Genomic DNA, 267,164 nt, shown 5'->3' on the forward strand with positions numbered 1-267,164 from the left:
CTCTGTCAGCTCTCCGCAGAACCGCCACCGTCGATGCACAGGACCGCTGAAATCAGCGGGGCATGCCTTCCTGCTGCTGCGGCGGTGGGGCTCCCCGGTAGGTGACTGGATCCCAGATGAGCCCCCAAATTGTGAGAAACACTCCGTAGCCAATAACTTAGGCTCAGGCGAGGATCTCAGTGAAGTAGTAATTTATTCGCGATTGCAATGGCGGGCGTCCCACAAGCAGGAGCGCACCTACTGGTTCCAAAACACAGTTTATATACTTTTTGATGTCAGGACCCTTTTTTTTATTCCCACACTATTATAGTTGACACAAGGTAACAGTCAGTTGCAAAGGGCAGTCCTAACTTTAATTCCTTCAATCTGGCTAGGTCTAGAATTTGTTTAACCTCACACTATGAGCCATTTTAGGGAGCTAAACTTGCAGGGAAAAAGAAAAACAGTGGTTTTCCATAAGACCTTGTGCAGGGAGTTAAAATGGCAGAATCACACCAGCACTCGTGCAAGTGCAAAGAAAGATTAGGTGAGGAATTTTGCCCAGGGAAGTTTTGGATGCCCCATCCCTGGAGGTGTAAAAGACCAGGTTGGATGAGGCCCTGGGCACCCTGATCTAGTGGGTGGCATCCCTGCCTATGGCAGGGGGGTTGGAGTTAGATGATCTTTAAGGTCCCTTCCAACCCAAGACATTCTATGATTCTATGACTCCATTAAAGCAGAGAGAACACGCAGAAAGGTGCCATTACTTTCAGCCCCAACTAAGAATTGGCCCCTTTGTTACCTTAGGTTAATAATTAGCTAGCTTATTTTTAAGAAAATACAGACTTGTATCTCAAAGCGAGGATAAGATGTTTGGGGGTGGAGCGGGGAGGGGACATTAGGTGAGGAACTCATGGTATGCATGTCTTTCGATGTGTAAACGACTAAGCTTAGTATGCATGCCTAAACTGAAATAATAAGAGAAGAAAGAATGAGATGGTCTGAGCATGTGGAAGAACTGGGTTCAAACAGCAAGCACAGTGAGGAAGACTATCTACAACCACCAGAAGACCCGGAAAGACCACCAGTAGAAACAAATGCGCAGGGACATTTGCATATTTAATGTCAGGGACATTTACATATTTAATGAGCTCCGGGAAATAGTATGAATATGTTAATTATTTCTTGAAAATCTGATTCATATGTATATTTTGATTGCATATAACCCTTGTAGCTTGACCAATTCGGCATACACACTAGGTGGAGTGATCCCCTGTGTGCCTGGTGCCGCAATAAAGACTGCCTGCTTTATGAAACTCCAAATTGAGTCTTGGAGAGTTTCTTCGACCGGCTTTTACGGTAACACTTGACCCATGTTTAAAATAGTAGCTTGCAACTGTATCCACAAAAGTAAAAATGTTTAGCATGTTAACGCTGTCACACACGCTGTCACTCATCTCTATGTAATCATTTTGAGGGAATACACACAAGTTCATGCATGCACACATTACAGATAAGATAGGGGGAGGGGAAAAAAAACTGTTCCCAATTCTGTAAGACAGCCAAACTTTTTCACCCCTCCCCTCTCACTGGAGTTATGCAACTACTTCAAGTGAAAGATTGAAATCTTGGAAAATTTCCGTTAAACAACTGGAAGTAAAGTGACTGTGGAAACTTCAAATGCAGAAACTACTTCCACTATTGCCCCAAAACATGTGCTAGTACATACTCTGATTTATCTTTATTATGAAATTATGATTGTTCTTGAACATCCACCATAAAAGCAAGAGCTGAGCAAGGGTGTTTTTTCATCAAATAAAAGGTGTACAAGTAAGCATTTTCCAGTGTTTTCACTTGTACTCTTTTCAAAATGAATGTCATACTCATAGTCTTAAAGTAAGTGTCTGATACAAACAGAACTTAGACACAAGAAACATGGAGACAACAAGCTTCAGTTTGTTTTTATATAGTACAACATAGCAAATCATTGTGCTGCAATTAGAGATGCCACAATGAAAGTAAAAAATAAGTCGTCTGTGAATTAGCATTGTGAATTACCCAAATGGAATTAATTTGTAATTGATTTATGCAGTTAAGTACCTCAAATGGTTATATGTGCAATGTAACCTCTAAAATGTATATTTAACTCTTGCAGTGTAAAATTGCATTCAACTCAGTATAAACTACATTTTGATAGCATTTCTCAAAACTGCAAATGAAAAGTTATGCTTACATCAAACAATAAGACAATTGAGAAAGTGATGTTGCAACTCCATACTAATTGATGTCAAACGAATTGAATTATTTTAGACATAGTAGATAAAATCTACCAGATATTTTTGTTAAATCTTGCAGGTCTCTAATGTTTTATTTTTAAAAAAAGATTTGCTCAAAATAATGACTTGTATTTATTGTAATTAAGACCACATCTGCAAAATTTTCCCTTCTGGTAAAAAAATACAAAACAAAACAAAACAAAAACGGGTGCTTGTAAAACCAACAGCAGGATGAAAATCTAGGTCTAGAACCCATTAATATCCCATTTATCATAATGTAATTATTTGGCTTCCAAATGAAGCTTTTCAGAACAGAATACTAAAAGGCCAATTTCAAATGGCAGTCTTAACTGCCCTTTAAATTTAAATTATTAAATAACTTCAAATTATTCAATATGACAAGGCAAAATACAAATTCTGAACAGCTCTCATTCTGAAATATATTATAAATACATGGACAATTTAAGCTGCTCTTCAATCCCTTCTCCTTTGCTCTCCATTAAATTCACAATAAAACAAAGTCAGTGTGCTCCACAAATCAGCAAATACAGGTATCTCACTGTACTGGATCTGGCTAGGATAGAGTTAACTTTCCCCACAGCAGCCCATATAGTGCTGTGCTTTGCACTTGTAGCTAGTTGATATGGCACTGATGTTTTGGGTATTGCAGAGCAGTGCTGGCACAGCATCAAGGCTGTCTCTCCAACTCCCCTGCCCATCCCACAAAGGCCAGTAGTTTGGGGGTGGGCAAGAGGTGGGGAGGGGACAAATCTATAACAGCTGACATAAACTGACCAAAGGGATATTCCATACCATATGACGTCATGCTCAACAATAGAAGAATGGGGAGGGACTCTCGTTATGAAAGTGTTTGTCTTCCCAAGCAACAGCTACGCATATTGAGGTCCTGTTTCGCAAGAAGTGGACGAACACCACTTGCTAATAGGAAATAGAGAATAATTTTCCTCCTTTTGCTTCTACGTGGCCTTTGCGTTTTTTGTTTGTTTGTTTTCATTAAAGTGCTCCTTATTTCAACCCACAAGCTTTTCCTTCTTTTAATCATATTTTCTCCCCCTGTCCTTCTGAGGAGGAGGAGTGAGAGAGTGGCATGGTGGTGCTTAGCTGCCCATCAGTTGTTAAACCACCACACTCACAGAACAAAAAAACACCACCACCAAAACCCAGAAAAACTGAGTCAGAGAATGTCCACATCCCTACAGTGATTTCATTAACATTTTATTTTAGGTATTTAAATGCTACTGTTGAAATATATTGAGCAAGAAATTCAGAAAAATACCATGAAACATAGAAGCTGAAGAAGAAATCTATTACTTATTCAACACTACACTTATGACAGTACATTTTTCATCAGTTTGCTAAGGTTTCAAGCAACTACTTCTGTTTCTTCCTTCTATACATATTCCCATTTGGCCAGGAAAAAAATACAAGCCAAACCAACCACAAACACTCATCCCCAAAAGAAAAACAGAGGAAAGAAAACTTTTAAAAAACAGACAAACATAGTTTTAGAGAAAAACAATACTAAAGCTTTTTCAGAATTCCATCTTTTTTCTTTATCCTTCCCAGCTACTAAGTGATCCAAAGATTTTTAAGACTTACATTAATGATTAAAATATATAAATATTCAAGGATCAAGTAAAATTCATACTTACTTCAGGTCAATATCTTTAACTTTCACTTCTAACATAAGCAGAAAGCAAAGATTTTTCTTTAACAACACATCAAAGTATTTATATTTTGTCCATTACTCTTGCCTAACATTTGTCTTCGAAGGTTTTTTTCTTTTTTCTTTTTTTTTGAATAGAAATTTATTTCAAGAGACACTCATGCTTAGTACCAAAGAGAGTGACCGAGAAGGAGTGGCGGAGATGAAGTGCTGTCTCCACTCGCCATTAGACTTCCGTACTGGCCACATAGGACTATTAAAGGGTGAGCGAGTCTTGCTGATCACTCCTTGACTCTCCAGCCAATGAACCAACTCCTGGATGGGAATCAGGGAGTCTCGGTTGGTGCGATATTGCCTTCGGTGCACCCTTGTGGTAGCGATTGTTACCTGCTGTTCTTCAACCTTCAGCAATCCTACAACGGAAGGGTCTTCTGAAAGGCCCGGCAGGGTAGACAGCTGCCTAATCTTCTCTGTGCTCAAAGCAGCTATGCCAAAAGCCCACCGGAACCCTTTCGGATCCTTGAAGTACCCTCTCTTGAGGTAGTCTATGCCAAGGATGCATGGAGCCTCGGGGCCAGTCACAATGGGATGCTTTTGCCACTCATTCCCAGTTAGACTCACTTCAGCCTCCAATACAGTTAATTGTTGGGATCCCCCTGTCACTCCAGAGATACAGATGAGTTCTGTCCCTTGGTAGCCTGATGGCATTAAGGTACATTGTGCGCCAGTGTCCACTAAAGCTTTGTATTCTTGTGGTTCCAATTTGCCAGGCCATCGGATCCACACAGTCCAATAAATCCGGTTATCCCTCTCCTCTACCTGGCCAGAGGCAGGGCCCCTCTAGTCCTGATTGGAGTGTCTGCCACTTAATTCTTGCAAATGAGAAGCAGAGGTCCCTTCATCAGAGTCAAGAATAACATCAGCCCTTCTACTGCCTCTGGGGAACTGCCCAACAGAAACTGGAGCAGCATTTTTCTTAGGAGCCCCTCTTCTTGCTGCTGCATTTCCTTGCAGTTCACGTACCCGAGCAGCTAGGGTTGGAGTAGGTACACCATCCCATTTCCTCATATCTTCCCCGTAGTCACGCAGATAAAACCACAAGGTGCCACGTGGTGTGAGTCTTGGGTACTCTCTCTCGAGCAGGAAAATACTGATTCTTAGTGGCTGAAATATCACTCCGACTGGATGAGGAGGGATATGCTCGTTCTACGAGGTAGTCAAGTCTTTTGGACAGTTTCTCCACAGCTGAGACACAGGCCCGTAGCGGAGCAGAGAGATTGTCTTCATATTTCTGAAGCTGGCAGGACAGATTATACACTGTTGGTCCCATCCCCTCATCCCAATGAATTCCTGCCAGTGTACTGGCATGTGATGATGGTGCACTCCGCACAAATTTATGCCACACGGATGTTGTGCACTGGACTTCATCGGGATCTTTAGGTGTCTGGGCATTGTCCAAATCACTATAAATCATCTCCAGCACAGCTAATTCCCGCAAATGCTGGAGACCTTTATCCGTAGTGGCCCACTTGCCTACTTGCCTACTTGATATACAATATCTTCCTTATGGGGATACCTTTCTTTCACAGCTGCCAGGAGTCGCCTCCAGAGGCTGAGAACCTGTGTCCCTCTCCCAATTCCTTTGTCAATGACCCTTTCTCTAGAGAGGGATCCCAGCTGCTTGGCTTCATTGCCTTCTCATTGCTGGCTATTGGCCCCAGTGTCCCAGCATCGAAGCAGCCAGGTGAGGATGTGTTCGCCTGGGCGTCGACCATAATCCTTTCGTATTTCTCGCAACTCACTCAGGGATAAGGATCGAGTGGTTTCTGATTCCTTTATGGTTTCCATCTCTTCTTCCTGCTGTTTTTGTGATGGCTCTGCTTTAGAGGTGCCTGCCTTCTCCCCTTCTCCCTCCTTCTTAGGAGAGGCTTCTTCCCTTACTAAACGAGCTGACTTCCGTTTCCATTGTTTTGACTTGACTATGGGGGCGACTGATACCATAGCTGGTTGGTCTTCTGGGTCAGTCACAGCATGTGTTATCTGGTCATCAGATTCAGAGACTTCCTCCCTCTCTTCAAGGTGCTGGATGATGTTAAACAGTGTTTGACAGGAGTAAGCCAGGACCCAGCACAATGCTGCAAGCTGTCGTTCTCCGGCATTGTCAGGGTCAGGGCATACGACTCTCAAACATTCTATCAGGTTTTTAGGATTTTGCACTTGTTCAGGGGTGAAGTTCAAAACTATTGGAGGAGACACCCGTGACAGGTACCTGCCTATATCCTCCCACACACCTTGCCACCCGCCACAAGACTGTTTCGGGACAGATTCCCAGGTAAGCTTTCTAAACAATCGACTAATCTTAGAAGAGGAAACCCATTATTCAGAATTAGAAATAGCAATATATGGGTTACACATGGATATTCAAAATACTCAAAAACTGTTGCAATTAGCCCACTGTGAAAGAAGGAGGAGGTACCATTCCTGATATTATTCATAAACTGACTTCCAAATGAGGAAGTTTCCATGAGACCCAAATAATAACAGTGCAGAGCCTGAATGCCAGATTAAACTCAAGGCCAGTGCTTGGCAGCACAGCGAATTTAAAAAAATTGAACACAGATTGTAGCACATTCTCGGATCGGATATAGAGGAGAAAGGAGAACATGACACGGATTACATGACACATAATCAAACAAGCCACTATTAACAGGACACTGAACATGGTGACTAGCAAGTAAGTGTGTTAGTTGTAAGAGTTTTAATCAATTCTACTCTTATCTCAACCCTTCGAGCCCCATGTTGGGCGCCAAAAAGGACTGTGGTTTTACCGTGTTAGGCAGCTGAACACCACAACCGCTCTCTCACTCCCCCTCCTTAGATGAGGAGGGGAAGAAGTAAAGGAAAGAACAACTCACGGGTTGAGATAAGGATAATTTAATTAAAGGAAAAAAAATAATTATTAAGGAAAGATTATTATTAATTAAACAATTTAACTAAAGGGAAAAAAGGGAAAGGGGAAAGGGAGGGGGAAAGGAAAAACTAAACAAAACAAAACAAGTAAAGGCTATGTGGAAGTGCAGAGGAAAGAAATTACTCTCTACTTCCCACAAATGAGCGATGCTTGACCACATCCTTGAAGCAGGGCCTCAACACACGTAGCCGTTGTTTGGGAGGACAGACGTTTTCACAAGAGCCCACCCCTCTCCCCTTCTTCCTTTTTCCACCTTTTATTGCTGAGTGTGACATCATATGGTATGGAATATCCCTTTGGTTGGTTTGGGTCAGCTGCCCTGGTGATGTTTCTTTTCTCACATCTTTGCCCACCCCTAGGGGAGTTAGAGAGAGTCCTGATGCTGTGCCAGCACTGCTCAGCAGCAGACACAACACTGGTGTGATACCATTGCTGTTTTAGCTACGAGTGCAGAGCACAGCACTGTATGGGCTGCTGTAGGGAAAGTTAACATCCCAGCCCGACCCAGTACAGCTTTCTTGTTCCCTATTATTATGTCATGATCACCCTTTTGGTGGGCCTTGCAGTGCATTACTGCTACAGCTTTGGGCTTTTGCACTGCCTCCAACAACTTTAAAATTTCTGGACCATGCTTGATTGGTCCTCCAGATGTTGTCAGTAGTCCTCGCTCTTTCCAGATGGCTCCGTGGGTGTGCAAAACTCCAAAGGCATATTTAGAATCTGTATAGATGTTGAGGGTCTTCCCCTCTGCTAATTCCAAGGCCCTAGTCAAGACAATTAATTCATTTTTTTGTGCTGAGGTATTGTGGGGTAGTGGTTTTGCTTCTACAGTGTCCCAGAGGGTCACGACCGCATATCCCACTTTACGCTGTCCCTTTTCCATGAAGCTGCTGCCATCTGTAAAATACTCAAGATCTACATTAGTGATTGGTTCATCTTTAAGGTCAGCTCGACTGGCATATGTGTACTCACACAGTCACAATGGATTTCTCCTGCCTCCTTGGTTGGAAGGAGCGTAGTAGGGTTCAAGGTGCTGACCACGGACAGCTTTATGTCTCCTTGGTGTACTAATACAGCTTGATATTTAGCCATTCGACTTGGGGATAGCCAGCAGTTTCCTTTGGCTTCCATTACAGCTAGAACTGCATGTGGCACAAATGCCATCAAAGGTTGTCCCAAAGTCAGTGTTCTTGCTTCCTGAATTAGGAGTGCAGTTGCTGCTACTGCCCTTAAGCAAGACGGCCATCCTTTACTTCTTTCATCTAGCTGTTTGGAAAAGTAGGCCACAGGTCTTCTCCAGCTCCCTAACATCTGGGTCATTACACCAGCTGCCACCCCCCCTTCATTCATAACCAAACAATTGGAAAGGTTTTTCCATGTTTGGCAGCCCCAGGGCTGGTGCTGACATTAGGGCCCTTTTTATATCATCAAATCCCTTTCGGCACTCAGCAGTCCACTCCAACACATTTTCTGGCCCCTTTGTTGCTTCATACAAAGGCTTTGCTATTAGTCCAAAACTGGGGATGCAGATTCGACAAAAGCCTGCCATCCCTAGGAATCCTCGCAATTGCTTTTTCGTTCTGGGAACAGCAATTCGGCATATAGCTTCTTTTCTCTCTGGACCTAATGCTCGCTGTCCCTGAGAAACATTGAATCTCAGGTACCGTACTTTCTGCTGGGCTATCTGTGCCTTTTTCTGGGATACTTGGTATCCGGCCGTTCCCAGGTGATTTAACAAGCTAATAGTCAACTGTAAACATTTTTCTTTGGTTGGGGCTCCTAGCAGCAAGTAATCAACGTACTGTAATAAGGTCCCTTTATTCTTGCTTTGCCAATTGTTTAAATCTGCCCCTAAGGCGGTCCTGAATAATGTGGGGCTATTCCTTAATCCCTGTGGCAGTACTGTCCATCACATTTGGGTCTTTTTCCCTGTCGTGGGATTTTCCCATTCAAAAGCAAATATAGTCTGGCTATCAGGCTCTAGAGGTATACAAAAGAAGGTGTCTTTAAGATCCAATACCGTGAAATAAGTATCTCTTTTGGATAGTGTTGTTAGAAGGGTATATGGGTTTGTCACTACAGGGTAGATGTCCTCAGTTATTTTGTTTATGTCTCACAAATCCTGCACAAATCTATATTCACTGCTATTCTTTTTTTTTTTTTTTTTTCCGGCAGTATTGGGATGTTGAAGCTAGATTGGCAATCATGGATTAGTCCATAAGATAGGAAACTCTTTATCAGAGGCTCCAGCCCCTTCCTTGCTGTAAGGCTAATTGGATATTGTGGTACCCGTACAGGTACAGCTCCTGGTTTTAGCTCAGTCTGAACTGGAAGTGCATTTTTTGCTCTCCCAGGCTGTTTTCCTGCCCATACAAAAGGAGTCATTACATTCAACACCTCTTCAGGGGTCTGTAGCCTTTCCTCTGCCTTTGGTTCTGTCAATAAACAAATTTGTGCCTTCCATGCCTTCTCAGAATTTCAACTGTTATCCCATTTGTGGAGAAGGTTACCTGTGCATGTAGTTTGCACAGCAGATCTCTTCCCAACAAAGGGAGAGGACATTCAGGCGTATATAAGAACTGGTGTGTCAAAACCTTCCCTCCGATCTCACAATCCATAGGCTGTAAAATGGGTCTTAAAGTCCATTTCCCAGTCGCTCCTATAATTGGAACTTTTGTTTTACTTAAGGGTCCTTTGCAATCTGTTACTACTGAATGAGATGCTCTGCTATCTAAATGAAAATCAATTATTTTTCCCCCCAGCTTCACTGGAACCAGGGGATCAGGGGATCTGCTGGGGAAATCGGAAATTCATCCCCCAGTCTCCTTCAGTCTGAGTCCTCTAGCATAATCAAAGCCTGCTCTTGTTTTTCACTGCCTGCTGTTCTCTTTCTCTTCCTCAGCGGACAGTTTTTTTTCCAGTGCCCCTCCTTTTTGCAGATAGCACACTGGTTGGGGCCCAAGTGAGTTTTTTGCTGTGCCTCCCTTGCCTTTTCTCGCCCTTGCCTCCCTGAAAATTCTTCTCGTTCACCCCTACTCCTACCTCTGTCTCTCATAGCCACTGCTATCAGTGACGCCTGTACTTTCATTCTCTCCCTGTCTTTCTTTGCTTCCCGGTTGTTATAAACCTTATAAGCTTTGTCGATCAGCTGTGATATCGACATTCTTCCATCCGTCTCCTCTATCTTTTGCAGCTTTTTCCTAATGTCTGGGGTTGATTGCCCTATGAACAGCATGGCAAACAGTCGATCATTCACCTGCTCATCTGGGTTTAAATCTGTCCACTTTCTGGCTATTTGACAGAGGCGTTCAGAAAAAGCAGATGGATTCTCATCCAGGCCCTGGCAAACCTCCTATAATTTAGAGAGGTCTTTTGGTTTTGGTACTCCGTGCTGAATCCCATATAGGATTAATTACCGATATTGTTCTATTAATCGCTGACCCCTGCTAGCATTTGGGTCCCACTTAGGATCTTTCTTAACGGGTAACAATTCTTCTACACCCTCTCTCACATACAAGTTCTTCGTTTCTGCCTGAGTTTTCTCTACAACCATTCTCCTTTCTTCTGCAGTGAACAATGTATTTAACAGGGCTTGCATATCTGCCCAGTTAGGGTTATGAGAAATCGTAATAGTTTCTAGCAACTGATGCATTTCTGCTGGGTTCTCCCTATAAGGTCCGACAGAGCGTTTCCAGTTTAACAAATTCAGTGTTGTAAACGGAATATGAACAAAAATAGGTTCTCCTCCTGATCCCACTGCCTGTCTTAATGGAGCCTGGATAACTGGCCCTGGCCCTACAGTCTGTCAGGTTTGAAGTGCTATTGGGCTATAATTAGAATCACCCTGGGCCTCAGGAGGGGCCTTTGATGTCCCTGCAGAAACATCTGCAGGTCGGGCCTCAGGGGAGGACTCTAATGTTTCCATGGGAACCTCTGCAGTCCGAGTCCCAGGAGTGATCTCTGTCCCCGTGGGGACCTCTACAGTCTGAACCCCAGGAATGATTCTTGGTGTCCCTGCTGAAACGTTTGCCAAAATACCCGCTGCAGAAACACCCACAGACATGCCTGCAGAGATGCTCACAGCCCGAGCTTCAGGAGAAACCTCTGTCCCTGCAGAAACCTCTGCAGAACCACCTGCAGTCTGAGCTTTGGGGAAGATTTCTGATGTCCTGGTAGAGACCTCAGAAATCCAACTCCCAGGGGAAGTCTCTGGCATCCCCACAAAAGTCCCAGAGGTAAGGGAAGCCTCTAGCCCATACTGCGGTGGTGGTGCTGAGGGTACCAAAACCTGAACTTCTTCTTGTTCTAGACTCGGATAACTTTTATGGGGTTTATCATTCTTTTTTTTCCCTTTCTTTTCGGCGCATAACATAACACAATCTTCCCACAATCCGCACTCCGTCTGACTTTGCAAGTCCCAATACAGCGACATGAAAGCACTAACATATATCACTTCATCCCATTTTCCTTCCCGCTGGCAAAATAACAGCAATTGCCATATGGTATCATACTTAAAGGATCCGTTTTCTGGCCATCATTCTCCACCATCTAATTTATGCTGAGTCCACTCCTGATTACAGTAGTGCCTCATTTTATCCTTTATCAAATAATCACCACTAAATTTAGACCAATTTCTGAGGATGCATCCTAGGGGGGAAGAAGGGGGGGTTCTTCCCCCCTAGAACCCCAGACATTCGGTAGATTCCTCAGAGCATTGCGCCGTTGTACCACTCGCCGGCCCCGGACTCTTGGAGGGTCAAGGCCGGACCCTGATAAAATCAACGGTGCGCACTTGGTCTCTGGAGTGCTCCCCTCCGAAGCCGATGCTGTTGAGATGGACTGGGCAAGGCTAATTTAGGGGTCCCATCTGGGTCTCCAAAACTGTTGTCTGTAGGTTTGTGCCCGGTACGCCGCGCCAATAAGCACAGAGAGCTGGAATCCACATGAAGGTCTTTTAATTAAATAATTAATTATATAACTCTGCAGAGTCAGGTGCTTGGCGATCTTTTGCAAAGCAAACACACCTCTGACTTGAATCACCATAATTTATACACAGCAAACTTGTGAAAACTCTCTCTTTTGCTACTTTTGATTGTCTATTACAGCTCACCTAACTTATCTCTACCGAGTTTGCGCATTACAGAGGAACAGTGCGTGTGCGGGGGGGACGGATGACACATGACCAAATCCCACATTAGCATACATTAGCATTTTGAGAGGTGTGATTTTTAATATGTTAATGACCATTAATGAGCAAAAGGTTACTACAGGTCAGCCTGGAGCTGTTTTTCTCCTTCTTGTTTTTTACCTTTTATCCCTTATCTTCCTTGCTTCTGCTAGCTCAAGGCTACCTGTCTCTTTCTTCCCTTATTTTCTCAGCTAAAAGGCTACACGAGCTATAGAAAGACTACACAAGCTACAGGCCTCCCTATTTTCTTCAAGGTTTTCTTGTTTTTTCCCAGCTTTGGGACTACAAGAAAATCGTGCCAAGAAACACAGTTAATATGGACCAAGGTATTGCCGATAGCATTGCTAAGAATTTGGATAACTCCAAGACCTTGGGAAAAAGTAAGCCCGTTTGAAATACTATATGGAAAATCATATGCAGTAAATTTAACTGGAAAATCCAGTCAGACGAATGTAACTGGGAATCAAGCCCTTACATATTATTTTTTGTCTTTAGCAAAAACTTTGAGTCTTATCCACAGATATGTACTATTAAGGGTGCTTCCTCCTGGAGATCAAGTTTACCGGCAAACCTGGAGGGAAGACCCCTAGCTGAAAAGTGGAAAAGACCATACCTGGTGCTGTTAACAAAACACAGAGGAATTGATTCGTGGATATACACCAGAGGGCTGTGCTGCCATTCAGAGACACCTGGATGTGCTGGAGCACTGGGTGGTGAGGAACCTCTTGAAGTTCAACGAAGGCAAGTGCAGGGTCCTGCACCTGGGGAGGAATAACCCCATGTACCAGTACAAGCTGGGGGCTCATCTGCTGGAAAGCAGCTCTGCGGAGAAGGACCTGGGAGTCCTGGTGGACAGCAGGTTAACCATGAGCCAACAATGTGCCCTTGTGTCCAAGAATGCCAATGGCATCCTGGGTGCATTCGGAAGAGTGTTGCCAGCAGGTTGAGGGAGGTGATCCTTCCCCTCTACTCAGCCCTGGTGAGGCCTCACCTGGAGTACTATGTCCAGTTCTGGGTTCCCCAGTACAAGAGGGGCATGGAGCTCTTGGAGTGAGTGCAGCGGAGGGCTACGAAAATGATAAGGGGACTGGAGCATCTCTCATAGAAGAAGAGGCTGAGAGAGCTGGGCCTGTTTAGCTTGGAGAAGAGAAGACTGAGAGGGGATCTTATCAACATATACAGATATGTGAAGGGAGGGTGTGTCAAGAGGATGGGGCCAGACTCTTTTGGCAACAGGACAAGAGGCAACAGGCACAAACTGAAGCACAGCGAGTTCTGGCAGAATATGAGAGGGCACTTTACTGTGCGAGTAACAGAGCACTGGAACAGGTTGCCCAGAGAGGTTGTGGAATCTCCTTCTCTGGAGATATTCAAAACCCGCCTGGATGCCATCCTGCACAACGTGCTCCAGGTGATCCTGCTCGGCAAGGGGGTTGGACTAGATGATCTTCAGAGGTCCCTTCCTGAAGGGATGCAAGACACGGACTCCTGATGGCTCTTGAACAGGAGACCTTTATTGACATTTTTCACTGTTACATATACTTTCCCGGTAGCCCCACGCGATGTCCACACGCCCAAATCTGTCATACAACTGGTTAGAGACCCTCAGACACACGCCTCGAGCCAGCCAGCAATTGGCCACTGCGCAAAGCTCATCTTTAACAATGTAGCCAATTTACTTTATCTCGACCTTGCTCAAGTTTTTGTTTCTACCGGTTGTTTCCTCATTATCTCTAATTCAGGGATGTGTGAAACAGCGCGAAGCCACCTGCAAATTCCTTTCCCAGAATTCCCCATTTTTTATTTTCAAACAACCAAATGCTTTCTATAGATTTTTCTATCAATCACCGCAGACATTGCAATAAGCAGGGTACAATAAGCAACAGGGTAAGAATCACATGCAGAATTACGATTGTAAAGTAGAGTGCCTACTAGAATCTGCATCAGTCAACAAGCCACTAAGCGCTAGGGATGTTGCTTCGCAGCGATGCTGCATCTCACTCGCACAGCACAATCACGCAAAGAGGCCTCTTGCACTTCTCATTCATACCACAAGAAAATATCACTTAAAATAATTTGTCTGTGGCTTCAGGAGGTCCTTGTCTACTCCCGTGGTGAGTGGCTGAGAGTGGAGACCCCTCCAAGGAAAATGCTCGGGGTGCACCTAGGGGCGTCCGTTCCACAGTCGATCCCACAGCCGAGCAGAGCAGCTCCTGGCACAAGGAATTATGCTATTATAGTTTTGTATAATTACACCAAAGAGATGCATTGCAATAAGGAGCAAGTGTGGCGTTGAGGATTTGTTTCATGGTTTGGTTTTTTGCCCGAGCAATCGAACCTTACACATGCTGTTACAATCTAATTCCTGTGGCTCTAGGGGCGCTTGCGGCAAGTAGACAGTCCAATCTTTGTTATCTGCCGGGTTCCCCGCCAGACATGTCATAAATGGGTCGTTAGCACTAGCCAGGGACAGGCACATCGCTTCTTGTCCTGTCATGTTGGCGAGGGTGACCCAGATGTTGCGGCGTGGTTGGATGGAGACCCAGGGCTGACAATAACCGATGACAGCGGCGATTGTGAGGAGGAGGCCAACCATGGCCTTACCCCCCTTGCTGGTACCCATCTTGGTCCGTGACCTGTAGAGACACAAGCATACCCTCGACCCCAAGTTATTAGAGGCTGGGGTCCCTCCCAAAGACCTGTATTTAATTTTTTTTTTGCCATTACTAAGGCCTGCTCTGATTGTGGCACCCGTGACAGCATGTAATTCATACTTTTGTAATGTTTTATTATGGGCGGTACCTCTTTGTGAGGAAAGGGTAACGATAGGTGATTCATTACGTGAAGTGCCTTTCCCAACCTGTTCTGTGGTGTTTCCTGGGTGTCTCCCCTTTTTGTTTATTTAGCAGTGCTTTCAAGGTGCGATGTGTGCGCTCTACAATGGCTTGGCCCGTGGGGGAATGAGGAATGCCTGTGATGTGTCGGATACCCCAAGTTTGAAAAAAGGTTTGAAGGGAGTGACTAGTATAGGCGGGGCCACTGTTGATTTTTATTTCCTTTGGGATGCCTAGCGCTGCGAAAGCGACACGGAAGTGAGCCTGGACGTGGCGACTAGTTTCACCCACCGCAACTGTCGCCCAAATAGCATGAGAGAAAGCATCTACCGATACGTGAACATATTTCAAGCGACCAAGTTCTGGAATATGCGTTACGTCGGTCTGCCATAACTGTAGGGACCGTAGACCTCTATGGTTTACCATTAAAGACGGGGTTGAAACATGTTGTTGACAGTCAGGACACGTTTGTGCAATCAATTTGGCATCAGTGATCGATATAGTGAATTGTTTCGCCGAGACTTTGGTGGATTGATGGAAAAAGGCATGGGATAACCGTGCTTGCTCCAGCACCTTAGGCACCAGGGCAGTCAGGGTCATATTAGTTAGCTGGTCAGCGCGTGCGTTACCCTCTGCAAAAATACCAGGTAACATGGTGTGGCTCTGCATATGAATAACACAATATGGGTGCACTTGCTGCTCTACCAAAAATAACAGCTCCTTAAATTTTAGAAACAAGTTTCCCTTTGGGATATGTCTCAAATGTGCCCTCTCAATGCGCTGAGCGACACTTACAGCATATTGCGAGTCCGATACAATATTCAAAGGTACTAGGTTTTTCTTTTTTTTTCCTTTTTTCTTTTTTTCCTTCTCTTTTTTCTTTTTTTCTTTTTTTCTTTCTTTTTTTTTCCCTTTTTTTTATTTAACACATTTTTGTTGAGAGTGCAGCACAGATACTTTCCCTGAAACAATTACTTCAAAACATTTATGAAAATAAATTGTCAAAAATATGCTAACAAATGTACTTAAATACATACATTTAAAAAAAAAATCTGAACAACAAATATTTAACAGCCTAAGACACATTCACAATGTAATTTCTCCATTATTTATGGTTTTTATCTCTAACACAAGAGGACACAAGTCTGAAAATCTGCATATATTAAGGTATCACAGAGCATAGAAAATATATGAAAATATCTACTAGCATTTGGCACAACGCAAATATTCTACCCCAAGAGAGAGAAACAGTGTAATCTTTTGAGCTACACAGATTGTTATTCACGCAAATTGTGATGTTACAACAGCAACTCTTGTTTTAGTTGGAAAAACCCAAAGGTGGTGAGCAGGGGACGGTGTTTTGTGAGAAAGCATGTTTAGGTACTTAGCCATCTAATTTAGCTGGATAAGGAACAATGTAATGTTTTCCTGTTGTTAAACATTGCCATCTGTATCGCTGGCACACAAATTATTTGTACTGGAGCAAACAATTTGTGAATAGCATATGCCAACACAAATGTGTTTGTACCAGCAGCCCTTTTAGATTCCAGCGATGATTCACTGAAACCAAGTTTGAAGAGATCTGCAGTCATATCCACATCACTTGACACAGCCAGGCAGAAGATTCCTAGAGATACTAATGAAACACCAACGTGGAATGAAACCCCTACAGCACCACATTCTTTGAAAACTTTTTTCAGCTGTTGGGATTTATTGAGTTTCTTGTGTTCACTGCTGAGATCTGTGGCTGCCTGTTCAGGGGATCCACCCACATCCTTGGCCGAGCTGACGGCGGCGTCCCGCAGCGCCAGCAGAGGGGCCGGCGGGCTGAGGGGAGGCCGGCCTGGGGGTAGGGGTGGGGGGGATGGCGGGGGGGCAGCAGCGGCGGCGGCGGCAGGGCGGGCGGCGAGCGAGGGCCCGCGGGGCGGCGGGCCCGGGTGCAGCAGCAGGCGGAACATGGCAGCGCCCAGTGCATGCGGGCAGCCGCTCAAACCTGAGAAACGCAGCAGCCGGCGGCAGGGCGGGTGCTCGGAGGTGACAGCGGGGGTGCAGGTGGCGCTGGACCCTGCATTAGCATAATCACAGTCTTTCTTAATTCTTTAATTAAGTCCCATTGGAAGGCATTATATTCATTTCGAGAGCATTATATTCATCATATATTCATCATATATTCATCATATATTCATGCCTTCATGGAAGGCATTATATTCATCGAGAGCTGTCTTGGGCAGAGTGACCACGAAATGGTTCAGTTCTCTATTCTTGGCGAAGTCAGGAAGGGGACCAGTAAAACCGCTGTCTTGGACTTCCGGAGGGCTGACTTCGAGCTGTTCAGGACACTGGTTGGCAGAGTCCCTTGGGAGGAGGTTCTGAAGGGCAAAGGAGTCCAGGAAGGCTGGGCACTCTTCAAGGAGGAAATCTTAATGGCTCAGGAGCGGTCTGTCCCCACGTGCCCAAAGACGAGCCGGCGCGGAACTAGACCGGCCTGGCTGAACAGAGAGTTGTGGCTCGAGCTTAGGAGAAAAAGGAGGGTTTATAATCTTTGGAAAAGAGGGCGGGCCACTCAAGAGGACAAGAAGGATGTTGTAAGGCTTTGCAGGGACAAAATTAGAAAGGCCAAAGCTCATCTGGAGCTCAATCTGGCTACTGCCGTTAAAGATAACAAAAAATGTTTTTACAAGTACATCAAAAAGGAGGACTAAGGAGAATCTCCATCCTTTGTTGGATGCGAGGGGAAACTTAGTGACAAGAAATGAGGAAAAGGCTGAGGTACTCAATGCCTTCTTTGCCTCAGTCTTTAGCGGCAAGACCAGTTGTTCTCTGGATACCCGGTACCCTGAGCTGGTGGAAGGGGATGGGGAGCAGGATGTGGCCCTCACTATCCACGAGGAAATGGTTGGCGACCTGCTACAGCACTTGGATGTACGCAAGTCGATGGGGCCGGATGGGATCCACCCGAGGGTACTGAGAGAACTGGCGGAGGAGCTGGCCAAGCCGCTTTCCATCATTTATTGGCAGTCCTGGCTATCAGGAAAGGTCCCAGTCGACTGGCGGCTAGCAAACGTGACGCCCATCTACAAGAAGAGCCGGAGGGTAGACCCGGGAAACTATAGGCCTGTTAGTTTGACCTCAGTGCCAGGGAAGCTCATGGAGCAGATTATCTTGAATGTCATCACGCGGCACTTGCAGAGCAACCAGGCAATCAGGCCCAGTCAGCATGGGTTAATGAAAGGCAGGTCCTGCTTGACTCACCTGATCTCCTTCTATGACCAAGTGACGCGCTTGGTGGATGAGGGGAAGGCTGTGGATGTGATCTACCTTGACTTCAGTAAGGCTTTTGACACCGTTTCCTACAACATTCTCCTCAAGAAACTGGCTGCTCATGGCTTGGACTGGCATACACTTCGTTGGGTTAAAAACTGGCTGGATGGCCGGGCCCAAAGAGTTGTGGTGAATGGAGTCAAATCCAGTTGGAGGCCGGTTACTAGTGGAGTCCCCCAGGGCTCAGTGCTGGGGCCGGTCCTCTTTAATATCTTTATCGATGACCTGGATGAGGGGATCGAGTGCACCCTCAGTAAGTTTGCAGACGACACCAAGTTAGGTGCGTGTGTCGATCTGCTCGAGGGTAGGAAGGCTCTGCAGGAGGATCTGGATAGGCTGGACCGATGGGCTGAGGTCAACTGTATGAAGTTCAACAAGGCCAAGTGCCGGGTCCTGCACCTGGGGCACAACAACCCCAAGCAGAGCTACAGGCTGGGAGATGAGTGGCTGGAATGCTGCATGGCCGAGGAGGACCTGGGAGTACTGGTTGATAGTCAGCTGAATATGAGCCAGCAGTGTGCCCAGGTGGCCAAGAAGGCCAACAGCATCCTGGCTTGTATAAGAAACAGTGTGGCCAGCAGGTCTAGGGAAGTGATTGTCCCCCTGTACTCGGCTCTGGTGAGGCCGCACCTCGAGTACTGTGTTCACTTTTGGGCCCCTCGCTACAAGAAGGACATGGAGGTGCTCAAGAGAGTCCAGAGAAGGGCAACGAAGCTGGTGTGGGGTCTGGAGAACAAGTCTTACGAGGAGCGGCTGAGAGAGCTGGGGTTGTTTAGCCTGGAGAAGAGGAGGCTCAGGGGAGACCTCATCACTCTCTATAGGTACCTTAAAGGAGGCTGTAGCGAGGTGGGGGTTGGTCTATTCTCCCACGTGCCTGGTGACAGGACGAGGGGGAATGGGCTAAAGTTGCGCCAGGGGAGGTTTAGGTTGAGTATTAGGAAGAACTTTACTGAAAGGGTTGTTAGGCATTGGAATGGACTGCCCAGGGAAGTGGTTGAGTCGCCATCCCTGGAGGTCTTTAAAAGACGTTTAGATGTAGCCCTTAGTGATATGGTTTAGTGGAGGACTTGTTAGTGTTAGGTCAGAGGTTGGACTAGATGATCTTGGAGGTCTCTTCCAACCTAGACGATTCTGTGATTCTGTGATTCTGTGATTTGGACCGTTGGGTCGCACCTGCACTGGGAAAGCCATTCCTACCGGGTCCCCGTCCTTTAGCGCTTCCCGGCGCACCAGCTCCCATCGTTCCTGCGGGTCGAAAGCTCGGGCCCCCACGGAGGCATTATCGGGGGTAGGCAAGGCGGGAGCCGAGGGGGTCAGCAGGGAGGGGTTCTGCGGCGGCAGCGGGGAGGGGCTCTGAGGCGGCGGTCCGCGGCCCTTTCCTTGTCATCCCCCAGGTCTATCAAATTGCACCGCTCTGGTGACCTTGCAGGCTCTGACCTCGGTTCGGCTGCTGTTATTGCCTGGGCAGCGGCATTCTGTACTTCCTTTTCTGCCTGCCACGATCTTAAAGTCTCAGTCACCAGCCGCCACGTAGTCATCACCTCAGCAGCATTAGTATCCCCACTGGACGCTGCTTCCCATATTTTTTCCCCCGCTTGGTCCCAAGTTTTTACATCAAATACTGTGGAAGCCATTGAAGGGAACCCTTGTTTTCACAAAAATTTCAATAATAGCTTTATCTTAAACGGATCAGATTTTACTCCCCTGTCTATTAGGAGTTGCGTTAGTAGTGTCACTATAGCCTCTTCCTCTGCCGAAAGGCTAGCTCCCATGATTAATGCCCAGCCGTTCACCTGTCCTCCAGGTGATGTCCCAGGGTTGAAGCTGCAGTCCAGCTGCGAGCTTGACTCATTCAGCTGGGTTCCCTTCGGACACTCGTGCAGCGCTGCTCCTCCCACGTCGGGGTCACCATTTGAAGGGATGCAAGACACGGACTCCTGATGGCTTTTGAACAGGAGACCTTTATTGACATTTTTCACCACTACATATACTTTCCCCGTAGCCCCACGCGCTGTCCATGCGCCCGAATCTGTCATACAATTGGTTAGAGACCCTCAGACGCGCCTCGAGCCAGCCAGCAACTGGCCACTGCCCAAAGCTCATCTTTAACACTGTAGCCAATTTACTTTATCTCGACCTTGCTCAAGTTTTTGTTTCTACCGGTTGTTTCCTCATTATCTCTAATTCAGGGACATGTGAAACAGCGCAAAGCCACCTGCAAATTCCTTTCCCACACCTTCCAACCTTGTCCATTCTGTGATTCTGTGATTCTGTGACTGATAATATCCAGAAACCAGGGCAGGTTCGAGTCCCACCTCATACCAGGGCAGATTCAAGTCTCCCCTCATGTCAAGGCAGTTTTGAGTCCCTCCCTTGCTGCAGCGGCAAGAAATGTAGAGTGAAAGGAACTGTGTCTGTGTGCATGTGTGCATATTGGAGTCTAAACGGGGCACCTGTCGGCTTACTGGAATCGCCCTCCACAAAGGGGCTGCAAAGTCCTAGTAGATAAAGTCTCGGGTAGTGTGAGTGAGACTCCGTGACTGGTGAGGCAAATGCACTTCCTTTAGGAAAGGGGTTAGAGAAAAGAAAGAGAGAAAGCAAGATCTGCAGGGAGACTTGCACAACCTGATCAGGGTACGATGCAAACAGAGCTTCAGGTACTCAGAAAATATGGGGAATGTCCCAGGATTAGAGAAAGGGACCCCTTTAGCAAAAGTGTTAGAAAATTGGGGAAAAAGATAAATAGATGGGACCTTGGGACTATCAAAGAAGCAGGCTATGACCCTATGTAAAGAAGAGTGGCCTTTCTACACTTGGGATGGTGACTCACAACTGCAGTGGCCACCGAATGGGACCTTCAATCATCAGAAATTAACCTTCCTTTGGTATCACCTGGAAGATCAACATCCTTATTGAATGGACTACTGGTATGTATGAGAGGAGTTGGATGAGAAAACACCCTACCCAGAGGGAGGTTGGAGACACAGTGATAAGGTAAAAGAGGAAAGGACAGTAGGATTGGGATCTGCTTTAACCAATTCAATGTCTTCACCCTACTGGCTCTCTCCCCAGAGCCAGTAGGAATGTGTCCTATGGTACCCCATGCTATCCCAAACCCTGCAGCAATGGGAGGTGGACAAGGGAGAAGGGCAACAGATTCCTCCTGGGTTACAGGTATGGGCTAGTAGACCATGGAATCCTGGGGACTGAGCACTCTGGGGAAGTAAGATACCTAGATTACGAGAGGATGCTGAAAGACGTGCCCAGCTATTCTCTAATATTTGCACTGGTTATAATCCAAATTGGCAGGACACAAATTCTCTTGAGAGTGCTGTTTAGGTCTGATGAGAAAGATAAAATTTTGGCTAAAGATGTGGAACTAGAGCAACAAGTAGGAGGAAAATAGGAATCCTTGGCCCCTGAATGACCACAATTAGGACTATAATCATCTGGGGGATGGGGCAGCATGTCAAACAACTCTGAAAAATGTGGTTGAGGCCATTCAAGAGCATGGAGAAATAAGGGTGAATTGGGCCAAGGTACAAAAGCGCAGATAAAGAATAAATGAACATCCAAGTGATTTCCGGAGGTGATTACAACAAGCATTGCTCAAACATGGGGGGATGACTCCCCAGAATTTTAATGATGCCCTAGCCATAACTGCTTTTGTAGATCAGGCTGCCCCAGACATTTGTAAATATTTTAAGAAACATGTGCCGGGCTGGCAAGGGGAAATGTTGACGAAGAATTTGAGCATAGTGATATTTAGTTATAACAGGCGAGAGGAAAAACAAAACATGGAAATGATGAAAGAACAAAAGAGAACCAAGGAACAGGAGAGTGATTTATTGGCAGCAGTGCTCGCGAGGAATTTGCAGTCTGAGGAAGGGGAAAGTTAGGCCCTGGACTGGGTCAAGGAAGGGAGACTGGATATAGGGAGAGTAATAATAGGGGATGTTGTGGTTTAACCCAGCCTGCAGCTAAGCACTACACAGCCATTTGCTCACCCTCCCCTCTCCCTCGCTGGGATGGGGGAGAGAATCAGGAAAATGAAGCCTGTGGGTTGAGATAGAGGCAGTTTATTAGGACAGAAAAGAAAGGAAAACAATAATAATGATAATAGTACTACTAATAATAATGTGTACAAAACAAGTGATGCACAATGCAATTGCTCACCACCAGATGACCGATGCACAGCCTGTCCCTGAGCAGCTGGTCCCCCGATCCCAGCCAGCCCCCTCATATTAACTGTTCAGCATGACGTCAGATGGTATGGAATACCCCTTTGGCCAGTTTGGGTCAGCTGTCCTGGGTCTGTCCCCTCCCAGCTCCTGCTGCATCCCTAGCCTGCCCGCTGGCAGGACAGAGCGAGAAGCTGAAAAGTCCTTGGCTTGGTGTAAGCACTGCTCTACAACAATTAAAACATCAGCATGTTATCAGCATTATCCTCATCCTAAATCCAAAACACAGCACCATACCAGCTACTAGGAGAAAAATTAACTCTGTCCTAGCTGAAACCAGGACAGGGGAGAAAGTAGAAAATGCTACGACTACGGGAATATGGGACATTTGCAGCAGGAGTACCCAAGCCCCCACCCACCCAGCAGTTGAACAGACCACCAGGAAAGCAACTGAGTGGAGAAAATCTACCAGGTTTTGAGCAGGGTTCTTCCTTAGAGTCGACTGAGTGAATTCTGGATGCCTGGGGAGACCCATTCTGCTAGGGGAAACAACAGGATCCCCTAATACTGGAACTCCAGAGTGAACTCAAGTCAGAGGGACTGTGACTTGTGGATGATTCCATGTGGAATACATACAACCCAAAGCGTCTGTAGCCATGGAGAAGTCCGTGCCATAGCAGGTACACACTGCAGTGGCCATGGATAAGGCCATGCCAGAATACCTAGAAGCATCTGTGGCCGTGGATGAGACCAAGACACAGCAGGTGTCTGAAGAGACCTATGAATAGACTGCGGCCAATAGATAAGGCCACGCCAGAACAGGTACACCTTGAAGTGACTGTGGCTGTAGATAAGTCCATGCCACAACATGTACACCTCTGAAGAGACTGCAGTCCATTAAAAATGCCACACCACATAAAGTACACCTCAAAGCATCTGTGGCTGTGGATAAGTCCACAACACAGTAGGTAGACAGGGACTGTGGCCAAAGGACAAGCCCAGGCCGGAGCAGGAGTGAGGGGAGGAGTTCACTGCAATGTTAAACGCTGTGGCCTGGCCCAAAAGAACAAGGGGCGGAAATTGTAATTGATATGCCCTTGAACTGTTGCAACCCATGATCTGAGTAACATGTTATAGGAAGTCCTCTAGCAGGAACCACTCAAAGTGACAGAGGATGAGCCTCACAAGAAGCAGTGCAAGTGCAGCAGTGACCCAAACATAAGCTGACTTTGGAGTCCAATAACTCCACACAACACATCACCTCTCCTGTCCTTAGCAACCACCATAACAAATGGAACCTAACTCATGGACTAAAAGAGTTCAGTGGACATTTCACAAGCATGGCCCATAGACTACGGGAATGCTATCCGTGTATGAAATGACAGGTGGTAGTTCATGGGGTATTGGTAAATTAAAGGAGGCTATAGCGAGTCGGGGAATCAGTCTTTTCTCCCAAACACCAAGTGATAAGACAAGAGGAAATGGCCTTAAGTTGCGCCAGAGGAGGTTTAGGTTGGATGCATATGGTATGGAAAAGGGGATGGAGATTGTCCTGGTTTTGGCTGAGATAGAGTTAATTTTCTTCCTAGTAGCTGGTATGGTGTTGTTTTGGATTTAGGATGAGAATAATGTTGATAACACACCGATGCTTTAGTTGTTGCTGAGCAGTCACAAGCCACTCTCGATAATATTTGCTCGATCATGGTGACTGAGAAGTGCCCAAAGATTGTAGGAAAGCAAATGTCACTACTATCTTCAAGAAGGGCAAGGAGGACCCAGGGAGCTACAGGCTGGTCAGCCTCAGCTGGATCCCTGGGAAGGTGATAGAACAGTGAATCCTGGAAACCATTTCCAGGCACATGAAGGAGAAGAAAATCATCAGGCATAGTCAGCATGGATTCACCAAAGGGAAGTCATACCTGGCCAACCTGATAAGCTTCTATGATGAAACAGTCAGCCTGATAGATGAAGGGGGAGCAGTGGATATTGTCTTCCTGGACTTCAGGAAGGCTTTTGACACTGTCCCTGATAAGATCCTCATAGAGAAGCTGTTCAAGTATGAGCTGGACAAGCAGACAGTGAGGTAGATGGAAAACTGGCTGAATTGCTGGACCCAGAAGGTAGCAGTCAGTGGTGCAAAATCTAGTTGGAGGCCAGTAACTAGCAGAATACTCTAGGGGTCAATACTGGGACCAGTCTTGTTCAATATCTTCATTAAGGATCTGGACAATGGGGTAGAGTGCACCCTCAGTAAATTCGCAGATAACATGAAACCAGGGGGAGTGGCTGACTCACCAGAGGGCTGTGCAGACATCCAGAGGGACCTTGACAAGCTGGAGAAATGGGCTTGCAGGAACCTCATGAAATTCAACATGAAGTGCAAAATCCTGCACCTAGGGAAGGACGACCCCATATTCACAAGCTAGGGGCTATCCAGCTGGAAAGCAACTCTGCAGAAAAGGACCTGGCGGTCATGGAGGACACCAAGTTGAACACAAGCCAGCAACGTGCCCTTGCCACTAAGAAGGTTAACAGTATTCTTGGCTGCTTTAGGCAAAGTATCACCAGCAGGTTGAGGCAGGTGATCCTTCCCCTCTACTCAGAGCTGGTGAGGCTGCACCTGGAGTCCTAATGTCCAGTTCTACACTCCCCCCCCCCCCACCCCCCCAGTACAAGAGAGACATGGAAATACCAGAAAGAGTCCAATGGAGGGCCACCAGGATGGTTAAGGGACTGAAGCATCTCTCCTATGAGGAAAGGCTGAGAGAGTTGGGAATCTTCAGCCTGGAGAAGGCTCAGGGGGGATCTTACCAATGTCTATAAATACCTGAAGGGAAGGTGCAGTGAAGATGGAGACAGATTCTTTTCATTGGTGCCCAGTACCAGGACAAGAGGCAATGGGCACAAACTGGAACACAAGAGGTTCCATCTGAACATCAGAAAGCCCTTCTCTACTGTGCAGGTGACTGAGCACTAGCATAGGTTGCCCAGAGAGGTTGTGCAATGTCCCTCCTTGGAGGTCTCCAAAAGCCACCTGGATGTGGTCCTGGGCAACCTGCTCCAGGTGTCCCTGCTTGAGCAGGAGAGTTGGACCAGATGACCTCCAGAGGTTGCTTCCAACCTTAATCAGTCTCTGATTCTGTGAAGGACTTTTTGGCTTCTCATGCTGCCCTGCTAATGAGGAGGCTAAGGGGGTGCACAAGGACTTGGGAGTGGACACGCCCAGGACAGCTGACCCAAACTGACCAAAGAGATATTCCATACCATATGACATCATGCTCAGCAATAAAAGCTGGGGGGAAAGGAGGAAGAGGGGCATATGTTCAGAGTGATGGCATTTGTCTTCCCAAAAAAACATTATGCATGATGAGCTCTGCTTTACTGAAGTGGACGAACATTCACTACTTCCCATCAGCAGGCAGATGAAATACTTGTTTTGCACGCAGCTTTTGCTTTACCTAGTAAACTTGTCTTTATCTTAAACCCATGAGTTCTTGCACTTTTACCTCTCCGATTCTCTCCCCCCTCCCACTGATGGGGAGTGAGCAAGCAGCTGTGTGGTGCTTGGCTGTCTACTGAGTTAAACAATGATATGCTTAAAACAATCATGCTAAAAAGGAAAACTTTAATTGGCTTCCACAGAGTATCACGTTTGCAGTCCAGCCTGCCAAATAATGTTAAATTCCCAGTTGTTTGGCATATTCAGTGCAATGCTACCAGTCTTCCACACGCATTAAGAGACTTTTGGAACAAAACCCATACAGTTATAATTCTCCAGACCATTAAAAATAAAGACACCTTTTATTCTCTTTCAACTAAAACAAGATTGCAACTTAGATATATGTAATTATTAAAAATCTTTTCTGGCAAACAAGGCTTCCTAAAGTCCACATCAGCTTTGGCAGGTTTGTTTTCTATGAATGGACCCAATATTTGCAGGCAAAATCAAATAGAGAGCTAGGTCAGGAACTAAGGTACATTTGTACAGCTCTTGAGCTTGCACATCCTCTCTGAAAACAGAGCTCTACAACACAGGACCCTTAAATACTGAAATAAATAAATGTCTGCTTCAAGTCACAGAATCATAGAATCATAGAATGGCCTGGGTTGAAAGGGACCTTAAAGATCATCTAGTTTCAAACCCCCTGCTCTGGGCAGGGTTGCCAACCACTAGAGCAGCCTGCCCAGAGCCACATCCAGCCTGGCCTTGAATGCCTCCAGGGATGGGGCATCCACAACCTCCCTGGGCAATCTGTTCCAGTGCCTCACCACCCTCTGAGTGAAAAACTTTCTCCTAATCTCTAACCTAAATCTCCCCTGTCTTAGTTTAAAACCATTCCCCCTTGTCCTATCAGTATCAACACATGTAAACAGGCATTCCCCCTCCTGTTTATACGCTCCTTTCAAGTACTGGATGGCCGCAAAGAGGTCTCCCCGGAGCCTTCTCTTCTCCAAGCTAAACAAGCCCAGTTCCCTCAACCTTTCTGCATAGGAGAGGTGCTCCAGCCCTCTGATCATCTTAGTGGCCCTCCTCTGGACCCGTTCCAAGAGCTCCACATCCTTCTTGTGCTGGGGGCCCCAGGCCTGCACGCAGTATTCCAGGTGGGGTCTCACAAGAGCAGAGTAGAGGGGGACAATCACCTCCCTCTCCCTGCTGGCCACTCCTCTTTTAATGCAGCCCAGGACATAGTTGGCCTTCCGGGCTGCAAGCACTGCCGGCTCATGTCCAGCTTCTCATCCAGCAGGACCCCCAAGTCCTTCCCGGCTGCTCTCAAGTTCTTCTTCTCCCAGTCTATATAAATACCTGGGATTGCCCCAGCCCAAGTGCAATGCCTTTCACTTGGCCTTGTTGAACCTCATTAGGTTCTCATGGGCCCAACTAAAACATCAGTGTGTTAGCAACATTCTTCTCATCCTAAATCCAAAACATAGCACCCTACCTGCTACTAGGAGGAAAATTAACTCTGTCCTAGCTGAAACCAGGACACCTGTCTATCCCTTCTGAAGAGATTGTAGCCCTCTATTCCAATATTCCAGTTATGTGATCCATCCCACCATGTTTCCGTGATAGCAATCAGGTCATATTTGTCTAATGGCACCGTGGTTTCCAATTCCTCTTGCTTGTTTCCCATGCTGCATGCGTGGGTATAGAGGCATTTCAGCTGGGCTATCAGTTGTATTGCGTTTCTAGAGCCCTTCCTGATTGCATTGGGACAGTTCACAAGTATTTCCCTGCCGTTACTTAGAGTGATAGTGTTCTCAGGTATACTTACTTCACTCAGAGGTGCATCCCCTTTTCCCACCACACCTACTTTAAAGCTCTCCTCATAAGCCCAGCCAGCTTACTGCCCAGAACACTCTTGCCCCACCTGGACAGCTGCGCCCCATCCGGCGTCAGCATGCCCGGTCCCTCAAAAGCACATCCAGGGTCATAGAACCCAAAACCTGGGGCACGGCACCAACCTCTCAGCCAATCATTCACTTGGCTCGTTTGTCTCCTTCTTCCTGGGTCCCAGCCACCAACTGGGAGGACAGAGGAGAACACTACTTGCGCTCCCAATCCCTTCAACATCTGTCCAAGGGACATAAAATCCTTTTTGATATTTCAGAGTTTTCTTGTTACAGCTTCATTTGATCCTACTTGAAAAAGTAGGAAGGGGTGGTAGTCTTTGGAACCCACCAGACTCGGTAGCCTCTTCATGATATCACGAATACGGGCCCCAGGCAGGCAGCAAACCTCTCTGGAGAGGTTGTCCGGACAGCTAATGGGAGCCTCGGTGCCTCTCAGAGAGGAATCTCCAATGACTAACACCCTTCGTGCCTTCTTTGTGGCACTGGTTTTGATGCAGTTGGGAGACTGAGCCAACTTTGTGTGGTTGGCCTTTCTGAGTTCCCTGTGGTTGGTCTTTCTGAGGTCTTTACCAGTTCTCCTGGAGTCTCCTCTCTCCTGCCTTAGAACCTCGTATCTATTGTGCAGGGGCACTTCGGGGGCAGGGGAGAGACTCCTCCTCCTCCTCTGTCTCCGATCAGAGACAAGGGTCCACTCTCCCTCGTCCTGTGAGTCTTTCAAATGTGCTTGTTTTGGGCTGCACGCTTGTTTCCTTACCCCTTTCCTGGACATAAGGCAGGGCTGCTGCTCGGCCCATGTCAGCATATAATACCATTTGTCAATCTCCTGCTCAGATTCCTGAATGCTATGCTGCCTGGTGAGCTCCTCTCACAACTGAGCCACCTGTTTGAAGAGCTCATCCAGCTGGGCACATTTGCACCCATGACACTGCCTTCAGACCCTAGGGCGACCTCCAGAGACTGGAGCTCCCCAGAACTGAGGGTCTGGGCCTCTCTTTTGATCCCCGGGAGGTCTGTTTGAGTGGAGGCATCTGCCCAGGGAGGCTGCGTCCCCCCCGTCTGGGTTTCAGCCGCAGACTGGCAGGCTCAGTGAGTGGACACCATTTCTTCAGTAGAAGGTCCTTCCCAGAACACAGATATGACTGACCCTGCTCACCCTCCTTGCTCGAACTGCCATGTAAACTGCCATACTGCGCCTGACTGATGCATCTTGCCCTGTTTGCCCAACCTGTTCTCTGCGCTCCTGGTCACTTGAGCTCAGTAAGGGCTGCCTTTGTATGGCAGGGAGGGGGGGCGCTTCTGGCTCCACCCATGCCTCATCAGCCACTCTCATGAGGGCTGCTGGGTCCTGGAGGGCTTCCTTTGCTGCCTCGAGTGGCCTTGACGCAGTAAACCCTCTGACTGCTTCAATCCCCAGCTCCGCTGCAGAACGCATCTGCCACTGCCGATCGCTTCGGGGAGTCGAGAACTGACCCAGTAACTCTGTGCATGGGCCAAGGTAAGAAATATTAAGTATTGCCTTGGGGGTCGCGCAAGTCTTGTGTGAAGTGTAATTGAGACATACTTTTGTACGAAGCGAGTGTGGAGTCCTGATCTGCGGTTCCGTAGCTCTGTGAGGGGCGCGACCAGAAACGGACAAAGTGAAAGTAGAAGGGAGAAAGGAAGAGTCCTGGGGAAATCTGGTGTACGGTACTCCCTTGCATGGTACAGTGCATGGCAGTACGCCAGGGAATCTGTTTAACCCATAGGTGTACCCCTGGGGGTGTAACCCCCATGCACAGTGAAGTGCTCGGCAATACACCCCCATTTACTAGAACTGTAACGTTAGTGTGTGGTACCCTGCAGGAGGAAAAATTTCTGTAGCAGTACACTGACAAGGGCTAGGAAAAATGGGAAATAAAGGTTCCAGGGGACAGGGAGATATCCCTGGGGCAGTGCCTACCGATAGTCCTTAAGGAAGAATGATAAGAAATTGGAAAAATAATCCCCAAATTAGAGGAAATGATAAAAAGAAAATGATTAAATACTGCGTATTAATCTGGACAAAGGAACCAATTGCGGGAACAGCAGTATTTTGGCCAAAATACGTGTCTGATGAAAATTCAGACTTTAAATTTATATGCAAACAATATGCATATAGTTTGCGTAATATGCATATAATATGCATATATACTCCTCCGCCTCCTTTTTCAGAGGAGGAGTCAAGTTATGCTGCTTGCTGGGTGCAGGGGTAAGTCATTTTTTTTCTGAAAAAGGGTCAGGACCAGGAGAAAGAGGAGTCGGAGAGAAGGACAGGCCGATGGGAACCCTTGGATAATTTACCCCCTCCCTATAATCCTAATATTGCACTGGTGGCAGCAGCAGCCGCTCCAGGAAGACAGCCAGGGACTGCAATTGATGCTGTACCAAGAGGAGTGCACTCTAGGCTCTGGCAAGAATTAGAACAATGTAGAAGAGATACTGAGAATTTCCCCTTCCCTGATACTAGCAGTACTAACACTCCTATGTATCCTCTTAGGGATGCCCCAGTGAGGCAAGGACAAATAGGTTATGTGAACTCCCTCCCCTTACCAGAAGGGAGGTTAGGAGTTCTGAGAAGGAAATGAAGTCTTTAATTGAGGAACCTATAGAACTAGTGGAACAGTTAGATCAGTTTCTAAGTTAGATCAGTTTCTAGGTCCTAATTTGCATTCCGGGGGGGGGGGGGGGGATGATGTCAATCTTGAGTATGTTATTCACTGGAGAAGAATGTTCATGAGGGGAATGATTAAGTGGCAGCTATGCAAGAATGGGAAAGAACCAACCCCCCTGGACCGGGAGTAATTCTGATAGAGCAGAAATATCCACTTATCCAACAGGGATAATAACAACCCACAACACAGAAATCATATGAGAGACTTAGGGTTAGAATGAGAAAGTATGAATCCTGAGGACTCGGTAGCCCAAAGGCTCTTGAAAGTTCATTTTGTGATTAAAGCCTGGCCAGATATACAGAAAAAGCTCCAGAAGGTGGGAGGATGGAGTGAACGGTCACTGGAGACTCTCCTGTGGGAGGCCCAGAAGGTGTATGTCAGGAGGGGCGATGAGAAGGAAAAGCAGAGAGCGAAACTAGTGGTCTCCACAGTGGACCAGGTAGTGAGGCAGAGGGTTGGAGAGAGAGGAAGAAAACTTTCAGAGGGAGTCGGGCCCAGGATGGAAGGGAGAGGAAGAGAAATGAAGGAATGGCAGGCAAGGAAAGCTACCTGTGTTGCAACCTAAAGCCTAGCAGGGACAGGCTTTGAGAAGATGTTTAAGTGTGGCCGGGTTGGCCACTTCAAATAGGAGTATACAGAGTGGAAGAAGGAGGAGAGATTGTTTGCTGTTATAAATTCAGAATAGGGGAGTCAGGGCTTCTCAGAAAGCTAGTCCCACTGAGAGCCCCTGATAAATGAAAAGGGCTCAAGGGTTGAGATAAGGACAGGGAGATAACTCTAAAATTATCGTCGCGGGCAAAACAGATGTAGCATAGGAAGATTAATAAAATTTATTACCTATCGCTGATGGGCTGGAGCAGTGAGAAACAAAGAAACAAGCTGGGGGCACCTTCCCCCATCCATTCTCTTCCACCTCTTCCCTGCCCTGAGTGGCGCAGGGAGGCCGGGAGTGGGGGCTGCAGTCGGTCTGTGGTTCTTCGTTTCCACCACTCCTTCACAGTCACTCTCCTCTTCTCTGGCATGAGGTCCCTCCCGCGGGGTGCCATCCTTCCTGGGCTGGTCCTGTGTGGGTTTCTGTGTGGGCAGAGGCTCTTTGGGAGCTGCTCCAGGTGTGGGTCTGTGACACGGAGTCCATCCGTTGGGAGCGGGCTGCTCCGGCTTGGGACCCCCAGGGGCGGCAGCTTCCCCCAGATCACCTGCTCCACCGTGGGCTCCTCTCCATGGACTGCAGCGTGGAGATCTGCTCCGCCATGGAACACCATAGGCTGCGGGGGGGGGATAGTGTGCTCCACCATGGGCCTCTTTCCACAGGCTGCAGGGGAACTGCAGCTCCAGTGCCTGGAGCACCTCCTCCCCCTCCTTCTGCACTGACCTTGGTGTCTGCAGGGCTGTTTCTCACTCCTCACTCTCCCAGATGCTGTTGTGCAGCAGTTTTTTTTCTTTTTAATTATTATTATTATTCTCCCTTTTCTTGGGTGTGCTCTCACAGAGGCACAAACAACATTTATTGGCTCGGCTCTGGGCAGTGGCGGGTCCCTTTGGAGGCGGCTGAAACTGGCCCTTATCTAACGCGGGGCAGCTTCTGGATTCTTCTCAGAATCCTGGCTGCAAGGCCAACCTTGCAGCCCCCCCGTTACCAGAACCTTACCACGTAAACCCAATACACTGGGTAAGCTAGGTCATTGCTGGCCTGTGAAGTATCAGGGCTTAAATTAACTAATGAAACACTAAAGGTGACGGGGGTAGAAGGGACTGGGATAACGGTGCTACTTTTTGGGAACACCAAGCTGAGACTAGGGGATAAAATGATCACTGGGCAATTACTGTATGTACTCGAGGCAGGGACTAACTTGTTGGGAAGGGATTTGATGATGAAATTGATCATTCAAATAGTAAGTTGTTAGACTGGAATAGCGGCGTTATTAATGGGGTGCTCTCAGACCCTGGGGGCAATAATTCCAAATGTAACTATTATTGAAGACCCACAAAGCCAAAGCCCCCTTGAGACCACATGCACAATTAAGTGGACTCCAGATAATCCTCTAGTAAAAAGAAACAGGGCATTTCACAGTTTGGCAAGGTGGTTTTTACCTTGGTTAGGGGTGAGTGAATTAGAAAAAGCTATTGTAAATATCTCAGCTATAACTGAAGAACTAGAAAATAACACTCTGGATGCAAGAAAAAGGAGATACATTTGCAAAAATAGTACTCCGGAATCGAATGGTATTAGATTTATTACTGAGCTCACAAGGAGGAGCGTGCACAGTAATTAATGCTAGTTGCTGTATATATGTAGATCAAATCGGACAAATTTGGCTGATCTCAAAAATATTCGGGAAAAACAAAAACAAAAAACAAAAACAAAACAAAACAAAACAAAACAAAAACAAGATCCTACATAGAGTGGCTCAAGATGACACTTCCTGGGGATTTAGAAACATTTGGGAGAAACTAACTTCGTGGTTACCTGAATGGAATTGGATCAAACAACTGTTTGTTGGTATTATAATAATAATGGCATTTTATATCTGTCATCCCCCGTGACATCCGAAGAAGAATATTGCGCCTTAAAAGCTCAAGGGTGGGGTATGTGAAGAGGTGCAAAAACAACAGTAGGAGTAAGAAAAGAAGAGGGGGGAATTGCGAGAAAATGGTGTTTTTGCAATAGAAGGTGTTTTTGCAGTGGAAAATTCCACTAACCTTGCATATTCAAAAGTGATTGCGCAGCATAGCAGTGGGGAGTATGTTAAGCAGATAAGGAGAAGGTCCCACTGTCCCAAAATAAGGAGGATAGCTAAGAAAAACAGGATGAGCAGTGCGAAATCAGTAAAAACAAAAATCATGGGCCCTCTAGTCACGAGAGAAGAAGGAAAAAAAAAGGAAAAGGAGAAATTAATGGTTGGTCAAATTAAATTGTACATATATGGTATAGAAGTGCGTTGAGTAGGTTATGAACCTGTAGTACTCAGCCAATGAGGAAACAGGGGAGAAATCATGTGTCGGGTAATAGGGAATATAAGGTTATGATAAACTTTTACTGTATTCTTCTGCTTGCAGGACACCCGCCAGTGCAATCGCGAATAAAATAGCTTCACAGAAGGTCCTGTCTGAAGAAAATTATTGAGATTTTTCTCACAAAAGGTAATTCTAGAACAGACAATTCCCAGGTATGGAATTGTTGAAAATATTGACTCTGATCAAGGAAGGCACTTTACGTCACAAATATTGCAAGGGCTAATGTGAATGAAGTGCTTACCTTTGGCACTTCTCCAAATTTAAACGACACTAAGAAAAGTTGTGGGAGTTTCACCATATGAAATATTATTTGGATTGCTGTACCTGGGCAAAGGGAATGAATTACATCAATTCGAGACAAAAGATGCTTTTCTTAAAAGCTGTATAGTCGGGCTGTTGTCCTCTTTGTCATCTCTCAGGACCCGTGGATTGTTAGCTCAGACCCCACCCTTGGAAGCCCCAATCCATCCATTCCGAGCAGGAGATTGGGTTCTGATATGAACGTGGAGGGAATCAAAGCTGCAACCTGAGCGGGATGGGCCGTTCCAAGTACTCTTGACTACTGAGACAGCAGTAAGAACGGCTGAGAAAGGGTGGACTCACTACACCCAGGTGAAGGCATCAGTTGACCCTGAGACCTGGGAGACTGTTCCTATAGGAGAATCTTTAAAATTAAAAATTAGGAGGAGGTGTGAATCGTAGTTGTAAACTAACCTTTAATGTCTCCTCAGGAAAAAATAATGAATACCACGTGTAACTGGGGAAAAAGAATTGGATTATGGGAGTGCTAATATATATAATGCACACCAAACATGGCGCAAGAATCGTTCGGTAACCGGATGGCCCGTCCCGAATGGCAAAGGGTGATATTGGCTATGTGCTAATAGGGCCAGGAAAGTGTTGCCCCTAAGATGGAAGGGAGCTTGCACCCTGCGGGCAATAATTCTGAACATAACCGTTACTGAGGATATGCAAAACCAAAGCATAGGCCTCCTTGGTACCCACCTACTCAGAATTAAGAGGACTTCAATTAATCATCTAGTGGAGAGAGGAACGGCATTTCACAGTTTCGCAAGGTGGTTTATCCCTTGGTTAGGGGTGAGTGAATTAGAAAAAGCTATTGTGAATATCTCAGCCATGGCTGAAGAATTAGAAAATAACACTCTAAATGTGATCCGGGCACTGCAAGAGGAGGTAACAAGTCTGTCAAAGATAGTATTCCAGAATCTAATGGTACTGGATTTATTACTGGCCTTGCAAGGAGGGTTTCACACTATAATTAATGCCAGTTGCTGTATGTATGTAGACCAAACGGGGCGAATTGAGACTGATCTCAAAAGTATTTGGGAGAAAACCAAGATCTTACATGAGGTGGCCCAAGACGACACTTCCTGGGGATTTAGAGACATTTGGGAAAAATTGACCTTGTGGTTGCCTGGATGGGACTGGCTCAAGCAACTATTTGTTAGTATTCTAGTAATAATGGCATTCGTATCTGTCATCCCCCGTGACATCCGAAGAAAAATATTGCACCCTAATGTTGGAAAAACTCAAGAGCGGGGGATGTGAAGAGGTGCAAAAACAATAGGACTGAGAAAAGAAGAGGGGGGAATTGTGAGAATTAAAGTTGTGTTTTTGCAGTGGAAAATTCCACTAACCTTGCATATTCAAAAGTGGTTGTGAAGGCATAACAGTGGCATAACATTGGGGAATGTGTTAAGCAGATAAGGGGAAGGTCCCACTGTCCCAAAATAAGGAGGATAGCTAAGAAAAACAGGATGAGCACTACGAAATCAGTAAAAACAAAAAAAAATCACGGGCCCTCTAGTCACGAGAGAAGGAAAAAAAAGGAAAAGGAGAAATTAAAGGTTGGTCAAATTAAATTGTACATATATGGTATCGTAATAAGTGTCAAGTAGGTTGTGAACCTGTAGTACTCAGCCAATGAGGAAACGGGAGGAATCAAGCGTCGGGTAATAGGGAATATAAGGTTATGATATACTTTTGCTGTGTGCTGCTGCTTGCTGGACACCCACCATTGCAATCGTGAATAAAAATGCTACTTCACCGAGATCCTCGCCTTAGCTTGTGTTATTGGCTACAGATTGTTTCTCACATTTTCTGCCATGCCATAAATGAATTTTCCAAGGAACATGGAGCAGCAGCCTATCACAAACAGAAAACTGATTCATCTGAAGTGCCCAACAACATTTTTCATCAACACTGCAGGATCATAAGGTAACAGAGGCATCTTCCAACTGATGGTATTAAACCTGCTGTTAGACCTAAGAGCAGGAACATATAAACTTGAGAAAACTATTCAGATAACATATTAAAATTTGACCTGAAACTTGACTGGTTATTGCAGGTCCTGCCACCTCTGTTTTTCAATGCTTTAACATTTAAGTGAATTTTTTCAGTTAAAATTAAAAGATTTGCAACTGGATGTATGTGGCCTTTTTTAATGCTGAATGGAAGTAAGAAAACAAATAACGAATACAACTTCTTCAAATACTGTATACTAAATACTAAAATTTAAAAACTATCTAAAAACATTTAAAGCTAATTCAGTAAGAATTAGGTGATAAAGATGACTAGATAAGTTATTTAGATAGCAGTTAAAAAAGAGCCCTTGTAAGGAAGTCCATAAATGAAGTTAAAGAACTCACAAAGCATTACTGCTTGAAAGAAATCTTATTTGTACTAGAAAAACTGTGTTAAACTCTAAAAGCCCCTGTATATTAAGACTTCAGGTGACAGAAATTAGCCACTAGAGGGAGACCATATGATCTGGTGTATGGGACATCATTGTACAAAGAAATTAGATATGCAGATGAGAGATTAATGAAATAGTTGCCTATATCGAGAAACCTTTATTGTAAATTGTTTATATTCTACACAATAAAACATCCCTCCTATAGTACTTTCTTTTAGATTCCTAATTTTATTCTATTCCTATTTTTATTACTGTAAAAATGGGAATGTGAACTGCACTGTAAAGTACTATAGCTAAAATATACTGAAATAAATTAAAATACTTTGTTATGCATTACCCTTTTAGTTCATTTTGTTCTCAAAATTCAGTATGCAGTAATTCAGAATGCAACCCACCAACCGATTCAGTATATTTGCCCACAAATAATATGGGAGGGAAAAGGCTTACACAGTCCAAAGGATTTTTAAAGAATTACTTTCAAATAGATTCAAGACTAGATTCTTAAGTAACAGTGACAGCCATAAAACATATTTTCTACTTTTTTAATATTGCAAGTCGGTATAATTTTTATACATTGAATACTTAGATTTATCGCAGAAGTCATCTCCTTATCCAGCGTAATTACTAAGTTCACTTCACAGAAAGACTTCTAGCTTTTGCTCCATGAGTTTAAATATTTTTCTATTAAGAACAGTTCTGAATTTTGGAAAAGTTGTGGGTTTGTTTGTTTGTTTGTTTGTTTGTTTTTGAATCAAGAAAAAGCAGTCCCTCCCAGACTGGATGTTTCCATTTCATTCTTAGAGGATTGATACCTCAATTTGCCTTCCAAATCTTTGTAATTGTCAAAGCTATATGATTTTATATAATAGAAGCAGAAAGTATAATTAACATCACAAGTGGTCTGTTTCCAGTCTCCTATATTTGACATTTCATAATTTCTTGCAAAATTGTATTCTTTTGCTGCTGAATTTGCCTATGCTTTCCCTCTGCACCATGACCACTTTACAAAGTTGATATAAATACAATAATTTCACTCTGTATAGAAATTCAAGGTGAATGCATTTCCACACTAAAAACATAATCTTTCCTTAAAATATTTTGCTGTTAAAATAGTTGTAGGATTGAAGAAATGAAATTTGCCATGGCAAAAGCTTTTATTTGGCCTCAAAGAAATACAAATGGGATTTGATAAACTCTATAAAGCAGCAAATAAGTATATGGTGTGTGCAACTTCTTCCACTAAATTCAAAAGTGAAGTGTTACTTTTCTTATCGTTACTATGTAGCAAAAAAAACACACTAATACAGTAGATGACCTGAAGTGCATAGTGCTCTAGGATACATTAGCAATGGTCTTTGTATTCCAGGGAGTCAGCATCCGATGCAAGACAGAGATCCCTAACCATGATACCTCAGCAATAGCTAGCCAAAGAGGTCTGAATACTGAATTTTCACCTGTAAAGACAGGTAAAAATTTTCACCCGTAAAGACAGTCCTGACTTCACTCCAACTGAACATAAATCTACTGAATTTCATACTTTTTCTTTCTTACTCTTTATTGAAAAAATTGCAAAATATACAGGAAACATTCAACAGTTCTTCCATATACAGTCTTACCTCAGCCCAATCAGGTGTCAGCATTAGCAGATCACAGAGTGAATATGAAACAATGTTATATTAAAAACACCTCACAGAGGCATCGTAAGATATTTAGTAAACAGATTTAACAATTCAATATAAATGCTCAAATCTACTCTGTTATGTACATCCTTGCTCTGAAACAAAACTTTGTGCTTTTGTACTAGAAGGCAGAGATGCTAGCCAGGACTCCCAACACTCAAAGAAAAATGGTACTACCAAATACCTGTACTCACACAACTAGCAACCACGTACTCATGCCCAAATATTGAAGCAAACTCTATATTTTTCCCATAACATTAGATACACAGTACTGTGAGATTGTCTTTTTATGCCTGTCCAGGAAAGTCTTATACACTGCACCCAAAAAGCAGTACTTTCAGGAAGTACTGTTCAATTTGCTACTTAGTAAAGAAACAATCTACATATGATCTATTAAAATGCATAATTTTGTAAGATAACCAAATAAATCAATGGAACTGTTTCAACAGCTCTATAAGCAGCTTTACAGACATCTGTTCTGAATATATCCATCAATTTATATTAATTAAAGTATGGAAATATTTATGCAGAAGCATATAGCACAGGTAAGTTTGTGCAAGGAATTTAGGTTTCTTGACAAATTTCACTGACGTACCAAGGAACAGTATAGTTTAAGAGCTTCCTTAAAGGTCTACACAGAGGGACTCAGAGTTATAAATTGCTATGCTTTATGAACACAAGTCCTACACATATATAATACATTGTGTTGTTGAATTTCTATGAATAATTTAATATCAAAGCTAATGAATTCCAAAAATTTTGAAATTGTAAGTACATTACAACTATAGCACATTAACAAATAGGGCTTGACCTTTTATAGGAGTGGAAATCTACAGTTTTTAAAATTAACATTTCCTACTCTGTTATTCTTAATCTCTTACCAGGTCTTTCCTTGACAGTTCCTTTTGACTCGGCAAATTTCTGTATTAAACTTTCAACTGTAGTATTTGTCATGTTATTAATAAACTCTTCGTGCACCTTCAAAAAATTACCACACACAAAGGGAATTTAAAAACCAGTAATTAACAGAATATAATTGACTTTAAGAAGTGTTTACTTTTAACTCTAGAGCTACTGTTCAAAAATACTTCCTTCAAAAATATATTTAAAGGGCTTCCAGAAATCAATAGACATTTTATCAAGGAAATCCCTTCATTGCTTTAGTATTAGCCAGTGTGTGTATAATACAGATACAAATGAGTGATGAAAGAATACAGCTTGATAAGTGGTCTGGGATTTACTTCAATTTCTTCCATCTAAACCACTTTTGTACACATCATTTTCTGAAATTGTCAACATGTCCCACTACAGTGTCAAGAAGACACTCTGCCTCTTAAGCCAACACCAGTTAAGGGTGTGAATAGTTCCCACTGTATTATCACAGTTCCCATCTGTTTGAATAAAAGCACTACTGTTGTAATGTTTTTGGTCTCACAAAGGAACAACCACATGTTTTTCCAACAAGGAAGTATGTATATGCTTTAGAAATAAATAGCACGACCCTTGTGACCATTATTCATTAGCAGAAAACCTCAAAACTAAGGAAAAGTGACTCAAATTAAGCGCACACAAATAAAACTACATTTCAACACATCAAAAATTAAGGAATACTTATAAGAGTTGCATCTAAAAAACAACTTGCATCTAAATAAAAGATACTATAAAAGCTTCTTTTAACACTGTTACTAAAGGCCTTTTGCTCATAAAAACTGAAGTGTATCAAAAATTAGGAAGCTTTTCAGACTGATAATTTCAAGTTTTAGTTAAAATTACAAGTATCCCATTATGTGTAAAATTAGTGCTAATTTAATATCTAAAGAACAGAACTTTGAAATACACTAATAATTCTTCAAATTGTCAAAATATTTTCTAACACAAAATGTAATCATTATTCAGCCTTATTCTGTAAAATTTGTGATATTGAATGTATAAATGCACCAAGAAGCAGTAAAATTTCTGGTTTATATTGAATTTAGATATTAAAAAGATTTCTAATACAATGAACAAAATTAGAGGATGATCCACTCAATAAAAATTTTTAGAGAGGCTTGAATAAGGGAACATATATATACAAACATCACAAAAGGTCAAAATGACAATTTAATAAGCATTCGAATCTCCTTCAAACATCTGATAAAAAAGTTCAGTACCTGTATAATGTTTGATATCTGTGGTAAAAAGAACCAAATCTGCTTGAAAATCTTTTGAATCTTATGGATCATTTCTATTTATCTCCTCTTTCTCATTCCAGTTTTAAAAGTTACTGTCATTTGAAAGATGTGATCTTGTAATTACCACAAACACAGTAAGAAATGCTTTATTTAGTATGGACCATAATCCAAATTAAAAAAAAAAAAAAAGAGATGATAATATAAAAATTATTTCTCCTATTTGTGAATGAATTTCTTTTATGATGTTTGAGAATGATTCTATAATCTCTTTCATATGAAGATGCGTTTCTTCAATATCTTGAAATTTCTGTAAACCAATATAAGCAATTATTCATAATGAAAATAATTCTTAAACTACTAAATCTTAATTTTTAATACTTAAATATGCTAAACAGAAGAAAAAAATATTTTTCAGATATTTATCAGCGATTACACTGTTTAAGAAAGGAAGTTGCATAATTCACAGTTACAAAATAATGTACTTTAAAATGACATCCTGATCTCCAAATTGGAGAGAGATGGATTTGAAGGATGGACCATTCAGTGGATAAAGAATTGGCTTGAAGGCCTCACCCAGAAAGTGATGGTCAATGGCTTTATGTCCAGGTGGAGGCCGGTGACGGGTGGTGTCCCTCGGGGGTCTGTCCTGGGTCTGGTACTGTTTAATATCTTTATCACCAACATAGACAATGGGATCGAGTGCACCCTCAGCAAATTTGCAGATGACACCAAGCTGAGAGGTGCAGTTCATACAACAGAAGGATGGGATGCCATCCAAAGGGACCTGGACAAGCTTGCAGTTCAAGTGTGCCCATGTGAACCTAATGAGGTTCAACAAGTCTAAGTGCAAGGTGCTGCACCTGGGTCAGGGCAATCCCGGACGTGAGTATAGGCATGGAGAAGAACTCATTGAGACCAGCCCTGCAGAGAAGGACTTGGGGGTTCTGGTGGACGAAAAGCTTGACATGAGCCAGCAGTGCACGCTTGCAGCCCAGAAGGCCAACTGCATCCTGTGACCAGCAGGTCGAGGGAGGTGATTGTCCCCCCTGTACTCTGCCCTCGTGAGGCCCCACTTGGGAGTACTGCATCCAGGTCTGGGGCCCCCAGTACAAGAAGGATGTGGAGCTGTTAGAGCGGGTCCAGAGGAGGGCCACAAAGTTGATCAGAGGGCTGGAGCACCTCTCCAATGAAGAGAGGCTGAGAGAGCTGGGGATGTTCAGCCTACAGAAGGGTAGGCTCTAGGGTGACCTCATTGCGGCTTTTCAATACTTAAAGGGGGCTTATAAGAAAGATGGAGAGCAATTTTTTGCTCGGGCAGATAATTACAGGACAAGAAGGAATGGTTTAAAAGAGGGGAGATTTAGACTAGAGGTTAGGAGGAAATTCTTCAGAGGGTGGTGAAGCACTGGAACAGGTTGCCCGGAGAGGTTGTGGATGCCCCTTCCCTGGAGGTGTTCAAGACCAGATTGGACGAGGCCCTGGGCACCCTGTTCTAGTGGGTGGCATCCCTGCCCATGGCAGGGGGATTGGAACTAGATGATCTTTAAGGTCCCTCCCAACCCAAGTTGTTCTGTGATTCTATGAAAATTTAATAGATCCTTCTAGAACCATTATTCAACTTCTGAGTTTTTTAAACTTTCACCTATAATTGTTTTTCAAAACATTTGACCTATTTCTACCAAGTGAAAATAAGGTTAGAGAGTATTTAAAAAGTCTCCTTTCTGCATTAGTGAATAGTCTCATCTCCTTTTTCATCTAATCCCAGAAACCCTATTTCTGGATCTGTTTTGCATTGGCACCCTCTCTTCCCACTTACAATATCCACATGCTTTCTCTTTCTCAAGTTAAATCTATTTCCTTTGCTTCTGTACTCTACATATCACATGTCCCGGTACTCTGATTCACAAACACAAGTACAACTCCATACAGACAAATCAAATCTCTCTGTCTTCTAAACTCTCAGTCTTTACTTTGCCATACTTATATGCCTCTCTAGCCACGAATCAAGCAGATTAAAATAGGATTTTTCCTCCAGCAGCCTTCCTTCTTGATTAAAGAGGATACAGTCATCCTCTGCAGCTTATTTATAATATTACTACTTCTAGTGATTGCTTGATTTTATATATACAGTTTATACACTGTATTATTTTGCTTTGAAAGCTATCTATGGTCCACGTCTATAATATCTGCTCTTAATCACTATCGGGGTGTAAACACCTGTATGCTATATGACTTTCCAGCCTGCTACCACTACCTAATCTTTACCTAAACTCAAAGTGAACTTTTGAGATTATGCAAATGCTGCTTCCTCCACGTTTGGTTTGAGCTCCCCATAAAACTCTGCAAAACTGACATATCATTCTCCTTTAAACTCTTCTCTATAATGCGTATCAAAACAGATGGCCAAATATTTTTATTATATCAGTGGATAGTGCACCCACCCCCACCCATTCCACTTCAATATTTCTTGCTTATTGTTTTATACTTAGTATTTAAAATGTTTGAAGTAGTAATTTTTTATAGTACATAAAACAAAGGTTCTGATCAAAGACTAAAGCAATCTAGGCAATATAATACACAGCACAGATATAATCATTAACCAAATAGTTTATTTGCACTTTTAAAAGATCAGTCTATTTTGAAAAGATGTACTGAAACAATTCTGTAATGTTAATGACCCAAGTACAAGCCTTTTTTTTTTTATTCTTATTGTAGCATAAAACACAAAGATCTTTGTCAGTATCTTTAGCTGTTCAGTTCATACACAGCATACACCGTTTAAGCATCATTCCTTTTTATAAACGTTTTCCTTTCAATTTAAAAATGTAAAGAATTATTCCTCATTCTTGAACTTTATATGCAGATTGCTCAACACCAAAGTCATCCAAACAGTCAACTGTACTCAATTCTAGTTAAGACAGGTTTTCCAAGAACTGACTGGGAGTGTCACAAGCAGTGTTTGCAAGCAGGGACAGAGAGGGCGTGACAGTTTGTGCAGAAGGGCATGCAAGAAGGGCAGCACATTCTGACAGTAGAAGGGCTGCTGCCTGCTCTGCTCACCAGCAGGCTTGGGCTGCAGCCCTGATGGCCTCCTCAACCAACAGAAACGTATTAAACAACATTCTGTCAGGTGTGTGGCAGCAAGGAGGCACAGACATGGTGACCACTTGACAGAAAGCCACACCCTCTGCTTCCATTCCTCTGCCACCTGGTAGAACTAACGCAACCACCCTGACAGAGCTCCAGGCAGTTCATGCAACCACCCACCTCTCAGGCTGTAGGGTGTGCCTGAAGCTACTCCCTGAGGTGGAGGACAACAGTAAGCACACCTATGGGAGTTGTAAGTCATAAGAGGATCCCCTGTCCATCCACTCAGCTTCCATTACTGAATAGATATGAGGCTCTGGAATGGTAGATGAGGGATGTGAGAAGACGGAAGAAGAGGCATCAAAACCAGTGCCGTGAAGAAACGGCGGCAAGTTGTAGTCATAGGTGACTCCCCTTCTGAAGGGAACAGAGGCTCCCATCTGCAGACCAAACCCTCTTCCCAGAGAAGTTTGCTGCATCCCCAGGGCTCAGATCAGGGATGTTACCAGGAAGCTTTCAAGCATAATACAGCCTCCAGACTATCACCCACTTGTACTGGGTCTGGCTTTCCCTGCAGCAGCCCATACAGTGCTGTGCTCTGCACTCGTAGCTAAAACAGCAATGGTATCACACCAGTGTTGTGTCTGCTGCTGAGCAGTGCTGGCACAGCATCAGGACTCCCTCTAACCCCCCAAGAGCCAGCAGGCTGGGGGTGGGCAAGAGGTGGGGAGGGAACATCACCAGGGCAGCTGACCTAAACCAACCAAAGGGATATTCCATACCATATGACGTCACACTCAGCAACAAAAGGTGGAAAAAGGAAGGAGAGGGGAGGGGTGGGCTCTCATTGTGAAAACGTCTGTCTTCCCAAACAACATCTACGCACGCTGAGGAGGCCCTGCTTCAAGGACGTGGTCAAGCATCGCTCGTTGGTGGGAAGTAGAGAGTAATATCTTTCCTCTGCACTTCCACATGGCCTTTGCTTGTGGTTTTTTTTTTTTTTTTCCCTTTCCCCCTTTTCCTTTTAGCTACATTTTTTCATTAATAATAATTTTCCCTTAATAATTATTTTTCCTTTAATTAAATTATCCTTAGTTCAACCCTTGAGTTGTTTCTTTCGTTTTCTTCTTCCCCTCCTCTTCTGAGGAGGGGAGTGAGAGAGCGGCTGTGGTGGAGTTCAGCTGCCTAGCAAGGTAAAACCACCATACCACTCCTCCTCTATCAAGTGGGTACCAATGATGTAGCTACAGGAAGCCCAAAGTCAATCAAAAGACATTTCAGGGCCCTGGGAAGATGGTTGAAGACTCAGGAGCACGTTTTCCTTCACCTACTCTTATTTGTGGAACATTTCCAGGAGTAATGTTACACTTCAATGGCAAAGATTCTTTTATTACTATTATACTTGTTTCCAAGAACTGATTTTAAAATACAAGTTTAAAGAAGTTGTCCAGTCCCGAAATTCACAAGTGATTGTAATCACGCATGCAAATGTCAATCCCAATCAAACCGCCTAGGGATGAACCACAAATATTCTAGTTACAGAGAGACACAATCCTAAAGCAACAGATGCAAATCTATAAGGTGGGCACACATTCAGTTAAATCCAGATCAGCATCTCACACACTTTAAGCTGGCTTAAAGACCCAAGTCTCTACCCTTGGTACCACATTGCCTCTTCCTTTGTGCCAGCACAAATGCTCACGTGATCTCATAACAAAGATGACCCCAGATCTCTTCTGGGTTAAAGCCAACCTTCATCAGTACATTAGTTTTTGTCTGGATTAGTTCCACAAAAAAGGTCCTCACACAAACGCACAACAAAGAAAGAAGCATGGAAAGAGGACAACTGCTGCTTTTGACAGCAATGCTAACTTAAAATATATATTGAAAACGGCTTCACACATCAGAGATGAGAGAGAAGGACAACAGGCCTTATAACCTAGACCATGAATTTTCTTGGTGAATTTTTTATTTTTTAACGCAAGTGGTTTTTATACCACTGAATAACTGCAGTCATCACCCAGTCTTACACTACAAAACAACAACAAAAAAATGCGCTTAAGAGTCACATTTTTAAAGAGAGAAAAATAACATACTTGAGCAAATTTAACTCCAACTGGTAAGACAAGCATAGGGGGTTATAGTTCCTCCAACCAGAACCTAGTCAAGATACTGGGGAAAAAAAAAAAAAGACAACACCACACTACAACACTATGATAGATCCCAGTATTATAACTCCTATGAATGAATTCTGGCTCACCAACAATTCACAGGATTTTCCGCACAATCACAAGGCATCTATAATACTTCCAGAAGTTCATTTTTTGTTTTCTTCCTAAAAATTTCTTCAGAAAGTCTTTCTAGAGTGCTAGTATTCCAACGTGTCATTCAAGAACACTTTCATCACAATATATATACATGGTTGAGAGCCTGCCTTTCAAACCTATTATTTTTGACAGTATATTTTTATATAAATTCGAAAGGAGATCATTCTATCTCGAAGCAATTTTTCAAAAGCTTCAGATATCTTCAGAAAGATAAAATAGAACATATTAACCTATACTAAATGAGTTACCTTTTAAAATAACACTCACCTGTGCAGTTTCTGTCATTTTCTGTTCAAAATCAGATTTAACCACAGCATATTTCTCCACATATAGTTTATAGGTATTTGTAGCTTTTTTCAATTTAACTGCTGCCTACAGATCAGTACAAAAAAAGCGTCAAATGGTCAAGCATCCAATCTGATCCAAGGATTTTAAAGTCACTATTAAGAGAAAGCCTAGGATGACCTATAAAAATATTCAGAGGCATATCAAAACAGTAAAGTGTCATAACAAAATTTTACCACCAAATGACTTTAACAAGCCAACAGAGATTTCTGTTTAAAGCTAAACATAAACCACATAAAAAGGTAACAAAGTAATTACGTCATTTAAATCCCTTCCCCTTATCAAGGATGACTAACTTGTAATATATGTTTTGAAATCAATATTTGAAAGTATGCATTGCTGAAGTTAACTAATTAGCTGATATGTAAAATATTCAGATCAGCAACAGAAAAGCATGAAGACAGCAGGGTTGGAATTCAGAACAAACAGCTATTAGTGCAATTCTAAAAGAGTCAAGGGTGAAAAAAAAAAAAAAACAAGAAGGCACAGCTCTATTTGAAGTGAAATAAGAAAAATAAGGAAAAACATTCAAAAGTACCGGTGCTACATCAACAGAAATGTTAAGATTAAGAGAAGATATTTGAAAGTGAAGTTAATACAGAACATACTGAGGGCCAGATCCATGCAGATTAGACTTGTTTATAATAGTCCTTTTTGGCTTTATAACAAAAAAAAATTATTTGTTGTTAATAAACCAAAATTTTCTTTTTGTGGGCTTGATATTCCTGGAAGACAAAGAAATGCAGGAGAATCCCAATACTGACTGAACTTTCTTTTTGTTTCCAACTGGACAAGAGATTGCAATGTTACATCTTAAAAGCAAGCCTTGCATCAAGTCTTCTCCTACTGAAAAGTTTAAATCTATTTACAAGAGATCACAAAAAATATTTTGAACGGGCTGACATCTGCCATCCCACACATTTCTGATTCATGTCTAGAAACCAGTAGTGATTGTCATTTGAGACAGAAACCAGGAAAAAAAAAGGATTTGTATTAAAGATAAAACAATCAGAACATGGTCAATAGGATCACTTTTGTCATCAGTGACAAGACAATAACCAACTATCTGCTCCACTAAGACAGAATGGTCTTATTGCTTTTCTTCTAACAAGAACAGTCCTACACAGATCAGATAAATGAAATGGAAATATGCAGAGGTGTCAACATTTAAAAAAGATAATACAGGGAAACATAACCACTTTCCTCTACTATTACTTTGTTTCCTGAAAACCAGAAAAAGTTTCAGTGTTGCTAGCAGGTTGACAGGTGATCCTTCCCCTCTACTCAGCACTGGTGAAGCCACATCTGGAACAGTGTCCAGTTCTGGGCCCCCCAGTACGAGACACATATGGAATTCCTGGAAAGAGTCCAACAAAGGGCCACAAAGATGATTAAGGGACTGAAGCATATCTCCTGTGAGGAAAGACTGAGAGAGCTGGGACTCTTCAGCCTAGAGAAGAAAAGACTCGGGGGGAATCTCATCAATATATATATATAAATACCTGAAAGGAGGGCATGAAGGGGACAAAACCAGAGCCAGGCTCTTTTCAGTGGTGCCCAGCAAAAGGACAAGAGACAATGTGCACAAATGGAAACATAGGAGGTTCTGTCTGAACCCTTAAAAAAAAAAGTCCTATTAAAGCCCTACAAGAATTAAATTTGGCCAAGGACGTCAAGGGCAACAAGAAAGGCTTGTATAGGCACGCCAGTAAAAAAAAAAAAAAAAAAAAAAAAAAAAAAAAAAAAAGGAAGACTAGGGAAACTGTGAGCCCTCTCCAGAAGGAAACAGGAGACCTGGTTACCCAGGATACAGAAGAGAAGGCTGAGGTAGTTAACGACTTCTTTGCCTCACTCTCCACCATCAAGAGCTCTAGCCACATAGCCCAAGTCCCAGAAGGCAAAGGCAGGGATGAGGGGCCCCTCCCCTGGAAGAGGAGAAACATAACCCCCATTTTTAAAAAGGGAGAAAAGGATGACCCGAGGAACTACAGGCCAGTCAGTCTCACCTCTGTGCCCAGCAAAATCGTGGAGCAGATCCTCCTGGAAACTATGCTAAGGCACATGGAAAATTAGGAGGTAATTGTTAACAGTCAGGATGGCTTCACTAAGGGCAGATGGTTCCCGACAAATGTGTTGGCCTTCTATGATGGGGTTACAGCATTGGTGGATAGGGAAAGAGCAAGTGACATCGTCTACCTGGACTTGTGCAAAGCATTTGACACTGTCCCCCATGATAATCCTTGTCTCAAAGTTGGAGAGACATGGATTTGATGGGTGGACCACGCGGTGGATAAGGAATTGGCTGGATGGTCGCATTCAACCAGTTGCAATCAACAGCTCAAGGTCATGCATCTGGGCTGGGGCAATCCCAAGCACAAATACAGATTGGGTGGAGAATGGATTGAGAGCAGCTCTGAGGAGAAGGACCTGGGGGTGTTGGTTGACGAGAAGCTCGACATGAGCCAGCAATGTGTGCTTGCAGCCCAGAAAGCAAACTGTATCCTGGGCTGCATCAAAAGAAGCATGTCCAGCAGGTCGAGGGAGGTGATTCTCCTCTCGTGAGACCCCACTTGGAGTACTGCATCCAGCTCTGGGGCCCCCAGCACAAGAAGGATGTGGATCTGTTAGAACGTGTCCAGAAGAGGGCCAGGTTGGATGGGGCTTTGAGCCCTGATCTAGTGTAAGGTGTCTCTGCCCATGGCAGGGGGGCTGGAATTAGATGATCTTTAAGGTCCCTTCCAGTCCAAACCATTCTATGATTCTATGAACATCAGGAAACTTAAAACAAAAAACAACAGGTTGCCCAGAGAGGTTGTGGAGTCTCCCTCCAGGTTCTGGGCAGCCCTGCTTGAGCAGGGGGTTGGACAAGATGACCTCCAGAGGTCCCTTCCAACCTCAGCCATTCTGTAAATGAATCAAACTCTCCCATGACCCAAGGATAGTACTAAATACATCATCAATACTCATCCCTTGAGTTTTTGGTCCAAGTAATTGTGATGTCTTAAATTAGTATCGAAAGTAGCATTAACTTGTTTTTCTTCTCAATGGAACAGATTTCTAATAGTCCTATAATTAGCTATTTTGTCTCAGTTGAAGTGACAACACAAGACTTCCTACTCCTTAATTTAAAAAAACAAGGGCAATGAGTGTTTATTTACCTAAGAAAATTTATCCAAAATCATAATAGATGCTGAATCAATTATACATAATTTCTGTAAAAGCCACTAAACAAAATTATCATATGATGTAGGTAATTACAAAATAAATAATTAGAACTGCAGTGCAGTTAGAGAGAACAAATGAAGCGTAAGCAAAATATAACTAGGCATTCAAAGTACGTACGTTATAGAATAACCACTATTTACCTACTTTTAGTCCTTTTAGAGCATTTCAATTACTAATACAAGGTAAACGCATTACAGATTGACAACACAATGAATTTAACATGTCACAGAACTACCTTATTGACTTCCCTCTGTGTTGCTCCTTCCTTTTTCAAACGTACTTGTTCAATACACTTTGCATTGTAGTTTTACTTTGACTTCTGTAAGGCCTGAGTGATACTTTGAATGTTTTGCACTGCTTCTAATGTTCCTGAAACAACTTCTTTAGTCTGCCAAATATAACATCGTTGTCAAAACCAAACCATTTTAATTTTCATGTTAAGAAGTCATTGGACACGCACACAGTAAAAAATAACCTTTTTATAAGCTTTCATTTGTTCATCTCCATACTTGTGAACTTCTTTTATTAGTTCTTGTAATCTCCGCACAAGATCCAAGTGGCAGCTTGCTAGTTTTTCTGTTGAGGTTTTGAAAACATCCCACACTGGTGCAAATGTCCTGGATTGAGAGGAAAAAAAATATTTAATGCTCATCTGGATTTTTTCCTTTCAGTCAGCTATGTTTTGTTTTGTTTTTTTTACATAGTGCTAAAAATATTGGCAAAGATGGTCTGCCACTAGAAGAGATTTACTGATTAACAGAGATTAACCATATGGTAAAGGAAAGCAGGTGATAGGTCATTCCTCAAACTTAGATTTCTATACTGAATGGATTTATTCAGCTATTCTAAAGGTACACTCTTACCTCAGTTTCCTAGTCAATGGTGCTGAAAAAAATTAATACCATGTCTAAGCTTTAAAGCACTGATGTTCGTACTAACATGCAGATACAGAACCTTTCAAGAGCAGCAACAACTGGTTATCAAAATATCCACTTATGAAAGGTCTCCACATTTATAGCTGCAATTACTATAAATAAACCTTTAGCCTCATCTAGCAAGTCTGAGCTGCTGACATAATCTTTCTAAGGTGATTAAGGTGTTCCTCTAAGTGAGGAACAGCCATGCAGGCGCCAAGGTCAGTGAAGAAGGAGGGGGAGAGGTGCTCCAGGCGCCAGAGCAGAAGTCCCCTACGGCCTGTGGTGAGGACCATGGTGAAGCAGGCTGTCCCCCTGCAGCCCATGGAGTACCACGGTGGAGCAGGGTTCCACGCTGCAGCCCGTGGAGGAGACCATGGTGGAACAGGTGGACCTGCACTGATGGAGACTGCAGCCTGTGGAGGACCCCTGCCGGAGCAGATTCCGGGCTGGACCTGTAGCCCGTGGAGAGGAGACCACACAGGAGCAGGTGACCTGGCAGGAGCTGCTGCCCGTGGGGGATCCAGGATGGAGCAGTGTGCTCCTGAGGGATGGACCCCGTGGTATGGACCCATATCTGGAGCAGTTCTTGAAGAGCTGCTGCCTGTTGGAAGCCCACGCTGGATCAGTTCACCAAGGACTGCATCCCGTAGGAGGACACAGCACAGGGGACGAGAGTGACCGAGAAGGAGAGGCGGAGAAGAAGCACTATAGACTGACCATAACCCCCATTCCCCTGTTCCCCTGTGCCGCTCAGGGGGAGGAGGTGGAAGAGGGTGGATGGGGGGGAAAGGTGCTTTTGGTTTCTTTCCTTTGTTTCTCACTTCTCTAGCTTGTTAGTAATAGGCAATAAATCTTACTATCTCCCTATGCTGAGTCTGTTTTGCCCGTCACGATAATTGTTAAGTGATCTCCCCGTCCTTATCTCAACCCTTGAGCCCTTTTCATCGTATTTTCTCCCCCTTCCTCTTTGAGGAGGGGGAGTGAGAGAGCAGCTGTGGTGTAAATCGGCTGCCCACCCGAGTAAAACCACCACTCTCCTCAAAGGGAAAAGGGAAGAAAATACAAGGAAAAGGGCTCAAGGGTTGAGATCAGGACAGGGAGATCACTCAACAGTTATCATCACGGGAAAAACGGACTCGGCATAGGGAGATTAATAAAATTTATTACATTTTACTAACAAGCTAGAGCAGTGAGAAACAAACAAACAAACAAACTAAAAACACCTTTCCCCCCCATCCATCCTCTTCCAACTCCTCTCCCCGAGCAGTGCAGGGGAATGGGGGAATGGGGGCTGTGGTCAGTCCGTAACACTTGGTCTTCGCTGCTCCTTCACGGTCATTCTCTTCCCCTGCTCCAACGTGGGGGTCCCTCCCGTGGGATACAGTCCTTCCAGAACTGATCCTGCGTCAAACTGGCCAAAGGGGTATTCCATACCATCTGACGTCATGCTAAACAATTATATGGCGGGGCTGGCTGTGGTGGGGGTACCGGCTGCTCGGGAATAGGCTGGGCATCGGTCAGCGGGTGGTGAGCAATTGCATTGTGCATCACTTGTTTCGTACACATTATTATTAGTAGCACTATTATTTTTTTTCTTTTCTGTCCTAATAAACTGTCTTTATCTCAACCCACAGGCTTCATTTTCCTGATTCTCTCCCCCATCCCAGAGAGGGAGGGCGTGGGTGAGCGAACGGTGTGTGCAGCTTAGCTGCCAGCTGGGTTAAACCACAACAGTCCTTTTTTGCGCCCAACGTGGGGCATGAAGTGTTGAGATAATGACAGATCTGCCTAGAGTGTGTTAAAACAAAATCCTTATAAGCATTATATCAGTTTAATAGTTTCTAATCACAATGCCGATTTTTGTGATCTCAAGTCTGCTGTGCCTGCTTTCTGAGCTGAGTTATATAGCACATTACTATATTTGTACTCAGCATTGCCATCAACTCCATACTTTGGAAATCTTACCTCAGAAACTATTAATAATTACACATTTCATGCTTTTTCTTCAGGGAGCCAGTCTGTGGAGGTGTCAGAGGAAGTTGTTTTTTCCCAGTTATTCACTTTCCCTTTCTTCTCCTCCAGGCAATTATGGTACCTTGCCAAAACTTTGAATATCCTAGGGGTGTTCAGACCAGCATGTTCTTATTGTTATGTCTCCTGAATGCGCTTCAGGTTTTGTCTAAGGTTAAACAAATACTTAAGAATGTCATCCAGAGATCTGTTCTGAGGCAGGATAGTTATGAGTGGCAGGGAGAGTGGGAGGATATGGGCAGGCTTCTAGAGCAGTGGGCACCTCCACTGTTTTGGAAATTCACCCCTGAACAACTGCAAAATCCTAAAAAACTGGTAGAGTGCTTGAAAAAGGTGTGTCATCGCCCTGGTGATTCCAAAGAGACACAAATCACTGCAACGTCCTGGGGCTTGGCCTATCCTTACCGAGCTGCATTCAATGCCAATATAACCCCAGTGACAGACCCTGCGGCCACTTCAACCCCTGAGACAGGCCCAGTGGCCACTCCAAGCCCTACAACGGGCCCCAAGGCTGAGCCAGGGAAACAAACTGTACCAGTGTCAGTTGCACCCGTAACCAAGATGAAAAAATGGTTTAGAGAGTCAGATCGTTTAGAATGCAGAGAAACTCCTGCTAAGACTAGGTATGGAAAAGACGAGGCCGGGCCATCAGAGGGACAGGATGATGAAGATGAAGAAGTTGCAAAAACAACAATAACTATCCGGAACCTATACCAGCGTGAGCTACGAGATGTGCGAAAAGATTTCAGTCGTTATCTAGGTGAGCACCTTGTCACCTGGCAGCTCCAGTGCTGGGACACTGGAGCCAATTGTGTGGAATTAGAGGGCAGGGAAGCCAGGCGGCTGGGATCCCTTGCTAGAGATGCAGGCATTGAGAGCAATTGGAGATGGAGCACGACCTTACAGCCTCTGGAGGCATCTCTTGTCAGCTGTGAAGGAAAGGTATCCCTTCAAGGAAGAACTTGTATGTCTACCAGACAAGTGGACCACTATGGAGAAGGGAATTCAGTACCTGAGGGAATTAGCCGTACGGGAGGTGATTTATGATGACCGAGACAACGAACAAATATCCACAGATCCAGATGAAGTCAAGTGTACAAGACCCATGTGGCGGAAGTTTGTATGGAGTGCACCATCATTATATGCCAGCTCATTGGCAGGAATGACCTGGAAAAAGTGAGAGGAACCCACAGTGGATGAATTGGCTAAACAACTCCGGCAGTACGAAGAAAGTCTCTCCTCTTCCCTAATGGCCTGCGTCTCGGCTGTGGAGAAACTCTCTGAAGAGTTCCACCAACTTAAAGAGAATTTATCTTCCTCCCCACCTATAAAAAACAGTGTCTCAGCTATCAGGGGCAAGCGTCCTTCTGTTCAAGGAAGAAGATATAGGGGGTACACACCCCACGCCACCCTGTGGTTTTACCTACGTGACCATGGCGAGGACATGAGAAAATGGGATGGAAAATCTACCTTGACCCTGGAGGCACGGGTACGTGAGTTGCAAGGAAAAACAATCGGAAAAAAAAAGGGTTCTCTGAGAAACTTGCTGCTCCAGCTTCCAGCGAGCAGTCCTCTAGACACAGAAATGAAGATTCTGACCAGGACTAGAGGGGCCCTGCCTCCAGCCAGGGGGAGGAAAGGGACAATCGAGTTTATTGGACTGTGTGGATTCGATGGCCTGGCATGTCAGATGCACAGAAGTATAAGGCTTTAGTACACTGGTGCACAGTGTACTGTAATGCCATCAAGCTATAAAGGGCCAGAACCTGTCTGTATTTCTGGAATGACAGGGGGATCCCAGCAGTTAACTGTATTGGAGGCTGAAGTGAGTCTAACCGGGAATGAGTGGCAAAATCACCGTATTGTGACTGGCCCAGAAGCTCCATGCATCCTTGGCATAGACTCATTCTCTCAGGAGAGAATATTTCAAGGACCCAAAAGGGTTCCGCTGGGCTTTTGGCATAGCTGCCTTAGAGACAGAGGACATTAAACAGTTGTCTACCTTGCCCGGTCTCTCGGAGGACCCTTCTGTTGTGGGATTCCTGAGGGTTGAAGAACAGCAGGTACCGATCGCTACCACAACTGTGTACCAGTAGCAATATTGCACCAACCGAGACTCCCTGATTCCCATCCATAAGCTAATTCGTCAACTGGAGAACCAAGGAGTGATCAGCAAGACTCACTCACCCTTTAATAGTCCCATATGGCCAGTGCGAAAATCTAATTGTGAGTGGAGACTAACAGTGGACTATCGTGGCCTGAACGAAGTCACGCCACTGCTGAGTGCTGCAGTGCCGGACATGCTAGAACTCCAATATGAACTGGAATCAAAGGGAGCCAAGTAGTACACCACAACTGACATCGCTATTGCATTTTTCTCCATCCGTTTAAAAGCAGAGTGTAGGCCACAGTTTGCTTTTACTTGGAGGGGTATCCAGTACACCTGGAATTGACTTCCCCAGGGGTGGAAACACAGCCTTACCATTTGCCATGGACTGATCCAGTCTGCGCTGGAGCAGAGGGAATCTCCTGAACACCTGCAGTACATCAATGACATCATTGTGTGGGGTGACACAGCAGATTTTTATAAGAAAGGGAAGATGTGGGGAAGGAATTTGCAGGTGGCTTTGCGCTGTTTCACACGTCCCTGAACTAGAGATAATGAGGAAATAAGCGGTAGAAACAAAAACTTGAGCAAGGTAGAGATAAATAACTTGGCTGCAGTGATAAAGATGGGCTTTGGGCAGTGGCCAATTGCTGGTTGGCTGGAGGCGCGTTCTGAGGGTCTCTAACCAATTGTATGACCGATTCGGGTGCGTGGACGGGGTTACGGGGAAAGTATATGTAGTGGAGTATATGTAGTGGAGAAAAATGGCAATAAAGGTCTCCTGTTCAAGAGCCATCAGGAGTCCATGTCTTTCATCCCTTCAAATGGTGACCCCGATGTGATCGGGAAGAGAGCAACGCTGAGAGAAGCATCTGAAGGGACCCCAGCCAAACGACTCAAGCTGGCGGCGGGACCGCGGCTTTAATCCTGGGACATCACCTCAAGAAGCAGGTGAGCGGCTGGGGCATTAACTATGGGAGCTAATTTATCCGCCGAGGAGGAGGTGATAGCTAAGCTACTGAATCAACTCCTGGTAAAAAGAGGAGTGAAATATGACCCGCATAAAGTGAAACGATTGCTAAAGTTCTTACGAAAGAACGGGGCCCCGATAACAGCTTCGGCAGCGTTTGATGTAAAAACTTGGGAGAACGCGGGGACAACTATATGGGATGCTGTCTCGCGGGGAGATACAACAGCTGCTGAGGTGATAACGACCTGGCACTTAGTAACTGAGACATTGAGATCATGGCAAGCGGAAAAAAGGGAACCGACAGCGGCCGCTCAGGCTACGCAGGTGGGTGAAAAAAAAAAAAAGCGGTGACTGCGTACCGCCAGAGGAAGTAAACCTGACAGACTTGGGAACAGAGGCGGAGACAATGTCTCAGCGGCCGTCAGCACCGCCGCTGCCGCTGCCGCCGCCCACAAGGCCAGCGGCGCCGCCCGTGGGGGATCCTTTTGACCCCCGAGATCGTTGGAAACAACTTCAGAGAGAAGCAATGGGGGGGGGGGGGGGGGGGGGGGGCGTAGGGCTCGTTTTTCCAGTCCAAGTTCGGGATCGTGGGCAAAATGACTGGAACCCCTTCCAGTGGGACCTTATTAAAGAACTGCGTAAGACGGTGACCACTTATGGGTTATCGGCCCCGTTTACGCAGTTCCTGCTGGAAAATGTCATGACGGGTCAGCTTTTAACCCCCTTCGACATACGACAAATGGCAGCGATGATATTAACTCCGACACAAAAATTATTATGGGAACAGAAATGGAAAGAGTTGTGCGAACATGCAGCACTCCAAAATTTAGAAAGGCAGCCGGGGGATCCGCTTTTCGGAGCCGGTATACCTCAACTGATGGATACGGACCCGATAGCGGATCCGCGCCTTCAGGCGCGTCTAGATCCAGGCATCCTCCGGCTGACTGCGACCCTAGCCCTCCAGGCAATGTTAAGAATTCCAGAGACCGGAAAGCCCGCGCAACCCTTTACAAAGGTCCAGCAAGGGGTGTCTGAACCATACATGCAGTTTATTGATCGGCTTCGCGATGCATTAGATAAGCAGATTGACAATCAGGAAGCAAAAGACGCCTTGCTACAAAGGCTAGCGGTAAAAAACGCAAATACCGACTGTAAAAAGGTGCTACAGGCTCTGCCCGTGAATGCAACAATAGTTCAGATGATAGAGGCGTGTAACCGAGGGGTTCTATCGAACATCATACCGAATCGCTGGCGTCCGCTTTTGCAACAGTACTAACCATCAGCCAGGACCCCAAGGGTCAGAAAAAATGCTATCGGTGGGGAGACCCGAGCCACCTAGTATTCGCATGCCCCCGGCGTAGGCGGGGGGACGGCCCGCCGGCAGTTCCGCCCACTTTGTGTCCCAGATGTGGGAGGGGACGCCACTGGGCGAGCCAATGCCCCTCTAAATACAACGCGGAAGGGCAGCCTTTGCCGCCGCGGCAGGGAAACGGGAGGAGGAGCGCGGGGCGGGGCCGCGCGACGACACAGGCACCCCCGCCTCCCGGTCAAAGGAGGAACCTCCCACAAGGGAGGGCTCCAAATGTAAGGCTAACGCAGAGTCCAGCGCCACCTGCAGCCCCGCTGTCACCTCCGGGCATCCGCCCGCCCCCCGGCCCGCCGCCGGCTGCTGCGTTTCTCAGGTTTAAGCGCACGCACGCACGCACCGGGCGCTGCCATGTTCCGCCTACTGCTGCGCCCGGGCCCGCCGCCCCGCGGGCCCCCGCTCGCCGCCGCTCGCCGCCGCTCGCCGCCGCCCGCCGCCGCCAGCCGCCGCCGCCGCCGCCGCTGCTGCCCCCCGCCACCCCCGCACCCCCGGGCCGGCCTCCCCTCAGCCCGCCGGCCCCTCTGCTGGCGCTGCGGGACGCCGCCGTCAGCTCGGCCAAGGATGTGGGTGGATCCCCTGAACAGGCAGCCACAGATCTCAGCAGTGAACACAAGAAACTCAATAAATCCCAGCAGCTGAAAAAAGTTTTCAAAGAATGTGGTGCTGTAGGGGTTTCATTCCACGTTGGTGTTTCATTAGTATCTCTAGGAATCTTCTGCCTGGCTGTGTCAAGTGGTGTGGATATGACTGCAGATCTCTTCAAACTTGGTTTCAGTAAATCATCGCTGGAATCTAAAAGGGCTGCTGGTACAAGCACATTTGTGTTGGCATATGCTATTCACAAATTGTTTGCTCCAGTACAAATCAGCATTACTATAGTTTCTGTGCCATTTATTGTCCAATACTGCCGGAAGATTGGTTTCTTTAAACCTCCTACCCCAAATCCGTGATAACTTCTTATTGTTTTTTACTCGCCCAACGTGGGGCTCAAGGAATTTGAGATAAGGATGATAGTTGAGAGAAGTAATGGGCAAAATATGGACTGGATGTTTTTTTATGAATGTAATAGTTGTGAAGAATTTAAGAAAGCAGCAATTGTTGACTTGCGGAAAACGGACTCCACAATCAGTAAGATTGTAAAGTAGGTATGTTTGTTCAGCTCTGGGCAGCACAGGGGGTAGTCCCGCCAAAGTCGTGCGCGCCTGACACGGCAGCTTGCCTTGGTTATATGCAGTAAAGAGTTACACATGCATGAAGTTTCACAATACGCCTGTAAGGAATGGTCCAGCAATTCGTGCCACTAAGGGATTTGAAGGGTTAACATTGAGGCCTGGGTTTAGGTGATAAGAGAACAAAGGGATTTCTTTAGAGAAAAACTGCTGACTCTGCACGGACGTGCAGTAACTTCTGACACCCGGCCAAGAGACCACCAGATAAGGAGGAAGAATATGAGCCTCCCTGTCCGAGCAGCCCCCGAGAGACTAACAGAGACTGATAAGCAGGCGCACCTGGGAGGACTTCGGATTCGGGAAACCAACTATAATAACCTTGCCTCTTCTAAAAGTAGTAATAAATATGTATTAGCCTAGGAGTATAAAAAAATTAGCCGTCTTACATAACGGGTGTGCGTCTTGGTGGAGCAGAGACTCCCGGCGCACCCAGCGCTGTTTGCTTGCCTCTATTCGTTTAATAAATTGTAAACTTTGATTGCAGTCCTATTTGGGACTCAGTCATTTATAACAATTGGGGGCTCGTCCGGGATGGTCTTGGTTCCTGAATTCTGACTTGATCTAGGAGGGGCGCCCCCACCATTTGGTGGCTCCTGTTCGAGTCGGGTCGGGACTAATGCCATCTTGAACCTGAATAGGGGCAAGCAAAGATTTAGATTTTTTATGAGCTCCCTTTGCCGGCTGCAACACTATATTTTGCCCGTAATTCTGCGCGCGAAGATCCAAACGAAGACGACGGAGTCGTAAGTATTTAAGGCGTATACCGTTCGGTTGGGTGGGATTCGGTTGCCTATGTGTGTGTGAGAGTGTGACTGAGACGGAACTTAGTTCCGAAGCGATTGTGGAGGTCTTCTAACAGCGGTTCCAATCTCCCGCGAGGGACTTGGCCGGTGAAGGACCGAAGCGATTCCTATAGGATTCGTGGGTGGGTGATAGGTCCTAAACCCCCTGCAAGACACTCTCACTAAGGCAACCAAGGGCTGTAGGAATTGCCACAGTAAAATTCCTAGATGGGTCAGACAAAATCGAAGACCCGGGACCAGAGAAAAGGGAGCAAATTACCAGACATACCACCAGAAAGTCCATTAGGGATAATGATCAGAAATTGGAACGATAGGGGCCCCAGAAAAGGAAAAACGTAAATTAAAAATGATTCAATATTGTATGATAGAATGGCCGAAGGAGCCTTTAAGACCACATGTCTTTTGGCCCGTTTTCGGATCCTTTGAAGACTGGGTTTGCCAGGCTTTAAATCTACATGTTAATTCAAAGGAACCTTTTTAGCCAGGAGGAAAGTGATTATGCAGGATTATGGATCAGGACTTCACGTCCTTTTCCAGCCTCAATATTACACTAAAAGCAGACGAGAAGTTTGAAGAAGAAGAAAAAAGAAAAAAAAAGGAAAAAGAAAAAGATGATGAATGGGAGTCATTGGATAACCTACCACCTCTATATCCTAACAATCCACCCCCGGTGGTGCATCTTGTAATCCTATTTTGTTCTTAAATATTTTGAGTATGTCAAGGAGGAAGGTGGGAGCATTATCTAAGTAACAGTTTAGAAGTTTTGGTATATTTGCGGTGGTGTTTGGTCAGTTTCCCAAGTATCGGGGGAGGGGGGCTGACTGATTATCAAAGCGGTAGAACACAGAGAGTCACTTCTTCAGTGGTTCGGGCCTGAGCCCTGGGAATTTGGTAAGAAGGGGGAGAACGAATTTATTTAGGCCTCAATACCTTTTTAAACCCCCATCTTGACGGATACGCAGGAGTGATTCCTTGTGTGGGCTTACTAACAAAGTGCATGAGAAAAATTAGCATTCGGCTTGAAATTCGGTCTTGTTGAAATGTAAATTTTGTGGAAAAGGTGTTATTGTTTGTCTAGAAGACGGAAGACTGAGTGCTTCAGGTGTTTTTCCGAAGCCCTGTGGATTTATGATTGGAACGGGGCTCATTAATAATCTGAAATAGTGAAGTTTGTATGTGGAAAGAAGAGTTTAATCCCAGAGAATTGGGACATTTGGTGTTATAAATTAGTTTTGGTAGAAATCATTCCCAACACATCGTGGGTAGGGTAGATCGAATTTCAATTTATTTGAGCAATTCAGCAAGCAGCGATAAATAAAACAGCGCTGGGCGGCCAGGGAGTCTCCTGCTCCGCCAACGGCGCACACCTAAGCCCGCCAGAGTCTCGATTTATAGCCTAGTAGTTCCGGGTTTAGTAGCACATCCTGGTGTCTTCTACGACTGCACGGCCTGTTGCTAGAGGGTCTTCATCAGTCCTCTGGTGGTCATGGGGATGAAGATCGTCGTCTTCCTCTGTGTTGGGGTCATGTCTTTGCTGCGGTATGTGTGTTCCCATGCAAGGAGGAATGCCATTTTGCCCTTATTTGGAGCTGGTTTCTATTGCAATTGTTAACTTAACAGGAAGTTCCCATACTTGTTTTTTTCCTTCAACAGGATATTGGGGATATAAGCAGTCAACCGTTGAAACCCCCCTATCAGCAACATTTAATGAACAAACAAGGCTTTACCCATTACAATCCCCCCTTTTTCTCTGTATCATTTTGTTCATTAAATCTATTTAGTTCTAATTGACTCAGGATTAATGTTTCCTCTAGTATGGGTCTATCATTTATCGATTCGTACTTTGTCCTCATAAGCATCAGATGAGCAGCCTCCAATCTACCTTTAACAATAGTTATGACTTTGTTAAGGATACAAGGACCAAACGTCAGTCCTAGGGTTAATAAAATCAGCGGGCCAACTATTGTTGACAACAGAGTGGTGAGCCACGGCGAGTGATTATACCAGGACTCGTACCAGCTTTGCTGGGCCTCCCGCTCTCTTTTTCTCTTTTCCAATCCTTCTCTAAGTTTGGTCATGGTATCCCTCACAATCCCAGTATGATCAGCATATACACAACATTCCTCCCTGAGTGCGGCGCACAATCCTCCTTGTTGTAAATACAATAAATCTAGTCCTCTGCGATTCTGTAATACCACTTCGGATAACGATCTCATAGATTTTTCTAAAGCACTGATAGATTTTTCAATTCTGGCTAAATCTTCATCCACAGCTGCTCTCAGGGAGGTGATCTCTCTTCCTTGTTTGATTAACGAGGCAACCCCTGTGCCTACCCCTACACCCCCCCAAATCATTAGGGTAGCCACTGTCAGTGTGGAAATTGGTTCCCGTTTTGTCAAATGGTGTTCTTGATTGATCTGATTGTCATACATGAAACTCTCTGGGTGGTAGATTATCTTTGGGAGGATTATTACTTGAACACAGAATTCTACAGACTCATCGAACAAGTCCAGGGATAGACAAGGGGTAACTCCCATCTTTGAGCATACCCACCTAGCATTCTCTGCTGGTAATAACCATTTCGCTGTTTTTTTTATACTTCCGACATTAGTTTGATTTGCACACAAGTGCATTTTATCGGGTTGGACGTGTCCCACGCATCTCCCCTTCCCAGTCACTTGGGTCAGCGTTATGCCCTGACTCTCTTTCCCCCACATACATTGCAAGGGATTGGATCCATTCACCCGCCGAGCCTTCTCATTGACCCCTACAGCTTCATAAAAGGGCGGCCTTACCCCATAACAGAGCCAGCACCGCTCAGTTAGGTTAGGGCTGGTAGCGTTTAACAGCTGGTAGCTTACCTGCATCAATTTCCACAGGGAATTTTTCCCATTGTCACTTCCGGGATTCCGGATGATGGTATCATTACTAACAGTAAAATTTCCAATATTTTTCTTGATACCCTCTTCATCCAAGCTTGGGTTCAATACCGGGTTGGGTCCCACCGATTCAGGGGGATCTGGTGGAGCGACCTCCTTTTTTATAAATATGAAGCCTCCTCTATCGGCTCCAGGTTCCCAGAACCTTACACCCCAGGTTTTCCCTATCTCCCATCCTCGATCGTTAGGTTGTAATACTGTAACCCTCAGAGATTTACAAGTTCCGGCGTTGTTTACGCTACCGTCATAACTGTAAGTAGGCTCACGGCAACCTTCCGGTATCCAAGCAACATTGAGATACTTATTGGGAGGGTGACTCCACCACCTTGGAGTAGCTATGGTTTCACAACCCCAGCTTGCGCAAAAATAGTGCCCTGGATAGTTACAGTAACTTTTTCCCGGGTTTGAGCTAGGACACCAATAGGTAGCCTTTGCATTGGAAGCCCCCCAGGAGTATTGTCTCGGGGGACTACACAGGTGGTGTTCTGTATTTCCTCCCTATCCTAGTACCGTCCCGAGTAATTCGCAATTGGTTATGTTGAAAGAAGGTGCACCTGCCGTAATATTAGTTTTGAGGATCTTCGAGTCATCCCAGCTACCCAGGGTCCACTTAAAGGGCTGGTGCGAATATCCCTCGTCGGCCCCAGCCGGACAGGGGATATTCAGTAGGAGAGGTAGCGCCAACATACACCAGAAGGGCAACGTCCTTCTATAATTCTGGAGAGGCGGCTTCGAGCTATGGTGGGTACTAGGGCAGTTTATTCGGCTGGACTCCATTATCTCAAATAGGGGTGGGTACCACATAATCCGCCCCACCGTTGTACCCCTCTGCCTTGCCCGCCTACTTGGTTGCCTCAAGCAGCGGGGTTTACTTTTCTTCACGGCAGCAAGGGTAATCTTCAGGGGCCTAGGTACCGATTTTCTTGTTCCAGCCACTCCCAGTCCCAGTTGCTCACTCCTCCTTAGACGCGTTACCCTTCTGATGTATGGGGTTTGGCACATTAAGGAATTTCCCCTCCCCCACTTCCCAGTTCCCGTTTACAATGAACCTGTTTATTTCTTAGAGAGGGTTATAAGCCATACGATCGCGAATTCACTCATCAGTCCCTTTTCGCAGGGTCAGTTTCAAATCTCCAGGTCGGCTGGCCACTCTCCACCGTTCCTCTGGTATTGGTCCTTTAACTCGGCTGGCGTGAGTCCATCCTTTCTCAGCTGTCCGGACAGCTGTGTCTGTAGTAAGTAAAACAAGGTAGGGTCCTTCCCAACGAGGAGTTAAAGAGGTCTCTTTCCAGGATTTTATCAGAACCTGGTCTCCTGGTTTGATCCTGTGTATGGCCACCTCTAGAGGGGGGCGTTGTACCACTAATCCCTTTTCGCACAGCTGCCTCCTCCTAATCATAAGTGATACTATATATGATTGTATTTGCGACTCTTCCAACTGGGGATGATCAGTTGGGAGCTCTAAATCATACGGCATCCCATATAACATCTCAAAAGGGGAGATTCCTACATCTGTTCGGGGCTGGGTTCTTATGTTTAGTAAAGCCAATGGGAGGCATTTTACCCATGAAGTTTTTGTTTCTATCATTAACTTGGTTAACTGTTTTTTTATTTCCCCATTCATCCTTTCTACCTTTCCCGAGCTTTGTGGATGCCACGGGGTGTGATATTCCCATTTGGTCCCCAGGGAGGAGAGAGTGTCTCTGGCTAACTTTGAGACAAAATGCGGCCCTCTGTCAGAGTCTATTGCCTCGATCGATCCGTATCTGGGGATTATGTTTTCCAACAGTATCTTTACCACCGTCTGGGCCGTAGCTCGGACTACTGGAAAGGCTTCCACAAAATGTGTTAGGTGGTCAACCATTACCAGTAAGTATTTATATCGTCCCACCTTTGGTAGCTCTGTGAAATCTATTTGAATTCTAGCAAATGGTCTATGGGCTAATTCTCTTCCCCCTAAAGGCCTCTCTCTTAGTTGTTGCTTATTTATTCTTTGGCAGATCATACATTCATTAACTATTCTCTTAGCGATATTGTATACACCAATACACATATACTTCGTAGCAAATTGGTCCACCAGCGCTTGAGTTCCCCAGTGAGTTTTTTCGTGGAATTTCTGCATGACCCTCAGGGCCAAAGATTTCGGGAGAACCTCTCGACCATCAGGGAGTTCCCATTTACCTTCAGTTATTTCTTTCACACCCATTTGAGTTAATTTGTCTTTCTCTTGCACAGTGAAGCTGAGGATGAAATGTTGCTCCCCATGGAGATGGCAGTAGCTATATCGGGGGTTGTTACATCTACAGTGCACTGCCTCTGTTCCATAATCCTTCCAACAATCATAACCGGGGAACTCGGTTAAATCCTTCCCACAGGATGGGCAATCTTTCCGATTCTCCTTGGTATATATCATCATCAGCGCTGCCCTTTTGGCTTCCTGATCATCTAGGTTATTTCCCCTAACTAATGGGTTCAGTCCCTTTTGGTGTCCTCTCAAATGTACTACTGCTATTCCTATTGGCCCTCTCAAAGCCTGCAAAATTTGAGTGATCAATTCCTGATGAATCAATCCCTTACCTTGAGAGTTTCTTAGGCCCCTCTCTTCCCAAATTTTTCCAAAAGTATGCACTACCCCAAAAGCATACTTGGAATCAGTGTATATGGTTCTAATTTTACCTTTTAACATTTGTAAGGCCCTTAATACTGCATATAGTTCGCATGCTTGGGCCGACCAACTGGGACTCAGAGGTCCTGACTCTATAACAAAGAAGTTTTCTCCATTGATAATGGCATATCCTGACCTCCTTTTTCCCTCGACCACCCTCGACGAACCATCCACAAACAGCTTCTCCCCTTCGGCTAGTTCCTCCTCCTCTAGGTCTGGCCTAATTTTTGTCTGTTCTTCTATATTACGCAAGCAGTCGTGGGATATGTCTCCTTTTGGTTCCCCATATAAGAATTGCGCTGGGTTTTGTAGAGCTGTCGTTTCAAGCTCCAATTTAGGTGAGGAGATTAAGATGCCTTCATATTTCAGGAGCCGCGCATCAGTTATCCATTTGTCAGCCTTTTGCTGCAGGATCCCCCTTATATTGTGAGGTGACAATACCCTTAATTCGTCCCCAAAGGTGATTTTATGCGCTTCTTCCACCAAGAGCGCAGCAGCGACCACTGCCTGGAGACAGGTGGGCCATCCCCTACTCACGGGGTCCAAAAGTTTAGAAAGATATCCCACGGGTTTCTTTTTTCCTGCCCAATCTTGAGTTAAGACCCCGAACGCTGTCCCCTCCTCTGTGTTAATAAATAGATAAAAGGGTCTCTTCACATCGGGTAAATTTAACACGGGAGCGTTCACTAAATCCATTTTTAAGTCTATCAGGCTTTGCTCATCGCTTTGGCTCCATTTCATTAATCCTTCCCCAACCAGTTTCTGATACAAAAACTTCACCTTACTACTATAATTTTCAATCCATTGCCGACAATATCCTAACAATCCCAGAAGCTGCCTAACTTGTCTTTTGCTTTTTGGCGCTTGTAGTGACAAAATCCCATTTACCCGTTCGGGGTCTAGTTTCTTAGTGCCTTTACTTAGCCAATGTCCTAAATATTTCACCTCTTCCTCCGTGAACTGTAATTTTGACTTTGATACTTTTAGTCCCTTTAAGCTCAAGAAGTTTAGTAGCTTGATACTTTCTGTCCTGACTGCCTCCTGACTCTCTCCTGCTAACAGCAAATCATCCACATATTGAACTAAGGTTACTTCAGGATTCGGTTCATAGTTCTCTAATACTTGTTCTAATGCCTGACCAAATAGGTTCGGTGATTCTGTGAATCCTTGGGGAAGCACGGTCCATCTTAATTGTTGTTTCCGATGGGTTGCAGGGTCTTCCCACTCGAAGGCGAAATAATCCCTGCATTCCTTTTTTAAAGGACATGCCCAAAACGCATCTTTTAGGTCTATGACACTATACCATTTCTGCGCTGGGGACAGCTGACTTAGCAAGGTATGTGGGTTAGCTACTACAGGAAATCTGGTTATTGTTCTTTTGTTGACCTCCCTCAAGTCTTGGACTAGCCGATAAAGCCATCAGATTTCTTGATAGGTAATATAGGAGTGTTATGAGGTGACATGCAAGGCTCCAGTAATCCCTGTTGTAGTAGCCTCTCGATTACTGGGTGCAGCCCCTCCCTGCCTTCTTGAGACATTGGGTATTGTTTTACCCTGATGGGAATCTCAGGATTCCTGATAGTGACTTCAAAGGGACTAATATTTAAGCGGCCTACTGATTCGGGAGAATACCACACCTCGGGATTTATTTTTGCCTCATCCTCTACCGTGAGGGTGTATAATTTAACTTCGATCCCTTTATTTTTCACCTCCAAATTAATTTTTAGCTTAATCATTAGGTCTCTTCCCAACAGGTTATATTCAGCTTCTGGTACTAATAAAAAGGATCCTGTGCAACTTTGGGCTGGGGTCTCTATTTTCACCCCCTTTATTACTGAGACCCTAAAGGGCTCTCCTTTGGCTCCTATCACCTGTAATTTCTCCGAGGAAGGTTGACATCCCCGGGGTACCATTTGGACAGTCGATCTTTCTGCCCCAGAGTCCACAAGGAACTCCACTTCTTGATGCTGGGGACCTAACTTCAATTTTATCAAGGGCTCCGTTATACCAGAAGTCCCCAGCAGATGGAGCCCCTGACTCCCCTAATCTTTAAACATTCGCTCATCTTGTAAGCGTTTTCTGCAGTCCTTTTTCATGTGTCCCTTCTTTTGGCAATAAAAACGTTCTATCTGTCTTAGATCCCTCTGATCACTCTGGCTCCTCAGAGGTCTTTTTCGTGGTAGCGGAACACCCTTCGGGCGAGGGGGGGGCCCTTTTTGTCCTTCCTGGACCGCTGCCACTAGAATCCTGGCCTGCCTTTTCTGAGTCTCTTCTTCTCTTCGCACATATACCTTCTGAGCTTCTCTCAGCAGTTCATCCATCCCTCTATCCTGCCAATCCTCTAACTTTTCTAATTTCCGCCTGATATCCCCCCATGATTTTGCCACAAATTGCGTTTTTAACAAGGCCTGTCCCACCGGTGTACCGGGGTCCAGTCCCGAATAAAGCTGGAGGTTCTTCCTTAATCTCTCCAGCCATTCTGTGGGAGTTTCATCCTTCTGATGTTCACTAAAGGCCTCATTTATATTTTGTCCTCTAGGGACTGACTCCCTTATACCTTGTACAATAACAGTCCTTAAATCCTGCATATGACCCCTATCTTGTTCATTTTGGTTATTCCAGTTAGGCCTCTGTAGGGGCCATTTAAGATCTCCCGCAGGACCCTGCTGGTGTTGCTGGTCCCAAATTCGCATTCCAGCCCTCCGAATCATGTTCCTCCCTTCTGCAGTGAATAATATACCTAAAATGGCCTGGAGTTCTTCCCCGGTGTAAACATTAGGCCCCAAGAACTGGTCTACTCGCTCAGAGACTCCAAGAGGATCTTCTAAGAGATTTCCCATTTCCTTCTTGAATTCTCTGACGTCTCCCGTATTTAGGGGGATGGAGACGTATCCCATACCGGGTTGGGGCCCTCCCATTGCAACCTCTCTTAGGGGATATAGTCTACCCCCATCTTCTCGATTTCTAGTTTGGCTCCGAGTTACCCGTCTAGTCCTCTGAGGGGTGTCCGTGGTCAAATCGGGATCAGTGTGGTAATTTGGAGCCGTGGGGGGGGTTGGAGGTGGAGAAGGGGATAGATAAGGGGGGGGGTGAAAGTGGGACTTCTTCCTCATTTCGTTCATTCCTTTTCCTCCCCTCTTTTTCTCTTAATGGGTATAAGTTGGCTCGGGTCTCAGATCCTATCCATAGGTGTGCATACTCATTCTCCTCTAGGCTGAAAGGCTCCTTCGAATTCACATAAATGTTTAGAGCCTGACAGATCCAATCCTCAAGGGATCCAAATACTGGCCAATATAAGGGGTCTCTCCTAATTTGCTTCCCACCCCAGACTTCCATACAATAATGTATCATCTTAACTTTATCCTTACCCCGCCTAGAGGGGTAATCGTTTCAATGTTTAATCATTAACCCTAACGGGCTTTCCGGTGGTATCGGGGGCAACCTAGCCTTGGGTTCCGACCCACCCATGGGACCAGAAGACTTGCTCTTCTTCTGTCCCATCTTCCAGAGTGCCTTCACACACACACACGGTCTTCACCTCCCGTTCGTGGCCCAGTCCCTCGCGGGAGGTGGGAACCGCACTACCAGGGAGTCCGCACTCGCTTCGTCCTCGATTGGATGTCTCACACAGGCACACTCTGGGCTTCCCAACCCCAACCGAACGGATAACCGGCCTATACTTACTCACTCCTGAGTCTTCGTTCGGAGCTTCGTGCACAAAGATTAAGGGGTTACCGATTGTTTATTTACTTATCGCTGGAACTTTAGGTTCGTCGGTAGGGGTGCGTTGGCTTGGGGACCTCCAGACAGGGACTGCAGAATCAGCGGGGTGCGCCTCCCCTGGGAGGGATCCAGCCAAGCTACCACTATCCGAGTCACGGCACCAATTTGTTATAAATTAGTTTTAGTAGAAATCATTCCCAACACATCGTGGGTAGGGTAGATCGAATTTCAATTTATTTGAGCAATTCAGCAAGCAGCGATAAATAAAACAGCGCTGGGCGGCCAGGGAGTCTCCTGCTCCGCCAACGGCGCACACCTAAGCCCGCCAGAGTCTCGATTTATAGCCTAGTAGTTCCGGGTTTAGTAGCACATCCTGGTGTCTTCTACGACTGCACGGCCTGTTGCTAGGGGGTCTTCGTCAGTCCTCTGGTGGTCGTGGGGATGAAGATCGTTGTCTTCCTCTGCGTTGGGGTCATGTCTTTGCTGCGGTATGTGTGTTCCCATGCAAGGAGGAATGCCATTTTGCCCTTATTTGGAGCTGGTTTCTATTGCAATTGTTAACTTAACAGGAAGTTCCCATACTTGGTTTTTTTCCTTCAACAGGATATTGGGGATATAAGCAGTCAACCGTTGAAACCCCCCTATCAGCAACATTTAATGAACAAACAAGGCTTTACCCATTACATTTGGGAAGAAGATTAGGGAAAGATTGTTAGAAATAGGGGGCACAGAAAGCAAGAGGACTTCCACTAAGTATTGCAATCAATGGTGGCCACTATATAAACTAAATGGCCACTTTATGGATCAATCGACTATAACAGTGTCTTGCAATTAATGTTGTTTTTGAGGAGAGAAGGAAAATAGGATGAAATGTTGTATACTGATATGTTGTTTCAGCATCGTGGAGGGAAAAGGTATGGAATTAAGTTGGCCCCTGAGTGAGCCTTTGGTGTTGGCATTAGAAAAGTACAGGCTGGAGAAAGATAAAGGAAGTGTTAAAAGGGTTGTTGAAGGTGTTAAAGGTTGTGTGGCATGTAGTATTTGACAGAGCTGTTTGAAGTTGAATGAGCAGGGAAAGAGGATGTAGGAATGCTAATAGTTCCGCCTCAACCCGAGGCTGAGATCTCTAAATCGCGGGTGTGAGCCCTCTGGGGCAGAGGGACCGTGATGGGTCCGAGAGAGTTGTCGTGGAAACAGAAAAGCAGCTAACTCTTAAAACAACCTGAGTTCATGTGTGAGCTCAGATTGCCAATGATTGCATTCCCCTGACCGACGCCCCTACTGAGACTCTAATCACCCCGGAAATTATGTAAATACCAAAATCTGGTTAAATTGGGAATTGAGAATCTGTTCCAACAAGGTCCAGAAGAAACCCCTATGGAATTTTTGAATTTTTGGACCAACTTTGAAATGCAATGAGAAAAAAAAAATGGACCTGGCTTAAAAAAAAAAAAAAAAAAAAAAAACAGAGGCAATTGGCTAGCCTCTTTCCAGGGCAATCGGCCCCTGATATCAGAAAGAAATTGTCTTAGGCTGCAGGACAAACTTACAACAGTCAGGAATGACGGGGACCTGGGGCATCTAGCCTAGCAGGTCCACTAGTTGAAATAAAGCTAGGAAACGAAGACAGAGGCTTGAATTTTTTGTTGCTTACGGGAGCTTCTTTCTCTGTGTTAATTAGTCTGTAAATGTAATAGGAGCAACATATTCAGTGTTAAATAGTTTAAAAGGACGATTAGGAATTAAGACAACTACAATAATTGGAGCCACAGGGAAGGAGGAGGAACGGCCATTCTTACAACCCCTTGACTTGCGTTTTGGGGGTAAGGAACTAACCCATGAATTTTTGTATGTACCAGAATGCCCGATTCCACTCTTGGGACGGGATCTATTAGCCAAATTAGATGCAACAATAACCTTTGAGGATGGAGAATTAATAATGAAGGTACCTGAGTCCAAAGTAGGACAAATCCTAATGATCAAAGATAAACCCTTTGTTAATATTCCAAGAGAAGTAGAAAATGCAGTTATACCAGCAGTATGGGAAACAGATGTACCAGGGAAGTCGAAACTGGCACAACCGGTAAAGGTGGAATTAAAGGAAGGAGCCAAACCTGTTCGAATCAAACAATATCCACTCAAGATAGAAGCTAGGCAGGGGATAGTGAAAATTATTGACAAATTTCTCAAATATCAGATTCTGGAAGAATGTAAATCGGAATACAATACTCCAGTTTTTCCAGTAAAGAAGCCGAATGGCGAGTATAGATTGGTACAAGATCTTAGAGCAATAAATGAAATAACAAAGGACATTCACCCGGTAGTAGCTAATCCTTACACATTGTTAACATCTGTGAGAGAGAAATATAAATGGTTTACCGTAACAGATTTAAAGGATGCCTTCTTTTGCATACCTCTTGATAAAGATAGTAGAAAATTATTTGCCTTCGAATGGGAAAACATATTGAAGTTTTTGTACCACATATGGTAAAAACTGTTTTAGAACAAAAGGAGGGGCCACTGGTTATCACCCAGCCGGATGATGAAATATCAGGCAATACTAACTGGACAAGATGATGTAACCTTGAAAACGACTAACCTGTTAAATCCAGCAGTATGTCTAGGAACTGTTCCAGAAGAAGGACCGTTGGAACACAATTGTGTGGAAATAATCGAACATATGCCAGCTGCGAAGGTTTGAAGGATGTACCCCTTGAAAGGTATTCAGTGGGAATACCACACTCCCTGGCACCCACAGAGCTCAGGGAAAGTAGAAAGGATGAATCAAACAATAAAACAACAATTGGCTAAGTTAATGATCGAGACACAGCTGCCCTGGACGAAATGCTTACCATTGGCACTTTTAAACATAAGAACTAAACCACACAGTGAGACTGGATTATCATCATATGAAATGTTATATGGTATGCCTTATTCTCAAGGGATGCCCCTAGGGAACAATGTAGTTGAGGATCGTAGTATCCAGAAATATATAATTACCATTGGAAGGAGATTACAGGAGCTAAGAGAAATTGGGATGATGACTCAAACACCACCTTTAGGATTTGCTATTCATAAAATACAACCAGGAGACAAGGTCTTAATAAAAACCTGGAGAGAAGAATCATTGAACCCCCGATGGGAGGGACCGTACCTTGTTTTACTTACTACTGAAACAGCTGTGAGAACAGCAGAAAGGGGTTGGACCCACGCATCCAGAATAAAAGGACCAATAACTACCGAAGCCTGGAGGGTTGAGTCCACTCCTGGGGAACTGAAACTGAGACTAAAGAGGAACTAATATCCCAGCAATGAGGTTCTGCATGAATTAAGGGCACTGGATAAAGGGGACAAGGCTGAAGGGAGGAAAGGGAGAAGGCAAGACCAGGGTAGGACCCTCCACTGCGGTGTGTATGGTCTACCGAGGGAGGCAACCCCTATGGGTATTGACTGCCGAGTGAGAGGGCCTCGACCGCACTTCTCCCGCGCTAAGATCAGGTTGTCCTGAGAAAAATAACATGAGAACCTTTTAAACCCATAATAAAATTGTGATTAGTTTTTCCAGGAGCTGTATCACCCCGAAGGGCTGAATGGTAACACAAGCTCTGAAAGCGGGCCCAACCTCATGACTGAAGGCGTTTCCCACACTCTCAAGATTGGACGGCGAAAAAGGATAAGAAATGCTATACTTCCTGGTATTGTTTTTACAGGGGCAATTGGGCCATGGGCAAGAATGGAGGAATAACTTTTCACTTTGGGGGAGGAAGTGGCCAAGGCCTTTAACCTTAGTAACTGCTGGATTTGTGGAGGACCGGGGGGAACTGAAAGTTGGCCCTGGGTAGCAGGCCCGGTCGAACCCAAGTGGTGGGTCAGTAACTTGAGCGAAGTTCATAATGGGACGCAATTTTGGAAAGAGGAAGGAGGCCCATGGCAGTTGCACTCGTCAGCTCCGGGTGTATACTGCTTGAACAGAACAGGAACAGTGGCGGTGGGAAAAAGCATTTGCAATTGGACTCTGTCCCCCGGATATGATTGTACCGATCCTGGATGTAGTCCTATAAACTGTACAGCATGTAGTGGGAAATGGAACGCCACACATGTTCAGCTGAGAAACGGGACTTGGCTGAAATGCTCATATAGAGAATTTTTTGGTTCTGGATGTAAAACTGTGGCAAGAGCACAAGCGGGGTGACAATTCGATGGTCAAATCTTGAGCTGTCAGCGTGACAACACCACTAAGGAACAGCATGTGGTGCGGGTCTATCGCTGGAGATGGCAGAATGAGAATGGGAGGCGAGTGTTCTTTAAACATTTCTGGTCAGCTTATAATATAACAGGCCACCAAGGAGAACTGAATTGTGACTGTAAGTGGAAACCCAATGTGGGAGCTTGGAAGTGCGCATATACGAGTACAAATGGGGCAGACATTGTAACAGGACCACTCGGTAACAAGGACACTCTGTATTATCATGCCCCAAGGGCTGAAAAGGGATGGGATGTTCCTTTTCCAAAAGGGACGTGGGCCCTAAAGGGACATTATTGGGTGTGTGGCAAACATGCTTACAAGAGGCTACCCGGAAACTGGTCGGGAATATGCTATGTGGAGTACATAAGACCCTTGTTCTTTTTATTGTCACAAACACAAGGAAATCATTTAGGAATAAGATTGTATGATGACCTGAACAGAGTGAAACGATCTATTGATACTTCCTTAGCCGGGGGTAGTGCCCAAAAGAGGGGAAAGGATGAATGGCCTCCTGAAAGAATCATACAGCATTATGGGCCAGCTACCTGGAACCCGAATGAGTTGGTATCAGGAGCCCGAGAACCTATTTATAATTTGAACTGAATAATTAGGTTGCAAGCTATCCTCGAAGTTGTAACCAATCAAACAGCGACGACCTTGGATCTTCTGGCTGATCAATCCACTCAAATGAGAAATGCTATCTTTCAGCATAGAATGGTCTTAGACTATTTACTAGCAGAAGAAGGGGGGTGTGTGGAAAACTGTCTTTGCACAGACTCAGTTGCTCCTTGGCTCTTGTCCATCTGCAGGACCAGTTTCTACCACTTTCTTAAGATAGGCTCACTCTCTTATTAGGAGACTGACCTTGGTAAGGGGCCCAAGGCTTCTTGCTTCAGTTAATTTGCACAATGCACCATAGTTAGCAAAGACACTAAGTAGCATCCTAGTTTAATGCCGTCAGCGCTCTATCTCTACTTGATAAGATTCTCCTAACTCCCTCTCTCATTGTGAGGATGTTGTGGTTTAACCCGGCCGGCAGCTAAACACCACACAGCCGTTCGCTCACCCTCCCCCCTCCCTCTCTGGGATGGGGGAGAGAAACGGGAAAGTGAAGCCTGTGAGTTGAGATAAAGACAGTTTATTAAGACAGGAAAATAATAATAATAATAATAATAGTACTACTACTAATAATGTGTACGGAACAAGTGATGCACAATGCAATTGCTCACCACCCGTTGACCAATGCCCAGCCTATCCCCAACTGTTTCCTTTTGCAACTCACGTACCCGTGCTTCTAGGGTCGCGGCAGATTTTCCATCCCATTTTCTCATGTCTTCTCCATGGTCACGTAGGTAAAACCACAGGGTGGCACGGGGTGTGTACCCACCATATTGTCTTTCTTGCACGGATGAACGCTTACCCCTAATAGCTGAGACGCTGGTTTGTACAGATGGGGAGGAAAATAAATTCTCTTTAAGTTGGTGGACCTCTTTAGAAAGTTTCTCCAAAGTATTCTCTTTTAGTTGGTGGCCACTGGTTCGTACAGGTGGGGGGAAGTTAAATTCTCTTTAAGTTGGTGGAACTCTTCAGAGAGTTTCTCCACAGCCGAGACGCAGGCCTGTAGGGAAGAGGAGAGACTTTCTTCGTACTCCCGGAGTTGTTTAGCCAATTCATCCACTGTGGGTTCCTCATCTTCTTTCCAGGTTATTATTGCCAATGTGCTGGCATATGATGATGGTGCACTCCGTACAAACTTCCGCCACATGGGTCGAGTACACTGGACTTCATCTGGATCTGTGGATGTTTGTGCGTCGTCTAAGTCCTTATAAATTACTTCCCGTATGGCTAATTCCCTCAGGTACTGAATTCCCTTCTCCATGGTGGTCCACTTGACTGGTAGACATACAAGTTCTTCCTTGAAGGGATACCTTTCCTTCACAGCTGACAGGAGACGCCTCCAGAGGCTGTGAGATCGTGCTCCATCTCCAATTGCTTTGTCAATGCTTGCATCTCTAGCAAGGGATCCCAGCCGCCTGGCTTCCCTGCCCTCTAATTCCACACCATTGGCTCCAGTGTCCCAGCACCGGAGCAGCCAGGTGACAAGCTGTTCACCTATACAGCGACCAAAATCTTTTCGCACATCTCGTAGCTCACGCTGGTATAGGGTTCGGGTAGTTACCATTGATTTTTCGACATCCTCATCCTCATCTTCATCCTCCTGCACATTTGATGGCCCAGCCCCGTCTTCTCCATACCTAGACCTAGCAGAAGACTGTCTGCGTTCTAAACGACCTGAGTCTCTATACCATTTTTTCACCTTGTCTACAGGGGCAACTTGCACTGCTACAGCTCGTTTCTCTGACCCAGCCACAGGGTCTGCCACAGGGGTTGGAATACCCTCTGCAGGGGCAACTTGCACTGCTACAGCTCGTTTCTCTGACCCAGCCACAGGAGTGGGAGCGGCTGTAGGAGCTGGAGCAGCTGCAGGGGCTGGAGTGGCTGCGGGAGCTGGAACTGGAATGGCTGCAGGAGCTGGAACTGGAACGGCTGCGGGAGCTGGAACGGCTGCAGGAGCTGGAGCTGGAACAGCTGCAGGAGCTGGAGCGGCTGCAGGAGCTGGAGCGGCTGCAGGGTCTGTCACTAGGTTGATAGTAGCATCAATTGCAGGTCGATAGGCACAAGCCAGACCCCAGCACGCCACAGTGATTTGTGTCACTTTGGAACTGCCAGAGTCATGACACCTTTTTTTCAAGCATTCTACCAATTTTTTAGGATTTTGCAGTTGTTCAGGGGTGAATGTCCAAAACACTGGAGGTGCCCACTGCCCTAGAAGCCTGCCCATATCCTCCCACACTCCCTGCCACTCGCAAATATCCCGCCTCAAGACAGATCTCTGGATGAGATTCCTAAGTAGTTGTTTAACCTTAAACAAAACCTGAAGCGCATTCAGGAGACATAACAACAAGAACATGCTGGTCTGAGTATCCCAAGGATATTCAACATCTTGGAGAGCTACCGTAACTAGCTCGGGGGATAAGAGGGTGGTGAAGGAGAAAGGGAGAGTGAACAGGTAGGAAAAAATATCTTCCCCTGTCCCCTCCACAGATTGACTCCCTGATGAAAAAAGGCAATAGGTGTAATTGCTAATAGTTTCTGAGATATGGTTTCCGAAGTATAGAGTCGACGACAGTGCTGAGTACAAATACCAGGTTAGAGTCATGACCAGAAATCTCATCATTTCATAAGCCATCGTTACACCACACAGTACCATAACAATCTTAAACCAGGGCCCGGAAAGGATAAACAGCACGACAGGGAGCACATACAGAAAGTAACTTGCTATAAAACTCAATTTGGGAAACAGGCACAGCAGACTTGAGATTAAGGCAATCAACATTGTGACTAGCAACTATTAAGCAGGTCGAATACTTATACCAATTTTAGTTTAACACACTCTGGTCAAATCTGTCATTATCTCAACCCTTCATGCCCCAGGTTGGGCGCCAAAACGACTGTTGTGGTTTAACCTGGCCGGCAGCTAAACACCACACAGCCGTTCGCTCACCCTCCCCCCTCCCTCTCTGGGATGGGGTAGAGAAATCGGAAAGTGAAGCCTGTGAGTTGAGATAAAGACAGTTTATTAAGACAGGAAAATAATAATAACAACAACAACAACAACAACAACAACAATAATAATAATAATAATAATAATGATAATAGTATTACTAATAATAATGTGTACGGAACAAGTGATGCACAATGCAATTGCTCACCACCCGTTGACTGATGCCCAGCTTATCCCCGAGCAGCCGGCCCCCCCACCCCGGCTAGCCACCCCTATATGTTGTTCAGCATGACGTCAGATGGTATGGAATACCCCTTTGGCCACTTTGGGTCAGCTGTCCTGGGTCTGTCCCCTCCCAGCTCCTGCTGCATCCCTAGCCTGCTCGCTGGCAGGACAGAGCGAGAAGCTGAAAAGTCCTTGGCTTGGTGTAAGCACTGCTCTGCAACAATTAAAACATCAGCATGTTATCAGCGCTCTTCTCATCCTAATCCAAAACATAGCACCCTACCAGCTACTAGGAGGAAAATTAACTCTGTCCTAAGTGGAACCAGGACAGAGGACTATGTTTCATATTAGTGTGGTGAAGGGACGAGGGGTGGTGTGTGTGTAAATTGTCCATCTCGTCGGTGTTGTGATGATGTTATGTTTATTTTGGTGCGGGGAATTCTTTTTCTTTTTGATGTAAGTGAAGTTTGTGAAGCTTGTGATGACTGTAAAGTAAGAGTATATTGTGATTATTCTTAAATATCCTTTTCACAGAGGCGAGGGGTGGAATGTAGTGGGTTTACGTGGCAAGGTTTTGGTAGCAGGGGGCCATAGGGGTGGCTTCTGTGAGAAGGATCTAGAAGCTGCCCCATGTTAGGTAAGGGCCCCACTGCTGACCAGAGCCGAGACAATAAGCGATGTTGTTTTGTGCCTCCATGAGAGCATATTTAAGACGGGGGGGAGAAAAACAAACAAACAAACAAACCCACGCTGCGCTTCACAGCAGCTGGGAGAGTGAGAGGAGTGAGGAACAGCCTTGCAGGTGCCAAGGTCAGTGAAGAAGGAGGGGGAAAGTGCTCCAGGCGCCGGAGCAGAAGTCCCCTGCAGCCTGTGGTGAGGACCATGGTGAAGTAGGCTGTCCCCCTGCAGCCCATGGAGTACCACGGTGGAGCAGGTTTCCGCGCTACAGCCCAGCTGCCATGGTTACCACCGTGGACACCTTCTCAGGAAGAACCGGAGGGAGTGCCGGAGTGGCTGTCTCCACAGTAACATACCCCACCTTGTGGGGTATTCACGTGCATAAAATTCCATTGAACGTCAAAGGACCAATTGGGAATGACTGTAGTGTATTGCTGCTAGGATGATCAAGTACAACTTCGACTGGATTGTTTGTTTTGCTGGGAATAATTGATGCCAACTATAACGGACAAATCCAAGCTATGGCTTGGACACTGTCTCCACCACTGTCAATACCAAAGGGAATGAGAATTGCTCAATTGATTCTTTTCCGAGCAGTAGTCTGCAGGAGTTGGTTCAAGAACAACTCCAACAAGGACATATTGTTCCGATAAACAGCCCATGGAATTCACCAGTGTTTGTCATCAAGAAGAAGTGTGGGAAATGGAGATTATTGCATGATTTGCGACAAATCAATGCAGTGATCAAGGACATGGGCTCCTTGCAGACAGAAAACAAAACGAAACAAAATAAAAAGAGAAAAAAAGGAAAAAAAAAAAACAGTACTTTTGAATATTGTATTGGACTTGCAGTATGCTGTAGGCATTGCTCAGCGCACTGAGAGGGCACTTTTGAGACATATCCCAAAGGGAAACTTGTTTCTAAAATTTAAGGAGCTGTTATTTTTGGTAGAGCAGCAAGTGCACCCGTATTGTATTATTCACATGCGGAGCCACACCATGTTACCTGGTATTTTTGCAGAGGGTAACGCACGCGCTGACCAGCTAACTAATATGACCCTGACTGCCCTGGTGCCTAAGGTGCTGGAGCAAGCACGGTTATCCCATGCCTTTTTCCATCAATCCACCAAAGTCTCGGCGAAACAATTCACTATATCGATCACTGATGCCAAATTGATTGCACAAACGTGTCCTGACTGTCAACAACATGTTTCAACCCCGTCTTTAATGGTAAACCATAGAGGTCTACGGTCCCTACAGTTATGGCAGACCGACGTAACGCATATTCCAGAACTTGGTCGCTTGAAATATGTTCACGTATCGGTAGATGCTTTCTCTCATGCTATTTGGGCGACAGTTGCGGTGGGTGAAACTAGTCGCCACGTCCAGGCTCACTTCCGTGTCGCTTTCGCAGCGCTAGGCATCCCAAAGGAAATAAAAATCAGCAGTGGCCCCGCCTATACTAGTCACTCCCTTCAAACCTTTTTTCAAACTTGGGGTATCCGACACATCACAGGCATTCCTCATTCCCCCACGGGCCAAGCCATTGTAGAGCGCACACATCGCACCTTGAAAGCACTGCTAAATAAACAAAAAGGGGAGACACCCAGGAAACACCACAGAACAGGTTGGGAAAGGCACTTCACGTAATGAATCACCTATCGTTACCCTTTCCTCACAAAGAGGTACCGCCCATAATAAAACATTACAAAAGTATGAATTACATGCTGTCACGGGTGCCACAATCAGAGCAGGCCTTAGTAATGGCAAAAAAAAAATTAAATACAGGTCTTTGGGAGGGACCCCAGCCTCTAATAACTTGGGGTCGAGGGTATGCTTGTGTCTCTACAGGTCACGGACCAAGATGGGTACCAGCAAGGGGGGTAAGGCCATGGTTGGCCTCCTCCTCACAATCGCCGCTGTCATCGGTTATTGTCAGCCCTGGGTCTCCATCCAACCACGCCGCAACATCTGGGTCACCCTCGCCAACATGACAGGACAAGAAGCGATGTGCCTGTCCCTGGCTAGTGCTAACGACCCATTTATGACATGTCTGGCGGGGAACCCGGCAGATAACAAAGATTGGACTGTCTACTTGCCGCAAGCGCCCCTAGAGCCACAGGAATTAGATTGTAACAGCATGTGTAAGGTTCGATTGCTCGGGCAAAAAACCAAACCATGAAACAAATCCTCAACGCCACACTTGCTCCTTATTGCAATGCATCTCTTTGGTGTAATTATACAAAACTATAATAGCATAATTCCTTGTGCCAGGAGCTGCTCTGCTCGGCTGTGGGATCGACTGTGGAACGGACGCCCCTAGGTGCACCCCGAGCATTTTCCTTGGAGGGGTCTCCACTCTCAGCCACTCACCACGGGAGTAGACAAGGACCTCCTGAAGCCACAGACAAATTATTTTAAGTGATATTTTCTTGTGGTATGAATGAGAAGTGCAAGAGGCCTCTTTGCGTGATTGTGCTGTGCGAGTGAGATGCAGCATCGCTGCGAAGCAACATCCCTAGCGCTTAGTGGCTTGTTGACTGATGCAGATTCTAGTAGGCACTCTACTTTACAATCGTAATTCTGCATGTGATTCTTACCCTGTTGCTTATTGTACCCTGCTTATTGCAATGTCTGCGGTGATTGATAGAAAAATCTATAGAAAGCGTTTGGTTGGTTGAAAATAAAAAAAGGGGGAATTCTGGGAAAGGAATTTGCAGGTGGCTTTGCGCTGTTTCACACATCCCTGAATTAGAGATAATGAGGAAACAAGTGGTAGAAACAAAAACTTGAGTAAGGTCGAGATGAATTAACTTAGCTACAGTGTTAAAGATGAGCTTTGCGCAGTGGCCAATTGCTGGCTGGCTTGAGGTGCATGTCTGAGGGTCTCTAACCAATTGTATGACAGATTCGGGCACGTGGACAGCATATGGTATAGTATAAGTAGTGGAGAAAAAAGGGCAATAAAGGCCTTTTGTTGAAGAGCCATCAGGAGTCCATGTTTTTCATCCCTTCAGGGATCTTATCAATGTATACAAATATCTTAAGTGTGGGAGACAGTGGGATTTGGCCAACCTCTTTTCAGTGGTTTATGGGGATAGGACAAGGGGCAATGGCCAAAAAATGGAGCACAGGAAGTTCTGCACCAACATGCGAAAGAACTTCTTCATGGTGAGGGTGACAGAGCACTGGAACAGGCTGCCCAGGGAGGTTGTGGAGTCTCCTTCTCTGGAGATATTCAAGGCCCGTCTGGACGCCTACCTGGGCAACCTGCTTTAGGGAACCTGCTTTGGCAGGGGGGTTGGACCCGATGATCTCTTGAGGTCCCTTCCAACCCCTACAATTCTGATATTCTGTGATCATTTTTTAAAAGAAATGATTCTTAATTAGACAAACAAAGTTCTGAGTTGTTCCTATGGGCAATTAGTTGCTTCTATCTTCTTCATATATCCACAACCCCCTTTTAAACGCTGACATTTTATGGACTGATAAAGCAGTCATTCAGCTGAGTGAATGCTTGCAACAAATGAGAGGTAGCTTCCATCTATTTTTGGCCCAAGTAAGACAATTTTTGGTGTAAAGCCTTCAGAATTAAGAAAGATGGGGATAAAGAAAACTGAAGTTAGCTACATCTTGCTATGGAAGAGTACTGGAGAAAGTGATGCAACTATCTTACTCTCCTATGCTAAAGTATGTAAATAAGAAAACGGCCACTTGAATTCTTATTTTGTCATGCCATTCATCTGTTCTTTCTAGTATTTCCAACACTAGAAGGAAAAGATTCATATAGTTACAGGCCTGGGATTGTTTTGGACATGGCTCCAAAATGTTTATTTGAGCAACCACATTTCAGATTGAAAAAACTATATATGCAAACCAATGACTAAACATATGTAAAATGACTGAAATTTCTTTTCAAATATTATAAAGTTAAAGAAAGGCAATGAAACAGGCCCTGTGTCAAGATGCAGTTCTGGGAATAAAAGCACCTCCTTTTTATTTGTTTAAATGAGTCTTTTTTTTTTTCTTTTTTTTTCTTTTTATGGTCTCATTCATTATGTTTGAGTTTTCAGACTATGGAACCTTTTCAAGTCACACACCTCTATGTGTGTGACATTCCTTGACAATCATTTCAAAGTAAAAGGACCGACAAATTACATTGCTTCTCATTCTGTACAATACTTTATAAGAGAAATGTAAATGCCACATATAATTTTGTTAAGCACTGGGGGAGCAAAGAAAAATAATGAACAAATTAAAATATTGATATTAGTGATAGTAACTTTGCAAAAAGTTATGCATCCAAATTAAACCGTATGCTGTAAACACAGGGGAAGACTAAGTATGCTTAACAGAGAAAATTCATGACTATCCATTTTGCCAAGGGGTAAAAGGAAAAATGGGTAAGAAAATTACCAGTGTAACATCTTGACATGTTTTATTTCCATATTTTAAATACAAATTTAGATTTCACAAAAATTTGGACAGGTATACTCTTTGCTGGATTAAAAACTGGCTGGATGTCTGGGCCCAGAGAGTGGTGTTGAACAGAGTGAAATCCAGCTGGTGACCAGTCATGAGTGGTGTTCCCCAGGGGTCGGTGTTGGGGCCCATCCTCTTTAATATCTTTATTGATGATTTGGACTAGGGAATTGAGTGCACCCTCAGGAAGTTTGCAGATGACACCATGCTGGGGAGAGGAGGAAGTGTCAGTCTGCTGGAGGGTAGGAAGGCCCTGCAGAGGGACGTGGGCAAGTTGGATCAAAGGGCAGAGGCCAGTGGGATGAGGTTCAACATGGCTAAGTACTGGGTCCTGCACTTTGGCCACCTCAACCCCATGCAATGCTACAGGCTTGGGGCAGAGTGGCTCGAAAGCTGTGCAGAGGAAAAGAATCTGGGGATGTTGGTCAATGCTTGCCTGAACATGAGCCAGCAGTGTGCCCAGGTGGCCAAGAAGGCCAATGACATCCTAGCTTGTATCAGGAATAGTGTAGCCAGCAGGACCATGGAGGTGATCGTCCCCCTGTACTCTGCTCTGGTGAGGCCGTACCTCAAGTACTGTGTTCACTTTTGGGCCCCTCACTACAAGAAAGACATCGAGGCCCTGGACCATGTCCAGAGAAGGGCTATGAAGGTGGTGAAGGGCCTGGAACACAAGTCTTATGAGGAGTGACTCAGGGAACTGGGGTTATTTAGTCTGGAGAAGAGGAGGCTCAGGGAAGACCTTATTTGCTCTCTACAGCTACCTGAAAGGAAGGGAGCTGGGGGTCAGCCTCTTCTCACAGATAAACAGCGACAGGACTAGAGGGAATGGCCTCAGGTTGCACCAGGGGAGGTTTAGGTTGGAAATTAGGAGACATTTCTTCTCAGAAAGAGTAGTCAGGCATTGGAAGGGGTTGCTCAGGGAGGTGGTGGAGTCACCATCCCTGGGGGTGTTTAAGGAAAGGGTGGACGTGGTACTTAGGGACATAGTTTAGTGGGTGACAGTAGTGGTAGGGGGACGATTGAACCAGATGATCTTGGAGGTCTTTTCAAACCTTAATGATTCTATGAAAGAACTTCATATCTGAAGCTGGAAAATAGAATACCTTAACTTTCACTTTTATAATTCAAATTGGCAAAACAAACAAACAAACAAAACCAACTGAGGTTAAAAAAAAAATGAAAACCTGAATGATTCAAAAGTAATTCCTTGTTAAAGCATGTGTGTGTAAGTGATGGCATAAAGATGTGCATCATAATTCCACCTCTTTTCCTTAAAGTAGACAGATCATTGGAGAAAAAAATATTTCAAGTCTGCCATTATTCAGATTAGTACTTGGGTGTCTTTTTAGAGGTTTCAATGGTATATATTGTTCATTTTATGCAAAACAATAGTAAACACCTCTGAAAGAAATGCACTTTCCCTTAATACTTTTGTTGTGTTTTAAGCCGGTAGGCAGCTAAGCACCAAACAGCCATTTGCTCACCACTACCACCCTCCTACAGTGGGACATAGTAAAAGCTTGGGGGCTGAGATAGAGTTTAATGGGACAGAAAGAATATGATAAAATAATAACAACAGAACGTACACAAAGCAAGCGATACAGAATGCAATTGCTCACCACCCCACCACCCACTTGACCCCCCCCGCCCACATCAGCCCACCACTCCATATTAGCTGTTCAGCATGACATCACATGGTATGGAATATCCCTTTGCCTAGTTCAAGTCAGCTGTCCTGGCTCTGTCCCCTCCCAGCTCCTGCTGCACCCTCAGCCTCCTCGCTGGCAGGGTGGTATGAGAAGCTGAAAAATCCTTGATTTAGTGTAAGCACTGCTCTGCAACAACTAAAACATCAGCATGTTATCAGCATTAATCTCATCCTAAATCCAAAACACAGCACCATACCAGCTACTAAGAGGAAAATTAACTCTATCCTAGCCAAACCCAGGACAACTTTATATAAGCAGTATGTTTCATTGAGTCATTCTGAGATAACAAAAGCTACTAACATCTATTTTTTTGAACATTTAACATGTAAGAAATTATTTTATGTACAAAATATTCCTATTGAAATGCTTTATTTTTATTCAAGTCCATGTTTATATTAAAAGTAAAAGTAATACATATATATTTTAAAAGGAATAGCATGACATATGTTGTAAAGACAATCCTTTGCCCCATTGCAATCTGACTACGAACTTATTTATAACACTCATTTCACTTATTCAAGATGTTAATACTTACTCTACTCATCTCGTTTGTGTAAACAAATAGTAATTAACCTCAGACTCAAAATTAGATGCCATAGCTAAAGAGCAAAGCACTTACCAGTCATTACCTAACAGACATTAATTTCAGTTCAGGTAAACCTCCCATGTCTGCACTGATCTGCCCCCAAGCAGCATGAAGCATCTAAACTGAACTGACCGTAACATATCCAAAGATCATTTTCTTTCAGATAAAATGAAATTCTTCCTTATTCAAGAATGGACTCCAGAACTTCCGTGTGTGAAACAGAAGAGTGCGCTACTGAGTCAGACAAAACAAACTGAACATGAAATTTTCATGTTTCATTAAAAACTGGAATGCAACATCTATATTTAAACAACTTTATTAACATATTCAAGCAGTGATTAACATTCATATTGTGTCACATCATACAAATGTAAACACAAAATTACTACAGTACAATATATATATATAGTCTGCATGATCCAAAATTTGGTGGCCCCAAAAACTTTAAAATTCAGCAGCTTATCAAAAATTAAAACCATATTCTATTTAAAATGAAGTTCTGTTAGCACATAGGCACTCTTCAAGACATATCACTCAATTTAGTGGTTTGAGATGTTGCAGGAGGATATGTTTGAAGTAAATATTCCAACAGTGTGGCAGATACAGAAACACCAGATTTAAAGCTTTCAAGCAAAACTTATATAACCTAAGTTGCCAGCAGAAAGATCCAGTCATTTTTCATTTAAAACTATTTTATATACTGCATCTGATTTAAAATTTTAGAAGTGTTTAGTATGTCAGACAATGTACAATATATCTACCTCTCTCTTCCCATTTAAAAAACAAACAAAAAAATACAAACCTTACTATTATACTGGAGATTTCAACAGCCAAATAAATCTGCTTATACCAATCTATTTTTTCTAATCACCGTCCCCACAAAAGTCACCCAGACCTTCTCAATTTTGTTGCTTATCCGAAGTAAATAGATACCTATGGCTGGAGTAGCACAATAGAACCAGCTTATAAAAAGTGACACTATACTGTAACACCACACAGGGATACATTTTTATAGAGCCATTTTAACTTCCCTTACAAATATATTCAAGTGAATAAATATCCTTATTATTTTAGCAGAATATACTCTATAAGGCAAGCAACGAGAGTACTCACCTCAGATTTTCCCATTTAAATTAATCTAAAACTGGCTTAGTCCAACCATTAAGTTAAAAGAGCATCAGTGGCAGACAAAAAGCATCAGTGGCAGACAAAAAAAAAGTTTCTATTGGAGAAGAATACTTCTGATAGACTGATGGATGCAAGTAATTCTGGAGAATGCATAGGTGAGTGAAATACACAGCTACTGATTGAGCTTTATTTACTCAAGATGAAGTTACTCGATATACTTATGTAATATATAACATACATATACAAACATCAATGTTTGAGATAACTGCAGGATGTTTTATAATGTACAGCAGTCACTTCATTGTAGAGCTTAACCTTTAAGATAAAAGGTTATTCTTTAGACCCTATATAGAAGCTTTATGCATCTATCATCCACATAAAAGAGCATTGAGGCAATTAGCATTGTTGCAACTTCTTTCCTTGACAAAATCTGAAATAAAAGATTTCCAATACAGTGTTGCATTTAAAGCATTTTTTCCAGAAATATTTCAGTTGTTTGAATACGGATGCATTCTCTTCAAGGGACGAATGTTTTTGCACCTTTATCTGTTAATACATTCAATATGAATAAAATGGGTGAAGCACAGGTCATTATTGTCCCACAGTAGAAGGTTAATTTAGAGTAAGATTATGTATTTCATATTAGGCACTGTCTTAAACTGATAATAATTAAGACATTTTAATAAGCATTTATTCTGAACAAAAAAGGTACAAGAGTATTCACCTGAGATAAAGTTAGTATTTGAATATTTCTAAGTAGCAATGAGTTTCACTGGAGGAAATCCACTTCAAGTTTTAGAATATACATTTTACTATTATACAATATATGCAGTTTAAGTAATAATGATTGATGCTAACATAAAAACCCTAATAAAAATAAAAGTGTATCAATATTGTTAGTTACAAAATTAATGCTACTTCATAACATTTAAAAATTAAAATGATTAAATTTTAAAGCCATCCTTCTAAAGTGATATTTTAAGTACAAGCTTTAAGGAGCAATAAACTAAAGCATAAGAATTACCTTATATTTTAAAAATATACATATTCATTGATTCAGAAAATAAGCTTTGGAAAAAAAATACAAAACTGATTTTTTTGCTTGCAGTGGTTAAAACAGAGAACTATTCTAATTTTGTTTTCCTAAATGAAAAGAGCTGTTTCCTGAACGTGTAACGAAAACAAAGAAATAGGATTGTACTTCACCTAACACTAATTGAACAGCAATTTAAAACTGCCAAAGAGATACATTTATACTGATTTTAAATACATTTTCTGTTACCAACTTAGGTTCAGCAGCTGATCAGCAGCTTTTGTGTGCTCTCAGAATCCTTCAGAAAGGGAAACTCAAAACGGGAAAAAGGCATATATAAAAAAACTGTAACACTAGTAAACACTGACCTCCTGAGGTTCCTACAACAAAAATATTTAAGTAGCAAATCTACATCATTTACTTAGCAGCAGCTATTTCTGTAGTTTAGCACACTAACAGAACTTTATTCAGTGCCTAAGTAGCAAATGAAGTAAGCGGTGCTTTTAGCATGCTAAGAGGCAGAAACACTAGAATGTAACAAAACCTCACAGTTCTACCAATATAAATATTCAATCAACATTCAAGAATTGTCAAGACTATACCACAAGAATTAAAATGCTCTTTAATATATCCCATGAGGCAATACTTTAATTATAATTGTTAATGCTGATTCAGAACTTCTCTTACCTCACATTATACCCTAAATGGCTTCTGCGAATTTCTGCACTATATTATGCACTAGGAATATGGTTTATTTGCTTTAAGATATACCATGAGAGGACTTACTGATACAAAAGACTACTTTTTGTCAGTACTGTTTATTTTTGCCTTATTTTAATTACTTTCCTTGTTGTTATACCAAATCAGTTCACATCTCTACAAATACCAATTAAAATATATATGTACAAAAGTTACATCCTAAACTAATTTGAGATGAGGTGGAGTGGTCTTATTTGATTAACAGGGCTTTCTGAAATTTAAAAAAAGTTTAGTTAAACTCAGATTCTAGCTGTAATGCTAGTGTTAATTAGGCAGGTTTTCTAATCTACAATTATTGCATTTTAAATGTCATTTCTCTGAAACTCTTTTCTAATACTTAAACATACTCAAAATTAAAGCAAGTTGGGGGCTAAAATAATATCATACTTTGCTAAATCTTAAAGCTTTTTTTCCTTCTTTCAGAATTTGATTTAGAGGTGACTAAAACCATTACCAATTTACTTCAGTTATTAGTAAATACAAAATTCCTTCTGAACTAGCAATGTAATTTGAAAGCAAGTTATCACATGCCATTGCTATTGTCAATGTTATGCACATTGACCAAATTGAGTAAAAACTATGTACAAGTATTAGGGAATATACTTCATACAGTACATCTGAACTACTCTATTCAATCTTGCAAAGTCAACAAAAAGGGGGGGGGGGCAGCATGTAAAACACATGCTATCGTGCATTTAAAAAATTAAAAAAAAACAACTCTTTAAACAGCATATGTTCACACTCGCAACTCAAACTTCAGTGCAATGACTAAGTCATTTAACACTCAAAGAACAGAACCATGCAAAGAAGAGCAAGTTCTTAAAAACAAACAAACAAAAAGTCACACACAAAAAAACTTATCCAGTATCCATTCTGCAATGTAAAGGTAAGAAACTAAATCTATAAAAAGGCTGTTATGGATTAATTTTGTTTTGCAGATTAATTATGCAGCACTTGAAAAATGGAAAGGTGCGGCTTCACCTCTGACCAGCAGAGGTCAGAGAGTTAAAAATCTCTCCATTTTCCTTTATCATCATGGGATATTCTTTATGCTCTAAGTTAATAAAGACTTGAGATGGACACAAGATCAAGTGTACCAGTTAGGATTTCACATTCACAGTACATAAGAAAATACACATTGAAGGAAAAGTAAAGGGTTAACTTAACAAGGATTTATTTACAGGAATACATATAAGTAGAAAAAAAAAAAAACAACAAAAAGAAAAACCTACAAAAAAAGCTAAACAAATGAAATGAAGAGGATCCAAACCAATTTCACTCTGTAGTTTTAAACTTGCACACTTGTGCATTTAACTATATCACAAAGGGCCACCAACATGCATCAATCAATACAGTGTAGATACCCTGCATTACATACATAAACTTAAACATCTCTTTAAGATCATGCTTTGAACAAAAGGAAAGCATAGAAGGTAATATGTTAAGAGGAAATAAACACAAATAGAGCAGTCGTCATCAACTTCACAATTTTCTTCATGTGCCAACCAACATTTATGCAGCCTTTAACGGGTCTTACCATGTAACTTATTTTTAGAGATTCTGATAAAAATCACTATATAACCATGAAGAAAGCACATCACATTGACAGCAGAGGCAAGTATTTTGCACAGCTATTTCAGCTTTCCATATTGTGCAGGTTACACACAATACAATCTTATTGTTAACAGCTCCTAAAGATATTTCAAGGCCTAATTGTTAGCTGCAGTACTTTATATCTATGTTCTCAATAAAAATAAAATCCACAGAATTTTAGAAAAGGAATTTTAAATGCAGGGCTATATTGAATTGGTAAACCACAACACAGAACTAGTGCAAAAATAGGTAAATGTATAACAATTTTACTCCATGCAATGCAAAAGCATGCTACTTCCCCCACTAATTTAAATTACTTCTGATCACTATGAGCCAGAATGCATGCCTGAACCTTAAATTGCATGCTAAGAATAATGCCTTACTCTAGAAATTAAACCTAATGAAGTACAATAATCAAATATCATATCTACTACTTTAAATTAAAAAAAAAATGTAGAAACGAAAGGAGTGACTCATTTGGCAGCTTGCAGGTTGCTTCATTTTGTCCAAATTAACCTTTATTAGTTTACAATGGGGTTTATATATTGTACACTGCAAGTGCCTGTTCCTAATACAGACACAAGCTGCATTTTAACTGTACTAGGTTCATTTGCGTAGTTCTTCATTAACATGCAGATACTAGGAATCCCATCAAGCAGGATGAAATAATGTAGAAAAACCTTACTTAAAAAAAAATAAAAGAAAAAAAGAAAGCCTTTTACTGTTTGTGATCCCCCATTCTTAGGTTTCCTTTATTGTGTGCAAAATAGTTTTCTTCTTCTTCACATATCCCTATAGTTCAATTATGTGTTTCTTGTTTTGGTACAATTCCCCACAACATTCCAGGAAGTGCTGTTGTGTGAATATTTTTTTCCTTCTTCTTCACGTCCATTGCAGAGTTGTAATAGGAGATAGATTTCAACTTACAAAGGCTCCAGATGTTTAAACATTTCCCAACATTGACTTAATACAGTGACAGCAACTTCCCTCCCACCCCTCCCAGTACGGTTGGGATTGTACTGTATTCCCTACTGGTTTACCCTTCCCCCCGGTAAAGGGTAATGTTTCCCTGGGTGCAGAGACTCCATCATAGACTCCCAGACTGAAGGACCTGTAAAAAGAAGAGAGAGAGGTATAGTTAAATCTTACTTTGCATCTTAACTGACAGACCTGTGCATAAACAAAGAGCTTTTTTGCCTTTTTTTAAAGCAGTAGGTACCAACCTTCAAAGGGAAAATCTAGGCAAAAATTTGTTTTTAAGTTTGTATTTATACCAGGTAAGATTATTATCCATGAAATAACAATGCATGCTTTAAAGCTATACCTTCAGTCCCACTGTTGTGGCTAAGCTTAAGATTTAAGCAGTCCTATATATTTTAACAAGCTTTTGTCCATTTAGTACAAAATTATGTGGTAGTTATGACATTGAAAAAGAATATTAAACATACCTTCTATTAACCTAATGATTTGATCTTTAGGTGGATTAAAAACAAACAAAAAAAAACAACACCACAAGGCATCTCCCTCAATACAAACTGAGAATTTTATCATTTTGCATTCTTCCTCATTAGGAGGAAAAACAAACAAACAAACCTTATGTCAAAACTAAAATGCCCTCATAGATAAACACATAAATGTTTGAAGTTGTTTTATTTTTAATCCGTTGTTCAGATCAAAGATGTAATTAAAACAGTATTTCTTATATTGCTAACTCCGAAAAATTTTAGGCTGACTTTAAAACAGTTGTCCATTCAATAATAAAACAGAATTGCATGATTCACTCCAATAATTTCAGTACAAAAATTCTACATCAAATATTAAAATTATATAACAGTTAAATGAATAAACTTAATTTTCCCTCTTTTTTGGGTAGTATAATAACCTCCTCACAGTATCAGACTACTTTCAACATGAGAACTTTGCTTTATACAGTGTGCACAGAGAACATACAAAGCACGGTGGCATAATAATATAACTATTCTAGAATGGACAATCACTGTTCTTTGTTGAAGTATTCCCTGTGACAGAACCGTATGCACCAATTCAGAATTGCTGAAGTGGAACACTGCAATAACGAACACATCAACCTAACCAAAACATAAAGCTCTACAGTCAGAAGAGTTACAGATTAGCATAACATCCTTTATTCAGTGCAAAGATCATCTAATGTGTGATAAGGAATGTATTGGACTTCTCATGGCTAACATGTCTTAACGAAGTTGCTTTCCTATCCTAGAAAAAATATTCCTGCTTAGACCACATCTGCCATCTACTTATTCATAACACACACAGGGAGTCTGTGTCTTTAGTATGATGACTTGAGGATCATATTAATTACTTTGCTTACTAAACCTGATCAAGCACTTTTTTACAGAAGGAAAGATGGAAAGAGTGAGTGTATAATATGCATGGTAGCGTAGCAAGATAAGATTGGTAATGTAGATGTAACAGAGTCAGACAACTGCTTTTGCTACAGCTATGCTACCAACATTTAGGCACACTATCTTCCCCCTGCCCCTTCTTATAGGAAGGGAAGATATTTGCCCCAGTGCATCTGAAAAATTGTAATCTAGCCAATTATGTTTCATATAATGCAAATAGGGAGGAAGTCTGTTATACAGCTCTGTTTAGCAAGGAAGATTTGTGTGCCTACCTTTAATTATGGGACTGCAGCTACAGTGCACGGAGGTTAAACTCCATAGTAAGCTGCAAGGCGCTCTTTTAAGGGAAGAGGAAATTGGTCAGAGAAATGCCTCCAATTCTCATCCCCAACTTGATTTTTAAACCCATGAAGAATCTACAAATGGGGGGAAGGTAAAGAATTACTAAACAGTAGATACATGATCATTATTTTCTAGCAATGTATGCAGTAGGCCACAGATCCTGGATTGTGCATCTGTCAAATATTTAATTGGAGAATTCAAATGAAGTGTTAAACAAAAGAAATTTAGTAATGTCTTTCTTAAAAGAAAAAAAATATTTCAGTTAAGCATGGCATGTAGAATAATATAGCTATCCACACAGATTAATAGTAATATATATATATATTGCATGGAGAAAAGCACAAGATTATACACTGTAAAAAGCAAGTATGTCCTTATGCCAAGTGACCATAAAACATTGCGTCTAGCTTGAATGCATTAGCTCCCATATGAATATGTTGGAAAGAATATGAAAAAAGCTGAATTATTGAAGCAAGTATTCAGTGCTGAAGAACTAGTACAGAAACATGCACTGAAACTGCTTTGGATAATCATCACAGAGAGCATCATGGACTTTCTTTTAATCTTGTAAGTATTTGTTGTTTCCTTCTGCCGACGCTAGAATACTCAACTGTGCATTTCCTGAACCTAATGTTCTTTTCAAAGCCTCTTAGCCTGTCTCCTAACTAGTACAGTGAGATTTCTTTCCTCCTCAAGATGGGATTCAAAAATTCTAGCTTCTATCCTGATGTTCACACTTGGCATTACTTAAAGTGCCAATGCTGACCCATAATCCATGTAAGAAATATACCCTATTTTAGCTTTAAAAGAAGTATCATTAACTTTTCACATACATCCTTCCTAAAAAGAGATATCTCACTTTACAACATATGAAGAAAGCCATACTACTGAACAGTAACAGCATTTGTTCATGAAACTAAAATAAGGACGTTTTAGGTTAAAAAGACACTAATGCCAAGACATAGTCTATCACTTCCTAGTTTTTTGTTTTTTCCTGCTTATTTTACACAAGGTAAATAGCTCTTTGGCTTAAACTTGATTGACACTTTGTCTAGGGATGTATTCTTGGGTATCAATGTACATTAGTTTCTTGAAGATTTGTTCATCTAAGGCGGCTTCAGCAAAAGCAAGATTAACAGATCATGATAACATTGAAATATTTTTATTTGCAATTTTCTAGATATTTCTCAAAAATAACAGACATCTTCGTGGCTAAAAAAAAAAAGCCTTGAACCATATAGATCTTGTTTTCTAAAAAAAACCCAAAGTCTTTATGTGGTATGAAAAAAAAAAAAAAAAATCTTCCAAATACAGTCAAAACATAGCAGGCTGGCATTGTGAAAAGCTCTTTGAAGATGATTATACTTTCAAATAAAATCCCAAATGAACTTTTCAACACTATTAAAAAGAAGAAAATAAGTTTGGAATAATCTGAATGCACATAAGAAAACAAAGTTTAAGAAAATCTTCAGATTTTTTTATAATGTTTTGTCTGAAATTTTATGATTTTGCAAAGAAGCCTCTGTGACCACAAACATGGGAAGTCCTAATATTGGAAATAAAAAGCAAGAAACAGAGGATCCAAAACAACCATAGTTAGGGCATACTGTCATATTAGAAACATTACCTTACAGAACATGTCTCGGAGATCATCTTTTGGGTTAATCCATGATGCAACAGCATCACAAAAAAAAATAAAGTCCTATAAGATTAAACAATCACATAGGTTAGAAACCTCAATTAATAGGTCTAAAAGCAATGGTTTGACATTTGTTCTATGAACTATGCAGCATCTTTGATCCTAATTCACAACTCTTTTTAAAAATGCATTTATTTTCCAGTTAATATAAGAAATAATGGTAAGGTATTGTATGCCTTAGTGTACAGAAATAGAACTAGCTGAGTGCAGGAAAAGCTTTGTTTCATAAGCTTATTGAAATACACTTCTCCCTTCCCACACCACATTTCCATAACTCTGAATTCTTTCAGTATGTGTACCAAGAAACAATCATCTTAACAAGCAACAAACTCAAGAACACATTTGCAACTTTCTCTTGCAAATTTGGAAAAAAAGCTGCTGTATTTCTTCAAGTAGAGCCAGAAGTTGTTTCTGGGACACACAGAATGTTTATCATACATGTTCAAAAACAAAGCCACGCCATAATCCCTGCACTTAGGTCATCTGCCTGGTGACAGGACAAGGGGGAATGGGCTAAAGTTGTGCCAGGGGAGGTTTAGGTTGGATATTAGGAAGAACTTCTTTACTGAAAGGGTTGTTAGGCATTGGAATAGGCTGCCCAGGGAAGTGGTTGAGTGACCATCCCTGGAGGTCTTTAAGAGACGTTTAGATGTAGAGCTTAGTGATATGGTTTAGTGAAGGACTTGTTAGTGTTAGGTCATAGGTTGGACTGGGTGATCTTGGAGGTCTCTTCCAACCTAGATGATTCTGTGATTCTGTGATCTGCTGTCATGCATTACACCTCTTACGACACCATTAAAACACTAGTCTTTAATCACTAAGTTGATAAATGCACTTTATTTCCCCCTCCCCTTAACTTGTATGAAAGAACAAATAGACAGCAGAAGAAGGCTATGCTAAAGATCTTAACGTCTTTGTCAGCAACATGGACAGTAGGACTGAGTGCATCCTCACCAAGTTTGCTGATGACACCAAGCTGCGTGCTGTGGTTGACACACTGGAGGGAAGGGATGCCATCCAGAGGGACCCCGACAAGCTTGAGAAATGGGCCTGTACAAACCTCATGATGTTCAACAAGGCCAAGTGAAAGGTGCTGCACCTGGGTTGGGGCAATCCCAAGCTCAAATACAGGCTGGGCGGAGAATGGATTGAGAGTAGCCCTGATGAGAAGGACCTAGTAGGTGTTGGTTGAAGAGAAGATCAATGTGAGCTGGCAATGTGCGCTTGCAGCCCAGAAAGCCAACTGTATCCTGGGCTCCATCAAAAGAAGCATGGCCAGTAGGTTGAGGGAGGTGATTCTCCCCCTCTACTCTGCTCTCCTAAGACCCCACCTGGATTGCTGCGTTCAGCTCTGGGGCCCCCAATATGAAAGTATTAGAACAAGTCCAGACGAGGGCCATGAAGATGATCGAGGGGCTGGAAGCACCTCTCCTATGAAGACTGGCTGAGGGAGTTGAGGTTGTTCGGCCTGGAGAAGAGAAGGCTCTGGGGGGAGACCTTATTGTACCCTTCCAGTACCTAAAGGGGGCCTACAAGAAAGCTGAAGAACTCTTTGTCAGGGAGTGTAGTGATAAGACAAGAAGTAATGGCTTTAGACTAAAAGAAGGTAGATTTAAATTACATATAAGGAAGAAATTCTTTACTATGAGGGTGGTGAGGCACTGGAACAGGTTGCCCAGAGATGTTGTGGATGCCCCATCCCTGGAAGTGTTCAAGGCCAGGTGGGATGAGGCTTTGAGCAACCTGGTCTAGTGGAAGATGTCCCTGCTCATGGCAGGGAGGTTGGAACTAGATGATCCTTAAGGGTCCCTTTCAACCCAAACCATTCTATGATTCTATAAATACAGAATAATGCATAAGTGAAATGTACAGAAAAATTCAAAAAAAGATAGAGGCTCAATTCTTGTGTTTCAGGGAGAAGGATTCCAGGCAAAGGAGAGAGAAATTCACCTTAATTTTCCTCTCACGAAATATTACATTGGTGTAGCTTTATTTTAGAGTTGTGGAGACTGAAGAGCAAAGTCATATTCTATTCTAGACATTTAACATTTTAAAAATGTCTTCCTTGTCATGCTGACTATTTATGTAATGTATCCAAAGCTGAAACAGAATCTTCCCTAGCCAAGTTTTAAAAATGAAGGGGTGGTTATTATTATTATTGTTTGGTTTTTTTTTTTCTTTTTTTTTTTTTGTTTTTGAAAAGCCTGGAATGCCTCTGAAAAACAGATCCTCAACACAAAAAAACAACCCTGACAAATGCCAAAATTATTTTATTTTAAATAAAGTTATTTTAAAGAGTTATTTTAAATAAAGTTCATTATTTACATATTCATATTTTACATTATTTACATATTCACTGCAAGTGAAAGACAAAAGTTGACTGTAACACTACTACTCATCTCCTCCTTCCCATATGTGATAATTACTGAAGAAGAATTCCTGAACTATCATGATATGTATCATCGCAATATAAACATTTTGGTCTCCTTGACCTCAAAATAAAGCTACATCAGGTACTACAGGGAATCAACATTGAGCTAAAAATTTTAATATTTCATATATAGCTTTTACTACAGAAGAGAAAAAAGATCTATTCATGCATCTTACTTGGACTACTCCACTGGGGTTGACTGAGATCACTGTACATATCCCACGGAATGCTGAATCCTTTTCCTCGTTGTCCCTTATGTTTCGCAGAGATGTACACCTAATAAATTGGAAAGCAAATCTTAGCTAATTCTACTACTTTTTCATTCAGTCAGGACAGAATTAGATTACAGTATTTGATGGAGTAAGTCACACTAAGATGACATTATTTTGAACACTTAGAAAAACACTTGTTGCACAGTGTTTACTACTATATTCCCATTATGCATCACCTCTAGAATCTGGTTCTCCTGTTGCACTACATATAATTAGGAAGTGTGACCTGTATTCCATTAAATACAAAAGAAACATGCATCCAAAATATTATAGGAACTATCATCATTAGAAGTGGAACATATATTATCACAGTATGAATTATGTTAGATACGACTTACAGAACATTTGTTTAACTTTTACAGCAGCAAGCAAGCTATTTTATACATAAAAAGTCTATAACATTCCTTACAGCAATTCAAGTCTCAGACTGAATTTTAAGTAATGCACGGTTTAAATTTTACAGTATTTACATGCATTCTGGTGGATTTTAAAATGCTCTTTCATAGTCAAGCTTTAACACAACAAGCATGTGACAATCTTATCCCATGCATAAATTGGTTGTTAGCCACAACATAAAGAATACATGGTGGTGCTACTGAAAACTCACAAACCTGATAGGACAAGATTAGTCACATGGTTGGCAATGATTAAGGATCGAGATTTTGAAACCAACTGAAAATATATCTAAAAGTGAGATAGAGAGAAGAAAAGAGTGAAGAAACATGAATTTTAAGAAAAGAAGATTGAGTAATACACACCAGGGTCTTATAAACTGCTGTAGCACGAGGGCCACCTCTTGAGGACAAACGTAACCAAGACGACCAATTGTTATTGCTAAGGTAACGCAATCACGGTTATACACCACCAAACGCCAACCAAGACATGAGCAAATGAAGGGGAGGAGGAAAAAAAAATAAAGAAAAAACAACAAATAACTAAGAAACAGAAATCAACAGAACCTGTGCATGATAAACATAAGATTTCACCAGTGCATTATCACCGCCCCCTAAATAAGAGGCAGCAACATATATGGTATACTCTCCAGGGTAAAAGAAAAATTAAACTATTAAATGAGAGAACACCAAAACCACAATTTAAAATCCGAAGTTTTTCTTTCTGATTTAAGCAGTCATTTTGCCCTCTTCAGACTTCTCTACTACATAAAAGTGTATGGCAGGTAAATTTAAAAAGTTTTTATTCAGATGTACTATTACGGATACTCTTGATAAAAAGGAATTATCCATTTTAAGTTTTAGCATTAAGTACTCTAATTTTTTTCCTATATTTAGAATTCAAGATTTTAATAGGTCTACTATTTATCAGTAAAAATACATTTAGAAATAAGTTTACATTGAATATATCACAGCAACTAACTGCAGAAAATTAATTCTTTAATCCCAATTTCTCCTGTTCACAACAGGCTTCTTCATAAAAGTCGTGTAAGAATATAACTTCTGATACAAAGGCATAAGAACACATGAAAAGCAAAATCACATCTTGAGATGATTCGGCAATTTGGTTATTTGTTCTGAGGGCCCAACTGAAGAAGATATCATCATGTAAGTGTGTTTTAACGGTGTTTGCTCAACTCACAACGATTAATCTTTAGAGAAAGGTGGGGAATTAAGTATCAGGATTACTTGAAGCAAAATACATTAATACTAAAATCCAGCAGAATTATATGAAGCAGAAAAAGAAAACCTATGTTTAAGGGACATACTATGCAACAGTAATTAACAGGCATTTGTGAACAGTTTTTATGAAACATGCAATAAAGCAGATGATGCATTCTTCAATAAAAGTTTGGTGTAGGACATACTAGCAGTTTGAAACATACTCATTCAACGAAAGCTGCAGCTCAATGGTAATATACTATTTTACCTGACATTACTCAATTTCAATATGCAGCATCTAAAATTTTCAGCAGATCTAATTTATAAAATTATATAGTGCTGAAGTACTACTTTCAAATGAAAATGTACTCTTAAGTTTTATCTGCAATTTCTTACAGCTACAGTCTCTACAAGGGATAGTAATAGAAGTTTTTGACGTACTCATTTGCTATGCAACTACTTTTACTTAACATGGTCTCATATGTTTCCATAGAAGTGTTTACATAGCTCATTACATAGCAAGCTAAATCGACAACAAAATAATATTCTTGTACATACCAGTGACACACAGAACAATATCCCACAAAAAAAACCTTTATAATAAGAACATCACACAACATTTATTTGCAGTTATGCATCCACATTTAAAGTAACTATTAAGCGAATAAAGAAAATATCAGTATTTGGATGCTTCCAGAAACTCTCTAACAGTAAAGGAAGTAAAAGTTTAAGTACTGGATGCTTCAAAATTATCTTTTCAAAAAGCAGTACCTATAATATGCTAGACAACTAAGGTAATTTTTCCTTCAAGTTCACCTTCCATACTAAATTGGGGGTGGGTAAAAGAGGGTAGAGAAAGTGCAGCTTTTATTTTTAGAGAATACTGGAAGAAAAATATGCACTGAAAAAAAAATCTCTCTCCAATTTACCTCATGCTTAGCATCAACTGTAGCACTGAACTTGTATCATTTTCAATCATGTCAGGTAATAATGACTAAACTATCATTTTCTTACAGGATTAGTTTTCAAGAAAAAAAAAAAAAAAGATTCTCAATGAGTAAAACAGTAAAACAGAAACCTGACAAATTATTAATAAAGTTTTGCCAAAGTATAGAAGGTGCTCTTCATAGCAGAACATGCCTTCTATAAATGCAAAATAAACAAGCCTCAGAAATTCAGATTCAATAAGGCATTTGGGGACTGTTCCTAATTTGGAAGGCAAAGCTGTTGGCCAGAACATAAAATATGCATTGCACTGCTATGACTTTATAACAAATTTCCAAAAACAAGTCTCAGGTAACCGAAGTTATACATAGTTTTAGTTATGCTGTGGTAAAACTGCCATCACAGATCTACATTTTTGTGCATGATACCACAAATTAATATTAAAGTGTATTTTCTTTGTAAATTTAAAGAGTTATTTGTTTTATATATGCCAATTGATTTTGTTTCAAACACTATATATCCACACACACGTAAGGACATGCACATAATAAAATCAGCATAAATTAAAGCCACCAAGTGTTTAAGTGTTACTGCATATATTTATCATATTGAATACATAAATAAAATTGGAAGAATGCTTAAAAATTAAATAGATGACAAATATAATAAGCCTTATAAAGGTGAGAAAGCAACAACTTTAAGAATCTAGATATATGATAGATGGTTTGCTGCAAGACAGATTTTAGGAGCTACTGCAAAACAGAGTTGGTTTTCTTATAAAAGCCAAATACATAGCAATAAAATCAGTTCTGGTGTGGTAACCCTATGCAATAAAAAAAAATAAAAAAAATTTACATATCTATAATTCCCTTCAAATGAATGGTTCAATTTTTAGGTACCTGTGTTCTCTAACAATGTCTTTGGTGTGCTGGGTCTGTTAATTATTTCTACAAGCTGGTGCAACACCATTGGAATATAAGGCTGCATCTCTATACCTGAAACAGCCAAAAATGAAGATGCAGAAGAAAATCACAATTAATATATATAATCTAAGTAGATTTGGCACATTGAACATATCAAGGACAAGAATCTCAATTTAAATCTCAACATGAAAATATCATGCACACACACACACACACACACAAAAATACAAACCATGCTAAATGTGCAAAGATTCAAAGAAAAAAAAAATCTTACCCATCTGGATGGAGATTTCTCCAATTGCCCAGGTGGCATTGTTACACACAGAAATGAATTCAGGATTTAGGTTGGTTCCCAAAATGGGCATGAAGTCAGCTAGAAAGAACAACATTTCAAAAAAATCTCATTACACAATAAAATCACTTTGCCCGGTACTCTAACATCACATACAAATAAGTGTTTTGTTTTTTTAAGTCATGTAAACCTATTAAATGCTCAGAATGTGTTATACCTGAGTTAATAAGAGCTATATTTCTGCTATATATCAAATTAACCTGGATTTTAGAACCTAAGCAGATCAGTGCAAATATTTTCAAACTATCATTTAAAAAATGTTTCTAATAGGTTTTGTGTAACTCTAAAAACCTTTATTTCTCCCCTTCTGGGGGGCACTATGTATTCAAGAACTTATCAAAGAAAGCAATTGTTCTAATTAAAGTTTAAGTACATCTGTTTTTCTGTATTACAGCACAACAGGCAACTTGTTACATTATAAAAATCAGGCAGCAAAATGAGCTTTTGCACTGTCTACAAGAGAATGTGTCTTTTAAACACAGTTTGAAGAAGGAAAGACTACAGGCCTTTGCTGATAAAGGAAAACAAAAACTTACAACACCATGACAACGCAAGCCACAGAGAAGGGAGATTAACAATGGCTAAAACAGCCTCTTATCAGTTTGTAAAAAAAGTGAATTGCTTAACACGTGAAAGAAACATACCAATGCAAGGCTTAACATGCTGAAAACATGTCTTTGTCAGATCACCTAACAACGCAAAAGAACTCTGCCGTACCTCAGGCATTTTATCCTAAAGAAAAAGAGAAAGAAGACGACAATTCTAGAAGTGTTTTCGATTCTCTTAAGAAAGAAAATCCTTGGATCAAACAGGTTACTCATCTCACCTGCATGCATTGGTACATTAGTGTCAGGATATTGCTGCAAGACACTAACTGTTCAATGTTGCCTCTAAGTCCTTCAGCTAAACCACTGAGTAAATCAAGAGCCACAATCATGAAGTCTTTATCTGGAGCCTCATATTGGTCTGGCTGAGCATTGTGCAACTGCAACAAATAAATATGCATTTTCTGAATAAGTATTAGATACTCTCAGGGGTATGCATAAAAGTTAGAACAATTAGTTTCAGAACTGCAGCTTCATTTAGACACTTAATAGTTACAGTGCAAATCTCCCTGCAAACACATAATTTTACATAGTTAATACATTGGTTTAAGGAGATATTCTGAAAACCTTGGACTAGCAATAGAAAAATACCACAGCTTGCGCAAGGGTCTTCTGCACCAGATTTACACAACGCTGGTACACAGGTTCACAATATGGAAGAAAGCCAGATTGCAAGGCAGTAGCAACTGATGACAGGCACTGGAAAAGAGAGAGAGATGACCAACTTTCCTCACCTCCCCCAAGTGCTTTTTACTTGGGAGAGGTAAATTAAAAGATTAGCATTTTAAGTATAGCAACATGTAACTGATTAAGTAAACGTAACCTAGAAAAGCAGTACCAATTAGCTGATCCAAGGCAACTGTCAACTATCTGTTCCTCTCTCTTAAATATGCCAGTTGAGAAAATTTCTCAGAAGCAGTATCTTATTTCTTGGCCACCTCTAAGTGCATGCAAAGACAGCTACTGTAATTCAGTCAACACTTGATCATGTACAAGCCCTAACATTACCTAAAAGTTATGAAACTATTTTTCTAGAAGTGTTTTCCTGCTTCACATTCAGAAAGTATAGAGAATAGACTAAACAGTCTGGTTCATACCTTCAATTTGTCCAACAGTTCTTTTAATGGAAGGATAAGAGGAGAGCAAGAAGAGAATGGAACTTTGGGATTTTTTTTTTTTTAAATTAAAAGAAAAAAAAGACGACATTCAAGAATGGCAGAAATGTCATTAGATTTAGCAGAAATCTTTTAGGTTTTTCAGTCATAAGTTTTTCTCACTACAATCAGAACATTTTCTCCATAATAGGAAATACCTAAACACTGTCAACTTTCATAGTTACACTTCCTAGTAGGAAAGTATAATTCCTAAAATAAGTTGATAAATGATATCCAAATTTTAACATTTACCTCTAGCAAAGGGAAGAGATCTTTATCTTCATCCTTCAACATATTCCACTTCTGGATTAATGGAGGCATTAGCATCTGAATATATTCCTGTTTAGGATGAAAATGCATCAGCTGCTGAAACTTCATTGCATACTAGTTTACCTTAAAGCTACAAAATTGATTTATTAAGAACTGCTTCTATTTTTTCAGCAAAAGAAAACTGGTGCATTGTAATCCAATCATTGTTGCAATAGGCAGAAGTAGTTTAATATTAGAGTTTGTAACTTACGTTTTAAGATTTTTTGCTGAGGCACATAAGTACCAGGTTTGATTTCAGTCTAGCAACTTTTAATAGCTGCTTGAGTTGTTACAAAGTTATGGGATTGCCTCAGGGCCTATGGAAAATGTTTTTACCAGCAACACAGTCTGCCTCCTGCTTTTCTCAACCACTTCCCATTATTCTGAAGCTACAACCCCCCTATGTTCCTGAAGCTTCTTCCTCAAGCAACTAACCATGCATGAAGGAAGTAATTTTTCTATCCCTCCAGAAGGATGCACTTACTCATTCTGTATCAAGTTGTTGAATCTTACCTGCCACTGCTCTGTCATAAGGATGTTGAGCAAGGCATCCCTATAGTACTGTTGCTCTCAGAAGGTATCAAAAGAGCCAACAGACGTTGTCAGCTAATGCTATGTTCAAAGACACACTATTCTAAGTGACTGAAGAAAGTCCCACCATCACCAGGATCTTGCATTTAGCTTCCTTCCTTCAGGTGCTGTCAAATGTTAAGCTGGCCAGGGCCAGAGAGAGATTGAAAAAAAGATCCTTTGATAGTATGGGGTCTTGGACAGCAAGTAAAATACCATGGCAACAACCCAAATTGTTTTATTCTAGAGCACCTGTGCCATGTGACGCACTACATAGAAATAAAACAAATTTCAATAGCTGTCATAAGAAGATGCACACAACACATACGCATATGCTATTAATAAACAAACGTATGCTACAAAACAAAAAAAGACAAAAAACATGTTTTTTGCCCATGTTGTGTGTTATCTGTGCTTTGTCCAAAGGATTCTGTGTTTATACATAAATTTGCATGTCTATTGTACTCTCTGATAAAGCAATTTCTACCGATGATGTGCTCCACTACACTGGAAAAGGGACACACAGAACAGCTTAGCTATACTGAAAGCGGTTACCCCCCCCCAAAAAAAAAAAAAAAACAAAAAAAACACCAACCACCACTCATTAGAAATTAGCACACATTGCACCAATTTCTATGAAGTCCTATTTAACATTTATATTGATATACATATCTCCTCTGAGCTGAAAAATTCTGAGAACAGGAAAAAAAATCATGATGAAAAGCACATTTCACAAGCCACCACATACACAGACATTTATTAAAAATGGAGAGTATTTGTATAATAGTAGAATAATTCTGTATAATTTGTATAATAGTAGAATAATTGTGTAATAGGCAAGGCAGTCTATGTATTTTACATGTATATATTTAGTATTTAGAAATCTACACAGAAAGATCAGCATTTCTCTTTTGTAATGTGTAAAGCACATTGCAATAACCACTGAGCCAGTTTTTCAGTATACGACAAGTGCTTTTACAGAACATAAGGTATACTCACTGGTTTATTTAGATGATGTCCTACAGAATCTGCTAGAGTTCCTATAGCATCATAAAGAATCAGCAGATTTTTATGCTGGTATTTACTAAATGCGAAGACCAAAGTATCAAGTATATATGCAAGATAAGGAACAAGCTCTGTACAAGCCTCTTCTTCTAGAGTAGCAAAGGCACTTAGGGACCAAAACAAACAAACAAACAAAACAAACAAACAACACACACAAAAACACAAGTCAGTCAGTACCTTGAAAAACACCACCACCCCAAAACACCCCACACTACCCATTTCTGTTTAAACATAAAATTGTATTTAGTCCTCAAATTCATCCAAGGTATGTTTTTAAAATGGTATTACTGAGGTAATCTCAATCTATTTTGAACAAACACATAAGGATTCAGCTCTTAAACTGTGATCAAGAAAATTCAAAAATATTCCTGTTATGTGTACACAGGAAGCCCCCCCCCCCATGCCCCCCCCCCGCATTACTATACACAAGTTACAATGTATTAATTGAAAGAGTAGGAAACATAACAATAAATGTTTATTTCAGCTAAAAACAGCTCACTATATTTAATGTCTGCTGCTGTAGCTGCATCTAGAAGCCCCAGTGCTGTTGTGCCAGTACAGCACCAATATCAGACTGTATTATCAGTAGTTAACTACATAGAAAAACAGACACAAAGACATGGAAAACTAGAAGCAAAGACAGGTGACAAACAATTTTAGCCAGCCTTGGTTAATGCACATATCATGACATCATGGAAACTTTACAGCTCCTCTGTCAAGTGTTAAACAAGCATTAAACAAAACAAAACAAAAAACAAAGCAAACAAAAATCCCCAATACATGCCACTTCAGAGAAACAATAAAAGGAAAAAATATGAGCTGTTGAAGATATACTGGCCTAGCTTGTGTAAACAAGATTATTATTAGTGTCCCAATACAAAAAACTGCATGCATCACCATATGAGGTGAACAAAGCTCCTACTTAGCCCTCTACCAGGTACACAAATGCCTTTTTCTTAACAATGCAACTGTGAATGCTTTGAGTGACTAGCATTATTTTATTTATTCTTTTATTATATTATTTTGAAGTATTCTTTCAGAAAGGCATAGAACATGAGCAGGAAAACATGTTTCAATATCTTTTTGGGTATCCCCAACTAAAGGAGCAGTTTCTCAGTAGCACAAAAATGAAAGTTAGGCATCTGAGATGATACAGAAGATAGTGATGAAAACATATAGTATCCTACAACCAATTTTCAATATAGTAGACTAATGATCCGTGCAGCTATTCACTGTAAGGATGCAGGTTGTTTTTGCTCCTCTCCAAGAAGTATTGCTAAATTGTATTGCTATTTATAAAGCTAGTGTGTTTTGACTTGACATTTTGCAGCCACTCGCCGAGGTGATCGGCTCTGGGGCAGATGCATTCTGCAGTGGAGCGGGGGATCGAGGTGGGCAGGGCTTTTTTTTCCAGCATCAAGGCCACTCGAGGCAGCTGAGGGAGCCGCCAGGACCCTTGACTTATTACAACTCAAGAGTAATTTGTGACTACTCAAGAAACAGCTGAACCTACTCAAGTTTAAAAAAAAAACAAAACAAAAAACTAAACACTAGAAATGAAGTCATGCATTCATTGATAAAGGCATTAAAATAGCTTTCCATAAAAAAGCAGTGTCATGAACAGTACTTTTTGGTTTTGAAGCTTTGGCTTACCTGCAGGCAGCTTCTTGTACTCTCTTGTTGCTATCCAGGATACGCTTTAGCAACTCAGTCATCAATGGCTTCAAGTATGTGTCTGGGGGTTGACTAACTACCCAGTGTGCATAGCGACTAAGAGTCCAGCATGTAATGGAGCGCACAAGAGCCTTTTTGTTGGAAAGGCATTGAATAAGGTGAGGGATCAGCTCAGGAAGATATGTAATCATACCCTGCATGCAGCCTATAAGGAAAAAATATAGTTATTGCAGTACCAGAACCAACAATATTTTTTTTTTAATTTCCTAGAAGGGACATATTTTCATTCTTTATCATGTAGCAATACATTTTAACAATATACAAAGCAAGCCTAAGTCCTAAAAAGAAACCTTACCATAAACAATAAATAAAATCTACAATCAAATTTATATTAACTTCAACCATATTTCTACTTCAGTGTTTTGCCAATCTCTAGAAATTCTGTTTTATTAAATGGAGTACAACACGTACATCTAAGTAAAATGAGTTTATAAAACTTGCATGTCCTACATCAGTTAACTCAGTGACTAAAAGAAGTAGAGAAAAATTTGACCTTTATAACAAATAATCACATCATTTAAAAGGATTCATTGAGAAATCTAATTTTCTTGTCTTCTCCTAGCATCACACAAATACTGAGCAGCAATAAAAGCTACACCTTTCAAGTCAACAAGGGCAGTAATACACTTGCTAGAAGAACTTTTACCTTGCTTGTCTTGAAATCAAAATCAACAAAAGTTTTCTAGCAACAAAGAAAAAGGCACTGTGAAAAAGAAAGATAATCCAGGAATGAACCCAAATGTATTCCTTCATTTTGCAAAATGGACATAGATGCTAGAAATACAGACAAAAGGCCAAGCTTGTGAGTAAGAACAAAGAAATAGAAGTTATCATAGAATCATAGAATGGCTCAGGTTGGAAGGGCCTTCATAGATCATCTAGTTCCAACTCTCCTGCCATAGGCAGGGATGCCACCCACTAGAGCCGGGTGCCCAGGGCCTCATCCAACCTGGTCTTGAACACCTCCAGGGATGGGGCATCCACAGCCTCTCTGGGCAACCTGTTCCAGTGCCTCACCACCCTCTGAGCGAAGAATTTCCTCCTAACCTCTAATCTAAATCTCCCCTCTTTAGTTTAAAACCATTTCCTCTTGTCCTGTCATTATCTGATTGAGCAAAGGGTAGCTCTCCATCTTTTTTAAAAGTCCCCTTTAAGTACTGAAAGGTCGCAATGAGGTCTCCCCGGAGCCTTTTCTTCTTTAGGTTGAACAGCCCCAGCTCTGTCAGCTTTTCTTCATAGGAGAGGTGCTCCAGCCCCTTGATCATCTTTGTGGCCCCACTCTGTACCCGCTCTAACAGATCAACAGCCTTCTTGTGCTGGGGGCTCCAGACCTGGATGCAGTACTCCAAGTGGGGCCTCACAAGGGCAGAGTAGAGAGGGACAATCACCTCCTCTGACCTGCTGGCCACTCCTCTGTTGATGCAGCCCAGGATGCAGTTGGCCTTCTGGGCTGCAAGCGCATACTGCTGGCTCATGTCAAGCTTTTCGTCCACCAGAACCCTCAAGTCCTTCTCTGCAGGGCTGCTCTCACCACTCGTAACTGGCCTCCACTTTGACATAGAGCCCTTGACTACCACTCTCTGGGTGTGACCTTCAAGCCAAGTCCTTATCCACTGAATGGTCCACCCATCAAATCCATATCTCTCCAATTTGGAGATCAGGATGTCATGTGGAACCGTGTCAAAGGACTTGCAGAAGTCCTGGTAGATGACATTGATCGGTCTTCCTTTGTCAACTGATACAGTCACTCCATCATTGAAGGCCACCAGATTGGTCAGGCACGATTTGCCCTTGGTGAAGCCATGCTGGCTGTCTCAGATCACCTCTTTGTCTTGCATGTACCTCAACATTGCTTCCAGGAGGATCTTTTCCATGACCTTGTCAGGCACAGAGGTGAGGCTCACCTATCTGTAGTTCCCCAGGTCCTCCTTTCTACCCTTTTAAAAATGGGAGTGATGCTTCCCTTTTTCCAGTCACCAGGGACTTTGCCTGACTGCCAGGACTCTTCAAATATGATGGAGAGAGGCTTGGTAATTACATCAGCCAATTTCTGACACTTATATTATGACACTTAAATCAGAGAATTGCCCACAAGAAGCAGCTCAGGGCACTGAAGTTCAAAGACTGGTCTTTTCCATTTCTAAAAACAGTGAATGAAATGTAAACCTCAAATTTATTAAATATTCTTCTTGTATCAAATCAATGTAGTACTCCATGAGTGACCAATAAATATATACCGAAGAGTTAAGAAAGGGAGGAATAAAAGAAAATATTTAAGTTTTTTAGCCCCTCAAACATGCATAGATTTGAAAATGAAAAATTAAATAACTGCAATCACCAACTAGTAGAGATTAATCACCAAAACCAAAGCAGCTAAGGACATATACTTCTTTACACAAGTAAATGCACCTAGAATGAATCACAGAGCTACTTTAGAGCCAATTAAAAATTCAGCAATCTGATACGCACTGTTGCCTTACCTTCAGCAATTGCTCCAAGCACAAGAATACCAGATTCTTTAACTACCCATTCAGGATGGAAGAGCAGTTCCTTCAAAAGAGGCAAGATGTATGGCAGAAGTTCATCATGAAATACATTGGCCAGGACATCTAAAGCAGCAGCAGAACATTTCCCTGAGGGGAATCAACAGCGTCAATCTCTGCTTATTATACAACCAGTTGTAGTTAGTATAATTCTTATTTTAACTTTGAGCCGCCAGTGAAGTCTCAGGGCATTAGAAAGAAGGATACTTTTCCATTTCATTACAATACACAGTGATCTACTGTGTGCTGATGCAAAGCTACAGCTACCAGTTTTGCAGCATTTAGAATAACCACTAAAAAGACTGGGGGAAGTTGAAACACTCACTTACAGGAACCACACAACCATATTGCAACATTACATACACTACATAATTTCAGGATGGTGTAACACTAAGGAAGAGGTAAGGTCTGTGACATGAATGTAACATACTGGAGAAACTAAGGAGCAATGACCTAAAAAAAATTAGCCTTTGATTCAAACAAAAATGTTCAAACACGATCCATGTCTCAAAATAAATTAAAAATAAATTAATATAAATAATAATAATAAAAATCAATCTCTACAGACTGAAAAGAATCCATCAGCCTCTGTTCTGAGCTCTTATACATTATTGCTTTTTTCTGATGCACCAGTACAAAGAACACCACCTCAAAATTAATTTGAAAACTTTTAATCTTGTGTTTTTACCAAATAAAAACACATAAAAGAAAAATCAGTAACAACTTCAAAATATGATTAAGAAATCCTTACTATTTTTCTGCTGTGGTGTTGTCATGTCTAGAAAAACAATACTAAGATTGTTTTGTAAAGAAACTTTGTATTACAGAATTTATACTGCATTTTTTTGGTTATTAAAATCTCAGCTCCTTATTAATCTCTTAGAAAGAATCCAACTGGAACAAAATTACATACAAGACAGGTATCAGGCAACACATACGTAGCATATGTAACATGCAGAAATCCTAAACTGGACCTGAACTGCTAGTAGACCCAAATATGACACAGATAAGTTTCAGCCGGGAGGTAGGAACTATTAGAATAGATAATAAATATAAACCTTTCTGCTCTGCTCCTAGATGAGGTCCAACAGGTTTGCATGAAACAAAACATAAGCCCTCAACTCAGAGCACATCTCAACTACAAAATAATAAATATCACCAACTCTCAACAAAGACCAATAGGTGCTGTTATCAGCTAAGGCTGTTTCAGCTTTCTACTAGAGGCAAAAAATGGAGGGCTCCCATAATTAATTACCAGGTGTCATTAGTAAACAATGCTGTTAACTGTTAGGCTGCACTGATGTTTCCTCTCTGTTCAAATTGGAAATCAAATATACAACAGAGGATAAGAAATAGGGCACAAAATTCTGAATTTCAGATAATCCAAAATCTCTCAAGTCCAGATGACATATTTCAATACAGATTTCCCCAACTGTTCTGCTCTTTCTCTTTCAGGCTACCACTCACGGTCAGCTTTAGCTTCCTCGCCGTCTTAATCAAAACTCTGGACCACAGGGCATTCTCTGTCAATTTCAACTATGATTTTCAGGAAATATGTATTTAATTCTGCAATCTCTACACACAACAGTGACAAGAACAGTGTTATGAATCTAAAAACTAACTAATAAGAGACTTCATAAAAATAAGCATATTTATACCCATATTTTCTTCAAAAATAATAATGTATTGTTTTTACATGGCAAGGGTTTGGTAGCAGGGGGCTGTAGAGATGGCCTCTGTGAGAAACAGCCCTGCAGACACCAAGGTCAGAGAAGAAGGAGGGGGAGGAGGTGCTCCAGGTGCCAGAGCAGAAGTTCCACTGCAGCCTGTGGAGAGGACCATGGTGGAGCAGGCTGTCCTCCTGCAGCCCATGGTGTACCACGGTGGAGCAGATTTCCACACTGCAGCCCATGGAGGAGCCCATGGTGGAGCAGGTGGATCTGACCTGAAGGAGGCAGCAGCCCATGGTGAGCCCCTGATAGAGCAGACTCCGGGCCAGACCTCTAGCCCATGGAGAGGAGCCCACACATGAGCAGGTGACCTGGCAGGAGCTGCTGCCTGTGGGGGACCCAGGTTGGAGCAGCGTGCTCCTGATGGATGGGCCCCGTGGTACGGATCCATATTTGGAGCAGTTCTTGAAGAGCTGCTGCCTGTGGGAAGCCCACGCAGGATCAGTTTGGGAAGGACTGCATCCCGTGGGATTAACCCCACGTTGGAGCAAGGGAAGAGAGTGACCGTGAAGGAGTGGCAGAGACGAAGTGCTATAGACTGACCGCAACCCCCATTCCCCTGTGCTGCTCAGGGGGAGGAGGTCGAAGAGGGTGGAGGGGGGAGGGAAGGTGTTTTTAGTTTCTCACTGTTCTAGTCTGCTAGTGACAGGTAATAAATTCTATTAATCTTCCTACGCTGAGTCTGTTTTGCCTGTGACAATAACTGGTGAGTGATCTCCCTGTCCCTATCTCAACCTTTGAGCCCTTTCCATCATATTTTCTCCCGTTTTCTTTTAGGAGGGGGAGCAAGAGAGCAGTTGTGGTGGAGCTCAACTGCCCAGCAGGGTAAAACCACCACAAACAATTTAAAAATTCAGATATGTGTCAAAATTGTTTGAACCATAAACTTCAAGGTACATTCATCTGTTGTGAAAACTCAAGGCTCTGTAAGAAAAAATAAAAATTATGTGGATGAATCATCTAAATTTCAAAACTGAAAAAAGGGTTCTTCAGGGAAGAAACTTTTCTGTAATATGTATTTCATTATACAGTGAGAAGAAAAAAACAATAGTGCAAGGACAAGTTGAAGTACAAGGGTTGAGAACCTTCTGAACCAGAACTGAGGCAGCCACCAAGATCAGGCATTTCATTTCTATGGCTTCTCAGGGGCTGAATGAAGTAGTTCAAAATCACATTATTAAGTTGTCAAAAAAACCCTACAGTATGATTTCCTATTTATATAAGTAAATCTAATTATAGACTTTATAGATTCAAAAAGAATACATATTTTCTCAAGTTAATCCACATCAAACACAAATTTCTAATGGTCCCAAGCAGTCATACTTCCTCACTTTATCTAAAGGATCGTAACTGAGAAGTCAGCTCTTGGACTGGAAATAACCCTTCAGAAACAATATGAAGTTTAACAAGAGCAAGTGCCGGATTCTGCACCTGGGAAGGCACAACCCTGGTTATACATACAGACTGGGGGACGAGATGCTGGAGAGCAGCCCTGCAGAAAGGGATCTGGGGGTTTTGGTTGACAGCAAGCTGAACATGAGCCAGCAGTGTGCCTTGGCGGCCAAGAGGGCCAACCCTATCCTGGGGTGCATCAAGAACGGCATTGCTAGCCGGTCAAGGGAAGTGATTGTCCTGCTCTACTCTGCACTGGCGCAGACTCACCTTGAGGACTGTGTGCAGTTTTGGGAACCACAGTATAAGAAAGACATGAAGTTGTTAGAGAGTGTCCAAAGGAGGGCTACAAAGATGGTGAAAGGTCTAGAGGGGAAGACGTACGAGGAGCGGCTGAGGTCACTTGGTTTGTTCAGCCTGAATAAGAGAATACTGAGGGGAGACCTCATCACAGTCTACAGCTTCCTCATGAGGGGGAGCAGAGGGGCGGGTGCTGATCTCTTCTCTCTGGTGACCAGTGATAGGACCCAAGGGAATGGCTTGAAGCTGTGACAGGGGCGGTTCAGGCTGGATATCGGGAAAAAGTTCTTCATTGAGAGGGTGGTCAGGCGTTAGAACAGGCTCCCCAGGGAAGTGGTCATGGCACCAAGCATGCCGGAGTTTAAGAAGCGTTTGGACAGTGCTCTCAGACACATGGTCTGATTTTTTGGGTGGTCCTTTGGGGACCCAGGAGTTGGACTCGATGATCCTTGTGGGTCCCTTCCAACTCGGGATATTCTATGATAACCCACTTGAGAACCTGTTCTGCCTTTTCAGGTGGTCAGCACCAGAACCAACAAAAAAGTGTGACAGCTACAGATCTATCTCATGTGGAAGCAGATAGTCAGAAGACAAATCCTTGTCTGTTCCAGAATGAGGCTGCTTGCAAAGTATATTTAAATCAGATTTGCCAAAATTCTGCTTGCTGTCTTCTATCACTGAACTTAAAATAATAATAATAATAAAAAAAAATCCTGAAGATCCTATGACACATACACAGACCATCAAAACTGTGGTTTCCTCACAGCTATCTCCAACTCTTCATAACTGAGGTACTATGTTCTGGTTAGAAGCGAATTTCTCATCAGTAGCCAGTTTCAGAGTGTAGACTGAAGTAAAAGAAAGCATTATTTAAGCTTCCCCCAGCTATGAACAATGTGTAAGAACTTTTTTTTTTAAAGGTAAAGCTAAACAGGTGATCTATGATTTGTATTATCTTGTAGAATTAAAATTCTAAGTCCAAAGCATCTGTTAAATTACATCCAGTATGTTTGCAGCTCCATCTGCCATATTCACAATAAGAAATAAGCTTACAGATAGCAAGCTTTTCTCCATGCAGTTCTATAGTTCAAATATCATCTGAAAGAACACCCCCCCCCCCAAACCACCAATTATATCAGGAGATGATTCTTTTTCTGTTTTTCTGTTCAAAAGCAAAGTTTCTGTATTCCTATACGAAGTCCCATTTTTACTGTGGGATTTTTTTTAGTTCTCTTTTAAAATATTTTACACATTACTTTGACATACTTAAATTCCAGTCAGAAATAGTATCATCATCATCAAGTTCATCATCATCATTGTCATCATCTTCAATACCATCTTCTTCATGTTGCTGAGCCATTGTCCGTGAACGATGAAAACGAGGTCTTATGTCCTGTTCACTATCTGGAATAGCTTCATCTTCTTCAGTATCCCCCTGTCATCAAAATATTTCATCAGTGTAACTATATTGCTTAAGGAAGTTAAGAATGCAGTATAAATTTCAGTTCAAAATTTCATAACCACATGAAAGATTCACCTCCCACTTGTGCTGCCCAGCTAACTAAAAATGTTATTATTCCTGCATTCTGCTACAGTATTTACCAGAAAATAACAGGAAAAAAAAAAAAAAGCAAGAGAGGTAAGCTCACATAAAAGCACAAAGTATCTGTCTTGTTAAGAAATCACTCTTGATGTGAATGAATTGGAAAGAAGTGATAGAGAAATTCTGGTACAGAGGCATATCCTAAAACACTGTGATGGAAAAAGTGTAGTTCAGTCTAAAGGGCATTAGAACTAATTCTGAACATTTTTTTTAGGCTGCATTGTTACAATAGTTCTTGGGTAAAAGTATCCCAGCTCTGCCTAAGTTGGGTGAGAGAGGGTCGGGGCAAAGCAGGAAAGGCCATAGATTATTTTCCAACAAGCATGGTAGCAGTTAGCATTCAGTAGTTGGAACAGCACAACTTGCTCCAGAAAGATAATTCTCCATTGAACAGATGGAAGACCAGGTCTGGCCTACCAGCTGAATCATTCTGATTTACAGGTGTGTTCATTTGACTGGGATCAAGTTATTTTTCTTCATAGAGGCTTGTATGGTGTTAAGTTTTGGATTTGTGATGAAAATAGTGCTGATACACACCAATGTCTAAGTTGTTGCTGAGCAGTGCTTACATAGAGTCAAGGACTCTTCTGCTTATGCTACCCTGCCAGCAAGGAGGCTGGGGGTACACAAGAAGCTAGGAGGAGACACAACCAGGACAGCTGATCTAAACTGTCTAAAGGGCTATTCCTTACCATATGATATCATGCTCAACAATAAAACTGGAGGGAATTAGCCGGGGTGTTACCATTGTTTGGGGCCTGGCTGGTCATCGGTGAGCTGGTGGTGAGCAAATGCATTGTGCATTACTTGTTTTGTTTTTCCCTTTGGTTGGGGGGGTTATTGTTTTTTTGCCCTCCCCCCCCCCAACTGTCTTTATCTCAACCCCACAGGTTTTCTCACTTTTGCCTTTCTGATTCTCTTCCCCGCGTCCAGCTAGCATGAGCAAGAGGCTGTGTGGTGCTTAGCTGCCTACTGGGTTTAAACCACAACAGGTCAGAAGCTAAGCAGATATTCCCACAGAGTAAAAGAAATCAATGCTCACCTTCAGCAAAATAATATCTATCTCTGAATATCTCATACCATTTACCAGCACAGGTATCAGCCTGCAAAGAAATATTGATACATGTCAAAATAATACATAAATAAGGCAAGCTAATTTTCAGTTATCTGGGCCATAATTTTGATTGTAATCATCTCCCCCCCCCCAATTAAAAAAACCACACAAACCACAAACTAAAAAACACAACAAAAGAAAAGAAAAACCCACAACTTCACCCTGATAACAAAAGCTAGTACCTAAACTAAGTTTCACTTCATGAAGTTCATCAAGACTTTGTAATCTGCAGAAGTGTTAATTTCAAGTTACAAGCTTTCTAACTAGAGGCAGACAGGTGGCACAACTGAGTTTTACACTTTAAAAGCAGAATATTTTTCCATAAGATGAAACTTATTCTGAAACACCTTTCAGATATTGTCTAAAGCTTTTCAGTAAGAATTCAAACTTTCATAATATGCTTGATAAATAAGTTGGTTCTCTCCAATAGTACTTGTCACTTTATTTTTGGCTGAGGACCCTATCTCACTACTGAAAGATGGAAGTTTTCACCTTCTGTGATTACTTTGAAGTATCACTCCTTAAGGCAAGTCCCCAACATAGAGATCTTGACTAATCTATATGAGAACTTCACTTAGTTATTAAACTGTTAATAGCTATGAGACTCCAACTGTAAAAAACTGAAAAAGTACCAGGGGGAAAAAAGTCAAATAGTTTACATGAAAAATACATTCACCACAACAAAATCTATAAAAATAAAAATTATGTATTACAAATCAAATCAATCTAATAAAATCACCATGGACTGACCCAGCACCTGTGACAGACTCAATCCCTGTACATTCTGAAACTAAGGAGTAATCAGGCCAGCAATAACATTCACACATTTCAATGGTATGTTACTTTCTGAACTTTTAATGAAAGAATAGTAAGTATTCAGATTAATACCAATTCGCTGGCATTTCTGCAACATACTTCGTGAAGTACGCAGAAGCTATGTATTTTGTAAGAAAGCCTACAGGAGCAAAATGGAACAAGAGATTAGATACCACATAAACAGGTTTTTAGAAGATCTTGTCCCACCCTTAATTTAATATAAAATTTTTTGAGGTTGTCATCAAGTACTGACAGACTTGCAGAGCGCCCTATTCAAACTGGACTCATCAACAAACAAGTTGCTTGCAACAAACATAACATTGAAAGATCATGAGAGAAATTTAACATTACTCATCTGTTTTCCTAGAAATGTAAAAGCTTCTTTAAAAAAAAAATCAACCATAAAGCTCTTGCAATGTCAATGCTCATACAGGTCAGAAGAGGTTAAAATTTCATACTATTCACCTTCTCAGTGTAAATATGATGTGTAGTGGGAAGGGGGGTAAGTAGAATCAAGAATTATACTATCATTCTTTTGTCTTTTGAGCTACAGGAGTAGGAATTAAGTAAAATCATTTTAAAACTTTAAAATCATTTCTCATAACATTATTTTCCGTTTTCAACCCCTACTTTCAGTGCCAAAAAATGTTTTAATCTCAATTCTCTACTTTCTGATTGCTTATAAAAACTGAAATTTTGTCGATTTTTTAAATTGATTCTCATCTAAAATTCTCATTTCTGTCAAAAAGAAAGCATCTTTACTCTCAACATCTTGAGAGTAAGAACAGAATCATAGACAGAACTGCCCTAGTATTTTCAAAAAACTTCCATGCATACATAAAAAAACAGTCTCCATTTACTGGGAACATTGAAGAATCCATTAATTATTACAAAAGACTTTAGTCTGAAACAAGCTACAAACACTGCTGCAGACATGCAGATGTTTAAATCTTAAACATGGATATTCATTCCCATTCAATCTAGGATCTACATTTTGAGGCTTATAATAACTTTTTAGAACCTACAAAACACTATAGGCAATCTGGTCTGAGGAAGTATAAAGGAACACATTATACATGCTTTGTTCAAGTCTAAATTGCAGTGACAATTAATACAAAATTGATTCCTAGATCTAAGTGATCTTATGTCATTTTGTTATGTTCTTTATAAAGATGGGCATGACTATGCACCCAGAAGCATTGCACAGGGATCCCCAAAATGGCAGTCATCAAGATGACATGTTCATGCGTACTGTGTTATGCCAGATATTATAGGCAACGTCACGTGGAGTTGTTTGAGCTTAAACACACATTATATCTTTGTATCCATTTGATGCTTAACAGGCCGTTAAGCCTGAGGTAAAGCACCACAGTGACAGAGTTAGGTTGCTTCTGGAGCTAGCTGGGTAAGAAATTCTCAAAAGTCTTTTCAATGAACTGTGCTACAACCATTTTTACTATGTAGAACTAGCTACAGGAAATTTCTTCTAAACATGCTGCAAGCTAGATACAATCTTTATAAGAGTAACTAGGAACAAGTCAATTGAAGTTTAAAGATGACTATTTCAAAAAAATAACTAAGAGTTGTAATTACTAATACTTACTTAGTAAGATGCCGACATAATACATCTTTACAAATGGGCTGTTCAGCCAAAGTCAGCCAAAACTCACAAGCCTCCAAAGCAACATTTTCATCTTGGTCCTGGGTCCTTTGAAGCATGTACTACACAATATAGAAAGAAATTACTTGTATAAGATAGAAGTTTTAAGTACCCAGAAGCTACCAACATTGCAAACTGTGTTTGCAAAAACAGAGTATGCCACCATAATAATTTTGTTTCTTTGGGGAAAGGGGAAGAAAGAGACTTAAGAGACTACTTAAGGCTATGGTGAGAATAAGCTAAGAGACTTCTTTCTTAATCCTAGATGATTCAGATTCTAAATTCCTTCACTGTTTAAGTGAGAACATTATTACCAAGAAACTATGAATAGAGACCCAAGATAAACAAACAGCAGTTTCCTGTGCATAAGTTTTTGTTTTGTTTTTAAAACCACTCGCCTACCTTTTTACTTTGGAATAAAAGGTGCAACTATACAATTAAGATGGAAATACTTTATATTTCCAGTACCATAAAAAAGCTTCCAAATCAATTAAGTAGAACCTATAACGCGTGGGAGGAAGCAGTCTCACATTTTTCTAGCATGAATGGTAATTCAGAGATTCAGTATAAAATCTTTAAGCTTGCTATTAAAATTGAATCCCCCTTAAACCAAAAATAATCAAATACCTGCATAAACAGAAAGCCTAAGTATACCATTGCAACATCACTTTCTTACACACAACTACCAGAACAATTTAGGGAAGATGCGTGCAACAACCAAAATAGTAATTTCTACATTCTTCCATGCTGGCCCTTATTTCTGAAAGAGTTGGTGGTTCTACTCAGTATAGAAGCCTCATGGAAGTCCATGCAGCTACCTTTCCTCATATATGGATTTAAAACAACAAAAGAAAACCTTCTTCAGTTGCTTCAGAATACTATTTTTCTCTTAAAACTAAATAGAATGGGGTGACCTTTTTTATCCTTATGTATTTCAGGGATGCAGGATTTTCCATGAACACACCCCTTCCTACAGAATTACACTAAATTGCAAGCTTTTCCTAAAGGTTTGCTATTGTGATTAAGAACACACGGTAACAGAAATACTGTTCTGGTCTGAGTTGTTAGCAGATTACAGCTTGGAAAATTGAAAAATGCCCTAATGACCTTCCAATTGCAAACGAGACTTCATTAATGCAACTGAAATTAAGAGATTTGGCATTTTCCCTGAGAGGGCTTAAAAAATCACTATTTTCTTGTATCCAGTTATTTGTCAGGAAGACAAAAACAGAGTAACAAAAAGTAATTTCTGAAGGCACTCCTCACTGTTGTTATTTCCTCTTTAATTATGCATTATATGTATTAATAGTATATGCTCCGTGAAGTTAGATATTAATACATTAAAAAGGCTACTTAAACCCAGTGGTATAAGATAACCATATGCACAGCCTGGAAATCATAGAAAGAACAGTGTACATAGTAACAAAGCAAAATGTGGGAAGGGTATTTAAAGGTTTTTTTTTAATATTATCATGCCAAATTTTAATAAGTACTTCCAATGGTAAGCTATAAAGTTCTACTGACTTCAGGCAATGGAAATAGTTGCTCTGTAACCATAAATTACAAAATAGTATAGGAAGATTATTCAGTACAGTTTTGTATACTCTATAACAAACAGGTTAGTCTTATTAAGTCAAAAAATCAGGAAAAGAATGGCAAGATACACAAAGCATTAAGAACAAATACTTTATGGAGTAACAGACATCTTTATCTGAAGAAAGCAACAGGATGCACACAATCTTATGACTTCAGCAACAAGCTGAGTTTCTGTTATAACTTCATATCATCAATACACCATTCATTACAAGAAATCTCATTATGCACTGTATAATAAAAAGACAGGATTTCTACTGATAAAGACCTTAGGAGCCATGCATTTAGATAAATGTTGTCTGTGAACATACAAGTACAATCTAATAATTGAAATCTGTTAGATCTACTCCTGACATATCCTATTATCATGTTTTCAGACAAAAAACAAACAACAACAAAAACAACAAAACACCCATCTGCTTCTGCTCACCTGGAAGTGATGAACAAGGAGCTCTTGACCAAACTTAAACAGAAAAAGCCTACAGAGAGTGGAAGCAAGGACAGATAGCCTGGGAGGGATACAGAGACATTGTCCGAGCAGCCTGACATCGGGTTAAGAAAGCCAAAGCCGTTTCTTTTAGAATTAAATTTGGCCAGGGACATCAAGGGCAATAAGAAAGGCTTCTATAGGTACATTGGTGATAAAAGGAATACCAGGGAAATTGTGGGCCCTCTCCGGAAGGAAACAGGAGACCTGGTCATGCAGGAGAAGGCTGAGGTACTTAATGACTATTTTGCCTTGGTCTTCACTGACAAGGGCTCCAGCCACATAGCCCAGACCCCAGAACACAAAGGCAGGGACTGGGAGAACTGCCCAGTGTAGGAGAAGATCAAGTTCAAGACCATCTAAGGAACCTGAAGGTGCGCAAGGCCATGGTTCCTAAGGAAACTGGTGGATGAAGTTTCTAAGCCACTGTCCATCATATCTAAGAAGTTGTGTCTGTCTGGTGAAGTTCCCACTGACTAAAAGAGGGGAAACATAACCCCCATTTTTAAAAAGGGAAAAAAGGAAGACCCGGGGAACTACAGGCCAGTCAGTCTCACCTCCGTGCCTGGCAAGATCATGGAGCAGATCCTCCTGGAAGCTGTGTTAAGGCACATGAAAAAAAAGTGATTGGTGACAGCCAACATGGCTTCACCAAGGGCAGATTGTGTCTGACAAATCTGGTGGCCTTCTACAACAGGGTTATAGTATTGGTGGATAGGGATAGTATTGGTGGATAGGAGAAGAGCAACTGACAATCATCTACCTGGAATTATGCAAAGCATGTGACACTGTCCCCCATGATATCCTCATCTATAAATTGGAGAGACATGGATTTGATGGATGGACCACTTGGTGGGTAAGGAATTGGCTGGATGATTGCACTCAAAGAGTTGCAATCAACAGCTCAATGTTCTGGTGGAAATCAGTGACAAGTGGTGTTCTTCATGGGTTGGTATTGGGACCAGTGCTGTTTAACTTCTTTGTTGGTGACATGGACAGAGAAATTGAGTGCGCCCTCAGTAAGCTTGCTTACGACACCAAGCTGTGTGGTACAGTCGACACGCTGGAGGGAAGGCATGCCATCCAGAGGGGCCTTGACAGGCCTGAGAGGTGGGCCTGTGCGAACCTCATGAGGTTCAACAAGTCCAAGTGAAAGGTGCTGCACCTGGGTTGGGGCAATCCCAAGCTCAAATACAGGCTGGGTGGAGAATGGATTGAGAGCAGCCCTAATAAGAAGGACCTAGGGGTGTTGGCTGACAAGAAGCTCAACATGAGCTGGCGATGTGTGCTTGCAGCCCAGAAAGCCAACTGTATCCTGGGCTGCATCAAAAAAAAGCGTGGCCAGCAGGTCGAGGGAGGTGATTCTCCCCCTCTGCTCTGCACTTGTGAGACCCCACCTGGATTGCTGTGTTCAGCTCTGGGGCCCCCAGCACAAGAAGGACATGGAAGTATTAGAACAAGTCCAGATGAGGGCCATGAAGATGATCACAGGGGTTGAGCACCTCTCCTACAAAGACAGATTGAAGGAGTTGAGGTTGTTCAGCCTGGAGAAGAGAAGGCTCCAGGAAGACCTTATAGTGGCCTTCCAGTACCTAAAGGGGGCCTACAAGAAAGCTGGAGAGGGATTCTTTATCAGGGAGTATAGTGATAGGATGAGGGGTAATGGCTTTAGACTAAAAGAGAGTAGATTTAGATTATAGATTATATATAGGTCCAGGTCTGGAGCCCCCAGCACAAAAAGGATGTGGATCTGTTAGAGCGGGTCCAGAGAAGGACCACAAAGATGATCAAGGGGCTCGAGCTCCTCTCCTATGAAGAAAGACTGTGAGGGCTGGGGCTGTTCAGCCTAAAGAAGAAAAGGCTCCAGGGAGACCTCGTTGCAGCTTTTCAGTACTTAAAGGGGACTTTTAAAAAAGATGGAGAGCTACCCTTTGCTCAATCAGATAATGACAGGACAAGAGGAAATGGTTTTAAACTAAAGAGGGGAGATTTAGATTAGAGGTTTGGAGGAAATTCTTCACTTGGAGGGTGGTGAGGCACTGGAACAGGTTGCCCAGAGAGGCTGTGGATGCCCCATCCCTGGAGGTGTCCAAGACCAGGTTAGATGAGGCCCCAGGCAACCTGATCTAGCGGGTGGTGTCTCTGCCTATGGCAGGGGGGTTGGACTTAGATGATCTTTAAGGTCCCTTCCAACCCAAACCATTCTATGATTCTAAGTGCATGCTCAAAAAGCCCATTGATATCCAAACTTAGCCATTCCTGTCTGCTCCAGGAACTTGGCATGAAAGTTAATGCTAAATCTGTTTGCTTCAAAAGCATTATACTCTAAGACCTTCTGTCTTAGAATCTCTACTGGATCATTTATACTCTTAATTCCTTTTAAAAGTGATTCTCTATAAGCATAGGGAACATCATGTGAATACAAGTTTCTCTCTTTTTAAGACTTCCTTCACTTATTCAGAGCAGCCAACATCTGCAGCCATTCAAGCTTCCAAGTGGCAAAAAACTGACTCATTTAAATGCTGAACAATAGTCCCAGTTCTGAGGTATTACATTTGCACATGCAAGTGCGGCACCCAGCACTTAGCCTTGTTGAACTTCGTACAATTGGCCTTGGCCCATCAGTCCAACCTATCCAGATCCCTCTGCAGAGCCTTCCTAGCCTTGAGCAAATCAACACTTGCACCTAACTTGGTGTCATTTGCAAACTTACTGAGTGTGCACTCGATCCCCTTGTCCCGATCATTGATAAAGATACTGAAGAGAAATGTTGCCAATACTGAGCCTTGGGGGACACCACTAGTGACTGGCCTCCAACTGGATTTAACTTCATTCACCATAACTCTTTGGGCCCGGCCACCCAGCCAGTTCTTAATCCAACGAAGCGTACACCCGTCCAGGCCTTGAGCAGCCAGTTTCTTCAGGAGAATGCTGTGGGAAACAGTGTCAGAAGCCTTACTGAAGTCTAGGTAGACCACATCTACAGCCTTTCCCTCGCCAATGAGCGTGTCACCTTGTTGTGGAAGATCAGGTTCGTCAAGCAGGACCTGCCTTTCATAAACCCATGCTAACTGGTCCTGATCACCTGGTTGTCCTGTAAGTGCCACGTAACGGTGCTCAAGATAATCGGCTCCATGAATTTCCCCAGCACCGAGGTCAGACTGACAGACCTGTAGTTTCCCGGATCCTCCTTCTGGCCCTTCTTGTACATGGGCATCACATCTATTAGCCACCAGTCGACTGGGACCTCCCCTGATAGCCAGGACTGCTGATAAATGATGGAAAGCATCTTGGTGAGCACTTCTGCCAGCTTCCTCAGTACCCTCAGGTGGATCCCTTCTGGCCCCATAGACTTGTGCACATCTAAGTGGTTTAGCAGCTCGCTAACCATTTCCCCTTGGATTATAAGGGCTTTATTCAGCTCCCCATCCCTATCTACCAGCTCAACAGGCTGGCTACCCAAAGGACATCTGGTCTTGCTGCTGAAGACTGAGGCAAAGAACGCAATAAGTACCTCAGCCTTTTCCTCATCTCTTGCCACTATGTTTCCCCCCACATCCAATAAAGGATAGAGATTCTACTTAGCCACCCCTTTTCTTGTTTATGTATTTATAAAAAAAAAAAAAATTGTCTTCAACAGCAATAGCCAGATTGAACTCCAGTTGGGCTTTGGCCCTTCTAATTTTGTCCCTGCACAGCCTCACAACACAGCCTCTTTGTATAATCTTCTTGAGTGGCCCGTCCCTTCTTTCAAAGCTCATAAACCCTCTTTTTCTTCCTGAGCTCTAGCCACAGCTCTCTGTTCAGCCAGGCCATTCTTCTTCTACGCTGTCTCGTCTTTTGGCACATGGGAATGGCCTGCTCCTGCACCTTTAGGATTTCCTTCTTGAAGAGTGTCCAGCCTTCTTGGACTCCTCTGCCCTTCAGGACTGCCTTCTAAGGGACTCTGCCAACCAGTCTCTTTAACAGGCCAAAGTTTGCCCTCTGGAAGCCCAGGGTGGCAGTTCTGCTAACCCCCCTCCTTACTTTTCCAAGAATCAAAAACTCTATTAATTCATGATTGTTATTCCCAGACAGCCTCCAACCTTCACATCACCAAGTCCTTCTCTAAGCTTTTGCTTCTCCGAGGAAAAGGTCCAGAAGGGCACCGTCCCTAGTTGGCTCACTCACCACCTGTGTCAGGAAGTTATTTTGCACACACTCTAGAAACCTCCTAGACTGTTTCCTCTCTGCTGTGTTGCATCTCCAGTAGACATCTAGTAATTTGAAGTCCCCCACAAGAACAAAGGCTAGTGATTCCAAGACTTGTCCCAGTTGCTTGTAGAATATTTTGTCTGTCTCTTCAGCCTGGTTAGGTGGTCTGTAACAGATGTCCACCATGACATCTGCCTCACTGGCCTTCCCCCTGATTCTTACCCATAAACATTCTACCCTGTCATTGCCATTATTAATCTAAAGACAATCCAAACACTCCCTAACATACAGGGCTACCCTACGGCCCGTCCTTCCTAGCCTATCCCTTATGAAGAGTTTGTAGCCATCCACTGCAGCACTCCAAACATGCAAGCTGTCTCACCATGTTTCAGTGGGAGCAACTGTCATAGTTTTCCTGCTGCACAATGGCTTCCAGCTCCTCCTGTTTATTGCCCATACTGCGTGCATTGGTGTAGATGCATTTAGGTTGAGCTAGTGATCCTGTCACCTTTTTGGGGGGAGAAGCCTTAAAACCTGCATGACCATTTCTGGGCACTTTTGTGATTTCTAACCCATCAATGTCCCATGTTCCCATGTGCCTTTGCTACCACATGACTCTCCATCCCCTACCTCAACAGGGGCACCAGACCAATGGACCTTGCTAGCACACTGTCCCTTAACCATTGCTATATCACCCCAAGGCTTGTCTCTGTCAAGCCTGGTTTTATCCCTTTCCCCCTTCAAATCTAGTTTAAAGCCCTTTTAATGAGCCCTGCTAAGTCCTGAGCAAAGATCCCTTTCCCCCTTAGACACAGGTGAACCCCATCCATTGTCAGCAGGCCTGGTGTCTTGTAAAATGACCCATGATCAAAAAACCCAAAGTTCTGCCAGTGACACCAGGCTCGGAGCCAGATATTGATTTGCTGCCTCTTCCTGTTCTTTGCCTCATCATTCCCTGCAACTGGAAGGATAGAGGAAAACACCACCTGTGCTCCTGATCCCTTAACTAGTTGTCCCAAGGCCATGAAGTCTCTCTTAATTGTCAACTTGCAAAGCTTCATACCTATTGTGCACAAGCACCTGGGAAGGTGGGGAACTCCCTTAGGGGATGCAACTGCCACACTGGGCAAGGACTTGTTGCCATTGCCCCTTATCCCCTCGGTCAGTGCTTTCAGCTGGGTGGAGAAAAGATAGGGAAACCCCTCTATCAAGCATCCCTTCTGCCTGCTGGGCTTGTCTCAGGAAAGGTAGGGAGCAACTCCGGTAGTCTACCTCCCTCTCAGACACCCTGATACTCCTCAGCCTATTCACCTCTTCCTGGAGTTCTGTCACTAGGTGGAGAATTACCTCAACCTGGGCATACTTCCTACAGATGTGCTCACTCCTGCCATCTTGAACAGGCATAAGAGTAGGGCACATTCTGCAGCCTGACACCTGAGTAGCAGCATGTTCCCCCTGGAGCTCTGTCTGTGAGGCTGCATCACTTGTGGGGGGTGCCAAGCTCCTAGAGGCCTTGTGCCAGGTGGATCCTATTTGCTCCCTGATAAAGCTGGCCAAGCTTCTAGGTTCTCCCACACAAACTGCCGTACCATCCCCTGACTGCCTGTCCTGGTCATTGTGCTTCCTAGGGGCTGCCTTTGTACGGGGCAGGTGTGTGTGTGTGTGGGGGGGGGGAGGGGTGTGCTCCTGGCTCCGCCCAAGCCTCATCAGCTGCTCTCTAGAGGGTTGGCAGCTCCCTCAAAATGCCTCGATGCAGGAAACCCCTTGCACTTCATGATCCCCGACTCAGCTGCAGAATGTGTCTGCCCTGGAAAGTGACTGTTAAAGATGGTTACGAGGGGTTTAAATGTCCTGCCGTTGTTCCTGGCTCTGCCCAAGCCTCATCAGCTGCTCTCGTGAGGACTGACAGTCCTGGCGGCTCCCTCTGCTGCCTCGATGCAGGAAACCCCTTGCATGCTGCGATCCCCCCCTCCGCTGCAGAACACATCTGCCCCGGAGCCCATCACCTCAAGAATGTGATCTTCTCATTTGTAGTCAGGCAATACCTGTCTGCTCCATGGTATAGCTGATCGTGGCCATTTCAAGATCAATTAAATTAATTAAGAATAAACAACTGTCATATGTGTTGGTCTGTCAAACACAATGTCAAGTTGACAATTAGCTATAAAGTTTCACAATCTCAATCTTGAAAGAAAATGAAGAGTAGGCAAATGCAAGAGTAAACATACTTGTTCTGATGAATGCTTTTTATGTTATTATTTCTGCAACCACAAACAGGTTTCAATAATGGGAAAGGAGACTCACCTCAACTATACTAATCATATGAGGAAGAAGGCGATCCATTCGAACTTCCAGCAACATTACCAGAGCATGGCAAACATTTTTGCGTACTTCAGGCTCCTCATCACCAGCCAGTGCAAAAAGATTCTGTTGGAAAGTAATACCAGTTAAAAAGCCCCAATTCATCTAGTTCAATTTGTATTTAAATTGACATTACTGGCAAACTACAGTATGCAAAAATGTACTTCTGTTACCTTCCAACCCCCATACCTCAGAATACCATATTATTTCTTACAAGCATCTGGTTTAGCAAATAACACTTTCAGATTCTCAATTTGTATGGCACGTGACCAAAAAATACTGGTTGACATTAGACACTGGCACAAGAACATTATTTCCTGGACTTCTTTTTTTCCCTAAACATAAAGGAAGTTCTGAAGCCAGAAAACTGCTTCAATACATAACAGCAACAAATCAAATACTCTAGATAATTCCAAATAACAATTTTCTAATCCACGTTCAGTGGTAATATTCAAGACACCCATCATCCAGACAGGCTCAATAATGTAATGATCTCCATACAGAATTCTCCATCACAAAGATAGGATAGACTGCTATCATTACTTTTACACCTTTATGCAACACAAGTTTCCTCTACTTATGAAAAGGAAACATCTTTTAAGATGCTATTTATTTATGCTGGGAGAGTGCATAGACTAATCAACTTGGAGTACAAGCATACACAGTGAACTTCAATCCATAGGGTAGATATAAACCTAAGAACGGGAAGACAGAAATAGGGAGTCTGGGGGCAGTGGTGATTGTAAAACATTATTCAGAGCTCTTGATAAATCAAATATGCAATTTGACTTAACCCACCCCCCAACCAAGAATGCACACCCACCTCAATAAAAGAATCTATGTGCAACATAAGAGCTTGAGTTCTGCTGATGATAAATTGATTGATGCATGCAACAGCATGAGACCTAGAAATGGAAGAGTTAAAATATGCATTTTTCATGACTTAAAAATCTTTTCTGAACTATATATGGACATCAAAAAATTAGGAAGCAAATCACATTGACAAAAAAATCACCAAGAGCCAGGAGGGAACAAATCTACCCATCTAGAGTATTAACAAGGAAAACATTTTAAAGTACAGACTTATACTTTCATACATCATAATACATACATAATTATTATTATGTAAAAATAAAGTAATAGGTAAATCAAAAACAGAGCAGGATGTCAATACCTGGCACATTTGTTCTAAATAATATGTAGATATGTTCTTTCTAAGTACATTATGATTATTGATCTTCTTCAATATTAAAAATTCCATAAAAGTCAACATGGTGAAATGTCAGTATGTCCTTCACCAGGAGCATGGTGAACAGGGTGGGCAAACAGGGCTTGGTGTGTCAGTCACCCAGGTGTGGTGTGGCAGTTTGCGCAGCAGTTCACAGAGGCAGGGCGAGCAGGGAGGTCGAGCAGGGTCAGTCATATCTGTGTTCTGGGAAGGGCCAGAAGAACTGGTGTCCACCCGCCAAATCTGCTGGTCTGCGGCTGAAACCCAGATAGGGGGGCCGCAACCTCCCTGGGCAGATGCCACCACCCAAACAGACCTCCCGGGGATCAAAAGAGAGGCCCAGACCCTCAGTTCTGGGGAGCTCCAGTCTCTGGAGGTCGCCCTAGGGTCTGAAGGCAGTGTCATGGGTGCAAATGTGCCCAGCTGGATGAGCTCTTCAAACAGGTGGCTCAGTTGTGAGAGGAGCTCACCAGGCAGCATAGCATTCAGGAATCTGAGCAGGAGATTGACAAATGGTATTATATGCTGACATGGGCCGAGCAGCAGCCCTGCCTTATGTCCAGGCAAGGGGTAAGGAAACAAGCGTGCAGCCCAAAACAAGCACATTTGAAAGACTCACAGGACGAGGGAGAGTGGACCCTTGTCTCTGATCGGAGACAGAGGAGGAGGAGGAGTCTCTCCCCTGCCCCCGAAGTGCCCCTGCACAATAGATACGAGGTTCTAAGGCAGGAGAGAGGAGACTCCAGGAGAACTGGTAAAGACCTCAGAAAGACCAACCACAGGGAACTCAGAAAGGCCAACCACACAAAGTTGGCTCAGTCTCCCAACTGCATCAAAACCAGTGCCACAAAGAAGGCACGAAGGGTGTTAGTCATTGGAGATTCCTCTCTGAGAGGCACCGAGGCTCCCATTAGCTGTCCGGACAACCTCTCCAGAGAGGTTTGCTGCCTGCCTGGGGCCCGTATTCGTGATATCATGAAGAGGCTACCGAGTCTGGTGGGTTCCAAAGACTACCACCCCTTCCTACTTTTTCAAGTAGGATCAAATGAAGCTGTAACAAGAAAACTCTGAAATATCAAAAAGGATTTTATGTCCCTTGGACAGATGTTGAAGGGATTGGGAGCGCAAGTAGTGTTCTCCTCTGTCCTCCCAGTTGGTGGCTGGGACCCAGGAAGAAGGAGACATGAGCCAAGTGAATGATTGGCTGAGAGGTTGGTGCCGTGCCCCAGGTTTTGGGTTCTATGACCCTGGATGTGCTTTTGAGGGACCGGGCATGCTGACGCCGGATGGGGCGCAGCTGTCCAGGTGGGACAAGAGTGTTCTGGGCAGTAAGCTGGGTGGGCTTATGAGGAGAGCTTTAAAGTAGGTGTGGTGGGAAAAGGGGATGCACCTCTGAGTGAAGTAAGTATACCTGAGAACACTATCACTCTAAGTAACGGCAGGGAAATACTTGTGAACTGTCCCAATGCAATCAGGAAGGGTTCTGGAAACGTGATACGACCGATAGCCCAGCTGAAATGCCTCTATACCCACGCATGCACCATGGGAAACAAGCAAGAGGAACTGGAAACCATGGTGCCATTAGACAAATATGACCTGATTGCTATCACAGAAACGTGATGGGATGGATCACATAACTGGAACATTGGAATAGAGGGCTACAAACTCTTCAGAAGAGAGAGACAGGAAAGGAAGGGAGGGGGTGTTGCCCTCTACATTAGTGAAGGGACTGATTGCGAAGAGTTGCCTCTGAGAAACAGCCACGGACAGGTGGCTTGTGGGTGAGAGTTAAAGACCACACCAATAAAGGACAGCTTGTGGTTGGGGTCTACTACAGGACGCCTGATCAAGGGGAGCCTGTGGATGAGGCATTCCTGCTTCAACTACAAGAAGCATCGCGCTTGCATGCTCTCAACCTGATGGGGGACTTCAACCACCCGAATGTCTGCTGGGAAAACTACACAGCAGGCTGTAAGCAATCCAGAAGATTCCTAGAGTGCGTTGAGGATAACTTCCCGGTCCAGGTATCAGACAAACCAACCAGAGGAGAAGCGTTACTTGACCTGATGCTCACCAATGCGGAAGAGCTCATTAAAGAGGTCAAGACTGGAAGCAGTCTGGGCTACAGTGACTACACCCCGTTTGAGTTTGTGATCTTGAGGAATACGGGCCTGGCAAAGAGGACCCTTTTGCCAGGCCCCTGGCCCCCTGACCCCAAAGTCAGGACCCTGAAATTCTGAAAAGCAAACTTCAAGCTATTTAAAGACGTAGTAGCTGAGATCCCCTGGAACACAGTCCTTAGGGACAAAGGAGCTAAGCAGACCTGGCAACTCTTTAAGGATGATTTCCTTAGAGCTCAAGAACTTTCCATCCCCCTGTGTAAAAAAGCGGGCAGGGAGGGCAGACAACTGGGATGGCTGAGCAAGAACCTGCTGGTCAAACTGAGGCACAAGAAGGAAATAGGCAGTGGAAGCGGGGACACGTGGCCTGGGAAGAGTACAGGGGATGCAGACCGGACTTGTAGGGATGGGATCAGGAAAGCCAAGGCATGGATGGAACTGAGCTTGGCAAGGGATGAAAAGAATAACAGGAAGGGATTCTAGAGGTACATTGCTCAGAAAAGAAAGGCCAAGGAGAGTGTACTTGCTCTGATGAATGAGAAGGCTGAACTGGTAACGACAGACATGGAGAAGGCTGAGGTACTCAACAACTTCTTTGCCTCAGTCTTCACTGATAGCCAGGCTTCCCAAGTCTTTCATTTCCCTCAACCCGTAGATGGAGGCTGAGGGAGCAAAGTCCCACCCATCGTAAGCAAAGAGCAGGTTTGATACCACCTGATGAAACTAAACAAGTACAAATCTATGGGCCCTGCTGACATGCATCCCAGGGTCCTGATGGAATTGGCTGATATAGTCGCCCAGCCACTCTCCATCATATTTGAAGAGTCCTGGCAGTCAGGCGAAGTCCCTGGTGACTGGAAAAAGGGAAACACCACTCTCAGTTTTAAAAAGGGCAGAAAGGAGGACCCGGGGAACTACAGATAGGTGAGCCTCACCTCTGTGCCTGGCAAGATCATGGAACAAATCCTCCTGGAAGCAATGTTGAGGCATACGCAAGACAAAGAGGTGATCTGAGACAGCCAGCATGGCTTCACCAAGGGCAAATCGTGCCTGACCAATCTGGTGGCCTTCAATGATGGAGTGATTTCATCAGTTGACAAAGGAAGACCGAACGATGTCATCTACCAGGACTTCTGCAAGTCCTTTGACACGGTTCCACATGACATCCTGATCTCCAAATTGGAGAGACATGGATTTGACGGGTGGACCATTCAGTGGATAAGGACTTGGCTTGAAGGTCACACCCAGAGAGTGGTGGTCAAGGGCTCTATCTATGTCAAAGTGGAGGCCGGTGACAAGTGGTGTATCTCAGGGGTCTGTCTTTGGAGTAGTACTGTTTAATATCTTCACCAGCGACACAGACAGTGGGATCGAGTGTACCCTCAGCAAATTTGCAGATGACACCAAGCTGAGTGGTACGGTTGATACAATAGAAGGAAGAGATCTCATCCAAAGGGACCTGGACAAGCTGGAGAAGTGGGCCCACATGAACCTAATGAGGTTCAACAAGTCCAAGTGCAAGGTGCTGCACCTGGGCCAGGGCAATCCTGGACATGAGTACAGACGTGGAGAAGAACTCATTGAGACCAGCCCTGTGCAGAGAAGGACTTGGGGGTTCTGGTGGATGAAAAGCTTGACATGAGCCAGCAGTGATCTTGGAGGTCTCTTCCAACCTAGACGATTCTGTGATTCTGTGATTGTGTTCTGATTTAACTCCGCAGACAGCCAAGCACCACACAGACGTTCGCTCACCACGTACACAAGTGGGATAAGGGAGAGAATCGTAAGTGGAAACAAAAAGTAAAAGCTTGTGGGTTGAGTAACAGTTTTGACTGGGTAGCTCTGGCTAGGTTGGCAGATCCCCTAGTGCTTACAAACCAGGTGGCCTTTGCCAAATGTGTATCCCAATTTTTGAATGTCCCAGCACCCATTGCTTTCAGTTTAGCATTTAACAATCCGTTGTATTGCTCAACTTTCCCGAAGGCTGGTGCATGATAGGGGATATGATCTACCCACTCAATACCATGCTCTTTGGCCCAAGTGTCTATAAGGTTGTTTCGGAAATGAGTCCCATTGTCTGACTCAATTCTTTCTGGGGTGCCATGTCGCCATAGGACTTGCTTTTCAAGGCCCAGGATAGTGTTCCGGGCGGTGGCATAGGGCACAGGATATGTTTCCAGCCATCCGGTGGTTGTTTCCACCGTTGTAAGTACTTGGCAAATGCCACCGGGGGTTTGAGGGAGTGTGATGTAATCAATCTGCCAGTCCTCCCATAATTATATTTCAAACACCGTCCTCCGTACCAGAGAGGCTTTCACTGCTTGGCTTGCTTAAGTGCAGCACATGTTTCACAATCATGAATAACCTGTGATATAGTGTCCATGGTCAGGTCCACCCCTTGATCCTGATTCCATCTGTATGTTGCATCTCTTCCTTGATGGCCTGAGGTGTCAGGGGCCATTCAAGTCATAAATAATTCACCTTTATGTTGCTAATCCAGATCCACCTGAGCTACTTCAATTGTAGCAGCCTGATCCACCTGCTGGTTGTTTTGATGTTCTTCAGTGTCTCGACTCTTGGGTATGAGAGCATTTACATGGCGTACATTTAATACCAGGTTCTCTACCTGGGCAGCAATAGAATATCATACAATCATGGAATGGCTTGGGTTGGAAGGGACCTTAAAGACCATCTAACTCCAACCCCCCTGCCATAGACAGAGATGCCACCCGCTAGATCAGGTTGGCCCATCCAGGCCCCATCCAGGCCCCATCCAGCCTGGCCTTGAACACCTCCAGGGATGGGGCATCCACAACTTCTCTAGGCAACCTGTTCCAATGCCTCACTACCCTTACAGTGAAGAATTTCCTCCTAATATCTAGTCTAGCTGAAAGGTCCTTGGCTTGGTGTAAGCACTGCTCTGCAACAAATAAAACATCAGCATGTTATCAGTGCTCTTCTCATCCTAATCCAAAACATAGCACCCTACCAGCTACTAGGAGGAAAATTAACTCTGTCCTAAATGAAACCAGGACACTCTCTGCAGGGCTGCTCTCAGTGAGTTCTTCTCCATGTCTGTACTCATGTCTGGGACTGCCCCAAACCAGGTGCAGCACCTTGCACTTGGACTTGTTGAACCTTATTAGGTTCATGTGGGCCCACTTCCCCAGCCTGTCAAGCTCCCTTTGAATGGCATCTCTTCCTTCTTTGGTATCAACTATACCACTCAGCTTGGTGTTGTCTGCAAACTTGCTGAGGGTATACTCAATTCCATTGTCTATGTCATTGATTAAGATATTGAAAAGCAGCAGTACCAAGACTGACCCCTGAGGTACACCACTTGTCACTGGCCTCCACCTTGACATAGAACCACTCACTACTACTCTCTGGGTGTGACCTTCAAGCCAAGTCCTTATCCACTGAATGGTCCACCCATCAAATCCATATCTCTCCAATTTGGAGATCAGGATGTCATGTGGAACCGTGTCAAAGGACTTGCAGAAGTCCTGGTAGATGACATCGTTCGGTCTTCCTTTGTCAACTGATGAAATCACTCCATCATTGAAGGCCACCAGATTGGTCAGGCACGATTTGCCCTTGGTGAAGCCATGCTGGCTGTCTCAGATCACCTCTTTGTCTTGCATGTACCTCAACATTGCTTCCAGGAGGATTTGTTCCATGATCTTGCCAGGCACAGAGGTGAGGCTCACCTATCTGTAGTTCCCCAGGTCCTCCTTTCTACCCTTTTTAAAACTGGGAGTGATGTTTCCCTTTTTCCAGTCACCAGGGACTTCGCCTGACTGCCAGGACTCTTCAAATATGATGGAGAGTGGCTGGGCGACTATATCAGCCAATTCCATCAGGACCCTGGGATGCATGTCATCCATCCCCATAGAGTTGTAGTTGTTAAGCTGTGTCAGGAGATCCCGAACTTGCTCTTCACTTACAGTGGGAGGGACTCTGCTTCCCCAGCCGCTGCCTAGAGGTTCGGAGACTCGAGAGATGTGCGACGCCTGACCACTAGTGAAGACCGAGGCAAAGAAGTTAAGCACCTCAGCCTTCTCCACATCTGTTGTTACCAGTTCTCCGTCTTCATTTGTTAGAGGCGATACGCTCTCCTTAGTCTTTCTTTTGCAGCCAGTGTACCTGTGGAACTCTTCTTGTTATTCTTTGCATCCCTTGCCAAGTTTAGTTCTGTCAGTGCCTTGGCTTTCCTGATCCCATCCCTGCAAAGAAAGCAAACTTGCCACAATGCATGTACTTGTTTCGGCTAGGATTGAGTTAATTTTCCTCCTAGTAGCTGGTAGGGTGCTGTGTTTGGGATTTAGGATGAGAATAATGTTGATATCACACTGATGTTTTAGTTGTTGCAGAGCAGTGCTTACACTAAGCCAAGGACTTTTTCAGCTTCTCACACTGCCCTCCCAGTGGGCAGGCTAGGGGTGCAGCAGGAGCTGGGAGGGGAAAGAACCAGGACATTTGACCCAAACTGGCCAAAGGAGTATGCCATACGATATGACGTCGTGCTGAACAATTAATATAAGGTGGCTGGCCGGGGGGAGGGGTGGTACTAGCTGCTCGCGGAGAGGCTGGGCATTAGTCAGTGGGTGGTGAAAAATTGCATTGTGCATCACTTGTTTTGTACACGCTATTAGTAGTAGTACTATTATCATTCGGGCTGCTGTTGAAACACACTGAAACTTACCAACCATTTCCCATGCAGCTCGAACCCTTCATAGGCTGCCAATATCTCTTTTTCAGTTGGATTATAATGGGCTTCAGATCCTCTGTATTCCTGACTCAAAAAACTAGGGGTTGATGCTTAGTATAGTTTATGTTTCCTTTTTGGTAGCTGGTGGAGACATAGCTGTTATTTTGTTGATCACATCCATTGGAATCTGATGAAATCCATCTTGCCATTTTATTCCTAAAAACTGGGTCTCTCGTGGAGGTCCTTTGATCTTGTTTTGGTTTATGGCAAAACCGGCCTTCAGGATTCGGACTACTTTCTTCCCTTTCTCAAAAAATTCTTCAGCTGTGTCACCCCACACAATGATGTCATCAATGTACTGTAGGTGTTCAGGAGCTTCCCCCTGTTCCACTGCAGTCTCAGTCAGTCCATGGCAAATGGTAGGGCTGTGTTTCCACCCCTGGGGCAGTTGATTCCAGGTGTATTGGACACCCACCCAAGTGAAAGCAAACTGTGGCCTGCACGCCGCTGCTAGAGGGATGGAGAAAAATGCATTAGTGATATCAATTGTGGCATACCACTTGGCTGCCTTTGATTCCAGTTCGTACTGGCATGTCTGGCACTGCAGCACTCAGTGGTGGCGTGACTTCGTTCAGGCCACGATAGTCCACTGTTAGTCTCCACTCACCATTAGACTTTCGCACTGGCCATATGGGACTACTAAAGGGTGAATGAGTCTTGCTGATCACTCCTTGGCTCTCAAGGAGACCAATGAGCTTATGGATGGGAATCAGGCAGTCTCGGTTGGTGCGATATTGCGGTGCAGTGTTGTGGTAGTGATCGGTACCTGCTGTTCTTCGACCCTCAGCAACCCCACAACAGAAGGGTCCTCTGAGAGACTGGGTAAGGTAGACAACTGTTTAATGTCTTCCGTCTACAAGGCAGCTCTGCCAAAAGCCCACCGGTACCCTTTTGTGTTCATGAAATATCCTCTCCTGAGGTAGTCTATACCAAGGATGCACGGAGCCTCTGGGCCAGTCACAAACAATGGGGTGCTTTTGCCACTCATTCCCAGTTAGACTCACTTCAGCCTCCAATACAGTTAACTGCTGGGATCCCCCTGTCACTCCAGAAATACAGATGGGTTCTGGCCCTTTATAGCTTGATGGCATTAGGGTACACTGTGTGCCAGTGTCCACTGGAGCCTTATATTTCTGTGCTTCTGACGTGCCAGGCCATCGAATCCACACAGTCCAATAAACCTGATTGTCCCTTTCCTCCCCCTGGCTGGAGGCAGGGCTCCTCTAGTCCTGGTCATAGTATTCATTACTCTATCTGGGGGACTGCCCACTGGAAACGGGAGCAGCAACTTTCTCAAAAATACCCCACTTTTGCAGTTGTTTTTCCTTGTAACTCACGCACCCGTGCCTTTAGGGTTGAGGTAGTTTTTCAGTCCCATTTTCTCATGTCCTATCCACGGTCAAGCAAAGTAAAACCACAGGGTGGCACGTGGTGTGTACCCACTATATCCCCTTTCTTGAGAAGAGGGACGCTTACTCCTGATAGTTAAGATACTGGCTCATATATGTGGGGAGAAAGATAAATTCTCTTTAAGTTGGTGGACCTCTTCAGAAAGTTTCTCCAAAGCATTCTGTTTGAGTTGGTGGAGTTGGAGGACGTCTTGAGAAAGTTTCTCCATAGCCAAGACCCAGGCCTGTAGGGAAGAAGAGAGACTTTCTTCGTACTACCGGAGTTGTTTAGTCAATTCATCCACTGGGGGTTCCTCATGGTCTTTCCAGGTCATTACTGCCAATGAGCTGGCATATGATGATGGTGCGCTCCATACAAACTTCTGCATCATGCATCGTGTACACTTGACTTCATCTGGATCTTTGGATAGCTGTTCGTTGTCTAGGCCCCTATAAATGACCTCCAGCATGACTAATTCCCTCAGGTACTGGATTCCCCTCTCCATGGTGGTCCACTTGCCTAGTTGATATACAGTATCTTCCTTGAAGGGATACCTTTCCTTCACAGCTGACAGGAGACGCCTCCAGAGGGTGAAGATTTGTGTTCCTTTTCCAATTGCTTTGTCAACGACCGCTTCCCTAGCGAGGAATCCCAGCTGTCTGGCTTCCCTGCCCTCTAATTCCAGGCTATCGGACCCATTATCCCAGCACCAGATCAGGCAGGTGACAAGGTGCTCCCCTGGCCGATGACTGAAATCTTTTCGCATATCTCATAGCTCACCCTGGGATAGGTATTGGGTAGTTATAGATGATATCTTCCTGATCGTCCTCCTGTTCCCATGATGGCCCATCCACTTCAGAGTAGCCTGCCTCATTGTCTTCTTACTCCTTTCCTGTCTGAGTAGGAGTTCCTTTCCTTTCTATATGACCTGACTTTCGCATCCATTTTTGACTTGCATATAGGGGCAACTGATACTGGCATAGGTTGGTTCTCTGGCTCAGCCACGGGGCCCTTCACAGGGGGTGAAGCGACTGCAGGGACTGTCACAGGGTTTCAAGCAGCTGCTGGGCCTGTCACAGGAGATGGAGTGGCTGCTGGGCTTGACACAGGAGTTGGAGTGGCTGCACGGCCTGTTACAGGGGTTGTATTGCTCGGTAAGCATAAGCCAAGACCCAGCACGTTGCAGTGATTTATATCTCTTCGGAATTGCCAGGGTGGTGACACCTTTTTCAAGCATTCTGACAGTTTTTTAGGATTCTCCACTTGTTCAGGGGTGAATTTCCAAAGCACCGGAGGTGCCCACTGCTATAGCCCTTATCCTCCCACACTCCCTGCCACTCATAACTATCCTGCCTCGGGACAGATCTCTGGATGGCATTCTGAAGTAATTGTTTAACCTAAAATAAAGATCTGAAGTGCATTAAGGAGACGGGACAATAACAACATGCTGGTTTGAACATCCCAAGGATATTCAGAGTTTTCAAGAGCTATCGTAACTAGCCTGGAGGAGAAGGGGGAGGTGAAGGAGAAAGGGAGAGCGAAGAAGTGGGGAAAAGTATTCCCCCTTGTTCTGCCCCCAAGATTGGCTCCTGAAGACAAAGGCATAGAGTGTAATTATGAATAGTTTCTGAGAGATGGATACCGAAGTACAGAGTTGACAGCAGTGCTGAGTACAAATACCAAATTAGTCTCATGACTAGTAATTTTATCATAAGCCAGCGTTACACAGTACAGCAAAATAATAACCTTAAACCAGCCCCCGGAAAGGATGAACAGCATGACAGGGAACACATACAGTAAGTAATGTGCTATTCAACACAATTCTGAAAACAAGCACAACAGACCCGAGATCAAAAAAAAAAAAATCAGCATTGTGATTAGCAACTATTAAACTGATCTAATGCTTATGACAATTTTGTTTTAACATGCTCTGGTCAGATCTGTCATTATCTCAACCCTTCGTGCCCCACATTGGGCTCCAAAATGACTGTTGTGGTTTAACCCAGCGGGCAGCTAAGCACCACACAGCTGTTCGCTCACACACATACATACTGGGATGGGGGAGAGAATTGGGAGGGAAAAAAATTAAAAGCTCTTGGGTTGAGATGAAGACAGTTTAATGGGACAGAAAAGGAAGAGAAATAATAATAATAATAATAGTAATAATAATAGAATGTACAAAGGAAGTGATGCACAATGCAATTGCTCAACACCTGCTGACTGATGCCCAGCCTATCCCCGAGCAGCCGGTCCCTCCCCATCCCAGCCAGCCACCCCATATTAATTGTTCAGCATGACGTCAGATGGTATGGAATACCCCTTTGGCCAGTTTGGGTCAGCTGTCCTGGGTCTGTCCCCTCCCAGCTCCTGCTGCACCCCCAGCCCGCCCACTGGCAGGGCAGTATGAGAAGCTGAAAAAGTCCTTGGCTTAGTGTAAGCACTGCTCTGCAACAATTAAAACATCAGTGTGTTATCAACATTATTCTCATCCTAAATCCCAAACACAGCACCCTACCAGCTACTAGGAGGAAAAATAACTCTATCCTAGCCAAAACCAGGAGAAACAAACCCTCGTAGTAGGATACCTACTAAAACACTTGCGATAGAAACATACTAAAACTGAAACATCTGGTCTTCTGTTCGACTTCATGCAAAGCCATTACTCACAAGTCTTTTTCATTCTCAGAGATATGCAATGTGTCTTTTGCAAGTGAAGGAACAAGGCAAAACTACCTTTAAAAGCCTTCGAAAATCCATTGAAGTATTTTTAATAATGTAACTCCAAACTGTTCTGTTCAGACCTTTTTTGGAAGACAGTCTCATAAAACATCGTTCAGAAGTTGTCTCTTGACAGGTTTAAATATAATGCATCTTACTGACACTACTAATATCCTTCATACTTCAGCACTATGCACTGAAACCAGGCTGTCGGTGAGCAAGTGTCCTCCTTTAATTCAATTTTTTTTAACAAAGTCTCAAAACCACAAAAATCGCAGCTGACAAAAATAGTGGTAGGAAAAAAGCAGTTTTTTCTCCATCTCTCCCAGCTCCAATGCAAGATTAAGCATATCTTTTACATAAGTGCAAGTTCACACCTTGTTGTATATTTTTTGTAGTGTGCATCTCTTTTAGGTCAGTGAGTTTCTAAATCTTATTTTAATCCTGTCACAATATACTCCCAGTTATGCTCTTCCTTTCTTCCTTCTAGTCTTCAGCATCTACTACTGTTGGCAATAAAGAATTGCAGCATCCAAGTTATAGAATCTTTCAACAGAACTTTCAAAGAGGAGTCAGAAAAACAAGAACAACTACTACTAAACAACCCCCCCCCCAAAAAAAAAAAAAAATTTCACGGAATCACACAGAATCACAGACTCGTTGAGGTTGGAAGGGACCTCCAGAGATCATCTGGTCCAACCCCCATGTTCAAGCAGGGACACCTAAAGAAAGTTGCCCAGGTCCATGTCCAGGCAGGTTTTGAAGATTTCCAAGGAGGGAGACTCTACAGCCTCTCTGGTCTACCTGTGCCAATGAACCTATGTCCTGGTTTCAGTTAGGACAGAGTTAATTTTCCTCCTAGTAGCTGGCAGAGTGCTATGTTTTGGATTAGGATGAGAACAGCGCTGATAACATGCTGATGTTTTAATTGTCGTAGAGCAGTGCTTACACCAAGCCAAGGACTTTTCAGCCTCTCTCTGTCCTGCTAGCGAGCAGGCTAGGGATGCAGCAGAAGCTGGGAGGGGACAGACCCAGGACAGCTGACCCAAACTGGCCAAAGGGGTATTCCATACCATCTGACGTCATGCTGAACAATATATAGGGGTGGCTAGCCGGGGTGGAGGTGTGGCCGGCTGCTCGGGGATAGGCTGGGCATCGGTCAACGGGTGGTGAGCAATTGCATTGTGCATCACTTATTTCGTACACATTATTACTATTAATACTATTATTATTATTATTATTGTTGTTATTCTTTTCCCTGTCTTAATAAACTGTCTTTATCTCAACTCACAGGCTTCACTTTCCCGTTTCTCTCCCCCATCCCGGAGAGGGAGGGGGGAGGGTGAGCGAACGGCTGTGTGGTGTTTGACTGCCAGCCGGGCTAAACCACAACAGCCCATTTGGCGCCCAACGTGGGGCTCGAAGGGTTGAGATATCGACAGATTTGACCAGAGTGTGTTAAACTAAAATTGGTATAAGTATTCGACCTGCTTAATAGTTGCTAGTCACAATGTTGATTGCCTTAATCTCAAGTCTGCTGTGCCTGTTTCCCAAATTGAGTTTTATAGTAAGTTACTTTCTGTATGTGCTCCCTGTCGTGCTGTTTACCCTTTCCGGGCCCTGGTTTAAGATTGTTATGGTACTGTGTGGTGTAACGATGGCTTATGAAATGATGAAGTATCTGGTCATGACTCTAACCTGGTATTTGTACTCAGCACTGTCGTCGACTCTATACTTCGGAAACCATATCTCAGAAACTATTAGCAATTACACCTATTGCCTTTTTTCATCAGGGAGTCAGTCTCTGGAGGGGACAGGGGAAGATATTTTTTCCTACCTGTTCACTCTCCCTTCCTCCTTCACCACCCTCTTATCCCCCGAGCTAGTTACGGTAGCTCTCCAAGATGTTGAATATCCTTGGGATACTCAGACCAGCATGTTCTTGTTGTTATGTCTCCTGAATGCGCTTCAGGTTTTGTTTAAGGTTAAACAACTACTTAGGAATCTCATCCGGAGATCTGTCTTGAGGCGGGATATTTGCGAGTGGCAGGGAGTGTGGGAGGATATGGGCAGGTTTCTAGGGCAGTGGGCACCTCCAGTGTTTTGGACATTCACCACTGAACAACTGCAAAATCCTAAAAAACTGGTAGAATGCTTGAAAAAAAGGTGTCATGACTCTGGCAGTTCCAAAGTGACACAAATCACTGTGGCGTGCTGGGGTCTGGCTTGTGCCTATCGAGCTGCAATTGATGCTACTATCAACCTAGTGACAGACCCTGCGGCCGTTCCAGTCCCGGCTCCTGCAGCCACTCCAGATCCAGCTCCCGCAGCCGTTCCAGCTCCAGCTCCCGCAGCTGTCCCGGCTCCAGCTCCCGCAGTCGTTCCAGCTCCCGCAGCCGTTCCAGCTCCCGCAGCCGTCCCGGCTCCAGCTCCCGCAGCCGTTCCAGCTCCAGCTCCCGCAGCTGTCCCGGCTCCAGCTCCCGCAGCCGTTCCAGCTCCCGCAGCCGTCCCGGCTCCAGCTCCCGCAGCCGTCCCGGCTCCCGCAGCCGTCCCGGCTCCAGCTCCCGCAGCCGTTCCGGCTCCAGCTCCTGCAGCTGTCCCGGCTCCAGCTCCCGCAGCCATTCCAGCTCCCGCAGCCGTTCCGGCTCCAGCTCCCGCAGCTGTCCCGGCTCCAGCTCCCGCAGCCGTTCCAGCTCCCGCAGCCGTCCCGGCTCCAGCTCCCGCAGCCATTCCGGCTCCAGCTCCCGCAGCCATTCCCACTCCTGTGGCTGGGTCAGAGAAACGAACTGTAGCAGTGCAAGTTGCCCCTGCAGAGGGTACTCCAACCCCTGTGGCAGACCCTGTGGCTGGGTCAGAGAAACGAACTGTAGCAGTGCAAGTTGCCCCTGCAGAGGGTACTCCAACCCCTGTGGCAGACCCTGTGGCTGGGTCGGAGAAACGAACTGTAGCAGTGCAAGTTGCCCCTGCAGAGGGTACTCCAACCCCTGTGGCAGACCCTGTGGCTGGGTCGGAGAGGCGAGCTGTAGCAGTGCAAGTTGCCCCTGTAGAAAAGGTGAAAAAGTGGTATAGAGACTCAGGTCGTTTAGAACGCAGAAAGTCTTCTGCTAAGTCTGGGTCTGGAGAAGACGAGGCTGGGCCATCAAGTGTGCAGGAGGATGAAGATGAGGATGAGGATGTCAGTAAGTCAACAGTAACTACCCGAACCCTATACCAGCGTGAGCTACGAGATGTGCGAAAAGATTTTGGTCGCTGTATAGGTGAACAGCTTGTCACCTGGCTGCTCCGGTGCTGGGACACTGGAGCCAATGGTGTGAAATTAGAGGGCAGGGAAGCCAAGCGGTTGGGATCCCTTGCTAGAGATGCAAGCATTGACAAAGCAATTGGAGATGGAGCACGATCTCACAGCCTCTGGAGGCGTCTCCTGTTAGCTGTGAAGGGAAGGTATCCCTACAAGGAAGAACTTGTATGTGTACCAGTCAAGTGGACCACCATGGAGAAGGGAATTCAGTACCTGAGGGAATTAGCCGTACGGGAAGTAATTTATAAGGACTTAAACGACGCACAAACATCCACAGATCCAGATGAAGTCCAGTGTACTCGACCCATATGGCGGAAGTTTGTACGGAATGCACCATCAACATGGGCCAGCTCATTGGCAATAATAACCTGGAAAAACGGTGAAGATCCCACAGTGGGTGACATGGCTAAACAACTCCGGGAGTACGAAGGAAATCTCTCCTCTTCCCTACAGGCCTGCGTCTCGGCTGTGGAGAAACTCTCTGAAGAGGTCCACCAACTTAAAGAGAATTTATCTTCCCCCCCACCTGAACAAACCAGTGGCCACCAACTAAAAGAGAATACTTTGGAGAAACTTTTTGAAGAGGTCCAGCAACTTAAAGAGAGTGTATTTTCTTCCCCACCTGTACAAACCAGCGTCTCAGCTATTAGGGGTAAACGTGCATCCATGCAAAGAAGACAATATGGTGGGTACACACCCCGCACCACCCTGTGGTTTTACCTACGTGACCATGGAGAGGACATGAGAAAATGGGATGGAAAATCTACTGAGACCCTAGAGGCACAGGTACGTGAGTTGCAAAAGAAAACAATCGGGAGAAAGGGGTTCTCTGAAAAGTTTGCTGCTCCAACTTCTAGCAGGCAGTCTTTTAAACACAGAAATGAAGATTCTGACCAGGACTAGAGGGGCCCTGCCTCCAGCCAGGGGGAGGAAAGGGACAATCGAGTTTATTGGACTGTGTGGATTCGATGGCCTGGCACGTCTGACGCACAGAAGTATAAGGCTCTAGTAGACACCGGTGCACAATGTACTCTAATGCCATCAAGCTGTAAAGGGCCAGAGCCCATCTGTATTTATGGCGTGACAGGGGGATCCCAGCAGTTAACTGTATTGGAAGCTGAAGTGAGTCTAACCGGAAATGAGTGGCAAAAGCACCGTATTGTGACTGGCCCGGATGCTCCGTGCATCCTTGGCATAGACTATCTTAGAAGAGGATATTTCAAGGACCCAAAAGGGTTCCGCTGGGCTTTTGGCATAGCTGCCTTAGAGACAGAGGACATTAAACAGTTGTCTACCTTGCCCGGTCTCTCAGAGGACCCTTCTGTTGTGGGGTTGCTGAGGGTTGAAGAACAGCAAGTGCCAATCGCTACCACAACTGTGCACCGGCGGCAATATCGCACCAACCGAGACTCCCTGATTCCCATCCACGAGCTAATTCGTCAACTGGAGAGCCAAGGAGTGATCAGCAAGACCCATTCACCTTTTAATAGTCCCATATGGCCAGTGCGAAAGTCTAATGGTGAGTGGAGACTAACAGTGGACTATCGTGGCCTGAACGAAGTCACGCCACCACTGAGTGCTGCAGTGCCGGACATGCTAGAACTCCAGTACGAACTGGAATCAAAGGCAGCCAAGTGGTATGCCACAATTGATATTGCTAATGCATTTTTCTCCATCCCTCTAGCAGCAGAGTGCAGGCCACAGTTTGCTTTCACTTGGAGGGGAGTCCAATATACTTGGAATCGGCTGCCCCAGGGGTGGAAACATAGCCCTACCATTTGCCATGGACTGATCCAGTCTGCGCTGGAGCAGGGGGAGGCTCCTGAACACCTGCAGTACATCGATGACATCATTGTGTGGGGTGACACTGCAGAGGAAGTTTTCGAGAAAGGGAAGAAAATAGTCCAAATCCTTCTGAAGGCCGGTTTTGCCATAAAACAAAATAAAGTTAAAGGACCTGCACGAGAGATCCAGTTTTTAGGAATAAAATGGCAAGATGGACGTCGTCAAATCCCAATGGATGTGATCAACAAAATAACAGCTATGTCTCCACCAACTAGCAAGAAGGAAACACAAACTTTCCTAGGTGTCGTGGGGTTTTGGAGAATGCATATTCCAAATTACAGTCTGATTGTAAACCCGCTCTACCAAGTAACTCGTAAGAAGAATGCTTTTGAATGGGGCCCTGAGCAACGACAAGCCTTTGAACAAATTAAACAAGAAATAGTTCATGCAGTAGCCCTTGGGCCAGTCCGAACAGGACCAGATGTAAAGAATGTGCTCTACACCGCAGCCGGGGAGAATGGCCCCACCTGGAGCCTCTGGCAGAAAGAACCTGGGGAAACTCGAGGTCGACCCCTGGGGTTTTGGAGTCGGGGATACTGAGGATCTGAGGCCCGCTATACTCCAACCGAAAAGGAGATATTGGCAGCATATGAGGGAGTTCGATCTGCTTCAGAAGTGGTCGGTACTGAAGCGCAGCTCCTCCTGGCACCCCGACTGCCGGTACTGGGTTGGATGTTCAAAGGAAGGGTCCCCTCTACACATCATGCAACTGATGCTACATGGAGCAAGTGGGTTGCACTGATTACTCAGCGGGCTCGAATAGGAAACCCCAGTCGCCCAGGAATCCTGGAAGTGATTATGGACTGGCCAGAAGGCAAGTACTTTGGGATATCGTCAGAGGAGGAGGTAGTCCGTGCTGAAGAAGCCCCACTGTACAACAAGCTACCAGAAAATGAGAAGAAATATGCCCTGTTCACTGATGGGTCCTGTCGTATTGTGGGAAAGCATCGGAGATGGAAAGCTGCTGTATGGAGTCCTACACGACGAGTTGCAGAAGCTGCTGAGGGAGAAGGTGAATCGAGTCAGTTTGCAGAAGTGAAAGCCGTTCAGCTGGCCTTAGATATTGCTGAACGAGAAAAGTGGCCAGTTCTCTATCTCTATACTGATTCATGGATGGTAGCAAATGCCCTGTGGGGGTGGCTACAACAATGGAAGCAGAACAACTGGGAACGCCGGGGCAAACAAATCTGGGCTGCTGCATTGTGGCAAGATATTGCTGCCCGGGTAGAGAACCTGGTTGTAAAGGTACGCCATGTAGATGCTCATGTGCCCAAGAATCGGGCTACTGAAGAACATCAAAACAACCAGCAGGTGGATCAGGCTGCTAAGATTGAAGTGGCTCAGGTGGACCTGGACTGGCAACATAAAGGTGAATTATTTATAGCCCGATGGGCCCATGACACCTCAGGCCATCAAGGTAGAGATGCAACATACAGATGGGCTCGTGACCGAGGGGTGGACCTGACCATGGACACTATAGCACAGGTTATTCATGATTGTGAAACATGTGCTGCAATTAAACAAGCCAAACGGTCAAAGCCTCTCTGGTATGGAGGACAATGGCTGAAATACAAATATGGAGAGGCCTGGCAGATTGATTACATCACACTCCCCCAAACCCGCAACGGCAAGCGCCATGTACTTACAATGGTGGAAGCAACCACCGGATGGCTGGAAACATATCCTGTGCCCCATGCCACCGCCCGGAACACTATCCTGGGCCTTGAAAAGCAAGTCCTATGGCGACATGGCACCCCAGAAAGAATTGAGTCAGACAATGGGACTCATTTCCGAAACAACCTTATAGACACTTGGGCCAAAGAACATGGTATTGAGTGGGTGTATCACATCCCTTATCATGCACCAGCCTCCGGGAAAGTTGAACGATACAATGGACTGTTAAAGACTACACTGAAAGCAATGGGTGCTGGGACATTCAAAAATTGGGAAACACATTTGGCAAAGGCCACCTGGTTAGTCAATACTAGAGGATCTGCCAACCGAGCTGGACCTGCCCAATCAAACCTGTTACGCACTGTAGAAGGGGATAAAGTTCCTGTAGTGCACGTAAGAAACATGCTGGGTAAGACAGTCTGGGCTACTCCCGCCTCAGGAAAAGGCAAGCCCATTCGTGGGATTGCTTTTGCTCGGGGACCTGGATGCACTTGGTGGGTAATGCAAGAGAATGGGGAGGTCCGGTGTGTACCTCAAGGGGACCTAATACTGGGTGAGAATAGCCCATGAGTTGAATTATAATATGTTAATCATCATATAACACTGTATGTCACCGCTACCATGGTTGCTATATATCATAGATGAAAATGGTGATTAATTAGAAAGTATTGGAAAGAGTGTAACCTGAGCATGACATAAATGGTATGGAATAAGGGGTGGATATCTGTCCTGGTTTCAGTTAGGACAGAGTTAATTTTCCTCCTAGTAGCTGGCAGGGTGCTATGTTTTGGATTAGGATGAGAACAGCGCTGATAACATGCTGATGTTTTAATTGTCGTAGAGCAGTGCTTACACCAAGCCAAGGACTTTTCAGCCTCTCTCTGTCCTGCTAGCGAGCAGGCTAGGGATGCAGCAGAAGCTGGGAGGGGACAGACCCAGGACAGCTGACCCAAACTGGCCAAAGGGGTATTCCATACCATCTGACGTCATGCTGAACAATATATAGGGGTGGCTAGCCGGGGTGGAGGTGTGGCCGGCTGCTCGGGGATAGGCTGGGCATCGGTCAACGGGTGGTGAGCAATTGCATTGTGCATCACTTATTTCGTACACATTATTACTATTAATACTATTATTATTATTATTATTGTTGTTATTCTTTTCCCTGTCTTAATAAACTGTCTTTATCTCAACTCACAGGCTTCACTTTCCCGTTTCTCTCCCCCATCCCGGAGAGGGAGGGGGGAGGGTGAGCGAACGGCTGTGTGGTGTTTGACTGCCAGCCGGGCTAAACCACAACAACCTACAACAGTCATAGAATCATAGAATATCCCTAGTTGGAAGGGACCCACAAGGATCACTGAGTCCAACTCCTGGCACCACACAGGTCTACCCAAAAATCACAATATAGACCATATGACTGAGAGCATGGTCCAAACTCCAACAGGCTTGGTGCTGTGACTACATCCCTAGGGAGCCTGTTCCAGTGTGTGACAACCCTCTCGGTAAAGAACTGTGGGAAAAGAATTTGCAGGGAGCTTTGTGCTGTTTCACACGTCCCTGAATTAGAGATAATGAGGAAAACAGCGGTAGAACCAAAAACTTGAGCAAGGTCGAGATAAAGTAAATTGGCTACAATGTTAAAGATGAGCTTTGGGCAGTGGCCAATTGCTGGCTGGCTTGAGGCGTGTGTCTGAGGGTCTCTAACCAATTGTATGACAGATTTGGGCACGTGGACAGCGCATGGGACTACGGGGAAAGTATACGTAGTGGTGAAAAATGGCAATAAAGGTCTCCTGTTCAAGAGCCATCAGGAGTCCGTGTCTTTCACCCCTTCAAAGAACCTTTTTGTGATATCCAGTCTGAACCTCCCCTGTCGCAGCTTGACTCCATTCCCTTGGGTCCTATCACTGGTCATTAAAGAGAAGAGATCAGCTTCTGCTCCTCCACTCCTGCTCGTGAGGAAGCTGTAGACCTCGATGAGGTCTCCCCTCAGCCTCCTCTTTTCCAGGCTGAACAAACCAAGTGACCTCAGCCGCTCCTCGTACGTCTTCCCCTCTAGACCTTTCACCATCTCAGTAGCCCTTCTCTGGACACTCTCCGATAGTTTCACATCCTTTTTGTACTGTGGTGCCCAGAACTGCACACAGTACTCGAGGTGAGGCTGCACCAGCGCGGAGTAGAGCGAGACAACTACTTCCCTCGACCAACTAGCAATGCCGTGCTTGATGCATCCCAGGATACGGTTGGCCCTCCTGGCTTCCAGGGCACACTGCTGGCTCATATTCAGCTTGCTATCAACCACAACCCCCAGATCCCTCTCTGTGGGGCTACTCTCCAGCGGCTCGTTCCCCCATTCTGTACGTATAGCCAGGGTTGCCCCTTCCCAGGTGCAGGACCTGGTACTTGCTCTTGTTAAACTTCATGCAGGTTGGTGATCGCCCAGCTCTCCAATCTGTCCAGATCTCTCTGCAAGGCCTTTCCACCCTCAACAGTCAACAGCTCCTCCCAGTTTAGTATCGTCAGCAAACTTACTCAAAACACCTTCTAGTCACACACACAAATCGTTTATGAAAACACTGAAAAGAGTCGGCTCTAAAACGGAGCCCTGGGGGACCCCACTGGTGACTGGCCGCCAGCCTTATGTAACCCCATTTGCCATAACGCTTTGAGCCTTACCCATCAGTCAATTTTTCACCCATGAATTTTTCACCGCACAAATTTTCTCCCTACAAAGGCGAACAGCGTCCCTGTAGTCCTTCCATGTTGTCCGACCCTTCTTCCAGCAGCCAATGACTTTCTTTTTGTGCCTAAGCTCCAGAAAAAGATCCCTGGTCAGCCAAGCCAACCTTCTGCCCCGCCTGCTTGACTTCCGATATTTTGGAATTGCCTGATCCTGTGATTTTAGGAGGCAGTGCTTAAATATTGACCAGCACTGATGGACACCGACACCTTCAAAAGCAGTTTCCCAGGGGACCTTACTAACTAGTTCCCTGAGCAGCCTGAAGTCTGCTCTCCCCATATCCAGGGTTGAAGTTTTGGTGGCAGTTTTCCTCCTGTCACCAAAAACTTTAAAATCAACCGCTTCATGGTCACTGTGACCAAGACAGCTGCCAACTGCCACATCCCCCACAAGACCTTCTCTGTTCTCCAGCAACAGGTCTAGGAGGGCACCTTTCCTAGTTGGCTCCCTTAGCACCTGCACCAAGACGTTATCATCGAGGTGCTTTAGGAACCTCCTGGACCTGCTTGTGTTGGCCATGTGATATTCCCAGTTAACGTCTGGGAAGTTGAAGTCCCCCATAAGGACAAGGGCAGTTGATCTTGAGGTATCTCTTAGTTCCTCAAAGAATAATTAATCGGTGTCGTCATCCTGGCCGGGTGGTCTGTAATAGACTCCCACGACGACATCCCCTTTATTTGTTTGTCCCTTAATCCTTACCCAGAGGCTCTCAACTTTGCCATCACCAACTGCAAGCTCCACACAGTCCAGCCCCTCCTTTACATACATTGCCACCCCACCACCTCATCTGCCCTACCTGTCCCTCCTGAGGATCCTACAACCATCTATTGCAACACACCAGCCACAGGACTCATCCCACCAGGTTTCGCTTATGCCAATGATATCATAGCTCTGGGACTGGGGCAAGACTTCTGTCTCATCCAGTTTATTCCTCATACTGCGTGTGCTTGTGTAGAAGCACTTCAAATATGCCTCATTGTACACAGCACCTCGTGGAGCAGACCAAAGGACCTCACTAGCACACAGTCCCTCTGATTCTGGCACGCCATCCCTTAGCTTATCACCGGTGGGCCTGGTTTTATCCCTTTCCTCCTTCTGACTCTAGTTTAAAGCCCTATCTATCAGCCCTGCTAACTCCTGGGCAAAAATCCTTTTCCCCCTCTGAGAGAGGTGCATCCTGTCTGGTGCCAGCAGGCCTGGTTTCGTGTAGACCTTCCCGTGATCAACAAAACCAAAGTTTTTGGTGCTTGTGGCACCAGTCTCAGAGCCACATATTGATGAGCTGAGTCTGCCTGTTGATGTTGATTCCTGCTACCGGAAGGAGGGAGGCAAACGCGACCTGTGCCCCTGATCCTTTAAATAGTCGCCCCAAAGCCCTAAAGTCCCTTTTGATTGCCCTTGGACTTCTCCTTGCTATCTCGTCATTACCATCTTGAAAAAACAGCAATTAGTAGTAGTCAGAGGGTCGTACCAGGCAAGTGACTTTTCTAGCTGTCTCTTACCCGAGCCCCAAGGAGGCAGCAGACCTCCCTGTGGGTTGGGTCCAGATGGCAAATTGTCTCTGTCCCTTTCAGAAGGGAGTCCCCTATGACAACAACCCTCCTTTCTTTCTTGATGGAAGTTGTAGTGATTCAGGGGGTAGGTTGCCTTGCCTTAGGCACCCCTTCTAACCAGGATGGGCTTTCATCTACATCATTGTTTGCTTGACTGTCAAGTTCTAGAGCCTCATACCTGTTGGGTAAGGGTAGCCGGGAAGGTGAGATAGGCAGGGAGAGGGCTCACCTACCACTCCAAGCAGAAACCTGCTTCCATTCCCCTCCATGTCCTAGGTCATAGAATCATAGAATGGCCTGGGTTGAAAAGGACCTTAAAGATCATCTAGTTTCAAATCCCCTGCTCTGGGCAGGGTTGCCAGCCACTAGAGCAGCCTGCCCAGAGCCACATCCAGCCTGGCCTTGAATGTCGCCAGGGATGGGGCATCCACAACCTCCCTGGGCAACCCGTTCCAGTGCCTCACCACCCTCTGAGTGAAAAACTTTCTCCTAATTTCTAACCTAAATCTCCCCTGTCTTAGTTTAAAACCATTCCCCCTTGTCCTATCACTATCAACACATGTAAACAGGCGTTCCCCCTCCTGTTTATATGCTCCCTTCAAGTACTGGAAGGCTGCAATGAGGTCTCCCCGGAGCCTTCTCTTCTCCAAGCTAAACAAGCCCAGTTTCCTCAACCTTTCTGCATAGGAGAGGTGCTCCAGCCCTCTGATCATTAAGGAGGTCCCCTCCTACTGCCTGGTGGGATGGGGGAACCTTTGTCTCTTGTGTAGTGGCTGCCTGATGGGATAGGGGAACCTTTGTTTCTTGTGTGGTGGCTGGCTGATGAGTCTCTCTCAGGGATGGTAGAGTATGCTTCCACCAGTCAATTTCCCTCTCTGACTCCTTGATGCTCCTCAGCTTACTTACCTCCTCGTGAAACTCTGCCACCAGGCTAAGCAGTTCTTCAACCTGGGCACACCTCCCACAGGCATACCCACTGCTGCTGTCAGACAGTGACAGAAGACTCGGGCACACCCTGCAACCCAAGACCTGGACAGCCGCGTGTTTCCCCAAGACCTCTGTCTGGGTAGCCACATTGCTAGATGTTGCTGGAGAGGCCGCAAGGGACTCAGAGGCAATGGATTTCTGCTGGGTGGATACCATGGCTATGGATACCGCTAAACAGCAGGGACAGTGCCCTCCCTGCTCGCTCTGCCTATGCAAACTGCCACGCAAACTGCCGTGCCACACCCTGGCTGACATGCCACACTCTGTTTGCCTGCCCTGTTTGCCAAGCTCCTGTTCACTCGCGCTCCCCCCAGGGGCTGCTTTTGTACAGGAGGGGGCTGATGCCGCTCCTGGCCCCCCCCAAGCCTCGCCATCCACTCTTACAAGGGCTGCCGGGTGCTGGTGGCTCCCTGGGCTGCCTTGGGCTGCCTCGAGTTGCCTCGGTGCAGAAAACCCCTTGTACACTGCGATCCTCTGCTCCGCTGAAGAACGTGTCTGCCCCGGAGCCGATCGCCTCGGTGAGTGACAGTTAATGGTGGTTACTCCACATTTAAAAAATAAATAAATAAACCAACACAGTAAATAAGTGTTTCCTGATGTTCAGATGGAACTTCCTATGTTACAGTTTGTGCCCATTGCCTCTTGTCCTGTCACTGGGCATCACTGAAAAGAGACTGGCTCTGTCTTCATTGCATCTTCCTTTCAGGTATTTATAGGCATTGATAAGATCCCCCCTGAGCCTCCTCTTCTCCAGGCTGAACAGTCACAACTCTCTCAGCCTTTCCTCATAGGAGAGATGCTCCGGTCCCTTGATCATCTTGGTGGCCCTCCACTATTACCAGCAAGAGATTTTTTTTAATTCTTTCTCATTGCTGCAGTCATTACGAAATGAATGAGGTATGCAAGATAGTTCTTTTGAATCAGAATATTTTCTCCTCACAGCATCGAACTTTTCATGATAATATGCAAGATGTTAAAAAAAACAATTTGATATACAAAATGACTGTAGATTTGGAAGGTGCATAATGAAATTACATTGAGCTATTAACAACACAGATAAGCATCAAAATCAGTGATGCATGGAATCTCCATGCCTTCTCCTCTTGCATTTGCATATGCAGGAGCATTTAATAAAACACTAAACATATTTTAAACAGATCTACAAAATATCAACCTTGCTGCTCATCTAAATAAAATTTTAATATGGAACTACTGTACAACACCTAAACCTACCTTATTTTTGGACTGCTGTGCTTGAAAAACTGCAAGAATTTAGGGATCATGATATTGAGTGGTCGGTCTAATAAATCACTATCTAAAATTTCAGCAGAATCTTCACATATCTTCTGAAGAGCGCCAAATGCACCCTGTTCAAAAACCAAACAAGCAAATTGTTCTTTCACATTCTGATGAAAAAAACATTTCAGGATATGAACAGAATAGGTAATTTCAGCACAACACAGTAAATGCAGCGAGCTAAATATAGAGTAAAATTGAAACATCCTTAAAGGCTTTCTATTTATGTATTTTTAAATATTCTATATTTATACCTTAATCCATAACCTCTCAAGCTGGGTCAATGGGTAAGTGGTAATTTCAATTTTAGCATTTAATGCTCAAATATTTAATCATATTTTAAAAAATGCTTAAAAGCTCTTATTTGAAAAATAGACGTTCAGGTGTGGAAGTATCTAATTTAATTTCATATATGATTGTATTTCTTTTAGTGCTTTGTTATAGGGCAAAACAGAGCTCCATAATGGGTAAGGAAAACAGCACTAAAACACTACATAACAGCAGAGCATCTTGGACCATCATCATTTTATACAAAATGCTTCACACACTTATGGAGACAATATACAGTAATTAAAAGTGTGTGATTACAAATTCTTATTTTTTAAATGAGATGAGACTTTTTTTTCCCGCTCATAATTTAGAGCAGTTAAATTGGTAGTTATTCATTTTCCTTCATACACACTGAACAAAAGAGTTCATTTCACACTAGCTTGATATAGCAGTGACAGATCACATTTCCAGTTAAAAATCTTAGTTGTTCATTCTTCTTGTAAGTAAAAGATAATTCAAGGTCGACTTAATGATAAATAAAAGATTAGTTACCATTCTGTGGTGCCTTTAGGACACTTTCCAGCTGAGATGCTATGATTATCCATCTGCAGCCTTATTCTGCTTTTATGCAAAGTAAACAAATTCATTTGAATGAACACTATGTGTAATGAAAACAGAATAAAAAGTATCAAATTTGAGCCACTTATCTGAGATTATATATATGTGTGTGTATACACACACACAACACTATATTCACATATATATAGTATCCATGAAGAGAGAAAAAAATAATGAATTTCAGATGATAATCTTCTGTTTCAAAATAAGTCTCCTTACCTCACAAGTATTGTAATCTTCAGAATCCAAAAGGCTGCAAAGCTTTGGTAAGAGTTCAGGCCAATTCTGTAATTCCTCTTTTGAGGCAATGGTTGTTATCAGAATGCCTAAGTGAATCAGAAGAATGAAGGAAGTGAGATCTTATACCTTCACAGGTTTCATACCAATTTTTCTTATTTTTCTCCTCTCAGATAACTAAGAAGTTAGGAAATCTGTTGTTTTGTTAAGAACTGTCAAGCACAAAAATAGGAAGTACATTTAATTACAAATAGTATTTGAAGGGCTTTGAAATGCAATGGCTTGTTTTTTCCTTCGTGCTACCATGAAGGGCTCAGATATGAGACATCAAGCACAAAGTAATTCCAATTAAGTAAATAATCCTGCCCAAACACTGTAAGACAGGTTCAGTTCTAAATTTACTAAACACTGTACAAATCTTGACCTCCAGTACATAGAGTATCCACCTCAAGTCACCTCTTCTTTAGCATGATGTAAAAGCATGAACATGGGAAGTGCTTCCTACCAGCTGTCATTCAGTAAACTTATAACCTAGTAGCAAAGTTGTGAACACACAACATAACATTTAAACAAAACATTAAGGACACATATTAAGACCAAGATAATTACTAAGAGCTTACACGCAGGTTATACAGCTTACGCAGCAGGTTATACAGTGATCAGCTGTAGGGGTTGGCTGATTCAGATCCAGCAAACAGATACAACAGCCCAATGTGACACTAATTCCATTTCAAGTATACACAGAAATCCCAGGAAAAAACAATTAGGTGATAGGAACAGGGAAGGCTGCTTATAAACTAGTACTGACTCTATATGCGTCCATTTTGCCTTAAGAAATAATGAAATACATGGAAGTAGCCTAACAATCACAGGCCCTGGTTCTCACGGGGGACTTCAACCACCCTGACATCTGCTGGGAAGACCACACAGCTAGGCACAAAAAATCCAGGAAGTTCCTGCAGAGCACTGATGACAACTTTTTGACACAGGTGGTGGATGAGCCAACGAGGAGAGCTGTGCTGCTGGACCTTGTATTTTACAAAGAAGGACAGGTTGGAGACGTAAAGGTTGGCAGCAGCCTAGGCTACAGTGACCATAAGATTTTAGAGTTCAGGATCCTGCATGGAGGAAGCAGGGCAATAAGTAGGATTGCAGCCCTGGATTTCAGGAGAGCTAACTTTGGCCTCTTCAGGGATCTACTTGGAAGAATCCCATGGGATAGGGCCCTGGAAGGAAGGGGGGTCCAAGACAGCTGGTCAGTATTCAAGTATCACTTCCTCCAGTCTCAAGATTGGTGCATCCCCTATGAGTAAGAAGGCAAGCAAAGGGAGCAGGAAATCTGCATGGATGACCAAGGAGCTCCTGGCAAAACTCAAACAGAAGAAGGAAGTATACAGAATGTGGAAAAAGGGACAGGCTACTTGGGTGGAATATAGGGACATTGTCAGAGTATGCAGAGATGCGATGAGGAAGGCTAAGGCCCATTTGGAATTAAATCTGGCAAGGGAATTAAATCAAGCAGAACAAAAAGGGCTTCTTCAAACACATCAGTAGCAAGAGGAAGACTAGGGAAAATGTGGGCCTGCTGCTGAATGGGGTGGGTGCCCTTGTGACGAAGGATACAGAGAAGGAAGAGTTACTGAACGCTTTCTTTCCTTCCATCTTTACTGCTAAGGCCAGTCCTCAGGAATCTCAGACCCTGGAGACAAGAGAGAAAGGTTGGGGAAAGGAAGACTTTCCCTTGGTTGAGGAGGATTGGGTTAGAGATCACCTAAGCAAACTTGATACCTACAAATCCATGGGCCCAGATGGGATGCACCTATGGGTGCTGAGGGAGCTGGTGGATGTTATTGCTAAGCCACTCTCCATCATCTTTGAAAGGTCATGGAGAACAAGGGAGGTGCCTGAGGACTGGAAGAGAGCCAGTGTCATGCCAGTCTTCAAAAAGGGCAAGAAGGAGGACCCAGGCAACTACAGGCCAGTCAGCCTCACATCCATCCCTGGAAAGGTGATGGAACAGCTCATCCTGGAGATCATCTCCAAGCATGTGAAGGGTAAGAAGGTGATCAGAAATAGTCAGCATGGAGTCACCAAGGGGAAATCATGCTTAACCAATCTGACAACCTTCTATGATGGAATGACTGGCTGGGTAGATGAGGGGAGGGCAGTGGATGTTGTCTACATGAACTTCAGCAAGGTTTTTGACACTGTCTCCCATAATATCCTCATAGGCAAGCTCAGGAAGTGTGGAATGGATGAGTGGACAGTGAGGTGGATTGAGAACTGGCTGGATGGCAGAGCTCAGAGAGTTGTGATCAGCAGTGGCACAGTCTAGTTGGAGGCCTGTAGCTGGCAGTGTCAGGGGGTTGGTAGTAGGTCCAGTCCTGTTCTACTTCTTCATCAAGGACCTGGATGAAGGGACAGACTGCACCCTCAGCAAGTTCGCTGATGGCACAAAACTGGGAGGAGTGGCCGATATACCACTCTGTGCTGCCATTCAGAGGGACCTGGACATGCTGGAGCATTGGGTGGTGAGGAACCTCATGAAGTTCAGCAAAGACAAGTGCAGGGTCCTGCACCTGGGGAGGAATAACCCCATGCACCAGTACAGGTTGAGGGTTGACCTGCTGGAAAGCAGCTCTGCAGAGAAGGACCTGGGAGTCCTGGTGGACAACAAGTTAACCATAAGCCAGCAATGTGCCCTTGTGGCCAAGAAGGCCAATGGTATCCCGAGGTACATTAGGAGAAGTGTTGCCAGCAGGTTGAGAGAGGCTATCTTCCCACTCTACTCAGCCCTGGTGAGGCCACATCTGGAGTCCTGTGTCCAGTTCTGGGCTCCCCAGTACAAGAGAGACACAGAGTTCCTGGAGTGAGTCCAGTGGAGGACTACAAAGATGATTAGGAGACTGGAGCATCTCTCTTATGAGGAAAGGCTGAGGGAGCTGGGCCTGTTTAGCTGGAGAAGAGAAGTCAAAGAGGGGATCTTATCAATGTATATAAATATCTTAAGGGAGGGTGTCAAGACGATGGGGCCTGACTCTTTTTGGTGGTGCTCAGCAATAGGACGAAAAGCAACAGGCACAAACTGAAACACAGGATGTTCCTTCCATCTAAATATGAAGAAAAACTTCTTTACTGTGAGGGTGACAGCACTAGAACGGGTTGCCCAGAGAGGCTGTATAGTCTCCTTCTCTGGAGATATTCAAAACCTGCCTGGACGTGATCCTGTGCAATGTGCTCTAGATGACCCTGGTTGAGCAGGGGGAGTTGGACTAGATGATCTCCACAAGCCCCTTCCAACTTTAACTGTTCTGTGATTCTCTGCTTTTGTGAAACAGGCAGCATAGCCTATTACTGCTAATGACAGGTGCCTCTAATGAGCAGGAACACAGAAGAACTTGTTAATACTACAACTGGTAATTACAGTAAGTTACAAGTGATAAAAAAACAAACCTTTCATAAGCTTTTTCACTGAGCTAATCACCATATGTCCTTTTTCTTTAGAATAAAATGGTAAAATCCTTATTAAATATATGAGAATATGGGACAACATTACAGAACAAAGGGCATTCTGGGAAAGACACATGGTAAATGAAAAAAATTTACATCATGTTTCTGTTGATGCAATAAAGCTGAAGAACTCAAGAAGACAAAGGGCAAAAATGAAGACAGGTAAAACACAATTTTACAGCTCCAGAGGTAGTTTGCATACAGTTCATTTCATAATTGCAAGTGAATAGAGAAGATTCCCAAAAGCCTACAAAGATCTATGGAGTCTTAAAGAGTACATTTCTTCTGAATATTATGGTCCTGCAAAGAGTATCAGATACATTAATAGAAAATACATATTTTACTGTCACTGAATCTTAATGATTTGCTTTTTTTAATTATTATTAAACTGAACTTCACAAAAAGAAAGAAATGGATGTTCTTGACTTCTAGACAAAGTACTTAAATTGCAAAACTGTCTCCCTGAGTTTGATCTGGCACAGGTTTGTAGAATTAACATGGTTTCAGAAACATGGGTTGAGATATTCAAAAATTAGAGGGCCAGGCAATCACCATTTGTTTGAAGTTTCACAAAAGCAAGTGCCGGATTCTGCACCTGGGATGGGGCAATCCTGGATATACATAGAGACTGGGGAATGAGAGGTTGGAGAGCAGCACCGCAGAAAGGGATGTGGGGGGTCTGGTCGACAGCAAGTACATTATGAGTCAACAGTGTGTCCTGGCAGCCAACCCTATCCTGGGGTGCATCAGGCACAGTATTACTAGCCGGTCAAGGGAAGTGATTGTCCTGCTCTACTCTGCACTGGTGCGGACTCACCTTGAGGACTGTGTGCAGTTTTGGGTACCACAGTATAAGAAAGACATGAAGTTGTTAGAGAGTGTCCAAAGGAGGGCTACAAAGATGGTGAAAGGTCGAGGGGAAGACGTATGAGGAGTGGCTGAAGTCACTGTTTTATTCAGCCCAGAGAAGAGGAGACTGAGGGGAGACCTTATCATGGTCTGTAGCTTCCTCACAAGGAGGAGCAGAGGGGCAGGTGCTGATCTCTTCCCTCTGGTGACCATGGTGAGCATGAAGCTGTGCCAGGGGAGATTCAGATTGGATGTTAGGAAAAAGTTCTTCACCAAGAGGGTGGTCGAGCACTGGAACAGGCTCCCTAGGTAAGTGGTCACGGCCCAAAGCCTGACAAGAGTTCAAGAAGCATTTGAATAACACTCTCAGAGATATGGTTTGATTTTTCGGTGGTCCTGTGTGGAGCCAGGAGTTGGACTTGATGATCCTTGTGAGTCCGTTCCAACTCAGGATATTCTATCATTACATAATTCTATGATGCAAACAAACATAAGAATTAAATTCCTGGAACTCCTCTGAATCAACATGTGAGAGAACTCATGAGTTTTAAAGGTGTTGGTAGTTTTTAAGAGTTAGCTGAAGATCTTTCAGAGGTCCTAGAAGTGTTTTCAGAGACTGAAAAATAGTCCGTCTATACACACAATAATACACGCTCCTTCCAGCCGAGGAGACGGGAAATCCAACACGACTACATATCATTGAGCATTCTTATGCCAGCTGGGCTGACCTTAAGGATGAGCCAATTGCTAATGCAGACCTTGAGTATTTTACAGATGGTAGTAGTTTTCTGGAAAATAAACAGCATAAAGCAGGATATGCAGTAGTGACCCTGTGGGACAGCGTAGAAACAAAGTCACTCCCCCATAATACCTCAGCACAAAAGCTGAATTAATTGCCTTGACTAGGGCCCTGGAATTAGCAGAAGGGAAAACCCTCAATGTCTATAAGATTCTAAATAGGCCTTCAGAGTTTTGCATATTCTGGAGCCATTTGGAGGGAAAAAGGGCTATGGACAACAGCTAGAGGACCAATTATGGTCCAGAAATTTTACAGTTGTTAGAGGCAGTGCAAAGGCCCAATGCTGTAGCAATAACGCATTCTAAGGCCCACCAAAAGGGTGATCATGACATAATGAAAGCTCACTTAGCAGCCAAGGACGCAGCTAGAACAGCACCAGGAGAAAAACTAAAATGTACAAAGCAGAAAGATGGATGGTGGGAGAATCCCAAGCACTTTGCTATAGGACCAAAAATGCAAACTACAGCAAACCAAGTATTGCAAAAGTGTTCTGTGATCTGTGCAAGCAACCTCAAGATCCAACCAAAGCCACCGCCAGGTGAGATGGGGAAAGGGATTAAAGCTTGTGAGTACTGATAAGTAGACTGTTCCAAATTGACAAGACAAGGATCACATCAATATCTCCTAGTGCTGGTGGGCATGCTCACTGGATGGACAGAGGCCTTCCCATGTCAAACTAATAAAACTAGGAGGTAGTAAACGCATTACTGAAAGAAGTAATTCATTGTTTTGGAATACCAGAGGGACTCTCCTCCGACAACAGGCCTCACTTTATATTAAAATTTGTTCAAGAAATATCAATAACCTTACCACTTACGTGGGGCTTACATACTGCGTGAAGACCAAAGTTGAGAGGATAAGAAGACAGACCGAATCAAACACTGAAAAAGCAGTTAAAGCTTGCCATGAAGCACAATTAAAAAGGCCAAAGGCCTTGCCAATACCTTTGCTGAGAGTTAGGCTAGACCAGACAGCAAGGGACAAAGCCCATTTGAATTGTTATATGACTGCTGTGGTTTACCCAGCATGCAGCTAAGAACCAAACAGCCATTCACTCATGGACCCACCAACCAACACACCGGGATGGGGGACAGAATCAAAAAAAAGGGTAAAAACTCATAGATTGAAAAAAGGATGAATTAATAGGATAGAAAAGAAAGGCAGAAAATTAGAAGAATTAGAAGAGTTAGAAGAAGAATTAGAAATGTTAGAAGAGTTAGAATAATTAGAAAAAGAAGAAGAAGAGGAAGAAGAGAAGGCAGAATTAGAAGACGAATTTGAAGAACTAGAAGTATTAGAAGAAAAAAAATAATTAGGAGAAAAAATAGATGTAGAAGAATTAGAAGAAGAAAAAGAATAAGAATAACAAGAATAAGAATTTGAAGAAGAATAAGAACTAGAAAAAGAATAATTAAAACAATAATTAGAAGAAAAAATAGAAGAAGAATGAGAAGAAAAGGAAAATTTTGAAGATTAAAACAGAAAATGAATTATAATTATACTTATAATTAATTAGAGGAAGAAGAAGAAGAAGAAGAGGAACAAGAAGGAAAAGGTCAAGAAAAGAGAATTCTAAGAGGCAAAAGAATTAGAACAGGAAAAAAAAGAAGAATTCGAAGAATGAGAATTAGAACTAGAATTGAAACTGGAATTAGAATTAGAAGAATTAGAGGAAGAAGAAGAATTAGAGGAGAAAAAGGAGAAGGAGGAAGAGGAGAAGGAAAAGGAAGAGAATCACAGAATCACAGAATTGTAGGGGTTGGAAGGGACCTCGAAAGATCATCGGGTCCAACCGCCCTGCCAAAGCAGAGTCCTTAGAGCAGGCTGCCCAGGTAGGCCTCCAGACGGGCCTTGAATATCTCCAGAGAAGGAGACTCCACAACCTCCCTGGGCAGCCTGTTCCAGTGCTCTGTCACCCTCACCATGAAGAAGTTCTTTCGCATGTTGGTGCAGAACTTCCTGGGCTCCATTTTGTGGCCATTACCCCTTGTCCTGTCCCCACAAACCACTGAAAAGAGGTTGGCCAAATCCCTCTGTCTCCCACACTTCAGGTATATATAAACATTGATAAGATCCCCTCTCAGTCTTCTCTTCTCCAGGCTGAACAGACCCAGGTCTCTCAGCCTTTCTTCATAGGGAAGATGCTCCAGGCCCCGTATCATCTTTGTGGCCCTCCGCTGGACTCTTTCCATGAGATCCCTGTCTTTTTTGTACCGGGGAGCCCAGAACTGGACACAGTACTCCAGGTGAGGCCTGACCAGGGCAGAGTAGAGGGGGAGGATCACCTCCTTTGACCTGCTGGCCACACTCCTTTTAATGCACGCCAGGATCCCATTGGCCCTCTTGGCCACCAGGGCACACTGCTGGCTCATGGTCAACCTGTCATCCACCAGGATCCCCAGGTCCTTCTTCTCAGAGCTCCTCTCTAGCAGGTCATCCCCCAGCCTGTACTGATACATGCGGTTGTTCCTTCCCAGGTGCAGGACTCTACACTTGCTCTTATTAAACCTCATTTGGTTTCTTCCTGACCATCTCTCCAGCTGGTCCAGGTCTCACTGAATGGCGGCACAGCCTTCTGGCGTGTCGGCCACTCCTCCCAGCTTTGTATCATCGGCGTACTTGCTGAGGGCAGACACTATTCCCTCATCAAGGTCGTCGATGAAGATGTTGAACAAGACCGGACCCAGCACCGACCCCTGGGGAACACCGCTAGTCACAGGTCTCCAGCCGGACTCTACGCCGCCAGTCACCACCCTCTGAGCTCGGCCAGCCAACCTGTTCTCAACCCACCTAACTGTCCACTCCTCTATCCCACACTTTCTCAGCTTTGCTAGCAGGATGTCGTGGGAGACAGTATCGAAAGCCTTGCTGAAGTCAAGGTAGATGACATCCACTGCTCTCCCCCATCTACCCAGCTGGTGATGCCATCATAGAAGGCAACGAGTTTGGTCGAGCATGACTTCCCCTTGGTGAATCCATGCTGACTACTCCTCATAACCTTCTTCTCTTCCAATTGCTTGGAGATGGCATCCAGAACAAGCTGTTCCAACACCTTTCCAGGGACAGAGGTGAGACTGACTGGCCTGTAGTTTCCCGGATCCTCCTTCTTGCCCTTCTTGAAGACCGGAGTGACATTGGCTATCCTCCAGCCTTCAGGCACCTCTCCTGTTCTCCAGGACCTTTCAAAGATGATAGAGTGGTTCGGCGATCACCTCTGCCAACTCCCTTAGCACACATGGATGCATCCCATCAGGACCCATGGATTTATGTGCGTTGAGCCCACTCCTCCCAAGAAAAGAAGGAAAAGGAAGAGGAAAGGGAAGGGGAAGAGGAAGAGAGGAAGACGGAGAAGATGAAGACAGAGATGGAGAGTAAGACGAAGACAAAGATGATGACGATGATGATAGAGAAGGAGAACAAGAAAAAGAACAACAATGGTGCAATTAGACAAATATGACCTGATTGCTATCACAGAAACGTGATGGGATGGATCACATAACTGGAACATTGGAATAGAGGGCTACAAACTCTTCAGAAGAGAGAGACAGGAAAGGAAGGGAGGGGGTGTTGCCCTCTACATTAGTGAAGGGACTGATTGCGAAGAGTTGCCTCTGAGAAACAGCCACGGACAGGTGGCTTGTGGGTGAGAGTTAAAGACCACACCAATAAAGGACAGCTTGTGGTTGGGGTCTACTACAGGACGCCTGATCAAGGGGAGCCTGTGGATGAGGCATTCCTGCTTCAACTACAAGAAGCATCGCGCTTGCATGCTCTCAACCTGATGGGGGACTTCAACCACCCGAATGTCTGCTGGGAAAACTACACAGCAGGCTGTAAGCAATCCAGAAGATTCCTAGAGTGCGTTGAGGATAACTTCCCGGTCCAGGTATCAGACAAACCAACCAGAGGAGAAGCGTTACTTGACCTGATGCTCACCAATGCGGAAGAGCTCATTAAAGAGGTCAAGACTGGAAGCAGTCTGGGCTACAGTGACTACACCCCGTTTGAGTTTGTGATCTTGAGGAATACGGGCCTGGCAAAGAGGACCCTTTTGCCAGGCCCCTGGCCCCCTGACCCCAAAGTCAGGACCCTGAAATTCTGAAAAGCAAACTTCAAGCTATTTAAAGACGTAGTAGCTGAGATCCCCTGGAACACAGTCCTTAGGGACAAAGGAGCTAAGCAGACCTGGCAACTCTTTAAGGATGATTTCCTTAGAGCTCAAGAACTTTCCATCCCCCTGTGTAAAAAAGCGGGCAGGGAGGGCAGACAACTGGGATGGCTGAGCAAGAACCTGCTGGTCAAACTGAGGCACAAGAAGGAAATAGGCAGTGGAAGCGGGGACACGTGGCCTGGGAAGAGTACAGGGGATGCAGACCGGACTTGTAGGGATGGGATCAGGAAAGCCAAGGCATGGATGGAACTGAGCTTGGCAAGGGATGAAAAGAATAACAGGAAGGGATTCTAGAGGTACATTGCTCAGAAAAGAAAGGCCAAGGAGAGTGTACTTGCTCTGATGAATGAGAAGGCTGAACTGGTAACGACAGACATGGAGAAGGCTGAGGTACTCAACAACTTCTTTGCCTCAGTCTTCACTGATAGCCAGGCTTCCCAAGTCTTTCATTTCCCTCAACCCGTAGATGGAGGCTGAGGGAGCAAAGTCCCACCCATCGTAAGCAAAGAGCAGGTTTGATACCACCTGATGAAACTAAACAAGTACAAATCTATGGGCCCTGCTGACATGCATCCCAGGGTCCTGATGGAATTGGCTGATATAGTCGCCCAGCCACTCTCCATCATATTTGAAGAGTCCTGGCAGTCAGGCGAAGTCCCTGGTGACTGGAAAAAGGGAAACACCACTCTCAGTTTTAAAAAGGGCAGAAAGGAGGACCCGGGGAACTACAGATAGGTGAGCCTCACCTCTGTGCCTGGCAAGATCATGGAACAAATCCTCCTGGAAGCAATGTTGAGGCATACGCAAGACAAAGAGGTGATCTGAGACAGCCAGCATGGCTTCACCAAGGGCAAATCGTGCCTGACCAATCTGGTGGCCTTCAATGATGGAGTGATTTCATCAGTTGACAAAGGAAGACCGAACGATGTCATCTACCAGGACTTCTGCAAGTCCTTTGACACGGTTCCACATGACATCCTGATCTCCAAATTGGAGAGATATGGATTTGACGGGTGGACCATTCAGTGGATAAGGACTTGGCTTGAAGGTCACACCCAGAGAGTGGTGGTCAAGGGCTCTATCTATGTCAAAGTGGAGGCCGGTGACGAGTGGTGTATCTCAGGGGTCTGTCTTTGGAGTGGTACTGTTTAATATCTTCACCAGCGACACAGACGGTGGGATCGAGTGTACCCTCAGCAAATTTGCAGATGACACCAAGCTGAGTGGTACGGTTGATACAATAGAAGGAAGAGATCTCATCCAAAGGGACCTGGACAAGCTGGAGAAGTGGGCCCACATGAACCTAATGAGGTTCAACAAGTCCAAGTGCAAGGTGCTGCACCTGGGCCAGGGCAATCCTGGACATGAGTACAGACGTGGAGAAGAACTCATTGAGAGCAGCCCTGTGCAGAGAAGGACTTGGGGGTTCTGGTGGATGAAAAGCTTGACATGAGCCAGCAGTGCACACTTGCAGCCCAGAAGGCCAACTGCATCCTGGGATGCAGCAACAGAGGAGTGGCCAGCAGGTCAAGGGAGGTGATTGTCCCCCTCTACTCTGCCCTTGTGAGGCCTCACTTGGAGTACTGTGTCCAGATCTGGAGCCCTCAGCCCAAGAAGGCTGTTGATCTGTTAGAGCGGGTCCAGAGGAAGACCACAAAAATGATCAAGGGGCTGGAGTAACTCTCCTCTGAAAAAAGGCTGGGAGAGCTGGGGATGTTCAGCCTGTGAAGAAGAGAAGGCTCCAGGGTGACCGCATGGCAACCTTTCAGTACTTAAAGGGGACTTATAAAAAAGATGGAGAGTGTCTCCATCTTTGATTCTATGAAAATTTTCACAGCTAAAGGAAAGACTATTTGAAAACAACTTCAAGCGTTCTTAAGAAAGGCTTCCCCCAGACAACAACATGATAACATATCAGGAAATACTTCTAGATGCATAGGCAAGAATCAACTTGAGGCCACCATCCCTTTCCAAGTGAGACATATGAAGTTCAGAACTGCCATGTATGGCATTACGAGCTTTTTATACAGGTCTTAGTCTTTGCTACTCTTTCATCATCACTCTTCCCCTGCTCCACTGTGGGGTCCATCCCATGAAACGTAGCCCTTCCCAAACTGATCCTACATGAGCTTCCCACATACTGCAGCTCTTCAAGAACTGCTCCGTTATGGGTCTGTGCCATGGGGTCCATCTGTCAGGAGCAAACTGCTCCAACATGGGTCCCCCACGGGCGGAAGCTCCTGCCAGATCACCTGCTCCTGTGTGGGATCCTCTCCACGACCTACAGGTCTGGCCTGGAGTCTGCTCTGGCAGGGGTGCTCCATGGGCCGCAGCCTCCTTCAGGCCAGTTCCACCTTCTTCACCATGGGCTACTTCACGGGCTTCAGCTTGGAAATCTGCTCTGCTGTGGTACCCCATGGGCTGCAGGGGGACAGCCTGCTCCACCATGGTCCTCTCCATGGGCTGCAGGGAAACTTCTGCTCTGGTGCTGGGAGTACCTCCTTCCCCTTCTTCTCTGACCTTCGTATCTGCAGGGTTGTTTCTCTCAGCATTTTCTCACTCCTCTCTCCCAGCTGCTTCTTTGCAGCATTTTTACCCTTTCTTAAATATGCTTTCACAGAAGCACAACCAGCATTACTCATTGGCTCAGCTTTGGCCACCAATAGGTCTCTACGGAGCTGGCTGGAACTGGCTCTTATATAACGTGGGGCAGCTTCTGGCCTCTTCTCACAGAGGCCACACCTGAAGCCTCCCTCCTCCTTCATAGGCTGCCAATATCCCTTTTTCAGTTGGCTTCAGATCCTCTGTATCCCTAACTCCAAAACTGGAGGGGTCAATCTCAAGTCTCTCCAGGTGCTTTCTGCCAGAGGCTCCAGGTGGGGCCATTCTCCCCAGCTGTGGGGTAGAGCACTTTTTTAACCTCTTATCCTTCTTGGACTGGCCCAAGGGCTACTGCATTAACTATCTCCTGTTTAATTTGTTCAAAGGCTTGTCATTGCTCAGGCTCCCACTTGAAATCATTCTTCTGGGTAACTTGATAGAGAGGGCTTACAATCAGACTGTAATTTGGAATGTACATTCTCCAAAAACCCAAAACGTCTAAGAAAGCTTGTGCTTCCTTTTTGATAGTTGGTGGAGACAGCTGTTATTTCATTGATCACATCCATTGGGATCCGATGAAATCCATCTTGCTGTTTTATTCCTAAAAACTGGTTCTCCTGTGTGGGTCCTTTGACCTCATTTTGTTTTATGGCAAAACCAGAATTTGGACTATTTTCTTCCCTTTCTCAAATACTTCTTCTCTGTTTCACCCCACGTCATCAATGTATTGCAGGTGTTCAGGAGCTTCCCCCTGTTCCAGTGCAGACAGGATCAGTCTATGGCAAATGGTAAGGCTGTGCTTCCACCCCTGGGGAAGTCGATTCCAGGTGTATTGGACACACTGTGGCCTTGTGACGGTGTACTTCCCCATTTCCCCTGTAACCCTGCTCAAGTGAGTGCACTGGTGGTCATGATGGGTGCATCTGGCTCAGGTTAGACTCTGGGGAGACAGATAACAACACAACACTGAAGGACTACTTGAGCTTGCACCAACCAAATACAGCCTGTATGCACATATGACTAGTAGTCAGTCATCTTACCCCATACATAGGGGACAGCCCAGAGCCCATTGAGCTCTCTTGAACGGCAGTGGGCTGCACGCCAGGATCTTCCCCTGAGTAGGGACGTGTCTCAAGGTTAGTCCTCGAGGCTGAGAGATTCCTTACCCATGACAGATACTCATAAGTGACTAATAGTATACTTTGTAATCTTAGCTAAGTGATATAAGGGATGAATCGTGCATATAATCCTTTAGACATAAACCGCTGACCATGTCTGTAACTAAGATTGGATCCTGCTGCACCCAGTCTCCTCTGAGAAGTTTGGAAAGTAAGGGGGTCCGCTCTGGACCTTGTGACTCACTCAACGGGAAGGTCTCCCTAACAGTTTTGTCTGACCCTATCCCCTATGTAGTAAATAATCAAGTATACCTTGCCATCAAAACTTTCTAAATCGCAGTCTTGTAACAACAGAACATACTGCTGCTACTCTTTAATGAGTGTAATTCATCACCCACTTGGCCATGACAAGCCTTCACTCTGCTGGCAAATGGATTGAGAAAAACACATTAGTGATATCATTTATGGCATACCACTTGGCTGCCTTTGACTCCAGTTTGTATTGAAGTTCCAGCATGTCCAGCACGACAGCACTCAGCGGTGGTATGACTTCATTCAGGCCATGATAGTCCACTGTTAGCCTCCTCTCCATTAGACTTTTGCACTGGCCGTATGGGACTGTTAAAGGATGAGCGAGTCTTGCTGATCACTCCTTGGTTCTCCAGGAGACCAATCAGCTTACGGATGGGAATCAGGCAGTCTCGGTTCGTGCGATATTTCCACTGGTGCACTGTCATGGCAGCGATTGGTACCTGCTGGTCTTTGACCCTCAGCAACCCCACAACAGAAAGGTCCTCCAATAGACCGGGCAAGGTAGAAAACTGTTTGATCTTCTCCATCTCCAAGGCAGCTATGCCAAAAGCCCACCGGTACCCTCTTGGGTCCTTGAAATATTCTCTCCTAAGGCAGTCTATGCTAAGGATGCACAGAGCCTCTGGGCCAGTCACAAACAATGGGGTGCTTTTGCCACTCATTCCCAGTTAGACTCACTTCAGCCTCCAATACAGTTAACTGCTGGGATCCCCCTGTCACCCCAGAAATACAGAGGGGTTCTGCCCCTTTATAGCTTGATGGCATTAGGGTACACTGTGCGCCGGTGTCCAATAGACTTATACTCCTGTGTGTCTGTTATGCCAGGCCATTTGAATATACACAGCCCAATAAACCTGACTGTCCCTTTCCTCCCCCTGGCAGGAGGCAGGGCCCCTCTAGTCCTGGTCATAGTATTCGTTACTCGCTTCTTGTAAATGCAAATCAGAAGTCCCTTAGTTAAGATCAGAAGTAAGATCAGCCCTTCTACTCCGTCTGTTGAACTGCCAACTGGAACCTGGAGCAGCAATTTTCCTGCAAGAACCCCCTTTTGTGAATGTTTTTCCTTGGAACTTACGTACCTGTGCCTCCAGGGTCGAGGTAGGTTTTTCCATCCCACTTGTCCTCCTGATGGTCATGCAGGTAAAACCACAGGGTGACGCTGTGTACCCACTATATCCTCGCTCTTGAGAGCAGAGAAATGCTTACTCCTAATAACTAAGATACTGGTCTGTACAGGCAAGGGAAAAGACCTTCTCTCTCTCTTCAAACTGCTGAATCAGTTTCTCCACAGCTGAGATACAGGCCCCTAAGGAGGAAGAGAGACTTTCTTCGTATTGCCGGAGTTGGCTAGCCAATGCATCCACTGTTGGTTCCTCTCCATCCTTCCAGCTTTTGAATTAGTGTATGACGATGGTGCGCTCTGCACAAACTTGCACCATGTGAACTGCGTGCACTGGATATCATCTGGATCTTTAGGTACCTGGTCATTGTCCAGGTCACCATAAATTGCCTCCAGCATGGCTAATTCCCTCAGGTACTGGATACCCCTCTCCATGGTGGTCCGCTTACTTGGGTGACATACAACATCTTCCTTGAAGGGATACCTTTCCTTCATTTCTGACAGGAGACACCTCCAGAGGGTGAAGATTTGTGCTCCTTTTCCAATTGCTTTGTCAATGCCCCCTTCCCTAGAAAGGGATCCTAGCTGCTTGGCTTCATTTCCCTCTAATTCCAGGCTATTGTCGCTGTTATCCCAGCATTGGAGCAGCCCGGTAACAATGTGCTCGCCTGGACAACACCTGAATTTTTTTTGCATATCTCACAGCTACTCAGTGATAGGGATCGGGTGGTTTCTGAGTCGTTTATGGGTTCTGTCTCTGCCTCCTTTTTGTTTGAAAACAAACAAAAAATCCCCCCCCCCAAAAAAAACAACACACAACCACCGAATAACCCTAAAACAGCAATCCAAATGGAGCTAGAATATATCCTTTAGTGAGCTCCATTGTACTCCACTTACAACTCCTATGAAGGGACAAGCAAGCATGACTTCTACAACCCGAAAGTACAAAAGTACTTGCCACTCAAAACTTGTATATACTGTCATTAAGGAAATGGAGCATTAATACAATTCACAGTAAAGCAGTTACATAAGTGATGAGACAGCAGGAAAAAGCTAAGAGATTTTTGCTAAGAAAAATGCTAAGGCATTTTTCTCTAGTTCAAAGTAAATAACACAGATGTCTGGAGAAGGAAGGCTATAGAAAAAAAAACAAAGGATTCTACGGGAACAGTAACTGGTAGATTATTTTATATGCTTGCTGAGCTGACAGGAGTCAGCTGATACAAGCTGAATTTCTTTCTGAACTGCCACCTGCCCCTGTTTTTCGTTTTGTACTCAAATATATCATTTATGTTTATTTCACTTTTTTCTATTTTCTGTAGTGGACAAGGAAAATTACTACAATTAGGGGAAATCATATTCTCCAAGAGCAGACAGAAAAGCAACTCTACTAGGAATGGTGGGGGAAAGGGATACCACCAGGAATGCTGAAGGTAAACCAAGGGATGGCACACTTAATGGGAGCATTTACACTGGGAGCAATGAGGGTTTGGGAGCCCATCTGAAATGCCTGTACACCAATGCGCATAGCATAAGAAACAAACAGGAAGAATGGGAAACTTTGGTCCATTCCCAAAGCTACAACACCACTGGTATTAGTAAGACTTGGTGGAACGAGTCCCATGACTGGAGTGCTGGGATAGAGGACTATAGGCTGTTCAGGAGAGAGGCAGGGCAGGTGAGGTGGAGGTGTTACAGCTTATGTAAGGGAGAGGTTTGATTGTACAGCCCTTTCACTTAAGGATGATGTGGTTGAGAGCCTCTGGGTAAAGATTAGGGGGATGGACAATAAAGCAGATGTTGTTGTGGGTGTCTATTATTGATAACCCAGCTAGCATGATTGTACTGATTTTATAGGCAATTGGGAGAAATCTCTGGATCAATAGCATTTGTCCTTATGGGAGATTTCAACTTTCCTGACATAAACTGGGAATATCATACTGCTGCAACAAGCAAGTCTGGGAAAATCCTGAAGTATGTTGAAAATAACTTCCTGTCACAAGTACTTAGTGAACCAACCAGGAAAGGTGTCCTCTTAGACTTGTTTGTGAATAGAGAAGGCCTCATGGGAGATGTAACAGTAGGAGGCTGCCTTGGCCACAGTGATCACAAAATGGTTGAGTTTAAAATTTCTGGTGTAAGGAGAAAAAAAGGTCAGAGTTACCCCAGATTTTAAGAGAGCAAACTTCAAACTACTCTGTGAGTTTGTTAGCAGGGTCCCCTGGGAATGTGTTTTTGAGGGCTTAAGGATACACGTGAGATGGTTGCTTTTCAAGAACCACCTTTTAATAGCACAGGAGCAGGCAATCCCATTGTGTCGCAAGTCAAGTAAGCGAGGCAGAAGACCAGCTTGGCTGAACTGGGAAATTCTTCTTGGAACTCGAGCAGAAAAAAAGTGTATAATCTCTCAAAGAAAGGTCAGGCCACACAGGGAGATTACAGAGCTGCAGTTTGCATTTGCAGAAAGAAAACACAAAAGCCAAAGCTCAACTAGAGTTGACACTGACCAGTGATGTCTCAGGTAACAAAAAAGTGATGTCTCAGGTAACAAAAAAGGCTTTCTAAAGTATGCAAGAGGAGGTCTAAGGAAAATATTGGACTGTTACTGGATTAAACTGTTCACTTGACAAATAGGGATGATGAAAAGGCAGAGGCATTTAATGCTTTTTTTGCCTGTCTTTAATATTAATGATAGGACTTGGGTTGCCTGGTCTTGCAAGTTGGAGGACCTTGACTGGGGGAGCAGCAACTTTCCATTTGTTGACATCAAAACTGTAAGGAATCGATTGAACATTTATAAATCCATGGGGTCTGATGGGATTCAGCCCAGAGTACTGAGGGAGTTAGCGGATGTGACAGCTGGACCCTCTCAAATATCTACCAAAGGTCTTGGGAATCTGGGGAGGTCCCCACTGACTGGAAAGTAGCCAATGTTATCCCAATTTACAAGAAGGGCATGAGAGAAGACCCTGAAAATTACATATCTGCTAGTCTAACCTTAGTACTGGGAAAAATTATGGAGAAGATCATTCTGAGCACCACTGAAAGGCACTTAAAGGATAATGGAATCATCAGGCACAGACAACATGGGTTCACAAAAGCAAAATCCTGTCTCATTAATTTGCTATCCTTCTATGATAAGATCTCCTACTTAGTGGATGAAGGGAAGGTGGATATAGTTTTTCTGGATTTTAGGAAGGCTTTTGATACTGTCCCTCACAGTATCGTTCTGGACAAATTGTCCAACTGTGAGATGAACAGGTACATGCTACACTGGGTGAAGATTTGGCTGAACAGTAGGGCTCAAAAGGTTGTAGTGAATGGGACATCTGGCCACATCTTGGGGTCAGTTATTTTCAACATTTTTATCAATGGTCTGGATGCAGGAGCTGAATGCATCCTTAGCAAGTTTGCTACAATACTAAACTGCAAGGTGCTATGGACTCTCTGGAGGAACAAGAGGCTTTGCAGAAAGATCTAGATACATAGGAGCATTGGGCAATTATCAATGGCATGAAATTTAACAAGAACAAATGCCAGATTCTGCACTTGGACAGAATAATGCTGGACACAGGTACAGATGGAGATGAGTGGCTAGAGAGCAGCTCAGCAGAAAGGGATCTGGGGGTGCTGGTCAACAGTAGGCTCAGCAGTGTGCCCTGGCAGCCAAGAAGATGTGGTGGTTTTACCTTGCTAGGCAGATGAACTCCACCACAACCACTCTCTCACTCCTCCTCCTCAGAAGATGAGGGGAAGAAGAAAAGGAAAGAAACGGAAAGAAACAACTCACCGGTTGAGATAAGCATAATTTAATTAAAGGGAAAAATAATTATTAAGGAAAAAATATTATTAATTAAACAATTTAACTAAAGGGGAAAAAAAGGAGAGGGGAAAAGGGGAAAAAAACAACAAGCAAAGTGCAGAGGAAAGGAATTACTTTCTACTTCCCACCAACGAGTGATGCTTGACCACGTCCTTGAAGCAGGGCCTCAATGCAAGTAGCCGGTATTTGGGAGGACAGACGTTTTCACAACGATAGCACACCCCTCCCCTCTTCTTCCTTTTTCCACCTTTTATTGCTGAGTGTGACATCATATGGTATGGAATATCCCTTTGGTTGGTTTAGGTCAGCTGCCCTGGTGATGTTCTTTTCTCATTTTTTGCCCACCCCCAGCCTGCTGGCTCTTGGGGGGGGGGGGGGTGTTAGAGGGAGTCCTGATGCTGTGCCAGTATTGCTCAGCAGTAGACACAACACTGGTGTGATACCAATGCTGTTCTAGCTACAAGTGCAGAGCACAGCACTGTATGGGCTGCTGCAGGGAAAGTTAACTTCCCAGCCAGACCCAGTACATAGGGCAAACCACATTTTGGGATGCATTAAACACAGCATAGCCAGCCAGTCAAAAGAAGTGATTCTCCTGCTATATTTAGCGTTGGTGCAGTCTCACCTTGAATACTGTGTGCAGTTCTGGTCTCCACAACACAAAAAGGCTGTTAAGGTCCTTGAAAGCATCCAGAGAAGGGCAACAAAGCTGGTTAACAGGCTGGAAGGCATGTCCTATGAGGAGTGGCTGAGGACACTTGGGTTTGTCATGCTTGGAGAAAAGGAGGTGGAGGGGTGACCTCATTGCTCTCTATAACTTTCTGAGGAGAGGAATTGGAGAGGGAGGGGCGGCCCTGAAGTAGTCTGTCAGTTGGACTTGATGATTAGAATAAAAAGTTAGAATAAAAATTCTGCTATACAACCAAAGCAGGTGTTAGAAGTTACCTAGAAATAAGTAAAAAATGCAAATATGCTTATATTATGGAAGAGGCACACTATAAGACAGTAGTTAGGAAATCAAAAATCCATGTAACAACAAAAAAAAATCTAGCTGATGTTCTCTTCACCATACTTTATCTACTGTTTTCTGACAGAAGAGAATAGGAAGCAAAATCATAGAATCATTAAGGTTGGAAAAGACCTCCAAGATTATCTGGTCCAACCATCCCCCTACCACCAATATCACCCACTAAACCATGTCCCACCACGTCCAACCTTTCCTTAAACACCCCCAGGGATGATGACTCCACGACCTCCCTGGGCATAAGTATGACTTTCATATATTCCCACTGAAGATGAATATCAGCAACAAAACATGGTGAAGTTGCAACAATTATTGGAAGCAAACAGTTTTCAGAGTTTAATAACTCTTCATCCCAACTAGTGCAGCTACAATCTATATCAATAACTTTTTCAGTATGCAGAATATAGCAATAAGAGTAAACTCACCTACAGTAGCTCTAATTAAGGGGGAGGAATCACCAATATTGTTCATACATTCACTTTTAATGAAGTCAGTTACCCCATTTGGAAAGCTGTGGAAATGTGTTTTTACATTATTCTTCAAGATGAGACCACTCAAGGAACGTGTTGGTTCATCTACAACAGAAAATAAGTTACATTCAACCTTCGTTTGGCCCATAGGAGAAGGCAGATTTCCAGAACAACGCTACAAAAGCAAAGCTTATAATGATAGATATTAATCTTTATTTCCTTATCTCTTCTTCCAGCTACACACATCAATTTATGTAGTAAAGCTTTTAATGTTCAGAATTCATTTTATTTATTTATTTATTAAAAATGAGAATATCAGTATTGTCAATTCTACACATTTTAAGAGAAAGTTTTCTAAAGATAAAAGCAATAAATAGATCTGAAGTCACAGGATATAGGAGACTCATGGAAGACACTGGTCGGCCAAAGACATTCAGACATTCTGACTATACAAGTTTGCTATAGCACTGTTACTATAAGAAATTGATAACAACCCAGCTTTCACCACAATAAGACCTAAAAATGAGGTAGGGACTATGCAGCAAGTCCTTTCCCCCCAACTCTCACAGAAATACATTGTTCAATTTTTCTACAAAATATTATACTCCCTTCAGATACCAGCTGTTCTATTAATCTATTAAATTAATAATCAGAGGGAGATGAAAAAAGGCTTTATAAATGTTAACAGGCAAGTGCTATATAGTGTGACCCATAAGAAAAAAGCTACTAGAATTGACCTAAACAGAGTAAGAATTTAAGTTTAAGAAAAAATTTGAGTTCTCTTCAATGAGCTATTTTTCTCCTGCATATTCCTCTAAATTATTGGGACAAGAGGGGAAAAGGAAAAAGAACAGCCAAGATTTTTCAGTTATACTGCAGCAGCCTCATGTTTGGTTCTTCAACCATTTTAAGGGCCAACAACTTGTAAATGGGGTTGCATCAGGCTGACGACCTGTCACTAGTGGGGTTCCCCAGGGCTCCAGGGACCAGTCCTCTTCAATGCTTTCATAAACGATTTGGATGAAGGACTTGAAGGTTTTTTGAGCAAGTTCGCAGACGATACCAAATTGGGTGGAGCTGTTGACTCCGTCAACGGTGGTGAGGCCTTGCAGAGAGATCTGGACAAATTAGAGATCTGGGCAATTGACAACAATATGAAGTTTAACAAGAGCCAGTGCCATATTCTGCATCTGGGAAGGCACAACCCTGGTTATACATACAGACTGGGGGACGAGATGCTGGAGAGCAGCCCTGCAGAAAGGGATCTGGGGGTTTTGGTTGACAGCAAGCTGAACATGAGCCAGCAGTGTGCCTTGGCGGCCAAGAGGGCCAACCCTATCCTGGGGTGATAGAAAGGAATCAAGAACAACATTGCTAGCTGGTCAAGGGAAGTGATTGTCCTGCTCTACTCTGCACTGGCGCAGACTCACCTTGAGGACTGTGTGCAGTTTTGGGAACCACAGTATAAGAAAGACATGAAGTTGTTAGAGAGTGTCCAAAGGAGGGCTACAAAGATGGTGAAAGGTCTAGAGGGGAAGACGTACGAGGAGCGGCTGAGGTCACTTGGTTTGTTCAGCCTAGATAAATAAGAGAAGACTGAGGGGAGACCTCATCACAGTCTACAGCTTCCTCATGAGGGGGAGCAGAGGGGCAGGTGCTGATCTCTTCTCTCTGGTGACCAGTGATAGGACCCAAGGGAATGGCTTGAAGCTGTGACAGGGGTGGTTCAGGCTGGATATCGGGAAAAAGTTCTTCACTGAGAGGGTGGTCAGGCGTTAGAACAGGCTCCCCAGGGAAGTGGTCATGGCACCAAGCATGCCGGAGTTTAAGAAGCATTTGGACAGTGCTCTCAGACACATGGTCTGATTTTTTGGGTGGTCCTTTGGGGACCCAGGAGTTGGATTCAATGATCCTTTTGGGTCCCTTCCCCCTCGGATATTCTATGATTCTATGATTCCATGACCTTTTCTGGGAGAATGGAGAAGGAGAGAAGAAAGGATTTGTTATTTAAAATAAAAATAATAAAGACTGGATGTATGATGATAATTTTTTCTCAACCACAGAACTTAAGGGTTAAGAGTTAAGAGTTGTGACAAATATTATTTTTACTCTGCAAGTCAAATCAAGTAATTCTGTCATTTTATTAAAAGTTTTGAAGATATCATCAATAAAGGTCACTTGGAGAACGACCTAAAGACAGAAGCCCTCACTTAAATGCTTGATCAGTCTCAGGTTTGACTGAAATACTCTCGGAATTAAAAATAAAATCTCCGTATCAACTATTATACCAATTTAATATGTCAAATGGATTGCTTTACATAAACTCTAATCCACTGATAGCACATCTTCAAGAAATCCAATCCTGCATAAATGATTAAGATTTAAAGTTCTGCCTATGTACCTGGCCAGGAAGGAAGCCAGAGGAGACTTCCTTTCATTTCCATATGATTTAAAGCCTTTACAAGCGACAATGTCGACAAAGCGACATCATCTTCAGCAACCAGCTAGACACAGAATACAGTGGTTGCTCATTCTTTATCAACCAGCAGTATCTTCCTGTGGTGGAGGTGAAGGAACTCACCAAAGTTCCAAACAAAATTCTGATTATAATATTGTACATTAGCGAGTATTAATATAAACTATAGTGAGACGATATTAAAGATATTAAACAGTGCATTTAGGAAAAATGTTTATCCTTTAGAATGCCTGGCTGTGACTACAAAAGAAACAAGGCAACAGATTCAATTAAACCAAGCAGAGATAGAGATGCTACCATGGAATCATAGAATCATTATGGTTTGAAAAGACCTCCAAGATCATCTGGTTCAATCATCCCCCTACCACCACTGTCACCCACTAAACCATGTCACTAAGCACCAAGTCCAACCTTTCCTTAAACACCCCCAGGGACGGTGAATCCACCACCTCCCTGGGCAACCCATTCCAATGCCTGACCACTCTTTCTGAGAAGAAATGTCTCCTAATTTCCAACCTAAACCTGGCACAACTTAAGGCCATTCCTTCATGTCCTATCACTGATTATCTGGGAGAAGACACCAACCCCCAGCTCCCCACACCTTCCTTTCAGGTAGTTGTAGAAAGCAATAAGGTCTCCCCTGAGCTTCCTCTTCTCCAGACTAAACAACCCCAGTTCCCTCAGTCGCTCCTCATAAGACTTGTGTTCCAGAACCTTCACCAGTTTTGTAGCCCTTCTCTGGACATGCTCCAGGGCCTCAATGTCTTTCTTGAAGTGAGGGGCCCAAAAGTGAACACAGTACTTGAGGTACGGCCTCACCAGAGCAGAATACAGGGGGATGATCACTTCCCTGGTCCTGCTGGCTACACTATTCCTGATACAAGCCAGGATGCCGTTGGCCTACTTGGCCACCTGGGCACACTGCCAGTTCATGTTCAGCTGAGCATCAACCAGCACTCCCAGATCCTTTTCCTCTGCACAGCTTTCCAGCCACTCTGCCCCGAGCCCATAGTGTTGCATGGGGTTGTTGTGACCGAAGTGCAGGACCTGGCACTTAGCCATGTTGAACCTCATCACATTGGCCTCTGCCCAGAGATCCAACCTGTCCAGGTCCCTCTGCAGGGACTTCCTACCCTCCAGCAGACTGACACTTCCCCCCAACTTGGTGTCATCTGCAAACTTCCTGAGTGTGCACTCAATTCCCTCATCCAAATCATCAATAAAGGTATTAAAGAGGGTGGGCCCCAACACTGACCCCTGGGGAACACCACTCGTGACTGGTCACCAGCTGGATTTCACTCTGTTCACCACCACTCTCTGGGCCTGGCCATACAGTCAGTTTCTAACCCAGCAAAGAGTGTACCTGTCCAAGCCACGGGCTGCCAGCTTCTCCAGGAGAATACTGTGGGAGACCGTGTCAAAGGCTTTGCTGAAGTCTGGGTAGACTACATCAACAGCCTTTCCCTCATCCACCAGGTGGGTCACCCGGTCATAGAAGGAGATGAGGTTGGTCAGGCAGGACATGCCTTTCATGAGCCCATGCTGGCTGGGCCAGATACCCAGGTTGTCCGCTGCTACCAAAACCTTGCCACATAAGCCCATTACAGTGATCTAGTCTGTGATGGCTCCTAGGAAGCAACATCATCACTTCCTTCTAGATTTTCAGAAAGCAGACTTGCTGTGAAACTTTACGATGGTGTTAGAAGTTTCTTACACTGCAGGTATACTTGTTTAGCTTCATCTACATGAAGCCAAATATAACCTTATAAAAGGCCTGTTATCACTTCTTACACTGGTCATATGAGAATAAGAATGCCTTTCCTATATCACCAAACAGGAGCGGAAACCAGAGAACAAATACTTCTCGATAACACCAATAATAGCACCCACAGTATTTTTGCCAGCTGCAGAGCTGAGTACCTTTCCTGAAGGCAATCTGAAGGCAAATCCTGAAGGCAAAGAGCCCATGTAAAAGTGTGTCTTCATCCCACAGTCAAAATATCTGATGCTAATAAAATTGACTTCAGTAACTGGCCACACGTTATCCCTGCTTTTGCAAATTATTTTAAAATTATTTCCCTTCCTTCTACTATGACATAATTCTCACTCCTCAGAATGTGGTGGTGCAGTCCTGCCCTCCCCCCCACCCTCGCTGGACTACTCTGTGATCTCAAGATAAACTAATGTTATCTTCTTCTCATTATTACAAGTTGCGGTTTAAGCCGGTCGGCAGCTAAACACCACACAGCCGTTCCCTCACCCTCCCCCCTCCCTCTCTGGGATGGGGGAGAGAAACAGTAAAGTGAAGCCTGTGAGTTGAGATAAAGACAGTTTATTAAGACAGGAAAATAATAATAACAATAATAATAATAATGATGATGATGATAATAGTACTAATAATAATAAGGTGTATGAAACAAGTGATGCACAATGCAATTGCTCACCACCCGCTGACTGATGCCCAGCCTATCCCCGAGCAGCCGGCCCCCCACCCCCACCCCCCAGCTAGCCACCCCTATATATTGTTCAGCGTGACGTCAGATGGTATGGAATACCCCTTTGGCCACTTTGGGTCAGCTGTCCTGGGTCTGTCCCCTCCCAGCTCCTGCTGCACCCCTAGCCTGCTCGCTAGCAGGACAGAGTGATAAACTGAAAAGTCCTTGGCTTGGTGTAAGCACTGCTCTGCAACAATTAAAACATCAGCATGTTATCAGCACTCTTCTCATCCTAATCCAAAACATAGCACCCTACCAGGTACTAGGAGGAAAATTAACTCTGTCCTAACTGAAATGAGGACACAAGTGCAGTGAGTTGGGATGATTAGGCACTCCCTAACTGCACCTGGAATTCCTGCTAACTGGATACCAGAACTATGATCTGTAATATACCTGGAAACGTATGGTTGGTGGGCAATAAAAGAATTACACAACCTGAATTGTGGCCAGGATGGAAAAATACTGACTAAAGCCAATCATCTCGCAGTCCTATAAATACTGGTCCTAAGCAAAACATCCCTTTGACCTCTCCAGGACCACAGCAGGCTGTGACCTGGGATCTCCCCCTGAGGTGGGATGCCTTTCAGGGCAAGACTCCTCAAGGTTCAATCATAGAATCATAGAATCATAGAATATCCCTAATTGGAAGGGACCCACGAGAATCATTGAGTCCAACTCCTGGCACCACACAGGTCTACCAGAAATTCAGACCATATGACTAAGTGCACAGTCCAAATGCTTCTTAAACTCCAACAGGCTTGGTGATGTGACTACGTCCCTAGGGAGTCTGTTCCAGTACGCAACAACCCTCTCAGTGAAGAACCTCTTCCTGATATCCAGCCTGAACCACCCCTGTCGCAACTTGACTCCATTCCCTTGGGTCCTATCACTCGTCATTAAAGGGAAGAGATCGGCGCCTGCCCCTCTGCTCCCCCTCATGAGGAAGTTGTAGACTGCGATGAGGTCTCCCCTCAGCCTCCTCTTCTCCAGGCTGAACAGACCAAGTGACCTCAGCCGCTTCTCATACGTCTTCCCCTCTAGGCCCTTCACCATCTTCGTCATCCTCCTCTGGACACTCTCCAACAGTTTCACGTCCTTTTTGTACTGTGGTGCCCAGAACTGCACACAGTACTCGAGGTGAGGCCGCACCAGCGCAGAGTAGACAGGGACAATCACTTCCCTCGACTGACTAGCAATGCCGTGCTTGATGCACCCCAGGATACGGTTGACCCTCCTGGCTTCCAGGGCACACTGCTGGCTCATATTCAACTTGCTGTCAACCACAACCCCCAGATCCCTCTCTTTGGGGCTGCTCTCCAGCATCTCGTTGCCCAATCTGTACATATAGCCAGGGTTGCCCCGACCCAGGTGCAGGACCCGGCACTTGCTCTTGTTAAACTTCATGCGGGTTGGTGATCGCCCAGCTCTCCAGTCTGTCCAGATCTCTCTGCAAGGCCTTTCCACCATCAACAGAGTCCACAACTCCTCCAAGTTTGGTGTCGTCAGCAAATTTGCTCAAAACACCTTCTAGTCCTACATCCAAATCATTTATAAACACATTGAAGAGGACTGGCCCTAAAATGGAGCCTTGGGGGACCCCACTAGTGATCATCTGCTAGCCTGATGTGGCCCCATTTACCACAACCCTTTGAGCCCTGCTCGTCAGCCAATTGCTCACCCATCTTATAATGTTTTTTTTTACCTGTATGCTGGACATTTTGTTGAGTAGGATCCTATGGGAAACCGTGTTGAAAGCTTTACTGAAATCCAAAAAGATCACATCAGCTGGTTTCCCTTGATCAACTGGATGGGTGATCTTATCATAAAAGGAAATTAAATTTGTTAAGCAGGACCTACGCCTTGTGAACCCATGTTGGCTGGGACCAATGACTGCATTGTCCCCCAGGTGCGCTTCAATAACTTCAAGGATCATCCTCTCCATAATTTTACCAGGCACTGACATGAGACTGACAGGCCTGTAATTGCTAGGGTCTTCTTTCTTGTCCTTCTTGAAAACTGGCACAACATTTGCCAGCTTCCAGTCCAATGGGACCTCTCCAGATTCCCAAGACCGTTGAAAAATAATCGAGAGAGGTCCCGCGATAACATCAGCCAGCTCTCTAAGCACCCTGGGATGAATCCCTTCCGGACCCATGGACTTGTATGGATCCAGGTGGAGCAGCAAATCCCACACACGTTCAGGGTTGGCTGGGAGTTTATAATTCCCACCGTCACGGTCCTCCAGCTCAGGGCACCTGGAGTTCCGAAGCCCATTATCGGTGTTGAAGACGGAGGCAAAGAAGGCGTTAAATGTCTCTGCTTTGCCTGTGTCCTTGTTTGTGAGATGATCATCCCTGTCAAGAAGCGGACCTATGTTTTCTCTGGTCCTCCTTTTCCTGGTCTCATATTTTAAGAAGCCCTTTTTATTGTCTCCCACAGACATGGCCAGCTTCAACTCTAATTGGGCTTTGGCTGCACGAATTTTCTCCCTACAAAGGCGAACAGCGTCCCTGTAGTCCTTCCATGTTGCCCGACCCTTCTTCCAGCAGCCAATGACTTTCTTTTTGTGCCTAAGCTCCAGAAGAAGATCCCTGGTCAGCCAAGCCAACCTTCTGCCCCGCCTGCTTGACTTCCGATATTTTGGAATTGCCTGATCCTGTGATTTTAGGAGGCAGTGCTTAAATATTGACCAGCACTGATGGACACCGACGCCTTCAAAAGCAGTTTCCCAGGGGACCTTACTAACTAGTTCCCTGAGCAGCCTGAAGTCTGCTCTCCCCATATCCAGGGTTGAAGTTTTGGTGGCAGTTTTCCTCCTGTCACCAAAAACTTTAAAATCAACCGCTTCATGGTCACTGTGACCAAGACAGCTGCCAACTGCCACATCCCCCACAAGACCTTCTCTGTTCTCCAGCAACAGGTCTAGGAGGGCACCTTTCCTAGTTGGCTCCCTTAGCACCTGCACCAAGACGTTATCATCGAGGTGCTTTAGGAACCTCCTGGACCTGCTTGTGTTGGCCATGTGATATTCCCAGTTAACGTCTGGGAAGTTGAAGTCCCCCATAAGGACAAGGGCAGTTGATCTTGAGGTATCTCTTAGTTCCTCAAAGAATAATTAATCGGTGTCGTCATCCTGGCCGGGTGGTCTGTAATAGACTCCCACGATGACATCCCCTTTATTTGTTTGTCCCTTAATCCTTACCCAGAGGCTCTCAACTTTGCCATCACCAACTGCAAGCTCCACACAGTCCAGCCCCTCCTTTACATACATTGCCACCCCACCACCTCATCTGCCCTACCTGTCCCTCCTGAGGATCCTACAACCATCTATTGCAACACACCAGCCACAGGACTCATCCCACCAGGTTTCGCTTATGCCAATGATATCATAGCTCTGGGACTGGCACAAGACTTCTGGCTCATCCAGTTTATTCCTCATACTGCGTGTGCTTGTGTAGAAGCACTTCAAATATGCCTCATTGTACACAGCACCTCGTGGAGCAGACCGAAGGACCTCACTAGCACACAGTCCCTCTGATTCTGGCACGCCATCCCTTAGCTTATCACCGGTGGGCCTGGTTTTATCCCTTTCCTCCTTCCGACTCTAGTTTAAAGCCCTATCTATCAGCCCTGCTAACTCCTGGGCAAAAGTCCTTTTCAGTGATCATCTGCTGTATACACCAATGTAGAGGGTGAGGAATTCACCGAAAGAGGAAAAGTTCTTAAGCACACAACTGAGTTTAGAAATCTCCAATACCTTGTTGTATAAAAACGACTTATACCTTGCTGTAAGTCTTGTGTCTTTAACTAAATTGCTGTTCTGATTGTAGCAAACACTAATGATTGTGTTAAATCGACTAACAATTAACTGATGATTAAGTGCTACTAAAGAAAAAATCGTAGTCTAATTTGTGATTTACCATAAAGGATTTAATAAATCATAAATTGCTGATATATCAGATCTGTGTAAAAATTTCATCCACGACACAGAACCACGTAAGATTTTACTCAGCTTCGCCATCTGCTTTCAAAAGCCAGTCAGGTACAACAGTGTCATAAGTACCAATAATTGCTACAGTCTGCATTCATCTCGGTATATGTAGCTTACAACAGCTTAGCACTGCAGTACTGGACTGATTAATGACACTCCTTCCTAGTGAGGTTGCATGCTTCATCTCACGTGGCACACACTGGCTGGCTATTCAAGCAAGTATACATTCAACAGTAGAAATGGATCTGGCTGGGATGGAGTTAACTTTCCCTGCAGCAGCCCATACAGTGCTGTGCTCTGCACCTGTAGCTAGAACAGCATTGGTATCACACCAATGTTTTGTCTATTGCTGAGCAATGTTGGCCCATCATCAAGACTCTCTCTAACCCCCCCAAAGCCAGTAGGCTGGGGGTGGGCAAGAGGTGGGGAGGGGACATTGCCAGGGCAGCTGACCTAAACCAACCAAAGGGATATTCCATACCATATGACGTCACACTCAGCAATAAAAGGTGGGAAAGGGGAAGGAGAAAGGGGGGGGGGGGGGGGCTCTCATTATGAAAATGCCTGTCCTCCCAAAAAAACACTACATGTATTGAGGCCCTGCTTCCCAAAATGTGGCCAAACATCACTTGTTGATAGGAAGTAGAGAATAATTGGTTACTCTCTTTCTTTGCTTCCATGTGGCCTTTACTTCTTTTTTTTTCTCTTTCTTTTCCCTTTAATTAAATTATCCTTGTCTCAAACTGTGATCCTTTTTCTTTCCCATCATACTTTCTTCCCTGCACCTCTCTCTTTGATGAGGAGGAATGAGAGAGCGGTTGTGGTAAAGTTCATCTGTCAATCAGGGTGAAAACACCACAGTCCTTTTTGGCAACCAACGTGAGGCTCAAAGGGTAGAGATAACAATAGATTTGATTAGAGCACTTCAGAAAGAACTTAAAATTATCATATTTGTTTAACAGTTGCTGTTCACAGTGTTGACTAGTTTGCTCTTGATATTTTTCTATGTGATCCTGTTTTATGTGATCTGTGCCATGTTCTCCCTTTTGCTATATATCAGATCTGAGAGCTTGTTAAAGGCTGTGTTTGTCTTTTTCAGTTCTCTGTGCTGTAAAGCACTGGCCTTGAGCCTAATCTGGTATTCAGGCCCTTCAATGCTATCATCTCTGTATTTTGGGAATGATCTCTTGGAGAACATTAACTACACTCTTTTTCTCTCCTCTGAAAGCCAATTGGTGGAGGATATACAGAATGGTACCTCCTCCTACTTTCCTTATAGGTTAATTACAATAGCTTTTGAATATTTTGAACTTCTTTGGATAAGCAACATACTCCTATTGCTAGGTCTCCAGAATGTGTTTCTTAACAATTAGTTAAGAATACCACCCAGGAATCTGCCCTGAGGCAGTGCAGTAGTGGGTGGCAAGGTGTGTGGGAGGATATGGGCAGGTACCTGTCATGGTTATCTCTTCCAATGGTTTTGAACTTCACCCCTGAAAAGTAAAGAATCCTAAAACACTGACAGAATGTTTGAAAGAAGTATGTCCTGATCCCAGCAATGCTGGAGAGTTACAGTTTGCTGCACTGTGCTGGGGCCTGGCCTGCACCTCTCAAATGATATTCCACACTATTCAGCACCCTCAGGGGGAGAAGAAGGTCTCTGAATATGACGACCAGATAAGACACTATGGCTAAACCAGAGGGCCAGCCATCCATGGTATCAGTCACCCCCATACCAATGGAAATGGAAGTCAGCTCGTTTAGTAAGAGAAGCAGCTCCTCCTGACTCAGAAACCACCCGATCCCTATCCCTGAGTGAATTGCAAGATATACAAAAGGATTTCAGCCATCACCCAGCTGAGCACATTCTCAGCTGGCTGTTCCAGTACTGGGACACTGGGGCAGTAGCCAGGAACTAGAAGGCAAGGAAGCCAAGCAGCTCTAGGGAAAGGGTCACTGACAAAGCAATTGGGAAACAGGCACAAGCCCTCAGCCTCTGGAGGTGACTACTGTCAGGCATGAAGGAAAAGCATCCCTTCAAGGAAGATATTGTATATCAACTAGGCAAGTGGACCACCATGGAGAAAGGTCTCCAGCACCTGAGGGAATTAGCCGTGCTGGAGCATGCAGTCCATGTGGCCGAAGTATGTACAGAGCATGCCATCGTCATACTCCAGTGTGCTGCCAGCAATGAACTGCAGCGACAGAGAAGAACCAACAGTGGATGTTGCATCAGGCCAACTCCAGCAATATGAAGAAAATCTTTCTCTTCCCCCTATGGGCCTGCATCTCTGCTGTGGAGAAACTGTCCCAACAGATCCAGCAGCTTGAAGAACATATCTTCCTCATCACCTCTATTGACCAGTATCTCAGCTATGAAGAGCCAGCGTTTTCCTACTCAAGGGAGAGAGTTTCTGCTCAAGAGTGTGTGGACACACAGCATGTGGCACCCTATGATTTTATCTTTGTGACCATGGGGAGGACATGAGGAAGTGGGATTGTGGGAACAAAAATGTTGTTTTTGCACAGAGTTACATTGTTTAAAGGTAAGGAATGTGGTATTGAGATACACTTGCAGTGATAAGAAAGCTTAACAGACGACCTTGTAAAATGCAGACAACCAGACTCCTTAGAGCAATTAGGCGGAAATCACAGTGTAGGAAACATTACCATCTCAAAGAGTAAAAAATCAAAAGAAATTTGAGAAATAACAGGCTGACAACTGAAAGCCATGTATTGTCTGTGAAGCACTGGATAGGTTGTGAACCTGGATTACCCAGTCATGGGGAAAAAGGGGAGGGTCCCGGTCGTCGAGAAAAAAAAAAAAAGTATATAAACTGTGTTATTGTGTTACGGAACTAGTAGGCGCGCTCCTGCCTGTGGGACGCCCACCATTGCAATTGCGAATAAAAATGCTACTTCACTGAGATCCTCGCCTGAGCCTATGTTATTGGCTACAGAGTGTTTCTCACAGGATGACAAACCTACTTTGACCCTAGAGGCATAGCTACGCAAGTTGAAAGGAAATACAGCAGCCAAAAGGTGTTCTACCAAAAAAATTACTGCTCCAGTTTCTCTTGGGCAGTCCCCCAGAGGGAGTAGAAGGGCTGATGTTACTTCTGACCCTAATGAAGGGACTACTGATTTACATTTGGAAGAATGTAAAAAGGCGATCGGCTCCGGGGCAGACGCGTTCTGCAGCGGAGCGGGGGATCGGGACAGGCAGGGCTTTTTTTCCGGCATCGAGGCCACTCGAGGGAGCCGCCAGGACCCGGCAGCCCTCGCGAGGAGCCAGCAGCGCCCCCTCCCCGGCCGTTCAAAAGCAGCCCCTAGGGAGCGCGAGCGACCAGGGCGGGCAAACAGAAGCGTGGCGCATCAGAAGGGCGGGGCGCGGCAGTTTGCGCGGCAGTTCGCGCAGGCAGGGCGAGCAGGGAGGGCAGAGAGGGCAGAACGTTGCCCTCCCCGCCCATACGAACAACTCCTCTAACGGCTGTTGACCCCTAGCAGGGCTGCAATGGTCTACACCAGGCAGACTGCTCTCTCTAGAAAGTCTGTAACCACCCAGACTGACTGTCTGCTCAAAAATGCGGCAGTTCAGGTTTCTGGATGCAGGGAGTGTCTGAGCCTGTTGCTGCCATCTGAGGGAGGCAGAGGGACTGTGTGTGTGAGGTGTGAGCAGGTGGATGACCTGGTCCGCCTGGTGGCAGAGCTCAGGGAGGAGGTGGAGAGGTTGAGGGCTATCAGGGAGTGTGAGCAGGAGATAGACTGGTGGAGCAACTCCCTGCCAGGCCTGAAAGAAAGGCACCGGGGTGAGACACCCCAAATACCAGCCCTGAGGCTTAGGCAGCCAGCAGAGGCTCCACAAGAAACACATCACCCCCTACCACCTTGCGAGCAGGTAATAGGAGGGGACCAGCAGGCAGACAGAGTGCCTGCTACAGTGAACCCCCTCTCTTCTCCTCCCCCTAACAACAACGGTGATGAATTGGGGGACAGGGGGCAATGGCAAAAGGTCCCTGCTCGGCATTACAAGCATAGCAGGTGCACCTGCCTTGTGATTCCCCTACCTCCCCAGCTGCCCCTGCAGAACAGGTACACTGCTCTGCGAGGACAACTGGACAATGGTGAGGGTGATGGTTCTTCCTACTTGGAGGTGTCACCAAAGTCTAATCAGGCTGCCCACTGCATTAAAACCTCTTCAGTAAAGAGTAAAAGACGGGTCATTTTCATTGGTGACTCACTGCTGAAGGGAGCAGAAGGCCCGATATGCAGACCAGACCCGCTACACAAGGAGGTCTGCTGCCTTCCTGGGGCCCGGGTTAAAGATGTAAGGAAGAAACTTCCTTCGCTAGTACGGCCCTCAGGCTATTATCCTCTTTTATTGTTTCAAGTAGGCAGTGATGAAACCAGGACCAGTAAAACTGCTGTCTTGGACTTGCGGAGGGCAGACTTTGAGCTGTTCAGGACACTGGTTGGCAGAGTCCCTTGGGAGGCAGTTCTGAAGGGCAGAGGAGTCCAGGAAGGCTGGGCACTCCTCAAGAAGGAAATCTTAATGGCTCAGGAGCGGTCTGTCCCCACGTGCCCAAAGACGAGCCAGCATGTAAGACCGGCCTGGCTGAACAGAGACTTGTGGCTAGAGCTTAGGGAAAAAAAGAGGATTTATGATCTTTGAAAAAGAGGGCAGGCCACTCAGAAGGATTATAAGGATGTTGTAAGGATGTGTAGGGACAAAATTAGAAAGGCCAAAGCTCATCTGGAGCTCAGTCTGGCTACTGCTGTTAAAGATAACAAAAAATGTTTTTATAAATACATTAACACGAAAAGGAGGACTAAGGAGAATCTCCATCCTTTGTTGGATGCGGGGGGAAACATAGTGACAAGAGATGAGGAAAAGGCTGAGGTGCTTAATGCCTTCTTTGCTTCAGGCTTTAGTGGCAAGACCAGTTGTTCTCTGGATACCCAGTACCCTGAGCTGGTGGAAGGGGATGGGGAGCAGGATGTGGCCCTCATAATCCACGAGGAAGTGGTTGGCAACCTGCTACAGCACGTGGATGTACACAAGTCGATGGGGCCGGATGGGATCCACCCGAGGGTAGTGAGAGAACTGGCGGAAGAGCCGACCAAGCCGCTTTCCATCATTTATCAGCAGTCCTGGCTATCAGGGGAGGTCCCAGTGGACTGGCGGCTAGCAAACGTGACGCCCATCTACAAGAAGGGCCGGAGGGTAGACCCGGGAAACTATAGGCCTGTTAGTTTGACCTCAGTGCCAGGGAAGCTCATGGAGCAGATTATCTTGAGTGTCATCACGCGGCACTTGCAGGGCAACCAGGCGATCAGGCCCAGTCAGCATGGGTTTATGAAGGGCAGGTCCTGCTTGACGAACCTGATCTCCTTCTATGACAAAGTGACACGCTTAGTGGATGAGGGAAAGGCTGTGGATGTGGTCTACCTTGACTTCAGTAAGGCTTTCGACACCGTTTCCCACAGCATTCTCCTCAAGAAACTGGCTGCTCGTGGCTTGGACTGGCGTATGCTTCGTTGGATTAAAAACTGGCTGGATAGCCGGGCCCAAAGAGTCCTGGTGAATGGAGTTAAATCCAGTTGGAGGCCGGTCCCTAGTGGCATCCCCCAGGGCTCAGTATTAGGGCCAGTCCTCTTCAATATCTTTATCGATGATCTGGATGAGGGGATCGAGTGCACCCTCAGTAAGTTTGCAGACGACACGAAGTTAGGTGCATGTGTAGATCTGCTCGAGGGTAGGAAGGCTCTGCAGGAGGATCTGGATAGGCTGGACCGATGGGCTGAGGCCAACTGTATGAAGTTCAACAAGGTCAAGTGCTGGTTCCTGCACCTGGGGCACAACAACCCCAAGCAGCGCTACAGGCTGGGAGATGAGTGGCTGGAAAGCTGCCTGGCAGAGAAGGACCTGGGAGTACTGGTTGATAGTCGGCTGAATATGAGCCAGCAGTGTGCCCAGGTGGCCAAGAAGGCCAACAGCATCCTGGCTTGCATAAGAAGCAGCGTGGCCAGCAGGTCTAGGGAAGTGATTGTCCCCCTGTACTCGGCTCTGGTGAGGCCGCACCTCGAGTACTGTGTTCACTTTTGGGCCCCTCACTACAAGAAGGACATGGAGGTGCTCGAGCGAGTCCAGAGAAGGGCAACGAAACTGGTGAGGGGTCTGGAGAACAAGTCTTATGAGGAGCGGCTGAGGGAGCTGGGGTTGTTCAGCCTGGAGAAGAGGAGGCTCAGGGATGACCTTATCGCTCTCTATAGGTACCTTAAAGGAGGCTGTAGCGAGGTGGGGGTTGGTCTATTCTCCCACGTGCCTGGTGACAGGACGAGGGGGAATGGGCTAAAGTTGTGCCAGGGGAGGTTTAGGTTGGATATTAGGAAGAACTTCTTTACTGAAAGGGTTGTTAGGCATTGGAATAGGCTGCCCAGGGAAGTGGTTGAGTGACCATCCCTGGAGGTCTTTAAAAGACGTTTAGATGTTGAGCTTAGTGATATGGTTTAGTGAAGGACTTGTTAGTGTTAGGTCAGAGGTTGGACTGGGTGATCTTGGAGGTCTCTTCCAACCTAGACGATTCTATGGTTCTGTGAATTAACTAAAGGATACTCCACTCAGGACTAGAGGGGCCCTGCTTCTGGCTAGGCAGAGGAAAGGGACAACCAGATTTACTGGACTGTGTGGATCCGATGGCCTGGCACATCGGACCCGCAAGAGTACTCTGGGAGTATCGCCATGGGGGTCGACAAGCCCCGTGGTTGGTGATAACATCGGACTCATAACGATGAAGCCATGAGGAATGTAAACAAGTTAGAAGGAACAAAGGACTGGTGATTCATGAGAGCCTTGCTGTCTTAAACTGCTTGTTCTCCAACTGTTATGATATGGAAGTTGCTAAATGTTTGCTGTTGCTGGGGAAAGTTGTTAACCAATGAATAGCTAGTGGGAAAGTACCGCTTGTAGAGCTAATGGTATAAGAAGGGAGCCTGTCCTCAATAAAGGTTGTTGAAGTTATTGATCCTTAAAGAAACCCTGGTGTCCATGTGGTCATTACGCCACAGAGTACAAGGCTCTAGTGGAGACTGGTGCAGTGTACCCTGATGCCATCAGGCTACCAAGGGGCGGAACCAATCTGTATCTCTGGAGTGTGATATACGGAGTAATAATTCGTGTCAAGAAGATGGTTAATGTTAATAAAGAAGGGGGAGATGTGGGAGTGTAGCAATGGGGGTCAACAAGCCCCATGGTTGGTGATAACATCGGACTCTTAAGGATGAGACCATCAGGAACCTAAAGAGTTTAGAGGGAACAAAGAAGGGTGATTCAGGAGACTCCTTGCCGTCTCGGGTTGCTTGTTCTCCAGCCGTTAAGGCATGGAAGTTGCTGGGGGTTTGCTGGTTGCCGGGCAAAGTTGTTTGACCTATGAAGAGTTAGTGGAAAAGGACTGCTGTGGGGCGAATAGTACAAGAAGGGAGCCTGTCCTCAGTATGGGATGCAACACATATATAATGAAGTTATGTCATCAATAAAGAAGTAGCAGTTACTGATATAGAACAATGAAAAATACTGAGTAAATGTTGTGGTTTAGCCCGGCTGGCAGCCAAACACCACACAGCCGTTCGCTCACCCTCCCCCCTCCCTCTCTGGGATGGGGGAGAGAAACGGGAAAGTGAAGTCTGTGAGTTGAGATAAAGACAGTTTATTAAGACAGGGAAAATAATAACAATAACAATAACAATAATAATAATAATAGTATTAATAATAATAATGTGTAAGAAATAAGTGATGCACAATGCAATTGCTCACCACCCGTTGACCGATGCCCAGCCTATCCCCGAGCAGCCACCCCCCCCCCCCCCCGGCTAGCCACCCCTATATATTGTTCAGCATGACGTCAGATGGTATGGAATACCCCTTTGGCCACTTTGGGTCAGCTGTCCTGGGTCTGTCCCCTCCCAGCTCCTGCTGCATCCCTAGCCTCCTCACTGGCAGGACAGAGCGAGAAGCTGAAAAGTCCTTGGCTTGGTGCAAGCACTGCTCCACAACAACCAAAACATCAGCATGTTATCAGCGCTCTTCTCATCCTAATCCAAAACATAGCACCCTGCCAGCTACTAGGAGGAAAATTAACTCTGTCCTAACTGAAACCAGGACATTGTTAAAATTTGTTGTTTAATGTTGTATGATAATCATATTATTAGTGTGGTTTCAAGGGTTAACGAAATGCGGGAAAAGACGGCCTCGCATAAGTTAGTCTCAATCACATTTTGTTACTTTCGGGAACCTTGTGGAGGGCAGAGCATGCGCAGAAGAAGAGGGAGCCGGTCGAAGCCTCCCCTGGATGGGATAATTATAATACGAAGCGGGGATAGGTCATACGTATGTATAGGCGTACTCGGGTTTCTTATGAATATGTAAAAGCAATGTTCTATATATTTAGAAAGTTCGATGGTTGTGCTTGCGCTTTGGTAGAGAGTAGGCTCCCCGGGCACCCAGCGCTGTTTACTTGCCTTTTATAAATATTACTAAATTCAGATTGAGTTGTATCTTCATTTATAACAGGAGTGACAGGGGGATCCCAACTGTTAACTGCATTGGAGGCTGAAGTGAGCCTAACTGTGAATAAGTGCCAAAAGCACCCCATTGTGATTGGCCTGGAGGCTCCATACATGCTTGGCATAGACTTCCTCAGGAGAGGGTACTTCTAGGAACCAAAAGGGTAATGGTGGGTTTTTGGCATAGCTGCCTTAAGTATGGAGAAGATTAAACATCTCCATACATTGCCTGGTCTCTCAGAGGACCCTTCTGTTGTGGGGTTGCTGAGGGTTCAAGAAGAGCAGATGCCAATAGCTACCATAACAGTGTGCTGTGGAATAACTGCCTGAGGTGACTTGGAAATTAAACTGATATCCACATTTTAAAGAAAAGGTACAGCATTGAAGAAGCTTCCAGGGTGGGGTGTAGCTGCACTACATAAAAGTTCCTTAGGCCTCCAACCATATATGTTAATCACACTGGGGGAACTTGGTGTGCTGACTCAAGAGGAACAGTACAGAGTGTAGAGGGGAGTGGAGACACCTGTAGTGGGTTTACGTGGCAAGGTTTTTGTAGCAGGGGGCCATAGGGGTGGCTTCTGTGAGAAGAATCTAGAAGCTGCCCCATGTTAGGTAAGGGCCCCGCTGCTGACCAGAGCCGAGCCAATAAGCGATGTTGTTTTGTGCCTCTGTGAGAGCATATTTAAGACGGAAAAAAAAAAATGCTGCACCACACAGCAGCTGGGAGAGTGGGAGGAGTGAGGAACAGCCTTGCAGGTGCCAAGGTCAGTGAAGAAGGAGGGGGAGAGGTCCCCTGCAGCCTGTAGTGAGGACCATAGTGAAGCAGGCTGTCCCCCTGCAGCCCATGGAGTACCACAGTGGAGCAGGGTTCCACCCTGTAGCCCGTGGAGAGGAGACCACGCAGGAGCAGGTGACCTGGCAGGAGCTGCTGCCCGTGGGGGATCCAGGATGGATCAGTGTGCTCCTGAGGGATGGACCCCGTGGTACAGACCCATATCTGGAGCAGTTCTTGAAGAGCTGCTGCCTGTGGGCAGCCCATGCTGGATCAGTTCAGCAAGGACTGCATCCCGTGGGAGGGACCCCACAGCACAGGGGACGAGAGTGACTGAGAAGGAGCGGCGGAGAAAGAGCGCTATAGACTGACCATAACCCCCATTCCCCCGTGCCGCTCGGGGAGAGGAGGTGGAAGAGGGTGGATGGGGGGGAAGGTGCTTTTGGTTTCTTTCCTTTGTTTCTCACTTCTCTAGCTTGTTAGTAATAGGTAATAAATCTTACTATCTCCCTATGCTGAGTCTGTTTTGCCCGTCACAATAATTACTGTGCGATCTCCCTGTCCTTATCTCAACCCTTGAGCCCTTTTCATCGTATTTTCTCCCCGTTCCTCTTTGAGGAGGGGGAGTGAGAGAGCGGTTGTGGTGGAGCTCGGCCGTCCACCCGAGTAAAACCACCACAACACCGTGGCCAGGCTCTGTGATAAGATGGGAACTTGATTGTTCCTGTGCACACCGAGACCGATAAGCTGCACATTTGCTACGCCAAACCAATGGCCTGTCATGTTTCTGACAAAATGCTGTCTTTTGCTCATTATAATATCATTATAATACCAAAACACACTTCCATCCCAAAGGCTACCTGCCTCCAAGGTGTAACCACACCTCACTGAACACGCGTTTAAAAATTTTTCTGGTCTATACATTTAAAGCAAAGCAAGAAAATTTTGCACCAATCATAACCAAGATATGCATGACTAGAGTTACTCAAGCTCCACCTAAAAGATAGAAAATACTATAAATTGGCTTAAGAGAGAGAGGATGTTAGGGAAGATACTATTGCGAAGGATACCTTCTGATTTCTGGGATCAGGTGATGGGCTGAGTCTCTCCCCCCCCACACACACACCTTTGGGTGAGACAGGGAACAAGATAAAGAATGTTGATTCCACAGGTCTTAGCTAGCACAATTGTATGTTAAGGACCCCAAAGATAAGGGAGTAAAAGACTCTATGCATAGATGAGATGAGATGGTGACTCTATGCACCAGAAAGAACTGGCTTGACTGCTGAAGTCTGTCAAAGAAAGGAAAGGTCAGAAGTTTAGCAGCGGGGAAGACTTCTGACCTTCATCAAAAGACCACCAGAGTACACCAGATGACCACCCAGGACTCCAGTACGCATGCGAATAGGGGCGGGAACCTATGTTATTGATTCTTTGGAGACTTGATGAATATGCAAGAGACTTATGGGAAATTAGATGAATATGTATTTGTCCCACTAATATAAGCACACTGCCAGTAACCCTTAGTGTGTGTGTGTTAGGCGGAACAATCCCCCCACATACCCGGCGCCGTAATAAAGACTACCTGCTTAATAACTTTGGTTATTGAGTTTTCACTGTGTCATGGGTAAGATTTGAACACTTGGTTATACCAAGTGCCTCCCTGGGAAACTTAGAAATCTCTATAGAGTTGCTTTATACCTTTTAAAGTGTTTATAGCCAGACTGCGTTACTCATACTTTTGGTATTTGAGTGTGCTTCACAGACAGTGAATTTATCACCGGCAATCCAAAGAACCTGTGTACCTGTTGCTGTAATAAATTGCACGAGATTTTATTAAACCTAGCTGTGATAGTTCTCATTGAACGTGACCAAAATCTTTAAGTGTGGCCGTGGTAGTTCACGGAACGCGACTAGAGTGAGGGTGTGCTACGTTATTTGTGAATCCGTAATCGTGATAGTTCAGTACCCTGAATGCGACCGGACTTATAACAGTTAATTGGGCATCACTCTCAACTACTTTAAGCTTTAATGAATCAGAAAAAATTGGCATAGTCAGCAGGATTGCCATGGATAAACTGCTGCAAAAATACAAATGTGCCCCTTCCCAGGCTGGGAAGGAGTGGGCTCAAAAATTTTGGAAAAATGGAGGGAAAGTGGTAGAACACATTAAGCAGTGTCAGGCTGTGCAGAAGATTGGAGTGAAAAAGGGTAAAGATGTAATCTGTGCAGTATTAGGAGCCTGTTTGTCTTGCGCTCAGCAAGAAGCTAAGGAAATTCCTGCTCCCAAACTAATCTCTGATGTGGAATATACAGCTTTAAAATTGGAAAATGAGGTGTTAAAGTCATCGTTGTCCTTTGAAAGGGAGACAGGAAAAACACTGGGAATCAGAGCTGATAAACTTTTGAATGAGAATAATCATCTTAAACAATTGCTGGAAAGGGTTAATCATCTGTTAGATAAAATACAGCCTTCTGCTCCAGTTAAGCAGGTTCGTAGATTAATGCGTAGTGCAGACCCTGAAAGCTGGGATGGTGATATTTGGTCTGACAGTGATGATGAGGTCAAAGAGACTGCCGAACCTCAATTGATTTCCTTGAGACTTTTGGTTAAAACTGAGACCACTGTTGATGACGATGAAATCCGCACTACTGTGTGAACAATCCCATGGTCACCAGCAGAGTTCATAAAAATACAGGAAAAATTCTCAAGGCGGTCAGGAGAATCGGAAGTCGAGTATGTGTGGCGAGTTTCTCTTGAAGGTGGAGACCGAATTATGTTGAGTGAGGAAGAAGCGGGAGGCTTTTGGGGACCAGGAACATTTTAAACTACCACGCCAGGAGACCATAACTACTCTATAATTGCACGAGCTGCATACTGGGCAGGTGGTATAGATCCCCAGGAGAGAGGGGAACCACTGGAAATTAGAGCCACAGGCTATTCCACCTTGGCTGTCGCAGTACAGAAAGCAGCCTGCATACAGGCGATATATGAAAGAGATAAATTTAGGAAATTCCCCATGTTAGCCCCTATCGACCCAGCTCGATTAACCCCTCTTATCCGTGGCCTCCCTGATTGTCTCAAGATGTTTGTAGCAAATACCAAGGATCACATACAAGCTGCTCGTAGGGATGGTGATCATGGTCGTAGATGAAATCCGCACTCCCCCATTCCCACCTGGAGTGAATTTGTACGAGACATAGATAAGTATGGACGTTGAATGGGCTGGATCAGTTCATCCAGTACTAAGCCCCCAGATCGCTCCCAGCAAGTTCGCCAAATCCACACTCAAAAACCCAGATACCCCAAATTCAAAGAGAGGTTCAAACCTAATAGGGAATGGGGCAAGTTGTGGTGTAAGGCCCTAGATTTGGGTGTACCCCAACCAATCTTGCTTGGTGTCTCTACAGAGGATCTCCCTACATTGGTCCAATCTCTGGGTAAGAAAAATATTCCATCTGGGGAGAACTGCCTAGCTGGAAAACTCCCAACCCATAAGGAAAGTGCACCTTCTGCACCAAGCCCAGTTGGCAAGGCAGAATCTCGGCAAAAAAACTCCTATCCCCGGGGAGGGCAGTGAGCCACCCTGCTCATCAGGTATTAGCAATTCAATGGCTCTCTGATGCATACTCTGACCCTACCACTAACATTCACATTGGACACCTAAAAATATTGGTAAACTTTCTCATTGACACTGAGTCCCAAATGTCAGTAATTACCTATGAGACAGCACAAACCCTGGGAATAAGACGTGGTAGATGCAGGGTTAAATTCACAGGAATCGATGGTGTGGAAAAAGAATGCCCCACCGCAAAAATTTCATTCTGGCTGCCAGAGGAATGAAAATTAACCAGGGCAGAAGTATTAGTTGGTGCTGCATATACTAATATTTTAGGATTTGACATACTGCATGGGAGAATGTGGAAACTCCAAGATGGAACTGTGTAGAGTTTTGCAACATATCAAAGGGATTCAGGCACAGTGAAACTGAGTCAGTTACAAACATTTGTACCCTTACCCCCCTCTCAAATCACTGATGTTCGGCAACATGCGTTGCCATCAGCAGCACTTACGGGGATTGACGGGGTGGTAACAGAATTGGAAGAAAGAGGCATTGACCTGATGATATACATCCAAGGGTCCTGAGGGAACTGGCAGATGAAGTTGCTAAGCCACTATCCATCATATTTAAGAAGTCATGGCAGTCCAGTGAAGTTCCCACTGACTGGAAGAGGGGAAACATAACCCCCCATTTTTAAAAAAGTGTTCTGCGTCTGGCCGAAGAATACTGGCACAGCATCAGGACAAAACACTGCTGTGATACCAATGCTATTCTAGCTACAAGTGCAGAGCACAGCACTATATGGGCCACTGCAGGGAAAGTTAACTCCATTCCAGCCAGAGCCAGTACAACCTCAACCCACCAAAGGGATATTCCATATCGTATGATGTCACACTCATCAATAAAAGGTGGGAAAGGGGAAGGAGAGGAAGGGCTCTCGTTATGAAGACGTCTGTCCTCCCAAACAGCTGCTACGCGTATCGAGGCCCTGCTTCCCGGGACATGGCCAAACATTGCTCGTTGATGGGAAGTAGAGAGTAATTTCTTTTCTCTCTCTATGCTTCCGTGCGGCCTTTGCTTGTTTTTTCCCCTCTTTCTTTTCCCTTTAATTAATTATCCTCAGCTCAACCCGTGAGTTGTTTTTTTTTTTCTTTCCAGCATACTTTCTTCTTCCCCTCTTCTTCTAAGGAGGGGGAGTGAGAAAGCAGTTGTGGTGGACTTCAGCTGCCCAGCAGGGTAAAACCACCACAGTCCTTTTTGGCACCCAACGTGGGGCTTGAGGGTTGAGATAACAGTAGAATTGATTAAAACGCTGTGGTGGTTTTACTCGGGTGGGCGGTCGAGCTCCACCACAACCGCTCTCTCACTCCCCTTCCTCAAAGAGGAACGGGGAGAAAATACGATGAAAAGGGCTCAAGGGTTGAGATAAGGACAGGGAGATCGCACAGTAATTATTGTGACGGGCAAAACAGACTCAGCATAGGGAGATAGTAAGATTTATTGCCTATTACTAACAAGCTAGAGAAGTGAGAAACAAAGGAAAGAAACCAAAAGCACCTTCCCCCCCATCCACCCTCTTCCACCACCTCCCCCCGAGCGGCGCAGGGGAACGGGGGAATGGGAGTTATGGTCAGTCTATAGCGCTGCTTCTCCGCCGCTCCTTCTCGGTCACTCACATCCCCTGTGCTGTGGGGTCCCTCCCACGGGATGCAGTCCTTGCTGAACTGATCCAGCGTGGGCTGCCCACAGGCAGCAGCTCTTCAAGAACTGCTCCAGATATGGGTCCATACCACGGGGTCCATCCCTCAGGAGCGAACTGCTCCATCCTGGATCCCCCACGGGCAGCAGCTCCTGCCAGGTCACCTGCTCCTGCGTGGTCTCCTCTCCACGGGCTACAGGTCCGGCCCAGAATCTGCTCCGACGGGGGTCCTCCACAGGCCTCAGCCTCTGTCAGTGCAGGTCCACCTGCTCCACCGTGGTCTCCACCACAGGCTGCAGCGTGGAACCCTGCTCTACCGTGGTACTCCATGGGCTGCAGGGGGACAGCCTGTTTCACCATGGTCCTCACCACAGGCCGCAGGGGACTTCTGCTCCGGCGCCTGGAGCACCTCTCCCCCTCCTTCTTCACTGATCTTGGCGCCTGCAAGGCTGTTCCTCACTCCTCCCACTCTCCCAGCTGCTGTGTGGCGCAGCATTCAGCATTTTTTTTTCCGTCTTAAATATGCTCTCACAGAGGCACAAAACAACATCACTTATTGGCTCACCTCTGGTCAGCAGTGGGGCCCTTACCAAACATGGGGCAGCTTCTAGATCCTTCTCACAGAAGCCACCCCTATGGCCCCCTGCTACCAAAACCTTGCCACGTAAACCCACTACAAACACTTACGACTAACACACTTACTTGCTAGTCACCATGTTCAGTTTCCTGTTAATATTTTCCTGTTTGATCAAGTCTCATGTAGTCCTTGCCATGTTCTCCCTTCTACTCTATATCCAATCAGAGAGTATGCTAAAATCTGTATTCAGATTCTTTAGTTCACTGTGCTGTAAAGCACCGGCCTTGAGTTTAATCTGGTACTCAGGCCCTGCACTGTTATCATTCTGGTCTCTTGGAAATTATCTTTTTGAGAATATTAAAAATTACACTGCTTTCTTTTCCTCCTCTGGAAGTCAGTTTATGAATAGTATTGGGAATGATACCTCCTCCTTCTTTCCCTGTGGGCTAATTACAGCAGCTTTTGAGTACCCTGAATGTCCATGGCTAACCAACATACTCCTATTGCTAGGTCTCCACAGTGTGTTTCTTCTTTTTTCCTAAGGTTAAACAATTAGTTAAGAATACCACCCAGGAATCTGCCCCGAGACAGTGTGGTGGCAGGTGGCAAGGTGTGTGGAAGGATATGGGCAGGTACCTGTCACGGTTGTCTCCTCCAATGGTTTTGAACTTCACCCCTGAATAAGTGTGAAATCCTAAAAAAACTGACAGAATGATTGAAAGATGTATGCCCTGACCCTGGCAATGCGGGAGAACTATAGCTCGCTGCACTGTGCTGGGGCGTGGCCTGCACCCATCAAACAGTAATTAACACTACCCAGCACCCTCAAGGGAAGGAGGAGGTCTCTGAATCTGATGACCAGATAACATGCACTGTGGCTAAACCAGAGGGCCAACCATCCATGGTATCAGTCGCCCTCATAGCCAAGATAAAACAATGGAAGTAGAAGTCAGCTCGTTTAGTGAGGGAAGAAGCTCCTCCTAAGAAGGAGGGAAAAGGGAAAAAGGCAGTCACCTCTAAAGCACAGCTACCACAAAAACAGCAGGAAGAAGAGACAAATCAAAAATAAATAAGAAACCACCTGATCCCTATCCCTGAGTGAGCGGCAAGATACATGAAAGGATTTCAGTCGTCACCCAGGTGAGCACATCCTCAGCTGACTGCTTTGATGCTGGGACACTGGGGCCAATAGCCAGGAACTAGAAGGCAAGGAAACCAAGCAGCTGGGATCCCTCTCTAGAGAAAGGGTCATTGACAGAGAGACTGGGACAGAGGCACAGGTTCTCAGCCTCTGGAGGCAACTCCTGTCAGGTGTGAAGGAAAGGTATCCCTTCAAGGAAGATATTGTATATCACCTAGGCAAGTGGACCACTGTCCTGGTTTCAGCTAGAATAGAGTTAATTTTCCTCCTAGTAGCTGGCAGGGTGCTATGTTTTGGATTAGGATGAGAAGAGCGCTGATAACATGCTGATGTTTTAATTGTTGCAGAGCAGTGCTTACACCAAGCCAAGGACTTTTCAGCTTCTCGCTCTGTCCTGCCAGTGAGGAGGCTAGGGATGCAGCAGGAGCTGGGAGGGGACAGACCCAGGACAGCTGACCCAAACTGGCCAAAGGGGTATTCCATACCATCTGACGTCATGCTGAACAATATATAGGGGTGGCTAGCCGGGGTGGGGGGGGACCGGCTGCTCAGGGACAGGCTGTGCATTGGTCATCTGGTGGTGAGCAATTGCATTGTGCATCACTTGTTTTGTACACATTAGTAGTAGTAGTACTATTATCATTATTATTATTTTCTTTTCTGTCTTAATAAACTGTCTTTATCTCAACCCACAGGCTTCATTTTCCTGTTTCTCTCCCCCATCCCAGAGAGGGAGGGGGGAGGGTGAGCGAACGGCTGTATGGTGCTTAGCTGCCGGCTGGGTTAAACCACAACAACCACCATGGAGAAAGGTCTCCAGCACCTGAGGGAATTAGCTGTGCTGGAGATGGTTTGGACAATGACCAGACACCCAAAGATCCCAATGAAGTCCAGCGCACACCATCCATGTGGTGGAAGTTTGTACAGGGTGCACCGTCATCACATGCCAGCACGCTGGCAGCTATGAACTGGAAAGATGGACTGGGACCAACAGTAGATGTCATGTCCAGCCAGCTTCAGAAATATGAAGAAAATCTCTCTGCCCCACTACGGGCCTGCATCTTGGCTGTGGAGAAATTGTCCCAACAGGTCCAACACCTTGAAGAAGATATATCTCCCTCCTCACCCAGATGGAGCAACATTTCAGCCATTAAGAGTCAGCATTTTCCTACTCGAGGGAGAAAATACCCGGGATGCACAGCATGTGGCACCCTGTGGTTTTATCTGCGAGACCACAGGGAAGATATGAGGAAGTGTGCAGCCAAAAGGGGGTGCCCTAGGAAAATTACTGCTCTGGTTCCTGTTGGGCAGTACCCCAGAGGGAGTAGAAGGGCTGATGTTACTCCTTACCCTGAGGAATGGACCTCTGCTTCACATTTGCAAGAATTAAGTGACTGATATTCCAACCAGGACTAGAGGGGCCCTGCCTCTGGCCAGGCAGAGGAAAGGGACAATCGAATTTATTGGACTGTGTGGATCCAATGGCCTGGCACATCAGACCCACAGGAGTACAAGGCTCTAGTTGATACCGGTGCACAGTGTACCCTAATGCCATCAGGCTACCAAGGGGCAGAACCAATCTGTATCTCTGGAGTGACAGGGGGATCCCAGCAGTTAACTGTATTGGAGGCTGAAGTGAGCCTCTCTGGGAATGAGTGGCAAAAGCACCCCATCATGACTGGCCCAGAGACTCTGTGCATCCTTGGCATAGACTAGCTCAAGAGAGGGTATTTCAAGGACCCAAGAGGGTAATGGTGGGCTTCTGGCATAGCTGCCTTGGAGATAGAGAAGATTAAGCAGCTGTTTACTCTGGCTGGTCACTCAGAGGACCCTTCTGTTGTGGGGTTGCTTAGGGATGGAGAACAGCAGGGGCCAATCACTACCACAACACTGCACCACAATATCGCACCAACCGAGACTCCCTGATTCCCATCCATAAGCTCATTGGTCTCCTTGAGAGCCAAGGAGTGATCAGCAAGACTCACTCACCCTTTAATAGTCCCATATGGCCAGTGCGAAAGTCTAATGGAGAGTGGAGACTAACAGTGGACTATCGTGGCCTGAACGAAGTCACGCCACCGCTGAGTGCTGCAGTGCCGGACATGCCAGAACTTCAATATGAACTAGAGTCAAATACAGCCAAGTGGTATACCACAACTGATATTGCTAATGCATTTTTCTCCATCCCTCTGGCAGCAGCATGCAGGCCACAGTTTCCTTTCACTTGGAGGAAAAGGAAAACCCAGGGAACTACAGGCCAGTCAGTCTCACCTCTGTGCCTGGCAAGGTCATAGAGCAGATCCTCCTGGAAACTACGCTAAGGCACATGGAAAATGAGGAGGCGATTGGTGACAGCCAACATGGCTTCACTAAGGGCAGATCATGCCTGACAAATCTGGTGGCCTTCTATGACAGGGTTACAGCATTGGTGGATAAGGGAAGAGCAACCAACATCATCTACCTGGACTCGTGCCAAGCATGTGACACTGTCCTGCATGATATCCCTGTCTCTAAATTGGAGAGACACGGATTTCACAGATGGACTATTCGGCAGGTTAGTGGCTCAGTGTCAAGGTGGAGATTGGTAACGAGCGGCTTTCCTCAGGAGCCAGTATCTGGACCATCACTGTTTAACATCTTTGTTGGTGACATGGACAGTGAGATTGAGTGCAGCATCAGCACATTTGCTGATGACACCAAGCTGTGTGGTGTGGTCGACACGCTGGAGGGAAGGGACGCCATCCAGAGGGACCTTGACAGGCTTGAGAGGTGGGCCTGTGCGAATCTCATGAGGTTCAACAACAAGGCCAAGTGCAAGGTCCTGCACCTGGGCTGGGGCAATCCCAAGCACAAAAACAGGCTGGGTGAAGAATGGATTGAGAGCAGTTCTGTGGATAAGGACTTCAGATTGTTAGTTGACGAGAAGCTCAACATGTGCTGGCAATGTTTGCTTGCAGCCCAGAAAGCCGACTGTATCTTGGGCTGCATCAAAAGAAGTGTGGCCAGCAGGTCAAGTGAGGTGATTCTCCACCTCTGTCGAGGCTCTTATGAGACCCCAGCTGGAGTACTGGGTTCAGCTCTGGAGCCCCCAGCAAAAGAAGGACATGGAAGTATTAGAACGAATACCGAGGACGGCCACAAAGATGATGAAGGGTCTGGAACATCACTCCTATGAAGACAGGCTTAGGGAGTTGGGGTTGTTCAGGCTGGAAAAGAGAAGGCTCCAGGGAAAACTTATAACGCTTTCCAATAACTAAAAAGGGCCTACAGGAAAGCTAGAGAGGGAGTGTAGTGATAGGACAAGGAGCAACGACTTTAAACTAAAAGAGGGTAGATTTAGAATAGATACAACAAAGAAATTCTTCACTATTGTATTGGGTTTATCTGGCAAGGTTTTGGTAGCGTGGGGCTGCAGGAGAGGCCTCTGTGAGAAGAATCCAGAAGCTGCCCCACATTACATAAGAGCCAGTTTCAGCCAGCTCCAAAGGGACCCGACGCTGCCCAGAACCAAGCCAATAAGTGATATGATTGCGCCTCTGTGAGAGCATATTTAAGAAAGGGAAAAAAAATGCTGCACAACAGCAGCTGGGAGAGAGAGGAATGAGAAACAACCTTGCAGACACCAAGGTCAGTGAAGAAGGAGGGGAAAGAGGTATTCCAGGCACCGGAGCAGAAGTTCCCCTGCGGCCTGTGGAGAGGACCATGGTGGAGCAGGTTGTCCCCCTGCAGCCCATGGTGTACCACAGTAGAGCAAATTTCCACATTGTAGCCTGTGGAGAGGAGCCCACGCAGGAGCAGGTGATCTGGCAGGAGCTGCCACATGTGGGGGACCCAGTTGGAGCAGTTTGCTCCTGAATCACAGAATCATACAAATCCCTGAATAATCTCCAGGTCATTAGCTAGTGTAATCCATGTTATCAATATGTCAAATTATACCAGCTGAAAAACTAACCTGATGCATCTGTTCTATAATACAAAAGCTTTCACCTAGATATTTCTTCTAACCCCATCAAAAAGGCTATCATTTATTATCTTTCAGCACATGTATGCTAATTAACAGAGGAAAGACTTCCAAAAAGATAACTCTTTCCCTGCTGCTCACATACCAGAGCTCTCATTACCCTGGGTACTGAATGTATACAGTTTACTTCTTTAGGATATACACCATCCTTCTACACAGAAATGTGGCCTTACAGTTCGACTACTATTCATAATAAAACAAAAATGAACATTTCCAATTTATTAGCATTTACCCTGCAGAACCACACTGATATTAATACTGAACAATTTTAACCAGAAAGGTGCATATTCTCCTATAACTTGTCAATTACCTGAAAGTCAAAAGTTGTTCAAAAATCACATAATGAACTATGAAAAACTGCTTTGGATGGAACCCATGGTACGGACCCATATTGGAGCAGTTCTTGAAGAGCTGCTGTCTGTGGGAAGCCCATGTAGGATCAGTTCGGGAAGGACTGCATCCCATGGGAGGGACCCCACGTTGGAGCAGGGAAAGAGTGACTGTGAAGGAGCAGCGAACACAAAGTATTATGGACTGACTGCAACCCCCATTCCCTGTTCCCCTGCACCGCTCGGAGGGAGGATGTAGAAGAGGGTGGATGGGGGAAGAAGGTGTTTTTAGTTTGCTTTTAGTTTCTCACTCTTCTAGTCTGCTAGTGACAGGCAATAAATTCTATTAATCTCCCTATGCTGAGTCTGTTTTGCCCGTGATGATAACTGTTGAGTGATCTCCCTATCCTTATCTCAACCCTTGAGCCCTTTTCAATGTATTGTCTCCCCCTTTCCCTTTGAGGAGGGGGAGTGAGAACACAGTTGTGGTGGAGTTCAGCTGCTCGGTAGGGTAAAAACACCACAACTATGAGGCACTGGAACGGGTTGCCTAGAGAAGTTGTGGATGCCCCATCCCTGGAAGTGTTTAAGGCCAGGCTGGATGGAGCTTTGAGCAACCTGGTCTAATGGAAGGTGTCCCTGCCCATGTCAGGGGGTTTGGAATTAGATGATCTTTAAGGTCCCTTCCAACCCAAACCACTCCATGGTTCCACGTAGATCAACCAACCAGCAAACTGACTATAGGTGTGACTGGTACCCCGTGCTCCTGACCCCTGACAGTATGGTTAGCATAACCAGCAATAAGGCAAATATCCATAATATGTAAGCAGGCTGTTAATGTATACCCCTGCCCCCTTCTCTCTCCCCCTCTCTGGCCCCAGGGTGTGAGGACACCCTTTGTCATGGTGATAAAAAGCATTAGTGTTACCAAGACCCAAGTGCTGAACCACCAAGAGGGTATGGGGGAACCAACTGACAGGGTGATTAAGTTTCTCAGGGCTATCAATACCCAGGTGCGGGGTTGCCAGGAGATGATGACATCCCTCCTGGAACAGGGAAATGTAACAGCACAGGGTGCACTGTCTATAAAATCAAGCAGCAACAAGCCCTAATTGGGACTTAGACTGGAAGTGCTGATGGGCAACAAAACCCATGATATCCTTCCCCCTCACCCAGTGGCCAGGGCTGCCTCCACCACTCCACCATCATCTTTTTCCTCAGAGGACTGAGTGAGTGACTCATGTTCTTTTACGTAAAGCCTGAGTCTAGGTTATGATTATATTACACAGTGATCAATAAGAATTTGACCCAATCTGCAGAAGGTCCATCCAGGTAACTGAAAAGCCTGTGTAACTCACAATTCTAGAAATTCTGTGCAACTATAAGCTACGCTAAGTGCTAGAAACTGTAGGTAAGCCACACTGATTGTTAATATATTTTTAATATAATAATAAATCTAATAAATCTATAATTGAAACCACAACCCTGTTGCAGTCCTCATTCTGCCAAGGGTCCCTAAAGAACCTGCCTGTCCTCCATAGTGCTGGATGACAACGAGAATAAACTTCCTATTTCTATCAAACTGAAGAGAAGAAAGTGAGGCGGGGGGGGAGCATAAAACAGTCAATATCTCAAAAAAAAACTTACCTTCAGACTTTAACTTTGTAAGAACAAAAATCAGGTAGTTGTTGAAATCTGGATACTGATTGAGTTCTTCTAGCTTCTGAAGAGAGAAACTGTTAAGGAAAAGCTGAATTTGGTACACACAGCATTTATAGCTTTCTAGATACAAAGATTATTGAATGAGTTTATGTACTACTGTGTCATTTCAAACAGCAATGACCATAAGCTCACAATACACAGAGTGAGAACAATCTGAAAGTAGTCTCTGCAGTTTTCATACTGAAGCAATAGCTTTTAGCTAAGGTGAAATCTGAAATTAAAATAAAAATAAAAACCCAGGGACAAACACACAAATTGATACTTAAATATAATCAAATCCTGAAAGAAAAGCTTCCTCTTAACAGTTTTGGATTTCAATATTTACACTTTGAAGCCCACAATACCTAAGAAATCCACTGAGAGACAATCACATAAGTCTTTATTTGTATCTGCAACAATAAAACAGCTATTATGATTCTGATAAGCTACTCATTTTCTTATTATTAGAAATATACTTCTTTATGATTAACTAACCACATCCTGAGCTTTCAGCAGTTAGATTAACTGCAAATGCCCAGATATTTGTACCAAGAATTTTATGCTTATCCACTATCTCCTAATAAAAAAAATAAAATAAAAATCTGCATCCATACCCATTTTCTAGAATGTCAGCTCATTGAACGAGCATCTTACTAGCAATACCAACATATTCACTATGCCCTTGAGAGAACCACATGAAGAATTACATTTCTTAACGGCTATATAGCAGTTTTTCTAGAATTTGTAACTCTTTCTACCTCAAATCTCCAAGTATTCTGACACTGCTTGACTAGAACAGTAACCTGGCATTCTCGTTATATCCTGTTCTCACATCCTGCTATTCATTAGTATCCTCCTTAACAACAGCATTTTAAGTCATAAGCATGCGGTGTCATCTTTCAGTTACTGCCATACTGATGATATCTATTAACTTTAAACAATCAAGACACTTAAAAAATTTTAGAAATAAGATTATTTGCTTAATAGGTATTTGCTTCACAAACATTTACTTTTCTTTCCTGTTTAACCAAATCTCTAAGCATTCAAAGTAGCTAAACCTTGGCCAAATAAGTTAACCAAGAGCATCGATAACTTCTCTAGGCCACCTGTTTCAGTGTTTTACCTCCAGCGTAACAAAGAATTTTTTCCTTATATCCAATCTAAATCTACCCTCTTTTAGTCTGAAGACATTAACCCTCATCCTATCACTACACTCCCTGATAAAGAGTCCCTCTCCAGCTTTCTTGTAGACCCCCTTTAGGTACTGGAAGACTGCTATAAGGTCTCCCTGGAGCCTTCTAATTGCCAGGCTGAACAACCCCAACTCCCTCAGCCTGTCTTCACAGGAGAGGTGCTCCAGCCCTCTAATCAACCTTGTGGTCAGCCCTCTGGACTCGTTCTAATAGGTCCATCTCCTTCTTATGCTAAGCGCCCCAGAGCTGAATGGAGTACTCCAGGTGGGGTCTCACCAGAGCAGACTAGACGGGGCGAATGACCTCCCTCTACCTGCTGGCCATGCTTCTTTTGATGCAGCCCAGGATACAGTTGGCTTTCTGGACTGCAATCGTACGTTCATAGAATCATAGAATGGTTTGGATTAAAAGAGACCTCAAAGATCATCTAATTCCTACCCTCCTGCCATAGGAAGGGACATCACCCAGTAGATCAGGTTGCCCAGGGCCTCATCTAACCTGGTCTTGAACACCTCCAGGGATGAGGCATCCACACCCTCTCTGGGCAACCCATTCCAGTGCCTCACCACCCTCTGAGCGAAGAATTTCCTCCTAACCTCTAATCTAAATCTCCCCTCTTTTAGTGTAAAACTATTCCCTCTTGTCCTGTCATTATCTGATGGAGCAAATAGTCGCTCTCCACCTTTTTTAAAAGTCCCCTTCAAGTACCAAAAGGTCGTCATGCAGTCACCCTGGAACCTTCTTTTCTGTAGGCTGAACATCCCCAGCTCTCCCAGCCATTATTCATAGGAGAGGTGCTCCAGGCCCTTGATCATCTTTATGGCCCTCTGTACCCGCTCTAACAGATCAACAGCCTTCTTGTGCTAGGGGCTCCAGACCTGGATGCAGTACTCCAAGTGGGGCCTCACAAGGGCAGACTAGAGGGGGACAATCACCTCCCTCAACCTGCTGGCCACTCCTTTGTGTATGCAGCCGGCCTTCTGGGCTGCAAGTGTGCACTGCTGGCTCATATCAAGCTTTTTATCCACGAGAACCCCCAAGTCCTTCTCTGCAGGGCTGCTCTCAATGAGTTCTTCTCCATGTCTGTACTCATGTCCGGGATTGCTCCAGCCCAGTTACAGCACCTTGCACTTGGACTTGTTGAACCTCATTAGATTCACATAGGCCTACTTCTCAAGTTTGTCCAGGTCCCTTTGAATGGCATCCCTTCCTTCTGTTGTATCAACCGCACCACTCAGCTTGGTGCCATCGGCAAACTTGCTGAGGCTGCACTTGATCCCACTATCCATGTCACCGACAAAGATGTAAAACAGCACTGGTCCCAATATCGACCTCTGAGGAATGCCACTTGTTACTGATCTCCACCTTGACACTGAGCCATTGACTGCAACACTATGAATGAGACCATCCAGCCAATTCCTTACCCGCTGAATGGTTCATCTCTGAAATCCATCTCGCACCAATTTAGAGACAAGGATATCATGCAGGACAGTGTTACATGCTTGGCACAAGTCCAGGTAGATGATGTCAGTTGCTCTTCCCCTATCCACCAATGCTGTAACCCCATTGTAGAAGGCCACCAGATTGGTCAGGCACAATTTCCCCTTGGTAAAACCATGCTGGCTGTCTCATGTTGAGCTTCTCGTCAACACTCCCAAGTCCTTATCCGCAGACCTGCTCTCAATCCATTCTCCACCCAGCCTGTTTTTGTGCTTGGGACTGCCCCAGCCCAGGTGCAGGACCTTGCACTTGGCCTTGTTGTTGAACCTCATGAGGTTCGCACAGGCCCACCTCTCAAGCCTGTCAAGGTCCCTCTGGATGGCATCATAGAATCATAGAATGGCCTGGGTTGAAAAGGACCTTAAAGATCATCTAGTTTCAAACCCCCTGCTCTGGGCAGGGTTGCCAGCCACTAGAGCAGCCTGCCCAGAGCCACATCCAGCCTGGCCTTGAATGCCTCCAGGGATGGGGCATCCACAACCTCCCTGGGCAACCCGTTCCAGTGCCTCACCACCCTCTGAGTGAAAACCTTTCTCCTAATCTCTAACCTAAATCTCCCCTGTCTTAGTTTAAAACTATTCCCCCTTGTCCTATCACTATCAACATATGTAAACAGGCATTCCCCCTCCTGTTTATATGCTCCCTTCAAGTACTGGAAGGCCGCAATGAGGTCTCCCCGGAGCCTTCTCCAAGCTAAACAAGCCCAGTTCCCTCAACCTTTCTGCATAGGAGAGGTGCTCCAGCCCTCTGATCATCTTAGTGGCCCTCCTCTGGACCCATTCCAAGAGCTCCACATCCTTCTTGTGCTGGGGGCCCCAGGCCTGCACGCAGTATTCCAGGTGGGGTCTCACAAGAGCAGAGTAGAGGGGGACAATCACCTCCCCCTCCCTGCTGGCCACCCCTTTTTTAATGCAGTCCAGGACATAGCTGGCCTTCCGGGCTACAAGCACACACTGCTAGCTCATGTCCAGCTTCTCGTCCAGAAGGACGTCCATCAAGTCCTCCGCAGACTGCTCTCAAGTTCTTCTTCTCCCAATCTATATAAATACCTGGGATTGCCCCAGCCCAAGTGCAACACTTTGCACTTGGCCTTGTTGAACCTCATTAGGTTCTCATGGGCCCACTTCTCCAGCCTGTCCAGGTCCCTCTGGATGGCATCCCTTCCCTCTATTGTATCGACTGCACCGCTCAGCTTGGTGTCATCTGCAAACTTGCTGAGGGTGCACTCGATTCCATCGTCTATGTCGTTGATAAAGATGTTGAAGAGCACCGGTCCCAAGACCGACCCCTGAGGGACACCACTTGTGACTGGCCTCCACCCAGACATAGAACCGTTGACCACAACCCTTTGGCTGTGACCAGCCAACCAATTCTTTATCCACCTAACAGTCCATCCTTCAAATCCATACCTCTCCAATTTAGAGAGAAGAATGTGGTGAGGGACCATGTCAAAGGCTTTGCTCAAGTCCAGGTAGATGATATCCATCACCCTTCCTTTGTCCACTGATGCCATCACTCCATCATAGAAGGCCACCAGATTGGTTAGGCAAGATCTGCCTTTGGTGAAGCCGTGCTGGCTGTCTCGAATCACCTCTTTATCTCGTGCATGCCTTAACATGTCTTCCAGGAGGATCTGCTCCATGATCTTCCCAGGCACAGAGGTGAGGCTCACCGGCCTGTAGTTCCCCGGGTCTTCTTTTCTCCCTTTCTTAAAAGTGGGAGTAATGTTTCCCTTTTTCCAGTCACCAGGGACTTCACCCGACAGCCATGATTTTTCAAATATGATGGAGAGTGGCAACCACATCAGCCATCTCTCTCAGCACCCTGGGATGCATACCATCTGGCCCCATGGACTTATACACATCCAATTTCCTTAGGCAGTCCCAGACTTGTTCCACTGTCACAGTGGGACGGAATCCGCTCCTCTCACCCTCTCCTCGAGGTTCAGGGTCCTGACAGACATAGGAAACTTGACCACCAGTGAAGACTGAGGCAAAGCACTTATTGAGTACCTCAGCTTTTTCCATGTCTGAGGAAGCCAGTTCTCCCGGTCCATCTATTACCTGGAGGAGGAAGTTATCCTCAACAGACTCCAGGAATCTCCTGGATTGTCTGCAACCCGCCGTGCTGCTACCCCAGCAGATATCTGGGTGGTTGAAATCCCCCATCAGGACAAGAGCTTGTGAGCGCAACAGTTCTTGCAGCTGAAGAAGGCCTTGTCGACAGACTCCCCCTGATCAGGTGGCACGTAGCAGATCCCAACCACTAGATGTCCTTTACCAGACCGATCCTTGATTTTCACCCACAAGCTCTCAACCTGGTCATGGCTGTTTCTCAGGAACAGCTCTTCACAATCTGTCCACTTCCTAACATAGAGGGCAACTCCTCCTCCCCTCCTTCCTTGCCTATCCCTTCTGAACAGTTTGTAACCATCAACAGCCACACTCCAGTCATGGGAATCATCCCACCAGGTTTCTGTGATGGCAATTACATCATAGTTCCTAACTTGCATGGTGGCCTCCAGCTCCTCCTGTTTGTTACCCATACTGCGTGCATTAGTGTAAATGCACCTCAGCTGGGCCACCTTTTGGGAGGGAGAAGCCCTAATACCCTCTTGACCATACTCAGGTGTTTCCATAGTTACCAACCTCTCACCAACCCTTGTGTCCTTCCTGCAAAATGTTATGTCATCCTCATCCTTCACCAAGACACAAGACTGCGAGGTCTTGCTAGCACATTCCTCACCCACAAGAACTGGCATGTTACATTCAGGCTCCTTTACAGTGCCCCCGGTTCCACCCCCACCCCCCTTCATACCTAGTTTAAAGCTCTGTCAATGAACCCTGCCAACTCCCATCGTAAAATCCTTTTCTGCCAGTGGAAAAAGCTATTCCTGTCTGTTGTCAGCAGTCCTGGTCTCATGTAAATCGACCCAAGGTCAAAAAAAACAAAACCCTGCTGGTGACACAAGGCTCAGAGCAAATTATTAACCCGCTGGCTCATCATGTCCAGTCCCTCATTATTTCCTATAACTGGAGGGATAGAGGAGAACACGACTCGTGCTCCCGAATCCTTGACCAGTCTCCCCAAGGCTCTGAAGTCCTTCTTCATAGCCCTTAGAGGAGTTCTTCCTATTTCACAGAATTCACAGAATCATCTAGGTTGGAAGAGACCTCCAAGATCACCTAGTCCAACCTCTGACCTAACACTAACAAGTCCTCCACTAAACCATATCACTAAGCTCAACATCTAAACGTCTTTTAAAGACCTCCAGGGATGGTCACTCAACCACTTCCCTGGGCAGCCTATTCCAATGCCTAACAACTCTTTTGGTAAAAAAGTTCTTCCTAATATCCAACCTAAACCTCCCCTGGTGCAGCTTTAGCCCATTCCCCCTCGTCCTGTCACCAGGCACGTGGGAGAATAGACCAACCCCTACCTCGCTACAGCCTCCTTTAAGGTACCTATAGAGAGCGATAAGGTCATCCCTGAGCCTCCTCTTCTCCAGGCTGAACAACCCCAGCTCCCTCAGCCGCTCCTCATAAGACTTGTTCTCCAGACCCCTCACCAGCTTGGTCGCCCTTCTCTGGACTCGCTCGAGCACCTCCATGTCCTTCTTGTAGTGAGGGGCCCAAAAGTGAACACAGTACTCGAGGTGCGGCCTCACCAGAGCCGAGTACAGGGGGACAATCACTTCCCTAGACCTGCTGGCCACGCTGCTTCTTATGCAAGCCAGGATGCTGTTGGCCTTCTTGGCCACCTGGGCACACTGCTGGCTCATATTCAGCCGACTATCAACCAGTACTCCCAGGTCCTTCTCTGCCAGGCAGCTTTCCAGCCACTCATCTCCCAGCCTGTAGCGCTGCTTGGGGTTGTTGTGCCCCAGGTGCAGGACCCGGCACTTGACCTTGTTGAACTTCATACAGTTGGCCTCAGCCCATCGGTCCAGCCTATCCAGATCCTCCTGCAGAGCCTTCCTACCCTCGAGCAGATCTACACATGCACCTAACTTCGTGTCGTCTGCAAACTTACTGAGGGTGCACTCGATCCCCTCATCCAGATCATCGATAAAGATATTGAAGAGGACTGGCCCTAATACTGAGCCCTGGGGGATGCCACTAGGGACCGGCCTCCAACTGGATTTAACTCCATTCACCAGGACTCTTTGGGCCCGGCTATCCAGCCAGTTTTTAATCCAACGAAGCATACGCCAGTCCAAGCCACGAGCAGCCAGTTTCTTGAGGAGAATGCTGTGGGAAACGGTGTCGAAAGCCTTACTGAAGTCAAGGTAGACCACATCCACAGCCTTTCCCTCATCCACTAAGCGTGTCACTTTGTCATAGAAGGAGATCAGGTTCGTCAAGCAGGACCTGCCCTTCATAAACCCATGCTGACTGGGCCTGATCGCCTGGTTGCCCTGCAAGTGCCGCGTGATGACACTCAAGATAATCTGCTCCATGAGCTTCCCTGGCACTGAGGTCAAACTAACAGGCCTATAGTTTCCCGGGTCTACCCTCCGGCCCTTCTTGTAGATGGGCGTCACGTTTGCTAGCCGCCAGTCCACTGGGACCTCCCCTGATAGCCAGGACTGCTGATAAATGATGGAAAGCGGCTTGGTCGGCTCTTCCGCCAGTTCTCTCACTACCCTCGGGTGGATCCCATCCGGCCCCATCGACTTGTGTACATCCACGTGCTGTAGCAGGTTGCCAACCACTTCCTCGTGGATTATGAGGGCCACATCCTGCTCCCCATCCCCTTCCACCAGCTCAGGGTACTGGGTATCCAGAGAACAACTGGTCTTGCCACTAAAGCCTGAAGCAAAGAAGGCATTAAGCACCTCAGCCTTTTCCTCATCTCTTGTCACTATGTTTCCCCCCGCATCCAACAAAGGATGGAGATTCTCCTTAGTCCTCCTTTTCGTGTTAATGTATTTATAAAAACATTTTTTTTGTTATCTTTAACAGCAGTAGCCAGACTGAGCTCCAGATGAGCTTTGGCCTTTCTAATTTTGTCCCTACACATCCTTACAACATCCTTATAATCCTTCTGAGTGGCCTGCCCTCTTTTTCAAAGATCATAAATCCTCTTTTTTTCCCTAAGCTCTAGCCACAAGTCTCTGTTCAGCCAGGCCGGTCTTACATGCTGGCTCGTCTTTGGGCACGTGGGGACAGACCGCTCCTGAGCCATTAAGATTTCCTTCTTGAGGAGTGCCCAGCCTTCCTGGACTCCTCTGCCCTTCAGAACTGCCTCCCAAGGGACTCTGCCAACCAGTGTCCTGAACAGCTCAAAGTCTGCCCTCCGCAAGTCCAAGACAGCAGTTTTACTGGTCCTGGTTTCATCACTGCCTACTTGAAACAATAAAAGAGGATAATAGCCTGAGGGCCGTACTAGCGAAGGAAGTTTCTTCCTTACATCTTTAACCCGGGCCCCAGGAAGGCAGCAGACCTCCTTGTGTAGCGGGTCTGGTCTGCATATCGGGCCTTCTGCTCCCTTCAGCAGTGAGTCACCAATGAAAATGACCCGTCTTTTACTCTTTACTGAAGAGGTTTTAATGCAGTGGGCAGCCTGATTAGACTTTGGTGACACCTCCAAGTAGGAAGAACCATCACCCTCACCATTGTCCAGTTGTCCTCGCAGAGCAGTGTACCTGTTCTGCAGGGGCAGCTGGGGAGGTAGGGGAAGCACCGGGCAGGTGCACCTGCTATGCTTGTAACGCCGAGCAGGGACCTTTTGCCATTGCCCCCTGTCCCCCAATTCATCACCATCTTTGTTAGGGGGAGGAGAAGAGAGGGGGTTCACTGTAGCAGGCACTCTGTCTGCCTGCTGGTCCCCTCCTATTACCTGCTCGCAAGGTGGTAGGGGGTGATGTGTTTCTTGTGGAGCCTCTGCTGGCTGCCTAAGCCTCAGGGCTGGTATTTGGGGTGTCTCACCCCGGTGCCTTTCTTTCAGGCCTGGCAGGGAGTTGCTCCACCAGTCTATCTCCTGCTCACACTCCCTGATAGCCCTCAACCTCTCCACCTCCTCCCTGAGCTCTGCCACCAGGCGGACCAGGTCATCCACCTGCTCACACCTCACACACACAGTCCCTCTGCCTCCCTCAGATGGCAGCAACAGGCATCCCTTCCCTCCAGTGTGTCGACCACACCACACAGCTTGGTGTCATCAGCAAATGTGCTAATGCTGCACTCAATCTCACTGTCCATGTCACCAACAAAGATGTTAAACAGTGATGGTCCAGATACTGGCTCCTGAGGAAAGCCGCTCGTTACCAATCTCCACCTTGACATTGAGCCACTAACCTGCCGAATAGTCCATCTGTGAAATCCGTGTCTCTCCAATTTAGAGACAGGGATATCATGCAGGACAGTGTCACATGCTTGGCACAAGTCCAGGTAGATGATGTTGGTTGCTCTTCCCTTATCCACCAATGCTGTAACCCTGTCATAGAAGGCCACCAGATTTGTCAGGCATGATCTGCCCTTAGTGAAGCCATGTTGGCTGTCACCAATCGCCTCCTCATTTTCCATGTGCCTTAGCGTAGTTTCCAGGAGGATCTGCTCCATGACCTTGCCAGGCACAGAGGTGAGAGACTGACTGACCTGTAGTTCCTCGGGTCTTCCTTTTTCCCTTTTTAAAAACGGGGGTTATGTTTCCCCTCTTCCAGTCAGTGGGAACTTCACTGGACTGCCATGACTTCTTAAATATGATGGATAGTGGCTTAGCAACTTCATCTGCCAGTTCCCTCAGGACCCTCGGATGCATCTCATCAGGTCCCATGGCCTTGTGCACCTTCAGGTTCCTTAGATGGTCTTGAACCTGATCTTCTCCAGTAGTGGGAGGTTCTTCATTCTCCCAGTCCCTGCCTTTGCTTTCTGGGGCTTGGGCGGTGGCTAGAGCTCTTGCCAGTGAAGACTGAGGCAAAAAAAAGTCATTGAGTACCTCAGCCTTCTCCATATCCCAAATAACCAGGTCTCCTGTTTCCTTCCATAGATGGCCCACAGTTTCCAGAGTCTTCCCTTTATCACTCCTGTACGTATAGAAGCCTTTCTTGTTGGCCATGATGTCCCTGGCCAATTTTAATTCTAATAGGGCTTGTGCTTTACTAATCTGATGCCAGGCTGCTCGGACGATTTCTCTGTATTCCTCAGAGGCTACCTTTCCTTGCTTCCACACTCTGTAGGCCTCAGTTTTCTGCTTGAGTTTGGCCAGGAGCTCCTTGTTCGGCCATGCATTTTTGCTTGACTTCATCTTTGTTGGGATGCATCCTTCCTGAGCTTAGAGGAGGTGATCCTTGAAGAATATTAACCAATTTTCTTGGTCCCCTCTTCCCTCCAGGGCTTTGCCCCATGGGACTCTACCAAGCAGATCCCTGAAGAGGCTAAAATCTGTTCTCCCAAAGTCTGGGGTAGCGAGCTTGCTGTGCTCCCTCCTTGCTGCCTTCAGGATCTTAAATTGCACCATTTTGTGGTCGCTGTAGCCAAGGCTGTCCTTGAGCTTCACATTCCCCACCTTGTTGGTGAAAATGAGGCCCAGCATAGCGCCTCTCCTTGTTGGCTCCTCTATCACTTGGAGAAGGAAGTTTTCATCACTGTATTCCAGAAACCTCCTGGATTGCTTATGTCCTGCGGGGTTGTTCCTCCAACAGCTAGCTGGGTGGTTGGAGTCCCCCATGAGGACCAGGGCTTGTGAATGTGAGGCTGCTTCTGTCTATAGAGGGCCTCATCTGCTTGGTCTTCCTGATCAGGTGGCCTGTAGCAGACCCCCACTATAATGTCACCTGTCCCTGCCCTCCCTGTAATCCTGACCCATAAGCTCTCTGTCAGCTCCTCATCCATTCCCAGGCAGAGCTCCATGCATGCACTCTAGCTGCTCACTGACATAGAGGGTGATGCCCCCTCCTCATCTCTTGTGCCTGTCCTTCCTAAAGAGCCTGTGTTCCTCCATTCCAACAGTGCAGTCGTGGGAGACATCCCACAGCATCTCTGTAATGCCAATGAGGTCATAGTTCTGCAGTCGTGTGTACATCTCTAACTCCTCTTGTTTATTCCTCATGCTAAATATGTTAGTGTAGAGGTATTTAAGTTAGGCCCCTGATGAAGCTGACTTACTGGCTGGAGTGGCTGGAATTCCTTTGTACTGCTCTTCCGGTGCTCTCCTGCTGACCTGTGACTCTTCTCCAGGCTCTGGGGATCTATCGCTGACACTGGCATCAAACTGGGAAGAGTGGGACGGATTGAGGTTCCTCTCCCCTGGCAACTCCCATTTAAAGCCATCTTCACCAGCTTGGCAATGGAAGCTGTTTAGACAGTATTTGGCAGTGAATGAATTAGGAATCAGAGTAAGTAATCTCTCTGAAGAAATGACGGTCAGATGAATAGAAGCTTGGTCACTCTCTGAATATATCAAAGGTGAATGTTATATTTTAAAATGTCACAATCTGTCATATGAATAGGCAGCACTCAGCGGTGGCATGACTTCATTCAGGCCACGACAGCCCACTCTTAGTCTCCACTTGCCATTAGACTTTCGCACTGGCCATATGATACTATTAAAGGGTGAGCGAGTCTTGCTGATCACTCCTTGGCTCCCCAGGTGACGAATCAGCTTATGGATGGGAATCAGGGAGTCTCGGTTGGTGCGATATTGTCTGGGTGGAGGCATCAGCCACTGCTGGGGTAGATGGTGCAGAGCCACAGCCTTTGCCCTGAGGCAAGTGCCTACTTGAGGATTGGGTAGGGTAAGTACCCTTGGCCTGTGCGGATCCAGTTCAGTGTTAAAGTGTATTTGGCGCCTCCTGCTCGGCCAGTGGAATGGCCCTTCCTCAAAGGGGCGCCCTCCCTGCACGCCCTCCTGCGCAAGCTGCAACGCCACACCCTGGCTGATGTGCCACACCCTGTTTGCCTGTTCTATTTTCCATGTTCCCTAGGGGCTGCTTATGGGTGTGTGCTTATGACTGCTTATGGGTGTGTGTTTGTGGCAGCTTTTACTGCTGGCCCCTCCCATGCCTCCTCAGCCATTGACAACAAGTAAGTCCTTTCCAGATCTAAAGGTGCAATATCCTTACAATGATCAATAACCAGTTAATCTAGTCACAATCACAAAGTTAAGAAACTTCAGTTTGAGATGTTTAGGCTGCTTGCATCAAGTAGTAACTTTGATGGAGAAGCCTGCCCTCTTACCACTTAGTAAGTGAGTAAAGCCTACTTATCACAGCTATAGACTCCTTTGCTGAGAAAAACACAGGAGATGAAATGTAAACAGAAGGATGGTCATGCCAAGTCAAAATAATTCAGAACATTCTACTTGGCCCCTACAAATAAAATAAACAGACATCCAATGATTGTTGTCAAAAGTGCCATGCCAAAGAGCTCTTTCCAGAAGACAAGAAGTGGGGTAGAATGTCTCAAAAATTTTCTTCTCCAAGCTTCAAAAACAATCATCAAAACAGTCAGTGAAACATTAGTAACAACTATGAATTGTAATGTCTCAAGTAGGAAGCAGCAGCAAGAACTGGAGGAGCAATATTAAATATAAACTTAATTAGAATAAAGCTAAGCAGTATAGGAATCAAAGACGAGCTTATAGGCCACGTTTTCTCACCAACTTCTTTATCCACTTTAACTTTTCTCTTTTTTCCTCCAAGAAACATTTAGTTTCTTCATTTGAAAAAAGTTTGAAAGCCTTACTGATTCATAACTTCATTAACAAAGGGTTTTGGCTAACCTATGCATCCCCTGCTTTATTTTATTTGAGTTCTACACACCTAAATGACCCAAAACTGCGTCATCTGCGTCATAAAGAAAGAGCATGAGGGGACAAACTGCATTTTAGGATGCATTAAACACAGCACAGCCAGCCGGTCAAAAGAGGTCAAACTCCCACCATATTTAGTGTTGGTGCAGTCTCACCTTGAATACTGTGTGCAGTTCTGGTCTCCACAATATAAAAAGGATGTTAAGTTACTTGAAAGCATCCAGTGGAAGGCAACAAAGCTGGTAAAAGGGCTGGAAGGCATGTCCTATAAGGAGAGGCTGAAGTCACTTGGGTTGTCTAGTCTGAAGAAAAGAAGGCTAAGAGGCAACTTCGTTGCTCTCAACAACTTCCTGAGGAGGGAAAGCGGAGAGGGAGGGGCCAGTCTCTTCTCCCTGTTATCTGATGACAGGATGCGCAGGAATAACACAAAGAGCACCAGTGGAGGTTTAGACTGGAAGTTAGGAAAAATTTCCTTATTGTGAGGGTGGTCAAACACTGATACAGGCTTCCTAGAGAGTTGGTTGATGCTCCATGCCAGTCAGTGTTCAAGAGGCATTTAGATAACGTCCTCGATAATATGCTTTAACTTTTGGGTAGCCCTGAAGAGGTCAGGCATTTGGACTAGATGATCTTTGAAGGTCCCTTCCAAGTGAACTATTCTATTCATCAACACACCGATAATCTCATATAAAACTGTGGTCTGAAAGTACTCTGAGTTTGAAACATGCTACTAAGAAGCATCCTATATTACAGAAACCATCACAAAGTTTTGTGAAAAGTCTCAGAAGAGATGTGTGTATATATTTTATATATACACCATAGAATCATAGAACATCCTGAGTTGGAAGGGACCCACCAACAAGAACCATCGAGTCCAGCTCCAGGCTCCACAGAGGACCACACAAAAATCAAAACATATGTCTGAGAGTGTCGTCCAAATGCTTATTGAACTCCAGCAGCCTTGGGGCCACGACCATTTCCAAGTTCAGAATCCGACACTTGCTCTTGTTAAACTTCATACAGTTGGTGATTGCCCAGCCCTCCAATTTGTCAAAATCTCTCTGCAAGGCTTCTCTGCCCTCAATGGAGTCAACAGCTCCTCCTAATCCACTGTGGTCTGCAAACTTACTTAGTATGCATTCAACTCCCATATCCAGATCATTAAAAAAAAAAACATTAAAGGGAGCTGGCCCTAAAATGGAGCTCTGTGGAACTCCACCAGTGACTGGTTGCCAACCTAATGTAACCTCATTTACTATAATCCTTCGAGCCCAACCTGCCAGCCACTGTATTATGTTTTTATCTAGCTGTATGCTGGACATTTTGTCCAGAAGGATACAGTGAGAAACCATATCAAAAGCTTAACTGATATCCAGAAAGATTACATCAACTGGCTTCCCTTGGTCGACTAGATGGATAACGCTGTCATAAAAGGAAATTAAGTTTGTTAAACAGGACTTCCCCATTGTGAACCCGCGTTGGCTATGAACAATGACTGCACTGTCTTTCAAGTGTTTTCCAGTAACTCCCAGAATAATCTTCTCCATAATTTTACCAGGCACTGAAGTGCGACTGACAGGACTGTAATTACCAGGGTCGTCTTTCTTGCCCTTCTTGAAAACTGGAATGACGTTTGCCAGCTTCCAGTCGACTGGGGCCTCTCCAAATTTCCAAGACTGTTGAAAAACAGTTGAAAGAAATCTCACAATAACATCATCCAGCTCTTTGAGTACCCTGGGATGAATCCCATCAGGCCCCATAGACTTATGTGCATCCAGGTGGAGTAGTAAATCCCCCACAAGTTTGGAATTGGCTGGGAGTTTATCATTCCTGCAGTCACGGTCCTCCAACTCAAGGTCCCAGGGCCCCCATCATCAGTGCTGAAGACAAAGAAGGCATTAAATATCTCTACTTTGTGTATGTCTCTATTTGTGAGGTGCCCATCCTCATCAAGTAATGGACCAATGTTTTCTCTGGTACTCCTTTTGCTGTTAATATACTTAATAAAGCCCTTTTTGTCGCCCTCCACAGTACTGGCCAGCTTTAACTCTAACTGCGCTTTGGCTTCATGAATTATCTCCCTGCAATGTTGAACAGCATCTCCGTAGTCCTCCCATGTCATATGACCTCGCTTCCAGTGTCCATACACTTTCCTTTTCTGCCTAAGCTCTAGAAGAAAATGTTCCCCCCAGAAGTGAATCACCGATGACAATAACCATTCTTTTTTTTCTTGTCAGAGATGGTCATGATATACGGGGAGTAGGCTGACTTCCCCTTGATGACCTCTCCAACCCATAATGACCTTCATCCACATCATAGGAATAGTCAGCATGGATTCACCAAGGGGAAGTCATATTTGACCAATCTGATATCCTTCTATGATGAGATAACTAGTTGGGTAGATGAGGGGAGAACGGTGGATGTGGTCTACCTTGACTTCAGCAAGGCTTTTGACACTGTCTCCTATAGCATCCTCATAGGCAAGATCAGGAAGTGTGGCCTAGATGAATGGACAGTGAGGTGGATCGGCAATTGTCTAGATGGCAGAGCTCAGAGGGTTTTGCTTAGTGGTGCAGAATCTAGTTGGAGGCCTGTAGCTAGCAGTGTCCCCCAGGGGTCAGTACTGGGTCCAGTCTTGTTCAACTTATTCATCAACGACCTGGAAAATGGAATGGGAGTTTGCTGACAACACAAAAGCTCGGAAGAGTGGCTGATACCAGAGAGGGCTGTGCTGCCATTCAGAGGAACCTCGACAGGCTGGAGGGTTGGGCCGAGAGGAACCTCATGAAGTTCAACAATGCAAGTGCAGGGTCCTGCACCTAGGGAAGAATAGCCCCAAGCACCAGTACAGGCTGAGGGATGACCTGCTGGAGAGCACCACTACTGAAGCAAGTTCAGAGGAGGGCTACTAAGATGATTAGAGGACTGGAGCACCTGTCGTATGAGGACAGGCTGAGAGAACTGGGCCTGTTTAGCCTGAAAAAGAGAAGACTGAGGGGAGACCTCATCAATGTCTATAAATATTTGAGGGGAGGGTGTCAAGAGGGTGGAGGCAGTCTCTTTTCATTTGTGCCCAGTGACAGGACAAGAGGCAACAGGCACAAACTGAAGCACAGGAAATTCCATCTGACTATGAGGGGGCACTTCTTTACTGTGAGGGTGACAGAGCACTGGAACAGGTTGCCCAGAGAAGTTGTAGAGTCTCCTTCTCTGGAGATATTCAAAACCCTCCTGGATGCCATCCTGTGCAAGGTGTTCTAGGTGAACCTGCTTGGCAGGTGTCCTGGTTTCAGTTAGGACAGAGTTAATTTTCCTCCTAGTAGCTGGTAGGGTGCTATGTTTTGGATTAGGATGAGAAGAGCGCTGATAACATGCTGATGTTTTGGTTGTTGTGGAGCAGTGCTTGCACCAAGCCAAGGACTTTTCAGCTTCTCGCTCTGTCCTGTTAGCGAGCAGGCTAGGACAGCTGACCCAAACTGGCCAAAGGGGTATTCCATACCATCTGACGTCATGCTGAACAATATATAGGGGTGGCTAGCCGGGGTGGAGGGGGGCCGGCTGCTCGGGGATAGGCTGGGCATTGGTCAACGGATGGTGAGCAATTGCATTGTGCATCACTTATTTCGTATACATTATTACTATTAATACTATTATTATTATTGTTATTATTTTTCCTGTCTTAGTAAACTGTCTTTATCTCAACTCACAGGCTTCACTTTCCCGTTTCTCTCCCCCATCCCAGAGAGGGAGGGGGGAGGGTGAGCGAATGGCTGTGTGGTGTTTAGCTGCCAGCCAGGCTAAACCACAACAGCAGGGGTTTGGACTAGATGATCTTCAGAGGTCCCTTCCAACCTCGATCATTCTGTGATCATCACTTGTCTGTCCATCAAGTTCCAGAGCCTCATACCTGTTGTATAAGGGCACCTGGAAAGGTGAGGTAGACAGGGAAGGGATTTGTCTGCTTGGAGTGGCAGGCAAACATGTAACATATACATGTATATACATATGTATACATTGTTACATACATACACAGACATTTTCAATTACAGGACACGTCCTGTCAAGTTATAATAGAACATTTTCCCAAACTGACATACAATGATAAAAATATGCCACAAATCTACCCTTTCCAATCCAACATATGAGGACCTTCTTGAAAGCACAGGTATCTCAGCACAGCAGGGAGTTACTACTGCCATTTAAGAAGAATTTAAAACATCAGTTAACTGCACCTTTGTTTAGTCAATTTCTACTCGTATTCAAGACAGCATCCACTATATTGCCCATCCTGCACATACAGTGCTATTTTTTCAATACACAAAGCAGATGCTATTAAGTTATTTGAAGCAGAACTTTAAAATATAATTTCGCATTAAAACTATTGTTGCTATAAACATTTTTGTATTTGAAATACTGAAGAAGAACACCTATTTAAGTTTAGGGCATTATCAGAACTTATTCACTTTGCATAGAATTTTTCAAAGGAAGCAATAGCATCTTGAAAAGATTAAACAGCTGCAAGAACAAGATGATTAAGATGAAAACTAACCACCTTTTAGATAAGGGCAGAAGCCTTCCTAAGCTTGACTGCATCTGTTAGGAAAGCCCAGAAGTCAAGTAAATTTGGCTTCAAGTTAAACTCTTAAAATAACCATATATGTGGTTCTTACCTATGTCAGTGAATTATTTTGCTTTCTGTGAAGACCTTCAAGCAAATGCCTTAAAAAGGGATCAAAATGATAAACTCATAACCTTCATAGATGTTCAGAAGTGAAGCCAGGGATAGAAGAATGGGGGCTTGCTTAATCGTATTAATGATTTCTAAATAAAACAATCGTAATTATTAAAGCCAGGAATGAAAGAATGGGGGCTTGCTTAATCGCTTTAAAAATAGATGTTGCTGAATGTCTTTGCTTACTACTGTGCAAATTAACCGAAACAAGGAGTCTCGGGGCCCCTCACAGAAGATGTTTCCTGACAAAAATGGGGAACCTGTCTCAAAAACCAGCTGAGACTGACCTTGTGGTTTGGACAAGAGCCAAGGAGCAGCCGAGTCTGTACAAAGGCAGGGGGTCAACTAGTGGTGATGAAGAGGAGTTATCGGACTTCATCCCCACGACCCCCCGACGACCACCACCACCAGAAGGCACTGCGCAGGTGCAGATGGGAGGAGTTTATGAAAATGACTTCTTGGAGCTAATTTTAATACAAAGCGGGGATAGGTTATGAATATGTATAGGCATATTGGGAAACTTCATGCATACGTAACTTTTTACTGCATATAAACAAAGCAAGTTGCCGTGTTAAGGTGCGCATGCCTTTGGGAGCTATCCTGCATGTGCCCGGCACCGAAATAAACCACATACCTACTTTATAACTTATTTGCTTTGAGTTATAGAGTTCTTCCATGAATCAGAAGAACTTCTTTGTATTTCAAAGCACTTATATGTTAACTTAAAGAGCAGGAGACAGTAGGTAAGAGTTTGATTTTTCAAGATCTATGCTTCTATTAGTCTTAATTTAAAATTTCCCCCTCAAACTTTGTTCCTTAAAACTCTGCTATTTCATCATTTCTACAATCAAGAGAGACTTAAGGGAAAAAAAAAAAACAAACACAAAAACAACAAAACAATCCAAAACACTAACATCAAATGCACTGCAAAGCAGCACGAGAAGCTGTATACAGTAGATTACCCCCTTCTTGTCAATTTGAAAGACAAATAAGAAGCAGTATTTTAGGCTCAGGCTTCCAGACAAGCAGTAACATCCTCACAATGCAGCAAAACGTGCAGCGTCAGAGCCAGCAGTCCAGCGAAAGCATGCAGGCAACAGCTCCACCAAGGGCACATACCCCCCACGAGCTCTGGCTTTCGCCTCGAATCCCAGAGCCAGATTAGCTCAGGAGGCCCCTGCTCGCCCTCCCCCGCCCCCGCCTTTGCCCCAGGGACGATGGGTACTCCGCAACGCGATGCGAGCTCTGCCACACGGGCAGCGAACCCCCCCCCACCCCGCTCCCAGCCCCCTTGGCGCGATCCGCCACGGCGAGGGCAGCGCTCCTGCCCCGCCACGGCTGGGCGCTGGCAGTGGCCCAACGTGGGGGTAACCCGGTAAAGCGACAGATACCGAAGCAGCCATGCCAGGACTTGAAAAAAAAAAAAAAAGCCCTTAGCTTCTTTTTTTTTTTTTTTGACACCAACAGGTGTCCAGACCTGCGGCGGGAGAAGGCGACTCTACACAGCCTTTCAAACGCCGCGCCACACGTCCATCCGTTGAACCGGCGGAGGCACGGCTCAACGCGCCGCGACCCAGCCACCGCCACCGCAGTGCTGGTCTGCGGCCGCGCAGGCCACACTCCCCCCACCCGGCTCCCCAGCGCCCGCCCGGGCCCCACTCTGCCCTGCCTGTCCCGTGCAGGCCTCGGCCAAGGATACATGTTGCACAGCTCTCTGTGTGGTAGTGTCCGGGGACTGAGACTCCCTGAGTAGCTGCAGGATCTGCTGGAGTCCCTGCTCGTCAGGCTTCCACTCGTACTCCATCTTTGCTTGCTGGAAAACACCAGAAAACAGGAAGACGCGGTTAGCAACGCAGCAGACCCCAGGCCGTGGGGGAAGACGGGAAGAAGGGATCAAGCGAGCGGCCAGACCCGACCCACTCTCGCCCCTTCGGTCCGCCAACCTCTCCACCGCCAGCCCAGAGCCCGGCCCCATGACCGGCCGGAACCGACCTATTCCTGCTGCCGCCTACTGAGCGCCACACCGAGCCGACAGAGACAGCGCGAATTTGCAATCTGCCCTAACAGCCGCCTCGCGACCTCCTGGGTCCTAGCGCCAGGCACGCCTCCGACCGCCTGGGCCGCCTCGAACCCGCCAGCGTCGCTGTCAGCCTTTCCCGGGTGCGTCCCACACCGTCAAAACAAGGTGCTTCTTCCTCAGCCCCCCGAATCGAATACAAATAGAAAACTCCAGCAGCCACAACAGGCGAGGGAGGAAGCGGCGCCCGGACCTGGCCACCTCGGGACACCTGTGGCTGCGAACACCCAAACCCCGACAGCGAGCAGGGAGGCTGCAGCCAACGGAGGAGAAGCAGAGATGAAAAAGCAGACACAGGAGTTAGGAACGTCGTTACTATTGTAAGGAATGGTCCAGCAATTCGTGCCACTAAGGGATTTGAAGGGTTAACATTGAGGCCTGGGTTTAGGTGATAAGAGAACAAAGGGATTTCGTTAGAGAAAAACTGCTGACTCTGCACGGACGTGCAGTAACTTCTGACATCCGGCCAAGAGACCACCAGATAAGGAGGAAGAATATGAGCCTCCCATCCGAGCGGCCCCCGAAAGACTACCAGAGACTGATAAGCAGGCGCCCCTGGGAGGACTTCGGATTCGGGAAACCAATTATAATAACCCTGCCTCTTCTAGAAGTAGTAATGAATATGTATTAGCCTAGGAGTATAAAAAATCAGCCGTCTTATGTAACGGGTGTGCGTCCTGGTGGAGCAGAGACTCCCGGTGCACCCAGCGCTGTTTGCTTGCCTCTATTCGTTTAATAAATTGTAAACTTTGATTGTAATCCTATTTGGGACTCAGTCATTTATAACACTGTTTACCATCTGTTTTACTACTGTGTTATTTGGTTTAATGCTGAGTAGATTTCAGAAGTTCTCAATGTCACATGTATAAAGAGGGAATAAGTCTGACTACACAAGGAAGGGGGAAAGAAACTCAAAAGAAACTGTTGTGAATACGTAGTATATCTTATCCTTAGCCTCAGAATATATATTTTAAGGGAGATCTCAGGACAAAAATATCAATTTATATATATGTATATCATACAAATGTATTTTATATATATATATTATTGTAGCGTGGTTTAACCCGGCAGGCAGCTAAGCACCACACAGCCATTCGCTCACTCCCCCACAGTGGAATGGGGGAGAGAAGGAGAGAATTGGAAAAAAGTAAAAGTGCAAGAACTTGAGGGTTGAGATAAGGGCAGTTTAATAAGAAAAGGGAGAAAACAAGAATAAGAAAAAGAAAAACAATAAAACAAGTGACGCACAATGTAATTGCTCATCACCTGCCAAGCGATGCCCAGCCAGTCCCCAAGCAACAGTAGTCTTCCCAGCCAAGTCCCCACAGTTTTATTCTTGAGCAAGACATCATATGGTAAGGAATATCCCTTTGGCCAGTTTGGGTCAGCTGTCCTGGTTTTGTGGGGACCAGCTTTTCCTGTACTGAACATTCAAACCAGTAAACGTATGTTCTTTTAGATAATACAATTACAGATTTGGGTACGGTTATTTGATCTTCATTTCCTACTGTCATCCATTCCCTATGGCTGGTGGGTCTAGGAATAGAATAAGAAGCTGAAGAAACTAATATAAATTGCTAGCTTTCTATCCTACTGAGACAATTCCAACTATAATAGTTTTTGTTTTATGTTGCATATCATACTAGAAATTGTGTACATGTGCAATCGATCCCATAATACACCACTTTCTAATGAAGCTGAACTCAAGTTTCCCGGAACACTGGACATTTCAATACTGGAGGCAAATAAATCTGTAATGTAATTATTTCTCCATGGAATATCAGCTGGATATAGTACCTTTGATCAACTAATCTTCTGGACAAAGGCCAGAGTAACTCATAGAATCATAGAATCATAAAAGTTGGAAAAGACCTCCAAGATCATCTAGTCCAACAGTCTCCCTATGTCGCATTAAAGGGTGTAGCCGATTAACCATTACGGGTCGGTCGGATTCAGTGTACTGAACTATCACGGTCACAAATTCACCAATAAAGTATTAACCGATATGGGTCCGGTTGGATTCAGAGCACTGAACTATCACAGTCACGGATTCATCAACAACGTAACACGACCTCACTCTAGTCGCGTTCAATGAGAACTATCACGGCTAGGAACAATGCAATTAAGTGCAATTTATTACAGCAACAGGTACACAGGTTCTTTGGATTGCCGGTGATAATTTACTGTCTGCAAAAGCAAGCTAGCATGCATGAAATACACAGGTACGCAGTCTGGCTATTAATGCATTAAAAGGCACAAAGACTCTATAGAGATTTCTAAGTTTCCGTGGAGACACACAGTATAACCAAGTGTTCAAATCTCACCCAAAGGCGTCCCATTGGGGGGGGGGGTTGGGGGGGGGGAGAGAGGCTCAGCTCATTGACTGATCCCAAAAGTCAGAAGGTCCCTCGTGATGGTATCTTCCCTGACAATGATATCTTCTCAGACATCCCCTTTCTCTTAAGCCAATTTATATTATTTTCTATCTTTTAGGTGGAGCTTGAGTGACTCTAGTCATGCATATCTTGGTTACAATTGGTGAAAAGTTTTCTCGCTTTTGTTTAAAGGTATAGGCTCCGAGAAATTCAGAGCGCGTGCTCAGTGAGGGGTGGTCGCACCTTGGAGGTGGGTAGCTTTTGGGATGGAGGTGTGTTTTGGTATTATAATGATATTATAATGAGCAAAATTTTACTAGAGTACAGCTTTTTGTCAAAAACATGACAGGTCGTTGGCTCAGGGTAGCAAACGTGCAGCTTATCGGTCTCGGTGTGCACAAGAACAATTGAGTCCCCCTCTTGTCACAGAGCCTAGCCGTGGTGTCTCCACTCCGCTCTACGGTCCGTACTGTTCCTTAGAGTTAGTGCACCAGGTTCCCCTAGTTCGGTAACATCTAAGGTTGGAAGCCTAGGGAATGCTCAGGTAATGCAGCTACGCCCTACCCTGAAAGCCTCTTCAGTGCTGTACATTTTCTTTAAAATGTGAATGTTAGTTTTATTTTCCTAGTTACTTTAGGCAATTACTCCACATAATCCACCCCGTGACTATAGTCACTCAAGCTTCATGACATTTGAAATGTGTCAGGTATATCACATACATTCTCGGGATGAGGATTATCGAGTGTATGTATATTGTGTAGGGATACTTAACATTTCATCATGATCCAGAGTTTAACATACAAACTAGTTGTTAGCATAAAGCATAATACAATGAGTATTAACAAAACAAAAACAGGGCGAAGCATCTTGAAGATTCCTGTGGCAGTTGGCGACCATCCAAACAAAGTGTCCCACCAGTGGTGTTTTTCACCTTTCTTTACTCTTTCCATCACTCGATGTATTTCTTCTATATCATGATGGACAGTAATCAGAGTCTTTCATCCATTTTCTCAAACTTGTTTCATTAGCCACTTCAAGTCTTCATGTAACAGTAATTTCTTCACCAAGGCAAGGTTCATTCCAATAGGAGTAGGCAGCAGATTATAAAGTAGAATATAATTGGATGTAACAAGTTGGTAAGAGGTGACAGGAGCTGAGTAACTAAAATCATATCCTAGAATTTTGGTAAAGTTACAAACACAAACATTAGGGTGATCACTTGTATTTACAGTAGTATTATCTATGCTCATGCAAACACAGCCTTTCCCAATATATACAAGTACAGTTTCAAGGGTTTCATTAGGATGTATGTCAAAGCGGCAAATATTTTGTTCAGTGTCAAGACAAATGTCTTGGCCTTCGAGTGTGTTACTTTCACAGATGAAACCTTTTTTGTTCACGCACAATACATGCATTTACATGAATTGTCTGCCACTTTCCTCCCTTTTGATGGGCCCATACTTTACACTCCTTAGGATAAAGTATAGTTCCATTATGATTGAGTCCTAATGCAATGATTGGATATATATTGTATACTGTGACATTGCTTATGGTAAGTATAAAGGCAATAATTTTATCACTTTCTGCATAATAGGTAAAGTTGACTAATTGCCACCATGCTTGAAACTCCTTTTCAAATTCTGAAGCATTATCCCAAATCAATTTTCGAATTTCAGTGGGTAAAGTTCCTCCTTCTCCCTCTCTAATAATAGCTGCTGCTACAGGCTGTATCGACAACTGTGCTTGGATGCAGCTCAAGGCAAGGGAAGTATCACCTTGAGTTTTTCCAAGGGTATTTACAATTAATTGATGATCATTTTCTTCAATTTGCTCCCAGTGGGGTAAAATGTCTGATAGAAGCCATTGACTTGCTCCTGAGGCCAATAAGGATGATTTTATTGGTCATTCCAATTTCCTTAGGTTGTCTGTGGTAGCAGTTATTCTACTTATTAGGACCTCAGCGTCAATGCTATTTAGTATACCTAATCCTGTTCCCAATAACCCAGTTGTATCCCATGGCATGTACCAAGATTGTTTCAGAGAACGTCCGTGTAACCATGCTAACCAGCCGGTGTAGGCAGTTTCTCAAAAAGGTGGTACATTTTGAGTTGATTTCTAAGATATTAATGTGCAGCACTAGCTCTACCCTTGTAGAGACCAGCTAGGGTTAAAGAGAACTTGTTGTCCCACATTTTTAATTAGGTAAGGATCTGTGTTGAAGATGGAAGGAGTTAGACTAATGGGAGGCCAAGTTGGTATATTTTGTGGAAGAGTCAGTATAAACCGTCTTAATTTCAGTCGGCCTATTGTAAGTAGGCCCATTAGTTATTCGGCAACTGATTTGTATTGACCAAAATAAGCTATATGCCAAATTGATGTCCCCAAAACGAAAAAGCAATTGTGAAGATTCCTAGGGATGGCAGGTTATTGTTGAATTTGGATCACCAATTTTGGACTAATAGCAAAGCCTCTGTATGAAGCAACAAAGGGGACAGAAAATGTGTCCGAAGGGACTGCCGAGTGCCGAAAGGGATTTGATAATATAAAAAGGGACCTAATGTCAGCCTCAGCCCTAGGGCTGTCAAACATAACAAAAACTTTCCAATTATTTGTTCATGAACGAAGGGGGTGGCAGTCGGAGTGATGACCTAGATGTTTGGAAGATGGAAAAGACCAGTAGCATATTTTTCCAAACAGCTAGATGAAACGAGTAAGGGATCACCTTCTTCTTTGAGGGTAGTAGCAGCGACTGCAATCCTAGTCCAAGAGGCTAGAAAACTGACTCTGGGACAACCCTTGATGGTATTTGTGCTGCATGCAGTGCTAGCTGTAATGGAAGCCAAATGAAACGTCTGGCTATCCCCAAGCCAAACAGGTAAATATCAAGCTGTACTAGTAGACCAAGGAGACATAAAGTTGTCTGTAGTCAGCACCCTGAACTCAGCAACGCTTCTACCAGCCAAGGAGACAGAAGAAATCCAACATGACTGTGCGGGTATTATTGAGCAAACGTACACCAGCCGAACTTACCTTAAGGATGAACCAATCGCTAATGCGGACCTTGAGTATTTTACGGATGGTAGCAGTTTTATGGAAAAGGGACAACGCAAAGCAAGATATGCAGTTGTGACCCTGTGGGACACTGTAGAAGCAAAGTCACTCCCCCACAATACCTCAGCTCAAAAAGCTGAATTAATTACCTTGACTAGGGCCTTGGAATTTGCAGAAGGGAAGACCCTCAACGTCTATACAGATTCTAAATATGCCTTTGGAGTTTTGCACACCCATGGAGTCATCTGGAGGGAACAAGGGCTATTGACAACAGCTGGAGGACCAATTAAGCACAGTCCAGAAATTTTACGGTTGTTAGAGGCAGTGCAAAGGGCCAAAGCTGCAGCAGCAATGCACTGTAAGGCCCACCAAAAAGGTGATCATGACATAATAATAGGAAACAGGAAAGCTTACTTAGCAGCCAAGGAAGCAGCCAGAAGAGCACCAGGAGACCTACAAGGCATGTTAGTCCCCTGTGCAAAGACTTTGCTCAATCCACCAGAATATACCACTAAAGAGATCCAACTAGCGGAAAAACTGAAATGCACAAAGCGAAAAGATGGATGGTGAGAGACCCCCAATGAACAGCTCCTGATAACAGAAACTATGACTGAACAGTTAATGAAAGACTTACATGAAGGGACACACTTTGGTGCTGATGTCATGGTAGATTGCCTGAAGCGCTTTCTAATTGGACTAAAAATGCAAACTATCGCAAACCAAGTAGTGCGAAGGTGCCCCGTGTGCTGTGCCAACAACCCCAAGATCCAGCCAAAACCATTGCCAGGGCAGATAAGGAAAGGGATGAAACCTGTGGAGTATTGGCAAGTGGTCTTTTCCAAATTGCCTAGACAAGAATCATATTGATATCTTCTAGTATTGGTGGACACATTCACTGGATGGCCAGAGGCCTTCCCTTGCCGAACTAATAAAGCTAGGGAGGTAGTACAGGCTTTACTGAAAGAAGTAATTCCTCGTTTTGGAATACCTGAGGGACTCTCCTCAGACAATGGACCTCATTTTATATCACAAGTAGTTCAGGAATATCAAGAGCTTTACAGATTAGGTGGGATTTATGTACCGCTTGGAGACCACAATCGAGTGGGCAGGTAGAAAGAATGAATGAAACACTGAAAAAGCAGTTCACTAAAATTTGCCGGGAAGCTCAGCTAAAGTGGCCAGAAGCCTTACCAATAGCTCTGTTGAGAATTAGGCAGCCCCCAGAGCTAGAGAAAATTTAGCCCATTTGAATCGTTATGTAGCAAACCATATCCAGTAAACGAATTGGTGACAGAAGGGAGTCAAATGCATGTCAGGGGGGAGGGTTGGGTCAGACAATATTTGCTGTCTTTGTCTGCCGTGTTGTCCTCTCTCCATAGATATGTACAGGAGCGACTATGAATTCCATTGGATGTTCCAGTACACCCATTCCGATGTGGACAGCAGGTACTGATTCGAACGTGGAAAGACGAGCCTCTAAAGGAAAAGTGGAAAGGACCCTTTACTGTCTTGCTCTACACCTACACTGCAATCAAGGTGGAAGGGATCAACTTTTGGATTCACTGTACTCGTGTGAAGGCAGCACCACCAGAAGAGAAGAAGCAAGGCCTACCATCAGAAGAAGGAGCACAAGAGACTTTGAGGCAAGTAGTACTGACTGAGGACTTTGAATTGCTGTTTAAAAGGACAAAATGATTTCTGTTCTGATTATAATTTCCTTAACAGGGTTGACTTACGGCTCCAGTGCTTGGACACAGAACTCTATAGTTCAGTTAGTTTTAAACTTAACCCATTTTGTGAATATGTCATCTTGTTGGGTGTGCACCCATGTACCTTCCTCAGCACGAAGGAACTCCTATCCATGCTATACCACTCAATGTGAACAAGACAGATGTGTGGCAATTAACAAATTCGAGCAGTGCTAGTATTTCTTCTCTATCACAGTTTTCCTCTGTCCCCGTGTATCCTATTGAGAGAGAAAATCTGTCCTGTGTATACTCAATTAATAGAAGTAGGAAGAATGCTGCCCAGGGATCACATGTAGGTTCCTGGAACCTGCCTAGACAATGTAAAACTATTATTACAGTTGAAACTACTAATTACCTTATCATAAAAAATTACATAAATAGAAGCGGGCCTATCGGCCTCTATTGGTAGATATCCCCAGGTGGAATATATTGGTTATGTGGTCCACAGGCACATAAAACACTTCATCCTGGATGGTATGGGACTTGTGCCCTAGGAGCTGTAGTTCCAAATGTTAGACTCCATAAACATTCAGACATAAGGGGATGGCTAAGACCACAGGCTATCTTTATGACGCCTCAGGAAAAACAAGGAGTTTATAATCCCCTTTCAAACAGAAATACCTGTTTTTATGCTTTGTGGAGGGCTTTAATGCCTTCATTAGTGTTCATGGTAGAGGGCCATCCCTCTAAAATGTCTGTTGAATTCATTTAGTACATGACTTGGGGCTCCATCTGTCATAAGAGTCCTTCAGGACAGAAGAGATGGTGAGTGGTGTTAGACAGTTGCATGCCGAAGCTAATTCTGATTCCGCCATCGCTGCGCTTGTCTGGTTCTGTCAAAAATAATTTTTCATTAATCTCTGTGATTCTTACTGTAATACGACTTATATGACATATAGCAATCGTAGTGATGAGATGCAGTATTATAAAGTAATTAATATAATGCGATTCAAATCATGGGCTATTCTCACCCAATATTAAATCCCCTTGAGGTACACATAGGACTTCCCCATCTTTCTGCACTACCCACCAAGTCCACCCAGGTCCCTGAGCAAAAGCAATCTCACGGACGGGTTTGCCTTTGCCTGAGGCAGGAATAGCCCAGACTGTCTTACCCAGCATGTTTCTTACGTGCACTACAGGAACTTTATCCCCTTCTACAGTACATAACAGGTTTGATTGGGCAGGTCCAGCTCAGTTGGCAGATCCTCTAGTATTGACTAACCAGGTGGCCTTTGCCAAATGTGTTTCCCAATTTTTGAATGTCCCAGCACCCATTGCTTTCAGTGTAGTCTTTAACAGTCCATTGTATCGTTCAACTTTCCCGGAGGCTGGTGCATGATAGGGGATGTGATACACCCACTCAATACCATGTTCTTTGGCCCAAGTGTCTATAAGGTTGTTTCGGAAATGAGTCCCATTGTCTGACTCAATTCTTTCTGGGGTGCCATGTCGCCATAGGACTTGCTTTTCAAGGCCCAGGATAGTGTTCCTGGCAGTGTCATTGGGCACAGGATATGTTTCCAGTCATCCAGTGGTTGTTTCTACCACTGTAAGTACGTGGCGCTTGCCATTGCAGGTTTGAGGGAGTGTGATGTAATCAATCTGCCAGGCCTCTCCATATTTACATTTCAGCCATCGTCCTCCATACCAGAGAGGCTTTGACCGTTTGGCTTGTTTAATTGCAGCACATGTTTCACAATCATGAATAACCTGTGCTATAGTGTCCATGGTCAGGTCCACCCCTCGATCACGAGCCCATCTGTATGTTGCATCTCTTCCTTGATGGCCTGAGGTGTCATGGGACCATCAAGCTATAAATAATTCACCCTTCTGTTGCCAGTCCAGGTCCACCTGAGCCACTTCAGTCTTAGCAGCCTGATCCACCTGCTGGTTGTTTTGATGTTCTTCAGTAGCCCGATTCTTGGGCACATGAGCATCTACATGGCGTACCTTTACAACCAGGTTCTCTACCTGAATATCAATATTTTGCCACAATGCAGCAGCCCAGATGGGTTTGTCCCTGTGCTCCCAGTTATTCTGCTTCCATTGCTGTAACCACCCCCACAGGGCATTTGCTACCATCCATGAATCAGTATAGAGATAGAGAACTGGCCACTTTTCTCGTTCAGCAATATCTAAGGCCAGCTGGAAGGCTTTCACTTCTGCAAATTGGCTTGATTCACCTTCTCCCTCAGCAGCTTCTGCAACTCGTCGTGTAGGACTCCATACAGCAGCTTTCCATCTCCGATGCTTTCCCACAATACGACAGGACCCATCACTGAAAAGGACATATTCCTTCTCATTTTTTTTGTAGCTTCTTATACAGCAAGATTTCTTCAGCACATACAACCTCCTCCGCTGGTGATATCCCAAAATATTTGCTTTCTGGACAGTCCAGAATCACTTCCAGGATTCCTGGATGGCTGGGGTTTCCTATTCGAGTCCGCTGAGTAATCAGTGCAGCCCACTGACTCCATGTAGCATCAGTTGCGTCTGACATCATGCTGAACAATATATAGGGGTGGCTAGCCGGGGGGGGGGGGGGGGGGCCGGCTGCTCGGGGATAGGCTGGGCATCGGTCAACGGGTGGTGAGCAATTGCATTGTGCATCACTTGTTTCGTACACGTTATTATTAGTAATACTACTATTATTATTATTATTATTGTTATTATTATTTTCCTGTCTTAATAAACTGTCTTTATCTCAATTCACAGGCTTCACTTTCCCGTTTCTCTCCCCCATCCCAGAGAGGGAGGGGGGAGGGTGAGCGAACGGCTGTGTGGTGTTCAGCTGCCGGCCGGGTTAAACCACAACATTGGCCTAGAATTCAGCAAAGCCTTTGACACAGTCTCCCACAGTATTCTCCTGGAGAAGCTGGCAGCACATGGCTTGGACAGGAACACTCTTTGTTGGGTTAAAAACTGGCTGGATGACCAGGCCCAGAGAGAGGTGGAGAATGGAGTGAAATCCAGCTGGCAATCCGTCATGAGTGCTGTTCCTCCGGGGTCAGTGTTGGGGCCCATCCTCTTTAGTGTCTTTAATGATGAGTTGGACAAGAGAATTGAGTGCACCCTCAGGAAGTTTGCAGACGACACGAAGTTGGGGGGAAGTGTCAGTCTGCCCGAGAGTAGGAAGGCCCTGCAGAGGGACCTGGGAAGGCTGGATTCCTGGGCAGAGGCCAACGGGATGAGGTTCAACATGGCTAAGTGCTGGGTCCTGCACTTTGGCCACCTCAACCCCATGTAATGCTATGGGCTCGGGGCAGAGTGGCTGGAAAGCTGTGCAGAGGAAAAGGATCTGGGGGTGTTGGTCAATGCTTGCCTGAACATGAGCCAGCAGTGTGCCCAGGTGGCCAAGTAGGCCAACGGCATCCTGGCTAGTATCAGGAATAGTGTAGCCAGCAGGACCAGGGAAGTGATTTTCCCCCTGTACTCGGCTCTGGTGAGGCCACACCTTGAGTACTGTGTTCACTTTTGGGCCCCTCACTACAAGAAGGACAACGAGGCCTTGAAGTGTGTCCAGAGAAGGGCTATGAAGCTGGTGAAGGGTCTGGAATACAAGTCCTATGAGGAGCAGATGAGGGAACTGGGGTTGTTTAGTCTGGAGAAGAGGAGGCTCAGGGGAGACCTTATTGCTCCATACAACTTCCTGAAAGGAAGGTTTGGGGAGCTGGGCGTCAGCCTCTTCTCACAGAAAACTAGCGTTTGGACTAGAGAGAATGGCCGCTAGTTGCGCATGGGGAGGTTTAAGTTGGAATTTAGGAGACTTTTCTTCTCAGAAAGAGTAGTCAGGCATTGGAACGGGTTGCCCAGGGAGGTGGTGGAGTCACCATCCCTGGGAGTGTTTAAGGAAAGGTTGGATGTGGTGCTCAGGGACATGATTTAGTGGGTGATATTGGTTGTAGGGGGATGATTGAACTAGATGATCTTGGAGGTCTTTTCCAACCTTAATGATTCTATGATTCTATGTGTAAAGGGGGCTCTTCCTTTGAACATCCAGCCCATCACCAGCAATTGGGGTGCCAGGAGGAGCTGTGCCTCAGCACCAAGAACTTACAAAGCAGCTCCAACCCCTTCATACGCTGCCAATGTCTCTTTAAGTTGGTGGACAGGACATTTTCACACCCAAGGTCAGTATTATTGCTCCTTGAATTTCCATCAGTATGAAGAATGATATACGTACTAATATAAAAACCAGAATACCCTGGGAACACTGTAATTCTATGTAATCCATCTCTTCCTTCCCAATTACACTTGGTATTCATTATTTTTTCCTAAGGAGAAGTTAAAGGTTAGGTAACAACTATGATTCACACCTCCTCCTAAATATCAGTTTCAAAGGTTTTCCTATAAGAACAATCTCTCAGGTCTCAGGGTCAACTGATGCCTTTACCTGGGTGTAATGAGTGTACTGAGCCCACCATTTCTCAGCTGTTCTTACTGTCAGTAGTCAGGAGTACTTGGAATGGTCCATCCCACTCAGGTTGTAGCTTGGATTCCCTCCATGTTCGTATCAGAACCCAGTCTCCTGCTCGGAATGGATGGATCAGGGCTTCTGTCCTGGTTTCAGTTAGGACAGAGTTAATTTTCCTCCTAGTAGCTGGTAGGGTGCTATGCTTTGGATTAGGATGAGAAGAGCGCTGATAACATGCTGATGTTTTAATTGTTGCAGAGCAGTGCTTACACCAAGCCAAGGACTTTTCAGCTTCTCGCTCTGTCCTGCTAGCGAGCAGGCTAGGGATGCAGCAGGAGCTGGGAGGGGACAGACCCAGGACAGCTGACCCAAACTGGCCAAAGGGGTATTTCATACCATCTGACGTCATGCTGAACAATTAATATGAGGTGGCTGGCTGGGGTGGGGGGGCTGCTGCTGAGGGATAGGCTGGGCATCGGTCAGCGGGTGGTGAGCAATTGCATTGTGCATCACTTGTTTTGGAGACATTATTATTATTACTGTGAGAAACAAAGTTATGTTTTTGTAGTAGAAAATTCCACTAACCTTGCATATTCAAAAGTAACTGTGCAGGCATAACAGTGGGGAGTATGTTAAGCAGATAAGGGTAAGGTCCCACTGTCCCAAAATAAGGAGGATAGATAAGAAAAACAAGACGAGCAGTGCAAAATCAGTAAAAACAAAAAATCACAGGCCCTCTAGTCACGAGAGAAGAAGGAAAAGAAAAGGAGAAATTAAAGGTTGGTGAAATAAAATTGCATAGTAATAAGCATCAAGTAGGTTGTGAACCTGTAGTACTCAGCCAATGAGGAAACGGGAGGAATCAAGTGTCGGGTAATATGGAATATAAGGTTATGATATACTTTTGCTGTGCGCTCCTGCTTGCAAGACGCCTGCCATTGCAATCATGGATAAAAATGCTACTTCACTGAGATCCTTGCCTGAACCTGTGTTATTTGCTACAGATAGTTTCTCACAAATTGGGGGCTCGTCCGGGATCTAGTTGCCTTCTGGGGAGCCCTGTTACCATCGTGGCAGGAAGGCATGCCCAGATGATTTCAGCAGTCCTGTGCTGTGGTGACAGTGGTTCTGCAGAGAGCTGACAAAGGAACCGAGACTGGTTAAGAAGGCAGGATCAGTGAAGAATGAGGGAAGAAAGGAAGGTAGGCATTCTGGTTTCGAGACCGGACCTGGTAACTCTGTGCACAGACCAAGGTAAGAAATATCAAGTATTGCCTTGGGGGTCAGGCAAGACTCTTGTGTGAAGTGTGATTGAGACATACTTTTGTACGAAGCGAGTGTGGAGTCCTGATCCGCGGTTCCATAGCTCTGCAAGGGGCACGGCCAGAGCAAGGGGCACAGCCGTGCGCCTGTACGTGACGGCTTGTTTCGCCCGTCATCGCAGAGGCCCAGAGTGCATGCGAAAAAGAATCTATGGACACGTGAACGTATTTTAGCCTCCCGAACTCGGGAATGTGAGTAATGTTAGTTTGCCAAATCTGAAGAGAAGAGAGGCCCCTAGGATTAACTGTAGTCGGTGGGGGATTAACTGTAGTCGGTGGGCCTGATCGTTGTTGACAATCCGGGCAGGTCTGTACTATGAGCTTAGCATCTCCTATGGGGATGGCAAACTGTTTGGACAATGCCTTTGCAGCCTGGTGGAAGAATTGATGTGATAAACGAGCCTGGGACAATGTATTTGGCACTGGGACTTGCAATGCAATGTTGGTCAATTGATCGGCCCAGGCATTTCCTTCTGTAAAGAATCCCAGGAGTGTCGTATGACTTCTAATGTGGATCACGCAATAACGGTGGGTACGGTGCTCTACAAGAAATAATAACTCTTTAAATTTTAAGAATAGTGCCTCGTTGTAGATGTGTTTGATCTGACATCTTTCAATTCGTTGTGCTACTCCTACTACATAATGTGAATCAGACACAATATTTAGTGGATTCCCGTTGCTAGAATGCCATTGCTATTGCATGTAATTCTACTATCTGAGGGGAGCTCTGCATTGTTTTTATGACATGTTGCCAGTGGCCTCCTTGTTCCCACGTGACTACAGCTTTTCCCGTTCTCCCTGACCCAACTGTAAATACTGTTTGTCCTTGGACTGGGTGCCATCGATATAGCGGCTTGTCCTCAACCTGTACATTATTATAAAAAGTAAGCATTTTATGAGACGGGAGATGTATATCCAGTTGACCATTGAAACCCGAAAGGGCTGATTGTAGCTCTAAGCTATTCTGGAGGCACCAATCAAGGTAGTCTTTAACTATCGGAATGATAATGGATTTTGGCTCTTCTCCGGTCATTTCTGTAATTCGTTCTCTACCCTTCCTAATCAAATCCGAAAACATTTCAATGCGGGTGGCAAGTGTCTTTGTCGGTTGGTGGGGTAGAAACACCCATTCTAATAGCAGCAACGGGTCTGTTGCATTGGAGTCCCATTGCGCAATAATAGCTAAAGGTTGTGGATTCTGGTTGCATATGTAGAGCTGAATGGGTAAATTTTCTGCTCGCCGCTGGCATTGTTGGGCAGAGATCTTCTCCTCTATACGGTTTAGTGCCGCCCTGGCTTCATTAGTCAGCCGGCGGGGCGCATTAATATCAGTGTCCCCTTTTAACAACTCGAACAGGGGTGCTAGTGTATGATTGTCAATTCCGCATTGTGTTCTTATCCAATTTATATTGCCTATAAGCTTCTGGACATCATTGAGCGTGCGAATTTCCATTGTAATGGCTACGTTTTGGGGTTGAATACTTTGCTGCAGTATCTTCCAGCCTAAATATTTCCAAGGCGCCTCCATTTGATTTTTTTCCGGCGCGATTTGTAATCCCCATGTCTGGAACTCCTGCCGTAGAACAGGCAGCACCTCTTGCTTTAAGTTTTCTGTCATTTGCGTACGGGGCGTAGTGCTCCTGCTACATATGTTTGGCAAATTGTTGGGGAGTTTTTCATCCCTTGGGGCAGCACAGTCTGATGATACCTATCGATTGGTTCGGTCTTATTGATTTTTGGGACCGAGAACGCGAATCGAGGAGCATCAGCAGGGTGAAGTGGAATAGTAAAGAAGCAGTCCTTTAAATCGATAATTAAGATATTCCAATTGCGAGGGAGCATAGCGGGAGAAGGTAATCCGGGCTGGGGAGCTCCCATGTCTTCCATTGCATTGTTTATTTGATGTAAATCGTGAAGTAATCACCATTTTCCACTTTTCTTTTTAATAAGAAACACGGGTGAATTCCAGAGGCTGGTTGTGGGGGTAATGTGTCCCAATTGTAACTGTTCTTGGACAAGTTCTTGGAGAGCAGCGACCTTTTCCGCAGGGAGCGGCCATTGATTCACCCACACAGGATTATTAGTCCTCCAGGTGAGTCTCATGCGCGGTCGTTCGTCAATGGCCGCTATTGAAAATTTTCTGGAAAGCTCAGGGTGAACTCGCCCTGTCCCATCACATCCCTCCCCAGGAGACTGACAGGTATGAGGGCAGCATATGGCCGGAGATTATAGAGCGAGCCTTCATGAGTCTTAATGGTAAGCATATACTGGCTCTGAAAAGTATCGGAGACACCACCGACTCCCACAAGGCCTTTTGTGGTGGAATCTAACGGCCAACCTTTGGGCCAATCCTGAAGAGCAATTACTGTGACATCTGCCCCGGTATCCATTAATACGGTTATTTGTGCGCTCGAGGGGTTGGCCTTTGGGTGATGAAGTGTTAGGGTCAGTGTAGGTCTCTTAATGGTGATGGCCGAGGCCCAAAAAACTGATGGGGGTCCCGTCGATTCAAACCCCGCGTCGTGTCGGTCGTGCATCTCTGCTTGTGGAACTATGGCTTTAAATAGCATTAGCTGTGCAATTCTAGTCCCCTTCGGTATGAGCACTGAAGGAGAAAGAGTCCATTGCCTTGTATTATTCCTTCATAATCAGCATCGATTACTCCAGGCAGTACAAAAAGACCCGTTAGTGTGGTGCTAGACCGCCCTAGCAAGAGGGCGCTGCATCCCTTCCCTATTGGTCCCTTTACGTTTAGAGGTATTTTGCGGACCCGAGTGTCCCAAAGGGTGCAGCTCGTTACTGTGGAAACATCCAATCCGGCGCTTCCTCGGGTTTTGGCTGTGAGGGAATCCACGATGACGTGGGGCGGTGATTTCCGCGAGGACGACCCGCCCACGACGGAGGGCCGGGGCACTTGTGTCGTCGCGCGGCCCCGCCCCGCGCTCCGCTTCCCGTTTCCCTGCCGCGGTTGTAAAGGTTGTCCCTCTGCATTATGCTTCGAATGGCACTGGCTAGCCCAGTGCCATCCCTTGCCGCACCGTGGGCAAACAGTGGGAGGAGCAGGGTTACCACGTTCCCCCCCCCGCTCCTCGCAGTGGGCATTCAGTGGCAAAATGCCCCGTGGCTCGACAGCGAAAACACCGTTTACCCCCGGTTTTAAGCGCAGCAACAAAAGCTCCGGCCAAAGCGGCAGTGTGATGTTCTATGGATCCAACTCGATTGCAAGCCTCTATCATTTGTACCAGTGTAGTATTAGCAGGCAGGGCTTGGAGTATTTTCTTAGAGTCTGTGTTTGCATTTTCCACTGCCAGTTTTAGTATAAGGGCCTCTTTGGCCTCGCGGTTGTCAATTTGTTTGTCCAAAGCGTCTCGTAATCTATCAATGAATTGCATATAAGGCTCGGTAATTTGTTGCCTAATGCTGGTAAATGATGGCTCGACTTTTCCAACTTCAGGCAACTTCAGCATAGCCTGGAGGGCCAGAGACGCGGACTGCCGCAGGATGGCATCGTCGAGCCTAGCCTGCAATCTCGGATCACGTAACGGCTCAGTCCCCATCAACTGTGGGATCCCGGCTCCCCGGAGGGGGTCGCCAGGCTGCCGTTCTATGTTACCCAGGGGGGCTAATTCGCACCCTTCTTTCCATTTTTGCTCCCAGAGTAATTTTTGTGTTGGCGTTAAAATCATCGCGGCTATCTGACGGCAATCGTACGGCACCAACAATTGACCAGTCATAACATTTTCTAACGATAACTGAGTAAATGGTGCGTGTAATCCATATGTAGTCACAGTCTTTCTTAATTCTTTAATTAGGTCCCACTGGAAGGCATTATATTCATTTGGACCGTTGGGTCGCACCTGCACCGGAAAAGCCATTCTTACCGGGTCCCCGTCTTTTAGCACTTCCCGGCGCACCAGCTCCCATCGTTCCTGCGGGTCGAAAGCTCGGGCCCCCAGGGAGGCATTATCGGGGGCAGGCAAGGCGGGAGCCGAGGGGGTCAGCGGGGAGGGGCTCTGCGGCGGCGGTCCGCAGCCCTCTTCCTTGTCATCCCCCAGGTCTATCAAATTGCACTGCTCTGGTGACCTTGCAGGCTCTGATCTCGGTTCGACTGCTGTTATTGCCTGGGCAGCGGCATTCTGTACTTCCTTTTCTGCCTGCCACGATCTTAAAGTCTCAGTCACCAGCTGCCACATAGTCATCACCTCAGCAGCATTAGTATCCCCACTGGACGCTGCTTCCCATATTTTTTCCCCCGCTTGGTCCCAAGTTTTTACATCAAATACTGTGGAAGCCATTGAGCCCTTGTTTTCGCAAAAATTTCAATAATAGCTTTATCTTAAACAGATCATTTTTTACTCCCCTGTCTATTAGGAGCTGCGTTAGTAGTGTCACTATAGCCTCTTCCTCTGCCGAAAGGCTAGCTCCCATGATTAATGCCCAGCCGCTCACCTGTCCTTCAGGTGATGTCCCAGGGTTGAAGCTGCAGTCCAGCTGCGAGTTTGATTCGTTCAGCTGGGTTCCATTCAGACTCTCGTAAAGCGCTGCTCCTCCCCTATCACATCGGGGTCACCATTTGAAGGGATGCAAGACAGACTCCTGATGGCTCTTGAACAGGAGACCCTTTATTGCCATTTTTCACCACTACATATACTTTCCCTGTAGCCCCACGCGCTGTCCACGTGCCTGAATCTATCTTACAATTGGCTAGAGACCCTCAGACACGTGCCTTGAGCCAGCCAGCAATTGGCTGCTGCCCAAAGCTCATCTTTAACACTGTAGCCAATTTACTTTATCTCAACCTTGCTCAAGTTTTTGGTTCTACAGGTTGTTTCCTCATTATCTCTAATTCAGGGACATGTGAAACAGCGCAAAGCCACCTGCGAATTCCTTCCCCACATGAACCTGTGTTATTGGCTACAGATTGTTTCTCACATTACTGTTATCTATATTTTTATTATTTGTCTTCCTTTTCTGTCCTATTAAACTGTCTTTATCTCAACCCACAAGCTTTTACTTTTTTTTCTGATTCTTTCCCCCATCCCACTGTGGGGGGAGGGTGAGCGAACAGCTGTGTGGTGCTTATCTGCCAGACGGGTTAAACCGCAACAAGATTAATGAATTATTCAATCATTGTTTGCACATTTGAGGTACCTTCCATTATTTCATTAAATTTCAGTTTATATACCACTAAAACTTATTTGATACAAACCACACCTTTTATAGAATGGCTTGCATTACGAAATGGTTGTGGCATGTGTGTGTTGCTAGGAAACCAGGTGATATTCAGTGAGAACAAACCCAAATTAATATTATAGGATGAGGTTATGGGTCAGCATCTACCAATATGATATGGAGGCAGAGGAAAAAAGGTAAAGTAAATGAGCTTGCTTTCATTTAAAGTATACATCAATCATTTTTCCTTCTGGTCATCTGGGCAGTCAATGAATATTTCAAGAAGCAAAATCAAGAGTTTCATCTCCAGTCATTTCTTTAACTACTGTTTTATTTGGACATTTAAGTTTAGATGAAACTCAGCAACTGAACAAGTGACAGTGTTCATTCACTTCAGCAGGGCTTCATATACCACCTTTACATGCCAACAATGAACCAATGCCTTTTTGACTTGTCATCAGCTAAGCACCCAGAAATACTTTAGTCTTCATTCGAAATTGGTAACTCAGTCACTTTCCATACACAATATAAAATGTTACCATTATAAGCTTTAGTTACCACAGTTAATTTTTAGGCATTTAATCTAGTGGCCTGAATTGAAAGGTTCATATTCCTTATAGCCTTATCAGGCTTTCAGTACCTAAAGGGGTGGTGAGGCAATGGAACAGATTGCCCAGAGAAGTTGTGAATGCCACATCCTTGGAAGTATTCAAGGACTTTGAGCAACCTGGTCTAGTGGGAGGTGTCCACGCCCATGGCAGGGGGGTGGTGGAATTAGATGATCTTTAAGATCCCTTCCAACCTAAATCATTCTATGATTCTATGATTCCTCAGTTCCCGTTGCAATGAGTGGAGGAAAAGGGGCACTCTTGCACAGTGCTGTTCACAGCACCCAGGTTAGGCTCCTGCTCTGAACACCATCTCATCCTCTTCTAACGATATAGGAAGCAGGCAGATTTCCTTCCTAACCTGGACACCCAAGTCTGGCGTCTTGCTTAGAGAGAATAACTGCTCCCAGTGTTCAGTGCAGTTTTCAAACTTAACTTGTAATTGCTATCGTTGGGAAATACTTATGTAGTCATTATCCAATATACATGTATGCAGCATAAGTAGTAATACAGAAGGATAGACCATTACGTCATTAAGACTGCAATGAAGACAAGATGCAGTTACTGTGGTCTGGACTAGAGAAATGCTACAAATTTTAATCTGCTAGTATCCCGAAGCAGTAAAACAACCAGGCCTCAATTCTTGTCCCATTAACACAAGTGAAATTTTTGAAGTGACTTTCATTAGGCCCCAGATTCCACCCAGTGTGAGCTAAGGCTCGGAGAGGTGAACAAACAGATTTGAAAACCAAGGCAATAACTGATTAAACCTGTGTACTGGGTCAGGCTGGGATGTTAACTTTCCCTGCAGCAGCCCATACAGTGCTGTGCTCTGCACTCGTAGCTAAAACAGCAATGGTATCACACCAGTGTTGTGTCTGCTGCTGAGCAGTGCTGGCACAGCATCAGGACTCTCTCTAACTCCCCTAGGGGTGGGCAAAGATGTGAGAAAAGAAACATCACCAGGGCAGCTGACCTAAACCAACCAAAGGGATATTCCATACCATATGATGTCACACTCAGCAATAAAAGGTGGAAAAAGGAGGAAGAGGGGAGGGGTGGGCTCTCGTTGTGAAAACGTCTGTCCTCCTCCCGAACACCGGCTACGTGCATTGAGGCCCTGCTTCAAGGACGTGGTCAAGCATCGCTCATTTGTGGGAAGTAGAGAGTAATTTCTTTCCTCTGCACTTCCACATAGCCTTTACTTGTTTTGTTTAGTTTTCCCTTTCCCCCTCCCTTTTCCCCTTTCCTTTTTTTTCCCCTTTAGTTAAATTGCTAATTGTTTAGTTAAATTGTTTAGTTAAATTGTTTAATTAATAATAATCTTTCCTTAATAATTATTTCTTTTTTTTCCCTTTAATTAAATCATCCTTATCTCAACCTGTGAGTTGTTCTTTCCTTTACTTCTTCCCCATCTTCAGCTGCCTAGCACGGTAAAACCACCACAACCTGACATAAGAGGACAAAGTGTCCATATTAAGTATATCCCATTTTCTGGAAATGTAACCTTTTAGGACAGGTTAAGTCAACTGAATGAAAATATATTAAGCATTTCAAAAAAGAAGACTAGAAGCTATTTGGGGCAACTTACACATTATTACAATCCCTATGAAAAGTTTAGCATGCATCTAAATCATGGAGCTCATGCACACCTTGTTTCCTTGACATACCCTATGCTTACTCAAGGATGCTGCCTTATTCTGGCCCATCATCTAAACTTGAAATACCTGCAGTCAGTCTCAGCTTATAATAACACCCACAACTGCATTTCAGGGCTCTGCTTGGAGACTAATGGCCTATTACTATGCCTTGGGTCACATGTTTATCCTTGTCAATCATCAAAACAGCAGCAATGTTCATCCTTTGTCATTATTACTTCAGTCAATATCAGTCTATTTACTAAGCATATCGTTTTTTCCCAAGGTGGCTAGGATGTGATAACTGCATATCTGAAAGCAAACCAGATCATTCCCTACCACTACCAATGTTATGTATAAAAATAATTATTCCAGGTGGTTCAAAGCAATTAGCTGTGTGCCTAACTACTCACCTAAGCATTCTGGGATTGCATAATAAAATACTACTTGTCATGTCTTATCACTTAATTATTATCAGCCTCCAGAATTTCAGTAAACTCAATATACTGTATAGTGAGGTTATACTAAGCCAGAGGCATTGTATCACAAGTAGAAAGAGAGCTATACCACTATATTGTACTGCATACACTATTGCCTCAACACTGAAAACTTTTCAGTCTCATATTTTGACTAGAAAAAAAAATGTGTTTATAGTAGACCTTTTTTCAGTGTGCCTGAATTTTAAATTCTCAGAGATACGATAAACTCCTGTCCTGGTTTCAGCTAGGATAGAGTTAATTTTCCTCCTAGTAGCTGGTAGGGTGCTATGTTTTGGATTAGGATGAGAAGAGTGCTGATAACATGCTGATGTTTTAATTGTTGCAGAGCAGTGCTTACACTAAGCCAAGGACTTTTCAGCTTCTCATACTGTCCTGCCAGCAAGAAGGCTGGGGGTGTACAAGGAGCTGGGAGGGGACAGACCCAGGACAGCTGACCCGAACTGGCCAAAGGGGTATTCCATACCATCTGACATCATGCTGAACAATTAATATGAGGTGGCTGGCTGGGGTGGGGGGGCTGCTGCTCAGGGATAAGCTGGGCATCGGTCAGGGGGTGGTGAGCAATTGCATTGTGCGTCACTTGTTTTGTACACGTTGCTATTATTATTATTGTTATTATTTTCTTTCTTTTCTTTCCTAATAAACTGTCTTTATCTCAACACATAAGCTTTTACTTTTTTTTTTTCTGATTCTCTCCCCCATCCCACTGTGAGGGAAGGGTGAGTGAATGGCTGTGTGGTGCTTAGCTGCCAGATGGGTTAAACCACAACAAGTTCCTTTGTTAGTATTATAACAGCATGCTAAAAGTGTATCTGGAGAGTAGATGAGCAGACCTCAGATGAGATGTCTCAGGCTAAGAGACAGCAAAAGGGAAAACAAACAAGAATGATAATTCTCTCATGTTATGAAATCTCACATTCAACTAATTTACATGGTGACAGCATCTCTCTGCTTTTTAAATCAATGACATCAAGCAGATAAATGATTAAGGTAAAGAAAATAATAGAGGAACATTAGGAGAAAAATCCTTAAAAGTAAAATATACATGTAGGAAATTGAGGGGAAGAAAATAAATGTAAACAAAAACACAGAGAATAAATACTTCTATTTTTGCTAAGAACTGAATATCTTCTAGAAGAACATGGCTAAATGTGGCCAATAATTTGAAAAAGTATTAATCCTTGGTACATCTACTTTTTATCATGTATTTCAAACAGCTTTCAAAAGAAGAGCAAGTATTACTATCTTCAGTTTATAAATGAGAAAACAAGAGAATAATGAAGGTCAAATATGTGATTCAATATAAATGCATTTGTGACAAATATAAAATACATTGGTTCCATTAGCAAATTGCCTCCTCTCATTCTTTCAGAATTACCTTAGCTTACTTTACTCGCTGAAATAAGATTTTACTATTTTTTTTACTGCCATTAGCAGTACAGAACAAATTCAGATCTTGGAAGATGAGCTGGATTTTATTCTGATTTACTTACCATCAAAATAATTGTTAATTAAATTCTCAGTGCAAAGTATCACTGTAGATGCATCAGCCCAAAATAATCCAGCTTGACTTTCAGTGTTTATTATATTCTAGTGTATGTTTTCCTGTTCGTGCTCAGGAAAAAAAACAAACAAAAAACAAAACAAAAATAAAAACAACAAAGCAATTTAAAGCAAAGCAAACAACCAACCAACAAAAAAAAAAAAAAGGAACCAAAATCATTTAAAAAAAGCCTTTTAAATGGAAATTTGTCTGGAAGTCACTGGAAAACAATTCTTCTGGAATGAAACTTTTAGTGGCTACCCTCAGTGAGAAAGCAAGGCAAAGCCAAGCTGGAAATAAGTTAGATGTCCCTGACTAGTGCTTGTGCATTTGTTGCTGGTGCAATAGTGGATGGTCAGGCCAGGTCACCAGTAACACAATGAGAGAGGTAGAAGGAGGCAGGGGTCTGCAAGCAAACTTGCAGTCTTGCAATTTCTCCCCAAAGGCATGGAATTCAGCATGCTTGTTCACAGTATGCTCGCTCTGAAAAATGCTTACTCATGAGAGCATCCCATTAGGTTTCAGACTTGGAGCCAGAACATCTTGACATTGCTTGAAAAGAAGTTAAAAAGCAGCACACTATAGCAATCCCACTACATGATGCTATGCTCCTACTTTGGACAAACAGTCCTGTTGATTGCAACAGGTTTTTTGTATTGTGGTCTGTAGGTCCATGGAAATCTGCAGGTGCTATCTCAGGGGATGTGGAAGGCAACTTGGAAAATCTAGTCTGTTGTAAACAGGTTTAAATTTTAAATCTTCACCTTCATGGGACTGTCTGTACATTTGATAAAGGCTGAAATTGGATTAAAATCATACGGAGCTGTTTGATCTGTCTTAAAACCCTGATGGTGCTTAATGACTGCAGTCAGTACTGCTCACCTTTCAGAAGAGCCTAGAGGAGAAAATGGGAGCTGTTGTAGGGTTCCTGACAGTCAGGAGATTGCAGAGAGAGTGACTACATGGCTGAGGCTCTGGCAAAAAAAACTCAGCCCTGATCATGCTTGGAGCATAAAAACAAAACCTAGAATTCAGAGAACATTTCTGAGGTAGAAAATAGTTCTTTGACTATTTCGTTATAATTTCACCATGTTCTTTGTATTTTGTCTCCCAATCTTTTCTTCTTCAATTTATGACTCTTCTCAGTAGATTGCATTATGACCTGGTTTTAATGTCTTTCTTCTACATATAGTTTTACTGGTCCTTCTACTGATGTCTTAATTACATTTTCCACTAAATTAGCCATGAGTGGCTGCTTAATACTCCCCATACTGAGACACTAATTGAATGCGAGGAAAATGTTATGGTGAAACTGGAGGCTTGAGCCTAGAGCTTTGAGAGGCTGTAAAATGAAAAGGTAATCAGAGACTCCTCTGGGGATAAGCAAAACTTTTCATTGAATGAATTATAGAATCATAGAATATCCCGAGTTGGAAGGGACCCATAAGGATCATCAAGTCCAACTACTGGCACTGCACAGGTCTACCCAAAAGTTTAGACCATGTGACTAAGTGCACAGTCCAATCTCTTCTTAAATTCCAACAGGCTTGGTGCAGTGACTACTTCACTGGGGAGCCTGTTCCACTGGGCAACCACCCTCTCGGTGAAGAACCTCTTCCTGATGTGCAGCCTACACTTCCCCCACCTCAGCTTAACACCGTTTCCGTGGGTCCTATCACTGGTGTTTACAGTGAATAGGTCACCTGCCCCTCCACTCCCCCTTGTGAGGAAGCTGTAGACTGCGATGAGGTCTCCCCTCAGCCTCCTCTTTTCCAGGCTGAACAGGCCAAGTGACCTCAGACGCTTCTCATACGTCTTCCCCTCTAGGCCCTTCACCATCTTCGTCATCCTCCTCTGGACACTCTCCAACAGTTTCACGTCCTTTTTGTACTGTGGTGCCCAGAACTGCACACAGTACTCGAGGTGAGGCCGCACCAGCGCAGAGTAGAGCGGGACAATCACTTCCCTCGACTGACTAGCAATGCCGTGCTTGATGCACCCCAGGATACGGTTGACCCTCCTGGCTTCCAGGGCACACTGCTGGCTCATATTCAACTTGCTGTCAACCACAACCCCCAGATCCCTCTCTTTGGGGCTGCTCTCCAGCATCTCGTTGCCTAGTCTGTACGTATAGCCAGGGTTGCCCCGACCCAGGTGCCAGGTGCAGGACCCGGCACTTGTTCTTGTTAAACTTCATGCGGGTTGGTGATCGCCCAGCTCTCCAATCTGTCCAGATCTCTCTGCAAGGCCTTTCCACCGTCAACAGAGTCCACAACTCCTCCTAGTTTGGTGTCGTCAGCAAATTTGCTCAAAACACCTTCTAGTCCTACATCCAAATCATTTATAAACACATTGAAGAGGACTGGCCCTAAAATGGAGCCTTGGGGGACCCCACTAGCGATCATCTGCTAGCCTGATGTGGCCCCATTTACCACAACCCTTTGAGCCCTGCCCATCAGCCAATTGCTCACCCATCTTATAATGTTTTTTTTTTTACCTGTATGCTGGACATTTTGTTGAGTAGGATCCTATGGGAAACCGTGTTGAAAGCTTTACTGAAATCCAAAAAGATCACATCAGCTGGTTTCCCTTGATCGACTGGATGGGTGATCTTATCATAAAAGGAAATCAAGTTAGTTAAACAGGACCTACCCCTCGTGAACCCATGTTGGCTGAGACCAATGACTGCATTGTCCCCCAGGTGCGCTTCAGTAACTTCAAGGATCATCCTCTCCATAATTTTACCAGGCACTGACGTGAGACTGACAGGCCTGTAATTGCTAGGGTATTCTTTCTTGTCCTTCTTGAAAACTGGCACAACATTTGCCAGCTTCCAGTCCAATGGGACCTCTCCAGATTCCCAAGACCGTTGAAAAATAATCGAGAGAGGTCCCGCAATAACGTCAGCCATCTCTTTAAGCACCCTGGGATGAATCCCTTCCGGACCCATGGACTTGTATGGATCCAGGTGGAGCAGCAAATCCCGCACACGTTCAGGGTTGGCTGGGAGTTTGTCATTCCCACCATCACGGTCCTCCAGCTCAGGGCACCCTGGGTCCCAAAGCCCATCATCAGCATTGAAGACGGAGGCAAAGAAGGCATTAAACGTCTCTGCTTTGCCTATGTCCTTGTCTGTGAGGTGACCATCCCCATCAAGTAGCAGACCTATGTTTTCTCTGGTTCTCCTTTTCCTGGTCTCATATTTTAAAAAGCCCTTTTTATTGTCTCCCACAGACATGGCCAGCTTCAACTCTAATTGGGCTTTGGCCACATGAATTTTCTCCCTACAAACACGAACAGCATCCCTGTATTCCTTCCTTGTTGCCCGACCCTTCTTCCAGCAGCCGTACACTTTCTTTTTTCACCTAAGCTCCAGTAGAAGATCCCTGGTCAGCCAGGACGGCCTTCTGCCCCGCCTGCCTGCCTTCCGATATTTTGGAATTGCCTGATCCTGTGCTTTTAGGAGGCAGTGCTTAAAGACTGACCAGCACTGATGGACGCCTATGCCTTCAAAAGCGGTTTCCCAGGGGACCTTGCTGACTAGTTCCCTGAGCAGCCTGAAGTCTGCTCTCCCCATATCCAGGGCTGAAGTTTTGGTGGCAGTTTTCCTTCTGTCACCATGAATTCTAAACTCAACCACTTCATGGTCACTATGACCGAGACGGCCGCCAATTGCCACGTCTCCCACAAGACCCTCTCTGTTCTCCAGCAACAGATCTAGGAGGGCACCTTTCCTAGTTGGCTCCCTTAGCACCTGCACCAAGAAGTTATCATCTAGGTACTTTATGAACCTCCTGGACTTGCTCGTGTCAGCTGTGTGGTGATCCCAGTTGACGTCTGGCAAGTTGAAATCCCCCATTAGGACAAGGGGAGTTGATCTCGAGGCATCTCTTAGTTCTGCAAAGAATAATTCATCGGCATTGTCGTCCTGGCCGGGTGGTCTGTAATAGACTCCCACAATGACATCCCCTTTATTTGTTCGTCCCTTAAATCTTACCCAGAGGCTCTCAACTTTGCCATCACCAACTTGAAGTTCCACACAGTCCAGCCCCTGCTTCACGTACATCGCCACCCTGCCTACCCTGCCTGTCCCTCCTGAAGAGCCTGTAAGCATCTATTGCAACACACCAGCCACAGGACTCATCCCACCAGGTTTCGCTTATGCCAATGATATCATAGCTCTGGGACTGGCACAAGACTTCTGGCTCATCCAGTTTATTCCTCATACTGCGTGCGTTTGTGTAGAAGCACTTCAAATATGCCTCATTGTACACAGCACCTCGTGGAGCAGACCGAAGGACCTCACTAACACACAGTCCCTCTGATTCTAGCGCACCATCCCTTAGCTCATCACCGGCATGCCTGGTTTTATCCCCTTCCCCCTTCGACTCTAGTTTAAAGCCCTATCTATCAGCCCTGCCAACTCCTGAGCCAAAATCCTTATCCCTCTCTGAGAGAGGCGCATCCCATCTGGTGACAGCAGGCCCGGCGTCACGTAGACCTTCCCATGATCGAAAAACCTGAAGTTCTGTCGGTTGCACCGGTCCCGAAGCCACGTGTTAATGTGGTGAGCCCGCTTGTCAGCAGCAATCCCCCCTATCGGAAGGACAGAGGCAAACACAACCTGTGCCCCTGATCCTTTAAGTAGTCGCCCCAAAGCCCTAAAGTCCCTTTTGATCGCTCTCAGACTTCTCGTTGCTACCTCGTCATTACCAGCCTGAAAGACCAGTAGCGGGTAGTAGTCGGTGGGCCGTACCAGGCGCTTGACTTTCCTAGCGAAGTCTCTCACCCGAGCCCCAGGGAGGCAACAGACTTCCCTGTGGGTTGGGTCCGGTCAGCATATCAGGCCCTCTGTCCCTTTCAAAAGGGAGTCCCCCATGACAATAACCCTTCTGTCTTTCTTGACAGACAATGTAGCAATGCAGGGGGTAGGTTGCCTTGCCTTAGGCACCCTCTCCAACTGAGACGGGCTTTCGTCTACTTCATTGTTCTGACTATGGTGTTCTAGAGCCTCGTACCTGTTACGTAAGGGTAGATGGGAAGGGGAGGTGGGCAGGGACGGGGCTCACCTACCACCCCGAACAGGAACCTGCCTCCATTCCCCCCCGTGGCCTAGGTCCCCTCTTACTGCCTGGCGGGATGAGGGGACTTTTGTCTTCTGCGTAGCAGGAGGCACCTGTGCTGCGGCAGGCTCCTGAGTCTGTCTCAGAGAGGGTAGAGCACACCTCCACCAGTCAATTTCCCTCTCTGACTCCCTGATGCTCCTGAGCCTGCTCACCTCCTCCCGAAGCTCCGCTACCTGGCTGAGCAGCTCTTCAACCTGGGCACACCTCCCACAGGCATACCCCTCGCTGCTGCTGTCGGATACCGACAGAAGACTCGGGCACACCCTGCAGCCCAAGACCTGGACGGCGGTGTGTTTCCCCGAGCCCTCCGTCTGAGTAGCCACATCGGTGACCGCGGCTGGAGAGGCCGCAAGAGATGCGGAGGCCATGGTTTTCTGCCTGGTCGATACCATGGCCAGGTTCCTCGCAAGCAGGTTACAAAATACTGATGGAAAGACCGCTGCAAAAGAGCGGCGAGGAGACCTCCCTGCTCGCCCTGCCTGCGCGAACTGCCGCACCCCGCCCTCTCTGACGCGCCACGCCCTGTTTGCCCATCCTGGTCGCTCGCGCTCCCTAGGGGCTGCTTTTGAACGGCCGGGGAGGGGGCGCTGCTGGCTCCGCCTACGCCTCGTCAGCCTCCCTCGCGACGGCTGCCGGCTCCTGGCGGCTCCCTCGGCTGCTTCGAGTGGCCTCGATGCCGAAAAAAAGCCCTGCCTGTCTCGATCCCCCGCTCCGCTGCAGAACGCGTCTGCCCTGGAGCCGATCGCCTTGGCAAGTCTACAATTATCTACAATTATTTTAATGTTGTTAAATTAAAAAAAAGTCTACAAATTATCTACAATTATTTTAATGTTCTTAAAAATACAATGTGTGAATGAAGAAATATAACAATAAGCTATTTTATGGTGCATGGGTCATAAGGAATTGTTTGGGTGCCTTTTCTCAATGACAAAAGCTGCTGTGACTGAACTTAGTGTAAAACCTCCATAGAAAACATGCAGTCCTTGTGGTAAGGATGTCCAAATAAATAACCTTGTTTCCATAATTTATTAGTAAAATTATTTCCTATTACAGAGTTGATATATTATGGTTTGCATAAATGTGATATTCTCCATAAAATGTGAAAACACAACTCTGACCATTTGTTGCTAAAATCCAGAGCCTTTGTATTACCCAGTGTGGTGGTTTTACCCAACTGGGCAGCTGAACTCCACCACAGCCACTCTCACTCCCCCTCCTCAAAGGGAAAGGGGGAGAAAATATGATGAAAAGGGCTCAAGGGTTGAGATAAGGACTGGGAGATCACTCAACAGTTATCGTCACAGGCAAAACAGACTCGGCATAGGGAGATTAACATAATTTATTGCCTATTACTAACAGACTAGAGCAGTGAGAAGCTAAAAGCAAACTAAAAACACCTTCCCCCCATCCACCCTCTTCTAAATCCTCCTCCCGAGCGACACAGGGGAATGGGGGTTGCGGTCAGTCTGTAAAACTTCGTCTCCGCCCCTGCCTCATGGTCAGTCTCTTCCCCTGCTCGAGTGTGGGGTCCCTCACACGGGGTACAGTCCTTCCTGAACTGCTCCTACGTGGGCTTCCCACAGGCAGCAGCTCTTCAAGAACTACTCCAATATGTGTCTGTACCTTGGGGTCCATCCATCAGGATGTCGCGTTAAAGGGTGTAGCTGATTAACCGTTACAGGTCCGGTCGGATTCAGGGTACTGAACTATCACAATCACAGATTCACCAATAACGTATAACCGATATGGGTCTGGTCGGATTCAGAGCACTGAACTACCACGGTCACGGATTCACCAATAACGTATAACCGCCCTTACTCTAGCTGTGTTCAATGAGAACTATCACGGCTAAGAACAATGCAATTAAGTGCAATTTATTACAGCAACAGGTACACAGGTTCTTTGGATTGCTGGCGATAGTTACTGTCTGCAAAAGCAAGCTAGCATGCATGAAATACACAGGTGCGCAGCCTGGAAATTAACGCGTTAAAAGGCACAAAGACTCTATAGAGATTTCTAAGTTTCCGTGGAGACACACAGTATAACCAAGTGTTCAAATCTCACCCAAAGGCGTCCCAATGGGGAGGGAAGAGAGGCTCAGCCCGTCGACTGATCCCAGGAGTCAGGAGGTCCTCGGGATGGTATATTCCCTCATGATGGTATCTCCCCTGACGGTGGTATCTTAATGATAGTATCTTCCCTGACATCCCCTCTCTTAGGCCAGTTTATACTATTTTCTATCTTTTAGGTGGAGCTTGAGTGCCTCTAATCAAGCATATCTTAGTTATGACTGATGAAAAGTTTTCCCGTCTCTGTTTAAAGGTATAGGCTCCGAGAAATTCAGAGCGCGTGCTCAGTGAGGGGTGGTCGCACCTTGGAGGCAGGTAGCTTTTGGGATGGAGGTGTGTTTTGGTATTATAATGATATTATAATGAGCAAAAGTACACTAGAGTACAGCATTTGTCAAAACATGACAGGTCGCTGGCTCAGGGTAGCAAAAAGTGCAGCTTATCGGTCTCGGTGTGCACAAGAACAATCGAGTCCCCACCTGGTCACAGAGCCTAGCCGTGGTGTCTCCACTCCACTCTACACTCCGTACTGTTCCTTAGAGCCAGCACACCAGGTTCCCCTAGTGCGATAGCATCTAAGGTTGGAAGCCTAGGGAATGCTCAGGTAATGCAGCTACGCCCTACCCTGAAAGCCTCTTCAGTGCTGTACATTTTCTTTAAAATGTGAATGTTAGTTTTATTTTCCTAGTTACTTTAGGCAATTGCACCACACAGGAGCAAACTGCTCTAACATGGGTCCCCCATGGGCAGCAGCTCCTGCCAGGTCACCTGCTCCTGCGTGGTCCCCTCTCCACAGGCTACAGGTCCAGCCCTGATTCTGCTCTGGCAGGGGCTCTCCATGGGCAGCAGACTCCTTCTAGCCAGATCTACTTGCTCCACCGTGGGCTCCTCCACAGGCTGCAGTGTGGAAATCTGCTCCGCCACGGTACACCATGGGCTGCAGGGGGACAACCTGCTTCACCATGGTCCTCTCCACAGATCACAGGGGAACTTCTGCTCCAGCGCCTGGAGCACCTCCCACTCCTTCACTGACCTTGGGGTCTGCAGGGCTGTTTCTCACTCCTCTCTCTCTCCCAACTGCTGTTCCCCAGCAGTTTTTTCCCCTTTCTTAAATGTGCTCTCACAGAGGCTCAACCAACCTTATTTATTGCCTCAGCTCTGGCCAGCAGTGGGTCCCTTTTGGAACCGGCTGAAACTGGCCCTTATCTAACATGGGGCAGCTTCTGGACTCTTCATAGAGACTCTATCCCAGCCGAAACTAAGACACAACATTATCCACCAGTGCTGCAACCCTTTCATAGAGGGCCACCAAATTTTTCAGGCACAATTTTCCCTCAGTGAAGCCATGTTGGCTGTCACCAGTCACCTCCTTATTTTCCATGTGGCTTAGCATAGTTTTCAGGAGGATCTGCTCCATGATCTTGCCAGGCACAGAGGTGAGACTGACTGGCCTGTAGTTCCCCGGGTCTTCCTTTTTCCCTTTTTAAAAATGGGGGATCTGTTCCCCTCTTCCAGACAGTGAGAACTTCACCAGACTGCCACAACTTCTCACATATGATGGACAGTATCTTAGCAACTTCATCAACCACTTCCCTCAGGACCCGCAGATATATCTCATCAGGTCCCATGGACTTGTGCACCTTCATGTTCCTTAGATGGTCTCAAACCTGATCTTCTCCTATAGTGGGCAGTTCTTCATTCTCCCAGTCCCTGCCTCTGGATTCTGTGACTTGGGCTATATGTCTAGAGCACTTGCCAGTCAAGATTGAGGCAAAAAAATTATGGAGTACCTCAGCCTTCTCCATGTCGCTTGTAGCTGGGTCTTCTGTTTCACTCACTGTGGGGATACAGTTTCTTTTAACTTCCTTTGCTGTCCTTGGTCAGCAAAGAACCTATCCCTTTGGTTGGTTTAGGTCAGCTGCCTTGGTGATGTCCCCTCCCCACTTCTTGCCCACTCCCAGCCTGCTGGCTTTTGGGTGGGTTCAGAGGGACTCTTGATGCTGTGCCAGTATTGCTCAGCAATAGACAAAACACCAGTGTGAAACCAGTGCTGTTCTAGCTACAAGTGCGGAACACAACACTATATGGGCCGCTGCAGGGAAAGAACTCCATCCCAGCCAGACCCAGTACACTGGGCCATACCCTTATAATCTTCCCAGGATGAGTATCTCTGTCTCCACTGTCTATGCATTTTGGTTTTGTTTTCTAAAACTCCATGATTTCTAAACTCCTTGAACCAAAGAGGTAAGGAGCCTAGGTGCGGTTGAATCCACTCCTAGTCCCAGACTTGTTCAGCCGTTTATATCTAAAGGTTATATGTGCACAATCAAAGATATAATTTTAGTGAAGCTTACAAAGTTTAGCAAGCTATTAATCACTTACCGAGGATCTGTCGTGGAAAGGAATCTCTTGCAAGGAGTAAGGGTTCTCTGCAGCAAGTGTGACCTTGAGAGGCGTCCCTACTTAAGGGGAGAACATGTAGCGGTCAGCTGCCATGCAGAAGAGCTCAAAGGGCCCTTGTCCTGCTCATTATTTATGGGGTAAGATGATGGATTAATAGTCTTTTTTTTTTCTTGGCATGTGCTACATTGACCCTCAGCTGCTGAGCAAGACATCTATCTGTCAGTTTCTCCAGCACCCAGTCTGAGCCGATATTTTTGTCCCTCTATGCATGAGCAAGGCCTCAGGTGTAGCCAGTACACTGGTTTGCCTGAGCCCCCGAGCATTGGCTGCCCCCCATGCCAATTCCCTCCAGTTTTCTTTTTCAGCATGGTGTCACAGGATATGGAATATTCCTTTTGTGAGTTGTGTCAGCTGTCTGGGTTGTGTCCCCTCCCAGCTTCTTGTGTACCTGCCAGCCTTCTCACTAGCAGGGCAGCATGAGAAACAAGAGTCCTTGACATAATGCAAGCACAATTCAGCAACAACTAAAACATCAGTGTGTTATCAACATTATTGTCCATTCAGTGGATAAGGAATTGGCTTGAGGGTCATACCCAAAGAGTAGTGGTCAAGGGCTCTATATCCAGGTGGAGGCTTCTGATGAGTGGTGGCCCTTGGGGGTCTGTCCTGGGACCGATACTGTTTAATATCTTTATCAACAACATAGACAATGGGATTGAGTGCACCCTCAGCAAGTTTGCAGATGACATCAAACTGAGTGGTGCGGTTGATACCAAACAAGGAAGAGATGCCATTCAAAGGGACCTGGACAGGCTGGAGAAGTGGGCCCACATGAACCTAATGAGGTTCAACAAGTCCAAGTGCAAGGTGCTGCACCTGGGCTGGAGCAATCCCAGACATGAGCACAGACTGGGTGAAGAATTCACTGAGAGCAGCTCTGCAGAAAAGGACTTGGGAGTTCTAGTGGATGAAAAGCTTGACATGAGCCAGCAGTGCACGCCTGCAGCCCAGAAGGCCAACTGCATCATGGGCTGCATCAAGAGAGGTGTGACCAGCAGGTCGAGGGAGGTAATTGTCCCCCTCTAGTCTGCCCTTGTGAGGCCCCACTTGGAGTACTGCATCCAGGTTTGGGATCCCCAGCACAAGAAGGATGTGGACCTGTTAGAGCGAGTCCAGAGGAGGGTGTGGTGGTTTTACTCGGGTGGGTGGCCAAGCTCCACCACAACTGCTCTCTCACTCCCCCTCCTCAAAGAGGAATGGGGAGAAAATACGATGAAAAGGGCTCAAGGGTTGAGATAAGGACAGGGAGATCGCACAGTAATTATTGTGACGGGCAAAACAGACTCAGCATAGGGAGATAGTAAGATTTATTGCCTATTACTAACAAGCTAGAGAAGTGAGAAACAAAGGAAAGAAACCAAAAGCACCTTCCCCCCCATCCACCCTCTTCCACCTCCTTCCCCCAAGAGGCACCGGGGAACGGGGGAATGGGGGTTGCGGTCAGTCTATAGCGCTTCGTCTCCACCGCTCCTTCTCGGTCACTCTCATCCCCTGTGCTGTGGGGTCCCTCCCACGGGATGCAGTCCTTGCTGAACTGATCCAGCGTGGGCTGCCCACAGGCAGCAGCTCTTCAAGGACTGCTCCAGATATGGGTCCATACCACGGGGTCCATCCCTCAGGAGCGAACTGCTCCATCCTGGATCCCCCACGGGCAGCAGCTCCTGCCAGGTCACCTGCTCCTGCGTGGTCTCCTCTCCACGGGCTACAGGTCCGGCCCAGGATCTGCTCCAGCAGGGGTCTTCCACAGGCTGCAGTCTCCATTGGTGCAGGTCCACCTGCTCCACCATGGTCTCCTCCACGGGCTGCAGGGGGACAGCCTGCTTCACCATGGTCCTCACCACAGGCCGCAGGGGACTTCTGCTCTGGCGCCTGGAGCACCTCTCCCCCTCCTTCTTCACTGACCTTGGTGCCTGCAAGGCTGTTTCTCGCTCCTCTTGCTCTCCCAGCTGCTGTGTGGCGCAGCGTTTTTTTTCCCCTGTCTTAAACATGCTCTCACATAGGTTCAAACAACATCACTTATTGGCTCAGCTCTGGTCAGCAGTGGGGCCCTTACCAAACATGGGGTAGCTTCTAGATCCTTCTCACAGAAGCCACCCCTATGGCCCCCTGCTACCAAAACCTTGCCACATGAACCCACTACAGAGGGCTACAAAGATGATTAGAGGGCTGGAGCACCTCTCCTATGAAGAAAGGCTGAGAGATCTGGGCATGTTCAGCCTGGAGAAGAGAAGGCTCTGGGGAGACCTCATTGTGGCCTTTCAATACTTAAAGGGAATCTTATAAAAAAGATGGAGAAGGGCTCTTTACTCAGGTAGATAATGACAAGATAAGGGGGAATGATCTTAAACTAAAAGAGGATAGTTTTAGACTACACATTAGGAGGAAATTCTTCATTCAGAGGGTGGTTAGGCGCTGGAACAGGTTGCTCAGAGAAGTTGTGGATGCCCCATTCCACACTGGTGGTGTTCAAGGACAGTCTGTATGGGGCCTTGGCCAACCTGATCTAGTGGGTGACATCCCTGCCTATAGCAGGGGGGTTGGACTTAGATGATCTTTAAGGTCCCTTCCAACCCAAGCCATTCTATGATTCTACGATTCTATGATTCTATGTTCAGCCTGAAGAAGAGAAGATGCAGGGGTGACCTTATTGCAGCTTTTCAATAGTTAAAGGAGGCTTATAAAAAAGATGTAGAGCAACATTTTGCTCAGGCATACAATGACAGGACACGGGGGAATAGTTTTAAACTAAAAGAGGGGATATTTAGATTAAAGGTTAGGAGGAAATTCTTCACTCAGAGGGTGGTGAGGCACTGGAACGGGTTGCCCAGAGAGGCTGTAGATGCCCCATCCCTGGAGGTGTTCAATACCAGGTTGGATGAGGCCCTGAGCAACCTGATCTAGTGGGTGGCATCTGTGCACATGGCAGGGGAGTTGGAACTAGATGATCTTTAAGGTCCCTTCCAACCCGAGCCATTCTATAATTCTATGATCCTATATCAAAAAAATGAGCACCATACCAGCTACTAGGAAGAAAATTAACTCTATCCCAGCCAAAACCATGTTTCATTCTATTTCAAGAACTCTAGATTTCACCTAAAGATGTCTAGTATGTTACAATGAAATGTGGCCTATTCCTATGGGAATATTTTGTGATTGATACTGCCTTGACAGGTTTTAGTCATTCTACTGAAGTGTCTTTTAGCCTTACTGCCATGATAATCCAGTTCTTTATTTCAGTTACAACAAAAGCTTAGTTTTCCTTAGAACTTGCTATGCTTATGGAACAAACAGGAGGCATGGTTAACTTCATGTTACATCTCTGAAAACAAAACACCAGAGCTGTTCATTCAGACCATCTACATGAGTAACCATCTGCTTCTTCTCCATCATCTTGCACTTTCTATTATGGCTTAAGAGCAATGTTACTATCCATACAGTTTTGCAGCATCATTTTGGGTTGGTTTTGGCTTCCAGTTTGTTTCTGTCTCATTTTATCTGTCTATTCCATGCACTCCCAATAGGCTGATACAAAGTAAAGATGATTTAAGGATGTTTTTCCTCTGATATCTTCTTTCTTTCTACTTTATCCGCTCTTTAATTTAATGTCATTCCTAGTCATCAATTTTACGCAGTAGGTTGAGCTGACTAAGAGTCACACTGCAGAATTTAGTCAATGGCCCGAGTAGAAAGCATGCATCAGGGGTGCCTAGAGAGGGCAGTAAGCAGAGCATTTTGCTTAAGGGCCCCTATTTTTGGCAGTGGGTAGAGACCACCACCACAGTGCACTCTGATGTACAAGGGCTCACAGTCAGTGTTTGCCTTGCACCCATGGGGGTCTTTGCTGGTCCTGCCAAGGCAGCGCCCCAAGAGCCCTTGTGGAGCTGGAATGACACATTGGGAAAGGCAGGAGCCCTCCATGATTTCTGCCAAAGAATTGTCCCAGTTTTTGTCAGGTTCCAGTGTTTAGCAAATGTTGTATGACAACTTCTTTGGATAATGCTAGAGTGCTCTCAACATGTTTCTGAAATATGTAAAAGTTTTGTTCTTTTTCAGTATTTGCAAATGCAGTAGAGTGACAATATTAAAGCCATTGCTGAAAAGTATGATTTCCAATACAAAAACATAGCTCCGCTACCAAGCAAATACCAAAATGCAGAAAAGAAGCATTATTTTTGTGTTCTTTTCAAAGTATTTCATTCGGTTTTACCCAAGATAGCATGAACTTTTCTTTTGAACCTCTGTTATGTTCGTTCCAACAAGTTTTTAAATTACAAATTAAAAAGGTTTAGTCTTCAAAACACAAGGAAGGCAAGGTTTATGTTAGCCAGATCTGACATATTTTACTATTATAATGTCATTATCTGGCACAATAATATGTATTTAAATACCCACTGATACATGCTCTTTCTACTCCCAGTAATTCCAAAACTACAGTTTTCTACATATAGGAATAATTTTGTCCAGTGCTGAAAGGCTGCTATTTCTGAGATAAAACACAGCATGCTGCAGTTGTACTCAGTTTTGTGAAAGGAAGTGTAAAAAATATAACCCCCTCCAAATATGTTCATTGAATTACATTGTGCAGGCAGAATGTAATCCCCACTTTTGGGTGTATTGGGTTTTTGTGGCAAGGTTTTGGTATCAGGGGGCTGCAGGGGTGGCCTCTGTGAGAAGAATCCAGAAGCTGCTCTATGTTAGATAAAGGCCAGTTTCAGCCGGCTCCAAAGGGACCCACCACTGCCCAGAGCCAAGCCAACCAAGCCAATAAGTAATGTTGTTTGCACCTCTGTGAGAGCATATATAAGAAAGGAAAAAACAAAACCAAAAAAAACACAACCCCCCACACAAAAAAACTGCTGCACAAAAACAGCTGGGAGAGAGAGGAGTGAGAAACCATTTTGTAGGCACTAAGGTCACTGAAGAAGGAGAAGGTGCTCCAGGTGCCGGAGCAGAAGTTCCCCTGTGGCCCATGGAGAGGACCATGGTGGAGCAGGTTATCCCCCTGCAGCCCATGGTGTACCATGGCGGAACAGATTTCCACACTGCAGCCTGTGGAGGAGCCCACGGTGGAGTGGGTAGATCTGTCCTGAAGGTGGCTGCTGCCCATGGGGGACCCATGTTGGAGCAGTTTGCTTGTGACAGATGGACCCTGTGGTACGGACACATACTGGAGTAGTTCTTGAAGAGCTGCTGCCTGTGGGAAGCCCACGTAGGAGCAGTTCAGGAAGGACTGTACCCCGTGTGAGGGACCCCACACTCGAGCAGGGGAAGAGACTGACCATGAGGCAGGGGCGGAGACGAAGTTTTACAGACTGACCGCAACCCCCATTCCCCTGTGAGGAAAGAGATTCCTTTCCACGACAGATCCTCGGTAAGTGATTAATAGCTTGCTAAACTTTGTAAGCTTCACTAAAATTATATCTTTGATTGTGCACATATAACCTTTAGATATAAACGGCTGAACAAGTCTGGGACTAGGAGTGGATTCAACCGCACCTAGGCTCCTTACCTCTTTGGTTCAAGGAGTTTAGAAATCATGGAGTTTTAGAAAACAAAACCAAAATGCATAGACAGTGGAGACAGAGATACTCATCCTGGGAAGATTATAAGGGTATGGCCCAGTGTACTGGGTCTGGCTGGGATGGAGTTCTTTCCCTGCAGCGGCCCATATAGTGTTGTGTTCCGCACTTGTAGCTAGAACAGCACTGGTTTCACACTGGTGTTTTGTCTATTGCTGAGCAATACTGGCACAGCATCAAGAGTCCCTCTGAACCCACCCAAAAGCCAGCAGGCTGGGAGTGGGCAAGAAGTGGGGAGGGGACATCACCAAGGCAGCTGACCTAAACCAACCAAAGGGATAGGTTCTTTGCTGACCAAGGACAGCAAAGGAAGTTAAAAGAAACTGTATCCCCACAGTGAGTGAAACAGAAGACCCAGCTACAAGCGACATGGAGAAGGCTGAGGTACTCCATAATTTTTTTGCCTCAATCTTGACTGGCAAGTGCTCTAGACATATAGCCCAAGTCACAGAATCCAGAGGCAGGGACTGGGAGAATGAAGAACTGCCCACTATAGGAGAAGATCAGGTTTGAGACCATCTAAGGAACATGAAGGTGCACAAGTCCATGGGACCTGATGAGATATATCTGCGGGTCCTGAGGGAAGTGGTTGATGAAGTTGCTAAGATACTGTCCATCATATGTGAGAAGTTGTGGCAGTCTGGTGAAGTTCTCACTGTCTGGAAGAGGGGAACAGATCCCCCATTTTTAAAAAGGGAAAAAGGAAGACCCGGGGAACTACAGGCCAGTCAGTCTCACCTCTGTGCCTGGCAAGATCATGGAGCAGATCCTCCTGAAAACTATGCTAAGCCACATGGAAAATAAGGAGGTGACTGGTGACAGCCAACATGGCTTCACTGAGGGAAAATTGTGCCTGAAAAATTTGGTGGCCCTCTATGAAAGGGTTGCAGCACTGGTGGATAATGTTGTGTCTTAGTTTCGGCTGGGATAGAGTCTCTATGAAGAGTCCAGAAGCTGCCCCATGTTAGATAAGGGCCAGTTTCAGCCGGTTCCAAAAGGGACCCACTGCTGGCCAGAGCTGAGGCAATAAATAAGGTTGGTTGAGCCTCTGTGAGAGCACATTTAAGAAAGGGGAAAAAACTGCTGCGCAACAGCAGTTGGAAGAGAGAGGAGTGAGAAACAGCCCTGCAGACACTAAGGTCAGTGAAGAAGGAGGGGGAGGAGGTGCTCCAGGCGCCGGAGCTGAAGTTCCCCTGCGACCTTTGGAGAGGACCATGGTGAAGCAGGTTGTCCCCCTGCAGCCCATGGTGTACCGTGGCGGAGCAGATTTCCACACTGCAGCCTGTGGAGGAGCCCACGGTGGAGCAAGTAGATCTGGCTAGAAGGAGTCTGCTGCCCATGGAGAGCCCCTGCCAGAGCAGAATCAGGGCTGGACCTGTAGCCTGTGGAGAGGGGACCACGCAGGAGCAGGTGACCTGGCACGAGCTGCTGCCCATGGGGGACCCATGTTAGAGCAGTTTGCTCCTGTGTGGTGCAATTGCCTAAAGTAACTAGGAAAATAAAACTAACATTCACATTTTAAAGAAAATGTACAGCACTGAAGAGGCTTTCAGGGTAGGGCGTAGCTGCATTACCTGAGCATTCCCTAGGCTTCCAACCTTAGATGCTATCGCACTAGGGGAACCTGGTGTGCTGGCTCTAAGGAACAGTACGGAGTGTAGAGTGGAGTGGAGACACCACGGCTAGGCTCTGTGACCAGGTGGGGACTCGATTGTTCTTGTGCACACCGAGACCGATAAGCTGCACTTTTTGCTACCCTGAGCCAGCGACCTGTCATGTTTTGACAAATGCTGTACTCTAGTGTACTTTTGCTCATTATAATATCATTATAATACCAAAACACACCTCCATCCCAAAAGCTACCTGCCTCCAAGGTGCGACCACCCCTCACTGAGCACGCGCTCTGAATTTCTCGGAGCCTATACCTTTAAACAGAGACGGGAAAACTTTTCATCAGTCATAACTAAGATATGCTTGATTAGAGGCACTCAAGCTCCACCTAAAAGATAGAAAATAGTATAAACTGGCCTAAGAGAGGGGATGTCAGGGAAGATACTATCATTAAGATACCACCGTCAGGGGAGATACCATCATGAGGGAATATACCATCCCGAGGACCTCCTGACTCCTGGGATCAGTCGACGGGCTGAGCCTCTCTTCCCTCCCCATTGGGACGCCTTTGGGTGAGATTTGAACACTTGGTTATACTGTGTGTCTCCACGGAAACTTAGAAATCTCTATAGAGTCTTTGTGCCTTTTAACGCGTTAATTTCCAGGCTGCGCACCTGTGTATTTCATGCATGCTAGCTTGCTTTTGCAGACAGTAACTATCGCCAGCAATCCAAAGAACCTGTGTACCTGTTGCTGTAATAAATTGCACTTAATTGCATTGTTCTTAGCCGTGATAGTTCTCATTGAACACAGCTAGAGTAAGGGCGGTTATACGTTATTGGTGAATCCGTGACCGTGGTAGTTCAGTGCTCTGAATCCGACCAGACCCATATCGGTTATACGTTATTGGTGAATCTGTGATTGTGATAGTTCAGTACCCTGAATCCGACCGGACCTGTAACGGTTAATCAGCTACACCCTTTAACGCGACATCCTGATGGATGGACCCCAAGGTACAGACACATATTGGAGTAGTTCTTGAAGAGCTGCTGCCTGTGGGAAGCCCACGTAGGAGCAGTTCAGGAAGGACTGTACCCCGTGTGAGGGACCCCACACTCGAGCAGGGGAAGAGACTGACCATGAGGCAGGGGCGGAGACGAAGTTTTACAGACTGACCGCAACCCCCATTCCCCTGTGTCGCTCGGGAGGAGGATTTAGAAGAGGGTGGATGGGGGGAAGGTGTTTTTAGTTTGCTTTTAGCTTCTCACTGCTCTAGTCTGTTAGTAATAGGCAATAAATTATGTTAATCTCCCTATGCCGAGTCTGTTTTGCCTGTGACGATAACTGTTGAGTGATCTCCCAGTCCTTATCTCAACCCTTGAGCCCTTTTCATCATATTTTCTCCCCCTTTCCCTTTGAGGAGGGGGAGTGAGAGTGGCTGTGGTGGAGTTCAGCTGCCCAGCAGGGTAAAACCACCAAAAATGGCAAGTGGATACTCCAACCAGGACTATAGGGGCCCTGCCTCTGGCCAGGTGGAGGAAAGGGATAACTGGATTTACTGGACTATGTGAATCCGATGGCCCGGCACATTGGACCCGCAGGAGTAGAATGCTCTAACAGACACCAGCACACTGTACCCTAATGCCATCAGGCTACCAAGGGGCAGAACTCATCTGTATCTCTGGAGTGACAGGGGGATCCCAACAATTAACTGTATTGGAGGCTGAAGTGAGTCTAACTGGGAATGAATGGCAAAAGCACCCTATTGTGACTGGCCCAGAGGCTCCATGCATCCTTGGCATAGACTACCTCAGGAGAGCATATTTCAAGGACCCAAAAAGGGTACCGGTGGGCTTTTGGCATAGCTGCCTTAAGTACAGAGAAGATTAAGCAGCTGTCTACCGTGCCTGGCCTCTCAGAATCCCCCTTCTGTTGTGAGATTGCTGAGGGTCAAAGAACAGCAGGTGCCAATTGCTACCACAACAGTGGCAGCAATATCGCACCAATCAAGACTCACTGATTCCCATACATGAGGTGGTTCATCGACTGGAGAGCCAAGGAGTGATCAGCAAGACTCACTCACCCTTTAATAGTCCCATATAGCCAGTGCAAAAGTCTAATGGAGAGTGGAGACTAACAGAGGGAGGTGATTCTCCCTCTCTACTCTGCTCTCGTGAGACCCCATCTGGAGTACTTCATTCAGTTCTGTGGCCCCCCAATATAAGAAGGACATGGACATATTAGAGCAAGTCCAGAGGAGAGCCATGAAGATAATCAAGGGGCTGGAACAGCTCTCCTATGAAGACCAGCTGAGAGGTTTGGGGTTGTTCAGTCTGGAGAAGGAAAGGCTCCAGGGAGAGACCTAATGAAAACCTTCAAATACGTAAAGGGGGCCTACAGGAAAGCTGGGGAAAGACTCTTTATCAGGGAGTGTAGTGATAGGACAAGGAGTAATGGCTTTAAACTAAAAGAGGATAGATTTAGATTAGATATAAGGATATATTCTTTAGAATATACATATATATTCTTTACTCGGAGGGTGGTGAGACACTGGAACAGGTTGCCCAGAGAAGTTGTGGATGCCCCATCCCTGGAAGTGTTTAAGGCCAGGTTGGATGGGGCTTTGAGCAACCTGATCTAGTGGAAGGTGTCCCTGCCCATGGCAGAGAGGTTGGAATGAGATGATCTTTGAAAACCCTTCCAACCCAAACCATTCTACGATTCCCTTAAATTAGGAGTGTAGTATCACATATGGGGGAGTGGGAGTATTAAGAGTGACATTAAGTCACATTGGGAAGTCATCAGCTGAGGTACAAAATGTTATGTGTATTATTTGCTATAATATTGGTGGCATGTTCTTGACTTCTTCATGCATCAGGAAACAGTTCTTTATTGTGAGGACCACAGGTTGCTCAGAGAGGTTTTGGAGTCTCCCTCCTTGGAGATATTCAAGAGCTGTTTGGACATGGCCCTGGGCAACCTGCTCTAGGTGGCCCTGATGGAGCAGTGGAGTTGGACCAGATGACTTACAGAGGCCCCTTTCAACCTCAACCATTCTGTGATTCTGATCTCTGGTCTAGTCTGGCAAAACTTCATCTCCAAAATATATGTCTTACTGCCTCTTCTTATGAAAAACTACCCGCTTCATGAACCCACTTCATGACTGTGCAGTCTTCAGATAGATTATTTCTCTCAGTGAAGACACACTATCTAAGAGCCTTCTGAACCACTTTGACTGAAGTTCTTAAATTGGTCTGAATTAAAGTGGTCTTAAATTGCTGAGGCAATGTGGAAGGAATACAGGGACGCTGTTCATTTTGTACGGAGAAAATTTATGCGGCCAAAGCCCAATTAGAGTTGAAGCTGGCCAGGTCTGTGGGAGACAATAAAAAGCTTTTTTTAAAATATGTGAATAGAAAAAGGAGGACCAGAGAAAACATAGGTCTGCTACTTGATGGGGATGGTCACCTCACAGACAAGGACATAGGCAAAGCAGAGACGTTTAATGCCTTCTTTGCCTCCGTCTTCAATGCTGATGATGGGCTTTGGGACCCAGGGTGCCCTGAGCTGGAGGACCGTGACGGTGGGAATGATAAACTCCCAGCCAACCCTGAACGTGTGCGGGATTTGCTGCTCCACCTGGATCCATACAAGTCCATGGGTCCGGAAGGGATTCATCCCAGGGTGCTTAAAGAGATGGCTGACGTTATTGCGGGACCTCTCTCGATTATTTTTCAACGGTCTTGGGAATCTGGAGAGGTCCCATTGGACTGGAAGCTGGCAAATGTTGTGCCAGTTTTCAAGAAGGACAAGAAAGAATACCCTAGCAATTACAGGCCTGTCAGTCTCACGTCAGTGCCTGGTAAAATTATGGAGAGGATGATTCTTGAAGTTACTGAAGCGCACCTGGGGGACAATGCAGTCATTGGTCTCAGCCAACATGGGTTCACGAGGGGTAGGTCCTGTTTAACTAACTTGATTTCCTTTTATGATAAGATCACCCATCCAGTCGATCAAGGGAAACCAGCTGATGTGATCTTTTTGGATTTCAGTAAAGCTTTCGACACGGTTTCCCATAGGATCCTACTCAACAAAATGTCCAGCATACAGGTAAAAAAAAAACATTATAAGATGGGTGAGCAATTGGCTGACGGGCAGGGCTCAAAGGGTTGTGGTAAATGGGGCCACATCAGGCTAGCAGATGATCGCTAGTGGGGTCCCCCAAGGCTCCATTTTAGGGCCAGTCCTCTTCAATGTGTTTATAAATGATTTGGATGTAGGACTAGAAGGTGTTTTGAGCAAATTTGCTGACGACACCAAACTTGGAGGAGTTGTGGACTCTGTTGACGGTGGAAAGGCCTTGCAGAGAGATCTGGACAGACTGGAGAGCTGGGCGATCACCAACCCGCATGAAGTTTAACAAGAGCAAGTGCCGGGTCCTGCACCTGGGAAGGGGCAACCCTGGCTATACGTACAGACTAGGCAACGAGATGCTGGAGAGCAGCCCCAAAGAGAGGGATCTGGGGGTTGTGGTTGATAGCAAGCTGAATGTGAGCCAGCAGTGTGCCCTGGAAGCCAGGAGGGTCAACCGTATCCTGGGGTGCATCAAGCACGGCATTGCTAGTCAGTCGAGGGAAGTGATTGTCCCGCTCTACTCTGCGCTGGTGCGGCCTCACCTTGAGTACTGTGTGCAGTTCTGGACACCACAGTACAAAAAGGACGTGAAACTATTGGAGAGTGTCCAGAGAAGGGCTACGAAGATGGTAAAGGGCCTAGAGGGGAAGACGTATGAGGAGCAGCTGAGGTCACTTGGTCTGTTCAGCCTGGAAAAGAGGAGGCTGAGGGGAGACCTCATCGCAGTCTACAGCTTCCTCAGAAGGGGGAGTGGAGGGGCAGGCACCAATCTATTCTCTTTAGTGACCAGTGATAGGACCCGAGGGAATGGTGTCAAGTTGCGACAGGGGAGGTTCAGGCTGGATATCAGGAAGAGGTTCTTCACTGAGAGGGTTGTTGCGTACTGGAACAGACTCCCTAGGGACGTAGTCACAGCACCAAGCCTGTTGGAGTTTAAGAAGCATTTGGACTGTGCACTTAGTCATATGGTCTGAATTTCTGGTAGACCTGTGTGGTGCCAGGAGTTGGACTTATGGGTCCCTTCCAACTCGGGATATTCTATGATTCTATAATACACATGGATATGTATTTCTTTTATGCTAGGGGTGACATCTGGCCTTGTACAATGGCCAGCCTAAAGGTTTGTGCATTACTGTAAACTCATTTAAAACTTGAAGATAGTACTTGAACAAAGCCTCAGTATTAGTGTGCAACAAATAGCATGCACCACCAAGAAGTATGTTCTAGTTTTAGACTTCAAACGCTTTATATAAAACTACCTGTTTACTTTTAAAAAAATACATTTTGACAAGAAAAATCCAGCTCTGTGTAATATTCGACTATATTTGATTGTGGGATACCAATTTGGTATTAAATGTACTGATGGAACAAAATGAAACCAAAACAAAGCAAATAAAAAGCCAGACAGCAGTGGATATCAAAAATTGTCTCTTTAAAACAGCAAGACATATTCTATAGGCCACATGAATTTTTACTATTTCTTCTACTGAAGTGGCATATTTGTGTGATTTTGCTGCAGCTAGAAAGCTGATACCACTTTCAAACATTGAGGGTCACATGACAATGAGTCAGCTTTATACAGCACATCTCCACATTTCACCCAGCAGTGGATATGCTCCATATTGTGGAATATAAGTGGGTTTCTAGATACATAAAGATGATGACAAACAAAGCTACTGAAGTAAGATTCCAGTAGGGCAAGTTACAGTGTGAATACTACCAATGGAGCTGAGAACCTGCAGCTTTCTCAGAGATGCATCCATAAGGTTAAAGCATCTTTTCTTCTTTGACTTCCATCTCAGATGAAGTGGCATATGCTTGTGAATACATGAGGGCAGAGGTCTGCATCCCTTAAAGAGTTTAGTGCAAGACCATTTTCTTCCAAATGTAGCCTCTTGTTCCTTAAGGTTTTAATGTGTGAAACATGTCCCATCATCATACAGTTTGACTGTAACAGTTCACATTTTATACTCTATTCTAGATGCATATTCTTTTACAGCACAATATAAAATAGAGGACTATCTCAGCAGGCTATTTCAAATATATATGCATTACCTACCTGCACGCAAGCATTTTCTTCTTTGACATAATGTCCAGCTTTCAGCTAGAATAGAGCTCATTTTCCTCCTAGTAGCTGGTATGGTGCTGTGTTTTGGATTTAGGATGAGAAGAATGTTGATAACACACTGATGTTTTAGTTGTTTCAAAGCAGTGCTTATGCTAAGTCAAGGACTTTTCAGCTTCTCATACTGCCCTGCCAGTGAGCAGGTTGGGGGTGCACAAGGAGCTGGGAGGGGACAGAGCCAGGACAGCTGACCCGAACTGGCCAAAGGGATATTCCATACCATCTGACATCATGCTGAACAATTAATATGGAGTGGCTGGCCAGGGTTGGGGGGGACTGCTGCTCAGGGATGGGATGGGCATTGGTCAGCGGGTGGTGAGCCCACTGACTGATGCCCATCCCATCCCCAGGCAGTGGGGATTGCATTGTGCATCACTTGTTTCGTTCACTATTATTACTATTATCATTATTTTATTTCTTTTTTTTTTCCCTAATAAACTGTCTTTATCTGAACCCACAAGCTTTTATTTTTTTCTGATTCTCTCCCCCAACCCACCTGGGGGGGGTTAGGTGGAGTGAATGCTGTGTGGTGCTTACCTGCCGGCCAGGTTAAATCACAACACAGAATATATC

At 45.0% G+C, this 267,164-nt stretch overlaps 1 protein-coding gene and 2 long non-coding RNA genes across 3 annotated transcripts; 1 reads left to right on the forward strand and 2 right to left on the reverse strand.

Moving 5' to 3' along the window:
* Window positions 1-58,397: 58,397 nt before the first annotated feature.
* On the reverse strand, window positions 58,398-84,290 carry LOC121062924. Its single transcript, XR_005815737.1, has 4 exons — window positions 84,280-84,290; window positions 73,903-73,913; window positions 62,098-62,112; window positions 58,398-58,513 (listed from the first exon to the last, which is right to left on the reverse strand). It is a non-coding gene; the product is annotated as an uncharacterized LOC121062924 (long non-coding RNA).
* On the forward strand, window positions 58,511-90,194 carry LOC121062922. The gene is made up of 4 exons (XR_005815735.1): window positions 58,511-59,443; window positions 74,004-74,014; window positions 76,192-76,207; window positions 90,183-90,194. It is a non-coding gene; the product is annotated as an uncharacterized LOC121062922 (long non-coding RNA).
* Window positions 87,147-220,850, reverse strand: LOC121062917 (transportin-1-like). Its single transcript, XM_040543216.1, has 24 exons — window positions 220,734-220,850; window positions 201,803-201,878; window positions 170,485-170,634; window positions 150,715-150,821; window positions 149,545-149,678; window positions 124,812-124,893; window positions 123,932-124,054; window positions 115,297-115,415; window positions 112,806-112,866; window positions 111,427-111,595; window positions 106,676-106,828; window positions 104,115-104,340; window positions 102,396-102,567; window positions 100,770-100,856; window positions 99,955-100,062; window positions 99,585-99,743; window positions 99,403-99,490; window positions 98,681-98,779; window positions 98,383-98,478; window positions 95,684-95,759; window positions 94,830-94,929; window positions 92,151-92,225; window positions 90,454-90,597; window positions 87,147-88,911 (listed from the first exon to the last, which is right to left on the reverse strand). The coding sequence occupies exons 1-23, from the start codon at window positions 220,836-220,838 to the stop codon at window positions 90,490-90,492; spliced, it is 2,673 nt and encodes an 890-aa protein (XP_040399150.1). The 5' UTR covers window positions 220,839-220,850; the 3' UTR covers window positions 87,147-88,911; window positions 90,454-90,489.
* Window positions 220,851-267,164: the final 46,314 nt, after the last annotated feature.

This window comes from Cygnus olor (assembly GCF_009769625.2).
Source record: "Cygnus olor isolate bCygOlo1 chromosome W unlocalized genomic scaffold, bCygOlo1.pri.v2 SUPER_W2, whole genome shotgun sequence".
Classification (NCBI taxonomy): domain Eukaryota; kingdom Metazoa; phylum Chordata; class Aves; order Anseriformes; family Anatidae; genus Cygnus; species Cygnus olor.

What these genes read in the sequence shown, in the direction of transcription:
- LOC121062917 (XM_040543216.1), bottom strand. Translation starts at nt 220,838, where the DNA reads ATGGAGTACGAGTGGAAGCCTGACGAGCAGGGACTCCAGCAGATCCTG. An exon ending in TATTTCTGACTGGAATTTAA is followed by an intron (nt 106,829 to 111,426) that starts GTATGTCAAAGT and finishes GATTCCCCTCAG; the next exon opens with GGAAATGTTCTGCTGCTGCT. An exon ending in GACATTGTTAGAGAACACAG is followed by an intron (nt 95,760 to 98,382) that starts GTACCTAAAAAT and finishes GCGTTACCTTAG; the next exon opens with CAATAACAATTGGTCGTCTT.